The sequence below is a fragment of the Leptosomus discolor genome, chromosome 18, assembly GCF_034619465.1.
Source record: "Leptosomus discolor isolate bLepDis1 chromosome 18, bLepDis1.hap2, whole genome shotgun sequence".
Taxonomy (NCBI): domain Eukaryota; kingdom Metazoa; phylum Chordata; class Aves; order Leptosomiformes; family Leptosomidae; genus Leptosomus; species Leptosomus discolor.
In genome coordinates, this window is record NC_141408.1 from 9,772,517 (window position 1) to 10,056,864 (window position 284,348).

Here is a 284,348-nt window from a genome sequence, read left to right on the forward strand (position 1 = left end):
CCATGAAGGCTTTCCTCCTCCCGTCCCTCTGTGCTGGTTTCCAGGCTGGGTGACCGTCCAGCTGCCGCAAAGCACTGGCCTCCGGCAGCTTGGCTGGCACCAAGGCAGGGCCATGTGCTGCCGTTTGCCCAGTGCCCAGGGCAGCAGGGAAGGCCGAGGAGGGAAACAAAAAATTCCCCGTTCTCGTGGCCACGGCAGGAACGCTGGTGCCCTGGCAGGCTCTGCCACAGGGTGCAGGCAAACCTTGCGGCAGTGCTGGGCTGGCAGGGGCGTGCGCACCTCGCTACGGCAGAGATACAGGCATGTGGAAATGGCACAGACCCTGTTCCCTGCGCCGCCAGGGCTTGTTGGGGCAATTGTGGGATCCGCATGCCCTGATGGGACCCCATCGGTGCCAGAGCACAGACCTGGGGTCAGCCTGTGACAGGGGAAGCAGACCTGCCCAGCTGGCCGTCCCTCAAGCCTGCCGTGGATCGAGACCAGCACAGCGCCTCTCGCTCCAGCCTTGTGTGATGGGTTACCCCAAAACGCTACTTGGAGGCGAGATACAGCGAGGGAAGTAACCGGCACGCTACATGCACACAGGCAAAGCACAGGCTAAGGGCTGTAGAGGGGACTGGCCTGAAAGCACCCAGAAGAGACGTGGTGAGGAGGAAGCAACACCCCGCTCCTCTGCTCTCGTGGTTGCAGGTTTGCTCGGGCCAGAGCAGGATCCAGGCACAGGGTCCAATGTTTGCGCAGGCAGCAAGCCAAAGCAGAGCTGGTCATCACCGTCACCGGGGAGGGAAGCCCGTGAGCTCCCAGCCTCTGAAGCGAGCCGGTGCTGCACATGCAGGTGTGGGGCAGGGGAGCTGGGCAGCGAAACAGGCACTCGTGGGATGCTGCAGGCTTCGAGCTGGGCGAGACGAGGGGTGCCTGGTAGGAGTGAGCAGGCAGAAAGGAGTCCAAGAGAAAACTAGCCGAGGGAGAAGCCTGTGTCCACAGCCCTTGTCAGTCACTACCTCTTCCGTTGAACAAATATACATAAAACCAATTCTTGAACACAAGAAGGGACGTAAGACACGACTACTTTACAGAGAGGCACGGTGCCTGGCGTGGGACCGGGCCACTGGTACGCGATTGTACAGGAGCTGCAGGCGGCACCGTCCTGGGTCTGGGCTGGTTTCCCTGGGGGGCTGCGATCCAGTCTGTGTCCCCCAGCAGGGAGCTGGGAGTGTTTGCAGCTGGTGCCTTCTCCCTGCAGGCTACACGTCCGTGGAGAAGTAAAGTGTGTTGCGTTTCAGCTCAGTGAAGGAGATGGGAGGATGCTGCAGGTAGTAGAGAAGGACCTGGACCTGTAGCAGGCAAATGGGGAGTGTTAGGTCAGAAAGGGGCAGAACTGCCACCTCCCAGCTTGTCCCTGTGCAGCCACATCCAGCAAAGAGTGACAAACCTACCCAGACAGGCAAGTAAACCCCTCTGCTCCCCATCCCAAGGGTGCTAGCGTGGGCTGCGGCCCCACGCCGCCAGCACGGCTCTTACCTGGGCCATCACATCGTGGGACCAGATGTCGGAGGCCAGGGTGAGGTGTCCCTTGCTCTCCCCCTCTGAGGGTCTCAGCAGTGTCGGCCCAAAGACCGTGGCCAGGTTGTGGAGGGACATTTTGTTGATAGGCTCCTTTTCAGCCACCCTGTGGGGTATGGGGAGAGAGGGAGCGTGAGCCCTTAATGCTGTTCTCCCAGAGCGGGGCAACCATGGGGTGATGTGGGGGGCAAATACTGGTTTCCTTTCTCCCAGCCCCGGTGGGGCACCTCTGGCTTGCCATTGCTCTTCACAGCCCCCAGAACCCAGGTGCAGGGCAGGGAGCTCTGCCCCCTTCATGGCCTCTGCCGGAGCCGCCAGGCCTGGCCGAGAGCCCTGGGTGTGATGTGGCAGCAACCAAGCCCTTGCTTGCTTGTGTGCTGCGGGGCCTCCACCCTTCCCGGCAGGGTACGGGGAGCTCTGCACCAGCCCGCACCTCCCCGCACCCACTCCCCCCCAAGGCTCCCTACCCTGCCGACCCTGCGGGACCCCAGCCAGCCTGCACCGAGGGAACCGGGGCCACAACATTGCCATGTTAGGAGGCAGCTGTGCTCCCCAGCACAGGCTGCACGGTTGAGCTCCGGCCAGGGGAGCAGATGTGGGAACTGGCTGTGCCCGGTTCTCAGGATGGAAATGGATTTTTCCTTCCCCTCCCCCAAGCATCAATCACTTTTTCTGTTTGGTTTTAGCCAAACCAGAGGGGAAAAAAAAAAAAAAAAAGCTTCATGATGCAAGTAACATGAGCTGTGAGCCCTGGTCCCAAACTCGTGGCCGGCTCTGGCCAGGCTCTGCATGCTGCACCGCTGCCCTGCCCACAGCATCATGCCCTCCATGGGTTTCGGGCCCTCAGCGAGCCCCAGAACTGTCTGTCCCCAGGTTCAGATGGGCTTCATCTGGGCCAAGATAAAGCCTGGCAAACCACGCGTTGCTGCACTCGCCCCAGGATGAGTGACACAGGCGACACCTGCAGCTTTGGGACATGTCTGCAGAGCTGACTGTCTCTCAGGCTTGGCCACCCACTGCAGACAAGTTCCAGGGATTACTGCACCTTGTTTTGCAGGGGTTACTGCTGGACTGGTGGGAAGGGACGCAGCAGTCGGTTTTCCCGCTAAGGGGGACACTGCACAGCTCCCAGTTGATTCCCTGTCCTGCGCCGAGGCAAGCTGCTCCCCACGGAGAGCTCATCCAGCCAGCTGCGCGCTGGATGCAGCAGCCAAGAGCTGCATCTTGCCAGGGGACGTATGCTCCCTGCAGAGCTGACCCGCATCAACGGCCGTGCACTGCAGCCCCCGCTGGCACCGTGGCTGGTGGCCCTGGGGTGCCGGGGGCTGCTGTGTGGAGCAGAACAGCTCCAGGATCCCTCCAGCATCCTACAGGGCCCGCGGAGAGATGCCGACACCGACATCAGCCAAAGGGACTTAGGGCATGCTGGGTCCCAGCCTGAACAGCCTGCAGCCTGGCCAGGACCCTGGTGAACACGCCGGAGCCTGGGGAGACGGGGCAGGTGGGACACGCCTGGGGCTGCACCCTTTTGGAGGGGCTGGGAGAGGAAAGGGTCACTCTGCCACCTGCCCAACACCGAGCTGCTGTTGTTGGCTCTGGCTGCTGCCCGCAGCCCTGCTCAGTACCAGCATAGCACCATCTGCCTCCAGTTCAGGATCGGTCCACAGCCAGGCAGGCACCACAGGAATCAGACAGCAGCTCTAACTCCACTCACATCCCATCCCCATGGCAAAGTGGCGAGGCAGACCTGTCCTGCACCGGGCAGCCCCCCGGGAGCCACAAGCTGAGCCGTTACCTTTTCAAGTGCTCCAGCAGGAAGAGGAAGGTGATGAGGTTGGGGTCAGGCAGCGAGCGGAGAAGGTGCATCATGCAGTTCTCCTTGGCAGCAGGATCCGAGAGGGCTGGAGAGAAGGAGGGAGAGGGCTCAGGCCAGGGGCTGGTGACATCTCGAGCAGCAGCGGGACCCACCATGGCCAGATGTCTTGCAGCAGCCAGGGCATGAGCAGCCAGCCCTGCCCCGCACGGCTCTCCCTGCACCCTGGGGAGCAGCACCACGAGTCCTGAGCTGGCCTGGAGCTGGCAAGGACAGCCAGGACCAAGTGGGCTGAGCTGAGAAGGACCCTTGGGAGTCTCCCATCCCGGAGCAGGCAATGCCAAACAAGAGCCATGCTGGGACACCAACCCCTTCCCCATCCCTGAGCCCTTACCGATCCCCTCCATGAAGGCGGGGTAGAGTCTGTCAGTGAGGAGGGGCTCGGGCAGCTCGCGGAAGTACAGCTTCAGCGTGCCGGCGATGGCATTGATGTCCATGTCACTCAGCATGACCAGGATGTCCTTGTTATCTGTCCAGAGAGCACCCACATGTGACGCCTCCTCCACCTCCTTCCCCTCTGGGTCTCAGCCCCCCACATCACCCCAGCTCTCCAGACAGGCTGCCGGCCGGAGGGCAGGGACAGCACCACTGAGTCCACAGCCCCGTTTAGCCAGGCTGGGGCTGGGAAGAGCTGAGCGATTCCCGCCCGGCTGGGCAATAGGATGCGGAACAATTTGCAAATCCATTTGCAACGTTGCCCTGACTCAGTGTCTCCCAGGAGTCAGCCAGGCGCAGCAGCAGCTCAGAGACACCAAGGCACAAACAAGGCTGGGATCTCTGAGTGTTTGCTTTCCCAGCTACACCCTCCTCCTCACCCCCAGCCCCTTCTTGGGCACACCAGCACATTTTGCACACATGCAGTGCAATAGCCAGACCCTGGGCTTGCAGGGCAGGAGACTGGGGGGTCTTAGGGCCTGTAAACCCTCCCAGGGGAATGTGACACGAAGGGCAGCCGCCCCCCAGGACACTCACTTGCATCGAAGACAGCTTTCAACGCCTGGATGTCAGTGGCAACGCCAGAGATCCTGTAGATGCCGACCTCTTCGATGCCCCTCTTCTCCACCTCCTCGATGCACTGGCGCACGATGTAAGGCACCTTGGAGCGCTCGCGCCTGGCTCGGAAAGCGGAGCAGTGAGCAGAGATTCCCGGGGAACTCCGCGGCGGCCAGCCCAGCCCTGCAAACTCTGGGCCAGGGGCAGGATGGGGATGCCGGGTGGGAATGATGGGGCTGGTGAAGGAACAGGCAAGTCCCAAGCAGAGAGCAAAACCCAAGCTCTCTGGTGTAGGTCGGAGCAAGGGGACATGGTGCAACCTCACACCCACAGGGACCGGAGCAGATCAACCCCCGCCCCCAGCCACGCACTTACTTTGTCACGACGCTGATTTTGACCCCGAAGACGCCAGTCTGCTTTTTGGATGGGGTCCTCTTCAGGCTCATGTCTCTGCTTGTGAACTTCATGGAAAACTCCACCTTGATCTGTAGGAGACAGGGGGTGAGTCCCAGCAGCGCGGCCCTGGCCCGTCACCTCCCTGTTGCATGAAGGCAAGGCACAACGCCAGGGGAAGGGGCTGCAATGAAAGCAAGGGGCTGTGGGTCCCCATGGCCCCACTTACCCCATTCATCTCAATCACATCCATGTGCCAGTTCTTCGTCTGCACAGCCTGTGGGTCCAGCTGCAGGGAGAGGTGGTGTGTGAGCTCCGTGGGGACACAGCCCCATGCCAGCCCCACGCCAGCCCCACTGCCACCCCAGCCCAGCAGCTCTCAAAGCCCCCAACCTGCAGAGGGTGTGGGGCACAGGACATGCTCTTTGCTGGCAACATGCAGCCTACAGCAGGAGGATGGAGAGGGGAAGGTCTGGGGTCCCTCTGGCCGTGCCCTGAAGCCGGGTGGGCTCAGCCTCCCCACTCTGCCCCCCCCCCCCCCCCCCTGCCCCCACCCCTGCGAGGCAGTGCTTTAATGCACACCCAAGCGGCAAGAGATTTCCAAGAAATTAGGACTATTTCTCGCAGCAGATTGATGAAACAGAACTAGGGCAGCGTTTTCCGTGCAGAAAAACAACTTCTCCCCATAGCCAAGGCTATTTATAACCCCTGGGAATGACGGATTCTGCTATTTCTGGCTTTGGGGCTAGCGGGGGACTCGGTGACGCTGCCCTGGCACCCGGCCACTGTGGCGAGGTGCTGGCTTTCCCAAGGCCCTGGCACGTGCTGCGGTGGGCACTGGGCTCCAGGGCTGGGCAGAGGTGGGTGCAGTTGCCTTTTGGGGCTTTTCAGTCCCCAGCTGGTGGTATCGATCTGGCCCCATTGATCCCTGTAATGTACGGGACGGAGAGCGGGGCAGAGCCCGGCACTAATGTCCCCTCAGGGAAGGGGATGGGATGCAGGAGCTGGCAGGGGCTGGTGGGGGCTCCCAGCACCGCGTGCAGGCAGCTGCCAGGCGAGGCTCACGCCAAGCGCGCAGGGTCACTCCTCAAGGACACGGGAGTTTCCTACAGCTGCTGGGTTGGAAGATGCTCCGGGCAAGCACAAAGATGTCCAGAGTTGCTGCTCTGGCCACAGAGCTGCTGTTCCCCTGCCCCAGTCTCTGGCTGCCCGTGAAGCCATCACATGTCATGATGGGGGAGACCCTGAGGTCCCTCATGTCCATTCTCACACACCAAGACCTCACACTTCCAAGGACAGGTTTGAGCTGCCCTGGTTCTCGGCACAGGTCCAGCACCGCGGCAACACCCCATGCCCAGCCCCGTGCCACGGTGAGCCTGAGCAGCTCCTCGGTGACCACAGTGCCACAGGAAACACTGCGGTCTCCAGCACGGCCCAAAACGTTGTAGTCTCCAGCACGGCTCAGGAATGGCTCCTGACTTGGAGCCCTCCCTGGCACTCCTGCCTGGTGCACGGTAGAGCCCGGCAAGCACCATGCCACCTCCTCCCCGCCAGCCCTGCGGCTGCTGGGAAGGGCAGCGGGGGGAGCAGGAGGAGGAGCAGAAGGAAGGCTGCAGCTGCCCTGGGCTCCCGTGGGGCCCTGCAGCAGGTTTGGACATCAGGATCACGCGGCTGCAGCCCGACTGCCGCCAACCCCAGCCCTGCTGCTCCAGCTGCCCTGTGGTTCCCCCCCTTCAGCTGCCGTGCACCCACCACGGCCAATACCAACCCCACGCTGCCTGTCCCATGGGGCTTTCATCCCTTTTCCCCACACAGCCCAGTCCCGCTCGTGGCAGCATCCAACCCTGCAAGCCCCAGGCAGCGGCAGCTGGGTTGGGAGCTTTGGGCCTCCCCGCTCTGCAGCGTGAGTTTAATTGCAACCACCACATATGCCTTCCCCATCCCCGTCCCCTGGGTCCCCCCGGCTCCGATGGCCCTGGCAGCTCACATCTGGAAGGGCTTTAGCAAAGCTCTGAAGAAAGCTTTAATAAAAGCCAGGTTGGCTGCCGCCAGCACCGCGGACCTTACCCTGAGCACACCACCTCCCCACAGCTGCTTGCCCTTGGTTGGGCAGAATCATCCCCAGCCAGGTCCCTGCAGCAGCTGGCACAGCCCCAAATTTGGGCTAGTTCAGTCAGTGCCACCGGTCCAAGCTCCCTTACAGCTGGGGCAGGTCCCCGTGCACCCACAGGGCACAGGCTGTGGCCTGGCCCCAGCGTTCCTCCAGCCCTGCCCGCTGGCACCCCACACAGCAGGCAGCATGGCCACGCTGCCCGCTCCCCGCAGGAAGCAAAGCTGTGGCCGATGCTTCGTCTCCAGGCGTGGGAGGAAGGATGGGAGCATCTACCCACAGAGCCAGAGGCAGCTCCTGCCCACACAGCGCTGGCGAACACCCCATCTCAGCTACCACCACCATCTCCTCCTCCAAAGGGAGATGCCTTGCTCCAGCATAACACGGGGATGTCCCGGGCCAGTGTGGAACTGCTGGTCTGGGAGCCCTGGGGGACAGCCTCTGGGCCAGCGCTGTGCAGGATGGCACAAGTGACATGCTGCTGCCCCAGATGTCAGCTCCTCTTTGGCAGATCGGCCAGCCTGTACCCAGGGAAACTGCTCAGCCGGGTCACCAGCACCTCTCCGGGCTTCTCCTGCACCTCAGGGGACTCTCAGCACCAGTGGTATCCATACCCAGGCCAGCATCCACTGTGGTGCCGCTCTCATCCATGGCAAAGTGAAACACCCCCTGCTCCCAGCCACATGGATGTGCCATCATCCTGTTTTCCCAAATTATCCAAAGGTGTTTGCTTGTAGGACAAGCCCCCAGGTTGTGGAGGAAAAGGCAGCATTGTGGCAGGTGATGAGCATCCTGGCAGCCCTGCAGCAATTTGTTCATCCTGGGAAGGCTCTGGTGGCAGAGGGACCCGCAAGTCCTGCTGGCACTTATGCCCCACAGCCCCTGCGTGCTGCTGGTCTCATGTACGGAGCGACTCAGGACTCGAGGGGATGAGGCCACATCCTGGGATTTTGTCCTCAAGACACCTCCAGGCTGTGCACCATGGATACAGCTCCTGCGTGGGCAGCAGCAACTAAGACAGACCCAGGCAACGCTGGGTCCCCGAGGGTCCCAGGTGAGGAGCTGGGATGGCTCCAAACCCTCACGGCAGCTCTCCAGGGCCCCGAGTGCCGGGATGCTGCAGCAGGGCAGGGGCTGGCAGGCTGGGCACGTCCCTTCCTCACACCTCACGCCCATGAGGTCACCCGAGCACCAGCCTGGAGTAGAAGCCATCGGGAGTAAACTGGTGATTCAGCCGGTGAGGCCATCTCCACCATGGCCCTGGGGAGCAGGATCCTGGGGGAGCTGCTATAACCAGGGCTGCTTCCCATCAGCGCGGCACCCATGGACACCCCAGCCTGACCTCCTGCGGCTCCGACAAGCAGATGCCCCCACCAGACCTCTGTGCCAGCAGCTCCCTCCCCAGGGAACAGGCGGTCCCTGAGCCACCCCATGCCATGGGGGCAGAGCAGCCCCCACACCAGCAAAATGCTGCTGGTGGCAAAGCACAGCCCCAAAAAAAGTGGCAATTCACAGCCCCATGTGAGAACGACCTGAGAAGCAGAAGGCAGCCGCGACGGTGCACAGACCTGCTGGGGCCACATCCTGCCCTGCAGACCCAGCGCCTCCCAGTCAGCGGCAGGCAGAGAAGCCAGAGGCCACGGTGGGGACATGTGGGGCTGGGAAACAAAAGCCCTCACGCTTTGACCCAGCAACAGCCAGCAGCAGCCGCTGGGCACAGCCCTCGCTGCCCCTTAATCCCCTCTGCGGGAGCAGTGGCGGTGGCAGAGAATCGAGGTTAATGCCGCTGCGTCACAGGCAGCCCCGCTGCTGCGCTGGCAGCCCCGCCACGAAGCAAACCTCGGCCCTGCTGCTGCCAAACCGAACCCCCGTGGGCCCAGGCAGCTCCTGCCCACGGTCGCAGCCGAGCCCTGAGCCAGCACCTTCCCGCGCAAGGGGACCCCGCAGAGGGAAATCCCCTGGAGCCCCCCCATGAGATCGCAGGGGCTCTGGGACAGCTTGCGATGGTGCTGTCCTCCTCCCTTGTCAACTCCGTTGTCCACCCCTGCCCTCCATCCTCCCACAAAGATGGGCAGCACTGGCTGATGTGGCTGCAACACGGCTGCGAGCCGAGGGGGAGGCCTGGATGGACCTGGGGTGAGGGGGGGGGGTTGCAAACCAAGCAAGAGGGGGTACGCAGGCACTGGGTGCTGTGGCAGCCCAGGAGCCCAGCCCCAGCCAGCCCACAAGCTCCGCTCCCTCCTGGGCAAACCCCAGGGCCGGGCTGGGGGACTCCCCGCTCTCGCTTTGCAGGACCCCCCAGTGCAAATAGCTCAGCCCCCCCCAGCACGCAGAGGGAGAAGGAAGGAGGACAACAAGCACCCCACATGCTGCTAACTGCTTCTAAGAGCTCCCAAAGCACCCGAACAGCCTCATTGCTCTGTGCATGGACCTCACAGCCCTCTCCCCACAAGCAATACAGCCCCCCCATAACAGAGTCCCCCCCATCCACCACACGCGACAGAGGCCGACGAAGCCATCCCAGAGCCCATTTGGTGCCCACCACCGTCCCCTCCAGCCACCCCCCCTTCCCTGCCCCCCGAGAGGCACCTTCTGCCGGAGCAGCTTGCTGCGCACCCTGCCCCAGAGCCGAGCGCCCGTGTTGGGGGGACGCTTCCCCTCGGGCTCCTCCACGCCACGCTCCGGCTGCTCGCCCACGGGGCCAGGGCTACCGTCCGCTTGCACCAACACCTCCGTCATCACGGCGACCGCTTCAAGCTCCGGAGAAGCCAGGCGACGGTGGCCGGGGTTGGGTTAGGACAGCACCCACATCCCTTCTGCTCCCGGGTGGGGAAGTCAGCGGTGGCTGGGACAGCGGGAACCGAGGAGGGGAGCCCGGCTGGGGGGACGGGAAGGCGAGCGGGCAGGGCTCATCTTCAGGGTGTGAGCCCGGCTGGCGAGAGGCAGCTCGGCAGCCCCAAAAGCCTCCCTCCCCCTGCGAGGAAGTGACTCAAAGGCAGCGCCCCCCCCCCCTCCCCGTCGTCCCCCCCCCCCCCTCCGGGCGGCCCCCACGCGTTTAACTCTTGCCCTGCCGCCCGCTGCCGCTCGGGGAGGCTGGGGGGGGGGGGGGGGGGAGGGATGGTGGGAGGTGGGGGGGGGCTGCCCGCCCCCCCGCTCCCCGCCGCCGTTCTCCACTGTTATCCGTTATCCGCTTCTCCGCGCCAGCGGCAGCCGCAGCCCCGGGAGGCATCGCCGCTGTTGGCCGCGGCATCCCCGGCTCCACGGAGGAGCCAGGCTGGCTCTCCCGGTCTCAGCAAGGGGCACGGGGATGAGCCTTTTGGGGTCTCCTGTTAGGTCTAGGCATAGGCGGGGGGACCCCCCCAACGCCCCCTCATCCTGCCTTGGCCCTTGTCGGGGGGGGGGGGGGGGGGGGGGGGCAGGGCTGCAGGGCAGGGGGATGGGGTTGCAGGCAGGGCTCTGCCCTGCGCTCCAGCCCTGGAAGGATCCCTGCCTGCCTGCCCTGCTGCTTCTCCTGACAGGCAGGGACATGGCGAGGTGCAGGCTTGCGGGGGAACTTGTACTACCCCCCCCCCGTCCAGCCCTCAGCAGCCCCTTGGGTCCACTTGGGTCACCCTGTGGATCCCTGCAGGTCTGGTGAGTCCCAACACCACAAATCTCCCCCTCCAGAGCCTCCGCCAGCCCAGTGAGGGGGACAGAGTGACAGGCAGCTATTCCCTGTGGGTATGGCAGGCACCGTGACAACACAAGCTCTACTTCAACAGCCACATCCCCCCTGTGCATCAAACAGGGGCTAAGGAAGGGGCTGCTCTATCCTGCTCCATGACCCTGAGACCCCCTTCATGCACCCGCTGCCCATCTCCTCGCCCACCCTAGGACATGGGGGCCAGATCCCATCTGTCCCCTTTGCAATCTGGGCACAAGCACTTGCAATCTGCTCTGCCCATACCCACCATCCATCAGAGCACCAGGCACCCCTGCCAGCACCCACCAGACACAGCCCAGCTGCTGGAAGCAACTGGGACAGCTCAGAGCAGGGCTGAGCCCTGCAGCACCGGGGACACAAGCCCCCCACAAGAACACAACCCCTCCCCAGCACCTCTATCCAAATGACAGCATATCCCAGCCTTGGAAACTGCACACGAAAGGGTTAACAACAACAAAAGAGGGTTAATGCCAACCAGCAGCCACATCGGAGCCCCAATGCCCAGACGAACCTTCCCACTGAGCAGCACAGGGTGGCCACACTCTGCCAGCCACAGGGACGGGGCTCAGGGTAGGGGTCCAATGCTCACCATGCTGCAGACCCCTCAGGGCTCATGGCCAGGAAGATCGAGAGGAGGCTGGTGCCAACCCTGTCGCCTCCATGGACCCAGCCATGTCCTCTGCACTGGTAGGACATGACTCCCACCGATGGGACCTCTGCAGCTCGGGTGGCCTCCGCTGCTCCCTGCAGAGGGGCTGCCACATCCCCCTCTCACGCTGACCCGCTCCCACCAGCCCATGCCACCACTAAGGTGCTTTTGTGGGTGACCCACGCGGCTGGGCTGCCAGATTAGAGCTGGGCAACGGGCACAGTACTGCCTGGGGTGGGGGGTGTCAGCCATCCTGGCAGCCCCACGTACACCCCAGGCCTTTGCCAAGCTACTGATGCCAGTGCTCTGTGTCTCCCGCTCCTGCTGCTAACTGGAACCAGCAGCAGCTCATGATGAGCTCAGGGACTGGGCAGGGTAAGGACCATCCAGGGCAGCATTTCTGCCTGAACAGCTCAGGGCAGAGGGCAAGTGGGCAGCGCTGGGCCTTGGCCACAACCCACAGCCCCAGGAGCAGCGCTGCCCATCCTGCCCATAGCCGTGCTGCCCTGTCCCTGCCCTGCCACCCATCCCACTCCCGGGGCAGGGGCCAAGCTGTGGCTCTGGGTGACAGCAGGACAGCCCCAACCCTGACACCACTCTGCCCAGCCAGGTTCTCCTTGCGATAAGCAGCCCCAGGGCCTCCTCTCTCTCCCTTTCTTCCCCGCTGACTTTCGCATGGCAGGGACAAGCTGTGCTGTCCCTATCCCGACCCCCGCTCTCCCAGCATGACTCATGTTTGTTGACCCAGGCTATTTCCGAGAGCACAGCTGGGCTGATCCCCGCGGGGTATCAAGCCCCTTCCCTGCCCCTGCCCTCCCGCTTGGCCCAACACCACCCCCATACCACAATTTCCCCAAGGAGAGGGCAACAGGCGGGTGATTTTGGGTATCAACAAGCTGCTGGCGAAGCCAAGCCCCTGTCTCCCATCCTGCAGTGACATCCCCGTGCAGTCTCCTCTTCCCAGCAGCATTTCCATGCTGTTCCCTGCTCCCCTGGGACCTGCCCTCAGCTGCTTTCCCACGGAGCCGGCAGCCACGCTGGGCTCTTTGAAGCGGCCTTAGGTCGAGGGCTGTGTCCCAGGCGTGACGCTGTCCCCAGCAGAGTGGGGAAGGCAGACAAACTGGGGGTCCCCACCAGGAAAACACAGGGGCACCCCCATCCCGAACCGTCCCCCACAGCCACGGGCCTCCCTGCAACCTGGCCGAGGTGGGTGCTGGGGGGATGCAGGGTCCGGGGGCTGCTTGTCCCTGTCCCCCCTCCATCTTCCCAGTCCTGCTCACCTGGGAGCATCTCAGGGCAGCCCAGGCCTCCATCCTCCCTGCCTGGCAACCGCCAATCAGAGGCGGCCCAGCCGTTGCCCTGGAAACACCCGTTGCCATAACAGCGGCTGATGGAGGCGCAGGGGAGGCAGATGGTGGCAGAGGGGGACAGCCACGGCTGGTGGGGAGGGACGGGGGACGGGGGACGGGGGGGGGCTGCATGCTCAGAGCCCTCCCTGGAGCAGGTGCAAACCCCCTCCCCGCAGCCCCCCAGACCACAGCATGGAAGGCAGCAGAGTGGAAACATTTCCAGCCCACAGAGGGCTGGAGGCACGTCTGGGGGGGTGGCTGCTGGCTTTGTCACCTCCGCAGGACCACTTCTCACTTTGTCCCACCTTCTCCTGCAGCCACCGCACCCGGGGACCATCATCCACACATCTGATGCCCGCCCACCTCACTGCCTTCGATCCTGAGCCACGATCCTTGTACCTGGCTCCCAAAAGCAGAGCTGCCTGTCCATGCTGCCAGGCATCTCCCATCCCAGGCATCACTCCAGGGAAACCCTCCCAGCCCAGGCGCCTGGACCCCAGGGGTCCACCATTGGGTGAGAAGATTGCCCAAAAGCCCCAGCATGTACCTGGATCTGTCCCTTGCCCATGATCTTGTCCACGATTTCGTTGTTGTCCTTGTTGAGCTTGGTCTTGTCATAGCACTTCTCGTAGCAGAGGATTCGCAGGGACTGGGAGCCCTCCAGCTCAATCTCAAATTCCTGGGGCATGGAGGGAGAGTGGCTCAGCCCCAGTGCCTCAGAGCAGCTTGAAAACTGGGGCTGGAAAGGAAAGGCAGGGCACAGTCCCCTCCCTGCACCCCACCCTCCTCTCACCTCATTCCACTGTGGCTCGGTGGTGTCCCGGAAAACCCTGGTCTTGGCTTTGCTGACGAAATATCCAAAGGAGTCCACCTCCAGCGTGCAGTAAAGGTCTGGGGGAGCAGACACCGCTCAGCACCCGAGGAACATCCCCACTGGCTCCCAGGGGATGACTGCGGGCAGAGCCGGGCCACATGCTGGACCCCAGCTCTTCCGATCACACCGGCCCCTCTGAGCAAGGGTGGGCACCCGCACTTACTGGCAGACTGCTTGAAGCCCTTGGCAGAGTGGACGATGACATGCAGGAACCCGTAGAGCCCAGGGGACTCGTCATCTGTGGCGGGGAGAGCAGAGGTTGTGTCAGAGCTCGGCTGCCACCTCCCATGCCCCGGGGCCAGCGTGTGGGCTGGCCATCCCCAAGGCAGCCTTTGCCATAACAAGCGCTAGGTGCCTGCGGTGACACCCCAATGTCCCCAACCCCCCGGCAGGGCTGTCCCTAAGGTCTGGAAGAGGACACACGTATCCCCCACTGCCGATAATCCCTGCCAGACATCCCGAGCTCTCCTGCTGCTGGACAGGTTCCCAGTAGGGCTGGCTGGGTCTCGCCCTAAGGACATCCTGGTCCTGCCCAGCCCATGGGGGTGCTGGAGAGACCCCAAAAGCAGCCCCATGTTGCAGCCAGGATTGCTCTTGCCTGGAAGCCCGACTCTGCTCCGGCAGTGCCACCTGCTGGGTAGCTGTCCCCCTGCACAGCCAGGGTCCCCGAGCAGGGACTCTGCTCCAGCCAAGGGACCCCACAGCTTCTCCCCGGCATCATCCAGAGGCAAAGAGGGACCTGCCAGCCCAGCGGACACTCACCGTCCTTATTGCTGGTGACTGGGATGTTGTGGACGGTGCGTAGCTTGAAGCAAGATCCCGTGAGCACCTGCAGCTCCACTGAGCTCAGGACAAAGGCCTGGAGGTCTGGGGGAGGACAGGAGAGGAGCTTCAGAGGGATGCAGCCAGTGCTGGTCATGGGGACCGGAGAGCAACAGGCTGTGATCCTGCGGGACCTCCTTGTGGCCCCTTGGGTGGCCAGGAGCCCCAAGAGAGCCTTGGCAGCCCCAAACTTACCCTTTTTCTGCAGTTTCTGAATGGCCTCCCTCCACTCAGACCTCTCATAGTCAGACGACAGCAGGAAGAGGTAGCTCTGTAAGAGAGAGGGCGATGCAGCAGGCTGTGCACAGGCAGGGCTGAGCCTGGCCCCCAGCCCACCCTCCTCACCTTCCCATTGCGGTTGTGGATGCGGAAGGGAATGGCAGGCGAGTTGAGAAGCAGCCAGAATTCATTCTCAAACATCTTCTTCTTGAGGCGCTCGATGGCCCGGCTCTGCCCCTTGTTGGCTTTCTGCAGGTGGGCAGCAGACAGGAGCTTTCACAGGTGCCCCTGTCCCATCCCTGACCCAGAGGAAGGCACTCACCCTGGCAGCAGGTCCCACACCCTCCCCGACCACCCACACCCTCCTCTCACCTCCTTCTGCACCTCACTCTTGATAGCTGAGATCTTCATCTTCATGTCCTCCAGCTCATGGTCAGGGATGACATGGACCTGCGGGCAGTGCTCCGACTCCTCCGGCGAGGGGAACACCAGGTCGGCCAGGGGCACGTACCACTTGCAGTCGTACTGTTGGTGCTTCCTGCAGCCAGGGTGTGGGCACTGAGCGATGCCTGACCCCCTCCCCAGCACGTCCCCCAACCTACTGGAAGATGGGGGGGTTGTGACACTTTCTCCCCCGTGCCCAGCGCCCTCCTTACCCCACAGCCGTCTTCTTCAGCTTGGCGCAGAGCAGCACGTCGGTGAAGAGGAAGACGTGCCGCAGCTTCCGCGAGCCCTCCGACAGCTCCACCAAGAAGCCATCCTTGACAAGCTGCCGGGTCTGCAGGGCAGCAGGGCTGGCGTGAGAGCGGGCAAGGAGCAAAGGCCAACAAACCACAGGGGACGGATGCTCCTGTCCCTCTCCATGGCTCAGCCACCAGGAGCATGGGAAGGTCCATGACCTCTGGGTGCTATTTCGAGTCCCGTACACTCAGTAGGGTGCCAGCAAGCGGCAAGGACCAGGTAGAGCCCTAACCTTGCACCCAGGACTGCGTCTAGAGGAAACCCTCCATCTCCTGGCCAAGCACCATGGAGCTCCTCAGGGTGGAGACACCAGCCAGGGGCTGGCAGAGGGCTCAGCCCTCACCCTGTGCCCAGGCACTGCCAACCCCAGTGGCTCACCTCCCCCTTGGGGGTGGTGACTGCTGTCCTCCGGGGATCGATGTCCTCATTGATGCTGGAGAGGAAGTTCTGTGAGATGCGGAGGGCATCCTGGAGCAGCGGGTAGTCAGGGTGGTCGGCCGGGGTGTGCTTGAGGAGGTCCTGGAAGGGAACAGGCGCAGGTGAGGTGCCCCAGGGCACTGCCCTGCCTGCAGCACCCACCCTGGAGACCTTCCCACGGCCGCAGGTCCCCTGGAGCAATGGGGGGAGAGCCTCGGGTCGCCCCCCACGCAGGGACTGGCGTCACACTCACATGCAGGACAAGGGTGCTCCGCGTCACACGGTCGATGGGTTTGTACAGCAGCGCTGCGGGGAGAGAGGAGGTGTCAGAGGGCCTGGAGCTTCTCCCGTCCCACAAGAGCCAGCACTGCATCCCGCAGGAGCAAGGAGGGGAGACCAGATGCCCAGAGACCCCCAGCTCTGCACAGAGCCCCGGGTGAGCATCTGGGGTCTGTTCTGCACGGACCCAGTGACAGCACATTACTGCCCCCCGGAGCAATGGTGAGCCAAGGCTCAATGCCACAGCCCCGTGCCCTGCTGCGCTGGGGCAGGAGAAACCATGACCGGGCTGGTGTGTGGAGCAAGGGCAGAGCCCAATGCTGGCAGCTGCCTGACATGCACCTTGTTTTTTGGGGCTGCACCTGAGGGGTTTCACCAGGAGTGTGGGTGCCTGCAGGGTCCATGGCACCTGACGAACGGCACTTGCCACATGGTGCTCTGCTCTAGCCACAACCCCACACCGGCGAGGTCTGTCCCTGCCCAAGGACAGGGCACAATGGGGACACCAACCCAGTCACCACGTTCTCCTCGCCTTTGCTGCCACAGGTCATGGGTGGCAAAGCCAGAGGGGCTGTCATGAACACCACTCTGCCCTGACCGCGGGATCTCCCCACCATGACTGTGCCAGCATGTCCCCTCTCCGGGGCAAAGGACATCCCTGGGCGCAGTGCAGGCACCGGCACCGCCAGCTTGGCATGCGGTGGCTGTGGAGCGGAAGAGTCACTCGTCACCACCAGCAGCCAACAGCTTTTTCAGTTTCCCTTTCGTCTCGGCAGCAGGTCCCATCCCTGCCCTGCTCTCGCTGGGCTCGGCCACCCCATGAGACACCCCATATCCCCCTGCTCCAGCCAGCCCTAGGTGCAAGGGGAACCCAGGCTGCTCCAGCAGCACCAAAACCCCCACCTACAGAGACCGCAGTGGCCAAGGCATCGTCCCAGTGCCACTGCCCTGTGCTCCCTCTCCGCAGCCCTCCACGACCACACGTGAGGCTCTGTCCGGAGCAGGGGGCAGAGCTGTTGCACACAGGGGGCACAGACACCCCCTTTCTCCTGCCTTGCACCCTCTCAGCAGGAAACCAGCCCTGAGGGCTCTCCAGAGGCGTGCTTCACCCCAAGCAGCCAGACCCTCCTCCTCCTCCTCCCTAGCATTTTGGGCAGGCGAAGGCACAGAGCACATTCACAGTGCTGCTCCCCGCACCCAGCCGCTCGCAGGGCTCCCTGGGCTGCTCACGGCCAGGCTGATGCCTCTGGTTTTCCCTTTGCTTCAGAGCACTTCCCCAAACTGCCAGGGCCAAGCATGGCCGGGCTTCGGGCCAGGGGAGAGGAGGGAAAGGTGTCACACGCCCCCATCCTGCGCTGCAAGCCACAGGGAGCCCCCATCCCCTTTTGTCCCAGAGGGTGCTGCCTCATGGCACCGGGTCCTGAAAGAGGGACCCCCATCTTGGTGAACAGGGGGTCTCTGCTCGGGAGGTGAGGCTGCAGGGCTGGACCATGAACCGGAGGCTGCCCCCCTCACAACCCTGTGCCCACATTCCATGCAGCAGTCAGTGAGAGCCCTGCTCTGGGATGGAGGGGGCAGGCAGGCTGTCCCCCCCTTTTCCCAATCCTAGACCTCCAGGGAGGATCGACCCTCCTGCTGCCATCGCTACGGGCACATGTAAAGCAGCTGGGAGCCCCGGGAAGGGACTGTCCCAGCACAAGGGAGGAGCTCTGGGCTCCTCACTGGCTCAGTCCCACCAGCCTGGGACCCATGTGCAGGCAGCACGGGGCCAGGCAGGGATGCCCGGTGCCTCTCCTTCCCAGCCACAGCGAGATGGGCGTTCCAGCCCCACCACGCTCGCAGCCTCCGGCAAGCAAACGGGGAGCCCTCCCTGTCACCATCCCCACGGCACAGCCCAGGCAGAGGGGATCCCCCCGCCCGCCCCAGCCCCTCACTGTCCCGCCACTGGCACGAGCCCCTGCCCGGCGTGGATGGCGAGCGCGTGGCCACATGTGCCGGAGCCAAGATGATTCAATAGAGCCTGGAACAAAGACGCTCCCAACTTCAGGCTGCAAAGCACGACGCAGCCTCCACCCCCCCACCCCAGCAAGGACAGCCAGCCCTGGGCCAGCATCCCCACAGCATCGCTCCCCACCAGCACCCAAATTCGGAGCCGTTCCCCTCGCCTCACCGTAGGTGCAGTTACAGCAGAGCCGGACGACGATGAGGATTTCCATGGCAGCCCTGTCTCCACGCAGCCATCTCTGCCGCCCCGTGGCAGCTCAGCCCGGCTGCGGCACAGCATCGGCCCCTCAGCATGGCTCTCGGCGCAGCCAGCGGGCGGGGAGGAGGGGGTGGGCAGGGGGTGGGGGGCTGCTGCACGCCCCCAGCATCCTAAAGAGCCGTGTCTCCCCCTCCTCGCCAGCTCCGCACGCGGGAACACAAAGGGCTCCGCTCGCGGGAGCTGCTCGGTAATTCATCTGCACCGGGCCCGCGCGCAGACAAAAGGCTGCGTCCCCCCTCCCCACGCCCGCGCCTGCCGTACCCTCCATGGTGACGGACGTGTGGCTCTCCTTCGAGTCCTTGGGGCCCTTCACCTTCAGCTCCTAGTGAGGGAAAGGCCCATCAGAGCAGCCCGCAGGAGGATGGGGTAGGGGGAAGGTCATTGCTCAAGGTCATGGGGTCCCCCCGCACCCTTCCTGCACCCTGATATCTCCCCCTGTCCCCAGCCTGGCCATGCTGGAGACCACACATGAATGCTGGGGTGGAGGTGTGGACTGTACAGGATGCTGCCTGGCCAGAAGCAGCTCTGGCTTTGCCCAGTAGTTGCGATGTGGCGGACCCAAGGGGCACCCTGGAGTGGGGCACCCAGCCCCATAGCAGCGCCGGGAAGGCTGCTGGTCCCACCGAGCTGAACAGCCCTGCTGTGGAGATGCGGGAGGGAGCGGAGAGCTAGGCTGCAGCCACGGAGGTCCCCTTTTCTATAGGGGAGCCAAGCATGGAGATGCAGCCAGCAGGAGATGAGCCACAGGTGCTCAGAACCCAGCACCCATGCCCACTGGATGGGGCAAGCAGATGCAGGCTGCGCCAGCATCCCAGAAATGATGGCAGAGAGGGCTGAGCCCAATCTGAGCTTGCATGAGGAGGGGGGCAAACCTCTGCCACACTCAGAGACCATAACCCTCCAGTACAGCCACCGATGGCCCTGCCCCTGGGACGGTCCTGAGAGTCCCCAGGGCTGGGAGAGCATCTCTGCAGGGCAGATGCAGTTGGCTCAGCCACGGGGACGGCATTCCCTGCCCTGTGCCGGGACAACCCAGCCGCAGCAGCCCTGTCCCCCCCGGCACAGCCCCAGCCCACCTTACCTCCGAGATCTTCTGGAACTGGTAGTTGCTCTGGCTGCACTTCTCTGCCGTCTCCAGTGCAATTTTGTAGTTATCCACAAAGGCCTTGTAGACCCCCAGCTGGCTGGCCTGTGGGGAGCGGGGGTTAGCCGGGCACCCAGCAGGACGCTAAAGCCCCCCACAGTGCGAGGGACCAGGCAGCCACCGAGGGGACACTGCCCAGAGCCCGGCAGGACACACTGCCACACCGTAGCCAGCTGGGAGGCAGCACACTTGGCTCTGCAGGGAAAGCCCTCGCCTGGGGCAGGATGGTGGGGCTCCTGCCCAGCCCTGTGCCCCCACAAACCTCCGAAATCCAGCTGAGAGGTAATAAGTGCCTGGACCATGGAGGCTGAAGGTACAGCCACTTCCCGGCACCCTTTGACCTGCTCTCTCCTCCCCTCCCCAGCATGGCCACGGCACGTGTGGGCACAGCCCCTGCTCTCATTGCAAGTCCGAAGCAGTGGCAGGACCCATAGTGTGACCCTGGGGAGCCACCGCTGCAGCGCCCACCAGCAGCGAAGAGGCAGCAACCTCCTGCCTCTCCCCAGAAGGTCACCCACATGCCTGGGTTCCTGCTAGCCCCATGGTAAAGCCACACCATGTACCTCCAGCCCAAATCCTGCCATGGTTGCCCCCAGGACCCATCAGCTGTTGGCATCCTCGCTGTGGTGAGGGGCACAGAGGCCGCACTAACTCCCATCCTGGGACGGGAGGGCTTGGGCAGGCAGCAGTGACTGCTGCAGGGAGGGATGCAACAAGTCCCACCACGGCCACCATTGAGCATGTGGCAGGGTGTGAGCTGAGACACACCATGGGGCCAAGCCCCACAGCGTGGTGCTCCATCTCCTCAGCCCTCCTCCTCTTCCAAGCGCAGCAAGCCCCAGGGAAGGTGCATACCAGCTTCTGGAAGAGGTGGCCCATGGTGACGTTGCTGTCCCACTGCTGCACCTTCGGGCACAGGCTGTCATAGAACTCCTTGTGGATCTCGTAGATGTCCTGGATCTTGTAGAAAATCGTCTCGATTTGTTGGAGGGTGAGGACAGGCTGCGATGTAGTGGCTGTGGCCTTCAGTGGCTTCATAGGCTGCCGAAGGAGGAGAAGGGAGAGTGTCTGAGACTAGGGCTGGGAGGGGAATGCTGGGGATGCATGTGAGCCGGCAGCGAGGGCTGCCTGGGATGGGTCCCTGCTGGCAGCTGGATCAAGGGGCTGCTCCTGGCTCGTGCATCCCTGCAGACTTCCCCACGGTGGTGGTGACCCCCATGTTGTGCAACAGCGTCTCTGCCACGAGGGCCAACGAGTCCACAAGAGGAAGTGGGGCTATAAATACCTCCCTGCTGGGCACACTGGCAGCAGGGGGAGGCAAGATGGGGGTGGCCGGGTCAGAGCAAGGCTGGCTCCGGTGTGGCTCCTGCAGCTTTGCTCTCACCTGGGCAGTGCCTGGGCCAGACCTACCTGGAGGAACCTGTCCAGGAAGAAATTACTCCATCCATCCACCATCCATCCATCCATCCATCCACTCACCCATCCAACCCTGCTGGGAGATGTCCCTGGAGGGGGCGTCCAATCTGGGGGCTGTGCTTACCAACAAGAGGGCCTCCAGCTGGTTGATGTAGATCTCCTCACTGGCCAGGAAACCAGAGAGCACCAGCTTCCGCATCTCCAGGCCTTTGCCGGCATCTCGCTCGCCCTGTGCAACACAGCAAGGAGCCTGGCTGAGCCAGCAAACAGCACGAGAGGAGATTCCTCATCCCACCAGCCCATCCCCGGCATCCCCGCATGGGCATGTGTCCCCGCCAGTGTGGGGGAAGCTCCGTGGCAAGGGCCAGGCACGCGCCTGCTGGGCAGCACAGCCAGGCTGGATCCAGCTGGGAAGTCATGGGCTGTGCTGGCTTCACTCCCCTCCCTGCTCCCAGCTGGCCAGGAGCCCGGCGCTGCTGGCAACGCTCCAGGCTGGCGTGCAGCATGGCAGGACTCTCCCAGGGCAGAGTCCAAAGGCACCCGGTGAAATCATGCCCGGCAGTGGATGGTGACGCCACGTGATCCAGCACCACCCTTTTCCCCAGCCGAGGCTTTCCCAGGGAAGTGCCGCCCCAGTGGTCACTACCCGGTGGCACTGGGGCAGGTCCCGGGCTGGGTGGGACCCCACTGCTGGTGGCTCAGCCTGTGCCCAGGTCTGCTGCAGCACCGACACACTGGCAGCGTGACCGTCGTGGCAGGGAGATGGGTGATGCACGGCTGGGCTGGGGGGCTCTGGGACCCTCAGCGAGGCTCTACCAGCACCCAAGCTCGGGCACTCCAGTCCCTGGACTGCTTTGAATGTCCAGCATGCCTTGGCCTCCCCCCTTAAAAATCACACTCAGGAACCAGGCTTTGCCACCCAGACAGGGGCCAAGCAGAGCCACGGGGACATCGGTTGCTCCGGGCAACGAGCCATTTGGGATGGCTGGGGGTGGATATTGGTCCTGCCTCCCCTCTGCCCACACTGCCTGCCCCTGCCAGCCCTGGTCACTGTGCTGGGGGTCCTGGCAGCTGCAAACACCCACGCTGGGCAGGGCCACAGATCAGCATCTCACTGTCCCACTCTGGTGTCCACCAGCTGGCCCTGGGGGCCGCCACGCCAACCAGGGTGCCCACCCCACAGCTCCCTGTCAGGTGGCACCATTAAGGCCAGGCCACGGTGACCGGTGCAGCAGTGGGGGTGTGGGGGGGACCAGTTTTGTGCGCTGGGAGCTCACGGGCTCTTTGCCACCGATTAGTCATGGACTCTTCCTGCTTCCCCCAGCCTGGGCCCTGTGCAGGAGCTGGGGAGATAAGGGGCCTGTCCACACCCGGGGCCCACGGGGACGATGCCAGCTGGACCCCCATGACCCAGAAGAGCAACCCTAAAGCAGGGGTTGGCAGCCACCCTATGCAGAAGACCCCACGGAGAGCAGGGCTGGAGGAGGGCTCCAGCCTTATGCCAGCCCCCTGGGGGCACCCAGGCACCCCCGGCGGGGTGGGCGAGAGAAAGGTACTGGGCTGCACCTGCCAGCACAGGGATCCCCTGGGGATCGTTCCCCCAGCACCAAATTTTGGGGCCGTTTTGGGGGTTGCTGGTGGCCATGCGGTGGGGCAGTGGTAGTGTGGTCCAGCCCCTTGCTGAGCATCCGGCGCCGGCTCTGCTGAGCCACGCAGCCCCCCCGCAGCAGCACGCGTGGTCCCCGTTCCCCCACGGGAGGCAAGCCGGGTACTCGCCCCACTCTGCACAAGCACCCACCGAGCTCTTCGCGCCCGATGCCTGGCACAGCCCTGCCCCATGCCCCCCGGCCGCAGGCAGGCCCAGGGGAGCAGTGGGCTGCAGTGATGCTCCTGCTGCCCCCCCAGCTCTGCCTCCTACCAGCACCCGTCGCACTGATGCCCCGAGTCCTGGGCACCACCAGCACCAGCAAGACGCCCCTTGTCCCCACCCCCACCACCCGCCGCACAGCGTGGGAGCGGGGTGCCCCTGCCGCCCACCTTCTCGCCGGCCGAGAACGGAGACCCAGGGCTGGTGGGGGTTCCCGGCTCAGAGTCATCTTCATCCTCCAGCACTTTATCCAGGTACCCTATGGCCTCCTCTTCCTCCTCCATGGCTGCCCGGGCAGCGGGGGGCAGAGGGAACCCCGCAAGGCTCCAGGCAAGGGGCTTACGCGGCCAAGCTGGCCCAGCCTGACTCAGCCCTGGACGCTGGCCACCGCCGCGGGATGAAAGGAGCCATTATGGGATCCCCGGTGCTCCCGCCTGCCCCAGCTCCGGCCTTCGGCGTCCCAGCAGCAGCACCAGGCGCTCCCGGGGCGGCTGCACAACCGCCTCCGAGCGGTGGAGGTGGTGGCGTCGGCAACTCTGGGGTCACCAGTGGTGGGACAAGAGGGACAGCCTGGCTCTCCCTTGGCCTCTGCTCACCCCCGGGGGGGGGGGGGACGGACGACGACGACAGCGGTGGAGGGCTGCTGCCCGCCGCCCTGCGCCCCAGCCAGCCCCTCCGCTCCGCCCTGCACGCTCGCTACAGGAAATGCATCTCTTGGCGATGGAGGTGGGGCTGCTCCGTCGGCGGCATGTGGTCAAGGCTGGGACGCACAGCAGCCGCCTTCCCCAAGCCGGCTCTCCCAACGCTAGCAGAGCTCGGTGTGCCCAGCAAGGGAGGGGTCCCCTGCCCCCTGGCAGGACCCCCCCCCCCCCAAACCCTCGCCCAGCAGAGCAGGCAGCGGTGGGAGAGCAGCCATCCCGCCTGCCGTGGCCCCTTGGTCCCCCCGTGTCCCACGGGTAGGCAGAGAGCCGGGCCACGGGGATCGCCACCAGCAAGAAGCGACCTTGGAAGGCAGCAGCATCACCAGGTCTCAGCAGGGGACCTGGCTCCGCACCCCCAGAAGGGTACCGGACTTCTCCCTGCCCCAGAGAGGACTCACGGCAGGGTAATGCAAGTGAGACGCGTGCCTTCCTGCAGTATCTGCCCTGCATCCCACAGGAATCAGTGCTGGCACCTCACTGCTGCTCCAGCCTGACCACAACCCCGGGGCAGCTGGGGAGCAGGGACACGAGCAGTGGTGTGACGCCTGCGAAGGATATTGTGGGCCCTGGCAAACGGGGCCAGGACAGGCTGGAGGAGGGGACACTAACGCAAGAGCCGTTTCAGCAGTTTCCCCATCGCTCCTCAGCAGCAAAAGGGGAACCAGCAGCCCCATGTCACCTGCCCACAAGGAACCGGCTTTTCTCCTTGTGCCTGTCCAAGCCTGGAACAAACTCCTGCTGCAAGAAGTGGGCAGGGACACTGACACGGGGACTTCCCTGTGTCCATACTGCAGCTCAGGCTTTGCCCACCCTTTGCTAAGATGGGTCTGTGCAAGGGCACCGGGCCCCTGCCTGTGATGGCCAGGTCCCCAGAGTGGGGAATGATCCATGCCCAGAGGAAAGCCACCCACAGCACAAAACCCAGCAGCACCTGAGCAGGGGCTGGGCCACCCCCACCCATGACAATGGTGCTCATATTTCCCAGGTGGGAGAAGGAGGGACAAGCTGTCTCCACACCCAGCAGCCAGGGGTCCCAGACATGGCCACAGCTGCCCCAGGGGCTTGCAAGAAGAGATGCCCCACCAGAAAACTCCTCCAGCCCTCCGAAAGGCAGCGACACCAGTCCCACCTCACCAGACAAGAGCGATGGGGCGAGCCTGGCACCCCACGCCACTGGCCACAGCTGGACCCACATGCAAGCCCACATCCATCGTGAGGCTAGAAAGGCAGAATTAAACGTGCCAGGGTTCAGGCTGTGCTCTGCTAAGCCCCAGCACAAGCAGCTCTAGATAAAGAGATGGAGGCAGAGCCGGTGCTGAGCTCCAACACTTCCCAATCCTGCCAGTGCCAACCCAGCCGTCTTCACTGCCTGTCTCCAGCCCCAGCACACTCCACCAGCCCCCAGGACACCCCTTTGCCGGCGTCTCCCAGGGTCTCCCCCCAGACCTGCTTCCCCAGGGCCATCCTCTGCTATCCCTACCGGCCCCTGGGGATGAACCCCATCGCCCACGGCACGCCCAGCGCCAAACCCAGGCACCGGGGTGTCGCGGCTGGGACTCGCAGGGCTGTGCTGGGCGACAAGTGGCCCTGAGCCCGGGTGGTTTGGACCCAGCCTTAGGTCTCTCCCGCAGCAGGGTGGCAGAGGGCTGGCAGCCGCCCCCCCCCCCCCCCCCCTTCCCTAGGGACCGCCGCGGGACCGCGCTGGGTGCCGGGAGGAGGAGGAGGAGGAGGATGCTGCGCGGCAGCGAGCCCTGGGGAGGAAGCCACACCTCTCGCCTCCTCTGCCTCAGCATCCGGGTTAAGGGCTTAACTCTTTCCACGACGAAAACCTTCGCGTTTTCCAATGCGGCCTCCCGCCCCAGCTAACCCCCAGCCCGCTGCCGGACCCCCCGCCCGAGCAGCGGCAGGCGCCGGGGGGGCTCCCCCAGCCCGGGGCCAGGCGGGCGCTCCCCGCCGCACCCCCGAGCCCGGTGCCGAGGGGCCAGAGGCCAGGAGCCCACCGGTCCAGGGCACACACCGGGGACGGCAGCCCCGTTATCCCCGGGGACAGCGGCCCTACCGCCACTCGGGCTTTACGGAAACGTTTATTCTGGAAAAAAACCTCTTATTTTTTTTCCCTTTGGTTTCCCGCCCCGCAGCTCTCCAAGCATCCCTCCTGGGAAACATCCTGGATAAACCCCAAGGGCTCTCCCGAGGATGCTCTCGGAAGAAAAGAGGGAGAGGAGGGGTTAAATCTAAGTTCCCCAGAAGAGGCGGGGGGCGGGGGGGCGGGGAGGGACGGACACGGGACTCGCTGTCCCTCCCCAGCTGGCGGCTCGTCGCCAATGCCGCTAGATGGAGCCGGCAGCCCGGCGGAGCGCTGCGCTCTGTCCCCCCCCCCAAGGGCTCCCCGGAGCAGGGGACCCCGGGAACCCCCCGCTTCCCAGAAAGTCTGGCTGGGCTCCAGCACCCGGAGCGCACTCTCCGACCAGCCCGTACCACCCTGGCTCTGCCACCGGCATGGCACGACGGGGCAGGGACACCCCACAGACACGGCACCCTCACCAACCGCAGCAGAACAGGGTGCAGCTCCCTGAAGCCCAAAGGGCCAGGGCCAGCAGGGTTTGGGATGCCAGGGGACAGACCCCCAGGTCCCAGCAGCACCAGAGCACCACCAACACAATCAAGCTGGGCACCTACAGCCCCAGCTTCAGCCGCAGCTGGCGCAGAGCTCCGCGTCCCGAGCACCTACCCCTGGGCCGAGGCCATCGGTGGGTGTGGGTGAGACACCGTCCCCGCTCTCCTGGCCGCGGGCGCTGAGCTGGGGGGACATGGTGGGCGACTCATCGATGTAGGGCATGGTTTCCGAGCCCTCTGGTAGCGCCTTGGGCTCCTCGTTGCCCTCGGCGTCGTACTCGTCCGCACCATAGTTGAAGTCTGCCAGGGGAAGAGAGGGTGGTGGTGAGCATCCAGGCAGCGACACGGCCAAGGGTCACCGCACGGCACACCACAACCACCCCAACCTGTGGCCAACTGACCCCATGTCCGATACCTGGGGCCGTGCACGGACACGTACGCCTCCACCCACAGCCCACCCTGGCCCCAGCTGCCTGCTTTCTGCCTGCTCAACTGGGCAGGCAGGGCATCACACAGAGCATCCTCAGCCCCGCAGGGCAACCTCCACTCGACACACTTCCCTATATTTGCATAATTAACGGCACGGAGAGGCCGAGGGCCTCTTCTCTGCAAGGACAGCTGCTCTGCCAGACGCCCTGGCTCCACACAAGCAGCTCTGCTCTGCCCGGCGGCCGCCATCCCTGTGCCATCCCCAGGGAGGGATGGAGCTGGGCTGGCAGCCACGGCCGCCATCCTCCCTGCTTCCCCATGCCCATCCTCCTCAGAGCGTGGGAAGGGGTGCCAGGACACTTGGATCCGCAGCACGGAGGACAGCGCCATCCCCCCCATTGAAGAAGAGGGTGGTGGCAGCTCCATGGTGGGTGGGCAGCTCGGGCCACGCTGGTGGGGGGGGGCAGAAAGGGTCTGCTTTCCCCGATGCAGGATGAGGCCACCGCCATGCCAGGCCAGCATCCATTTTTGGACACCCCACGCTGCCCCACAAACGCCCCTCCCCATCACCCATGGCCCAGGGGAAGACATTTTGGGGAGCTGGAGCCCCTAGTGGGAGCAAGGGGGGGTCCCGGGGTCTGCGGTGGGTCCCCGGGGCGCAGCGGGGGACCGGGGTACATCCTAACCTGTTACCATGGAAACGGCAGCGGCTCGGTGGCGGCGGGAAGAGGCTGCTGCAGCAGCCCCGAGATGCTGACAAAGGGGAGGGGGAAGGGAGCCCGGCTGCGGCAGGGGCGGCCGCGGGGTGCAGCCAGCACCCCCACCTGCGGCCCAGACCCTTTCGGCAGCTCCCAAAAAGGCGGTGGGCACAGCTTGCCCAACCCGACTCCGCGCTAGCCCCTCGCTCCACTCCTCACCCAGCATCCCCGTGGCTATCCTCACAGGCTCCTTGGGCATAGACAGCAGGGAGACCTCAGTCAAGAACCCCGAAATGGGGTGCACAGTGGCTGGAGCAGCCATCCCAGACCAAACCCTGCACCACTGACACTTTGTGCCCCCATGGCCCTGCCACCCTGGCCGAGGACTCCCCTGACTCGCACCAATGCTGCTCAGCACATTAATATTATATTCGGCTTCATATTGAAAGCAGATAAATCTTTAAATCAAAGAGCGCTGTGAAGCCTGCTCAGGCCGGGAACCCTGCCAGTGCTGGTGGGGAGGGATGGGGGGTCCCATCCTGCACCTGGGAGTAGGATGGAGGAGAGCCCTTACATGGGCCAGATGCACCCCGGCTCTGCTAGGACACCACAGCCCCTCTCAGACCCTGCTTCATCAGCAATTAGCAGCTAACAACCATTCCTCAGAGGCTGGGGTGCCACCTTCACCAGTCCACTGCTGCCCCTGTTCAACCCAGGAGCTGACTGGGAATGAACACGCTGGATGGGCAGAGATGGGGGAGCCCATAGCTCCCCCTGATCCTCAGCTTCCATGGAAAGGGGATCCCCAGCTTTAACCTGTCCTGCCTCCTTGTGGTGGGATGTCCCTCATCCCTCCTGCCTTTCACAGGTCCCAGCTGGGATGACCCCAGCACCAGCCAGGAGCAAGGCAGCATTAGGTACGTTGACACTGGTGTCTCCCAATGATGGCCACCTCGCCCAGACATCCACTCCACGCATCTCGCCTGAGCCCACTCAACCGGGCAGTGTCCCCAGGCTGGGGATGCCCAAAGAAACCCAAACCTCTTGCCCAAGCACCCTTCCCCATCAGGTGGGGTCTAAGGGGGAGCTAAAGCAGCGGAGAGGGGACAAAGCTGACAGTCCCCACCAGGCACACCAGCTCAGAGGCCATCAGGCTCCACTGCCTCTCCTCCACCAAGGCCAAGGTCTGCAGCTCCAGGCTTAACCACAGGGTGGGCAATGGGGGCACCCAGAGAGGCACTGTCACTGTGGGAGACCTGGCAACCCAGGCACTGGGGTGGCTCAGCGGCGAGGTAATGAGAAACACAGCTTTAATGAGGCGGCTGGGGACCCTGGGAGGTAACACCCACAGAGGTGCAGGGAAGAAGGCGGCATTAGTGGCATGGAGGGGGAAGGGACTGGCCTGTGGGGACACAGGAGTGACCCAGCTCTCATGCAGCCATTGCTCCCAGTTGGAGCAGATCTACATCCCAGCCCCAGCCCTGAGTTGGGGATGAGACCTACAGGCAGTGCCCCAACAAGCACCCAGGGAGAGGGACCCTGTGCTGCTCGCAGGAGGGAGGACACAGCTGTGCCCCCACGGCTCCAGCTGTGCCATCCACGGCCGTACAGTATTTACGGGGCTCTCACCTGGGGAGGCTGGGCAGAGGGACCTCCCCAGCACCCGCTCCAGGGAGGGAACCAACACATCACCAAGAAGCCAGCACGGGCAACGGGGACATTGCTGGGTGAGTGGACACAGAGGGGGTGGCCCCTGCATCTCCCTGCCTGTGGGGTGCTCCTGCCACCCAGCCAGCCCAAAATGAGTGCCTCCCTCCTTCCCCCACAGCTGCATTGCCCCTGCAGCCTGTTCCTGTGCCCGTGCCAAAACCCAGTGCTATTTTTGCTCCCGTTTTTTAGCAGCAGTGGAAATCCTCCTGCTCCACCCTAGGCATGGGGACCGAGGGGAGGGAGGCAGCCTGGCCCAGTGGAGCCACTTTGGGGGAGGCACCCTGGCCCAGCGGAGCCACTTTGGGGAATGAGGACACCCTGACCTGAAACAGCCTTGTAACGCCTGCTCCCACATGCAACCCTGTGTGGGATTCGGCCCCACACTGCACCAAGGGCTGGAATCATGGGATGCTGACACCCACCAGGGCAGGGGTCCTGTGGGCTGGTACATGGACCCAGGAGGGTCATAGGGCCAGGAATGCATCCCCATAGGGGATTATATTCCACAAGAAAATAATGCTTCCACCCTGCCATGTCTTCCCAAATCTGACCCAGGCTATTCCCAGCATCATGGTCCCCAAGAGGGAGCACAGCCAAGAGCAGCAGCCAGCTCCTACCCAGCCCGAGCAGACACAGCACAGTCACAGCAGCTCAGGGTGGCATCTTCCTCTCTTTCCAGCCAGGCGCGTGCTGCTGCCTGGCACCCCCGCAGCGTGCTGGCACACTCCAGTGCTCACCCGTCCTATCCCACTGCTGGGAGAAGCCCAACATCTGCACGGAGCCTGCAAGGTGTTGGGGAAACGCCATGGTTTCCCTGTGCCTGGGTGAAAATTCACCATGACAACACGGGTGCGTGAGCCGGCCTTGGACCTGCCTCCATGGTCCTCCTCCAACGGGTGGCTCTACACAAACAGCATCTCCTCCGCGCTGTCACCACATTCCCTGGTGTGATGAAGGCCGGACGCTGCCGCGCATCCCCCAAAACATGGGCAGACCGAAGCAGCCTCCCCCACGCTTCTCCCCTCCTCGGCGAGGGCGGCCGGAGCAGGGTTTGGGATGGCAGAGCCATCGCTTTGCAGGGGTGCCACGGCTGGCAAGGAGGGTGCGGAGGCTGGGGCTGGATGCAGCCTCCCGGCTCCAGCCCAGCCGCCCGCGCAAGCTGCGCCGGACCCCGGGACTGGTGCTGCTGGATGTGGCCTCTGGCTGTGAGTGTTGGAGGCTTCAGGCTGGAAAACTTGGGAGGGCTCAGCCCTGTGCTACGTGCCCCCCACCTCAGCTGCTGCTCCCTCCAGGGCACAGCAGACGGCAGATCCGAGCAGGGGGCACCGTGCCCCCTTCTCCGGAGCATCCCACCTTCCCACGCACACGTGCCAAACCTCACTGCCTCACAAACGCCAGGTTCCGAGCTCAATGCCGCACCCCAAAACCCACTCCCAGGGTGCCCACACAGCTCAATGCTCCCCCAGAATGAACAACGGGGACCCCATGACTGAGCCCCCCCCCCATCCCCTAGCCGTGTCCCTGGCTCTCTTGGCCACCACTGAGACAGCTGCCCAGGGACCGGCACAGCTCTGGGGCTTGTTCCTCCTGGCGGTCTGTGGGACCGAGGAGGGGGGAAGGAATTCGCACCCCCCAGGCTGCTGCAGGACGCCCCCGGCCCCACCGTCTGCCAGCTCCCGGGTACCGACACCGCGTTGCCACAGCATCCTCGGCGCAGCACCTCGGAGCTCGCCGCAAAAATCACGGCTGGGGAAGAGGTGCCTTCCCACAGCCACGGAGGGATGGGGATGGGACCCAGGACAGAAAGCGCCCCTGTCCCCAGGAACCCCCGTGGGCAGCACCAGCTGGCAGGCTGCTCCGACCCCAGCGAGCCCCATCGCGCTGCGGCCACCGTCACCCATCATGCAGCCCCCGACAGTGGGCAGCAGGTCCCCAGAACCTGGGGGTTGCTGGACCAACTCCAGCCAGTGCTGCCCTACCATCGGGGCGTGCGGGATGCTCAGGGAGGGGAGTGCAATCCCCTGCCAGCATCACCTGCCCCCTGCCCGGGTTCGACTCAGCCCAGGAGCCCCCCGCCACAGGATCACCAGCACAGCATCCCTCCCCAACGCGACGCAGCGTTACACAACAGGTAGGGGGGACCCACCACCCTAGACCCCCTCTCCGCCCCCCCAGTCCAGGCCACGTACTGCTGTAGAGGGTGTCGATCCAGGAGAGCCGTGGCAGGCCGCGGTGGCTCAGCGGCTCCATGCTCGGGAGGGCTTCACCGGCTCTCAGCCCCGCCAGCCGGCTCTCATCTCACAACAAAGGCAGCAGGCGAGGGCGGGAGGCGGGGGGCCGCAGGCCCAGGCGGGGGCTGGATGGGAGAACCGGGCACGGCCGCCTGCCCGGGCGCACGGCGGCTCTTCTGCCAGGGGTGCCCAGGGAAGGAGGTGCCGCCTGGCAATGGCAGCGCGTCCCGCCTCCCGCCCCTGCCTTGCCGGGGGGAGCCGAGCTCAGCATCCCCCCGCACGCCGCCACACCGACCCACCGCAGGGGTCTGGGGACCAGGGAGGAGGAGGAGAAGGAGGAGGAGGGGATGGTGGCGGTACAGGGGCATGCAGCTGGCCCCCAGGCCACTCCAAGGAGAGTGGGGGGAAAGGGGGAGCCCAGCACCATCACCCTTTCCACCATGGTCTTATCTCCCTCCTATGACCCAGGGATGCTGTGCCCCCTCCCCAGCCCCTCAAACCACTATGTCTGATGGATGCAGACTCCTGCTGGCTCCTCTCCCCCCAGCTTCAGTGGACGCAGGAGGAACCAGGGCCTCCAGGAGCTGGGAGCTGCCCTGCCCCATACAACCAGGGTTGGCAGAGCGGAGTGCGGGCAGGCAGGGGTTAAACCGCCCTCCCCAGCTGCATGTAGCCAAAGGAAATATAAAGTGCCAGAGTCATCAACCCCAATATGTCAGGGCGCCAGCCAAGCGTTCAAGTGCAGAGACTACCCTCGTTCAGCCTGTGCCGGCACCGCTGCCCACGTCCCAGTGGTGTGGGCAGCATCCCCCACGGGTGCCCTCAGCCGCATCCTGCCTGTGGGCTCAGCCGTGAGGAGAAGGGCCTGGACCAGGCACCGGGGCCAGATGGGAACCAGGCAGGAGGGACAATGCTCTGCCAGGCACAAGGGGAAGGTAGAGCCACCGGAGCGTGCAGTGCCAGGACGCGGGTGGCATCAGCAACCGCCCCAGCTGGGAAAACTGAGGGGACTGTGCCAAGGCACTGCCACCATCTGATCCCTGCTCCCAGGGACGTCCATGCCAGGGTCGGACGCAGCCAATATATTTTGGGGGAGAGCAGCAATGCCAAGGCTGTGGTTCGGCATGGCTGGGGCACACGGAGCCACCAGCACCTGGCATCCAGGTTGAGGAGTGACTGCTGTCCTTGGCACAGCCCTGCCTCTCTGGGGGGCCCTATCCAGCCCCGGCATGGCAAGGACCTCCACTCACCGCCCCCATGGGCTGCAAGTCACCAGGTGCTGAGTCAGCGGCACAGGGTGCAGCCACACAGCTGCTGTTTCCCATTACTCGCCCACCCTGCTCCCAGGTATTTTGGGGAGCTGAGCATACACACCCCCCCAGCCACCCCACAGAATGCTGCTGGGCACCACCACCACCCCTGCACTGCCCATTGCCAACGCTCACCTTGTCCCCAAGCTCATGGGTGGCTACAACGTGACAGTGCTTCCTGCTCTCTGTCCCCCACCAGCTCCCCCATTTGCTTCTGCCCAGGCTCCAGCTGGGTACCACGGCCTCTCCCCCCACCCACCCTTTAAAGATTCTGATGGAGAGTCCCCTCCATCCTCCACAGCCAAACCCCGTGTCCCTACAGCCCCGGCACAGCGAGCTGCCAGGAAAGCGACGGCGGTTCGGCTGAGCACATCAACCCTGTTCACAGCAGGAAACCACGCTCTGCTCTTGCCTTGGGGAGCCCCACCGCAGCACCAGCAGCACAAGGTGTAGATGCTCCCCCTCCAACACGGTGGCTGCAGAGCTATGGGGGCAGCAGGCAGCCTGCAGCCCCCCGGGGTGGACAGTTTTCCATGCGTGGCTCTCCGCATGCACGCAGGGGGGGGTTTCTGCATGCTTTGCCCAGCTGAACACCCTTCCTGGCCACTCCTGCCCATGGCACCAGCCTCTCGACACTACTGTGCAACCCCCCCTTTGCACATCTTCCTCTTTATCCAACACAGGGCATGAGCTGAACACTTGGATGAGCTGCCCACAGGCCACCAGACACCCACGAGCCCTCCGCTGGCTGACCACACCCGGCATGACACCGTGTAGCAGGTCCTCACTGTGCCACGGCCCAGGAGGACCAGGCAGGCAAATGTCCCATGGCCCAGCTGGGTGGATGTCCTGGAAAGCCTCCCCATGCACCGAGATGCCCAAAACGGAGCCATCCCTGTGCCGCACCCAACAGGCCTTATCTGACTGCACACACCAACCCAGGCAGGTGCCCTTGCACAGCCTGGGCAAAACAGCCCCACCAAACCGTTGGGCCTTATTTTTACTTTGGTTTTCATGCTGTTTTCACCTTTGCAAAAATAACAATAACAACAACAAAACCTGCAAAGCAGCTGAACCTTCCTCCTGTCCCCAGGGCCGGGGGGGAGCACCCACCCACACCCAGGCACCCAGGCACCCTGCGGTAACACAGACCAGACCTGGGTGAGGAGGTGCTACCAACCACATTCCCAATGCCCCCCTAACCACCACCCCCTCCCGGCTTTGACCACAGCACAGCAGGACCATCCCTGCAGTGAGATCCAAAAGCAGAGTCCCAGAGTTCCTCCCCACCACCAGCCGGCCCCGTGCAGCCTGCCTGGTGTCTGGCTGTCTGCCTGGCATCTGCCCAGCCCCTGCCCACCAGCCCACGCATCGCTATTTCTGGACTCTTGTGCAAGAGGCTCCTCTAGCCACAGCCACATGAGCCTCAGCGCTTGCCCAGGGCTGGGCTGGTGGTGGGCACCTGGGGCTGGCAGCAACCAGAGAGCAGCTCCAGAGCTGCCTGCACCTCCAACACTGGCATGGGGCAAAAGGGGTGTTTCCCTGGGGGAAGAGTGGAGGGGGAGAGGATGGTTGGGGAGCACCACGCAAATGACAGCATTAGACAAGGACTAAGAGAGCAGCCAGAGTCCTTTGGTTGGGAGAGGTGAAGCCCGTGTGTCCTGGAGCCGTGGCAGGGATACAGGCAGGGCTGCAGAGCCCAGGGCTGCGGTGGGAGATGCCAGCCGAGAGCCCCCCTTTCCGAGCTCCTCCAGTTTCCACTCTACTGGGCTCCCTGGGAGGTCTGGGCTGCCCCTCGCTGGTGCAGAGCAGCACCTTTCCCCTTGCCAGAGGTTACAGAGAGGGGAAAGAGGAATAAATTAAAATGTTTCCACCCTCCGCACCAAGGAGCACAGCAGATCCTTCCTACTGGGTGTCCAGAACATGCTGCTCCTCAGTCCAACTCAGCATTAAACTTCTCCCCCAGTATCACTTTCCTGTGGAACAGAAACCCCAAGATATGCACTGCATCAGCCCCAAGCTCCACTCACAGCCCCCCAGGGCATGGCTGAGAGGTGTTGGGAGTGCAGGGCAGCCACTCGGAGCCTCCTGCTCTCATGGAGCCAAGCAGGGTGCCAGAGCCAGGCATTCCCCCCTCCCCAGCAAGCGAGGGGAGGAGGGCAGAGACCCAGCTGCAGCAGCAGTGCCCTTGGCCTCTCAAAATACCGAACAGAGAAGGAAAGGAAAGTGGTGGCCACTCACAGGAAAAAGCGTCTAATATCAGCTGAAGGCCTGGGCCAGCTACCACATCATGTCTCTCTTCTGAGAGGGAGGAGATCCTGGCCATATCTGCCAGCACTGCAGCCCCAGGCTGTTCCCCTCCCACCCAGCCCTGGTGCCAGCGCTGCCGAGGCAGCTCAGCCAGGTTTGCTTCCCACTGCAGGATCTGTGAAGGAGAAGGAGAAGGAAAAGGTGTTGGTTCCCGAAAACTGCCCACGGCAGAAAGTCCTGCTCCGAGCACAAAGGTCTCCCTATCTGCCAGATCTTCAAACAATCCCTGAACTTTGCAGCTGGGATTTATCTCAGGCCAGATCTGCAGGACGTCCTCTGCAATTGTGCTGAGGCTGGCCATGCTCCCAAGAAGTGTTGCTGCTACTGATCTACATATGCAAATTATCCTGCTTAGCAAACACTGATAAAGTAACTAGAGGTGGGAAAGCCAAGTCTATTTGAAGATGTCTCTTGGGGATGCAGCGAGATCGTGTGCTCCCTCCAGCTGCTCAGCCCCAGCCGGGCTCCCGGCAGCTGCTCCGGCTGACCTCGGTAGGAGGACAAAACCAGCAGTACCATGAACCAGGGGTACAGGTGCCATTTCCCCGGGATGGATGCACACATTAGCGAGCTGCCTTGGCTAAACAAGGCTCCTCTCTCTAACCCAACAGAATATTAATCCCTCGCCAGCACAGGGGAAAGCGTCCCCCTCCGTTCACTGCACCAGGGTTGGCCACAGCAGACAGCACCCAGCATAAGACAGAGCAGAGCCATCCATTGGGATCCCAACTGGTGGCATCACTGGCCATGCTGGCCAGGAGGGGAGGAGGAACCAGCCGAACAAAGAGCCTCGCTGCACAGAAGTGTCTTTCCAGGAAAAAAAAAAAAAAAAAAAAAAAACCAAACGAAACCAAAACCCCAAACCAGATTTCAATAGACTTACAATGCAAATGTATTCAGGCTCCGCAGGGCACTTCTGGCTGTCACCAGCCACCTAATGAGGGTTCCTTGCATGCCCTGCTGCTGCCGCTGCTCCTACCTGGGGACCACTGATCACCCCGCAACTGGCCACAACCATACCAAGCCTGGGGGGCCAGGGGACCACCTTCGAGCCAAAACACTCGGCCCCACGGCAGAGACAGCCCGCTGCACCGCTGGCACCAAAAGTGGAACTGCGTTCCCCCCCTTCCCTTCCGCAGGGCACTGGGGCAGAGCGTGCAGCCCCGCACCGCTGCCCGCCGTCCAAAGGCTGCTGAGCTGCGGGATCTCTGCTGAGCTGCGGCACCATCTCTGCCGCAAATGCTGGGGGGCAAATACCCAGCCAGTGGGACTGTGCTCAGCTGATGGCACACAGGGATGCTGCAGCCAGATCCACCTTCTGCAGGTGAGATGTCAGCATCTTTGGGGCAATGAGGGCAGGTACCGCAGCCGTGCTGGGAGGAAGCCACCCTGGTAACGCTCACACCAATTTTGAGGAGCTGGTTCAGAGGAGATGCAAGTTTGTGATGCTGGGCAGCAGCCAGATTCCCACTGCAACCACACTTGGCTGACGCAAGAACCGGTGGCAGAGGGGAGCAGGCCAGGGGAACGCCAGACCCAGCCATGCCAGCTTGCCAGCAGCACAGATGTGCCCACCAGGGCCAGCTCACCCACCACCCCCCTGCCCAGTGAGAGGCACAGGGACCCCCGTCCCACCACGCATCCATCCTGCTCAGCATTCGCAGGGTGCTGGTGCCTGGAAAGGCTATTTCTCCACCCAGCAGCCGCTGCAGCCGCTGCCAGCTCTGCCTTGGGGCAGAGATCCCGCTAGTGCCCACCGCCAGCGCTGGCCACAGGTTTCCCTTTCGCTCTTCCAGCTCTTTTACAAGCCCTCCACTATTTGCCCACCACAGGGAAGTCACTCCGACAACCAGCACTTACAGCTCTCCTTTAAAAGCTACGCTTTTAAACAGCAACTCTTCTCCTCAAAGGCTTAACCTCGTAGGCTTTTGCATTTATTTATGATTTTCTTTAATGTGCCAGCCTGCCCCAGTGTTAACCCTGCAGTCTCCATCTTGGGCAGCACCGCTCTCCGGGGAGGCAGCCCCACGTCTTGCAGGGGTTGTTGTTATGCTGCCATCAGGGGGGTTCCTGGAGAAAAGCCACCTCCCGAAACACTGCTGGGCCCCAGAGCAGATGGAGACAGTTCAAAGGTCCCCAGCAGGCGCATACACACACACGCACGCTGCGGTTTTGTCCTTGCCTAAGCAGTTACAATTAAACACCGAGACTCTGCCTGGCCTTCCCCAGCCAGAAAAGGAGCTTTCAGCATCTTCAGAGCCAAACAAGCGCTTTCCAATTGTGGGGAAATATGATGAAGTAAAAATTAAAAAAATAAATATAAGGACACAGAGGTGGTAGATGGGCTCTCGTGGAGGGTCAGCTCTCACCCATGCACCTCCCCACTTTGGCACCGACTCTCAGATCTCCTCCTGGTGCTAAAGGAGGGGAAATCGATGCACAGAGAATGCAACACTTCACGTTCCTGGGCCCCATGGGATCACTGCTCCTTTGCCTCTTGCACACTGCAACTTATCCCAGGCAGAAGGAGATGCTCTGGGATAAACTCTGGACTTTGCTCACTATTTACCATCCTCCTTTTGCTGGTGTTTTAAGGGATTTTCCAAGAAAGGGATGAGGAACCAGCAGGGTCCAAGGGTGGCTCAAGACAGAGCTCTGTCCACAGCACTGCCCCATCACCTCCCTGGCTGCAGAGGAGTTTCTCCAGGACAGACAGAAATGTCACTTTTGCAGTATCATGCATTTTCCAGGAGCACCACGAGCTGAAAGCAGGATGGAGCAGCAAGAACAAGCCCTGCCTTTCCCCAAACCATGCCAGGAGCCCTCAGCACAACACCCATGGCAATCCAGTGCCCAGCTGGGCACACAGGGATAAGGCAGCTGATGTCCTGGGGACTCCAGACGCCCCAGGGCCCCTTCGCCATCTCAGCCCTTTGGTGCATACACTGAACATCACCACCTTTCTGTGCTCATCGCCCTTCGAGGCAGGGACCCCGCTGCTGCCAGCAGCCTCCCTTCCCATTTCCCAAGGAACCAGTTGAAGGCGGTGTGGCGGGGCGAGCAGAAGAGCCCACGTGACTCCAGGATCTTTCCGTGACAGAAACTGTAATTCCAGCTAAACAGAGGGCTTGGGATTTCATTTACAGCACAGCTCGCAGCCGCAGCATCCTGCCGTAACCAGATCCGCCTGCCAACCCCATCGTGGACTATTTCAGCTATGCCAGCACTCCCCACCCCAGAGCTCACATTTCTGGGATGCAGGGCGTTGCACAGGGCAGGTCGAGGCCTCCTGAATCCAGCAGCCTTCCAGAGGAACTCCAGGAGCTCCCGCAGCATCCCAGCATCCGTGGCAAAGCTGGCCTCTTTCTCTGCTTCCCAAGGGCAAAGCAGGGAAACCCAGCGCCGAGTTTGTTCCACCTCTGTGCCCAGCTGCCGGGCACAAAGCATCTCCCGATGAGCATCACCGCGTCCCTTCTCTCGGTCACTGGCACAGCCGCCTCCCACCCACACAGCTCACCCTTTCCTCGCGGGTACCAACCCGCAGCACCGGACCCTTTGCTCCAGACTCGTGCCACGGCAAAAGGGAGGTGATGGAGGCAGCACCCAGCCGAAGCACCGCCGCACCCCAGCACACCCTGACCACCTCCCGGCACGGTCACGCATGGCACCGCGCATACTCAGCTGTGAGGCCAGCCGCGTGTTTAGCCACAGGGACAGGTGATGGCCAAGATGAAGGGAATTTCAGTCCTTTCCACGCTTCGTTTTTAGCCATCTGCTCGCTGACGCTCAGATTTTGTTGGTCCCGGGTGAGCTGGCACAGGCGTTATCTCAGATGCCAGGATCATGTATCTGGCTGTCACACACGCTGCTCTCATGCAATAGCCACAAACAGGGGCATCTTGCAGATTTCCTCGCTTTAAATCAGATTAATCACAAGCCACTTAAAGGAAATGACTGTCTTTCCCTGGTAATTCCCATAAAGACGATATTCAAGGCTCCTCTGCTTGCTGTCCAGATAGTGCTGCCGTAGCCACAGTGAAACGGCCAGGAACTGACCGTGTTCAGCCACAGCACTGTTAAGCTCCAAAACTCACACTAAAACACTGAGGGGCCCAGCCAGAGCAGCGCTAACCCAGTTACACACTGCCTGGACTGCTGGCAGGGGAAGCAAACAGCACTGCAATCAGGAAATTTTAATTATATTTGAAAAATAAAGAGAAGTGAGAAGAAAACAACGGGAACACTAAGTTAACCAACTGTCTGGAGATAGGGGGATCCAGGAAATGACCACACGTGTTTTACCGTACTCTCAAATTCTGCTTTTAAATGTCAGCGCCGTCAGCGCACACAGGCGCCCTTATAGAGCACAACAAAGAAAAGTGCTGATGCTCGGGAAAGGCTTGGGACAAGGCTGGCGAGAGCTCATCGCCGCTGCCATCAGCCAACCTCCGCGCAGAGCCCAGCCATGCCACAGGGCAAGTAGCCGGGTGCTCGGTGGAGGGGACGCTGCCTCCTCAGACAAGTGCTGGAGCTGGGGACCATGATGGAGACCCATTTTGGGGAGGAGGAAGAGGCCATATTTAACCACAGCAGATGCAACTTTGGATTTCAAGGTCTTGCCCAAAAGATTCACCCTGACCAGTTGCAAAGGTCTTAGTCCAGCCACCTCAAAGGGTAGTGCGGGGCTGGAGGACCCCTCCAAGTTACAAAGCTGGAACACTTAGGAGCTTACACTGTGCTCCAGGGTGCATTAACAACATCCCCCTGGCCTGAGAGCGGCCTTGCACAGTCCTGGGTGTTTGGAAATATTCAGAAGCATTACCCAGATAGAAATAAAATGCAGGATCTGAGTGTAAATCAGAAGGATTTGTACTTGGTCGCTTCAACGCACTCCAGTCCCCTCGGCCGCTGAGCAGCTCTCTAAAAATTACAACCAGTGCCCACTGATGGGGAGCTGGAGAAGGGCTTGGGGTGGCCCTTTGAAGGTGACACATTAAATGCACTTGGTCCTTGCTGCGGGGCTGGGAGCGGGCTCCCACAGCCGGTCCCAAACACACATGTGAGCGAGCCCGGCTCAGTACGGAAACACCGAGAGCAGCCATGTACTTCGGACGTTTCACCTCCAGACAGCTGGGGAAGGTGAAATGGAAATGGACCTGTTCTCCAGCCCTGTAGACTAATGCAATAAATATAAATTACACTAAATATTAGGCACGGTTCGACATCAGAGCGCTCGCTACCCAGGCAATCTTAAACCAGCACGATACAGCCTTGGGCAAAAACCACCACCCCAAGCAATCGAGCAAGAACGAAATTAACTCAAGTCAGCTGCAGAATCAGCAACACAAAAAGTGACATTCCCTAGCTCAGGATTGTGTTTGAACTGGGATTTAAAGCTGATGCAATAACAACTTCCAGGCCGCTGGAAGTAGGACAGCGTGACGGGTGACAGTGCTAGCTGGCTGCACCTTCAGCGCCATGAAGCAGCCAGTCACTTGCAAAATAACATCATCCTCAATTTGCCCAGTGAAAACGCCTCGGGACACCTCACCATCCTGGCATGCTTCTGCTTTAGCAGCTCCAGGACTTCCCCACAAGAGATCACAGGGCGTCACCCGAGCAGAGGTGTCCCCACAGCCAGGTCACACCTGGAGGAAATGACTCTCCTGCAGCAGCCCAGCCCCAGAGGTGGCTCCTGGGCCAGCGGCATATCACCAAGAGCCAACTGCAGGGGCTTGGCCAGCCACCCTTCCTCCTCACGTGCCTGAGCATGGGGCCTTGGCACAGGATGCCTTCGCAAGTGGGACAGGGATGACACAGGAGCTTGGCGTGACCTTAGTGGTGAGACAAGGACAGAAAAAGGGCTGGGGGTGGCTGTTCGATGGGGATGGCACAAGCCCTTGCGGCAGCCTCAGCCATGAGACGGCACAGGGTGCTCCCGGGTGTGTGATGGGGACAGCCTGGGGAGACCTTCAGCTCCTTTACCGTGCTGCAGCACGGGGCGCATCGACTGTGTGACAGAGACGGCACGGGGGGCTTGGGATGGCCTTTAGCAGCGTCACGGCATGGCACACGGACGTGAGGACGGAGTGGCCCAGGGTGCCCTTGACTGTGCCATGGGCATGGCACGGGAGCTCAGGGTGGCCAGCACGAGGGCTGGGGACGCCCTTGCCCGTTCGACGGGGCTGGGGGACACCCTCATCCCTGCTGTGGGATGCCCTGGGATGCAGGGGCGGGGGGCGGGGGGGGGAAGGGGTGTTGGGACGGTCCCCCCTCGGCCGTGCCGGGGCCCGAAGCCCCCCGCGGCACCCACCTGCCGAGGAGCCGTCCTCCGCGTCGGAGCTGCCGCCGCTGCCTCCCTCCGGGGAGCTGCCCGCCGCGGGGGCTCCGGTGGGGCTCGGCGGTGGGTGGGGGGCGGCGGGCAGGGCGGGGGGCGGTGGCTGCGGCGGGGGGGGGGCTCGGGCCAGCGCCGCCTCCAGGTAGCCCACCTTAAAGCGCTCCTCGGCCAGCGCCCGCTGCAAGCGGCGCAGGTGGCGGCGGCACCGCTCCAGCTCCCGCTCCATGGCCCGCACCGAGCCCAGCTCCATAGGGGGAGCCGGTTCCCCCGGGAATTCCGCCTGCCAGTGCCGAGCGAAATCCGCCCGGGCCGCCTCGCCCGCTGCCGCCTCGCCCGCCGCCATCCCCCGCCCCGAAGTTTCCCCCCCCCCTCCCCGCCCCGCGCTGCCGCCGCCGCCGCCTTCCGCCCCCCGCCGCCGCCGCGGGACCTGACGTCGGGGCCCGCCCCCGGCCCGCCCCGCCTCGGCACGGCCCCGCCGGGGCGGGGAGCAGCGCTGCTACCGCCCCCCGGCTGGGCTCCGGCGGCGAGCCCGGTGGGGAGAACCCTGCACCGGGCAGCTCCGCCGGTTCCCCCCCGGGAGCACCTTAAAGCACGTGAGGGATTTCGGGGGGCAGCGGGGCTGGGGGTGCTGCATTCGCGGCTGTTTTGACCTTCGGTTGCTCCGTCCCCACCTGTGGGTCTCCCCGGAGGAGCGGCGGGACGCGGGCCGGGAGGATGCTGTGCGGGCGAGGCAGCGTCTGGTGCCGGCAGCGCCGGAGCAGTTGACGAAGTGACAGCGAATGACACAAACAATCCCACGCGCGGCAAGAAATCGGTCCCCGAGCCAGGAACGACTGAGCCTCGAAGGTTCGGGGTAGCTCCCATGCCACCTTCCCCAGCCACCACGTGCCCTGGCCTTTGCCGTGGAGCTCTTACCCGGCTCCTGGCCATCCTCATCCTCGGTCCGGTGGGGCCCTGCCTGCCCTGTCCATCTCAGGATGGATGGGCCATTCCCACCAGGCGGAGAGGCAGGCGCAAACTCCCACGGTGGGCGATGAAGGCCGACATGAGGCTTTTTGCCCACTCCGTGCCTCAGTGCGTGTGCCCACTGTGTTTAAGCTGCCAGGGCAGCGTGTGCCCCTGGCTCACTCCTGCCCCACGGGATGGGCCTTTCCAACCCCATGCCCTGGGCAGGGTCAGGGTTTCCCTGGCGCCACGCAAGGCGCGGGGTCATGGGACCTTGTGGGGTGCCGGGGGCAGAGGCAGGAGCCTCCAGGGAGCGTGGCTGTGGGGAGCTGCCTTCCCCTGCCTCCTCCCGTGTACCGCATGATGGCTGGCTGTGGGTGACTCACAAGCCCATGTCCCTTGTGCCACCTGGCCATGCCCCAGCAGGAACAAAGCACCCTATTTATTTACCCACGGGGCCCAGGCAGTGTCGCAAGAACCGCCTCCTCCTTCCCCTCTGTCACTACCAGAGAGCAGGGAGCTGCACAGGATGGGCACCTCCCTGCATGCCAGTCCCTGGCTCTCACACCTCAGCACTGCGGGCTCCCTCTCCGTGGTCTCCTTCTGGCACAGCTGTGCCTCCTGGTGCAGCCCCTCTGAGGAGGAGGGATGGTGCTGGGACACTACCAGGAGCTGGAAAGCCCCCCCAGCCCGTGTTGGATGCCCCCTCAGCACCCCATCGGGGTTTCATCTCCAGTGAGAGCTGTGCTCCCAGACGGTCCCAGCAGCTCTCACCTGGAAGCAGCAGAGGTTTTGGGCTGCTGGATGAATGTGGGTGAGGGGCAGCCAGTCCAGAGCTCTCCACAGCAGCTGCAGCCCTCACTCAGCAGCAACCTTAAGGGCAAAGACACCTCAAACACACCTTTGGTCTGTGAGACCCATGAAAACTGTGATGATGCTGCCCAGGATGGGCAGGTGCCTAGTGCCCAGCAGTGCCCCAGTCTGGTGTGACACGGGCTGGAGAGGTGCGGTATCCCCGGATCCTTCATGGAGGCTGGGGGTAGAGGGGGGGGTGGCCATGAGTGGCCTGATTTATGCGTGGCGACGGATAATTACAGCTCTTTCATCATCTGTCAGGCAGACAGGCCCAGCAGAGCCTTACGACGCATTTCTGGCTCTCCATCTCAGCCCATAAATCTCTCCAGCACACGGTGATAAATCAGCGGGAGCCGAGGGAGCAGGGCCTGGGTGGGCGTTCCTGCTGGCCTCCCACCCTGTAATGGGCACCTAGGTAGGAAGCATCCAGGACGAGGTGGGGATGGCCCAGCGGGATGCACTAATTACAGGCGGCAGGTGGCATCCGATGACCCGTGATTTATGGTCTGGCCTTGCCTGCTTCCGAGAGCTGGGGCTGGATCCCTGCAGCACCAGGGATGCCCAGAGCTGAGACGCTGGGAACCCCCAGCAACGCTCCCCAGCAAGCTCCCCAGGGGGCTGCGGGCAGGCTGGGGGCAGCCTCGGGGCCACTGCCTGCCCTTGGCCCCTCTCTCTGCCCAAGCATCGCCCCAGCTGGGACTGGCTTTGTGCCCAGCTCAGCCACCTCCATGTCTGCTCCGTACTGCACCACCCAACCTCCCACACCAGCAAAAGCATCCCTGCAGCAGCGATCCGTCCTGCTTAGATGGGTTTTGGACATGCACCTCTCTAAGTGGGCCTGGCACTCACGTCCTGTCAGCATCCATGCACCCCAAAGAGCCCCTTGCTCCTGAGCTGAGCTCACTGGGTAAGTCAGTGGCTGGGGGAGCCAGAAGGCCACTGGGGAGAACAAGAGGGCCATAGTGAGCACAGGTGAGTGTTCAAAAATATTTGCAAGCTTCACCTCCCTTTGAAGTCCTGCTGCCTGGTCCTCCCCTCTCCCTGAGGCCCCAGCTCCTGATTTATTGGGTTCCTAGAGCAGAGGCACCTAAATTAGCTCCAACTTCAAAGAGCCAAGAGAGGAGAAGGGCAATAGACAAATAGCCCCCCGCTAATTGTGGCTATTGATCAAACGTGATCTGGGACAATCAGATAGGAAGGGATGGATCAAGGGGGGGACATGTTCTCCCGGGGCTCTGCTTTTGCACCAGTCACCCCAACAATTTGTCAGACCCACTCCTGGGCCATTTTTCAAAATGTTACCCCTCACACAGGAAGGCATTTAGCGACTGTTTGCTAATGAAATGATGGGCAAACACACGTGGCGGTCCCGCGCTGCTCAGAGGACGGGGACCTGGCCCTGCCCATGGCCTCTGGACTCACTGCACCTGGCAAATCCCTCTGTCCTGCCGCCTTGGGGATGCAGGAAACAAGGAGCTGCTTTCAGCATCGTCTTCCCCAGAGTAAATGCACAGCCCAGACAGCTCTGCCCCCAGGCTCCTTGCTACTGGGAAGGGACAGGAAGGCTCTGGAGGCAGGTAACACTTTAGCTCTTTTATCACCTGCCCCAATCCCCCCTGCCACATTCCTGCTTCCTGCTCCGCAGGGCAGAGGCGTGCCAAGCCCCCCACATTCCTCCGCTGGCTCCCGGCGGCTGCTCCTGCCCAGGCACTCGCCTACCTCCGTGCCCAAGGACGCTCCCGGCTCGTCGGGGTGCAGCTGCATGGAGCAGACCTAAGGCGCTGTCTCAAAGACAGCTCAGTGCTCCAGCCCCGTTCTTGGGGCAGGAGTCATTTTGTCTTCTCCTGCACCCAGGCACCAGACTCGCTCTTCTCAGCAACATCACCACTCTGTGCCTCCGTTTCCCCTAGCTGGGAAACAACAGAAATGCCGCAGCACCAGTGAATGTGGGGGAGCAGAGCCCAAGCCACTTGCCAGCGTGATGATGCCTCACAGGGCTCTGCCCCATAGCACCTTATAAAACCCAGGGGTAACCTGGCCCGGGCTGAGCCACCAGCCTGCCCAACAGAGGAGAGGGCAGAGCAGCATGGGGAACTCCTGCGGCGACCAAACTTAGCAGAAACCAAAGGAACCACGGCAATATGTACTTGGGAGAGGTGCTTTCCCCCTCTGAGGCCTGTGAGCGTCCCACCGCAAGCTCTGGGTACCCCAGCACCGGTGCCCCAGGCTCTAGCCTGGCACCGTGCTCAGGAGCATCCCCACGGGCAGGGGCCAGCCAGGGCTCGCCCTGTGCCTCTCCGCAAGGCAGCACACCTGCAGGCAGGTGAGGAGGGTCCGGAGCGAGCCACGTGACAAGCCCCACGGTGGGGTTTTTAGAGGCGGCTGCGTGTCCCTGGAGGAGTGTCTCCCACACCTTGCAGGAGGCAGGACCGCAGCAGCACCTCTCCTGCTTCCCCCTCACCGTGGCCATGTCCAGACCAGCCTTGGGGAAGGAGCCTGACAGTTCGGAAGAGGAGCTGGAAGGGGGGGACGCACCCCAGGCATGCTATGGGCAGGGTTTGTGGGTCCCCCAGGGCAGGGAAGCAGCCACCTGCCTGGGGGATGCCGAAGGGATGAAGGTGAGGAAGAGGAGCAGGCCGGTTCGCTCCAAGGCCAGGAGGATGGCTGCCAACATCAGAGAGCGCAAGAGGATCCTGGACTACAACCAAGCCTTCAACGCCTTGCGGTTGGCCCTCAAACACGACCTCGGTGGCAAAAGGCTTTCTAAAATTGCCACCCTTCGGCGAGCCATCAATAGGATCACGGCTCTGTCCCTGTCCCTGCACGGCGCCGGGCGCTGCTGGCCCTGCACCCACTCCGAGTGCCGTGGTCAGGTCGGGGTCCCTGGGCAGGAGCCGGGGGTGAAGGCCGGCCACCCCCACGTCCCCTGGGAGCCTGGTTCCACAGGCGGTGCCAGCTTACAGCGTTGCCCTCCGTCCCCTCTCTGCACCGGGTTTCCCCCTGAGCGGCAGCTCCATCACTACGAGACCCCACAGGAGGATCGCTTCGTGCCCAGCCCTGCCTATCGCTCCAGCGGGACCCACCACCGCGGGCTCCGAGACGGCTGCCAGCAGAGATACACGGGCAGCCTGCAAGACCCCCTGGCCAGCGCAGTCCCCTGGCCGCTGGGCTATTGCCAGAGCTGGGGTCACCGGCAGTGCCTCCCCATCCACTGACCTGTAGGGCTGGGGTGGCGAGACGGTGCTGGGAAGGTAATTCATCCGTGGGACAAACGGGGGGGGGAGCGGGAAGGGAGCCTTGCATGAGAGAGAAGAGCTGCGGGATGCAGAGCTCAGCTGCAGTGCTGGCAAGAGCCGTGAGCCCCTGACACACCATATGGGACCCTGGTGCTGCCTGGCTGCGGGTCTCTGCTCTGCGGGAAAACTGGGGAAGGTGGAAAGTCCTCTGGAAGCGCCAGCTCTGTGTTCCTTGTCGCGAGGTCTCACTGTTGCCGATTGTCGTTGTTATTTATTCTCTCTTGCTTGCTCTGTGAGAAAACATGACTTAAAAACCCAGCACCAGGGCGCTGGCTGTTAATATGTGTGGGGTGGACAGATGGGCCGTGGGGATCACGCTAAAGCCCCTGGCTGGCTGGTTGTTCTGGCTCCTGCCGGTGAAGGAGGGGAGCAGAAGCGGGGAAAGGTTAGCGCCCTGGGACTTTTGATGCTAAGCTCATTGGTGCAGCCGTTTGTGCCCGGCAGATTTGTGAGGCCAGGCTGGGAGAAGAGACAGATGTCGGCTTTCATAAAACCCACCCATCCGTTTGCGGTTTCCTCCTGATCGCAGCAAAGTGCCTCTGGTGGGACAGGCTGATAGCGTGCTCATGGCTGGTCCATGTGGTGGGGAGGAAGGGGGGAAGTTTACTAAAAAGACCCCTTTGGGCCCCTTCCCTTCAGCTTAGAGAGCTCAGACTGACTGGGAGGGCTCCCTTCTGCCTGAGGCTCAGCAAACTGGGATTGCTGCAGGAATTAGGCAGGGTTTTACTGCCGCACACATGACAACCGGCAGATTTTTGGACAGGGTAAATCACACGGTGTGATTCCTGCAGTGCTAAGCCCCCGCAGAGCTCCTCCAGCCCTTCCACTCCCCCACTAGTGCTCCCAGCCGAGCTCCAGCACTGGCTGCCAACACACCAAGGGCGGTCTGAGCTCTCTCCACGCCGGGGACGGGGGGAACATGCTGGAACAACCATCTCAACCTTTCGCTCCGGTGTGTCCCAGGGTCTCCTCCTCCTCCCTTAATCCCCGGGTGGTTCAAGGGAGCTGGGCGATGAGCAGAGGAAAGCTAGCAGCAGCCGGGAGAGAGAGCTCTTTGCTCAGCAAAGGAGCCTCTTTAAAGTGCTGACGACACGAGGCATCTTGGCTTTAATCTCCAACAGATGTTCCCCCTGCCAGGAGAAGGCCTGCAGCGAAGTCCGCTGAAGGAATCCTGCTTCTCCCACCAGCATCCCTGCTCTGGGTGGCTTTCCCTGCTCTGGCTCTCCCCGGAGCAGTGCATGCCCCTGCTCTGCCCCACCAGCACCCCATCACACAGGGAATGCACGCCCAGCAATACCAGCATTCAAAGAAGGTTTCAGTGAAACCCAGCCCTAACCCAGACACAAACCCCTCCCTTCACCTAAAATTACATCTCCAGTTTTCACCCCTAGCTTTGGTGGTCGAGACAGATGGGAGGGGGGCAGCGTGTAACCCCACAAGACCCCCCAAAGCAGGGTCACCTCACTGCTGTCAGGTTCACATTCATGAAATGTGGGTCCTAATTCTGTCTGGAGGCTGCAGGGCAGGGTAAGTCCCAGGTGGGGGCTGGAAGGAGCCTGGTAGTCTCTAGGCAGGGCTGGGCAGCAGGCAGCAGACACCAGGCTCATTGGGCACCTCTCGGAGAGGCAGAAGGTGCTGGGTGGTGCCCCGTAGATGGCAGTCACTGCCAGGGAAATCCCTGACAAATTGGGAACTGAAGCATAATACAGAACGGGTGGAAAACATCCATCTTTGCATCCAGGCTCTGTGGGTGTTTTTAGCTCTCCTTCCTGCCCCTCACAGCACCCCCCGTTCCCGAGCATGCTGTTGTTTGCTTTTCAGGGTGTAACCCACCCCTGCACCAGCACCCTTTCTCCTTTGCAGGTCCTACTGAGGGACACAGTGTCTGTCACTGACCTGGCATCCCTGTCCCCAGCTGCCGTGTCTCCAGAGTCACCCATGCACAGCGAAGGCAGGCCGAGCTCTGCACAGTGTGCCCAGGGCCTCCTCTCACCCTGTGCCCAGAGAGGATGCTTTCCCAGAGCGGCTGGAGCCAGGGGTACCACCGGGCACCCACCACAGCTCTGGGCAGCGGGCAGCTCCTGCCTGCTGGCAGCCTCGCACAGGCCCAGGGCAGCTCCAGCCCCTCTCTGCAGTGAGGAGGGGGTTCACGGGTCTGATCTGTGCCGCATGTCCCCCACCCACCTGGGGAAAGCCTCTCAGCGCGGAGGGACCCAGGGACAGCAGGGCCGTGTGTGTCAGCACCCAGCACAGAGCTGCCTTCGGCATCCCCCTGCACCCCCGGGGCTGGAGGTGGCCACCAAGCCCCGCTGGCACTAGCCGAGCCCTCTCAGGCTGGTCTCTCACGTACCGCTGCAGCGGAGCAGAGCCCATGGGAGCCCCCGGGAAGAGCCGGGGGTCGATGGGGCGGGACAGATCCTCGGGCTGGGCCCGGGCTGGAGGCGACAGGGGACCCCCCGGCTTTCCCACCGCTCCGCCCCTCCGCATCCCCGTCAGCATCCCCGGGGGGCAGCGCCGCCGCCTGCACCGGGTCGGGCGGAGGCTGAGCGGGGCCCGGGGGCGGGGGGAGGTGGGGGGGATGGTGGGGAAAGACGACGACGGGGACACCCCGGGGGCGGGTCCGCGGCCCCGCTCCTGCCCCGGGGGCTGAACCGGGCTGGCCCCTCCTCCGGCACGGCCTCCCGCGGGGCGGTGGGCCCCGAGCGCAGAGCGGCGGCGGCGGGGCGAGCTCGGAGCCCGCTCCGCCGGGCCATGGCGAGCAGCGGCTCCGCGCCCGGGGGCTCGGGCCCGGGCTCGGGCACGGCGTTGCCCACCCGCTTCCAGGAGACCGAGAAGCTGCTGGCGGCGACGGAGGGCCGGGAGGAGAAGGGCCTCCGCGGCTCCAAATCCTTCACGGCCGCGTTGCCCGGCGAGGCGGAGCGCAACGGGCACGGGCTCGCCTACAAATCGGTGTCGGTCGGGCACCTGGAAGTGGCCCCGCTTTCGCCGTCCCGGTTGAGCCTGGGCAGAGCCTCCTCCACGGCCACCAGCACGGTGGCACCGGAGCAGAGCCGCCCGCGGGACTACCTGGTGCTCGCCATCTTCTCCTGCTTCTGCCCCGTCTGGCCCATCAACATCGTGGCCCTCGTCTTCTCCATCATGGTAAGTGCGGGGACCCGCCGTGCGCCCACACCCGCCCGGGCTCCCCCCGCCCCCGCCCCCGCCGCCGCCGCCGCCGCCGCCCTCGACGGCCGGGGAAGGGGCGGCCCCGGCGCTGTCCGCGGTGCTGCACCGGCGGGGCCCGGGGGGGCGGGAGGAGCCTCGCCGGGAGCGCGGGGAGCTCGGCCGGGCTGTGCCGCCGCTCGGCTCCCGCAGGACGCTTCGGTCGGGGACCGGGGAAGGGAGGCGAGTGGAGGCGGGTGGAGACCGGCGACCGAGCCCGGGATCAACTCGCGGGAGGGATGGAGACGGAGAAAGGCGACCCGGGATTTGGGGATGGGCGCACCCAGGGCAGGGCTCCGAGAAGCCCGGGGGCTCCGGGAAGGTCGGTCCTTGCCGGCAGGCAGCGGTCCAGAGCGACTCGCCGGGCTTCCCCGGGCAGAGGCTACGAGGCGAAGCAAGGACAAGGGATCTCCGTCCACACCTCCTAGCAGTCCTGCAGCACTGGGGAGACTCTGGCTGGAGACTGGTTCCAGTTCTCGGACACTTGAAAGGGACGGGCTGCACCTGCAGCTCTCTCAGCTGCCTTGAAGAAGGAATTTTCTCCATTAAACACACCCCCCCAGCAAACACACCAACATCAGAGCAGGGGAGAATAAAGCCAGCCGGCCTCCCACCCATCTCAGGTACAGGTAGCTCAGTCAGCACAGCCCTGCGAGGACAGCTGCCCCCTCACCCATCAGGACACCCCACTGCTGTACAGCCCCCCGGGGCACCTTTTATGCCTTTGATTTCCTCCAGAGGCAAATCTTTTCTTTGAAAATCAGCTCAGGGAAAGCAATTACCTGCCTACCACATAGAAATACACTGAGGGGCACCTGCAGCCAGCACTTCCCCCAAAGCCACCAACAACTTGAAGACAGACACTGGCGGTTACCACAGAAAGCCCTCTAGAGAGACCAGTTTCCATTTTGAGGAGGAATCATCATTTCTGCCAGTGCCAGCTGTCATCTGCGTAGTACAGTTGTGTGGCAGAGCCTGTTTAGGCAGCATGCAGGGAAGGCAGCCAGCCTCGTTTGGCTTTGCACTGCAACGAGAGAGAAAGCAGCTGGGTATTGCATATCCATGGTAATAAACAAGGGCTCTCACGGGGGTTTTCCAGTCACATTAGGCTTCATGCAAAATAGATTCTCACACTCTCCCTTGCAGGCGTTAGAGCCTCCAGCACGGTGGGGATGTGCCTTGGGCCACATAAACCCCATGGAGTAGAAGAGTAAACAGTGAAAAAAGAGCAGGAGTCGGTTAATGCTGCTAGATAGCGAGGTACTGGTGGGTATTTACTGCGTTAAACCCAAAAGGAGGCAGGACCAACAAGGCAGTAAGACTATTTGGCTGCCCAAGGCCCTTGACAGCATTGACAAGAGCCCACCCAGAGCTGGGGAAGCGGATGCCCAACCCCAGCCCTCTGGGCAGCAGAGGCAGAAGGTGCATTCGGATGAGCTTGTTCTCCAGGACAGGGTTTCTAGCACACACAGCACGTTATTAGCCAGTGCACAACCTCTGGCCCCTTCTCAGTCACCCCTGCACTCCCTGTCCCGCAGGACACAGTTTATTACTGCACCATAGGCCATGCCTATACCATCACCCTGCCATCCCCACCTGCCAGCCAGGGATCCCCGCACGGTGCCAGCAGAGCAGGACAAGGAGTGATCCTTGCTCTGTGCTGACCCTGGGGAGCCAGGAAACATCTGGCTGGGTCCTCCTGCCAGGAGGAACAGCTCTCTGGGCATCAGCTGATGTTTCACCTGCTTACAGCAGGGAGGAATTTAGTTCCCAGTGACCCCAAGGCTCCCGCAGGCTTGGGTCTCCCCACAGAATAAAACCCAGGAGTGCCTGATCATGTGCAAATCTAAGCAGGAACCAGGTTTCGGTGATTCCCGGCACCTGGGTGGGGGGTGGGCAGGGGGGCCTTTCCACAATGTGCTGATGTTCCTTTAGCTCTGGAATTGTATTTTTCTTTCCTAAGTCAATGCTTTTTGCACATGAAAGCTTTTTTTCTGGGAAATAAGCAGCAATCAGAGAGGAAAGCAAATGAATGCTTTTGGGTTTAGTGTATCATAAATCATTTTTCAAAAGCTGCTCTCAGATCCCAGCAGGGCCTATGGCCAGAGGAGGAAAAAAACCTCTGCTCTAGCCCCCAGCCTGTTCCTGATAACACTGGTCTCGTGGAAATAAGTTACCTGGAGGCTCCTCCACTGACCCTTGGATGCATTTTCTTGACCAAGCAAGGACCTGGCTGCACTAAGGGGTTCAGGTCTCCCCTCAAGCCAGAGAGTGGGGCTGATGGACACAAGGGCCCACAGGACCCATGTCAGAGGAGTGCAGAGCAGGGCTAGGTACCACACACACACGTTGTATTGCTGTTATCGAATCCCTTCCTCTTCCTGCCAAAATGCAGCCACATCAAGGGAAGAAGCAGAGAGGGCACTCACCAGTGTACAAAACTCCAAACAAATGAAGTGAAAAAGAAAAGTAAATCCAGCCAGAATGAGCATATAATAATGCCAAAGGCAATTCTGCACAGCACTTTGTGTCCAAAACAAATACTGCCATTCCCGAAAGATGTGGGAGAAGTCAAACTATCCTCACTCATTTCAAATGGCACAGTCATCTAAGTCTGATGTTGACTTATACAGCTCTCAGAATGTTTTCTTCAATAAAACGCAAGTGTTGAGGATTAATGATTTATTCTGAGTAAGTGGTGGAAGGCAGCAGAGTGCATCCAAAGCCAGTTCATAAATTGGGAAAGATTGCAGGGAAGAGGAGGTGAAAATTTATCTTCTCTGGCCCTGGGACTAGCACAGAAAAGTAATTGCCTTCATTTGCAAAAAGACAACTTAGGTGATCTATTAGGGAAAAAAACCTTCTGAACAGTAACTTGAACAGATAACAGTTTGAAAACAGGTAAGATGAATGACTTTTGAATCACCCAGGCTTACTGGCCCCACGGGTGCTGTGGTATAGCCTGCCCTTCCACCCCTACTTCTAAGGTCCTTCAGATTTTCTGATACTTCGCTGTAAGACGGAGTCCCTTGGCGTACACAGAGTGACTCACGCCCCCATAGCCCTCAAGCCTTTCTGAGATACTCTGCCTCGGCAAGACTCGATTAATAAACAAGATGTTAATGTTTTTATGTGGAAAGCAAAACACAGGATTAGTGATACTAGAGAGCTATAATCAAACCATTCCACAGCAATGAATAATATATGTACAGTAACAAATGCTTACTAAACACCCCATGCCAATGCTGATATATTTTTCATAATTGTTCAGGATAAGTGAGCAGTAAACACTTCCAGAAGCTGTAGTGATAAATATACCAAATTCGTTAGCCTATATATTTTCCCTAGAAGACAGCTAAAACTGCATATTTCACTGCAATCTAACCCACAGCTTGTAAAAATACTACACTTGTTACGAAAATCAGAGCCTAAAAAAAAAAAAATCCCAAATGCTGGAAGCTGTCAGTGAGCAGGGCAGGGATCCTGTCAATCCTTGGGCTACCGCATCCTCCCCTTCTCTAGCCACCAGCTCGTGAGACTTCATTTTGTCACCTCCTGTTCTGTAATGAAAATAGGCTCTTGGCTGCATCCCATCGGTTTTAGGTATCGTCTGTCAAATGTGCTGTTGAGACCAGAAGGAACAAGGTCTTCAGCTCTCTTGGTGTCAGCGGTGGGGATGTTGTTATCCAGGGTGGCACGTGAGCGGAGCAGGATGTTTGCAGGGATGCAGAGGAAGGCACCGTCTGCTTGAGGCTCCGCTATGTTATTTATGTGGCAATACAAACTAAAACGAGTGCATGGAAACCTTCAAAGCTGTATTTTACCTGCCCGAGCACGACAGAGCAGCAGCCAGCAGACAGCCTGGGCTGGGGACTTTTTGGTCGGTGGTGCTGCCAAGAGGGCAGTGGTATTAAAGCAGGATGAAGGGGAAATGGGGTAGTAACATGAAGTATTTGTTCATTTGAATTCTCAGTGATGTTTCACTGTTAGTGCTGGAGCTGTGCTAGGCCTCCTCACTCTTAATTTTCTCGTTTTTTTTTTCTTTTCTTTTTTTTTTTAACATTTGACAGAGGGCCCTTTCCAGCAGAGCTGTTATTTCTGAGATACCCATTTTTGGAAGGAAAGGGGGATTGTTTTAACACACTTTGACCTTTTAACTCCTTTTAACTAGTACATTTATTTTTTTTAACTTGGCGTTTCCCCAGTTTTAGCAGCCACACTCCAAAGGGAGGAGCTGGCACATGGTACAGGGCTGTGGGGAGCTGCCAGTCCCACAGCCTGCCCCACATCTCCTCTTCTCCTGAGACCCAGCTGAGTGAGGCAGCACGGCTGGAGATGGATGGGGTGCTGGAAGAAGCCTTTAAGCCCCGTAAAAATATTAAATACTTAAAAACATATCTGAAGAAAGAGTAGCTGCTTCAAGGCAGCTAAAGTATCTACAAAACCCCATCCCCAGTCAGGTTGAGGGGAGTTTAGCCCACCTCCTTCACCAGATCAAGGCGACAGACGCGTGTGCCGGCCTCCCTCGTCCCCCCAGCCTGCCTTGCTTCGCTTTCCCCCCACTCCAAGCCTTCCTAACCAGGTGAAAATATTACCAATGGACCTTAAAACCCCTTATCCAATATCTCTCCCTCCAAAACCCCTTCCCGATGGGTTTCACAGGAGGCAGAAGGGCACTGCGTGAATTTGGGAAGGCTTTTCGGTCCGGAGAGCTGTGCCAGTCGCAGACCGTCTGCCTCTTCCCAAGCAGGGAGCTCCTGTTTTGCTGATGGAGGGGCTCCAGCCTCTCCACCGCACATGCAGCGAATGCTGATGCACGGTGAGTAATTTCACTGCAATAACCTCGCCGTGGTGCCGCACAGCTGCCCTTCTGCTAGGTCCTCCCTCAGCCAAGTGCGGGAAGCCCAACACACCAGCTCCGGCAGGCTGGGGAGCACTGTGGGCTCTTCTCTCAGCAGTAATGCTTCTCCCTCACCAGGAATTCTTACTTCCAGTATTTTTCACTTGGGAACCAAATGATTGCCAATCACAAGAGCAAGAAAAAAGATTGTTCCACATTTAATCACTAACTCTGAAGGTTTGCGATGTACCTGTGTATTATACTTTCTCTGATGAGCTGTGCTTGGTCTTCAGGTTGCTGTGTGTGGTTGGCATAGCCGGAGGCTTCTCTTGCCCAGCGGGTCAGCAGTGCTGCTGAGCACAGGGCAGTAAGAGAGCTGGCACTGAAGCTCAGAGGAGTCAGGCCACAGCATCACCCTCACCTCCCCGTCAGGCACCAGGCAAGGTCTTGGTGAGCCCATGCTCATCCAGTCCTTTGTCCTTCCCCTTTGGGTGTGAGCCCAAATCCCGCTCGACCCATCCAGCCGCTTGCAGCTGTCACTAAACCCCCTGGAGATGCCTCCAGGGTCTGTATCTCTGCCAAGCCTGTGGGCGGCCAGCCCCGACTGAGCAGTGAAAAGCAAAGTTTCCAAGGGAACCTCCAAGTTCTCCATCCACCCTAGGCTGCCACTTGCTCACAAAGACAAGGACTGCTGCAATTTATCCCACCGAGAGCCTCCCATTTAGATGCCAGTCCCCACCAACATCAGCACCAGGCAAGTCCTGTTCTAGCTCCGGCTCTTACGAATCTCTCTTCATCCCTTAACGAGTCTGGAGACAATAATTTCCAGGTACCTACTGGTGCCTTCCCCTGTCCCATTCCTCAGGCCTGCCACAGCCAGGGAGCCCTTTCTTTCAGCTACAGAGCAGGGGAAAGCTTTCATTGAGCTGCCTGAGGAAATCAATAGAGCAGCAGGGGAAATCACAAAGAAACTAGAAGCCGAATACAGAAGCTATACGGACTGTTCTTTCCCTCCCTACAGCACGCACAAGAGCAGGAATTCACTGTAGGAGGACTGCATTTAAAAACAGAGATGGTGAACACAACCCATCTATGTTGATGCAGAAATTCAGGGTAATGCAGAGGCACCAAAGCACATCCCATTACAAGAGGAAAGCCAGCAGTTACTGCTCACTTTATCAAAGCCCGTTCCTCTCACACACACATTTGGCTCCAATGGGCAGCAAAGAGGCCACATGCTGCTTTGGAAATGTCACTGCTTTTTTTTTTTTTCAGTTTGTCAGTGACAGTTAAGCTCGCGATATACACTGCTTCTCAATAGGTACATTTGCAGAAGAAGACAGAGGCAGGATGCTTTCCCTGTACGCAAACTGCAGAAGGGCAGCGGTACCCCCGGGGGATGTAGTCCCTGTAGAAGTGAGCTGCTCTGGGGACTGAAGTCAAGAATTTCAGGGGTTTCCATGAAAGAATCAGAGAGGGGCTACTGCTGGCTGGGGCTGCGCTGTGTCTCCTGTCCCACACCAGGGCTATTTCTTAACTCACTCCAGCAAAAGACAGACTTGAGCCAGGCCAGCTCCTACCCAGGCCAAGCAGAATGGCATCCCAGGTGGGCTAAACATGCAGGACCGCAGGTTGCCAAAGCCACGGGCTTGCCGAGGGGATATGCGTGCCATCCTGCAAGAGCCCAGGATGGCAGATCCAGCCCCACTGCTGGCACAGCAGCTCTCATTTTGGGCACTACAGCCAGAGAGTCACCCGCAAACTGTGGCCATTCTCAAGAGCCTCTTTCTGTGTTTCCCCCCAGTCGAGAAACAGTGGGCAGCAAGGGGACATGGACGGAGCCCGGCGACTCGGCCGCATGGCCAGGCTGCTCAGCATCGTCTCCATTGTCCTGGGGACCATCATCATCGTGCTCTACATTTCACTCGGCATCAGAGGTAACATCTCCTTCTCTTTTCCCCAGCCCTGCTAAAGCAGGAACCTCTCGTGGCTCCTGCCTCCAGCGCAGTGTATAGGACACACCTGCCCACCATCCACCAGCACCCTAGGGCAGGTGGTGATCCATTCCCACCCCAACTGCAGTGGCAGGGCACTAAGCACCTGTACAGTCCTGGCCGGTTTGCCTGTCACCAGCTGCACACAGGCATGCAAACCACCTTGGGGAACGGGCTCCTTGCAGTATGAACACACTGCTCTAATGACCAGAATGGAAACTCCTCCCTGTGCTGTCCCATAGTACAGTGGTGACCATACAAGGTCCCTCTGGTGAAAGGTCTTGCCCTGGCAAAGGCTGTGGTGGGTTTAGAAGAGTGTAGTGGGGTAAAAACTGAAGGATTTCAGGACACAAATCAACCTGCCCAGAAGTGCAATCTCAAAACGTTTGGGGAACCTCCTAAACACAAACCCACCTGCCAAACCAGCATGACCAGCATGCAGCTCAGGTCAATGAGAACCTCAGAAACACACAAAGCCCAGACCAAGAGCATAAGGGAAAAGCATTGGGCTCCATTCCCACCCACCCCTTTGCCAGCACCTTATTACAACTGCCCTAAGACTCTCTTTATTTTACAGTTTCCTAGAAGACGTTTTAGCATGCAAATACCTCGAAGAGGAGGAAGACAACTTTCCTTTTGGGGTTTTTACTTTCAGCCTTGCAACAAAAAATTGTCACAGTGTAGGTGGGCAGCCCTAGACAGCCTGCTCTGGAGCGCCGTCTGAAGGAACGCATGCTTCTACTTCACCGCCTCTTGGAAATGAGTTTGTACAAGTGATGGGATAAAACCCATTGCAAGAAGGAATGGGAAAGGACATTGGATGCCAAGCGGAGAGGAGAAGGGGGAAATCCACTACCTCATCCCCCTCCAGCAAAACTCACGGAGTGGGGAGACAACTAAAGTACAAGAGGGGGAGAGAGTTTCCAGAATGAAGCTTATTTTAAAAGAAAAAATTAAGGCGAGAACAGGACATTTTGAGGAGTCCTCCTGAGAATTTTGGCACAAGTCACTGAATTTTTTGGGGGTTGCTGGTTTTTAAATCGTCAAATTCTCTGTCTCTACAAAAAAACAAACAAACAACAAACAAACAAAGCTCAAACTGCCATCCGGAGCTGAAAGCTGTTCCACAGAGGAGGAGGGAGAGCAGAGCTGCAGCAGGACCACGGCTCTGCTCTGAACGAAACGCAGCCGCAAAAGCTGGAGGATGTGGTGGGTGCTTTTGTATTTTTGATGAAAAAAAAAAAAAAAAAAGAGACAATGACCATTTGCATGCCTTTGGGAATGTTCTCCATGTCTGTTCCTATGAGCTCTTTTATCACTTAGGGCAGATCTCAGAGCTGGCAGAGCAGGATGTTGCTGCATGAGAACGCCAGGCTCCTCCTCACCCCGATCCCATGGTAGGGTTTTTAATGGAAGGAAAAATAATGCTTTCTCTGTGAACCCACACATTTCTCTCTCTGTGCACCCAAAGTGAGGTTAATACTCGTGGCGCTGAGAAAAGAGCCTGGTTAATCTGTAGCAGCAGTACCAAGGCACAGAGAGCCCGTTCTACCCACTTACACATTTATGTCATGTCCATCACACAAAAGCTTCAGCGTGATCCAGCCCCCCCGCCACTGTCAGTGCTCATCTCCCTGACCCTTTTGGGCTTTAGTTTAGGGCCTCCCAGGAGATTTTCAAAGGCATGAAGGAGTTGAAGATTCCTGCTTCTGTCCCTGCACCCCTCACACTCTCTTCCGCATCTCTGAAAATCTCCAGCATCCCCAGGTCAATTCCACAAGCAGTACTATTTTTTAATGTTTTATATTTAACATAACAAGCAAATAGACTTCGGTCCTCCCGATCTGCCTGTACGTACCCTGCCATGTCTTCCACACCGCGCGGCTCCTCGTCTGTTTCCCGTGAGATCCGATCTCACCACACTCCCTCGAGCCTCCATCCAGCCCCATCCCCTCTTCCTCCCCCTCCCCCTGTCCTTGCCGCGGGTTGTTACCGGGGTTGGTCCTCTACCCATCCACCCAGACTATGCAAAGTTTCATCGCCTGTTGTTTTATTCAGGCTTTGTAGATGGCTTCTGGCCATATCCATTGGCTCCATATGAGCTGAGCCTTTCTCTTTTATCAAAACTTTGCGGGCACAAGTACGTGGCCAAGAGCTGCACTCCCCGACCTTTCCGTTGTCTCCAGCTGACAGCCTGGGACCTAGAAATATGGACCGCACTGAGAAATGAGGTGTCTCAGGGCCCTTCTGCTCCCTACCACCAACCTCCTGAAAAAAACCCAACAGATCTTAGACCAAATCTAATGCTTCTGAGGGCTTGTCTACATGGAGAATCTACTGCACACCATAAGAAACTTCACGACACGGCAACTGCTTGGCACTAGCTGCTTCTCTGGAGGGTGTCAGCGGGCACGCGTGCGGGCGGGGGGTTTGCACAGGGTAGGGCTGTGCTGTAAATTCACCTTGTAGTTACTCTGCAGTAACTAATGTGCAAAGCCTGGGCATTGCTGTGAAAAGTCTCTGGTCTGTTTGACTCTGTTTGACTGCTCCTTTTTAAAGTGTTTTCTTTTGCTAGGCGTTATTTGAATCCAGGGGGAAGAAAGCCAAATCCCTTAGACACGCTGTTAACATTTTTCTTTACATTAAAAGGGATTCCAGGGACTTGCAGCGATAGCACTTCACTACAGCACTTTATTGGGCTCCATTCCCACCCACCCCTTTGCCAGCACTTTATTACAAACTATCGGCTTCTAAAATGGACCAAATTTGCAACCTTTCTGTCGCAATTCATTTTTTTCATGAGTTTCAGCAAACAGGGGCCACTGAGCGCTGCTGGGTGTGAGCTCCCACCTGCAGCCACTGCCGGGGTGCCCCTTGGCACCAGATCTCTCCTTCCAGACTTCTTCAGAAACCCTTCCTTGGAGATTCAAACTCTCATCTTATGATTGATGAAATCCCATGAAATCCCCCAAACATTTCCGTCTGTAACGTTTGAACTCGCAAGCTGCTTGCTGGAAAACATGCATTATTTTACTGAGATACGTAAGGGCAGTGCTGCCTGTCCGTGCATCTTCTGCCCTTTGCTCTTTGAGCTGCTGAAATTCAGCTTATGGTAAGAGCCAGCAAGCTCCTCCTTGGGCAGGAAGAGCTGACATTCAGGGAAAACTGCTGCCATGAGTTATAGTACTTGAAAGCGCCAAGTATTTATTAAGTAAGAATTTAAATGCTCTTTTATCATTATATAAAACCTTTCATCTGAAGTGCTTTACCACATTTAAAGGATTAAACCTCGCCACCCGCCTCGAGGTGGGTTAGCATTACGCTGTGCTAATTGCATGGATGGCAAAGTTGCTCAGTTACATGCACTGTAGAGATCCAAAAAAGAAACCCGTTTTTTCTTTCTCCTCCTTAATAGAACCCGGTGTGAACACAGAACTCCTTTGCACCTGATTTTTCCAAAGGGATCTTAGGCAAACACACCCTACCCTTAAAAACGGACTGGGGTACCTGCAGTTGTAGGAACGAGGGGTCTCTGCGAGGCAGCTGCAAGCCAGGAGAAGTGCCAGGCTGGTGAAGCACAGAGCAGTAGAGGTACCAGAATTCATCTGAATGCAGGAGAAGGCAGAAGCTTTCCCAAAAAACCGCACGGTGATGATTTGTTGCATGCGCCCAAACGTGGTTTATGCCTCCTGTCATAGTCCGTATTGTCGGGCTGCTGAGGCACCTGCTTCTCATCCCACTATCAAGTATAATAAAAAAGAAAAACTAAGACACTTAAATCCCTTTAATTTTAAAACCGTCTTTCTGGTTAGATACAATCGTACTGCACTCCTGAATACAGCTTTTCCCCCCCCCCCTTATCCTGCATTTAAAACCAGGGGAAAGCCTCTGCAGTTGCTCCTGACAAAATATTTTCACTCCTTGTAACCTGGCTCTCAAATGCTAGAGAAATAAACTCCCCAGGGTTTAGAGTCTGGAAAGACTCTTCTCCCTGCTCTCCTCAGACTTCCCCATATATTTTGCAGCCTGATATTTTGCAAACTGATATTTTGCAAAGGCTTTGCCACTAGATCCTTCCTCTTCATGTCACACAAGGTTTTATCCCAGCTTAGCTGCTTATTTGGTCGTTTTGGGTGCACTATCTTGTATTCATGAAGGAAGAAGTTGCTGAGCCCCCAACCCCTGACACACACCTCACCTGCAATTGTGTTATGAAGAGGTAGACCATGGCAGAACTTCATCCTGAGGCCACCAGCAGGCACGGTTCCTCCTTTGGTCTACCTCTGAGGAACAATAGCATCCCTCACGACTTTTTTTCTGATTTAGTGTTCACCTAAGCACAAGCATCTTTTTTTCCACTTCCAGGCACAACCGCTCCTCTCCTTAACTTTGTTTTTAGCACACAGGAGGGTGATGACAAAAACTATGTCATATTCCCTCTCCATCCCCACAGACAAGTCCTGTAACTCATGTCACCGCTCTTGGCCACCTGCTGCAACGTCCTCTAAACATACACGTCAGAATCGAGTTCTCTGTGTTTGTAACTATAACAGTCATGAAATACTCAGGATTTGGCCAACTTCTACCCCCTAGCGAAGCAGGCAATAGGGGAGAGGTGAGAGAACCGAGCGGTGAGGTGGCAATCCAGCCTTACCTGACAGCGAAGTTGAGCTGGTAGGAGGATAGCTTGCTGAAGAGCTAGAGAAGGTGGGAAACGTCTCTAAATGTAAGTTGAAGTAGGAGTTACGATCGACAAGTGTGAGGTCCTGGTGGGATATAAATACACGGTTTGCACTGCTCGGGAAAGAGTCTCTGAGCAGAGCTGATGGCACCTCCCTGGCATGGGTGTCCCTGGGCTGCTCTCCTCGGGGTTTGGGGGAGAGCCAGGCTCTCCGGGGGGGGCACAGACCAGCCCTTGCTGGGTACAGCAATGCTAGATCAAAGGCTTAAGCTGAACAAGGAATTTGCTGCCGCCGAGCAGACAAGCTAACTTGGGTTCATACCAGCTTCTCGTAGGATGCAACGACCGATGGTCAGAAAAGGTCTAGCATCAGTCGGCTGGTCACAGCCACACGCTGGCTGGTGCCCGCCCGGGGGCCTGCAGAGGAGACTAAAGGGATTTGAGCACAAAGAAAGAGACAAAAGGTTTGGTTTGTGTTAACGATGGCTTTGCTTTTTCTGGTCGGTATTTCACTCAGTTCCAGTTTACGCCTCTCTCCCCATCTTCGCCAGTTCAACCTGCTTTCCCCTCAGCATTTCTACCCCTAGAGCAACGCATGAGTCTCACAGGCTCTTCCCGCCCATCCTCTGCCTTTTCTTTAATCCGGGACAGGTCTTGTTGGCAATGAGGTGCCATTGCTGAAAAGGGTTATCGAAGGGTGGGGAACCTGCTCCTCTGAGGCTCTGACCCGGGCTGGCTGCGGGCTCCAGCAAGCACCACTGCAGTAGCCGACCTTCCAAGCGCAGACTTCTCCATGTAGACAAGGGGAGCAGATCCTGCCTTTTATATAAAATTAAAACTCCATTTCCATTTGGTCTGAGTCCAGGGAGAGGCTGCAGAAACGCACTCACTGGGCTGGTCCCATGACTTTGTTTATTTCTTTATTCCTGATACCCTCAACCTTGCCTTGTCACCTTGTTACTTATCACAGAACCACAGCCAAGGCTGCACAGTCAAGCCAAAATAATTCCAGATTTAGGGTTGATTTTCTTTCAGGGTACATCCTTTCATTTTGGCAAAGACAGATAGGTTTGGGACTGAAAACTCGCATGCTTGGGCACAAGCCAAGGGGGTGGTGGGGGAAAGCAGCCTTTTCAAAGTGGGAATATTTGTAAAGCGTTTGCTGACACCAGTAGGTAGCGAAATCCAAACCTATAAATACCCATCCAGGATAAGAAACATCAGAAAGGGAACGTGTGCAGGATTCACCAAGGCAACCCTGATACCACTTTGGAGTAGGTGCCCTTGTTAGATGGTGCCCAGGAGATGATCCTTTGCATGGAAGTGCGGGGTCTATCACCCCCACTGCCGCAACCACCGTCCATGCACTGGCTCCTCCTGTTTTGAAGCCGAACTGGAAGAGCCGTGTTCCACACACAGCATGAACACATCAGGAATTGCAGCTGGGCGCTTCTCTTTGCTGATAAATGTTTCTTTTTCTGCAGGATGATATGGTATATCTTATATACTTTCTTTGTATTTCTTGGCATGAGAAAAAAATTAAAATGTAACATGCATGGTCAAAGCTGAACTTGTTTCTTCTGTCTAAACGAGAAAAAAAAATATCCAAACTACCCATTTAACTATTGCTTCACACTCCAAGAGCGAGTAGGTCAGCTGGTAATTTGGGTGCAGTGGGTTGCAAATAAGTAAATATAAGCAAAAGGCAGAGGAAAGAAAGGCCCAGCCAGCTCAGCCTCGTGCTGCAGAGAGAAGTGCCACCGAGCTCCTCAGGCAGCACAGCTACTGTGGGAGGTGTCCCCCCCGGCATGCCACAGGGCACACCTGCCCAGGGAAGGAGGAGAAATCCTGCAAGGATTTTAAATCCCACAAGGATGGGATGGGGAGTAGCCACTGGGAACTGCCTCTCGTTGCTGGCCCTGCCGCTGCAGTTCGGTATCGTGGTGCACAACCAAGTACGAATTCCAAATCTGCTCAAACCCCAGAATTATTGATCCAAGCCATAGATTTCAAGAACGCACAGCAATATTTGGTCTCCACTCAAAAAGCCTGAATGCAGGCTGCTTGCAAGAAATGAGGCCTTTTTAAAGTTTCTTAGGTCAAGGCTTGAAAATTCAGCCATTACCAAAAACATTGGCTTCAGTCTTTTCCCAGGAGGAGTTTTTCCAACCAGACTGGAAAGCTGTTGACTGTGTACAACACACACCTTGGGTCACTACCAGAGTTTGTTCCTGTGTAACAGCACACTGGTCAGCCAAGGCTCCTGATCCTTATTGAAGCTGAGGTGCACAACCACTTCATTCAGCTGAATCCTAACACCCTCTGGCTGCGCATCTCTGGCATCCTCCAGGAATGAATGGCAATGCAGCTTCCAACCCAGCTCAGCCTGGAGAGAAGACTTGCCAAGTCTGAGATGAATTAGGTGCCTTACACAGCTCTCTCCTCTGGAGCAGCACGCTCAAGCTGTCCAGACCACCTCAGGGTAGGAATTACTGGGGGAAACACGGTCCCACCTCTTCCCGAGGACGACTCTTTCCCTCTCCCAGCAGAGCAGCACGCACAAAGCATGCACGTGGGAGGCAGGTGCCACCACCAGCAGCAGGGATCAAAAATGAGGCCTTACGGCCCCAGATCTGGTATCAGACACAGCACTTCCACTTTCATCCATGTCTATGACGGAAAAAGACAGACGTAAATTCTCCGCAACGTTGGCAGCCCGCAGCGTGATTCAGCAACAAACGGACTTAATGGCCCTGCCTGGCCCGCGTCCTGCCGATGAGATCCCCCCGAGGCGGAGGCAGGTCACTCCTCACCAAAACGGCCCGGCCAGAGGCACTCAGGAGCGCGGAGCCACCAGCACTGCCGCAGCAGCCCAGGAGGTCCAGGGCTCCGCTCCCCTGCGGGCAGCTCACCCGATGGAGCCTGCTGGGCAATAACCCGGCAGCAAAGGCTGCGATGGAGCAGGTTCAGCTGCTCGACTTGCTGTGGTCACCGTGAGGAAACGGTTACGCCCACGTTGGCGAGGCAGCAGGGCCAACAGACCGTTCAAGACCACCTCTGCGGGCCAAACCCAAATCCCTCAGCCGCTGGTGTGACACAGCAAAGCTTGGTCTGTGTGTGATTTTCATAAGCAGTGTTACGGTAAACACCTCTTTTCCTTTCTTAAGGATGCAAGCTGTAGGGTTTTTGGGCAGCAAAAAATAAACAAACAGGACAAAAAACCCAGGTACTCAAAGCCAGAGAGGATGCAGATTAAATGTTTGTGAACTCATGAAAAACAGATCTGTTATGCTCATGTGCATCTCAGAAAACGATCAAAGGAACAGTAATTAGTTCTTCTAGATGCTGCCACTGCCCACAACACAAAGCCCAGCCCCTATAAATGGGAGCATGTCTGAATATTGGATATGTCCCTGAGGTTCCCGATGGTTCGGGCAGCATGACACCAGTACGTTGCTGCCCAGACAGCTCCCAGTGAGACAGAGCAGCTCTGCAGCGTTGAACATGCACAGCAGCGAGCTCAGCCTTCTCGTTTATCCCATAATCCTTCTCTTACACCACACTACCCACCCCCTACCCCGCTCTGCAGCTTGCTAGTGCATTTTTAACAAATTAAGTGTATTTCTTTGGTGCATCCATTCCCCATTGCTTTGAAATCTGCAAGTCTAACTAGATCTACTAGTTCTTACTCCTGAATACCCTCTCCTTGGAACACCACTTCAATCAGTGTTCGTGATGTTTAGGTTCGCATGTTGGGATATTGGCTGCCCGAACCTCTGTCTTTAAGAGCCACCAGCCATGAACACTCACAGTCACACAGGTCCCAACTCACACGGTCCTACAGCTGCTCCCGTTTTGCCCTAAGGCTGGACTTTGCAGGAAGCCCGTGTGATCCAGCAGCACCATCCCCTTGCTGCCTCTGCTCACCCTGAAGTGCAAGGAGAGGTCTGAAAAGCCACATTTATTTGTCCTGATTGAGAAACACAATGTGGATATTCAGAAAACTCAGTGTAACTTACTTCTCACTATTCAGCAAAGGGACTCGTGGTTGTGGTTGGTGGTGCCCATAACAAAAGACCGGGACAGAGTGGTCCTGGTGGGGAGAGCTTTCGAGGAACAGATGCAATTTGCATCTCGACACAAGATGCCTGAGGTTGCTTTAACCCACCTTTGGCCTTCCTTGTGTATTGCTTGAAGAGTTCAGCAGGCAAGAAGGCTGAGCAGGAGAGAACAATGGTTTTGTCCCGAAGGAGGAGGATTTCACTCACATAAAAAACCTCCACGCCACAGAGAGATTTCCCTCCAGTGGTGAGATGTCCCTCGGAGCATCCCGACCGCGTCGCCAAAGCAGCTGGGCAGATGCAAGTTCCAGACTTCAAAGACCGAAGCTGACAGCCTCGCCTCTGATGTTTCGCTAAAGAGATGGGAGTGCCAAGTGCTTTAGCCTCCTGTTTTATTAATACGCTGCTCTGATGGGCTCATGTATAATAGATTCGCAAAGGAACAGCAAGAGGTTTACATCCAATTTCCATGTTGCATATGTTTTCTACTAAAGACTATAGGCTCTCTGTTCTCCTCTTAATGTTTGTCTTTGCTAATGAATTTGCATGAGCTTCGGGGTTCGAGCAAAGGACAAACAGTTGGTCACCAGTTCTTCAACTGGTTTCCACGACTTCGCTCCAGACAAGGAGCTACGGATTAAAAACACAGGGAAAACGTTTCCGTTTTCTCTCTCACTCCTAACGCTGGCTGCTGTTGAAGAACCAAGCGTGCAGCTGAGGGTTTCCTTGGGCACCCTCAAAGCCATGCACAGCCTCTTGGCAAGCCATTTGTGAGGCGCCGGAGCTGGAGCCCTGGGCTGCTGCAGCCGCCGCAGCCACGCAGGCAGCAGCATCGCGCAGTCGCACCGGGAGAGCTGAGGGCTGCGGAACTGCAGCAGCAAGACCTTGTGATGAGCAGCACACAAACACGCCTGGCTCCGGTACAGCTCCCTCCGGTCCGCAAAGACACAGGGGGTTTGTAGCTCGGCGCTGGCCAGAAAAAATAATAGCTTGCACCCCAAAGTTGTCTCTACTCACAAACCAGGTTCCTAGCTGTAGAGATTTAAAAAAAAAAAAAAAAAGAGAGAAATTAGGGTGTATGGTGGATGTCTCCTTCAAAATTTGAAGTTCACCAAACACTCCTGGCAGGCTCCAGTAAAAGAGTAGAGAAAAACTGAATTTGACTTTGCGAGGGTGCCGAAAGCCTCGGTCTTTCTATTTTCCTACCCAGAACCAGCCTTCCCCTTTACAGATGAAGGCTTTTTGCAGCACAATTCTGCACGTTGCCTCCAGTTCAAAGCTGTCACCGCTCCCCTGCAAACGCAGTCAGAGCGACGCAGCCACGGCTCCCGCATCTACACAGCGAGACATTTAATCAGGAGCCTGGCTGGTCCTACATGGCACGAGGCAGACATTTCTATCACATCTCAAGCTCGTTCTTTTAATCAAACAAGAAATATGTGATAAACTTTGCAGAAGGACCGGTGGTGAGCATTTACACAACGGAGGAGAGCCTGGCTTGCACAGGCGAGCATGAATTGCACCAGCAGGTCACGGCGCTGCTCTAAACGAGGACCTTTCCTTTATGATGGTTACTGCTGGATCCTTCAGAAGATGAAAACTCCCATCCTGCAAGCTCTAGAATACCTAAAAGAGAGTAATGGGGATTTCTCCATGAGCTAAGCTACCTAGTTTATGTGCTAAAAAAGAAAAGACCGATGGCCCTCATTGTTTCCAGCTTAGCTGTAATGTTAGATGCTATTCTTGCTCCAGAGCTGCCGAACGCTTCTGAAGCTTGCAAAGTTGTTTGCTTTAATAGCACACAGCGTGAAACAAAGCAAAGACGGGAAGTCTTCCCAGCAAAATGCCTCCTTCTGCTGAGCTCGCTGTATCTCACTGCCTCTTGGAAATGTTTAATTATAGGCTGCAGATTCTAAAGCATTTTCTTCCAATTATTTGGTCGCAGGTCCGATTTCATAAAACCTGTATTTTACACTCCTTCCCAGTAAAGATCAATGCAAACGGATCACTTCATCAATTCCACTTGGAGAGAAAACGAAACAGCACCTCACCCGCTGCCCTGGCAGTCATTACCCATCCAAAACAGCTGGCCCAGGCACACGGCAAACGTAGTAAAATCAAAGGAATGTTGATAAGACCTGGGATCTTTAAGGCTCTAAATTGATGCTCTGTGTTTACCTTGATTTTTTGATTGCAAAACGTAAGCAGGTATAACCTGAAGTGTCCCCAAAAAATGAGTGAACAGCTGTGGAACACGCTCTTCCTCCCCTGTCCAGGTGATGGCTTGTCTCAGCCTCTCCTGCTGAGAGCTCCCAGAGTGCGGCCGGGCCAGCCCTCGCCCCTGCAGTTAAGGCACAGCTTTTTCTGAGGAAGCGGAGGAGAAGTTCATTCCCCTGAGCTGTGGCTGGGTCTGTGGTCAGACCCGAGGCGGCTGGTGGTGGTGCAGGATGGGCAACGTCTCCCTGGCTGGCACGGCAAAGCGCAGAGCGATGCTCTGCCAGCAAAGACACAGCTGCCTCCGGGAGCCCCAGGTTTCCAGCGGCCAAACAGACACACGTACCTGAACGAATGGAAAAGATCTGAATCCCTGAATCCCTGCGACAGCATCCCTCCTTTTCCCTCCCAGAGGCACCGCGGCCCAACTCGAGGTGAAGTATCCCTGAAGTATTACGAGAACAGACAAACTTATTCATCCCCCCCAAATGTTTGTTGGGTTTTTTTGGTTTTGTCCCTTTTTTTTTAAAAAAAAAAACCAAACAACTTAATCTAAACGAGAGTGTAGGCTTGAAAATTATTTATATTTCCTGAAACGTATGGAAACACGGGAAGAGCTGGCCAGCAGATCCCTCGGTCGTGCTGTAAGGTACAGACACAACGCGAATACAAAGACCTATTTATCTCGAGAGGGCAAACAGCCACCAGGAATGGTCTCTGCTGCGGGCTGAGCGCCCTCCCGCCTTCTGCCTCTTTCTAAGCTGTATTTCTTTACATAAGCAGTGCATGCTTTTATAGACCTGACTCACAAACCTCCCCACCTCAGTAATATTTTAAAGTAAATTTAGCACTGGTGATACATGCCTGACCTAGAGGGAACTCCATTTATAGCACAGCAGGGAAATATCCACGTATAGCCCCTTCTGCGCTCGGCCTCTCTGCTCGGGTGTTTCTCTTGCACCAAGGAGACAGGGAGACAGGCTGACGGAGTCCAAGTCTCAGTCCCCCCTGCACTGGAAGGTGAAGGACACTCACGGGATCTCCCACTCGCTCAGCACCATGACACAGGTACCCAGTGGTGCCAAGGTCCTTGGGCCATCCAGTTACTTTTTAATGTAAAAAATGACGGTTTGTGTGTCAACAGCCGGACCTCCCAGGGACACCTGATCAGCACTTCCACAGCTTCTCACGCACAATTTCTCTTTACACCTGCAATAATCCTGAGCATCCTGCAGAGCCTTAAGAAAAGGTTCCCTTAAGAATCTGACGTTTCAGCAGCATCGCACCCTGAAAGAAGCCAGCTCAGCACAGGGCTGAAGTCAGAGGGAGCTGCAGCAGATGACACACCCAGGCACATGTACCAGCAAACATCTTAAGTTTCCACTCCCTAGCTAGCAGCTCAAGGGGACTCTGCAACCCGCAGTGAGGAGCTTCTGGTTCTTTTCACTGCGCCTTTAGAAACGCAATAGATGAAGAACGTTGTCCCCACTTCCATGAACCTTGCATCAGACGGACGGGTATGGGCAAGGAAGATAAGAAAAGAAACAAAACACCATCCGAAGGGACTAAAGCCGACCTGTTTACAGAGTTTGGGGAAGAGCGAGCTGTGCTCATGCACCAAAGCAGTTATCAGTGAATTTTCAGCCAGAGCTCTAGGTGTGGCTTTGATCGCTGGGCTTCAAGTCACTGGGACAGCCTTTCTGGACTTCAAAGGACAGATTTTTTTAAAAAAAGAAATGAAAATTACGAGACCAAAATTAAATCTGTGTGTTTGAAATGTCTAGTTGAAGCCTAACACCCAGGAAGCGAGGGAGGAGGATCCGACGGACAGAGCAGCGAGCAGACAAGGGTAAAGCAGCACATGATGCAAGACCTAAACGGACACGATTGCAGAAGGCCTCTCAAAATCACACCACTGACCAACAAGAGGATTCACAGGGCGTGAAAGCCAGGACAACCAGAAAATAAGCCACGACGAGAACACTGCAAAAGCTGTTTCAAAGGCAGAGGGCCTTTGATTGTGCCCCGACTTCTGCTTTACTAGCAGCGCTACCGAAAGTGGGTTAGCAAAGCCTCAGGGTCCCATTAAGAACAAAGAGCAAGGAGGGCTGCAATGACAGGGAAAAATTAAGCAAGGGATGAGCAGCAGCAGCACACATGCTTGTAACAGCCTCCAACAGCTTGCAGAGGAGGGGGAGGATGAAGGCAACAGCAGGCTCAGTGTTTAATGAGCAGAGCCCAGACGCTGAGGCACAGGCGCTGGCAGCACGGCTTTTGTACCTGAAGATGCCCGTTTTGGTTAAAGGGCTGGCGTTCAGAGAATGTAAATACCTACTGTAAACACTGAGGTTTTCTATTAAAACATTCAGAAATCAAATCCACACCGCAGCGCACCTCCCACGTTCAGCGAAGCGGAGAAAACAAAGCCACCCCTGTCTCTCCGTATGAATTTCTAATGGAGCGCTCGGCTCCCTTTCAGCAGGAAATCTGCTCGTGGAATTGCACCAGGACTGAAGGAGCAGAGCAGGGCTCATCCATAATGCAGGAACACCCACTGCGCCCCAGCCTGTCGGGCAGGACGGCAGTTTTCAATATGAACAACAGTATTCTGGAAGGAGGATGGTTAAAAATAAGTATCTTACGCCTGTGCCACTATAAATTATTGACTGTACAGGGACCTGGAAAAAAGGATTCAGCTCTGTTAATAATTTATTTTCTAATCCAAAGGAAGACGGAATTTTATGCACCACTTATTACCAGCGCCGCAAACTGGAAAAACGAACTGCACTTCCCACCATCTGAAACCAGAATTGCCTTTCCATTTGCAAAACACGATTTGAAGTTTCTTCTCTAACTTGAAACACACAGTCCATCTTTTCCCTTGAGAAAGCACATGGTCATTCCTGAATATTTAGCAGGCACATTAAGGATACAGAAATCTATCTCTACTTTACAGCAGCATTACAGGCACAGCACGGTAGCTCCAAGATGAAGAGAACTACCCCTCTTCGCTCCGAGCCTTTTGCAAATGGACAGGTATCCCACCGGCAGGCAGATTTTCTTGTTTGAGAAAATCAATTTAAGTGGCGTTGAAAGATTTAGCTCCAATTGCAAAAACACCAGACGGGTCCTTCAGGCACGACGGTGCCTGGTTTGAACACCTGAGGATGGAGGTGGTCCAGACCACGGCAGAGCTAGAAACTACCGGATCTTCACAGAGAGAGTCTTTACAATCGCTTGTATCATGTCTGAAGTATCGGCTTCTCTTTGGTGTTTGTGTCGTGATTGGAGAAGGGCAGGGGGAAGCTACCAAACTACTGAGAAGTATATTAAATAATGCATCAGTTTTGGTGTGTGTTTGGGAATTTAATGTTTTATACTATGGATACACAGAAATTTTTTCAAAGCTTACCTCTAAAGAAAACCATCCTTGATCCACCTCTCAAAGAACAGCGAGAAAAAAAGAGTCATGACTATAGCCAGACCCTTCCAACGCAGAAGCTCGAAACAGAAGGGAAGGAGTCCAGGTCTGCCCACACAGGCAGGAGGAACACATCCCGCCAAACCGAGCATTTTGGGTCAGGAAATGCTCCACCACAGCTGGTATTTGGTACAAAAATGGAGAACACGCTAATTCGTAGTTCAGCGACAATCCCCAACTGGAGAGATGAGTCTTCTCTGCATCTTCCTGAAGCTCAGGTAGGCAAAGCTTGTCATGGGGAAAGAACCAAGCACCTTGCTTAGAATTCTAATTTATTATTAAATTACATATCAAAGCTTTTTTTAATACATACAGAGAATGCACAATAGGCGAGAACAAAAATAATTAGTTACAACAAAATAAGTTTCAAGAAGCTATATGAAAAGCAAAAAAATCAGAAAGTGCAATCAGAAACTCATTTACCAGGGTCTGGACTGGGACACTTCATGAGAAAGGGGTTTGTTGTCTTGAGCGTTTATTTAAACTGCTTTCCTCACTCAGCAGCAGACAGACCAAGAGAACTGAAAGCATCACCCCTGGTTTCAAATACCCAGTCGACAGGAGAGATGCAGGGCAGCAGGGGGACTTGCGGATGTCACCTGGAATATGGCTCAGTTTAGTCTCAGTATGTCTTTCGCTGTAGTCCCCTGTACTGCCCGTTGCTCAACAGGGCCACTGCTCTGAAGGATTTCATGATCCGATACTGTTGTAAGGAGTTACACTTCCTCCTTCAGGAGAACTATTTCCAGTTTCAGAAGCGATACAGCTGACACCTTCCTGTTTCAAACAACAGCTTTGGGAAAAACCACAGTAAAAACTGGAAAAGGTCACGTATCAAGTGATCTTGCGAAACAAGGTGCTGGGTTTAGAGAGTTAACATAGTCCCGACTAAGTAAGTTACACAACCAGAAGTGGCGGACCAGACTTGGCTGCCTGCGCAGCAGTTTTGGGGGAGCTTCAGGAACACAGCTCCTCAGAGGACGCAGCCCCAGAGCACAGGCGGTTGACAATTTAGCTGAAACTTTCACGTGACCTAAACATCTCCTTTTGCTTTTTCATTTTCAACATCCAAGGAGGAACTGACTCTTTCTTCTCACGGTCATCTTAAGACCGTTCAAAGGACTTCTAAAACTACAAACAAAAAATTCGAGGCGATTATTCAGTGTAATGAATCCAGCATGAATTTATACCACGCTTTGATATGCAAAAGCTCCTGAAATCAGTATTAGTTAAGAAAAAAATGTTACACCTTCCCAGGAAGGGAAAACTCCTAGGAATTTACCAGAAGCACCATACCGCTTGGTCCCAGAGACAGCGGGGAGGACAGCAAAGCCCTGCCTCCAGCCTTGCTCAGCACGCTCCCGCGAAGGGCCGGGGATCAGCCACGGCCGCGGCCTGGGCTACGGCCGCACAGACGCTCACTATGGCCTGAACACGCGACGCTGGGTGTTGCCCAAATGCCATCCCTCTGCTCTAGCAACCGGCGCTCGAAGATCAGATAAATAGGTTAAAAAAAAAAAAAATAGTCTGAAGAGCAAGGACAAAAGTATTCGCATCTGTGTGAAGGGTGGCATCAAAAGCTATCAACATGGTCCCTTGTGTCCTACTGCCTGGCCCCGGGGTTGTTGGACAGGTTTAAAGTACGTGCTTGTCTACTGGCAGGAATAAAGCAGAAATTTAAAAAGCGTGTGTGTGGGAAATGTGCCCTGTAGAAATATTACGGATTCACTCGCTTCATTTCTATGGCTTGGCAACAAATTTCTTAGCACAATTCTATTTGGTTGAGTTACGGAACTGCAACTTTGCCAGGAATTGCAGAACTGAGAATTCTTTAACTACATTTTTTTTCCTTAGAGCAAGAGGAACCACACAGAATGAAAAACGGAGAGAACATATTTAGCAACAGGAGACATACAAACCCATATTTTGGGATTCGAGATTAAAGACCTCAATCCGCTGTTTTCCTTTTACAGTCCATTGCTCTACCGACAGGTCCGTGTCAGAGACGTTCAGGAGAACCGGCCAGTCTCTCCCCTCAGCTACGGGCAAGCACAAGCACTTCAGAGGGCAAAGCAGAACGCCTGCTCACATTGCCACAGGGCTACGACAAGGCGATGAAGGGGAGACTACAAGGTTAATTAAATGTATTTTCCAACACAAAACCGTGTCTCAAAACCAACACAAATAAAAACTATGGAGGAGTTGCCAACACTGAAATCATTTCCAGTAGAGCTTTATCCGAGTTAATTCAGCATATTTCCGTTATTTTATACTAAAATATATCAGTTCCCCGTAACATTTTCATAACATGAAAAATCAATTATGTTTACATATTTATTATAATCTACATATTTTCCATAGCAGCTTTTCCACACAATAAGATTAAATATATGCACCAAATAATCAATTAAGCCCAGTAAAAAGACTGGTTATAAGATTAAATAAGTGAATTTATTTACGGTACTGCAAATCTCATATTGCCAACTATATAGCAACCAAATCCTACAAATCCTAAATAGAAGCATGACTGCTGATCAGAGTCCCTTAGGGTGGTGGTGGAATCAAAGAAAAAGCATCAGGGAGAAAAGGTTTGATCTCCCAACACACAGATTCATTAATAAACCTCCTTTATCCATCAAGGTTTTTCACAAACCCCTTTAATGAACGCTTCATGTCAAACCAGGAACATCCCCAAATCAACCAAATAATCGCCCTTTATTTAAAATACAAGCCCCACAGTTTTACAGGTATTAATTCCAAATGCTTTCTAATCCCAACAAGATGATTGATTAGAAGCCTTTGTTGACTTTTTAGCACAAAGTTATTAGTCTGCAAATAAGCCTTCAAATCCATACAAACATTTCAGGCGCAACAGTGTGGTTTCGCACACTACACAGGCACAAGTCTCTACTCCCTCCAACAGGTACTTCACAGACACTATAAAAAGCAGTAAAAAATTGCGTCCATCCCACCAGACTGTTCCAGAAGAGAACCTGGAGACGATCTGACAGTTGTGGGTAATGGCATACACGAAATCTGTTAAGGAGCATGTAAAGTGATTGTGAAAAGAGTTAATCAGCTTCTTAGAAAGATATTTCAGTGCCTCGGTTTGAATTTATTGGGTTATGATATGACAAATGGAAAAGAGCTGTTGAAAGAGCAGAAAGATCTGCAATTTGTGAATTTGCAATATCAAAGCCATTCCTGACCTCAGCTTTGTTTAGAGATGCCAACACAACAGGATTCATGTTGCATGTCTGGACAAAAAAAAAAAAAAAAAAAAAAAAATTTTCCCCCCCAGATAACAGTAAATAATACTTGTTTCACTATTCATACATTCAACTCTTTACTATGAGGAGTTATGTCCAAAAATTTTGCACGCAGATAGATTTGCCTCGGGTATAACCATCATAACTTTCGCTTCCAATCGACAGTTTAGATTATATCCTACTTACAGTGTAAAAATATTAACGCTATTAGAATAACTTTATGTAAATTACAATATAGACTTTTCAAACTGCTTATCATGTCTTTATAAAGACCTTTATGATGCCAGCCAAAATCAAAGTATTTACACCCAAAAGATGACTTTCAGGTGAACTTGTGTTTGGTCACTTTTCAGATGACTGAACATTATAGTAAACAGCTGCTAGGGCTCTGTGCTCCCTTTTCACAAAGGGGGACTTGTTAGTCCCTTTAAAGCCACAAGAAACCTTACAAATCTTCCTCAGAGGGCAGTTTGTTCATACCCTGTGCAAAATGTGAACTGAACAATCCTTTTTTTTTACTTTGAGGAATTCATGTGAAGCACAGTTTTCACAGCACAAATTATGCAGAACTAACCAGGATCTCAACCATGAGTTAAAAAAGAATTACAGAACATGTATTTAGTAATAAAGCAACCTGACGGCTTAAAGCTGCAACATTCTTCTCACAGGGCAAAAGTGTCGAGCACGGTGCTTGGCCTGCAGGGGAAACTGGCTTCCCGCAGAGTTTCCACCCAAGGCAAGCCTAACAATCTTTCTCCCCTTACCAGCCAACAACAGACCTCCCCAGCGCCGCTGAGCACAGGAACTGTTCTACCGGTTCTGGTAAGCGTCCCACGTTTACTTACCTTGCAGTGAGAAAGGGAATTAAAGACAAACAAATCCCACAAAATTTAACCAAAGGAAGATGTACGGCAGGGAAGGAGAAACACTGCAGCTTCAACCCAAAACCAGTGTCGCAGTCTACCATCATCAGCTCTAGACATCAGGCCGATTCTCCCAGCCGTGATGAGGAGGCCGTTTGAAGTCTGTCGCTTCCCCCACTCACTTCTCCTTGACTGGGGGGGAGGGATGGTGGTGATGAGTTTAGCAGAGTCCATGGGGGAACATCCATCAATGAAAAGCGTATAGCAGCAGTAAGATGGTACAGATGCCAATAATACCACCCAAGATGAGGGAATCTCGTCGTTTCCGAAGGTTGATCCTCTGAATCAGGCTGTTCACTGCTGGAAACCGATCTTTAAGAGTCTGAGTCAAGGTCTTATCAGCAAACAGTATCTTCACTAACAAGCCCCAAAGTCTGTATGTGGAAAACCCAATACTGCAAGAAATGCAGAACTACTCCCAAGCTGGAGAAAGCAGATGCAGTAAAAACCACCTGATGGATAGTTAGCAGGATTACAGCTGTACTTCACTAGTAACAGACAATCAGAGAAACAACAGAACAGAGCAGCTTAGAGTTCACATTGACACAGAATTCACCACTTGATCACCTAAATTACCAGCATTTGATATACTTTAATCTCCAATATGTGAGGCTTAGTTACTTTTAATAACTGTGTTTAAATGAGAATGAAAAAAAATAAATGGGGCAGTTACATAAAACATCTGTGGAATTTACTTAATGGAATTCTGTTACTGGTGAAGGGAACAACCAAAGGCATTTGACTGAGAAAATCAGGCACGTTGCATGACTACGCACTGTTCAAGTGCAGCACATAAGGAAGAACTCCTCCTACTGTAAAATCATAAAGACGTAAATCTATCTTTTAATGTACAAAATACAATTGCCAACAAGATAATAAACTTCAGAGCTTCATGTCTTTGGAACCAAGATTCTTTTAATGCCAAAGCTTATTGAATTTTTTTTTGTTCTTGCCAGTTGCTAAGAACTGTAATGAAATTTGGGTTATCAAGACATCTCTTCGGGATGTAATCTGTCTGATCAAATGATGCTAACGTTGTTCTTTGGGCCCTTATGACAGAGAGGAAGGAATAAGTGGGAAAATGATCAACATGCATGACTTGACAATCTGGCACATCCTTTAGCCATGAGCACAGAATATGAAGAGAAACCACAAGCCAAAATCTTAACATCTACAAGACTGTGACAGACAAGAGGATATTCAGGTCATGAAAACTCTTAGCTGTAAACCATAACAAGCAGCAATGTATGCCAAGCTTCAGCTCTGGAGTCTTGAAAGCAATAATCAAGAAGTAAAATGAAATTATACTTTCATGAAAACACGTAGCAGAGAAGGCCATAAAATGCCATTGCAGATCTCCACCTGAAAATTAAGCTACATTGATTTAAATGCAGTATTCAAATTTGAGTAAAAACAACTTATTCACCACATTCACCATTAAGATGCTTCAGTCCTATTATCAAGTGAGACAGGTAAAAAAAAACCAGTCCGTTTGCCACTAATGACAATGCCACCATGGGTTATACAGCCATTGACATCGCAAAGCATTTTGATCCTCAAATGACAAAGTGAAAAATTCTACTATACCTCATCTTAAGCACTGGCAGCACAAATTTTTAGGAAAGGATACTGGCCAGGGTGTTCATCTTGCTTTGTATTGACTTCAACATCCCTCTCTGCGAAGTCATATTTTCTTTAGTTGCCATGGCAATGCTGGAGGAAGAAAGAGTGGATCAAGTTGTTGGTGCTAAGAATAATCTACAGCTAAAACAAGAGGAAAGCAAGCAGGCAACGCTTCTTTAGAGAACAATGAATGAGGTGAAGCAATATGAATGAAACCACATTTTTTCCATTAATCTCTACCCTTTACACTTAAATGACTTCTCTTTTTGTATAAGCCACTAACAACTGAAAACACTGCGATTTCTTGAAACAGGCAGGGGTTTGCCATAAGTCCCCCAGCCCCAACAAAAAATGGTACCACATTACAAGCAAACCTAACGGTACTCTTCCAGCATTGGTTTTAAATTTAGAAGTTTGTTTAATCACAGATTACTTTGACTCTAGAGAGCAGATGAAATTTCTTGTCTGCCATCAGGATATGACAGGTGCAGAAGTATTAAGCAAATAAGAGCTGACTCACACTTAAAAATCAATTTGCAAAGCGAATGTGCTGGTTGAGAGGAGACCTAAGTGCAGTCTGAGACCTGACACAGTTCGTGGAGCTTCACACAGAAGGTTTCTGGACAATCAGGCTGGGACATACAGTCACAAGGTCTTCGAAAGCATTTAAATACCAAGAAGTCTCGGGATCTACTTGCTTTGTCTCAAGCTTAAGTCCCCTGACTCTTCCCAGCAAGCCCAACCTGACTGTTTTCCGTAAAAACAGTTGGTTTTGAAGGAGCTGGTGTGTAACGAAATCGTATCAAATGATGCTTCCATCACAGCACAGGTAAAATGCATTTTTTGAGCTTTGCTCCTTATTAAGAATATCACCCATGGGTATGTAGGTTTTCATTCTCTGTTTCTTTACTAATACATGGGGTAGCTTGTAGGTACTTTATCCAAATATAAGAACACAACACAGGTGAGTATAAAACAGAATTTCCCACTTCAAATTTAATACATTCTGGAAGCTGGAAAAAAGCACCTGTGCTCTTAAAAAGAAGACATTTAAATGAATATTTAAAAAAAAAAACCCTATTCAGCTGACAAAAATTTTTCTCTACCTTAAGTTTCTCTTCAGCTCATAAAACCGAGTTATAGGATGAAGAATGAAAGGGTAGGCTACTGCTTGCAGCCCCAGGTAGTATTTCATGTAGCTACTTCGAACGCAAGAGCTTTGTCAAGACAAACTGCATGGATTCGTTTACATCTAGAGAAACAGTACATAAAAGTTTTGGCTCTGGAGATATGGTGCTCAAGAAGGAACAGTATGACAAACACTGCTCTCCTTGGCTGGCATGCATTTCAAAAATAAACAGAGTAGGACATAAATACAACACGGCTGGATAATAACTCAGAAAATTATACCTATATTGCTGCTGGCTATATTTACGTGACAAACAATGATCAAAAGTTCTCCGACAAGTTTGTGAGCCTTAGATATGGAGGGAAAATGTTCTGGAAGAATAAAAGTTCAGTGGAACAACACAATCCAACAGACAGAAATATGAGAAAAGAGAACTAAAGCTGTAATTTCAGGGGAGAACAGATAGGAAAAGGCGAAATGCTTCTTTTACCCAATACAGACATCCAAATTTTAAGAGCATTTTATGGTTGCTCACACTCAGTGTCTGTACACAAACACGATACAAAAATCACAGCTAACGAGCATTATTTCTAAGGAGAGGCAGGTACAAAGCACCAAAACACACAGTGCAAGCCCAACACTATTCTCAAGTTCTGCAGTATAAACTGGATGCTGCATTTGACACAAAAATGCAAAAATGGAAAAAAATGAAAATGGAAAAGCGGGGAGGGGGAAGGAAAAACCTGCTACCACCTCTTCAGGTGGAAGCTGCCTTTTCCCACTCTGGTTTTGCCCATAAAAACTAAGAGACAACACTCGGGCTTTGGCTGGGTGATAAGTGGTACGGTTTTGGTTTTAGCAGTAGACAAATTCATGACACAAACATATGTGAGACAGAGGTGACAGAAGGGCCAGCCTATGGCTTTCATAGCTTTCAAGTCACAGAAGATACTCTTCCAAAGGCTTTATACAGCAAGTTCTTTTAAATAGAACAACAAGCATTGACAGGGCAGATGAGTAAGTTATTTTAAGGTTCTATTAGCATTCCGGTAAACCTGGACATACATTTGGAAATCAGTCATAAAGAGAATGCAAACAGTTTGGTAACACGTAGGCGAAACCCTGACATTTTCAATCAGCAGCTCTATAAGAATAGATTTAACATTTTAATACTAAGTTTTGAAGTATTAGATTTTAAAATAAAATAAAAATGGAAGTTTCAGGGTAGAACTAAGAAAAACCTTCAAGCATTTTTTTATTTACAGCCAGCTATTTAGCAATTTTTCTTCTATACTTTTGAAGTGCCAAATTCAGCACAAAGTAGAAACAACACTCATGGTTAACGGGAGGCAACAGGGCTTGCAGTCGCCTCCGTGGTGTTTATAAAGGGGTTGCCAGAATCCGTTAACCAATGCCCTTTGTTTCTGCAAAAAGAACAGAAGAAAGTCTACAAAGCTTATCCTCTTCGACTGCGTAGTACTGCCACTCAGCACATTGCGTATGTGTGTTCCTGGGGATATACTAACTCCTCTAACCCATAAATGCAACTCGTTTATTGGGTTACATGGGACAGCCCTTTCAGGACTCAAATTACAAGAAACGAAAGTGAAAACTAGGTGGGAGGAGAAATGAAGAATCGCATCATTGCCCACCCCAACAGTGCATGAGCATACAAGGTAAATATCTAAGAGAAGGTGTTCACAGAAACTCTGAACAGCGAATAAATGGCTGCATAGCAATACAGAAAAAGCAGTTACCACCAAGGGCTGAAAAAGGGGCTACAAAATTAGAACAGCGAGTACAGCAAACCGTGAGAAGATACAGCATTTGACAGATTACATACATTTACAACTCAGCAAACAGGTATTTTAGTCCTCAAAAGTAAGAAGCAACAAATTTGCAAAAACATTTGCTATTGAGAAGAGCACTCAGGAAATTCTGAATTACTAGAAACCAAGTTGGAAAAAAAAAAATATTTCCTAGCTGTGCACAGGAAAGCTTGTTCAGTAACCTACAGCTTCTTATCTTACACCCCACACGGACCTGATACTTGTCCAGATGAAGTTTTAATACAGCGTTTCTCAAAGCACCCCTGAATTAAGCCGCATGTTTTCATAAGACGCATCCAATGACACATTAAGGCATTCATTAATTTACAGAAGTGAAAATACAAGATGATTGCCAGGGTATGAAGTGTTCCTGAGACACCTCCAAAGTGCCTTTGAAAATAATTATTACAGATCATCATGGAACACAAGGTTCCTGCTTTAACATCTGAGGGGTGAAACCGTCCATTTCACATAAAAAGGCAGGATGTAACTGTGTAAGTTTATGTATTACACAATTGGAACATTCTTCATTTCTTTTATCCAGTATATTGACAAACTTAGCTCAAAGGGCTAGATTTTACTGAAGAGCTTCGAAGAAAAAAAAAAAAATTGTAGCTATTACCATTTTTCATATGATACGGCCTAGTAATAAAATGTAATCTTGATATCCATGAACAAGAGTTTAACTGGATTCTAGCTACCATTAACAAGTCAAAATTCAAGTAAAAAGCACCGTTCTTCCTGCATAATTTGATTACTCAAAACATGAGCTAGTTTACCCAAGCCTTTTTATCTGTAAATGAGAGTATTAAATTTAAGAACTACCAGAAAACACACAGCTCCTGGGGAGTCCACTGATGGGTCTTGCACAGTCTTAAGTATTGCAGCTTTCTCATATCCTTCATCAGACAGTTTTGGTTCCATTCCCATCCCTAACATATGCTCATTGACTTACTGTTGCCATTTTTTCACTGACAAATGCATTTTAAAAAAAATTAATCATATTCTTCCCATTCACAATATTGGCCCCATTTAGTTACTCCACACCATAATCTCCCCTGATCAAGAATACCTTTTTCTTACATTTCGAAACTTCTACACAACATTTACAATAGAAGATTAAACGCTTCTTACTGAAATCAAGATGACCCTGATCTAACATTTTATTTGGAAACTAGCATGAACTATTCTTGGTGCTGCATTGGCTTGAACTACTAGAGTTGGGTGTAAACCAAGTTTCTAAAGCCAGATGGTGTTCTGCTCTCTGTATTTAATATTAAAGCACTACTGAAGCACAACATTAAACACTGCTGCACTACTGGAGAAGTCTCTTCTAGGTAAGCCCAAGGTCACAGCCACAAAGAGCCCACCCACGTCTTCCACAAATCTGCAGGAACCTCTCAAATTCCTGTGCTTGCAGCCACATTGCCTCAAAATTCCACTCACATTTCAAGTTTGTCCTTGAACGTTCAGTAGTGCTGTGGGTGTGCAAGCAACCAAATTTCTCTTCAAAAGTAAAACAACTGATAGTTGTACATAGTTTGCAGCTTGCACTGGCATAAAAAAGTACAGAGCAATGAACACTTCCAGCCATTATCACAGTCAAACATGCAGAGATACACTTTTAATGCTGCTTGACTTGGAAGCAAAGTGTTTTTACCTAGACAAATGTTTAAGCTGTCGAGTATTTTCACCCCACACAGCAGCCACATACATACAGCATATATTACCAAGTGAAATGTAGCAAAGTCAACTCCTTGCTTCATCCATTGAGACAGCTCAGTCAAATCTACATTGATGAAGAACTAAAAGCTCTAAAGGAACAAGACATGTTTTTCAAAAATAAAATAATTCATCTATTACTGGAACTCCTGCTTCATTTTGTACTCCATGAATCATACCTGCTCATTTAAATTCATGACAACATCTATGATTAAGGGAATGGACGCTGTGACTCTGCATAGAAATGCAAGCTCTAGTTTTAAATTGGTAAAAATTCTGACTGTATCCCTTATTCTTCATGTATACATACATACGTATATATCCATATCTATAAATAAACATAGATGTGTACATATACATATGCACATGTACACACACACAATCTTCCAAATTACTTTAAAGACTAACGTGTCTTTTGATGAAGCCTAAGATGAAAACAAAAGGAACGCTTCCCCAGAAATGCAACTGATTTTGCCTCAATACTCCGGCAGGACTCTTCTGAAAAGAGCTAAGGTTCAAAATCTACCTCATGCCTTTCCATTCTGTAAAGCCAAGACTCAATGCAAGTGAATTTTTCCCTTTTATAAAATCCTAAGTATTACCTAAAGAAATACCCCAAATACATGAGGAGAGTATTTTTTAAAAAAATTAAATCTATGGTTTTGGTCTGGCTTCAGAGTGGAAGGGGATTCATCCAAACTGTTAATATACAAACACTGACAGATCAGCCTGAATCAAGCCTCAGTAACAGTCTTACAACAAAATCCTAAGAACTTGTCACACTGTACATGCAAAACTATAAAAAAATTCAAACTGAGCCAACCTAAAAATATAAGTTGTTGGAAAACAAGAAATAAATCATTTGCTATTTTGGAAAAGTGATAATGTTTGAAAATGAAAACCCGAGAAACCAAACATATTAAGCAAAATCTATGCTTGTATTCAAATCTGGCCAAGAGAAGTGAACACTGTTCCAAAAGAACTGCAGTACAAAGTATCACATCCCACTCGTTTCTGGAAAGAAATATGCTGCAGTAAGAGCCCATATCACGTAATTCATTTAAAAATTGATTAAAAGTTTAGTACTAACAAAACATCTGGAATGACAGCCCTACTCATCGCTTCAGTTACTGCATCGGTTCAGCTCAGGTGCCCATATACCCTCTTGCACAGGTGTTTGCTCCCGTGGAGGAACCAGAGAGGAACCCTCAGGCTCCGCACTTTGGTTCTGTTCTCTACAGAAGGTTCGAGCAAGGGTTTCACAACCAGTGCTAACTGTGGAGTCCCTGGCAATGGGGTCACCGGTACACAGCTTGTCAACAAGAGCCTCTGCACGCCCAGAAAAAGTGGGTTCTCCCCAGTGTTTAGAATCACTGCTTCACAACAACCCCTAAAAAAATAGAGAGTGAATTCTTGACTTCCTGAATTACACCCAAATAATGAGTAACGAACTACAGCAGACAAACCTGGAAGACAGAGCAGTATTAGTAGCCAGAACAAGCTAATTACATCTCATTCAAGGAATCTGCATTCAAACAGCTTCCCCTGCACAATTCCCTCATTTACTCTGTTTACAATAGATAAAGCAATTGATCATCAGAAGCTGGGCACATTTCTATCTGGTACAATCACTTAAAATGCAGCAGGGTTTACCATCAGTTAATACCACACCTGAATACTTGCAGTTACTGGGGATGACAAGAAAAAGAGTAAAGCAAAAATATCACCCTGGTTTCAACAGAGTCAGAATTGAAAGAAGATGATACAAATGAAATTACATTTCCTGCTCGATTTAGTTACAAGTTAACCAGCTCTTTTTCTACAAAAAGGAATGTAGAACATTTTTGGCAACAACTACAACAAGAAGTTCATTTACTACAGATAACAAACGGTGCAACAAGGAGAGCTGAAATCCAGCCTCTTGAAAAATCAAAGTTCATTTTTTAACAGAAGGAATGCTTTCAGTGAACAGCATCACAGAGCTCTGACCCAAGGCATGCGGTAGGGATCACCGCGTGAGAAGCAGTCACGGTGGAGACAGTCAGTTTGCAGTCAGCCACAGGACTGCAGCTCATGCAAACGAAACTCAAAGCAGTTTTAAACCAGCCAGGACACCTACTGATGACACCACGGAGCTTCTGAGTAGGATCAAAACTGATGGAGGAACCTGGGTGAGCATTCAAGCAGCTGCCCTGTTCTGAGCTCCAGTTTGGCACCGCTACGGTCCCTTGCACAGGTAAAGCGACACGGAGGTTCACTTACCCCACACGCACACTCTCAGCCTCTCTGATGCCACAGAATCAAGAGGCTAGGCAAAGAGTTCAAATGATAAAACACGAGTCATTTTGCAGGAGATTAAGCTTAATAAATCACCATATGCTGTTCGATGCTCTAGTGACTGTAGTGGCAGCAAATAAGAGACTCAACAAGTGTTGAGCATTTTTACTAGACAGAAAAGTAAGGCTGCAAGCATGGCAGTAAAGGAGAGGATTTTTAATCAGGAAAGGACTGATGAACCCAAAGTTAAACAATTATCCACAATAACTGTGCTAAGTTTGGCAAACACCGTTATGTGGCTGTGGTGAGATTATATCCCCATTTTCAGACACTACTGTGCCGACCACTTCTGGTTCATCACTGCACATTAATGTGGTTTAACACTTTCTTCCAGCATGTTAATTATACTGAGCCTACTGTGTGTACTTAAACTAGCCAGCCCTTAATGGACATAGAGCCTTGCTGCACCTCTAATTACTCTTCTTGATCACTTATGCCAGTACACGCATTATCTGAAAGTATCTTACTTGCTTTCTTCCTTTTTTTTTTTTTAAAGCAATAATCTAAAATTTAAAACCATTAAGTCGGGCGCTCTGAATTACTGGTTTGCAAAATCCCAGAGTTCAACGGAAGACTGGGAAGGGCACAGATAATAAAAGTAATTTATGCTACGGTTCTAAAATTTCTAGATTAGTTAGAGAAGGCATCAGTCAAGTACTCAAACCATGTAAAAAACCCCAAAGATGCATAACTATACTAACAACCTCTCATGCCCTTGTGGTAAAAGCCCTTAACTATACCAGCTGCACACCAGGGTGCTGAACACACTGAAGAATTACAGAAAAATCATCTTGTAGAAGAGTGGAATAGCCCTCACCAGCTCGACCTGAGATTCACTCTGCTCAATCACTCCTTTTGTTTTTGTAGGGGCTATTCACCTTTGAACAGAAACACAAATTTTCTAAACTAGGATATTTAAGCAACACCATTATGTCAACACTGAATAGGAAAAAAATGCCAAAACCCACCACCACTCCATTGTAATACTGCCTACGAGTTGTAAACAATACAGTTGTTGCTTAAATGACTGATATCTTTAGACACAATTCAGTGTAAATGCTGATTGTACAGAAAAGAATGAAAATTAGTAAGTTCATTCCTACCTTATTGTTTCTTCTATCAGCCGATCTGAGCTGAAAGCCAAAAGAAAAAAAAAGTTGTTAAAAAAAGTAACAAGCACCAAGTATTATTTTAGATTACTAAATCAGTGACCACCCTAATAGAAACCGTGACAAATATGCCCTTAGAATGTCTTATTTCAGGATGTTGTCACTTTTTACTACTACACAGATTTGATATGTATAATGAGTCTTGGCAGGAGATGGATGTAGTGCCCTCTGGAGCAGCATTTCCTACCTGTATGCAAGAGTAGGTGCTCAGGAGAACAGGTAAAGACTGCGACAACAGAAAAAAGGGAAATGGGCTCATGATTCATGGCTGATTAACGTTACTGAGCCTCATGTGTACCAGGTGCCCAGGACAGTCTGGAAAGGAGTATTAGAGAAGGAAGCACCCAGTTTTATTGCTTTTTAATCCTAGTCTTTCCTGCCCACCTCTTCAAAAAATGTAATTAACAATAAAAGCTGAGACTTGGTTCCAGGTAATAACATCTCAAAACACTGCTTCAGAGCTAGTTTACCAAACACTGTTTTATGGCGGTTAACGAGGCAAGTTCTTTCTATAGTAATACCAGTTGGATGAGAATTATGACGCCATCTGTAAGAGAAAGACCTTGATAACATGTGCCCCTTCCCCCTCGCTGCCACTCGTTAATTGAATTTCTATGTAGCATCGCTGGGAAAAGGGCAGCCTAAAATACAGCACCACAGAGAGAACATTTCATTTAAAAAACGGATGTGCAAGATTAAGGTGACAAAGAGCCTCAGAAGACTTGAGCAATTTCTCTTTTTCTGTGCTCAACTTCTTACAGACAGGTTTTTAATCACTGTTTTACAGGCAATTATGAAATTCCAGAAAAACATATCTTGTTACAGCCATCAATATCTCAAATGTAACACTGATACAGAATAGGTGACTGCATCCCTGCTTCCTGTATTGTGGAAAAAAGGATGCAACCCTACAACTGCTCCAGCGACCCCACAGATTTATGCAAACTCTTGTAGAATAACTGAAAAAAAAAAAAAAAAAAAAAGTGAGTTTGCAGTTCAAGAAGGAAATAAATCTGACAGGAAGGAGTTTTATGTTGTACTGGATATTGCTTCTAGTATTAAAGCAGAATTTACTGCTGCCAAACTAAAAGGATTACAAGACACTGAAACAGCATGACCGTCTTCATCTTCCATCCTCCTGGTTCCAAGTGTTTTGCCACCTCAGGAAGGGAAGGCATCAACAGCCTCCGGCACAGCACAGTTCTGCCTCCGACTCAGCCAGAGCTGCCCAATTTGGAACTTCTCTTCTACCCACAGAAATTCTGGAGATCCCCCCGCACCTCCAGCTGGAGGCACGGCCAAGGAGCACGTTGTGCAGCGTGTGCGCGCGTGTGTAAACTGCTCGGGGGGGAGATGCTAACAGAACGTCCTTATTCATCTGTGAAGGGGAGTGAAAACACGAAGGTTGCTATTTCAGTCTAGTCCAGGGCTCGAAATATGGAGACAGCACACAAAGCACTAAAAATATTTTGCCCAATTTTAAGTTGAGAGGGACTCAAGTGGGGCAGCGAACACTGAAAACACTGAACACTTCTGTCTGCTCCCGAAACAAAGCCACACTCCAAAGATTCACATCAGTTGCAAGGACATTGGTTTAATCAAATAAAACCATTTTCATTCACTCTGTGGTTATTTATTACCACTGGCACAGAGAAGTAAAACACCATGGTTATGTACACAAAATGATGTAAGCAGTCTCAAGTCTCACAGCATCTGATAATGTCCCCAAGGCAAGCAGAACAGAAACGCGATGCATTAAAGAGCTCTGTAATTGCTGATTCTCAAAGATACAAAATTCAACTGAGGATGTGTCTTTCATAAATAGAGAGTCTCCAACAGACAGGGGTATTATGGGCAGTGCATAAGAAGAATAAACAGCAAAAACATCAGAAAACAGTCTGAAAAACAAGAATGGTGCACAAGAATGCACCATTTTTAAAAAGGTTTTTGTTTTTCTTAATTTATTAACAACAAAAACATCAGAGGCCTAGCTGGAAATAAGTTACAGTTACAAAAATTCTGAGGAACAAAACATTGCTAGAACAGTCCTATTAAAAAAAGTCCTATCCTGGAAAAATCATCACCAGTATTACCAGCTCTTTGTCCGTTTAACTGATGAAATTATACTATTTTCATGTCGATGAACTTAAGACAACAGGGAAGTTGAACACATTCAGAGACCTTAAGTGAACTAGGATGTTCTGCAAGGTTTTCAGAGCACAAAAATTAGGCTTGCCAGTTTGCGGCAGAGGCACTAACCGCTCTTTATGTTAGAGAAAGCTGTAGTTAGGCAGTTTTATTACTTAATCAGGACCGTAAACACAAAACGCATTTAAAAGCTTCAGATTCTATTATATTATATGGCATTATTTTTTATATATGTAGGTACGTATACAGACTCATAAAACTAAACCCTGGAAACACAGCTACCTGTGAAATGATGACCAGCAGAAGTTAACAAAAATGTGTAAACCCAGTAATAAACAGTTCTCAATATCAACAGCCAAGGACACCAGATGCAAATGCCAACACAAGGCATTTAACAGGCATCTGAAGTCGCAAGACCAATGTTTCTCAACTTACATGGAGGGCACCCCAACTATTTAAAACAACGAGATGCACGTTAATTTATCTTCAGAATGACTGATGTATAGGTAAGGGCAGACTGAGCTAACTCTTATAGTCTTAAATAAACAGCTGGGAAGCACACAGATTTACTAAACTGGATGTTCTTCCCACCCCAAGAAGCATCACCTTTTGATGGCCCTGAGAGGATTTCCAAAACCATCTCTACTTGCAAGTCTCCAGCAGGTGAACAAACCCGAGCAGAAAACGGCAATGACACTCACTGAAATGTTGGTAAAGGCAGCGTGAGCAGGGACATTTTATGGTAAAAATCTGCACATCGGAATCCCTCAGAGTTCTCTGAAGCTTAATACTTCCAAGCAAAGACAACAAATCCAGCGGACATTACCTTATGAACATCCAAGCAAGCAAACGATGGTTCTGGGCAACATTAATCTCATCTGCCATCTGTTTCAATAGCTATGCATTTTCACCTGTCGAGGCAGATGGCACTTTGACAAAGCCATTTAAAAATACTATACAAAAGAAACGCGGAAAGATGCTGAGGCAATCACCTACTGTAATAAGTGGCACAAACCCAACAGTAGCAGTCGTGCATATGAAATAATCAGGCCTCTGTGCAACTGCTGTCTTCAGAAAAGACTGTGCAGTTTGTCATTTAAATATGCAGACAGGTAAACGAATCCAAAGGAAAAAATTAAATGAAATATGCCTCTAGGAGAGAAAAGAAGCCTGCCCATCACATCAAGCTTTTACAACTAAAGAAAGCATTTTATGTTCTTCTAAAGCAAATTTCTATTTCAGTAGTTAAAACTCAGTAATACAGGTGATTACTTAGGTGAGGACTGGGCTCTCCCATACCCACAGATCTTGCTGCTGACTTACTAGCTAGATACCAAACACGAGCACTTGTCAGAAAAACAAGATACAGCAGTAACACTCGTCTGCACACAACACATTTCACAATGCATTTTAAACCCTTCAGATGAAATTAAGGGCAGTATTATCACAAAGAATAATTTAAAATGATTAGGGACAAACCCTGCAGAATAAACTAATATAGCACTTGATAACTTATTTTTTTACTTTCATAACAAATAATTACAGAAATAATAATTTTACTTTGCTCTTTCAAGACCAATCACTAGTCTCAGCTCTCAAACCTCATGCAAGAAATCTTTCACAGTCCTGGATCACCAGGCAACGTGGAGCTTCCAGGAATGCAAATACTGCAAAACATACTTGATAATCTAATACAAACATACAGATTAGGATGAAGCAAATCAGATTTACACAATCAGTTATTTCTATCATAATAATAATAATTCCCAATTCAGAAGTGAAATACACACTGTACACACACACAAGAACAACTCCAGCTCCAACTCATTTTTTTCTGCTTGCCACCAATGTACCTTATAATCTAAAAAATTCAGAAGATCATTAAGATCTTTAAAAACTTAAGTAGAAGAATGTAAAGTAGAACACTTTTTTTTTTCCTAGGATAACAAACAAGGTATTCCAGATTTTTCTAAGACTTGTCTCAAGCTTGATTCAACTTAGTGTCAAAGAAAGAGTGAATTCCACCAGAGCTGCTCAGCTAGTTTGGACAGTCTCCTACAGTTGCTAATGAAAACAAAAACTGGTGCAGAAGCTTACTCACTGACTGAGACCCAACACAAGAACGTGGCGAGACAAACGTACCTAGGGTAAACAACACCCAAAGAGAGAAAATTTTGTGCAGACACCACCAAATTCGCTCCTGTGTTTTTATCAAAGAGCAGAAGCAGCACCTGGGAGCAACAGCACAGGGAGGAAAAGGAATGTACTTGACTACGAAGCATACACCCTGTGTTTCCAGCATGAGAAGAGCCAGCTGGCCAAAACCAGAGACTTGAGGTGAAATGGGCATTTTCAGGGATGAACGGTTGCCCACAGAAATCGTGCTGAAAGCAGAGAAAGGTTCAAATACCGACAGAAACCGCTAGCTTTTGCAGGTTCCCTTTATATGTTAATTAAAGCATAAACCTGCATGCTAAGTAGCTGCAATGTTTTCATGCTTTCTGTTGCCGTAGGCGAAATGAGGTAAGAGCCTACAACAATCAAACATAAAACCCAGCACAAACACGAGCATTAAGTCAATGTATAGATCTGCTCCAAAGGAACAATATGTTATTAACAACATCACACCTACAAACTCTAAATACGTAACTAAGCTTATTTTGACAGATCATTGTACTGGGGAGTCTGACGCTCAGTAATCACTTTCAGTAAGAATGAGGAATAGTTGCAAAATTGGAAATGAAAAAAAGCACAACAGCACAACATCACGCTGCTTTTAATCAATGCGAGCAATTTGTTAAATCTAGAATGAAAGGGACTGGAACAGAATCCATTGCTCTAAGCAGGAGTTAACCAATATTATTTGGTGTTGAATTTTTTCCAGATGGATCACATGTACCTTGTACATGACAAAAAAAAAAAAAAACAAAACAAAAAACCACCAAACATGCACAAAGCATGCTTTTCACCGTAGGGAAAAATCTACTGAAGGATTTCCAGGAAAATAAACTAGTGAAACCTACTCCCTCCAACTGCAATCCTATGACACAAAATTTACTAAAAACTGGACTCCTAGCTACACCACTAAGTAACTATCTTGACAGCTTATCAATTCCAACAATTTGGACCTAAGATAAGCTAAGACAAGTACTTTCTTTGCAGCTAAGATCTGTAAACATGTCTACATATGTACTGTAACCAACGAAAAGGTGAGTTGTTCTAACTCAGTTTAAAGAACAATTTAATGGATGCAAGCAAATACCAAGGGATGCTCTCCCTTTGTGCGGACATCCCCGAACACAGGGATCCACCTTCACAGACCAAACAGGTTGTTTCTCCCAGATTTCCAAAGGGTACAGGCTGCACCTCCACTGAACTCCATGGACTCATCTGGGAATTATCAACAGAGTGAAAGAAGCGTTTCTGCAAAAAGAGGAGTTAGCCAAGAAAGCTCTTTGGCACATAGAAAGACTACTGGGGAGAGTGCCTGATGTTTGAGACTCCCAAGAGGGTGAGCAACAGCAATACTTCTTCCTTTAAAGCAAATCTATAAGGAAATAAGAGCCTTCTCAGTAATCTGCAGTGCAGAGTTTACCCAAGAACGCAGTTAAAAACTTCAAATGAAAACAGCTCCTATCGTCTAAATGAAGCGCAGCAGCTGGTTGCCTATCAGGGAGCACAAAGCCAATGCCAGGATGGCACCACCAGCCACATAATGAGGTTTCCAGAGGCTCTCGATTCATGGTCGTGAAAGTTCCTGGAGAGATTGACCCTCCCATATAATTGCTCCATATTACCCATAGGAGTAAAGTCAAATGAACTGAGCAGGGCAGGCCTTACTGTAAGTCATTATCAGCAACCACAACTGTCAGAACAATTCCAGTAACTTACTAATGGACTATATCGGCATTTCCTCAGATTTTACCTGCTGCATTCGGGGGGGGGGGTGTGCTCTTTACATTATTTCCTCTGGTTTAAAACCTGTAACTTAGATTATACCTTTAACTAAAGGGAAAAAAAAAAACCACCCTCAAAAAGAAGCAACGCAGCATTTGATTTCCAACACCGATCTCAAGAAAAAGGAGCTGGACCAAGATAACCTGTCATTACTGATCTGTTGGGCACACACACAAGACTTGTAAGAAGCACAAGCCAATTATAACCAGTACTGTAACAAAACAGATTGTGCCACTTTTCTAGCTCAGTGGTTTTTGACTTAAGCTAGACAGAGCTAAAACATTGTTCTACTACTCACACACCCCTAAGTAACCAAGAAAAGAGAACACAAGGGGGAATGTCTTCCAGAAGAGCCCCGGCATATAAACAGCTTTGTAATTAGTATCTTTTTAATTTCCAGTGAAGCTAACACAGAAATGAAGTGAGAATTATCTCTAGGATGACAACCCAATTTTAATTCATTACAAAACCCTAAAATACACGTTGAAGGAAATGTATTCTGCTTCCTAACTGCACTTTCACCAGCTGTGGTTTTGAGGGTTTGTTTGGTAGATGTAGAAAGCTACATGGCTTTCATCCAGGACTTCGACAAAGTACCTGATGTTACAACTACCGACCTGCCTGCTTATTAAGTTTCAGAAAATGATTCTCAAACCTGCATCATGAGCTATACAATACAACGAACACCTGCGGTTCAAAATTTCAAGGGCACGCTACATTTAAACCGTCTACAATCCAAATCCAGAATGAAGATCTCAACATTTTTCTTCCGACCCCATTTCACTGCGTTCTTAGGCTTGTCTTTTTATCTAAGACTGAACAAGAGGCATTCTTCCAGAAGTGTGACTATACTCCATATAAACAAGTCTCTCAAGTGAGAGGAAAGCACTCTGCATCTTTCACTTGACAACAAAACTGAAGTCCTTGAAAGGTTCTAAGCAAAACTGTATTATCAGGCTAAACCAGGCGTGCTTTAGTGGGAATTTGGATCTAGTTCTGCTCACCATCATGGATCTGATGAAGAGTATGTATCCTCAGCAGATGGGAGTCGATGCTTTTTATCAAACCACTGGTAAAGCATCACGCAGATACCTGGATAGCCTATCAGTCAGCAGCCCAGAATGACGAGAACCTCATTCTGCTGCATTAGTACGGAGGCTCAAATTAAACAAACTCAAGAATGACGTTATTCCATAATGTGATAACTTCCCAGAGGTACGATCTGTATTTGAGAAAAATGGAAACAATCACTATTTAACACATCCCTACACATCAAATGAAATCCAACAGCTTGTTTTTACTGGAGGTTCCAATAGCAAATAACGAGCAAGTACTTCGTGCAATAAGGAAGTACACAGCCACACTGACCAAAAAATTACATTGAAATAAAATGTGATTCTCAGATTCCACGAAAGAAATCCTATAAAACTCCCCAATTGTTGATTCTGTTCTAAAGATGCACCTACTTTTCAGACCCAATCCGTGTAAGAAGGATTTCAGCACTTGTCTAAGCCCTAATTTCAACACAGACCTTGGGGGCGGGGGGGAAGCTGTCCTAGTTAAGAAACAGTGTTGAAAGGAAAGCTAAAAACAAATAAAACATGCATCACCGACTTGTTTATTTCTGAAACCAGCAAGAAACTTCAGAAGCACACACAGAGCTCTGAAGTTTGAAGTGTAGTTTTAAACCCCTCCCTCTCCCCAAATCAAGGGCATAGTGCTGTCTCTCAGGTAAAGCCCAGAGCCGAGAACCAGAGCCGAGTTTTAGTCCCAACCACCCTCTTTCCACGATATATCCGGGTAATCTTTCACACAGTGTTGAGAGGGTTTGTTCTTTAGTTTCTGCACACATTCATAAAGACATAGTTTCTGCAGCCTCTTTTGCAGGGATACATGGAAGTTCACGCACCAAGCTTCCATTTTATACCCAAGAAAAGCAAAGAAGTTTGAGGTTCTTAATGCTAACACCTGTGTGACCGCATCTTTTGTCACCTGGATAATCCAATTTTGTACTGGGAGTTACAAAGGAAGTCCCCAAACTAGGTTTTGTGCATGTGTGTGGTGGGTTCATTGGGGTTTCGTGGGTTTTTTTTTTTTTGTTTGGTGTGTCGTGCCCCCCGCCCCCCCTATCTTCAAATAACATTCATTTTAGACATATTGAGGTATAAAAATACCACAACAGTCACTCAATCTCAGGGAAATTATTGATTAAAGTATTTTTTAAGCAATCCAACTACAAGAAAAGCAGGCAAATAAACCTTGTGAGATGAATATAAACTTCGGTTTAATGGTTTGGGGAAGGTTTGGGTTTTTAAGTCATAAATACAGCACAGGAAGATGAAAAGCATTATTTGATTTTACTCTAATGAAGCTCAAGCTATTTTTAGAGGGAAAACCTCTTTTAAATCCTGAAGTGCTTGGCTGATTTTCACATTCTTTTATTAAGTTATTTATAAATAATAACAATACCCAGGAGAGCATCTTCCTTCATTGCCTGCAAGCTTTGAACCTCCCCAAATTCTCATTAAATTACTTCAATAACTTGCTCACACAGTCATATAATCAGAGTCACATAATAAGCGGTGAAGTTTCTTTTTTTCCAGAAGACACAAACTGTCTCCCTCATTGAGTAGCATTTACTATTAAAATAAGAAAACAGGTAAGTTGTGCTCAGTCTGGTGCTGCAGTTAAGTACATGATCCGCCCAAGTCTCCTATTTAGCCTGGGACTGTCAGAGGGGAAGCCAATCCAGCCACTTAGGAAGTGGCCTTGTGTCATTCTGCCATGGATCCTCAACAGAGAGAGGTTCTGCCAGCAGGCTTGGAGATAAACCCCATTCAATCCCACGCAGAGATAAGGCTAAAGGAAGGGATCACTGATGCGTGACTGCAATCAAGCAAACTCGCAGCAATAGGAGACAGAGCAGAAAGAGAAAACAGAATCCTATTTTGAAACAGGATTACGGTACAAGTTGTTGTGCATCTTTAAGTAAGCTTCTGCAATACCAAAAATCCTCCTTTGTTCAAATCCCTTCCTTGAAAACTGTTTTATTTGTGCTGCTGCTCAGACAGCGCATAGAGCCCTCCCAAAAAAGTCCGTGTTACGGATATCGAATGGCAAGTCTGTAAGGTAACTACTGTCACCCTGACCAGCTAGCTGAGGCACTAGCACGCACTTTTAGTGCAATAGTTTCTCCAACTTCCCTATTCCAAGAAACAAAGAAAACCAGGCAATGGTATTCCGGAAAACAGTGACACACCACTGCCAGAGCTCTTGCAGTTAATGGCCAGCACAGAAACATTTTAACCCAGATTCCTCAATCTCTTCTCGCACTGTATCTTCCAGTTCAATAGACAGAGCGCTGCAGCCTTCCATTACTACTGCACAGCAGGTCTGCAGCCAAATTACACTGTATTCGGTGCTTCTTGGCAAACAATCCAAACCAAGGCCATGGATAGCATGAATTGTCCTTTCCTAGCAGATCTGTTTTGGTTTTCATAACTGCTAATAAAGCAAAGAAAACTGCTCATTATCAAGTGCTGCTTCAGTTAAAATCTGTACTAAAATTAAGAGAATAGAGGGACAGGAACACCACATTCTGCTTTGACGGGAACAAAAAATAAGTTTAATTTAGAGGCAAGTTTTGCAATTAAAAAAGCCAAAGCCCTGACTAAAGCGGAGCTCAGCAGTTCTGAGGCTGCAGAGCTGGCAGCCAGCAGGCACCCAGGGAAGAGGCTCATCACACTCTTCCCTCCCTCCTGCTTTCCTGTCCACCTTGGGAAGGAAAAAGGAACTGGCAAATTAGCTGGTTTTCCTACAGTCTCTTTCTTTACATGGAAAGATGAAGGAGATGCAGTGGCAAACCATGTGTCAGCCGGAGCAGTTACTGCCCAGGCACCTGCGTGTCCTCCCCTTGCAATTGGAGGCGAGGGAGGGGATAGGAGGGGAGACAAGCGCAGTTCTCCGGTTTTAATCCAACACTGAAGGTTCACCGACATCCACAGGAACCTGAGCAGCAACAGCATGGAAATCAGGGTGTGCAGAGCAGGGAACAGGGATAAAACAAGAGGGAAATTAAAATTAAAGTAGAAAACTGGTAGCTTTTTCCAAAAAGATCAATGCACCTGTAATCAAAAGCCCTGTAAGGTGTCTCTGCATCTCACTAAGCTGAGTTCTCTGTGCAAATCAGTACTGAAGTGAAAATTTGCAAGCAACATCAACACTTAGAGGAAAAACAGTCAACAAGTCACTCCCTCTATTAAGATCTGGACTGTATCATGAACAGAGTTTGAAAGCAGTTCCCCGGTGATTATTCTCCACTGAATGTGGCCATTTCTGTCCAAACAACGACAGGAAATTTGAAATAGTTCTGCTAAAAATTGAAATGAGTAATAGCAATACAAATATTACATAATCACATATATGAAGTGCTGCATGAACATTAAGTTATCCTAATTGTTTCCATGAATCAGGTATGTATTATTAATATCACCATTACACAACTGCTGCAGATTCCCGTTATTTCCTTTGCTCACTTCTCTCACTCCTTTTTTCTCTTTCCCATGCAGAACACAGCCCTCTCAAATTTGTTTGCTCTCCTCCTTTCCACCTTCCAAGTTTCTCGCCCACCTGCTCTGGCGCCCCTACCCTCTCGGTTCCCACTGCTAAACACTTTAAGACGCACAGGGATGTTTCATGGCCTCAGCTCACCTCAACACCTCGAGCAGGTTCATCTCACCTACCTGCATCACTTACATCTGATACTCTAAGCCGAAAATTTTTTACTGGATAGACTGATAGCCTGCATAGCAACGCTCACCAGAAACACGCAGTCACCTGACAACAATTAAAACCGCAGCTAACGATATCTGCACCAGCACAGGCACCTGCCTCACCCCCTGCCACTTCTTTTGGAAAAGGACAAATGTTCCATTTTTGAGCACTGGAGCTGAGTAGTAAAACAACAGCGATACAGTGGCCCTACAATGACAGAACAAACCTACTACAGCAAATGCTGGTGACCGCTAAGTGGTCTAGTTTTCATCTAGTTTTAGAGGGAATTCTCCATAGGTAGTAAAATCTGTAATTTCTATCTAAACCTTGGAAGCCTTCATCAACTTTTACACAAACTCATCAGTATCACCTGATGTATCATCCACATACAATGCAAGTACTAAACACAAGGGAAATTTTCACTCCCATGCACAGGCAATACTGAAAATTTAGCCCCACGCATCAGTCCCTTCTTTGCTGACTTAGACTATAACTCATCAATAACTGCAGAGTTTCTCAGGGCAAACGCTCAGTTGACAGGACTCTTCCTCTGAGGCAGCACTTTTCAGAGCAGTTCTTAAAATGCTAATCTACTTCTATTCATCATAACTGCTTCCTTTAGATGGAAAACAGTATTACAATAAAAAAGATGACGTGTTTACCTCCCTGGCCAAAAGCATACCAACAGAAAAGATGAGACAAACACCTTTACTGAATGGCACAGACCCAAGAAAACAAGCATTTAAAACTCAACTGCAAACATAACCGCACTAGGTTTGGTATTTCTTTAAGCTTCTGACAGGTCAAAAGATCTAAGCTATTAGGTAAAAATATTAAAAATATTTGACAAGACCTGTCTTCTAGCCTCATTTTATTGAACAGGCGTTAAAATTTTTATTTAAAAAAATTAGGCATTATTGGTTTTCTCTCCAGAGGTAGCTAAAACTATCCTTAAATTGCCTCCCACCTACAGTCAACAAAATTTCTTGACAAACCTCCTCGCTCAATAAAACCCAAAATCACCTGATTTATAAAATGAACTGAACTGGCAGCAAAGCTTTCAGTTGAAGAGAGAAGAACACGATACGCTTCCTCTAACCCTCCCAGAAGTGGGGTGCGGCAGACCCCTGCACGCCCCCAGCCCCAGGGCTGCCCCGGCAGCACCACGATCCTAACGGGAAGGTGCGCAGCACCCTTGTGCCAGCAGCCCTGACACAGCAGCCAGCCCCACCCAGGGAAAGGGAATCCAAATGGATGCAGGATCCTCACGGCTTAATGGAGCGCAGTTTTACGGAACGCAGGCACAGCAAGGGTTTGCACAGAGCTTCAGCCGCTGTAATTCCCTTGGTGCTTGATATATGTTGGGTCCTTTTATTCATCAAAACTTTGTATCCTCAGAGATTTCCCCTCCTTTTTTATGATTACCTACATATGCAAAATTAAGACAGATTTTCCTTCATTCTTATTCCTTCCAGAAGGGAGGACGTTCAAAACGTGACAGAAAAACAAAAAGGCAGATTTAGGCAAAAGCAGAGGTCCAGCTCCTCTCCAAAGTCCCAAAGAGCTTTCTGGCTCTCCTCCTCTGACTCCCAAGTGAGGTACCACCACAAACAATACCGCCTAAGACTGCCAGGAGGCTTTTTAAAGAGCATTCACGGAAAACATTGCCAAGAGTAAACTCAGGTTTCCGCTTACTCTGTCTCACATGGTAGTGCATAAAGAAAGAGGCCGACTGACGAGTCTGGTTCTCTGCAGTGGGGTAATGGCTCACACATTCTCCATTATCAGGTCACGGACTGAACACATAATAGGTTGAAGTACTCAATATCATAAATTAAGTAGGCTGAATGCTCCAGTATTTGATAAGAATGTATCATTCCTGTGGCATTATTTCATTGCTCTGCAGCATAGAGTACATTTGCAAAGTTTACATTCCCATCTCCGTTTTTCAAGGTCTTTTCATGTAGGGAAGTTTCACAACTTCACTAAAAATACATTTGAATTTTTACTATCGTGTCTTTCTGACAAGGTATATATATATATATATCATGTAGTTCTATCAGTTAGCCTAGCACCATGATCTACCACACTGCAAATATTCAGCATCAAGACTCACACAAAGCTCGTCAGCTTATCCTAGGAGCACGTTTGGTACAACCTGCCAGCTCCTGGCAATTTTTTGGGACCTTTTGCTAGCTTTTACAGCTTTTTGGCACTAATAGCTCATTAACTGCTTTCTCTGAAGACAAATATGTTGAAACTCTTTAATAATTTCCTCTGCCAGTATCTATTTGTGGACTTACTGATACTCGATTCAGAAGTTTTGAACACCTTGCAAGCTTTGATTTCTCGCCAAGGTTGTCTTCTGCTTCTGCACCAGATTTCTTCATACACCTCACAGTTATCTCCACCTTGCAGTAGTATTCCATAATTATTTTTGGCCCTGTTTCCTAAAAATCCCCAACTCACACTGTTTCTTGTTCTCTTTTTCTAAGTGTCATGGGTTTTTTAGGTTGTTTTTTTTTTTTAAGTCTTAACATTTGCAAATAATCACTTAGAAGACGGTTTCACTATTTCTGAAACTGCCCTATTTAATTCTGTTTTTCATGCATTTTTATCCTAAAAACATACTGGAGAGTTTAGTATGTTTAGCGAGATCAAAGTAATTGATGCCTCAGTGAATGCCAGGCTCAAATTCTAAAGATATCTGCTAGACAAAATTTACAAAGTGTTTTAAGTTTTTCTCTCTTCATTGTTTCAGACTGTTCAAAATAGCGCACTCAGAGGAACACCAGTTTCTTAGAAGTGTATTTTACAACTACAGAAATATTTTGTTTGTAGCTTGCTTTAACGAAATGCCGAATGTATAAAAGTGTTTACTACTCCTCCAATTAAAAAACAAAGCTAAACAAAAAAACCCCGAACAGAACATCTAGAAAGAAGCAGGTTTACTCAAATTAACTGACATCGATTCTTCAAAGTAACACATTCCAGGCACCATTCACCTCCAAAATATTAAGACTGTGGGTTTTTCCTTGAAACTTTGTATTTCCCGATCATACATGCTTAATAATAAATTCAACCTAATAAAAGTCATAATTCAGCTTTAAATCAATTAATTTCTAAGTTTTAAAGATATTAAAGAAAAATGAGGATAAAGTGGTGCCAAGCCACAACCAAAAAATTTGGTTTTCATTTCCTGTAAAAGCTTTTTGTGCAGTTCTAGCTAGAAGTTTAAGTCATCTTTAAGACAGCACATTTGAGAAAGCCACAGGTAATTTTTTATTTATTTATTTACTTATTCTAAATGACAGCCCGCCCTCTTGTGTAGGACTGAAGTTTAGCATGACTACAGTCAAGAACACAGGGTGAAGATCAAGTGCTACTGCCTGACTACCTAGAAAACCTGAACCTTCCAGCTCTCCTGCGGAGCGTGCTGCTTTTGCTGAATGGGGAACACACAAAGTAACTACTCCTAATGTAACGCACTCTCTACAACAAGAATAAAAAGAAAGTGCTTTCTCTTTTGCTTGCTTGTTATCTTGGCCAAAAAATATTTGCAAATTGGCTGCAGTTTAAGTGCACAGGTGATTTTGGAATTCACCTCTTCCATCACCTTCTGTACACACTCAGTAGAGACAAAAGGAAAAAAAGGTTCTTCTCTGTCTGACTCTCAACAAATACAGAAGAAGAAAGCAAAACCAGCTAAATCATTGGGACTTTCTGTTCTGGTTTTCAGTCCTTATCCCAGTTAGTACACTGTAAAGGCACCTGCTTTCTGAAGAAGAGAGGAAGCCAAGCGTGAAGCCTGAGCCACAAGTGACTTGCCAAAGCCCACTGAAGACGTCACTAAGTGCTGACAAGATCCTAAAGTCAAAAATCACTGAAAACTACCATGACTACTACCTACTACATGCTTTTCACAGACAGCATGAGCAATAAACGCTTATCCAGCTGCACAAGCAGCAGCGCTGTCACAGAATAAGTAGTGCAAGACATTCATTGTGGTCAATATCCACAAAAGGACAAAGCTAACTGAGGATGTTTCATCCCCCAGAGAAGTTGAGGTACCTCCAACAGAAGTAAAAAGCAAGTAACACCTACTTTCGAAGGTGTTCGTGTTCCTTCAGGAATAGTTCTGTTCTTCTGTTATTCACTCCAGACCCACTTTTATATGATCTAAAATGTAAAAAATAACAAGAGTTTTAAAAAAAGTTTTCCAGAGGCTTTTCATTAGACACTATTAGCTGATTTGCATACCTCCCATGCTTTGTTACTCCGAAGTGACCAAACAGAACACTTCCAGACATTTTTAATGTGATGTGGCATAGCTTAATAGCTTTACTTTAAAAACACAAATTCCTTTTCAGTTAAAAAAACCCAAACCAAGACAGAATCTTATCATGACCTTAATAAAAGTAGTCAATTCAAGTAAGTTTCTCACGGTGTTCAGAGCACAGATGAATAAGCTAGGCCAAGTATTCTCCCACAGGAGGGCTGCTGCCTTCTGCCTCCAAGGACGGCCCCGTGCCATTGCTGTAACACGCAACACAACTTACTCGATATCTTTTCGTACTGATCCCAATAGATTCTCCCTTTCTCGTATGGCCAAGAAGTTTGCTTTGGTTTTGTGGAATTCATGTGTATAATCCTGTGACGAAACAATTATTCCAAAATGAGGACCATGAGATCAATTTAACAAAAACAATACACTCCCGTGAGACTCAGTCACCTTTTGAAATGTTAACTGTTCTCTAATACAAAGTGCAAGACCAACTTGCTAAAGTAACATCAAAAACGCTTGGAAGTTAACGCAAAGTATTTCTAAAACTCGCTGCTCTTGCAGTATTTGCTAACTTGACTAAGCTAAGCTAAGGTCATAGAGGGAACCCTACTGTAATTCCTTGTCCCAGCTTCATAGATCTTCACCTTTCTGATAAACTATCGTTTTGTGTTGGAATCTCCCATTACTGGTTGAATCAGAAGCCCTAGTAAAACCTACTCATTTGGTGGGTTTATTTTGAAAAAAAATGAAAGAAAATGTCTTTTCTGTACAGCAAAGACAAATTTAGGTTTTTTTAATATTCAAGTTGCAATTTTACATTCGAAGACATCTCAGGCAGCTAATACTTGTTGAAAACCAATTTAACAACTGGTGTCCACCAAAACCCCGTAACATTCGTCAGAATTTTTCACGCAAATGCCAAGGCTTTTACAAAACACTATGCTTTTTATATCGTGTATCGCGTAAGTACAAAACTGAAACCAAACTGTATGCGAGCAGCCACTAAACAACAAAACCCGCATTTTTAACATGACTATGCCACAAAAACATCATCGGTTTGAAACATCGCTGATTCATAACGCTCGTGAGCAGCTTTAGCCACCACATTTCCTTCAATGCCCTTTAGCAGTTCAGATGGTTTTACAATCCTGTCTTCTTATCTTAAAGGTAATGTTCCCTCTCGTATCGCTATGTGACAGACCACACAGGCAAGATAATTCCTTACAGTACCCTTCCCCTTTTGCTATACAAAGACACCTACAGAAGATGGCCTGCTTTACAGTTCTTTCTTAGCTAGGGCTAGTCACCAATATGACACTAAAAAATGCTATTTTTTCACCAATTAGGGTGCTCTTAGAGAAGAAAAGTGTGATGGGATTAGCAGCACTTAAACCTTCTGGTAAGACACTCAAGCACACGGCAATATCAGCACTGCTAACCATTGTTCCAAACAAAGCAACAGAAGGACGAGCGTTTCCCACCTGCAGTATGTCTCTGTGACGCTGTAACGTATGCATCAGCGCAGCATTCAGGGACGGGACTCCAGCGCTATTTGTGTATTCTGCCATTTTGTCATTTATTCCAGTAAGCTAGAGGAAGGGAAAGAAAACAAACCCAAAACATGAAATGGCTTATCCCTGTAAGAAAGTCACAACGCACCGGCGGAAGGAGCGAGCTCTACCGACAGATGTGTACCTTCCGAAACGCTCGTCGAACACCCACACTAGTATTCCCTAACGTTCATCACAGAAACCTGTACTGCAGTACTTCCCAGATGCCAAAGTAAAATCACAGTAACTCAAGTTACCTTTCCCAGAAGCTGTTCAATCTCCACAGCCATGGTTTCAAACATTCTGTCCTGGCTCGATCCATTTAAGAGAGGGGTTGTGTCTGAGCTAAGGAGGAAGAGGAGGAGCAGTTAGTGAAAAGTGCATCAACTTCTCATAAATGCAAGAAATCAGGAAACACTAGTGTTAGGTGTTGGCAAGCTCTACTACCCAGCTTTCCTAGTGAGATGAACTAAGCTCAGAAAAATTACATTTTCTTATCATACAGACCTTTAACTCCATCTGAACTAATCACACAGTATCACTTGGGGAAAATATAATCTCTCCTTGGAAGATATGCCTGACACCAAGCACTTGTCTACTACCACCATGTCTTACACCAATGCCCTTCTCTCCCCAGCTTTTAAGCTTGGTTTATTTATCTATTGGCCAAGAGAGAGCACTGCCCTACCAGCATGTTACACCAGCTACATAACGACACCTCAATAGTACAGGACAACCCACTGACCTATTAAGCAGTCAGTGTTCTACAGAGCAACACAACCACACAATCTATCACCATTACAGTTTCATACAGCACACCTTCCCTATGCTTTTTAAGATAAACTAAACCCACAATGAGAAGTCGTATCTAAGCAACAGAATAGAAGCACAACACTTAGCATGCCAACCTGCAGAAGTATGACAATAAATAACCCTCAGAGACTATTCTTTGCTTTGGTAACCTCCACAACTAGAGTAAGAGAAGTGAGGTTTGCCTAGGACAGCAAAAATAACTAAAGCAATTAGATTACAAGGCAAGTAACAGCACAGAGCCAGAAACAAGAGAGAGCCTAGGACTCTGATTCGAGAGTAACGTGATCATTCTTGAGGCTCTCGGGCTTCCGGAACCAGAAATCCATGGAAAGGTTCTGAAATGATTCAATAATCAAATTAAATAAACAAATAAAACCACCAACACACATGTATACAGCAGTCACGCTCACAACTGATACACAGTGTTGGGACCCACAGTTAATAAGCAAAGAAAAGCAGTTTTTAAAGGTCGTGCACAGGGACAAAGAAGTTGATAATTAGTGCTGTGGAACTGCAGCGAAGAAAAGACTTGAAAAGATTTATCACATTAATTCTTCAGTCAAACATGAATCTGCCTAAAGCAAACAGAAGCTACTCCTATATAAGTACACATATGTACTTATCTGGTTCACATATATATATGTATATATATACACACATATATAGCTCTATTACTACTCATCCTAGGAACAAGTAAGAAAGAAATAGCTACCCCTTCTGAAAAGGGAGAGGGCTAGTCCCCTGCACAGCCTGGGAGCAGTCACAGCTGCTCAGTGCTCCCATTCCCTTATCATTAAAACTGGGATTACAAATACCACACCAGCCCATCTGGGAGGTGCAAGGCTTAAATTCCCCTAATACTGAAGTCCCTGAAAACCTCCTGCTAGTTTAATACAAGAAAAACTGGAAAACAAGCTGATGCAGCGAGCGTTAAAAAGCCTTATCATCAGTTCACCTCACAAACTGAAGTTTAAATTCAGCTTCCCCTAGTAACATGCACGCTCTCACGGTGCACCACTGCAGCCCACGTATCCTTCTGACTCACACGCCAATATCGCTCAATATTGCATCGAGACCAACACCAGCATTGCGAAGCGCTGGAATGAGCTTCCTCAGCAGCTCAGCACAAAAGCCACAGGTGGGACCAGTATTCAGCAAACTGTAACAGCGAGCCAAGTACCACAAGCAGCGTTTAGAACATAAAGAAATGGGCTAGTACCTATACCTGTCGCGCCTTCCGTCTCGGGTGCTGCTGTAGCTGGTGCAGAGTTTGCTGAAGGAGACCAGCTTCAGGTCCAGCTCGTTCTCCAGCTGCCTCGCCTGTTTGCGGAGATCTGCACAGGGCGGCCGAAAAGGGGGGGGGGGGGGGGGAAGAAGAAGTCACAAAGCCGCACGGTGACCCCACGGCGCTGGGGGGACGCGTTTTCACGAGGCGCTTTCAAGCGCAGCTGGCGCAGACCGCTCGGGAGCCCCCGAGAGGGGAACCCCACTGAAATTGGGGGCCCGACAAGGGGGAGCCCTCGCAGATGGGGGAGCGCCACACGCTGAATGCGGGGGGGGTGGCACGACTGAACACCCGCAGGCCCTGTCCCACACCACCGGGAGGGTACGGCGCGGGGTGCCGCCCCCTCACCGCGGGCCCCGGGGCCTCCCCGCCGCGGGGGCTCAGCCGGGGACCGACACCTCCCGGCTGAGGGGCCGACGGGGCCACCGCAGCCTGCGGGCTCGGGCGGTGCCGGCCCCCCGGCGGCGGGCGGAGGGGAGATCCGGCTGCGGTTCCGCCCGGCCCGGCCCGGCCCGGCCCGCGCCCCGTGAGGGCCCCGCGGCCCGCCGCCGCCCCGTCCCCGCCGCCCTCAGGCCCCACTCGCCTTCCCAGTAGTTGCTGCTCCCCGCCGCCATCTTTGTTGTCCAACGTCAGCCGCGGCCCGGCGACACGGCGCCACCGAGAAGGGCGGGACAGAGCGTCTCCCTGGAAGTGCGGCGCCCGACGGGACGGGCGAACCTCCCGCTGCAGCGCCCCCCTCCGCGGCCGGGCGGCGCCTCGCCCCGGCGGCCCCTGTGCCGCGCCGGGCACCGGGCGCGTCCCGATCATCATCCCCGGTTCCCTCCGACCGCCCAGCGTCCCCTGCCCTCACTGGCCCTCGGAGGAAGAACGAGACAACCCAGGTGGACATCAAAATAGCTTTATACCGATTATTGGATCTCAGTATACAGGTAAAAAACCAGAGGGCCCGGCTGAGGGCAGAGCCAGGCCTCACCTCACGCCGCCCCGTCCCGCTTCCAGGAAAAGGCGATTCAAGTCCCTTTTAAAAATGTACATTTGAAGGCACAGTGCACGGACCGACATGCTCCAGGGATAAGCATCCACGGGCGACCGGCTCCTCACCAAAAGGGGCACGGGCGCTCCCAGAGATGGATGGACGGACAGACAGACCGCGGGCAAAGGGGGGGCCGTTCCTGCCTTCCCAAAACTGGTGCAAAAGGGCCCCCGTGCTTCCTTGCTGCAGCTCCAAGCACACAGCAAGAGCCCGACACCCCACCTGGTCGTGCTGCGTAGAAAAGTCTCACACGTTCGCAAAACATCTCAAACCCACTCGCCTTAAAAATGTGCGCCTAGTCCAAGCTAACTGCAAAATAGGCTCTCAGGGAAAGGGCCAATTCCTAATGAGACTTATTGCTAGTGGGACAAAGCAAGGCCAGCTTAGTCTGTCACCTGCTGCCAGAGCAAACAAAGCCCAAACGGAGCCCTAAGAGCCCTTTGCAAACTCAACTTTAATATAAATTCCCAGCTGTGTCTCTTATTAAAGCCCTCAGAAGCAGGGAAAGTTCAGAGATAAAGGGTTAACACTACTGTGTGCTGGTATGCTGCAGCCCATTACACATGGAAAAGGGTCACAGCTGAGGAGCAAACCCCCGCCCCTGCTCAGCACTGTGAGCTGGGAGCAGGCACAGAGATGCTCCTGACTCCTGCAGAACAGAGGCAACAAGAGCAGCTCTTTCACACCCCAGCGATGTGGGATGGGAGCATGGGGAATGCTCAGCTTCATCGCCCTGTTCCCAGCACACACGTCCTTCTTGCAATAGAATGCCCCGTGGACCAGGGGAGAGGGTATACTGGTGTCTAAGGGTTATCTTTGTCCCTCCAGACAGCTGCACAAAATCAGCACGTGGTTCTGGAAGGGCACCTACCACACACAGAGGTGAGGAACAGCTCCCTCCCCAGGTGACACGGCCCAACGGCCTTCAACAGGGAACCCGCTGTGCTGTTCCCCCAGATACCCGGTCAGAGCCCTGCAGAACAGACCTCATCATACATTTAGGTGCAAACACCCCACCGTGGCCACCCACATGCAGGTTTCACTAGTGGCCTTCCCCAGGCTGCTGTAAAGCAGATCAGCTCAGGGCAAAGTAGATACCTAAAATGTCGCTGTGCCAGGGTCCTGCATCCCGGAGCTCAGGTCAGTGGGGCAAGAATTAAAAAAGAAAATGAGCAGCAAGAAAATAAGTGCCTCTTCTAACCCCAGCCTTCTGCCCAGAAAGCACAGGAACGTCAGAGGTGCATAAAAGGCTTTGGAAATCAAACATTTCAGCCATTCTTCCTTTCTGGACATCCCTTCTATTCCCCACAAATCCCATGTGTCTTGGGACAGAGGAGCTGCAGCGTGCATCCCAACTTCCTGCCAAGTGCTAAAAAAAAACCCCAAAATTTGGCTGCTTTTCCCTTCTCCTTCAGCACAGCCGTTCAGCCCTTCCTCACGCCTTGCACACAGGCCCCCGCAGCAGCAGCTGACACAACCGCAGACACACAAGCAGGTGGAGCTCTTGCTACATACTTCAGAGGCCTGAAGTAGCAGAACAGAGCCAAGCCAACAGGCTAATTTGATGCCTACCGGTGCCAGAGCTTGATGAAAAGGTGTTTCCAAAGTGCTCTGATCACTAAAAGTTATTCGGTGGAAAATGGCAAATGGTGCAGCTTTTCTTCAAAGTTTAAGACCAAAGTTGAGCCATGGATACTCCCATGACCTCTCCCTGCTGCTTCAACAATGCTCAAATACAAAGCAGTGGTCAGATTTCACCGTTTCCTCCTGAATAGTGGTGGACTTGAGCAAAACTGATCAGGTGAAGTCAGTAAACATTTGCTTTTCTACTGTACCCACCACCATCGGTTTATCCATTTGCTTAGAACAACCTTCAGTCGCTCTTTCAGACACCGTGCTGTTGTAATGCCAACATGAGACCCCAAAGGCTGAGTCTACTACATAAACGAAAAGCAACCACAGGTGATGGGGATAAAGTTTCTTTCTCCCCCAGAAGTCAGGAACAGCAGTACCACGGAGCTGGCAGACAACAGAACTTTGACAGAGTCCACTGAAGCTCTAACATTTGCTCCTTTCTCCAGCTCACATCAAGAATGGATGTCATCTTTCCCAGCTTCCAGGACGCCAAGTCACTGCCTGGAACCAGCAACATGTGAGAGGTGCTCCACAACCACTCTGCAGATCATAGCAGGTTACAGCATCTCATGGTGGGGAAAAGCTCCAAGAGAGTAGCTGACAACCAAGGGCTCTTTTTTTTTTTTTTTTTTTTTTTGGTCTTTTGTCAAGGGCTGCTCTGCAGAACGTGGAGCGAAGTGAAGGATCTGGCTTCCCCCAAGTACGGAGTGGAAAACATGAAATCAAAACAGGTAGAGAAACTGCTTTAGAGTGTTGTAATTACGACTCCATGCAGGTCTCAGGGCACTTCCCCATCATCTGCTCGCTGCGTTGAGATGCTGGGGAAGTGCTAGGTACTCTGCCGGCCACCCTGTTAAGTTGCCTTTCAAACAACATCACGTGAACCTCCAGAGCTTGACCCAAAAGTGTAACAAGCCATGTCCTTAGCCCAGACATAGCCTCCAACACCCACCGATTTGCACCTACATAGGAACAGTGCAAATAGCAGAGGGAAGTTGGGAGTTGCCACCCCCACCTCTGGAGGACACATCCTGCACGCTAATGTTTCAGAAGTGAACCACAGGGATCGCCCCCTCGCCACCGGGTCTGGTCCGTGGGAACCCTCCTCTCCCGCCCGGGAGGTGTCAGTGTTTGCTGGAGTACAGTGTTTCTTCTTCAGTGTCTGTTTCATCCTGGAATTCGTGGCTCAGGAGGGACTTCTTCGAGCCAGTGGCCATCATGCGGATTTCATCCTCGTAATCATCGTGGTGCTGCCGGAGGCGGTGGAAGCCATCCTTGTGTCGGTTGGACTTAATGGAGCAGACGCACCAGATGATACAGGCAGTGAGGACCAGAGCAGACATGCTTGCACCTGCCAGAGAGAAGATACTGAAGTTAAGGCCATGTTCCCGCACCCCAGAGGCTCCTAGGCTTGCCACCACCTCTCTTCCCTTCTACAGTCACAACCACTTTCCTCGCTTGGCCGTGACCCTGCTCCTTCCTCCTAGGCCACAGAAGACATGCCATGAGAGCGCTGCTCCCAGAGCAGGACTGCACTAGCTTTATGTTCTGTGCTCGCAATCTAGGACGGCATCACTGAGCTCCTCTGCAAACCACTGGGTATAGGCTCGAGCCTCCCCAGCAGCTGCCACCTCGCCCAAAAAAAAAAAAAAAAAAAATTAAAAAACCAAAAAACAAAAATCTCTTGATGCTTATCTGGTGCCACACCACTCAAAGAAAGCTCAGGGAAGAAGCAAGATCTCCCAGATCTACGCACAAACAGGGTCTCCTCATTCCAGGCATCTCAAAAGTCCATTCTGGACCCTTCAGACCCCCCTGCAACACTTTCTCTCTCCCTCCCATCTGCTAGCCTAGTCTCACCAGATCCAAGAGTTGTGGGACCAGTTTGCAAGGACAAGCACGTGTTCAGAAGGGAAAGCAGGAGACGGCTTAAGTCTGCAGGCTGCTTTTCCAGTTCAGTGAAGGGTCATCGTCAGCATGAACCGGTACAGAAAGCAAAGCTCTGATCAAAAGCGTCACTTTACCTGCAACAGTTACCACCAGCTCCCTTGGCAGACCAAATATCCTGTTTTCCGCGTCAAACACAATGAACACAGAGCTGGGTGCATCGTGACGTACAAAGACCTGCAGGAAGATACAAGAGCTCAAGCTGTCTCAAAACTTGCACCCTCGTTAGGTGTCCAGACATGAGAGATACTTGCTGACCAGGGCAGAAGCGGGCAGATGCCAAAGACAAGCGCAATGGAAAGAAAAGCCACTGCCCAAACCCACCCTGCTGCGCTGGGAAATTCTCCATCCATGGTATCAGGGCAGACAACAGCTGCCCTGGACACATAACCAGCAGCTGAACACAGCCAGCTAGGCAGAGCCCGCATAGGGACGCTTTTACGTGACAGGGAGTGGGAGGAAGATCTCCGATACGGATAGCTGCATACCTTGACATGTTTGTGCTGGTAGCCGTCAGCTATCACATCGATGTTGTGCAAACCTGGAGCCAACAGCACGTGGAAATAGCCACCTTCTTTAGTAGAGACCCTCATACCTTCATTAACAACAATGGTAGCTTTGGAAATTGCCTTGCCACTCTTGTCTTGGACAAACCCATGGACTCCCTTATGAACCTGAAATAAAGCATTTCAAACACTTCAAGTTCAGATCCAAGTGTATGACAAGTGTTTCTAACCAAAACAGGATTGAATCTTCCCCTCAAGATACGGCCCGTTCTCCATCCCTGACCTCTATAATAAATAAAAGTGCACCACACTGCAAGGACTGCTCAGCCCACTGTGAGGCAACACGGCACAGATGTTTAACTCTTGCGTCAACACATTTCCTGGTCACTTGCTGCCTCTGTTCAATCCATTCCTCATATTCCTCTAAATTATACGTCTGTAATTACACAGCACCGATAAAAACACAAAGACTCTCCACGCTGCTCTCTTCCTCTCCCCTGCCCTAGCACTGTCACTCCTTGCCAGAATTTCCTCCCACAGACTGTGGCTCACCTCCACGAGCATGCTAAGGAGAGATTTCCTGTGGTCTGCCCACAGGCCGGGAAGCTGTCCTGCGCTCGGGAAGTAACAGCAGCTGGTATAAACAGTGATCTCAGGACAATGACCAAACATAACGCTGAAATCCTGCAAAAACCAAAACCACAGTTACAACAGAAGGGGTGGCATTTAAAAAGCTTTGCGAAGTGCAGCCGGAGGTGGGGAATTTTTGCCCAGACATCAGAACAAATATGCTTTTTAATGCTTGTTCAGCAGAGACGGAAAGCCTTGTGTCGCGGTGAAGTACCTTCATACTGCCCAAGTGACTGTGCCATTCAGAGCCACGGATCACACCGCCAGGAATATTCTCATCTGTGAGAGCAAGAACACGGCTGTCAGGCAGACCTGCTCCTGGCGGAGTCCAGCACAAGCTGATGGGGGCGTTAAAGGATTCAACCAAACATACCTGACTTATTTGGACAGGATGGCTGGCCCAAATGCATCAGTGGATGGTTGTTTGCATACAGAGATGCCAAATGCTTCAGTGTTTCTTTGTTCTCCACTACAAAGAGAAAGGGGAGACTTCGAGAGAGCAACTCCTATTCACTGGGCAGAGGGGAGGGGGCAGATTCCCACTCTAACCCCATCATCCTGTATTAAACAGTGACACACATTGTTTCAGGTGCATTTCAGATTTCCTTTAACACTGAGGGGTGGTATCAAACGCAGACTTTACACTGGCTTTGGCAGAGGAAAGGTTGAAATGCTGTTGTGGGAACAGAAGTGGTAAGTCTTCTGATCCCTAGCTGAACCCTGTGAGGTTTTATAGCTTTACTTAACAGATTGTCGACTCCACAAAGGGCTGAACACAAAAGGAGGCTACAGAACACCAGCAGCACAAAAACCTCTTATACCATGTGGTCACATGAACTTCTGCAGAGACGGCCCGAGGGTAACTGTGTCTGCAAGGCCCTGGAGGAGTCAGTCATACCTGTCTGTGCTGGCTTATCGTATGGGTAAGTGACAAGCAGAGATCCTCCATCTAGTGCAACAGAGAGGCTGAAATCCTGCTTCAGTATCAAGTTCTCTATGATGGCTTTGGTCTCAGGCTCTCGTGTCCCCGAGTACCGGGAGTAATTACCTGTAAATCAGAACCACACATAGAAAAGGGAATTGACAACAGTTTCCTCTGCTATTCGAGAGGCCAGCAGAAGCACATTGTTTATTTATGTCTGAAATGTAAGTCTGCTGCATGTATTAAAAGGCATTTCTTAGATCTCAGCAGATGCACCTGACAGATCAAGTAAAGCACCTAGTTCACACTACCCACGGGGGGAATCCATCTGCAACGCCAGACAAACGCAACACATCGCTGTTTCCCCGAGCTGTTTACTTCTGTGCTGCAGCGGGTATTTCATGTGTGTTTGCTCTCCTCAATGTCACCAAACTGACGTTTTCTCCAGAAGATGTTGGGGATGATCCCAGCCAAAGCTGGCCAGAGAGAACGCTTTGTCCCCAGGAGGGGTGGACGTGGCACTGATACAGTGCTATGGATACAGCAGACAGTCACAGGGAAACCAGAAAAGCAGGGAAAAAGGAGCCTGTTTCTGGGGAGCATGAACAGAGGGCATTATTCAGAAATCCGGGGTTGAAAGAAGCCAATTAACAGGAAAAATACATAAGGTGTTGTCCAACCTCTGGACTATTCCTAAACAACTCCGCTTTGCCTTTTCCTTGCAAATAAGAACTTACAAATTACCATCTGTAAGGAGGATCCTTTGGAAGCTTCCCAGCAGCTGGGCTGCCTGGGCTCCAGGGCAGGGGTGCTGCTCTCTTTACAGGTAGACACCCCCGCCCCATAACCAAACGACTACACCCACCCCTAGAGCAGCTAGCAGGAGACTTCTACAGCAGCCTGCATTTCTACAGAGCCACTACACATCACTTCGCTTTAGGTTTTGCTTTACTTGTGAAGTCTGTGTCCAGATCTCTGCCATGAGCATTAGTCTGGCCTATCTTCGATGTGCAGCCTCTCTCCTGCGCTATCTCACGGCCGTCTGGATTCAGGGAAGGCACAATCACAATCCGCGTTCGGTCAATCAGCTGAACAAGAGGAGGAGAAACAGTACATAAAGCGCAATTAGTAGGGTCCGTTCTCTGTGCATCTCATTTGCCTGGACTTCACCCTAGGACGAGGTTCCCACTCGCCCCGTGGATCTCACAACATCTCCCCGTTATGCAGGGGATCACTGTAAGCCACAAGCCAGTGTTAACAAGACAAGTCTCTCCCAATAAGCACTGTCTTGTCAGGATATAGCTGTAAGGCTCCAAGACGGTCCCTTACATTGCCTCCTCACCTTTGTAACAGCAGCATTCTTCTTGTAGTTCATGCAGAGAAATTCTGCCAGTGCCAGGAGCAGTTCTGTACCAACGGGAGCATTTCCATGAATACCAGCAACAAAGCGGATCTTGGGCTCCTCCGGCTCAGACTGGTTGGGCTTGTTGGAGATTTCGAGGGACCAGATCTGACGGAACTCGACGCTCTGACCCAAACTGCCGAGAGATGAGAAACCGGAGCGTCAGCTCAGGAACCGAGCCACGCTCCCAGCCTGACCTGATGGACAAACTCCGGTGTGGAAAGGAACTGCTGCCTACCGCCGTAAGGAGGCTGCATAGACAAGTGACACACGAAACACAACCACATCGTAAGAGAAAGTTTGCAGCAGCACTGAAGAGAAATCACTATGAACATCAGTTTGAACAGGACTATCCGTGTAAGAACGTATCCAGGTCCAGATGCACAGCACACCCAATGCTCCCTATAGCTCTATATAGCCTATCACACCATGATAAATGTGGAACTGCTAAATGCCTCTGTGCTTCCAATGCTGTTTTGTTTATGTTTTGGGTTGTGGGTTTTTTTTTTTTTTCCCTTCAGAGCAGGATACATCTGGACATCAAACTAAATATAAAGCACCCGGTGTAGAGGACAGAAGCAGGCCTATTTCCAGTAACACAGAAGTTGTTGCTACAGTCGTGCCATTAAGTTAGCAAACTGAATGCAAGCAAAGCAGGGAACACAATCAGGGCTGATGCAACTGGAAGGACAATAGAGGCTACAGATCAGAAAAGCAGCCTTGGCACCAGCAGGGACAGCACATGAGCACGTTGTGCCTGGTAACAACAAGCAAATGAGGTCTCGGGACAAAGAGATTTGTGCTTTCTAAGGCTGACAGAGGGCAAGCGCTACAGGTCACAAAGGAAAGCAGAGGGCTGCAGCAGCTGGTCTCCTGCAGGAGGGCAGAAACCTTGGCTCAGGGCAAGTGAACTCAAACACATCTTGCACTACTGAATTAAAAAATCTGAGAGCAGACAATCAAAAAAGGCCATCTGAGATTTGCAATTGAAATTTAATCACTTTTGCTGGGGACTCTTTAGCAGGGTGGATGTCAAAAAGGATTTGGAAAATGAAGGAAATAGAGCATGGAGCAGAGGTATTTGCAGAATCCTGGGATATCAATGCTGGGAATATCACCAGTCCCAGGCACCCCTGGGGAGCTGACAGCACCACAGGTTTAAGTCAGTAAAATGAGGTCTCAGGAAAAAGCACGCAGGTGCCTCTGTGAGTCCCTGCAGCCAGTGCTCTGCCACCGTGCCCTTACACGTGGGGCTCCCTCAACTCAGGGGCTACAGGGAAGGGGAGGGAAAAGGTCCCCATCTCTGCACTGCATTCATGGCTTGTCACTTCACTACTTCCACACCACAGGCTACTGCTCAGGCAGGAGCTGAGCACTGCTGCTTTGAGTTTTCACCTGGTGAGATTTGTGATGTGCGGGTAGTTCAGATAGAGGCCGCGGAGGAACTCAGAGAGGTCCTTGTAAGGGCGGTATCGATAAGGAGAGACATCCCCCGAGGAGGTAAGCAGGAGGCGCTCCAGGCCATTCTCAGCAGAGAGATCTTTGATCAGGGTCTCGAACTCCTTCTCGTTGGGGTCGCTGGTGTCTGGGGTGTTCAAGACTGGCACCTTCCCCTCCTCCGCTTTGATGTCTGTCCGTGAAAGAGTGAAGTTGACCTGCACCCCACCTTTGCCGCCAACTTCCACCGTCTTAGTGACTGGATCATACCTGCCCAGGGAAGAGAAGGCACAAGAAAATGTCAAGCATTTTGAGACCTCACACCACAAGCCACCACTCTTCCTGACTAGACACTCACACGGGATTGCTACTGCTCCCCAGCCAAAAGTGAGAAGCGTAAAAATGAAGAGCAAGAACACTTCAAAGGGACATGGAAATGGCAGGAGGACAGGGAGCAGCTCAGGGTCCAACACGGCGCTGAGCTGCTTTTGGCTCAGGTGTTGCAGTTACGTGGCAGACTGGCAGGACAAGAAGTCAGACTGCTTTAACATAGAGGTTTTGGCAGTGGGTGAAGTGATGAAGTCATTTCTGCAGGCAGCTGCCTGCAAGAGAATTTCCCCTAAAGACCCTGAGTTATCAACTCCTTCCCCATGCCACTTCCAAACAAGTGAAGATCTGGATTGTACACCGGCACCAGGCGAGCTGTCTTTGACAGCAGGGTAGCATCGCACCGCACAGGCCAGAGGGCAACAGAAACACCCATGCCTACGCCTGCTGTAGGCAGAGGCGATGGGACTACTCCTGACGGGGAAGTCAGTCATGCAGCTGTATGCTCCTTGTGCCACGGCTCGCTCACCCTCGGGCAGACGCTGTGATTTTGTACGTCCCCTGGACCAAGAGGCGCCAGTAGTCTCCATCCTTGTAGGTGGTCACCGGGTGGTTGATGTCAGCAACGCTGATGGTGGCGTTGAGAATGCCCCTTCCGTCCATGGCATCCAGCACAAATCCCCGGACGCCGCGGTGAACCTGAGCACAGACCCGGAGCCCTGCTGAGTGCCAGCTCGTGCTCTGCCCCCCGCATCGCTGGGGGAGCACCGACACCCACAGCCCACCAGCTCCCAGCCCAGGAGGTTCAGGGGAGCAACATGTTCCAAAAGGGTTCGGGTTAGACTCGCTAGCAGCTGGCATGGACAAAGATCACCTGATGGTCACACCACAGTGAGCAACTGTTTGGCTCAGCGTGCCACCACAGCGCACTCTGCTCCACGCCTTTGTTTGCAGGCACTACCACCAGCCCTGACCTCAGAGGGGAACAGCACATAAAGGCCACTCCAGCCTAGGGAAAACCAAGTTAGTGGGAAATAACAAGCCCACACCTGCATCACCTGGCTGCTGTTTCCATACAGATTTCTGGTACGTGAGGAGGAGAGGAGAGGAGTCGAGACCTGTTCTGACGGGGATGATTTCTGTGGAGCAGGTACCCAGACTAGCCAGGATGCAGCACTCGCTTCAGCCCACAGATTAGCCTGTTCATTCTGGCATGTCTAATGTAAACCCCAGAGGCAGCTCACACAATTGCTCAGGGTCAGTGTCTCACCTGTCTCATGAACTGGAGGAGAGATCGGCGGTTCTGCTCCCAGTACTTTGGCAGCTCCTCAGCTTTTGGGTATTTCACACAGCCCAACTCAATGGTCACTTCAAAGCAGTTTGTATTTAAGTAATTCCAGTCTTGCATTCCACCTACAACGGGAATGCAAAAAAAGTTTTGACAAAGTCTCCTGAAGGCAATTGTACCACAGCTCAGGAAAACCAAAATACATATCGGATAGTAGAGAAAGATGAAGTACAAACTACAGCATGCATTTTATAGCTGAAGAGAGAAGGCTTTTACACAGGGCAAGATTCAAGCTTCAAAGAGATGTCAAAACAGCAGACAAATAACCATCCTTCTTGTAAATACCTTTCATGCTAATATACTGCTGTAAAATTTTACAAAACCATTTTGCTAAGAGCCAGAAGAAGTACACTGTAAATTCCTTCCCCCAGGAATAACTTTATCTGGGTACATTGTTTAAGAGGTTATAAAAGAAACCTGAGTCCCAGTAATCCGGTCTGACCAATGCAGAGTTTACGACCGATCAGACTAAATTTTTTTTTAAGCTGCCCATGCACTAACTTGAAGGTAAATAGTGCAAGAGAGTTAGGGTCTACTTTACCTGGAACATTGTACCACTGAGCCCCATTAGTGATGCCGTGGGGGAAGTACTCAGTGGGGTACATATCCTTACAAGGGCTTCCCTGATACATCTTTGTGTTTTCCTAAAAAACGAGAAGCAACACGTGAAGCTGAGTCTACACTCTACAGCCGCTGGCATTTTGGTTCTAACATTAGTCACACACTTGGGGTTACCAAACCCAGAGGCTCACGTAGACATGTGTTTGTACGGCTGCTGCACAAACAGACTGCGCCCACACCCAACCCCAACCCACAGACATCCCTGCTCCCTTCCCGGCCCACGCACAGCATTTCCTACCACCCTTCGGTGTGTCGGCCCCCATGCCCGCACAGAGCGCTCCGTCCACCCGTGGAACGGGAGCCTCCCACAGGACCCTTCTGCTGCGCCTGCGACACCAGCACCCCCAGCACCTGCGCCCTCCTCCACCAGCCGCTCAGGAGGTTCCCGACGGCATCAGGAGCTAACCCAGCAGGATGGGCCTGCTTTCCCGTTAGAGCTTTACCTTGGAATAGGAAAGCGCCAGCTGCTGAAACACGGCATCGTCTGGGGATTTACTGTATACGGCTATTCCTTGTTCATCATCATCAAAGGGGTAATTAACCACCAGAGAACCTGCAGGGGAAACAAGCTTTGACTCGTACTTGCACACTTTCCAAGTGATCCCTCAGCCTAATAAGAAAAGTTTTTCTTTTTCTTCAAAGAGTGTCAAGTCTTCTGTTTCTCAAAACATTAAACAAAGCATTAAGCCCAGTGGCTAGAAAAAGACAACAAAAGCACAGGAAGAGATAAGACCACACCCAGCTGGGAAGGTGAACCCAAGCCACGACACAAGGTTTGGCTCTTACATGCAAGAGGGATCCATCCAACCTCGTTATAACCACTTTCACAGAGGACAGAAAGCAAGGGGAGGAATTTCCTAGAATGTGCCTGGTGCCCTCGGCCCAGCTGCTGTAGTTTTTCAGCCTTCTGGAGTTTATTGCAAGCACTGACCGATTGTAACATCTTTGGCTTACTGAAGCTTTCCCTAAGCAAGTCGTACTAACAGCACCGTGGAACCCCAGACACCACCGCTGCTGGAGAACTGCCAGCTCCCTCGTACCCACACATGGTACTTCTGCACTACAAAATTAAACGTTAGCACAAAGCAACCACCTGCAAGTTACCACAGCTACAAGCCAGCAGACAAACTGTCTAGGGAATAAGCTGTAATACAGAGACTTAATTTAGATCACTCCAAAAAGATAATTAAATTACAGCAAATTTCACAGTTCCGCCGTGCAATTCAAGGCAGGAAACCCTCAGGATTACATCTCGTTCCCTTCATTTTATAAATACTACGAAGCCTCCAACAGCCGCAGCACTATATCGCATTCCCAGACCCAGCTGCTGAGCAACTGCTGACGAGAGAGTCCATCCCCATCTCCCAGCAGCAGTGCGCCAGCTACTCCCCAACGCACGTGCTCCCTTCAGAGAAGTGCTTGCGATCCTCCCAGCAGCCTCTTCAACTCCCTACAAGCGCGTCTGGGGACACAGTTTTCACCCTCTGTTTCCAGTTTCTGATCCATCTTCCAGCAGCACGAACAAGAGAGTTGATTCACTCTTTTTTTTTGCACAGGCCTTATCCCTGTTGCAGGAACCCCGTCCTGCCATTTCACAGCAAGGCCAAGGGCAGAGAGCTCTCCGCTAGAGCTCCTCAGTTCACGCCTAGACCACAGTGGAGATATCCCTGAAACTCCCATCCCTCAAACCTTAGCACAGAGGAAGGAGCTTGGTTTGGCTGACGTACCTCCGTGCAGGTTTGCTGAAAGCACAAATGGGTAAGTCTTTAACCAGGTCATCACAGCAAGAGTTTCTGGCTGCGGAGGGTCCGCGACAAGGAAGAACTGATCTGGGAAGTTCCGGTTCAGGTCATAGTTGTTGCTGTTGTTTCTGCCAACGGTACCTCCTCTGTCTCCTGAAAATTAAACGCATGTTCAAGCTTGTACCCTATGCAAGGTCCCACTTCAGGGCAGAAGCTTCATCCTCTTACTACAGAGCTTAGAACTAACAACCAGCAGAGAGCACAACAGTGCTGGCTTCCTACACCCCAGGGTGACAGGACCCCCACGCCCTCCTTCAGCGACAGGCCTGCGCTGTGCACAGGGGTGTCCAGGGGCCCTTTCAGCGGGCATTCACAGAGGCTCTCAGTGCCAGCCCCACCACAGGTACAGAAAGGCAGCGAACCATGAACAATCCCAGCAGCCGGATGTCACGACCGCAGAAACCTCAGAGCTCACCTTCTCAAACCAGCCGGGCAAGTTCTTTGTTAAACTTAAGCAGAGCTCTGCTTCCAGAAAATCACTCTGGACAGACTTTGTTCTGCCAATCTGCAAGAGCCACGCAGTTTCAAGGACTTCCTTGAAGGATGTTTTTGCCAATTTCAACATCACGATAAAAGTCTATATTATCCTTGGACAAGTGCTCTGCAGACAGCCTGGCTCCCACATCACATGTTACTAAGAGCATGGACCAAAGCACAGCAAGTATGAGCTGTGTCAAAGGAATGTTTTTTTTGGTTTTTTTGGTTTTTTTTTTTTTTTTTTAATAAGCCTTAGGATAGCCACAAACCATAGGGGGACCCACAGAGGGGCAGCATATAGCACTGCTGAAGCATACAAGCTCTCTCCAACAGCTTCAAGCATCAGTTGACTGCTGGGCAGCGCAGGGTCCACCCACTCATCCCACAGCACGCACCAAGTCCCCTCTCAGCCTCCCTGTGCAGAGAGCACTTCTGCTCCAGCAAGGCCTCCAGATTTCTCAGAGAGGTACCATGAACGCAAAGACTTCCTGTCAGAGCTAAAAACCCCACAGACGTTTCAATGCAGGCAGCAATACCTTCCTGAGACTTCTCGTAGCCATCAGGGTTCATGGACGGCATGATGTGGATCCGTGTGCTCCGGACCAGGTCAGTCACTTCAGGATCTGTGCCAAAGTTCTTGCAGAGGTATTCAATCAGGTTCAGGAGAAGCTCTCGCCCCACAACTTCATTCCCATGCATGTTACCGATGTACTTGAACTCCGGCTCACCTGCAGACACACGGCCACACCAGAGACAATTATAACCACTACATTAAAGCTTGGAGACATCTCACCACCCTGAGCACGGCGCTCTCAGGCCTTTCTGCAGGGCTGGAGGGCGTTTACTCAAAATTTACCCTTCTGCTTCCACAACACCAAGGATGACAAACATGGTCTTAGGGAAGCCCCTCGGTCCTTCTATCCCCAGAGCTCCATGACCAGTGTAGACGTCCCCAGCAACACGCTTTAACTCACACTAACGCCACCCACTGCACCTAGTCCTTTTAGAAAGGATACTCCAAGGAGCAGCTCAGTCTCTCTTCAGACAGGCGCCAGCTCTACGCTCCTTTTTGCTCCGACCGCAGAGTCTCCCAAAGCAAAGGGTCTGTCACTAGTGCCTTACCAAGAGGGATTTCCCATGTTACCTGCTTCATGGACGCCAGGGTTGTCAGAGATCTCCATTACATAGAGCTCCCGCAGCTCCACCGACTTGCCCACAGAGTAGAGCCGGGTTATGTTGGGGTACTCGCTGGCGTACCGCCGCAGGAAGATCTCCATGTCTGAGAAGTGATGGTGGCGGAAGTCCACAGGTTGGACGGGTTGATGGAGAGAGGTCGGGCTTGGGGCCTCTCCCTGCACAGGGGTGGGGGCGATGGTAGGGCCGGGAGCAGGCGTTGCTGAGAACTGTGTGACGTTAAGAGCTGGTGGCATTACAGTTGGCTGCAAGGAGAAATCCATTTCTGTTGCATCTCCCTCCTTCACCTCGATGTTCTCTCTGGTCACTGGTGTGTAACTGTGGAAAAAAACAGCTGGCTTCAGCAAGGAGGCTCTGCAGAACAGAGGCCAAAACCCCCTACAGCCTCTCCACGACTCCAGCCTACTCCTCCCAACCCGAATGCACTGGGATGTTAAGAACCATGCAAGAGATTCACCAGCAAACAAGCTGACAGGACTCATCCCACTGCCACTGGATGCAGCTATGCTGCTGTCCTTGCTCTGTCACAGAGGCACGAGTTCCTGTCTAAAGACTCCCCAGGGAAGAAGCCCCAGGTATATCACAGGGCTAGCCCAGGGGCAAGCTACGCATTCACACCCACACCTGGGACAACAAAAACTCTTACTGGGGCGACCCTGCTCTGCTTTCTCTCTTTGCCCAGAAAGATGGAGGATGATACAAGCAATCAAAGAAAGGCGACAGAAATGCTGTGCACCTAACAGCACCCCGCATGGGGTGAACAAACACAGCTACATCTCTAAGCTGGAGCCCTTTACTCCTGCAGCTTCCAGCCAAGCCCCTTCAATACACAAGATGCTTTGAGAGAAGAAATCAAGTGAAGTAACATGAGCAGTTGGCACTGTGGGTGCAGGCTGCCACAGAGACATTACCCCATTACTACTGCGGTCACGTTGTAGGTCCCTGGCACAAGCAGTCGGTGGTAATCGCCAAATTTGCCTGCTGTGATGTTATGAGCAATACCAGCAACAACAATAGTGGCATTCTCCAGGCCAGCTCCGGTGACTGCATCCCTGACAAAGCCTTTCACGCCGATGTGGACCTGAGGAAAAAAACGCAAGAGCCTGGCTGAAGACAAGCAACATTAGGGGAACCGCGTCCTCAGCCAGCAATACCCCCCTGCCCTTCCCCAAATGCAGCAGAGCAGGACAGCTGCCAGGCAAGGACACCCAAGGGCCCACGATTCAGACAGTGCTTGGCAAGATGGCAAGGACAGGAATTCCAGCATGCACTGGGAAGGCAGCAAGATCTCAGAATCGATTCTCCCCAGCAAATCCTCTTATTCATCGACGTGGGCATGCCACAATATGAACACAGCAGGGTTACAGGCCATATCGAGGGACAAAATGCAGCGGCCTCCCTTCCCAGCCTAAGCTGTCACCTACTCAGCTGATACATGGCCATCTGGAGACAGCCTGGCAGAGGACTCTGCAAGCCAAGGTCTCAGCAGCGTTGGTGCTTTTCAACATCACTGGAGACTCACGGCACTGAGGTCATACAGGCACTCTGCACTACTTAGTGAGATCCACACTGATCGGTCCCTTTGTCTAACGCTGAACCCCACGAGGCCCCTCTGAGCTCTGCTATCGTGGAGGATGTGGGAACTGTGGCAGAACCACAGAGATACACAACAGCTTTGTAGCCACCAACCTCTGCACAGCAACTGCAGCAGCTGTGTTACCGCATGCAGCAAACAAAGCCACAAGAGCAACTGAACGCGGCGCTCTCAGCCCACCACGGACAGGCAGGTTTCACAGCTGCTGCCCCCGTGCCCAGCCCAGCCCATACTACCTTCTCAATGAAAGCAAGGAGAGACTCCCGGTTGTTCTCCCACTCCTGCTGAAGCTCGGAGGTCGGTGGGTATTTGCAGCAGGACAGCTCCAACGTGATCTCAAAGCAGTTGGCCCACACATAGTTGTAATCCTGCATCCCACCTGAGAAAATGAGGCAGAGATATGTCCTAAGAGCAATGTACAGACATCTCTCCACAGCATGCAGAGCTTTCCCGGCTTTCAGCTTCCCCCCCAGCATCTCACCACGATGCCACCCTAGCCCAGAGCAAACAACCTAAGGAGAAAAGTCAGATCAGATCATTGTGACAGTCTGTGCTGGGGGAGACTGGGCTCCGTTTCTCCCAGTAACCGGCACACCGGGCTATTCAAATCAGCTGCAGGCACTTCAAAGATGACAGTCCCGTCTGTCTCACTGCTCTGTCAGCTGAACTCAGCAGCACAGCACTTGGAAATCCATATGGGCTCGTTTCACTGTGAAGGCATTTTCCAGACACTACAAGTCCTGGATGCCAGGGCAGGCACACCGGAGTTTGAATATTACTGCTGCCGAGTCCCATGCTATGCTCGTCAAGCCACCTTTAGATTTGTGAGGTTTTCCTGCAAGAGAAGTTACTCCCCCCCCAAAGTGAGCTCAGGATGGAAAAGAACACCCCACACTATCAGCCTAGGAGGTGGCAGCTCAAATCTGCACAGCGAAATCAGTTTCAAGGACCACACACTGTTCTTCTCCCCCCCCCCCAAAAAAAATCTTAGCAAGCTCTAGACGAGACGAGACCAATGCTTCCCTTTTCTACTTCCACAGCTGCTCTTTTCCTCCACCTCCTTATCTGAAGGTCTCTATTTGTTTGATCTTTAGAGCAGCCCTAGCAGAAAGTCTGATGAGGTCTGACATGGTGACTGCATACAGCAAACTGCAGCAAGTCACCTTCAGGAAACTCTCCTCTTGATCTGGGTGGGCAGCAATGCCTTCCTCACCACTGAGGACTCCTGTGACCCCACAACAGCCAGGTCCTGCAAGAGGAGAACAGGACACAGACTTGTCCACCTGGGAAACACGCTCTTTTCCCTGAGGCCTGCAGCCAAGTCACCAGCCTCCTTGCACATCTCCTCTTTAAGGCACCAGTCTCAATTAATTTAAGGATGTTGCAGCATCTGGGGACAGCTCACTAGCTGGGTGTTAAACCAGCCAAACCTCCACAAGCATCAGAAAACTAGAGTGCACAGAGCTGCTTCCCAGTACTAAGCTCGCCTTGCTATTCTTGCCCTTCCACAGGCACCGCCACAAATCAAAAAGGTCACCTTGTTCCAGCAAGTGTCCTGACTCCATTTGCTGAAGTTTACTTTCAGCCCTCAGCAAGCAAACCTGTTTCTCAAACGGGAACGAATCATGTACCAGCAGGACCTGAAGTCCGCAAGTATCAACACTCACGATCTGGAGCTCAGACTTCAGCATGCTGAAGACTGCAAATGTTCAGCCCTCTAAACATTTGTGGGAGTTTTCAGTAGTAAAAAGGACATTCTAAAAACATCACAAGTCTGTGAAACAGGTTTCAGAGTCACCCTGACAAATCCCACCACAGGACTGTAGCCAGATGCCACGGCCATATGAGAGGATTGTTACCACCACCACCAAATCAGGCAGTTGGGTCAGTACGGAAAACACACCACACTAAGTTTTATGCGTGCTGATGATATCTTCTGGGTTACTCAGGCTTGTTCAGCTACAGTCCAGGCACACTGGCATGCCAAGGCCTAGGCCACCACTTCCTAGACAGCTCCATCCCACCCTGCGCAGCAGTGCCTGGAGCCACTCAGCCCACTGGTGTCAGCTGGGCACAGAGGCCCAGGCAATGAGCCTCTTCTGGATGAGGTTGAGGAAGTCAAACTGGCTCTCAGAAGCCGATCTGTCACGGAACAGCTATACAACTGCTCTGCAGGAGGCAGATGCAAACTTCAGGAGGAAGGCAAGCAGAAGACAGCCTGTGGCACATGTCATGGCAGCAGCCTCCAGGACCCCAGCAGGCAAGCCCGTCAGAAATGCATACCTCACACTCCCATCCTTAGCTTTGTCCATCACAGTGCTACGCTAATAAACCTCACTTGCTTTGTCTGAGCAGTTTCCTAATCATTCACAAGCTCCTTCACGAGCAGGGGACCTGCCAGGGTGCTGGCCAATTTACCAGCCAGAACGGATCAATACCACGATGCAAATGCACTACCTGGCATTTGCAGAGGCTGCGTTAAGGCACGGCCAGGAAAAGCTGTCAGCAGCACTTTACCAAGCAAAGAAGGCTTATAATAAATGTGGTGGCTGTGAGCATTCACTGTCCCTAAAGGTCAGGGACTGCTGCTTGGAATTCAATAGCCCCACTGCACTTGGGTAAAGCAGAGACGGACTGATGGTGTGCAGCAGGATTTAGAAGAACAGACCGCTGGGAAGACGTGCAGGATGGTACCACAACAAAGATGTCCCAGTTCCTCTCAATTCTTCTGGGAGCCTGCTGCCTGGGGAACACGAAGCTTTTATTGTAACAAATCAAATGTCACTTGCCACCAGAAAGAGCATTGCAGCTTGTGCACGGGCCAAGATCAAAACAGGAAAGAGACTTTTCTGCCCAGCACAAGGGGCCAAAAAGCGTTTGAGGACTTCAAAACTCCCAACCTCAGTTCAAGAGGTTAGAGGAACAAGGCCTGCAAATCTGACACGTACTCAGTTCTATTCGGCTCCTGTTACCAGGCTCAGAAAAGTAACCCACAGCAGGCTGCTCTCTCACCAGTAAACACCATGCAGAGTGAAACAATTTGCCAGCCTATAACCATCTGTTCATAGCAGGGCGTTAATGCATTTGAAAACATCCGTACGTAAACCAGAGCCATTACAAAGCACGTTTAGTGCTTCATCTGCCATTCAAGCAAATTTAGGACAGATGCTCACCCATAATAGAGCAGCAACGGACTAAATTAGAGCTTGCTACATCAATTTCAGTAAAACTGTCTCTGAGAAAGTAGTCCATTGCATGCCTGAAAATTTGGATTGTATCCGCTGCACATATTTGGCCTTCACACGGCCCCGCTGCAGAGCGGGACAGCTATTTTTACAGCATATGGAATTACGTATTTTTCCATATACCAGCTGCACAGCCTCTCCTGGCTGCGCAGAAGAGCTGGAGGGGTAAAGAGAGACCTGCACACAACCTACCACCAGCAGAGCACGACATTCAAGGAGCAGAGCAGAAAAAAGACACCCAAGGCAGAGAACTGCCAGACTCTAGTGCTTCTATTCTACCTAGCTGTTTGGGTAATATCTGGGATAACTTGCTGGATTTATTCCAGCCTTTTTTTTTTTTGAAGCACAGGGTGTCTTTTAGCCCATGCTGCGTAAAGCTTCAGCCTCCCAATGAAGCATCACACCTATTTTATGGGTGAGGAAAGCAAATCAAAGCGAGCAGCTTACAGGCACAGCAAGTCAGCCTGGCTGACAGTAGGTCACAAAAATGCTCAGAACAAACCTCTCTCCTGCTCTGTCCCACTCCTGAAGCACCAAGACTATCCTTCAGGCGAGGAACCCAGACCTCTTGCAGCACAAGTACTGCAGAGTTCACGCTGACAAGCATGCCTCTGCTCCCTGCCAGCTCAAACCAGGCAGCCAAGCAGGAGAATGCAGCTCTCTCGAGTCAAGCCTGGGGATCCAGATACCGTAAATACACCATGTGCCAGGAGAAGCCTTCCAGGCCAGCCAGGAAGGACTCTATTTGAAACTGCACTAAGCAGAAACCTCACTAATTCCAGCTCTCGCTGGAGCAGACATCAGAAGATGAGACCTGCACCTAAGTTAAAGTAGAGAAATCGTCGTGTCTGCTCTGCAGAGAGAGCAGGTGGCACAAAGCAAGCTAGAGACGTGATTAAATATGTGGCACAAGTTGCTGACTCTGTGGACAGAACTGATTGTCTTGTAGCATGAGACCAGGTGAGCATCAGCACCAAACAGACGGAGGAATGTTTCTGTCCATTTGTATGCAATCATTAAAATGCAATCATTAAAACTCAGGAGGAGGTGAAGTTTTGAGCCTCCAAATCCAGCAGCTGCACCACCCCAGAGGGCAGAGTCTTCCCAAAGCTGCACCACCCCAACAGTTCATGTTAGACGTAAAAAGAGGCATCAGACCTGCAACCATGAAGCCAATACTGTTCTCAAGAAGAAAGAAACCATTGCAATAAGAATTTTGTGAAAACACAAACACATAAGGGCAGCTAATTGTGCATATCCCAGAAAGACATGGCTGAAAACTTCTACCAGAGCTCTCACACTGTGCAACTGCCTCCTGCCATGCCCAGGAAACAGAGGCCACCACAGTGATGCCACGAGCACCCAACGTTCTCAGCAGTCATTTTAATTGCTCCGAGTTTGATGCCACTAAAAGCTGTTCGGAAGCTCAGTGTGGCTAGCAACCACAGTCAAAACAACCCAGTAAGCATGCGTGTAACCTAAATCCACTTTCAACCTGAGAAGTGCCTTCTGGTAGACACCAGAAACACCTCAAACACTCGGACATCAGAGAGTCCAACTAGCAAGGAAAATAACTTTTAGGCAGGGACTGCAAGTCACGACAAGACCTTCCAAGGCTGCCCACAAAACACCCTATGGAACGTTACCTTGACTTCATTCCTGAACCGGCCTCTTTACAAAGTAAAGGCAAGCATGTCCTTCCCACAGATAAGACTTAAGCAGTTTCTTAACCGCTTTCCAAGCATCACCTTGGACCATACACCAGCCCAGACTTGCACGTATTTTCTTGATCCGAACCAGCCACTCGGTAGTTAAAACCCCCAGAGGTTAAAAAGGAAGGAAGAGTAAGAGCATGCACAGCAGAGATAGCCTCTAAAAAGCATCCCAGTCACAGCCGGGCTTATCTATAGCGCCGGAACGCAGCAGCCAAGTTCAGCTGTCTGGCAGAGAGCCATCTTTCTCTGTGCACACTTGACCTTAACAATTACTCCAATGGTTTGTACTTGCCACCTCAGTTTGACACACATAAGAGGTTGTTTGCAAACCCAAATTAAAGCTAATGGGATCTGGCACTGGCATAAACCTGAACTGGTAACTCTGGGACAATGAATCCCGTGGCAGTTTGCTTTCCAGCCTGTTTGATTTCACATGATAAAACATGGCAGAAAAATTTCCACCTGTTGAGACATTATGTTCTCATTTCTTTGTTTTTCCTGGCTTTAGTTCCCTTGGAGCCTGCAGTCCCTCCTGGCACAATCTGATCCACGGGCCACAAGCACGTGCCCCGCACCGTTCACAGAACCGTGTGCTCTGGCTACCTCTAGAGCTCAGCGAGCTCCTGCAGGGTACTGGGATTTCCCCAACCTCATTTTACCACACATTTAAATTCTGCAATCACTGGGAAAGGCCTCCTGGTCCGAGTACGAGCCTCAGCAGTCCTTGGCACAGAGCTGAGAGAGTCAGATGACTCAATACAGCCACCGTGGTGGTTTTGCTGTTTCTGTCACACATGACGTACAACCGACTCCCCTTTGCCTACTCTTCATCCACTACTAAAAATAAATGCTAAGGCCTAAACCCCAAAGGGACACAGTAACTTCACACAACATCAAAATACACGTGTACTGGCCTCTGCAGTATCTGTTACTCATGTTCTTCCCTGGATCTCAGCTCCCGTGGGTTACACTTTATGTAAGTGCCTGGGAGGTGCTCCAAGGGCTGCCATCACCCTCCACGTGTGCGTCTTTAATAGCAATCAAATGTAAATTACCACTCCGGGGAAAAACCGTGCAAGTCTGCCAGCCTCAGCAATGCTCCACTCTGAGCGCTAGTGCCAGCGCACACTCCCTATAATCTCTGCCTGTGAATCGCCTACAGCCATCAGCACTGAGCCCGAGATTGTGGCTTGTCACAGCAGAAGGGTTTATTTCCGCAGCGGCTGGAAGCTGGAGGCTATCGGACATAACACAAACCACAGCGATGGCAGCACAGAGCAAACGGGGCTTCGGTTCACACCTTGCCATTTCCTGTGAAAGGAAAGTAGGTGAAACTTCTTCTCTGCTTGCGGGCAGGGCAAAGGCAACCCGAAAGGCTCATTGCACCACAGCCACTAGCCAAGTGTCTCACATCCTAGCAGGAGGATGAAAAAGTTAACCCTGCAGTGAAAAACACTGCTGACCTGGGGCAGCAGAACAGAGGCCCAAAGCTCTGGAACCACCCTCCCTTCAGGGGACACCCATCCCACTTCATTACAAGGGCAGAAAACCTTAGAGCTGCACCTAACAAACCTCCCGACTAAGGTGTCTGCCGACAGCAACTGCCACGAGAACAAGGCAGCACAGATCATCCAGGATATCCTGTTCACTCGTAAGCAAATTCACCAGATTAAACAATCCTTTCTCCTGCTGGACTTTCCACAGCAGGAGAGTGAACCTTGAGCCAGCAAACACCAGGGCTGGTGTGCTCAACAGGGTGGAGGGAAGGAGACAGCTGCTAGAGAAAGAGATAAAATCGCATCTTATTTGAACACAACATCTTATTTAACCAGTGAAATCCTGGGGAATGATTCAGGCACTGCTGAAGTCAAGACTTCCTCTTCCACAACAGGGGTGACATATTCAGGCCGAATCATGGATCCCTCTCCCTCCTTCCCAAGCAAGGTGGATGCAGGGTTAAGATAGGAGTCAGCTCTATAGCCCATGTTTCGGAAAGACGCCATCTTATTAGAATTTGTTAAGCTGTAAGCTCCGAAGGATAAACAACATTCGATGTCGTTGCTTGCTCAGCACTCCTGCCATCACCCCTCAGCCCTAGCAGGCGGGAAAGCAGAACAGTCCGGGCGCAGCAAAGCCACGTAACTTCTTCGTACCGTTTATGCAAGGTCTTTGTTGTGTCCTCACCACAGAAGTTCCTGCACTGGCTGGGGAGGCCACGGTTGTACAACATCCGCTGAGGGGGCATGGCAATGGTATAACTTCTAATGACACAGCCAAGATTTCTCTTCCCACCAGCCCACAGAGCCTTTTCCACAAGAGCATCTCATCATATCAATGGTTGTTTAAATCCCATTTTCAGCAACACGGATGCACACAGAGCAGCCCAATGTGTGGCTGAGCCAGGTCGGTCACCTCCACACAAGCAGAGCAGTGGCACTAGGAGGCAATTTACTTATATTCAGATCACCTCCAACGCAGCTGCCTAACGGAGGGATCAGGAGCTCTCCTAGAAGCCCCCAGCAGACTGAATTTTGGATCCCTTCTAGATCCCGCCGCACTGGACAAGAACGGGCCGTGCTGGTTGTCACACTCTGCACAGGTCTAACAGCAGAGCAGTTCACAGAAAAGCTGCCTACCCCACTTCCAGCAAGAGCAGCTCGGTTAGCTCAGACCACGCATTTAAATTTTACCTAGTTTTACAGCAGGCTATTATATAACCATTTACCAAATTACAAGTTTGGAAGTTAAAAAAGACCTCACAGAATACTGGCACTGGTTTAATACCTTTAACGATAGTTTCCTCTTTTCTGTATCAAAATTTAGTAACCAACCAGAGACTTAACAGCAGTTCATTTGGCAAACGAAGCCTCCCACATGCAGGATAACTCTCCAGCATCTAACAGGGTCAGGAAGAATTCTCTAGTTCGCTGTGATCTCTTCCCAACAACATCTCCCAAGCTGTGATTCATCAAGCACTTACTGGTGTGCCCATGATGCCACCTCCCTTCATTTCAAGCTGCTAGAACACATTCATCCCTAAAAATATCACTTCACCCACCGTCCTTTCCTCAGTGATAATCACCACTGGTTTGGATGTCAGTTCTCCGTGGGAGTAAGAAACTATTTCTACAAGACACTCCATTAGGTCAGCTCGCGATTCGCCAGCACAGCTCACCTTCTACATCATACCACTGGGCACCGTTTGTGATACCATCTTGGAAGGTCTCTTCCTCTTCGCCAGGGCAATTGGGTTTGCCAGTTCTCATTATGGGGTGATGCGACGCGTAAGCTTTTGCCAAATATTTGAACACTTCGTCATCAGCCGATTTACTGTAGATTCCTGTGGGCTTATGTGTGGGAGAGTCATCATAGGGATAGCTTGCAACCACTGAGCCACCATGAAGATTGCCGGAGAGCAGAAACCTGGGGTTGGGAAGAAGAAGAAGAAAAAGAAAGAGTCATACTGGAACAATTTCTAACAAGAAGCTGGCTACAGCCACCCAACCAGTTATTCTGCTGCCTTCCCACCCAAACTGTGCTCTCAGGAGCCTCCAAATTTCTATTTGGGATCAATGAGGCAAAGCGCACCCACCGGCCGAGCCGCCCAGCAGGAACGCTACTTTGGAAGAGGAAGCGATCAGACCCTGCTCCAGCAGCCCTGCGCAGGGAGAACGGCTGCGGAGCTGCAGCTACACCGAGGTTACACTAACAGATACACACTCGTCCGACATGGAGTTGGACAAAAAGATACGCTGTCCTGGGAGACGTATCCCCGACAGCCTCCAACACAGCGAGGAGGATTAGCAGAGGGTCTGAACAGTGTCCAAGAGGGAGCATGTGGGAGAAGTCAGCGGATTTTTGCAATAACCCAGCTTTCAGGCCTGGTTTATTCACTCTGCAAACTCACATCTGGCATTACTGGAGATGAAACGAGTTTCTTGCTGCAGCTTAAGACAGAGCCCTCAAACTCTGTGACAGACAAGCAGCGCCCTGTGCATAAAGTGATGTACACAGCTCTTCGTCAAGCTTTGAGCAACACCTGGTGTGTACAACAGAACCGATTCACACAAATAAGATCCAGATGTGTGACAGAGCTGTTAAAATCCCAAGTCAGAAAATACAGCACAGCATGCCCTACACCACACTTCAATTTGATCACAGGTAGCATAAGCATTTCAATGAATCCCAAAGGTAGTTGTCTCTGCTCTTCCTCTTTCCACCAAATACAGCACTGAGGGAAAAAGAGCTCTCCTCCTCATTTGGTCAAGTGGGATTTAGTTTCTGAGCAGAGGTAACGTGACCAATACCTTTGCCTTGCTTAAAATAGCGCACACGAATTGCATTACACCCACTATCTCTTTTTTTAATCAAATAGTTCTGTTCACCCATTCATTTTTCTATCAGCGATTATGTTAAGTCTAATGTACCAGCATTAACTGGTGCTGCCAGGCAAAGGGGTGCACAAAGCACCACGTTCTTCCTGTTTCACCCTGGCTTACGTGTAAATCCCACCTCAAACACTTGCAAAAAAAACCCAAAAAAAGCCCAAAGTACTTTCAAAATTATATTAAGAACATGCTTGACTTTCTCTAGTAACTAATTTTGAGTTGAATCAAGTCTGGAGGGATTTTCGTGCAAACTGGTACACCAAGGCTGTCCCAAAGGATCCTCAGGACAAGCAACTACCGGTGCAGTTCATGAAATTCCTCTAGAACAATAATCCCCATAGGCACTGCCATCCACCAAGTTTTAATAAACATAGTTTGTCCAAGCAACTTTTGTTCCCTAAAACTGAGCAAACACTATACAACGCTGAACGTTGTGTGTGTTGGCTGGATCCAACCAACAGCCCTACAGTGTGCCATGGCCATCAGCTATCCCCTCTGTTTCTCTCTCTGTCCCCATTTGGGGGAGGACCACGGTTTGTTGCAGTGCACTGCTCATGTCCGATCACACTTTGCATTCTGGCATTCTCTGCCCAACTTCACACGGTTGGCGGCGCTGACCTTAGTGGTTTGGACCTTCCACAGTTCTCTAAAGAAGAACACAAAGCAAATGAAGAGACAGTGCCCAGCTTGGCCACTGCACTTTCCGGGGCTGCGCTGGTCCCCAAACCAGAACTGGGCTTCAAAGGCACCATTTCCCCTCCTGGGCTGCCCCAACTTCCCACCATTCACCCCCTCGGAAGGTGAAGGCTGATCGGGTCAGCGCAGGAACTTAAGGCTCAGTCCTGCGTGCCTCAACAGGAGGACGGATGGGGAAGAGGGATGCAGGAGCAGGGCCTGTATCTGGAAACACTGCTGCACAGAGTGTTATTGCTAAACCCAGGGAATTTTCCATGAAACACAAAGATGGGGAAAAGCAGTGTTCCACACAACTCTCTCCACAATGTTTGTACACAGACCAGCTATACACTTAGCCCCGAATATTTTAAGCATCCCACAGCTCATGGTGAAAGCATTATCAGCCCCAAGAGCAAGACCCACAAACAATTTCAAGAAGAAGCAGACGTGAAGTTTCCAGCCGCGGGCTCCTGGAGAAGGGAGACACGTAGATGACCAGGGAAACCTGGGTGTGTGCAGGGCACGGGCTGTGCCCAGCGGGGCTAGCGTGGCTCCTTGGCAGGTGCACAGCAAAGTGCGGCCACCAAGCCTCTCTCCCGCACACGCCTGGTCACAGGATTGTCCCCAGCTGCCATAAAGGGCCAACCCAGCACAGGAGGCAGGCTGGGGAGAAACTGGTGGGAAATGGCTTTTCTTCCCCGCCCCTCGCCGCACCTCAAGCCCTGCCAGGGAGCACTGGGAACGTCTGAAAACGAGCTGAAGCCCCCAGGGAGCGGAGCAGAGGGTCTCCCCTTCCCCGGAGAGGGGTGCCAGTGCATAGGGGAACCGGGCGGGGGGGGGGGGGGGGGTGTTGGAATGCTGCCGGCCGGGCCGCACTCACTTGTTGCGGCGCATCCAGGCGATGAGGGCTTTCACCTCGGGCACGGGCTCCAGGTCGGGTTCGGCGATCCCGAACTGGTCGGGAAAGCTGCGGTTGAGGTCGCGGCCGCGGCTGTTCTCCCGGCCGCCCTCCGCGCCGCCGCCGCCGCAGTCACCCTCGTGGGCGCGCTCGAAGCCGTCGGGGTTGAGGCTGGGCAGCAGGTAGAGGTCGGTGGTGTTGAGCAGGCGGCCGATGCGCTCCTCGCCGTCGGCCCAGCCCCGCACCAGCTCCTGGGCCAGGCGGAGCAGCAGCGGCCGCGCCAACGGCTCGTCTCCGTGCATGTTGCCCACCAGCTTCACCTGCGGCCGGCCGGGCAGGGCCGAGCCGCCGGGCTCTTCGCCGGCCCGCTCCGGTCCCAGCCCCGCCGTCAGGCGCAGCACCCACAGCGGCCGTCCTTCCACCGACTCGCCGATGCTGAAGAGCCGCGCCAGGCCCGGGGGAGCCGCGGCCGCCAGCGCCCGCAGCGCCTCGCCCAGCTCGGCCGAGTGCAGGTACCGCAGCGCCTCGCCGGGCACCGCCGCCTCCGCCTTCTTGATGTGGACGGCGCGGGCCGGGCCCAGCAGCAGCGCGCAGAGGAGCAGCGGGAGCAGCAGCCGCCGCCCCCGGCCGAGCCCCGGCGCCGCGCTCGCCATGGTCCCGCCGCACGCCCGGCCGAGCCGCCCCGCACAGCCGCCTGGCAACGGGAGGAGGTGCTGGCGCCTACCCCGCCTAGGGGCGGGCTCTCCTTCTGCCGCCCGCCAATGAAAGACGGCCGACGGGGAGGAGCCGTCAGGGCAAGGCGGTGAAGGACCAATGAGAGGTGCCAGGAAACGCTGCGTCACAATGAGGTGGGACGCCGCCGTGTTCCGCGGCGCCCCCTGCGGGCCGCCCCGCGGCTGTGGCCCGCGCTGCCCCTGGCCCGGCGGCACCGGGAGGGCAGCGCCCGGCGGGGCTCGGCGGTGCAGGGGGGGGGGGGGCGAGAAGCGACTTACGCTCCCCGAAGAGGTGATTTTGTTCCTCCCTCGGGAGAAAGCGGCCTTCGGCTTTCCGCTGCCCGCCCGAAAGCCCCCGCAGGAGTAGGGCAGGGGCCCGCGGAGCCGGTCCGGGGCACTCAGCCGTGCAGGAGACGCGAATAATAACCGAGTTATTGCACGCAGGGGGGCAAAGACCAGCGCACGGCGATACTCCCCGTACCTCGGAGGGGCGTCGCGGCCCGCTGTTGCAGCGGCAGCATCCTCTCCACGAGATAAAGCCTCAACCCGAAACACGAAGGCGGCCGGGGGTGGCAGGAGCGGGGTGGCCTCTTGCCTCGGCACGGCGACAATCTGCGGTTCACCGGGGCCAAAGTGCGGCTCCCGGTGCCTTGTCTTCCTGGAGGGCAGCCCAGGTGGATCCCCGGGGGGTTCAAGGCATTTTAACGCCGTTTGATGTTTTGTATTGCGCGTTGCTGTATGGCGAGATACTGCAGAGCTGTGTGCCTGCAAAGATCTAAACAGTACTTTGGGGTTTCCTCCGTTCAGATCTTTGGTAATTCTTTTTTCGAGGCAGGTGAGACGATAAGGAATCACAAACAGAATAGCTTAACGCTGCAAAAATTGCGTTGCTGTCCGTAAAATGCTGAAAGTGGCCATCTCCGACAGCAGGTCCCGTCGATTCCTGTTTAACTTTTCCATATTATCTCATGCACACATCTGCTTCCCAGCTCTGGCATTTCCTGTTGGAGACACAAGCTCCGAGTCTAGCATGCCAAACTGATTTTCAGGGAAACCGTCAGTGGTACGACTCTTTCATCTCACCCCATTCCGGGATCCTTTGCGTGAGGGATCAGACGATGCAAACTTTTGTGTAAGGCAAGCGTGGTACAGCATCAAAAGGGCCCTGAGGAAAAGGAGAGTAAATTGGCTTCTCTTTCTTGGGGCTCATCTGCGCTGCGCAGTCATTAGGAGAGGGACAAGCAGGGAATGGGGATTATCCATCAAAAAGATGTCCCAGATCTAATTAAACTGGAAAAGCCAAAAGACCTTGGTCATCAAGACATTCTTAAACCAAAAGGGAGAAGGAAAGTCAAGAGGGAATTTGGCCGTCTCAAAAGTAATCACCATTACATAGGTTTAAGTCCTCAGTCTACAAATAAATTGCTCTGGATTTACACAGAGTAACTGAGCTCATTTCCCTTTTTAGCTGATAAAAGCCCAGTTGTCTGGAATTTCAACAAACCGATTGTAAAAGCAGCATGTGGCAGAAGTCTGATGAGTCATCCACTCATTTTCTCAACAGCCAGTAACAACAAAACCTTCTGGTTTCCTTGAGCCAACCTAAGAGAGCTCTGCCTTACGGATCCCCGGGTGAGCAAGACCATTGATTATGGACCGACCTGCAAGAAGCCACCTCCTCCTCCTCCTCCTCCTCCTCCTCCTCCTGCTGAGCTCGTGTTTGTGAGAGCTTCAGCCCTGGCACTCGAGAAGGTGATTGCTCAGGAGCTGTGGCTTTTGCCTTACAACACTCTCTGTGGTGGTTCCAGCCACAGAGAAGGAGTGAGGTTTCCTCCTGAAGATTGGCAGCAAACTGTTCCCCATGAACTGGAAAGATGGAGCAGCTCAGTCTTTGCAGATCCCTCACGGAAGGAAAGAGGGATGACGCCACAGCAGGGAAGTTAAAACTGCTAATAGTGTTTGGCAGCACTTCACAAGATCAAATCAGCACTTGATTTTCCAGCAGAGCACTTCCAAGAAATCCCACTGGTGATGAAAGTTCCTAGGTAGACAAAAATATCTGAGGTCCAGGCTGTAGACCAGACACAGCAGAACACATTCTTGAAAGAGAAGGGGATCTGGGAATACTGCTAGGGAATGTCCTGCACTGGCCATCAGAGAGCACCTAAATCAGGCAAGAAACAGGCACCCAGTTTAGCATCTTCCTCAGTCATTTTTGTTTCCCAGGGGAAACAAAACCCCCTTGAAGTCCAGCCCCTCAGCGGCCCATCTGTCCAGAAAAAGAACAAAGTCATGGGAACCTGGCAGATAATTTCTGCTACGATACAGCCTTAGCCCGTGGCTGAGGCAGGAGATGGCCTTGCAAATCGGTTCGGGCAGGTAGAAAATGGAGTTTCATGAGTGGATGATGCAAAGCAAAGACTAATAGTATTAACTTCCCAGAGCGCTGCTAGGTGTGAAAGCTGAAAGCCACTAACCATGACTCTCTAGATGGGAAACTACACGGGTCAACATTTAAGTGGTATTTAATACCGATAAGTTACTTTTATCTCCTGCAGGGGACCTATATTGCTAATTTAATGCCAAGTTCCTTTCACATTTCCTTTTATTTGGGACCATATTTCTCAGAATAGGACAGCAACAGCCACACTAGCTTTAGTCTTCTAAGCCAAGCCTGGTGATGGCAGGCACCCCCCAGTGCTGGATGTAACCCAGAGCGGCTGGGAAAGGGGCAAGTGCCTCAATGCTCTTGATTAAAGTTTAGACTTGCCCTCCTGGAATATGATCCCGTTTCTTGCACTCACTTCAAACAGGGAGAGTTTAAAAGATCCAGGAGCAATTGTTTAAAGTGATGAGTGAGGTTCTCTAAGCCTAATTTACTGACGCTTCTGGAAGAGAAATATGAGTAAAGCAATATCGGTAGAAGCCCAAGATATGTTTCCTTGTTGCATCACTAGGAGCACAGAGACTCCGCAGGGGACTTTCCACAGTGCAGGTGCAAAACACGGGGGAAATCACCATCTCAGAAATGCATCCTCCTCCGCCGCCTCTGAGCCCAAAGGTTTCAGCAGACCTGTCCACGAGTGTGGCATTGCTTTAGCCTTCTACATAGTGTCTCCAAGCTTCTGCCAGGGGGATCACGGGGATCCCATCCTGCTTCCAGAGCTCCCAGAAGGTGACTGTCCTCCCTCGCCTGCAGGGCTGCCAGCTCCCGTGGGTGGGTATCCAGTAGATGGCATCCGCGTCCAACACTTGTGCTGGAGCTTCACCATCCTGAGGACTTTTCTTCCCCTTTATTTATCTCAGGGTCTGTTTCTTCATGAATGCCTGCTTTGCATTTGAGTGTTTAATGCCCTCTAAGCAATTTATTTTAAAATTTCGAAATATTCACTGTTTTACTGTTCCTTTTGCTATTCTTATTCCTTCCCAAGAAGAAAGATCATTCAGTGGCATAGCGTGTGACCTTTATACAAAGACGATCAGAAAACAGAACTATTAACAAAATTATGAACGAAAAACTTGAGATCTGTCCATCTCCACAAGGGAAAGTATGTGAGGTATAGGCTGAGAGCCTGAGAAATCAGGACACGTCGCATCTCCATAATCTTTACACTTGAGAAAAATAGGTTTTGTGGGAGGGAACAGGAGTGCTGAGTAAGTTCAGGTATCATTCCCTGACAGCCTCGCTTTCCAGCCCAGCTACCTGGCAAGCGGAGGCAGTGGGTTTGGATGTTATAGTCATTCTCCAATAATGGATGTGTTGCAAAATACGTAGCACCACATATTACAAAGGGATTAGGACCAGGGGAACCACAATGAGTAGGAAGACAGGAGCAGCCTTTGAGCAGAGCCTTGAGCGCTGTTGCAGAAACATGTTTTCTGGAGCGGGATTACAGCCATGTTACAGCTATGGTTTGCCTGACAAGCCGACCCATAGATACGATCCCCAGCTTCCACACGTCTGTGCAGCTCCTGCTCTGCCCCGGACTCCAAGAGCAACCTTCAGCCCTCACAACTCTGCCGAACATCGATCGAGTTCTCATCTGCCAGTGAAAATGCAGGGGATTGCGAGTTGTGCCCCCTACCCCTGCAGGCACTGAGGATAACCAAGTGGAACCCAAACTGCTCTGAAGTTTGGAGTCGGAGGTTAAGAGACCCAGTGGAAAAGAAACTTTTCCCAATCTCTATCATGTTCTAAATCTTCTCTTCTCGGGTTTCTAAGGCTTGGATTACACCCTGGAATAGACTGGTGTTTATTAATTAATTCCCTTTGGGGCTGTTCAGAGTCTTATTCTGGGTTTGTTGATCCAGTGTTGCCACAAGCATGACCAGCAGGGACCGGTGTGGTGGATTGCTCTGGCTCTAGCCCACGGTCTGTCTAATCCAGCCTTGACAGTGCCCGGTCCAAATACCTCAAACAAGAGGGCTGGATCCTTTGCTGTGGAGAGTTTCGGGGTATCTGCCCCACTGAAGAGGTTCCTCCCAGTCTGAGTCATTAGTGGCTGCTTTACATTCTGGAACATGAGGTTTACATCCCTCCTAAACGTAATGGAAAGGTGGATAATGCAACCCACAAAACTCTAGACCTCAGTAATTAGACACCCACAAGATAATTACGCCCTGTATAAAAATATAAGTGTAAAAAGTCATTGTGAAAGTAATTCTGATCAGTTTAAAAAGGCTGCCTTTCAGTGCCTCTGGCCAAACAACACCTTGCTTTCCTAGTCCCTCTTCCTTCAGCAGATCTCAAAGCCATTGCCTTCATTTAAAAAACGCAAACCAGCTGAACCTGAGCTCACCTTGCTGCCCGTCACACAGACCTGCTGCAAACCTGGGACAGAATTTTTCCCAGGTCCCACCTGACGCTGTGCCTTGCATCATGGCAAACCCACCACGGCTGTTGTCTGACAATCTTGTCCCTTACTCTCATTTCTAGACTAAAAAAAATACCCCAAAACTTTCTTTCTTTGCATCCTCACTTACTCTTCTCCTGGATTATGATCGCAACGCAGCGAGCAGAGGGAGCGCTGACCTCCCCTCACTCTCCTGCCTTTGGCTCACGTCTTGGCAGGAGCACACGAGCTGTTTCTCAGCCCGTTCCTTTGCCTCCCTCTCTGTTTCGACCCAGGTTAATACCAAAACACAAAGATCACTTTACTGTTAGGAAGAGCATTTTGACTGAAGTTTCTACTGGACCATAAGCCAAGATTTAGCTGAATGCTACAAGGACAGGACGTAAAACTTCCTAAAAATGGTGGAAGAAGCTACATTTAGTTCTTAAAATTTCTAAAATTGGGTTTGAAGGTAAAAAGTGAGTTGAAGGCTAACTAACTAACTAGCCTTTCGTTAAAGGCTAATTTCTAAACCAGCAGTTTTCTAGAAGGCAGACGGAGTACTGACTTTTTAAGGGACTTTGTATACTTTTTTTTAAACTCAAAAGGATTCCCTGTTAGTCCTAAGGGTAAAACAATGAACACAGAAAAAGTCGTATTAAGAAACCACTCAAAGGTGCCCCATGTCTGCAACAGCCCCGCCAACACCCAGTGCTGCACGCCCGTGAGCTCTCTGCCTCCAGCCAGCCCTCACTGCTCCCCTCTGCGCCGCTGAGCTGGGCCACTGCCTCTGCGGGCGAGGAAAATGCCAGGGACATGTCCCAGGCTCCTCCTGCTCACAAATTGCAGTTTACGGCTCTGCTGAGCCAGTTCCCGACGAGTGACGTGCCCTGTGCCCGCGGGGACGCTGGCAGCGGCGAGAACATGGTCTGGAGGCTGCGAGGAGCCCATCCTTTGCAACCGCGCCACCGCCATCCTGCTGAAGGACAAGCAGGGCGATTGCAGACACTGTTCTTCCCCGCAGCCAAGTGCTCCAGTTGTGCCCTCCGCAGACATGCAGCCCGCGCACGCAGCTGTCCCAGCAGTGGGGAGACCCTTGCTCTACGTCCGGGGGTGCCCAGGGCCGAGCTAACCACAGGAGCACCCTGGGGGCACGCACCGGTGAGCAGGACAGTGTCTCTGCTCTCTCCTCTGCCAGCACGCAGTTAACAAAGTCTGAATCAGTGCATTTTCTCATTTTCCAGTGAAAGGAGGACACGACAGCAGAGCTTCAGGCAGGAAGGGGCAAATCAGAGTCTACTCCTGCTCTAGGATAATCTAGGATAAACTTCCTATGGCTTGAAGCAGTGTCATGAACGCCCAGAAAGCTGAGAGGGAAAAGGGATTATTTTTGGCTGAAAGTCTTTATAGCTGATGCAGAAACTCTCTCGTTAGTTACTCATTGCCTCGGCAAGTCCCATAAAACAGCCAGCAGAGCCCAGCAAATACTTTTCTTCAGTGTTCTGGGAGCTCAGAAATGCAGGAATTGAACGAGGCCTTGAACCCATTTTATGGACTCACTTCTTACTAAGCTACCATAAAATATTAAAATTCAGACCTTATAAATAAGGAGGGGAAAGAGCCGTGCGTTTCTTAGCAGAAGCAGCCTCTCCAGAGACTCTTCCCAAGGTAAGTCCGGTGCTGCACGACCCAGAGAGGGGTTCCCCTGATAGACAAGTGACTGGAGACAATGAACTCAGGCAACAGAGATTAGAGATGGAAAACCCCCTTGATTCTGCTCTGACTGGAAAAGGCCCTGCAGCAAATCCACTGGGTTTATTCCCCGGTGACCCTGTCCCTGGCTGGCAGGGCTCTCTCCAGGGTGCCTGATGGCAGCAAGCAATTAACCCCCTGGGAGCCCCGAGCAAAGGCAGCAACGCTGTGACCCTCTCTCTAACAGAGCCAGCCGGGCCCCTCCGAGATGGTGCACAGAAGCCGCCTCGCAGCCCGCTGTGGAGTGCCTGTCCTTGCCCTTTGGGTTTTGGCATGTGTGGCCACAGGTAAGCAACGGGGAAAAAATCCATTGTGGCTTTGTCCAAGCCTCGTCATGCCGGACGTGTGGAGCTGCCCGGGGCTGGGCAGTGCCCAGGGTGCCGTGCCACACCAGCATCCCAGCTTTCAGATGTGCTGGAGGTGATCCCCAGAGGACTGTCTGAAAGCTGGTCTCTGGTTTTGAGAGTAGCAGAGAAGGGAATGGGGAAGCCTCAGCATCTTCCAACGTTATTGCAGCAGCTGCACAGGGGGGACAAAGCCACTGTTTTCAAACCTGCTCTAAGCAGTGAAAAGTGTGGTAGCGTTGGTCACCTGGGAACACCAGGGAAGAGACAGGGAGCTTCAGACTTTTTATATTCACGGGACTATAGTGCCTTTATATTCTGAGCTATATTTTTAGTTCATTAATCTATGACCCCGGCCACAGCAGCAAGTTTCAGCCTATTACAAAACTTTATTTCCCATGATGGTTCTTCATTTAGTACGTCCTGAGGTGTGTACGTTAGACAAACTGCAACGCTTCAACCGCTGGGCTCAGATGGCCGGGGTATGGCTGAGGAGCTGATTCATTTCTGCTCTCAAGCGCATTCAGCTCCAACCAAAAACCAGCGTATCAAACAGTGGGCACAAAACCAGAGGGCACAGGTATGCTGCAACGGTGATTTGCAGCGAGAGGGTGAGCAAGACTGGCGGGATGGGGGTGATCGGGTTTTCAGACCTTTTCTTTCTCATTGCAGGTCAGGCTTTGGCATTCTTGCAGTCAGTTGCAAAAGCCTGACTTTGATTTTAAATAACTGTGAAGGAAGCTTTGTGATGAAGACAAATTCTTGTCTCAAAAACTAAAGTCCCACCTGAAAGCAGCTGTGAGACTGAAGCCTGAAATGCTCAGTCCTTCCTCCAAGGTCGAGGGCCTGGAGAAGCTCGGAGGGCAGCTTTTGTGGGAAGCTTAGGATGCTTAGTGCCCTCGTTCTCCTTCTTTTGCAGGTTTGGAGCTGTCTGTAAACAACCACGCTGCTGACTTCTCCCTGTCTACATCGCTTGGCCCCCCTGTCTCCCTCTCCTGCCTAGTACAGAACAGCAGCCAGGCTGAGGAGCTGCGCTGGTACCGAGGGGATGGGGAAGTGGATCTGAAAGACGGGAACAAAGTGAACGTCAGTAACATCTGCGTATCCCCAGTCACCGAGTCCGACAACGGAGTCTCCTTCACGTGCAAGCTGGCACGGAACATGTCTGTCCAGGTGTCTGTGATCCTGGATGTCCAGTGTGAGTTGCAGTGGTGGAAACCCAGGCTGGGGTGGGATGAAGTCGTGGGCTGAGCACCTCAGGGTCTGGGTGTCAGCTGAAGGCGGGGTGTTTTGCAGCTTTATACGCTGTCTTCACCAGGAAAAAATGCATTTAGGAGATAACTCACGTGATAAGACACTCCCTTTCCACGGTGGTGCTTATGGCCTCATCTAATGCCTCTTTTATAGGGAGTGGGTGGGCCCTTAGGTCAGGAGATGTTCTGGAGATGTCCCTGCCTCCACCTAGATTCTTTCCCAAGGATACAAGTCAGGGCAGAGGAGTTATGGGAGTGACTGTCTCTGCCACTGATTGCCCGGTTGATTCCCGGGGATCATGAAAGGCTGCACAACTGTGATGTGTAACACCACTGAACGAGGTGCACCAGGGACGTGTAAAGGGAACTTATTTGGGGTTAAATGGCGAGCAGCATTATAAATGACCTGTTGAACTGCATTCCTGTGAACAGTTCCTCCCCAGCTGACTGGAGAAGAAACCCTCCAAATCCAAGAAAACAAAGATGTTACTCTGACCTGCAACGCCAAATCCAACCCTCAAGCCCAAGCAGCCTGGTATAAGAACACCACCGTCTTGACCCTACAGCAAAACCGTTACCAGCTGTACCAGAGCAGCGAGGTCTTTCAGCTCTCTATCAAAAAAGTACAGAAGTCAGACAACGGGACCTACACCTGTGTGATCAAATCTTCTTTGGGAGAGGGGAGAAAGGATTTCCACCTGATAGTTGAAGGTAACAAGGCTGCTGCCAAACGATCAGCTTTACAAAGAACTCTCCATTCTCTTTTAGAATGGTATCAATCCATTTATATTAAGAAGGGTAAGTGGCACGTGGTAAATACCCCACGTTAACTTTTGAGGGCACAGCAACAGCAAGGAGCTGTCCTTGCACCTCTGCCTGGGCCCACGGCACCAGGAAAGGCCTTTCCTGCTCTACCTGTTATTCAACAGCATTTGGCAAGCATGAGCTGAGGCAGGCTCACCCCGCTGTCTCACCTCCCACACTGACAGGGCACATTCGAGTGTGGTTTAAAGCACCTTCGGTCTTACTTGAAGGGTCTTACTTGAAGCATCTTACTCCAGCCATGGTATTCTGCCACGCTGAAAGAGCTGCTTAAGGCAAGAGAAGTTGTCCCCAGAAGTGACTATAGCCCTGGGGACAGCAGGGAGGTGGAAGCCTTGCTGGGGCTGGATGCTCAGGTCTCAGGCAGGTGACACTAGGTGAGGTGACCCATCAGGCATCCACTTCCCACCCACTGTCCGAGCCCCTCTCATTTCTGCACTCTCAGAAGAGGAAGGAAAGCAGTGGTAGCTGTGTCAGTGGTATTTATTACCTTATTATTTATTACCTTGTTACACATATTACTTTATACCCTTATTTCCATGCATAAGGGTGCCTTGGGGATCTTTTTCTTCAGGGAGCGACGTTTCAAGTCTTCCTTCAGTTCACTAAAACACAGGCTTGGCTCCCTTCTCCCCAGGGGACTGATGCACACAGTCAGTCTGCAGACAGCAGAGAGAGCAACAGTTCAAATCAGCAGTGACAGCCATGGGAAGAGAAATATCGTTTTCTGCAGTTCTGTGAAATGTTCCGTTTCATACGACTGTACTAATCTATCACACATTCAACCTCCTCTCCCTCTTGACAGATAAAAAACCTGTTTTTCCCAAGGAGGCCGTTATTGCTGCTGTCGTGGTGGTTACACTCACATTACTTTTTGGAATTGTGGCTCGAAAAGATAAAATTTTTAAGGTATGGAAAGCTCTAGTTTCTTAGGAAAAAAATAGTATTGTTTTGCTGTGATGGCCTGTTTTTTTCTGCCTTTTCTATGCTACTTTTGTAATGTTGCGTTCCCCTGCTAGAGAACTGCTACATACTACCTCCTGCTTTAGAATTACCAGCAGACAAATCAAACATTAGACATTTTAAGGTGGAAGGCATTACGTGCTAGCAAGATACTCATAAAAATATCCCTATGGCTAGGAAATACAAAAGATAACAAGACTGCTTCTTTATTTTCAGTGCTTCAAAAGATCAAGTGAAACAGCTCTGTAAGTATTTGACTGCTTATTCATGCAGCTTCCCAACAAACCCCCTGCTTTAAGCCTTGGCAGGACCTGGGAAACAGAAGAGCGCTCAGCACACTAAACCCAGCCACGCTGAGTGGCCAAGCTCTTGCTCTGGCTGGCCAACATGAGCCCTCAGCGTGTCCCCCAGCTTAGAGGGGCCCATGGGAACAGGGCAGGACACATGCAGAGCCTGCTCCAGACATGGCGCAGCTCCTGCCCCTGCCCTGGCCATCCCAGGGTCCTGGCTATGGAGGCCGTGGGGAACAAACACGATGGTGTATCCCCAGCCTGCTGAAAGCTTTCTGCAGCCCAGGTGAATTCAACTCACTTGTTTTTTTCCCTAGTAGGCGATTTTTCATTTCTTCTTTTCCATTTTGCTGCAGGTAAAGACCACGAGGTTCCTGTGCACACCCAGAAAACAGATTTCTAGTGGTAGAACATAAGCCTTTGTGTGAAATGATGAGATAAAGCACTGAAACAAGTGTTTTGGGTCAAGTTCATACAATCTTTTCAAAATATAAGTGGTTCTTTGACTTTGTTCATTCTAACCTACTGCTTAGAGCACCGTCACGGGGGGCGGGCTGCCTGAGCTGTGGCCAGATCTCGCCCTCTGTGCGTATTCCTACAAGGTCATGCATGTGCAGCCTGTGGGTCGGTCCACAGAGGAATCCGTACTGGCTTGCTGCAGTCGTGATGTTGATGCACATGAAGAGAGCGAGGTGTTGAGCTGGCAGCCGCTTTCTTGGCCTTGTCCTACAGTGCCATTCCACGGGGTGTTGGAGGGGCAGCCACCCAACTTGCCGTCCCTTCCCGGTAATCCTATGGGCACCTCAGCTTCTGTCAGCCAGGGCGAAAGCCGCCTGGCGCTTTGCACTGCCGCTGCACCTCCTGTCTCCCTTGGCTGACAGCAGACCTCAGGTCTTGGGGTGCTCTGTAGCACCCAGTGGACATTTCTGCTCCAGCACGGCGACGGCAGGAAAACCTCTCCATCCCTCCGCCCAACAAATATGCCACTCAAGCATTTTTCTCAAGGTCCTGGCAAGCTTTCAAGGCCTCGTCGTTACTAATCCCATCAATAAACACCGCGTGCTGTAAATCGATTGGAGTCTTGCGATGCGCAAATGCTCTTCTCGGAGGAGCAGGGCCGGGACCCAACAGGAAACCTCCGCAGAGGGACCTGGAGCGTGTCCTTGGCTGAGCTCCACCAGCACTCATGGAGGGCCGTCACCGCACGGTGTCGGTGCCACCTCATGCTCCTGGCCTCCCGGCCTGGCTGCAGACACCCGTTTCAAACCCTCCCGTTAGGGGTCGAGCCACGGGTGACGCCGTGGGGGGGTAGAGCGATGGGGCCTCGCTCCCCCAAGCCAACGCCGGCCCTGAGGGAATGTGGCTGCCTGGAGCCGCAGGGCCGGGCCGGGACCACCCACCGGCCCTGCCGCTCCTCGGGGCGGGGAGGCCGCCTCAGGCGGCGCCGCCGAACGTTCTCGAACCGGGGCTGGGGGCGCGTGAGGGGATGGAGCCCGCGGCGCCCCCCCGCGGCCCCCGCCGCAACGGCGCGCGCAACCGCCGCAAGCTTGTCCCTCGCGCCGCGCCGTCCTCCTCCCGCCCCGCCCCGCCCCCCTTCCTCCCCCCGGCCGGTGCCTGCGGCCCCGCTTCCTGCTTCCGGTGCCGGGGCTATAAGAGCCGCTTCCGCCTCAGCGCGCGACCTGCGGTGGGGCCCGGCCGTTGAGCGGCGGTTTCCGTGCCGGGAGCTCGCGCCGCCTGTGCCATGAACGCCCGCGGTGAGGGGCGGGGCCCGGCCCGGGCGTTACCGGGGCAACGGGCGCGGGGGTGCCCTGTCTGGGGAGGGGGGGGGGGGGACGCGGGCCTGGGGTGGCGGGGGGGGGGGGGGGGGGACGGGCGGGACACACCGTTACGCGAGCGATGGAGGGGGGGGGGGGGGTGTCACCGGGGTGTGCGGGTGCTGAGGGAGGGGGTCACCGGAGCGGGGCGGTGTCCATGCTGCGGGCCCGGCGGTGACGGCTGCCCTTGGGCCCCCAGGGCTGAGCACGGAGAAGGCCGCGGCCTTCGCCCGGCGGCTGCGGGCCGAGCCGCAGTTCCTGCTGGCGCAGAACGTGGCGACGTGCAGCGACCCGCTGGAGGTGTGCCTGCAGCGGCAGGTGGTGCAGGACACGGTGCAGGTCTTCCAGCACGCCGTGCCCGCCGAGGGCAAGCCGGTTACCAACCAGAAGAACTCCGGTAAGGGGCTTCCCGGCGGAGAGGGGGGGCGGGGAGGGTGTCGGTGCTGGCGGAGGGGTGCGCTGCTTCGGCGGCTCGGGCGTTTGGGAAGGAGTGACGCAATGCTGGCTGCGCCCCGGGTGCCGCGGCTGGCTCTGGGTGCTTTTCGTCGGGTTTTGGGGGAAAACTGGGTGCCTGCAGCATCCCCTTGTGTTAATAACAGCCTTCAGATTTGCAGCGTTTGCCTTTCTTTTTTTCTTTCCCTCCTTCTGTACAGTGTAAGATAAAATCAGTTGAAAGAGCTGCATTGGCAGTAAAAGGTTTCTGAACTTTATGAGCGTTTTGGTATTTTACGATCCCAGCCAGAGCAGCGGGCCAAGGGCTCGAGGCAGAGCAGTGTCGTGAATCTCGTGTTTGAAAAAGAAAATCTTCTGCAGCTCTTGAGTACAGACGTTCCAGTTTAATTCTTGTTCCTTTGATCTCTCAGGGAGGTGTTGGATCTTTTCCTGTCTCAATGCAATGCGTCTTCCTTTCATGAAGAAATACAACATCGAGGAGTTTGAATTCAGCCAGTCGTATCTCTTTTTCTGGGATAAGGTACAGCAGTACAGGGCACAGGCCGTGCTGGGATGGCTTGTGCAGTCGGGTGTCAGTATTGGGGCAGAATTTCTTTTAGGCTGAACCATCTTAACAGTCAAGGTGGAAAACGTCCATGAGAAGAAACTTCTGAAGTTCTTTAAATATGTATTTTAAATGCAGGTCAAGTGGGGCTTTCAGCTTGAGGAGAAAGATGTGAAGATGTTCATGTTTTGGGATAGTAAAAGTCTTGCGAGTGTTGTGCACGTTTCAGAAGTTACGTGTAGGAGGCTCAGGGGAAGCGTGACTGTAACTCTCTGAGTTTTCAGTCGTGCTCGTGACCCACTGATCTGCGGGCTGTCTGCCTGCTTTTTTCCCCTGAGGGAAGTGGAGAAAAGTCAAGTACTAGTTTGGGCCAGGCTCCGTTGTGTAACTTCTGTTTCACGTTTCCTGTTCCCCTACGCTCCAGCTCTGTGCGAGCTCGCTCACTGCTTGGCCTGTGACAGAAATAAGTCCATAGGATAAGCCCTGGAATGCTAGAGGGAGAATAAGCACTTGAGTGGATGAGCAGAAGGTGGCTTCGTCTGGTTAGGACTTCTGAAGAGCTGAATACTCAGGAATGAGTTAATGCACAGCATCACACTGAAAATGTCTCCTTTTCCTGCCTGTCCATTCCAGGTCGAGCGTTGTTACTACTTTTTAAATGCCTTTGTGGAAACAGCTCAGAAAAAGGAGCCTGTGGAAGGAAGACTGATACAGTTCCTGCTCTCCAACCCCACGAATGATGGCGGGCAGTGGGACATGTTGGTTAACATCATTGGTAAGTGAACTGGTCGCTAGGAGCCCTTCCTGAAACTGCCCGCTGGTTTGAGCATGTGAGGAATGAAACAGAGAAAGAAACTGAATTTGAGACCTGGGAGTTTGCTAAGGAATGTGGTGCCATTAGCCACTACCTTTTTTTAATCAAAGACCTTTTCCATGCCAGTTTGTAAATATTCAGCTTAAATCTTGTCTGTCTCTTCCATATTGCTGCTGCTGACAGGCTCAGGAGATCGACAGAAGTAACTGGATATCCCAGACTTTCTATTTAGTGGGGAGGTTCAATCCCCATTTACTTCAGTCATCGACTCAACATTGTTTATTTGTATCCGTGTACACAATTGTAGGGCATGTGGTAAGGAAAGACCATTGCTGGGCTGGGGCGTGCCTGCGGGGCAGAAGCAAAAGTTCTTCCAGAGTTGCAGCCTGAAGAGAGATGGTGTAAAGACCAGTGAGGGAAATGATGTGGAATGTGGCAACGCTGGTCTGACAGACCCAGCTTGAGTGGGAGCTTTCCCGCACTGATTGAGGAGATCATTCTCTGTGTCTGAGTTAGTGGCGTTCGCTTTCGTGTTGCGAAACAAGGTGACACTTTGTAAATCAACAAACCAATAATACAAGTTTAGAATCACAACAGGAATTTGTTTCTTTGAAGCCTCGAGGTTACTTTTTTTGCCCATTCAGTTGTTACAAATATTTCATGAGGGCAGGGAAAATTTTGGATGCTGCTGTTACGCCCAGAGCCTTGCATGGTGTGATCCTTAGTTGCTACCGTAATGTAGGAAGCAAGTGAGCTGCTGGTGGTGTTCTGTAAAGGCTGAGGAGGAAAGGAGTCTGGGAAGTAGTCGTTTCACTTTAGATAAAATACATGGAATAATTCAGAAGAGGCCCAATTCTTTAGAAGATATTTCAGGAGCTAAATTTTCCAGTAATAAGGTGGGTTTTTTCTGTGAAAAGAGCTGCTAAAAAAGCACTAATTAGTTTAGAATTTTTAAATGTTGAATTAAGTCATACTGAACAGCTCAGGGATTCCGTTCCAGCGGAACGCAGATCAGAGGTCAAGATTCAGTCACAAATTAAAATGTGAACTTGGAATACTTGTAACCTTTAAACAAGAGCCTTACCCTTATAACCTCTGCACAAACACCAGCTCTGTTTAGCTTTTACGTGGGTATAAGCAGAAGCACCAGCATCTACTGTGTGGAAAGGACAAGTGTTAACTCATAGTTTATGACTTTCTTTTAGAAAAGTATGGTGTTGTCCCCAAGAAATACTTCCCGGAGTCTCATACCACAGAGGCTACTAGAAGGATGAATGAGATCTTGAATCATAAGGTAAAATTGATTTAGATGATGTAATTAAGGGGAGGGAATGGGAATGAACCTGCTCCAAGTGTTCCTAGCCACCTTAATTTCTCTTTATTGACCAAAGTATTAAGGACATCTCAGCAACTTAACTTTTGTTCAAGAAGCGGCCTAAAGGCTCAGCAAAGCCTGATGTTCGCCTTGAAACCTGGAGCAGGAAGGTGTGTTTATGGAAGAACTCCATTGCCGGGCTTCGGTAGCTTGAAAGTACCCTCACGGCTTTAGTAGCAACTGTTCCTAATCCTCAGGTTCCCAAGAAGTTAATTCTTGATGTGTGGCTGATTGAGTCTGTTTCTGCAAAACTAGCACTTGGCATCTGGGTGACTTTCTTCCGCCCCCTCAGTATTTCATCTACCAGTATGCCAGGGTTTCTAGAGATCACTGCCAAACTTGATGGAAAAGGTAAAAAAAAAGTGTTTTCAAAAGACTGAATTTTAAACATCATCTTTCAGTATAGAAGTGTGCAGCTTTTCCTGAAGGAAGGTGTAAGCTTGCTCCCTGGACTGCAGAAGTGAACGAATCTGGGAAGATGTTGGTGTAGGTGGCTAGATAAAATGGCAATTAAAGCTTTTTTTACAGTGGGCTTTGATTTTTTTTTCCCAGTTCACGTGCTACATGCTCAGGGAAAATTGCCTGCTGAAATCCACATAAAAAATGTAAAATATGTGCCGAAATGAGCTTAGGCATAATGAGTGGTGGTAATGTTATTCCAGTCTTGAACATTGCAAACCAGCAGGTCTGGAGGGAGCCTCACTCACCGTTCCTGGCCTTATGGATGGTGACAGTAATGGGAAGCGTGTGCTGCTCTTACTGCGGTTCTGCATGCCGTGGGGAAATGCTCCGCTCTTTTTAAAAGCAAGAGATCAATTATGCATTAGAATTGCCAAATAAATGTTACAGTATGAAGGCAGTCTGTTCTCTGAGTCAGAGGTGGTGTGATGTGTATGGATGTTGTGGCCTCTTGTGGAACCAAAAGAAATCAAGCCTTAAGAAGAGCTAACGGCTGTAAGCTTCAAATCCATGGTTGGAAAACAGTAACTGAGTTGCAACTATTTGTTAATTTCTGATTATTTTTGGGGGATCATTTACTTTTAAATCATTCGGTCATCTTGTTTGTTGTTTTTAAGAATCAGCGTCTAACAAAGCCTTTGGAAAGGGATTTTCTTTTCATTTTGAGATGTTATGAAGAGTAAAATAGGTGCTGGAAACAACCAGCTAGGGTGTCCCAAAACCTGCTTAGGTGGTACCTTTCATACTCTTACAATGAAACGACTTTCTCTTTAAACAGATGAGAGAATACTGTTTGCGGCTAAGAAACATGGTGGAAAGCGGAACAATTAAAGGAGAAATTTGTGCTGCAATGGACACCATGATAGAAGAGGTAAATACGCTTGTGTGACATGAATCTTCTTGGAACAGGAGGGTAGAATGGATGAGACTTGTTGCTCGGTCTTGTTCTATAGCTCCTGCATCAGCCAGAACAAGTGACTTTTGCCGAGCTAGGAATGCTTTGTATGGCAGCATGCTTGGAGGCATTCAAGGGAAGTTTTTTGGAGTGGCTTGTTGCTTATCTCATTGGGAATTTTTCTAATAATTCCAGATAAATATCTTGAATTTATCGATTCCAGAACTATGATGTTTTAGAGACTCTGCCCCTTTCTGTAGGAAAGCAGCACTTTGTGTCTTGAGAGGTCAAAATAGTGACCTATCAGGCTTTTATGGATGTTAGGAAAGAGGCAGGTTGAGAATTGCATTCTGATGGCCTTGAATGTAAAATCTTACCGCATGAGTGTTGTTGCCGAAGTTCCCCACAAGAGAGCAGAAGGGAACAACAAAAGGGAGTTCTCTGCGCATGGGAGAGATGGGAGCTGGGCCCTTGGCTGAACGCAGCTGTGGGCTGCTGCTGAGGGGCTGCAGAGGAGGGAATCCCAGCATCTGGTTCTGGCTGTGTCAATTAATGAAAATCAAATTGATCAGCAAGTGAGTGTAGTGGCTGGCCCTCCATCTGTTCATGCTGAATGTGACAGTGACACACATCTTTTTTTTTCCTCAGGTCCTCGTGCTTGATTCTTAAATAGCCAAAAGCAATTTTAAAAGTTGGGATTGTTTTAGTTTGACCAAGTGTGTGCATTTTATAGTTTGTATTTCATTTGTTTCTCAAACATACAGTGCCAAGTGACCCAGTGGTTTCAATGTCTGTCTTTAGGTGACTAAAGAAGTTGAGTGTTTTGGTTCTGTGTGTGTTTCTGCACTCCAGTAAGCATTAGTATTGGGCAGCACCTACCTCAGGCTGTTTCTGTAAAGCTTCAGGCAGTTCTACTAATACCCAAGTACTGATTAATGTGGTCATTTGGCTTTTGGAAATTCATCTTTGCACATCATGTAAAAACCTGTAGCTGCTTTTTATCTAACTTTAAGGTTAGATTAAGAAAGAAAACTGATTTGTGTCCCTTGGGTTATATTATTGAAACAGATCTTTGATGCCTTAAGATCAACAGTAGTTCTGTGCTTTGAGCCTACCCCATAATCAGCACTTAGTTCAAAAGTGAATTAATATCGCTTACATCAAGGGCTTTTGGACACACGCTGGGAGGATTTTACAGCAGGCAGCAAAAGCTTCCTTCAGATCTTCGTTTGTAGGGCAACGACATACAGTTCACTGCAAAATGTCTCTGTTTAGAGCCTCTTGCCCTCTGACAAGGGATCCTGGAACTGGCCTTGAAGGCTCATTAACTGATTGCAGTTTGTTCTGTAAAGGTTGTGCTTAATTATCTAAAGTTAACACAGTATTTCCTCTTGCAGTGGTAACAGTGGGTTGCAACTTAAATGGATTTACTTTCAATAAATGTGGTGGAAATGTGCAATTGCACCTGTCTTGTACACTTAAAACCACTTAGTTTTACGGGTTTGAGACCACTCTCTTATTTCACGTCTTTATGTAAGTGGCATTGTATCTGTTCTTGTATGTGCCAAAGCAGAACTTGGGGTTGTTCTGGGAGGTTCTGTTTGTGTGGCAAATCTCGGTTTGCTCGTGCCGGGAGGCAGTGCTCTAGCTAAAATGGGGCAGTTGTGCTGGAACACAAGATTAAATATTCACTCCAGGACTGTATAAACATTCTTCTTATCAAACCAGTGCACAGCAGGTCAGAAGTTTAAATCAGTGCGGTGCATGTGATTGAGTTTTTCTTACTTTACTTTTCTCCTTTGTAGACTCTTCCTTATCAGGAGTGTCCTTCTCTTCCCCTCATTCATTTTGGTTTTTAGCATAGGCCGCTATATCTTTGCCTTATCTTGGCTGTAGTTGTTGCTAGAGTGATGCAAGTCACCTTTTAGTTGAAATACGTCTGCTTTTTTATTTATTGATAGAGGAAGCTTGTGAGATACTAAGAGATGGCTTGTGATGGGTGTGGTGACAAACAATGGAGGGAGGTCATTCCCAATCTCCGCTGCCTCTGTTAACTTGAGACTTCTGACTCCGTCACTTCCCTTCCTCTGGCTGGAGCCCCCTTGCTCATTGCTCTCCTTTTAGGCATTTTTCTTGCTCATTTAGTTTTCATAACCTCATCTCTCACCACTTGGGGTTATCTGAGGTAATGTGGGTGTATCCACAGCAAATGCTACCTTTTGTTGCAGTCTGAAAAGTTCAGTATTTATAATAGTTGAGGGATTTGCTCTTTAGCGTATTTTTTGAGAAATTGTGAGTTCCTCCAGTAGAAACATAAGCCCACATCCTTGTTTCAACCCCTAATTAATCTCTTCATTTGTTTTCTTAAATTGCTTGGAGCAAGACCACCTTTGTTTGTGTTTTGTGCACAGCCAAATAGCATTACTTAGCACGAGCATGGCTCTCCTTTTGCCATCAGCACGAAGCACACACTAGCACACAGGTAGTTCTTATGGAGCCTTAGGATCCATATAAATCAGCTCAGCTAGCTCCAGGAGCAGTCAGTCAGCTTAGGGAAAGGTATTCTGTCTCCTCTCCCGTGAAAAGTCAGTGGGAGGGAAGTGTGGAGACTGGCAGCCCAGGAAAGCTGGCACAAACTGCAGGCACTGGGGCCTAGAGCAGAAGCTGCGGTTGAGATCTGACTCTCCCTTCCCAAAGTTTAAGTAACCTGTTGTCTCCTTGCAAGGGAGATACTTGCCTTGTCCTCAAGAGAGGGACAGAGCTGAAGTAGACCAGAGTCAGCTGAAGTAAAACAGATTCAAACCTCTTTAAATGTGATTGAATCCTCTGTCCCCAGAGTACCTGTGGCAGGTCCTGCTAAATATCCCTGAAGACAGTCATCTGGTTACGCTGCCTGCGAGTTCGCACATTTCACGATAAGCCCTGTGAGAAAGTGCAGTAGTGAGTGTTAAGTGCAGTTTCATTCTGATTTATAGGGAGGCTGAGGACTGGAAATCTGGTCAACTTTTTTGTGCTAAAAGTCAACAAAGCTGCCAGCTGCGAAGGGTGTCGCAGTCGGCAGGCAGGGATCTTGAGTTGAATTACGTAACCTGCCAGCTCAGTCCTAAACCGGGATGTTGTTAAATGTATTAAACAGATGAGGAGATTATTCTGGGCTTTTGAAAAGAAGCAAAGGCCCATCTTTGACATCCAAATGAACATTACAGGAAAAAGGGGATTAGTACAGGGGAAATGCTGGGATAAAATACTTTGCTGTATGCATGTTAGAAGGTCTGGTTTGTCTCTGCATGGGGCAAACCACCTGGTGGAACAGGTGATGTTGAATCCTTAAGCCTTTCTAGAATGAGCTTGATAAAAGTTTCTCTTGCACTGGGAGAGTATCTTGTTGGAGGAGCTTCAGAATTACTTATGAAATGTTGGAATGAGACTGGGCAGTGTGTGGGCTTTTGCTTTTGGCTGCTTCATTCCTAGGATAACCTGGAATTTACATATTCAACCTTAAGCTTCTGTTTTGCCTGGGGGTTTACCTGAGAATGTAGAGTGTGGGAGTGGAGAGAGATTGTGTTGATTTTTCCTGTGGCCTTTCAGATTGGTTTTGAACTGTTGAAACTCCTAGATTTCCAGAGCTGAATGCAAATAATTCATGTGTGTCCATTTATTCGTGTTCTTCAAAGGTGGCCGTTAGGATCCCATTTCTCCAGTTGGTTCTCACGTGGAGAAATCCATTCATCAATGGCATTGCTGTGGTGGGAGAGGCAGATCTGCATGTTTCAGCAAGTTCACAGCTGTTTGCTTCTCTGGGCAGGTATTCAGAATAGTGAGTACTTGTCTGGGCAGCCCTCCGGAGACCTTCTGCTGGGAGTTCCGGGATAAGGAGAAGAACTACCACAAATATGGCCCTGTGACACCGGTCCAGTTCTACAACGAGCATGTGAAGCCTTACTTCAACATGGAGGACAAGGTTGGGGGTGCTGAAAGGCGGTTGCTTCCCAAGACCTTTTTTGGTGCTAAGCCACTAATTTTCTGCTGTTGCAAGAGTACTCTCCACCCTGTGACTGCCCCATGTGGGATGGGTGCTGCTCCCACGAGCCACAGGTGGCCCTGTGTTTATTGTCCCCATTCTCCTGATTGTGCTCTACCCTTCAATTAGCTGTGAAATTGTGTTGCACTTCATGGTGGTTTTGTAATAAAATAAGTAATGATTTAATCAGTCATAAGATGGCCATTAGAGAGCAGGAATAACATGCAGAGCTGCTATGCTGCAGTTATCAGGTGAGCTTAGAAAACAAAAACCAACAAAATCTTAAAAACTCCTGGTATTTCAGCCAAGTGGCTTGTTTGCTAGTGGGACAGACAGCTAGCTGGGACAAAAGCAATCCTCTGAAATCTGTCCAGATTCACTTCTCAGATTTCAGTTAAGTTGCACCTTAATTTATGACACCTTGTTTTTTGACAGATTTGTCTAGTGAACGATCCTCGACCTCAGAATCCGTACAACAGGCTGTATACGGTGGAGTACCTGGGCAACATGGTAGGAGGGAGGAAGACGCTCTATAACAACCAGCCTGTTGATGTCTTGAAAAAATTAGCTGCGGCGTCTATTAAGGATGGCGAGGTTGGTTTGGTTTCTCTTTGCGGGTGTGGTGTGGCTCTTGTAATGCAAACCTCTCTGGGATATGGCCTAGACACGACTCTTCCTTCTGTTCATAGGCTGTGTGGTTTGGCTGCGATGTTGCAAAGCACTTCTATGGCAAGCTGGGAATCAATGACATGAATATGTAAGTAGGAAATTAAGAGAGTACCATTTGGGAGGCTTGGCTAGGGCATAAACAGTCATTTAGCTGCTTAAGAAACTAATTTGTACGTACTCTGGATTACGCCCCGAAAGGGTGTATTTAAGTCAGCAGCAACAGAATTTTTTCACTTGTTAGCTAAAATCTGAATACTCTAAAGATGCACTACACGTGGTCGTTAAATATTCTTTCTTGTTTGAATTGTCTGGTATCAGGTGAGAGAAACTCCTAAAGGGATCAGCTTCTGCATTTATTCTGACCCTAAAAATAGTTGAACCTGTACGCCAGTGCTCTGGCTCCTGAGACAGTAGATTCCGTCATTTACTAGTGAGAATTCTCGCTGCATCCTTTTTGATACTGCTTTTTTGTGGCTTTCTAATAGATTTAATCATGAGCTGGTGTTCGGTGTCTCCATCAAGAACATGAACAAAGCAGAACGATTAATCTTTGGAGAATCAATGATGACCCATGCCATGGTCCTGACAGCTGTCACCGAGAAGGTAGCGTCTCCCTCCAGAAGTCCTGATGCTTTGCATGGATGTATTAGGATATTCTGGCAGCTTATTTTGGTGTTCTGGGCACGCTCACAGGGTGTGAGCTGTTCTGCTAGGGCTCGGCATGAGTGCTGCAACACCCTGGTGCCCAAGGCCTAGGTTGTCAGTTCTCCCTGTGGTGTTTGTGTCTGAGTGTTCACAACTGTAGATATTTAACAAGGAGGGAAGAATTCTAAACAAGTCAAGGACTTTTTTCCTTCTGCCCACGAACTTTTATTGGGGAAAGAAAAGGTTGGTGTCTATTTTTAAGACCCCAGAAAACCCATGTTAACTGATTTTTAAGTACAGCTTCTGATGTATCTTGCTGAGCAAGGAAGCTAGTGTGACAACAAGCATTTCTTACCCTATCCAATGGTATGGGTTAGTCCAGTCCGTGTTTTACAGCATGAAGCTCCTTCTGCTAAAATGCCAGTAGGAGGCACTTTGCAACAGTCTTGACCTTCTGCAACTCACTGGCATGTAACCTCTCTGACCTGCTTAGAATTAGGGAAGGAAAATGGTGTCCAAAATAGCTCTGTGGCAGACAGTAGGCTGAGATGAATCCACAGCTGAATCTGCTCCTGGCAGTATAACAAAGCAAATATGAAGCACAAAGAACCATGCGAAAATTTACAGCTTGGGGTTATCTGCAGTGTTGATGTTTTCCATTTATTTCCAGAAGTTGTCATTATTAAAGTTGCTTTGAAGTGATCTCTTCCTGTCCAACGTGACCTTGGCTTGTGAAGTAACAGCTTGCATGTAACTGAACGACTTTGCTTGAACTCTGGTGTTTGAGGGCTTGAGATGGGACTGCTGAGTCATAAGAATTCTTCTGAGTTACTTTTTACAACTCGGTATCACTTTTCCTGTTGTGTTCTGCGTTCTGAGCTCTTGACACTACTTTGTGTATCGGGTTGCATGAACATATCTTTAAAAAAGCTGTCATTGTTTTTCAGTTAGATACTAGGTGATACTTTTCTGGTCTTCAACATCTATTCACGACTGAAGTCTGTATCTTTGTACCAACTGTACCCAGTTACTGGCTGCACTTCACTGGCAGCTGTAGTCTATGGTCTGTTTTTTTAAATTCATACTTTTGCATGCCTAAATGTATAGTTGCATAAAATGTGATCAAATGTGACCTGATTTCTTTGAGAAAATAGTGTGTATAAGATCAGTCTACGGTGGATGGTGTCTCTAAAATCAAAAGATAGTTTAAAAGAAGTTACCCTAGGACAACTTCAGTGTTTGGAGGATTTTCCACACTCAAAACTCAGTTGTTTCTACTTTTTGTTTGAATGTGTTGTCTTGTATTAAACCTTAACTTAATCTCCAGGAGCTTTGATAAACTGAGTTGTAAAATGTAATACTTTGGATTTACCTACTTTATAAAAAGGCTTTGAAGATTTAAAAAATCCTATTACAATTTTACAACATAAAATTGAGGTGGATTAAATGCACCTTTTGGTTAAAAACTTAATGTACATAACCATGTTAATCCCAGTTTCTGTCTGATAGCATCAAACTTATCCCAAGTCTGGTAGCTCTTGAGTGTCTCACTTTAAGGACTGTCCTATATTTTTTCAAGTGAGAATAGAAGCAATACAGCAATATTCCCATGAATATCCAAGAGGGATTTGTGGGGTGTTTTCCAGGTTAGTTTTTTGTATAAAAAAAAGGCAGCAAAAGAATAGCTATTCTTTGGTCCCTCAAGGGACCAGCTGTTTCCTCGTGAGAGGCTGCTCGAAGGAAGCAGCAGCTGCCTTTGTGGCACAGCAGCCTGTAAAGCTGTTCTCAGTGCTCTTGGGTACGTGGTAAGCTTGAGCCAAACTTGAGGTGTACACAGTGCAGGCCAGAACCCCGTGTGCTCCTGAAGGTGAAGGCAAGTGTACTTGAGGCTCGTTAGAAGCCTCGTGTATCTTCCAAAGCACCGACCTGGGGCTGTGTCCTTCAGCTGGATTCTTGATGTTTGCACTTGCTCTTACAATGCTGTGATAGTCTTCCAGCTGCTTTATTGCAGCTTGTTCCTTTCCGCTGATTCCCGCCGCAAGTTGTGCGTTCTGCATTCCAGAAGGGCCCCGTGCCCTGATAGGGGGTAGCGAAGGCGGCTGAAATCCTGTCAGTGAAGTCCAAGCTCGAATTTAGTTAAACTAAAGTTTTCTGGTTAAGAAATAATTGCAGATTCTCTTCTTCACCACACTTCCTCATCTTTCATGTGAGTGGGTAGACAGTATTTTGGAAAATTACATTTTTCCGACCATTAACAAGAAACCGCTCTCTGAAACTCACCAATGCCTGTAGGCTTCTGGGAGTGGAGCTCTGTGGTTTGCTGGCAGCTGGGTTTAAACTGGGAAGGGTTGGCTGTGTAAACTTGCATGGTCCTTCACTGCTGAACAGCTGTTGACTTGTTTTGTCACAGGATGGGCAGGAAGAGGCATTTGAAAAATGGAGAGTGGAAAACTCCTGGGGTGAAGACCGTGGTAATAAAGGTAATGTAACTTATAGTCGTGGGAACAGAAGACTGAAGTTAGTGTTTGGGAATAAGGAGGTGGAAGGGGGATGTGCCTTGTGTCCTTCACCAGGATGTGCATGAAACAAGCCTGCAAACAGCATGTGGGTCCCTGAGTTATGGCACTGTATTCCTGGAAGACAAACACTCTTCACTTAAATGTGATTTACATCAAAGTAAATCAAATGTAAACATTGAATGGAGAAGCAGGAAATATCACTGGATAAACCTGACACTGGTTGCAAGTTCAGCTGTAGAGGCAATTGCATTTTTGGGAGGTGGCCATAAGTGATGTTGACACTTCTTGACAGCAGGGCAGCTTGGTCCCAAGGGCAGGGGACAGAGCACCTGTGTTGGAGGCTAGAACTGGAACTCTGTAGCTTAATGGTATGGGGACAGGTATTGTCTTTACAGCTTTTGACACTCCAGTAACCAAACTGCTCATTTTGTGTGTGGAAGGTACGGGAAGATACTGGTAGGCTTTTATCTAAAGTTCATATTTTATCAAAGTTTAAATACTTCATTATAACTCTTTTAAAGTTGATCAGTTTACTGCTGTAAAGCAGCTTATTTTCCTAAGCATTGAGCACAAGTAAATTGCCAGCTGTTATCCCTGCCACAGAAACCCACCCAGCAGCTGTAGGAGTTTGACAAGTGTGATGGGGAGAGCAGAACCTTTGCTATTCTGTTGCTCATAATCCTTTGCTGCAGAACACAAGTCTGAAAAATCTGGTAGTATTAGTTTGAAAATATGGTAGTACTTCTCTTCTGAGATACCAAGGATTCCTGTGGGCATGTAAACCAACCTTTTAATAAAGGGACAATAAATAAGAGATGCTTTGCAGTATCAAACAAAATAGGATCACTTCCAAGAACGGCACTGAATAGAGATGCTTTCTCTTTCTAGTGTGAAAGGAGCAATCAAGACTTCACTGCAATACTTTTATATGTACTAAAGTTTTTGGTAACAGAGCTAAGCTTCAATCTGTACACTGCAGCTGTCTTGTCGTTGGGACCTCATGCTGGCTGTGGCTGATAGTACTTAAATAATCTTCCTGAGTCATGTGTGAAACCTGAGTGGTTTATGTTTTCTTTTAGAGCACTGTTTATCAAACACTGCAAGCTTTTACTTACTGATTTTTGGAAATGAGGAAATGAGTACATGGCTGGTTCCAGCTTCTGCTGTGAACAGCTGCAGTGTAAACTATCCCAGCTCCAACACCTGTCTGTAAAAGAAGAGAAAAACTAAATTAAAACTCATAATTCTGGTTGCCTTTCTGAAACCATGCTGAAAACCTGTCCTTGCGGTGTTTCTTTCTGGCATGCCAAGCACTAACCACAACAAAACCCGCAGTTAACACACAGTTCTGCTCGTGCCAGGTTTTCGGCATGAACTCGCTTTCCTGTTGATGACTGTCTCAGCCCCCACTATTGTTCCTTTAGAAAGGATTTGTCAGCGCCGTAGGGCTGTGGCGGGTGGATGTGCCAGCCTGGCGTGGCACACGGGCCGGCAGTGGGGACAGAGTGGGGAGTCACAGCTGAGCCGTGGTTTAGGAAATGGCTTCTAGTTGCTTCCCTGCTCAGCCTGGGCATGACCCGAGGGTGCTCCTCTGTCTGGTCTGGGGGCAGCTCCCAGCTCCCCTGGCCCTAGGTGTGTGGGGCTGGTGGGGTGAGAGCATTTCTACTTTGCTCTGCCAAGGTCTGCAGTCAGTCAGCATTTCCAAAATGGAGTGGAGGGGAACTCCATGGTTTTTGTCACCTCCTGGCTGAGACGGGCCGGATGTGGCCTCAGCCATGGCATAAGCTCCCTGATGAGCGTGCCAAGCCAGACCTCAGCGTGTCCCGGGGCATAGCACAACAGTCATTGCTGTTTTTCTGTTGCACTTCAATCCCAGATATTGTGCTCACAAGATTTGGTATGGCTGAAATTTCCCAGGATGTCTGGGTTTTCTTCTGGGAATAGACTATTTCCAGAAAACTCTGTTTTAGGATGTGATCTTTATGAATAAGCTTTTGATATCTTATAAATGAACAGCTAACTAAAACGTAGGATATTCTTGGAACAGTGTCTCAATTTGTGTTCTGGCCCTTTGGTCTTGCCGCAGTGTCTGCTCTGAGATAGCTGTATACATCCACAGCAAAGTATTCCAGTCAAAGTCTCTAGTCTTGACAAAACAATGAAATTATTACGTTGATGTTCAGCCTTCAAGGCTCATCAATGTGACAGCAGTAAAATGGACTTGGGAATGCTGGATTAAGAAAAGCCAAATCAATACTAAGTAACATCAAAACTTTTCTTCTCTCCAAATACAAACTAGTAACTATTTTGTTAAGCACCTTTATGTATAATAGAGAATATAAACCGCAAAAATGCCTGGTTAGTTGTGCTGTTATTGTCAGAACCCTTTGTTTTGAGACACTGCAGATACTTGGTTTGTGATGTTAGATGCTACTAGTGTTAGAGGAATGCTTCCAGGAGGGAAGTGCCTTACTCAGCTTGCTTTACAACTGCTCAGCATGGCCTTTGGTCAGCACTCCAAGCATTCTGAAGTTCATAGGTGTCTGTCAGCAGCTTTGGTTGTGCTAGCCTTGTATGCTCCTTGGCCAAGGTCCAGAGTCCTCCTTGGACTGGAGGAAGACTGGGCTCCATTTCAGGATGTTGGCTGTTACTGCCAAAGCACAGTGCAGTAGGGTGAAGCCTGACATGAGTAGTAGCAGTTGTACCTGTTGAGCTGTGACTGAAGAGCGGCCGTGCTGTGCTGGAGTTACGGGGCTGGAGCGTCAGCGAGTGCTCTGCTGAGCTGCGGACGCCGTGGTTGGGACGGGAGGGCTGCATGTGTTTGTCTTGCTTCACTTCCAGCGTGTGATCCAAAATCAAAAATAAAAACTACAGCGACTAGAAATGAAAAGTGTAGAGCCTCAGGTATCCAGTTAGAAATAACACTGAATTAACTGAGTTACCTTCTCTTGAGTATTACCTTGAGCTTGTTTGCCAGCTTTCTAAGCTTAACTTGCTACTTGGTTTGCAGTAACAGTTTGTCCTCCTTGGACAACATCTCTTGCAAATACGGTTTCACTTTTCAAGTGAATGGGTTCTTCTAGGGCCGTTTAATGGAGCTAGTTGTTCCTCTGAAACAGAGTGGCTTGAATAAACCCTGCCTGTACCTTGAAGGCACATATTGTATCCATGCCATCTATGTGACCTTCTCTGGGTGAGTCACTGTCACTTATCTGTTTTCTACTGGTAGAGACCATGATCTCTGGAAAGTCTTGCTCACTGTCTGTATTTTGTCTTGGTGAGGGAGTTGCCTGGAAAAGTGCCTTGACAGAAAATCCCATCAGAATGAGGATGCTTGACTATTTCAGACTTTTTTTTCAGGAAGGTGAATCCCTGAATGATTTTCTTAGGTGTGACTGAGCAACCCATTGTTGAGCTAAGGGCAGTTGGACCCATCCTTCAGAGCCCCTTCTGAATCATTAGAAGAGGTAACTTGACAGGGTTTCCTCCCCTTCCTCCTGCCCTGCTTTTTCACTCTTCAGTGTCCAGCACTAGCTGGTGTAGGAGGGTGAGGATCTGTAGTCTGTCCTAGCGCTCTTGCTATGCCAGAGTCTGTCTGGCTGGGATTTTTTTATCTTATCTGCCTTGTTAAGGGATTGGGAAGCTGTACTTGGATAAGTCCAGTGCAGAGAACCAGAATCCACATCCAAGAATGATGTTAAACTTGGCACATCCCAGTTGAGGCCCAGTTGGGTGTGGGGGATACAAGCCCCAACTCCATTATTTCTTGGACAGGATGATAAAGGGTACAGCCTGCAACTAAACACCAGAGACTAGACTTTGAGTCATTAAAAACCAAGCAAACAAATGACTTATCGTTGGTAGGAAATGGAAGTGTTTTTTCACATGGGGTCCCTCTTGCTTTTCTACAAGTACAGCGTGAGGGCCAGGTAGCACCTGTTTCCCCAGGCTCATGGGGTGCGGGACTGGAATGACTGTGACTCCTGGGTTGGGTATAGTGGGATGATATTTATAGACTCATGCTCCGTGGGGTGGGCAGAGCTGAATTCTTGTGGCACTTGTCCTGGAGAAGGGGAAGCCCTGGGAACAGCCTGGCATTGCATCTCGTAAATATGTAGTAATTACACTCCTATTTGTCGTAAAAGTGTTTCTTAGAATCCTGTCTGTTTTTCTGCAAGGAATGAACGCAGCTGCTGACAAACATTGCTTGTTTTTTGAGGTAAAAAAGTCAGTTCCCAGTCAAATATTTCCTCTCTGTGTTTTACTGGCACTTTTTCAGCCATACAGGCAAGTTCAATTATTATGCTTACTCCTTTGTTCTGGAGACACAGTACATTATTACCTAACTTTGAACCCGGCTTGTCCCATGGATAGTTTTTTTTTTAAAAGGAAGCAAGAGGGGAACACTAAATCACACTATCACATTGATCTGATAGGGGTCCATCTGCTTGTTTTGGCATGAAAAGAACTTCCTTGTGATACATCTCCAGCTAAAGTCACCTCCCTTTTGACTTTTTTGATCTCTTGTACTGGCTGTTGCATACATACTCTTCTGCATGAAGACATTTCAAGGGTTTTACTGTAGACATTTAGTGTCTTTATTCGTATACTTGTGTGTATATCATCCCATATGTACACTACGGCAGAAAGGCTCTGGTAACTTGTTCTCTCTGTGGAGGAGTTATGACCCAAGCACAAAGTGGCTTGTACTGGGTCCTTTGGGAACTTCCAAGGGCTCTATTTTCAGGTGCCCAAATCCAAGGTTATGCAATAACTTGCAGGCCGCTTGTCCTCGATTGACCTTTCCCTGGCCAGCAGCTTGTCAGGTTTAAACTGCTGCATGTTCAGGTTTTCCTTTGGGTAAGTCAGATGTGGAGCAGCCTCGTGCACAGAGGAGTATGCTTTTGTCAGGGGCTGCGTTCTGCTACAACGAGATGATGCTGTTCCAAGTTCTTTTCCATGTTCTGGCCTTAACATGCAAATGGTTTGAGTAGAAGCAGTACATTAGCTGCCTGAGGTAAAGCTGCTGCCCAGAAATGCAATAAACTTTTCTGTTTCTTCTTCCCTCCTGCCCATTACCTGGATGGAATGCAGAGCTCGGGGTTGCCATAGGCAGGCTCTGCTGCGTGTGAAGTTTGCATCTCCTTTTAATGGAGAAAGGGAGAATGGCTTTTGTTGTGACACCGGGCACAGGCCTTCTCAAAGAGTGACCTTACTTATTTGCATGTTCTGAAGTTCTGCTTGGCGTTTCCTCCTTGTTCAGACACTGCGATCCTAATCAGCACTGTCAAGCGTTGAGATACAGGCTGTCAGAAGCAGAGTTCATTATCCTCTCAGGGTGCAATTACTTGTTGGCTCTTGGGAGTGAGAGGTTTTTGTGTGTCCCAAGAACTCATATCCTGAAGAGAGAATAATCAAGGCAGCTCCCTTTGGCAGTGTTTCCAAAATGGCTTCCAGCTCGGATTACAGTTGATAGGGTTTTTAATTTATGGGAATTATCTGATCTCTTGCTTTAGAAACAAGATGGCGTAGATAGATGCATTTATTGTCCATATTCCTGGGACATTTTCTTGTTTCATTTGATTGTGTGATGATACTGTATAAGGACATGAGGAACTTTTATGTAATAAAGCCTTCCCATCTGTCTTCTGAATGCTTGCTTTCTCCCAGCCACTTTTATTTTCAGTTCACCTTGAACAGTTTGTTTCCAATGGTAGCTTTCTGCTAAAACCTGTGATAGTCTGTGACACACTCCACACCCCAGTTCAAAGGCTGTTCACTGAAATTCTCTGTAAGAATTATATTAAGGGAGAAAATTAAGATTTAGCTCAGCCAAAGTGTGATTTAGATGGCTTCGCATTTGAGGAAAGCAGATGGCCTCCTCTTACTACAAGAGCTAAACCAGCAAATTTTTCTTAAGCCAAAGATGGTTTGGATATTCACCTGGAAAACTTCTTTTTTGTAACAAACTCTTGAAAACTTATAAAGTCAAAGGCTCAGGTAATTTTACATTCTGCCTTAAATGCCTTTTTAAGGTGTTGTAATTTACTTGAGTATTCTCAATGCCTATTTTAACAGAGGGAGCATAAATGATGAATATTCTGAGTCTGGTTTTTCCTAGCAGGCTTCTTGCTTGATCTTTTAGTGCACAGGAAGTACAGCTGGTTAACCTGTATGTTAATCTCTGGGTTTTTTCCTTTGTCTTGGGAGATAAAGTATGGGATTGTAGAACAGTTTGGGTGGGAAGGGACCTCTAAAGGTCACCTAGTCCATCCCCCTGCAGTGAGCAGGGACATCTTTAGCTGGATGAGATTGCTCAGAGCACTGTCCAGCCTGACCTGGAGTGTTTCCAGGGATGGAGCATCTACCACCTCTCTGGGCAGCCTGTGCTGTTTCACCACCCTCATGGTAAAAGGTCTTCTTTGTATCTAGTCTAAATCTACCCTCTTTTCTATTACTCCGTGTCCTATTGACTAGTGTGACTAGTTCCTGTTTGTAATGCGCCCTTCGTAGGTGGAACTTGTGTATGTGCCTGCCTCGCTGGGCTGGTGATGGGTCTCTGTTGTAACGAGCTGTTTTCATCTCCAGGTTACCTGATCATGACCGACGACTGGTTTTCTGAGTACGTGTACGAAGTTGTGGTGGACAAGAAGCACGTGCCAGAAGACGTCTTGGCAGTGATGCAGCAGGAACCAATTGTTTTGCCAGCTTGGGACCCTATGGGGGCTTTAGCCAAGTGAACTACAGAGTATTTGCCTCCTAATGGTCAACCAGAAGTAGACGCAATAGAGAATTCCAGTGGTTGGAAGCCATAGCCAAACGATAATGTGACCAAGCCCTCAGCATGGTCCATATTCTTGAAATGTAAGTTAAGGATCTTTGGGAAATAGCGCTTTACTGACTTGGCTGCATAAAGCTCTCAGGCTGCTCTGCAAAACTAAAAAGGGAAAAGGAAAAAAAACTCGTAATGAAAACGTATTACAAACTGCTGTCAATGGCAGTTTGATTTTACCATAAATTTTTAATAAAAATCAGTGTAGTAACTTCGTGGAATTATTTTGACCAGTGTTTTCCCTAGAAAAGATGGCCATAAGGGCCTTTAGAGTTAACAGCTAGGTGATTGTTAGAACAAATACATCATGATACTTAGAAATTAACCACCTATGGTCTGACTTGGACCATAAAAGAATGCCCAAGTATTTTATATACTTACATTTTTAGTTTTGCTGAAGTTTTCGAGGGGACATCAGAATTGAAACTGCTAAAAATTACCTTGAGAAAATTTTCTCTTCCAGCAGAATTGGGGGAAGGGAAACTGTTTCCTTGAGGTTTCCAGTTTCCCTTGGTTTTACTCTTCCATTATTGAGCTAGGACTGGATGACCCGTATCAAGGCCCAGTGCTATGTCTGTGTGCACAGGAGCGCTATTTTTCAGTTATATTAGCAAGAACAACCATCAGTATGTTCACAGGTGGAGTTAGTGTCATGCTCAACAGAAAACAACCAAGGTTTTAATTGCTGCATTTTATTTGGATGTTTTAAAAAACAAGATGGTGCTATGAAGCTTTTGAATAAACACTTTCTAAAGTGACTGGTACAGTTCTCTTTTCTGTTTTCTTTTTTAAATGAGCCTCGTGTAACTAATGAAGTGGAAAGGTGTTAGTGACCTACAGACAAATCTGAGCCAGAATGTGAACCTGTCAGGAAAACATGCTGCTTTGTGGTCTCAGTAGTCAAAGATGCTCCTCTTACTGAGCAGAGAGATACACAAACGTAGTGTCCTATGTGCTACAGGCACTCAAATAGTTTGAGCACGGTACTAATCCTTCGATTTAAATGATGACAAAAGGGCGGGCTGGCTGTGTGTGCCCTGACAGTTGTCCTGTTCTGTACTGCGTTTAGTCATAAGCAAATGAGCAGGTAAGTAAGGATGAACCACCCTGAAACACAACTGCCGGCTGCCATGGGCAGCAGATAGTTCAGTGCCAGCCAAAAAAAGGCTGTTTGGTACAGCCGTGGTGCTCTGAACTTGCTTTGACTTTTCTACCATTTGGATAACGGAGTTACTCAATTATTATGACAGTGTATCTTAGGTTGTTATACAAAAGTGTGTGTACATATTAAAAATGCCAAGCTAAATCAGGTCTGCATGTTGCCTGCTAGACTAAATCCAGATTAGGGTTTGTTTCGGAGTCATCCAAGATGATTCAACCTGCTGTGATTAACATTTCCTGATGTGGGCAGGAGTGCTGGTTAGATAAGAGAATTTGGTGTGGAACAGCAGCAGGAGGTTATTGTTACTGTCCTTAAATTATGTGTTTTAAGAGCCTGTGCCCTTTGCAGTGTTTTCTGCAAAGGTAGCAGAGCTGTTCTGGAGACGTACAGAATCTCTTAGCAGTACGGGGATAGTAATATTTGATTCCCTCCTAGCGGCATTCAGCTCGTTATCTACAGTGCTGACTGGCAGAAGTGTGCGTCGCATGCAGTTATCTTTGGAAGTTTGGGCATGCCTTTAATTTCCAGCATCTTGTTGCATAGTTGATTTGTCAAATATAGTTAATTATCAGGTTATTGTCAAATATTTTGCCACAGTTTCTGATTTGTGCTGATCAAGATGTGATCTCTGTCAAACCATGCAAATGTATATCTTGGGAGGAACAGTGCCTAGCCAGGAGTAACTGGGTGTGCAAATGGAGCATGCAGAGTAAATGTGAACTATGTTTGAGTGGTGTGGAAAGAAAAATATAAAAATGTCAGGGTGATCACATACTCTAGAAAAAAGCAATGTAATGTTGGGGTGTTTAAACAGAGAAATACCCTGCCATGTGTGTAAAGTTACCCTGCTCTGCCCAAGACTGCTGGGGAGTGAGCGGGAATGCAGCACCTGGTTTGGGGTACTGCCCCTCTGGGAAGATGCAGACCAAAATGAGTGTAGAGGAGAGCGGCAAGAATGATCAGAGGACTTGAAACTGTGACTAGTAAAAGGCTGAAGGAAACATGGTGTTCAGTCAGAGAGGAGAGATCATGTTCTCTTAATTTGTAAATAGGTGCTTTAAAGAAGGGACTCTTGTTCCCACTGCTCAGGATAAATTGATCAGAGTGTCATGGTCTGCAAGTGCAGCCAGATTTAGTGAGACGAGGAAAAGCTTTCTGTTGATAAAAGTAGTGAAGGTCTGGAATAGATTGCCTGAGGATGTGTGATGCCTCCGTTTTTAGAGATCTTTACGAACAGGTTACAGAAGAACGTGTCAGCGACGGCGTTGGTAGAGTTGAGCCTTCTGTTGGCAAACGGGTGGCCCGGATCTTTTGAGGTCCCCTTTGGCTTTGCGGGTCTGTGATGCAGAGTCTGCACCTCACGCTGTGTTACTTGCATCAAGGCGAGTAAACAGGCTTGTACTTGATGCTGAACCCTGGTGGCTCTGAAACAAAGCCAAATCTCTTGGGAAGCTGTATTATGCACAATATTTTGATTATGACTAATGCATGTGTTGTTTTGGGGACTTTTTTTCTTCCAAAAGGTCAGTATTTTAGTCTTTCTAAATCTTTCTGCTCATGACATTACACCAGCTCTGTTTCCTTTATGCTATCTATGGGAGGGAGACAGCAGCCAAAGAGAGCTAACTTTTTCTCTGGAGTTTAACTGAGTAACATTTTTGTTGCCCATGGCAGCACTGATGAGGATTGAGTTTGACAAATTAAAAACTGTTTCCAAGCCAGTTTTTGTTAATTTGAGTATTTAACAGTATTGACCAGCATATGCTTATCTCGGCAGCTCTTGCCCAGATATTTCCCCTTACAGCTTATACAATAGTATCGTTTTTTTTTCCCCTTCCTTCAAATAAGCACAGAAAAGCCACATGGCTAGAATACGTTATAGGAAATGAAGCCAGTCTAGCAGAAAGTTTTGCATTTTTGCCCAGCAGTTGTATAAGTTCTTTGTAAGAAGGAACGGGGAAGAGGAGGGGAAATACATGTGTCAAAGCGAGAGCTATATTTCTGCTGCTCTGAGGGCTCTAAGGGCAGTTGAACAAACTGTTCTCAGGTTCGTGCTAGTGACACTCTGATTCAAGGCTGGCACAGTATGAGGTAGGACAGTCTCGGTTTTGCCAGTGTGTGGTAGCAGCCCATGAAAACCAGTCCTGCCTTTGGTGAGAATCAATGGCTGCGCGCTCGTGCGAAGCAGCTGTCCCTGCCGTCCGTGACCCAGGCCTTGCAGGCCGGCGGGCTCGTTTGTGAGCAGTGGTTTGAAACACGAGTGCGATCAGTTCGTACGAAATGATTCCCCGTTAACAGCTCCTGTTGCGATGTTTGCTGGATCGCTCTGCCCTTTTGGCCGAAAGGAAAGATCACTGATGGGATCAGCAGCCCTCAACGGGGGGATTAGGAATCGAGGCAGCTGAGCAGATGATTGAGGGGCCACATGCTCCGTACGGAGGCCGAGGAAGTTCTTGGTGTCCTGCGCAGTATGGGGCAGGGCTGGGTCCAGAAGAGCCTCAGTCCCCTCTCAGGTGAGAACAGCCAGAACGGATTAGACTTGGCCCAGCACCTCTCTGGCAGGGTAGTGTGGGAGCATGTAAATGAGGACCAGACCACTTAACTCCTGTCAGTTCACAAGAAACGGTTCAGAGATGATCAAAAACTAAATTCTTTCCAACTAATGGCATGGAAATAATGTGGGAATAAGCCTAGTTTGCTACAGGTGTGCTCTGTCGGTGACAAAAGCTCTGTGCCTTCTGAACTGCAAACCCAGAGTACAAAAAAATTAACATCCAGCTGATAAAAAGATGCTTAGGTGAGAATAAAAAACCAAAACCAATTCATGCCCACTGTGTTTCAGTGCTGCTGCTTCCTTTAGTTTGTATCTTTTGCAAATCCTTAAAAAGACCTTTGGATTGTTGAGGAACCAGGCAGCTAACAGTTTCCTTCTCCAGTTGGCCAGGAAAACCACGTAGCTTTCAGGTGAGGATTCAAACAGTTCCTCTGACAGTTGGAAAATACTGACAATGTTATAAAAGTCCACTATCTTGGATTCAATCAAAAGTCAGAAAATTATAACTGCTGCTAACTAAGAAGAGGCAGGAGGAGAAGTTATGTGTAGTGACAACTTGCAGGTTCTCAGAACCAGATTTCTCCACCCAAAAGCTGTCTCAAAGCAGTTGTAGTGGAAATTGCAAAACCTCTCCAAAACCCATCCAACTCCCAGATGTACATCCCAGCACAGTCAGCTTAGAAAATAGCAAGGAAGGACAATCAGAATTTCTTTCATCCCAAAGCCAATCTTAATATCTTCTCAATGTAGTCTGATCCCTAACTAAGCAAAAGATGGGAACAAATAAATATTTTAGGATTTGTTTGGTTTGTGTTATTTGGAAGATTGTTCCTATCCTCTTATTGGCAGTGAATCAGAGACATGCTTGCAGAATTATTATTAATCTTTGTAGGACAGCTGGTACTACTGTTATTAGGTAGTTTGATGCTTCCCATTCTTGTGCTGGTGTTGGTAACTGGAATTTACAGCTGCTTTATCTGTGGAGAACTGTGGAAACATTTGGTTATGTCTTGTGTAAAGTCCTTTTTCTTCCTCTTGTATTTTTCATACTTTCCCTAAATCATTAGGATTTTGCCCACCAATGCACAGCGGATTTAATGAAATTCTAGAACTGACTCGGTACAGGACCTACAAGTTTCTCACATATAGGGTAAATAAGTATCATGAAGTTGAGGGGTCTGCCTGAAATCTCGAGTCTGTTATTTATATTATGCCCCAAAGGCTCCAGACTGTTTGGCAAGAAATTTAAAAAAAAAAAAAACCCATGCTGCTGCAGAAGACATTAATGAAAAAAAAACACCTGAACAAAAAGGCCAGGATAAGTTATGAAAGGTGGTTTTGTGTTCTCGATATGCTGTTTTTCACATTACTGCTTTGTCTGCCCTACAAAAATAAGTAAAGACTGACATTGGGTGCTGCTGATGTAAGCAGATGAAAGCAATTTAACTGCAAGTGTTGACTAAGATGAATAGTATGGGATAGTGTTTCAGAACTTGTTAAAAGAACCTACTCTAAGCAGACACTAAGGTCGAGAAAAAGCTCAGACAAAGATCATGATGCCTCTAAAACTTAAAAAAAAACCCCAACAAACCACAGAATTATGTAAAGAGCAGAGGGACCCAAATCCCAAAGTAAAGAGATTTTACTTCTTGTAAGAGGGTAGAAAACGAGTTTGGAAAATCCATTCCAGACTCCCAGCGGTGGTGACCTGGAAATCCGTATGAAAGCAAAGGCACAAATTCCTGGTACTGTCTGTCCTCCCCACTCCCAAGAAAGAGGCAGCCTGCTAGCCAAAGCATGGGCTTGGATGCCCAGACGGACACTCACGCATTAAAACATCGTCCTTCAACCTTTGTAAAGGGTTGGTGAGCGAGGCACGAGCGTGTCTGTCCTTCAGAATAGGATGGAGAAGGCTGTGAACGATCATAACGTGCAAGGACACCAACTTGGGGGCTTTTTTCCTGTCCGCAGCGAAGCAGAGATTAACGGGACCAAAACTGTTTGTTTTGGAAAGCGACCAGGAGGGGAATTCAGCACGGCAGGGAGAAGGCGAGTTAGTGCTGTTTTCTCTAAAAGAACACTGCATCTCTCGCCCAACTGCAGGTAACAAGCTTAGTTTGAGAACACGTTTTTAGTATGCTGCCCCCAAGAACAATGGGAAAGCAAAAATTACTCTAATACAAGTCTCAATGTTTGCGATTGCAATACCTGAGCTGTCCTTGAGATGGTGCAAATGACACGCTGCTGACGGACTGCTGCTGTCATTAAGGGACCAGAAGAGAGAAAAAGGAAAGAGCTAATGATACCCCCCTGCTTCTCGGTTTTCGGAGTTTGCTTTCTTTTTAGTTGTTTGGAACAAGTCTCTGAAAACTGGTAACCGCTCACAGCAAAACTGCTGTTGCTCTAACAATTAGTTAATTCTTACTTTTCCTTATTCTGGTTTTCCACTTTTTTTTTTTTTCTCCCCGCAAGTGCACCACCTAAACTGTGGCAGTATTTGTGCCCTGTGATTTATGACTTTTTATAAATAAATTGTAAAGTCTAGGAATGAAGAAATCCTGGATGAAAAAAAGCTGGAGAAAAAGCACATGTCAGAGGTTGAATGAGATATTTTGAGTAGTAGTAGGAAGAAAGGAAATGACTTGTTGAGCTTAGTGAAGCAGCAAAATGCTTTTAAAAAAACTATGCTTAATGCTTTAACACAAAATTATCCTTATTTCTATATTAAAAAATTTAAATATTCAGCAGTAGAAATTATTCTTTCCAAGCCCTTTTATTGTGATAGTATCCCAGTCCTTCCTATCTCTCCATAACCTACAGACCCACCTGCAAACTCATAATTCACTGCCTCCCTCAAAACTTCAGTCCCGTTTATTGTCTCTATCATCCTCCTCCTGTCATTTATAGCTGTAGTAACAGCCAGCAAACGCTCCCCCGCCAGAAAGGCTTCCCCCCTTCTCACTGCCTTCCTTGGATCCTGCTCTTTTGAACTGAACGGAACAGACAAATGCAGCCACCCACCTCTAGGAGGAAAACTGAGCTGCAGCCCTGGTGAAACATAAAGTTTATTTGACTAAAGTGACGCAAAAATTCTTAAAGAGCTCTTTGGCAGCAGATTATCTGGAAATCAGACCATGTGAGGGGGATTGGTGTACAAAAACCTCACCAAGATGCTGAGTTGCCCACAGGCTGAGTTCCCGAGACGCTGCACTAAATGTGGGTGAAGGTTACTCGAGCTTGGATAACTCCAAGGGAAGCGCTTCAAACCCACCCGAAAGACAGGTACTTTATAATTTTGTTTTTAACACGCTGTTATTGAAAGCACTTAATGGAGTTGAGGCAGGCTAGCAGACGGCTGTCTTCAGAGCCTACCTTCTGGACTGCAGGCTCATTAACTTTCACTCTTTCAACTTCAGCTATAAAATCTGAAATACTAATGACAGTCTAAAATGTGTACTGTCTCTTGTTTTGTTGTAAATTAACTTTTAAGGTCTTAGAGTGATTGCTAAAATATTGGGAAAATGTACATCTAACAAAGCTTTGGGAGGAAGAAATATACATTGATTTTTGGTGAAAGTTTGCTTTGATTTTTTTGAACTTTTATGCTTTTTCTTGCTTTTCTGATGTTACATGCTCTCCTCTGTCTTGTTCAGGCACTTGTCCAGCAATTATGAATGTTGGGAGTCAAATGCCTGTAGCAGAACATGTTATGAAAATCTGAAATTAGAGTTTTGGCAGTCCATATAATTGCATGATGAACATGAAGTTTATTTAAAATTTACAAAAAAAGCATTAAACTACAAGGAAAAATAAAGGAAAAGGCAGAATCTGAAGCAAAACAAAGTCGATGCAAACTGTTAGTTTATTTCAAAAGGGTAAAGTAAGCTTTATTAACCTTATTAAGTTATAGTTTAAAAGGTAAACTGTTCCAGCACACTAAATTACCTAACTCAATGGGACAGATTTATGATAAGTAATAAATCTGAAAAGTATGTCTCATATATGTATTTATAGTCAATCATGTTTACTGCCAAAACCAACTTGTTTTCTGGGTTAGTTTGCTAAGTAATATGGAAGTTTAAGTGAGGAATGCGATATAACTGTGTATGTAAATAGTCATGGAAAACAAGTTTTGATGTGCTAAGAATGTCTAGGGACAAGGGGATCATACATCCAATGGATCTGGATTCTCAGAAATGTTGTGGAGTTTTTTTTAATGTGGGTTGTTAGCTGCCAGGCATTTTACCAGGAAAGGTCTCATACACTTAAGTTTCATCTTCTGGTGCTTTTGATGATTGAGTTGACCATAATTTTCTTGGAGAATGATTTGTAAACTTGGCATATAGCAAATGACTGCTGTGGATCCATTTTCTAATTGGACAGAATGTGATGAATTTCAGATGGTTATACAAAATAAGGAAAACTGTCCCAAAACTGGAATTTAATAAAACCCTAAATTATTACCCTATGTGGAAATGTGCAGGGCATTTAAGCTCTTTCCTGCCTTCCTCCATGGAAATATAAACCACCAGATTTTCATTAGGAACAGTTTTAAGAGCCTAAAGAAATGTTCATTCTGTATCCTGGTGTCCTTTCTGATGCTAACTTTTTAACTCTTTTCCAAAACTGTATATGTGCAGCTCTGTTGATCTGGCAACATGTATCTTATAGAATTTATACAATATAATGACACCCGTCTACCAGATAAGTGTGTCATGAAGAGCTGAAGTAGAACTTGGAGCCTGAATAAAGGGGCTGTCATTTGGAGACAGCTGTTAACAAGCCTCCTTCAAAGAAACATCATCTGGAAACAATGGTGACTGTTTCTTTACTTTCTTTAGATAAAAACATCACAAAGATAAGTATATGCGGGCTGGCATGTATGTGCAGCCAGTCTTTGACTTGAGTCTGCAAACAGGTCTTTTACCTGGAGCTCCGTGCCCATTAATTTGCCTGTGCAGAGTTATACTAAGGAAAGGTCCCGTATTTATTCTGTGGTATTTGCTGTGTTATGACTCTTCCTTCAAGTTTATATAAATAATTCGAGGAAGAATACAAAAGGAATATCTTTCCCTCTAAGCTTATCTGTTTCCCTGCACTACATATGGACACTCTCAAGCCATAAAAGGCATTTCCTTCACCCCCACCCCCCGTTCTTTAAATGACTATCATCAATTTGACAGCATTCCCACTACAACACAGTGTCTTCTCAATGAATTTTTAAAGGAAAAATATCTCTTTCCTGCTGACTCTTTAATTTCGGACTGAAACATGGACAAGATTATGGCACAAAGCTCCCAGTACAGGTTTATATTCGCCCAATACTGTTGCTTTCAGAAGCACTATTTTCACAGCTTACCTATATTTAGCCTTATCTGGGAATACACGAGTTAACTGGAGAGAGCTCCCTACTTGTGCCACTCTCACTTTGGTAAGTAGCCTTTTATTCTCCCAGAAGGGCCATTGTCTCAGGGGGACTACTTGTTGAGCACAGTTCTACTCTGTTCTGGTAAGAATGTGAGCAAGCCCTTGGAGAACTGCAAATTTTCATATACAGGATCCATTTTGTCACCTACACACTGCAAGTTTCTTATAAAATACTCCCATATTAGTGATGTGCAGAAGTACCCAATCCAGTTAATTTAAAATCATTGGCACTGGGACCAGACCTGCTGTATATGGGAATAATTCACTGGAGCCATTAATTTCTGTGGGTTTTGATCACTCTTTATCAAAAGTCAGTTTTGATTTTCTTAAACTAGACTAGAGAAGCATAGCTTAAAAAAAAAAATTCTGAAGAAATCAGTTTTTGGTTGTTGAGGGGTGGTCTACATACCAGGTTATACCTGCTTGGCACTTAACACCTCTGATTCTGTGGTTACCAGCAGCCCTGCTGAAGCAGGGACTCTGTATCTTCTTACTATGTACTTATGAATATCAGGTTTTGAAATCTGAGATACAAGCTGTCACGCTTGCTGTCAGCTCGCCTAAGGGAAACAAGCTAATAGAAAAGGATATTCTAGGTACTCGGTTTTTAGTGAAATCGGTCTACACAGTCAAAAGCAAAAGGCATTCATTTTTTGCATTATCAACTCTAAATATGACTCCTGTGTGACAAACAGCAGGTAAAATTCACCACAATCTAGTGCAATGTAGTTTCAGGATTTAATTGGCTGAAATTTTTATTTTCTACCAACTCCTCACAGTAGGGAAGCATCTGAGCTGTCCTGTAGCAACTTTGATTAAAGGGTTACTCCTGGCCTGTGCAAAATCAGAGCAAAAATAGGAAGCCTCTATACTCCTTCTCACCACAAATGGAGCAAAATAGGAACACACTAGCCCACAAAAGCCTGTCAAAAGGAATAACGTGTACGAGGTTCTCACTGTCATCCAGGTCACATTCCCCGCCTCCTGTGCAAAAAGACAGGCTAGGACTGCGTGAGGAGATGCGGGTGAAGACCAGAAATGTTTACTCCTGTATTTATTGAGCCAGTAGCTGGAAACACCCAGGTATGTGGCTGTCGGGGGGTTGTGGTTGATATTGTGGCTCAGAGGTGAGAACAGCACCTATAGATAAACACCACAGCCGCCTTCTGTGCGGGATGTGTCATTTCTGTCTTGTCATACAACCTTCTTGCTTGATTTTTCTGGATTAAAAGTTATTTCCTTGGACTCTTGCCATTTATATCCAACTGCTCGTGTGAACTGCATCGTTACGGCAAGGTGTAATACGCACTCAAGCAGCTACATAATTTTAAGAATCTTAAATACTCTGTGATAGCAGTGAGAATTCAGTCAAATTAACAGAAATCATGATGTTTGATTCTGTTTGCCAACGCCCTAGGCTAACGTTTTGTCTTGGAGTTCAAAGTAAGTACTCTAAGTCTTTGCAAGTGCTGGCATGTCAATGGACAGAAGTAAGGCAGAGGGAGGAGCAGTGTGAGCGGCAGTGGCGATGTGAGTTTTGCTACAGGAACGCAGCTGTAAGCCACTGAGCGGCGGGTACTCCAGCAGGCATTGGTTTATAAAATTAGCACATGAAAAAAGAACATAATTTGTATGAAGTAAAATACATGCGAATATACAAATTTTGCAATTGTGTGAGTTAAAACGTATTTGATCATTTGGAGACAAGTGATGACTTCTGTAGTCACGCACGGTGGGGCTGAACAAGCCTCGTGCTGAGGAATTCAGGAAGCCAGTGCTGCCCCACCTCAACAAAGCATTCTCCAGGTGACTCGAGGCATTAAGATTTGCCTCCCTTGAAGCATCTGGTATGTGCTGCGCCTCAACCTAATTGTTTTAATCTCCTAGACACATTAAAAGTCAATTTTCTCTTAAAATATACGGAGAACAGGAAAATCACTTTGTTTTAAAGTGCTGGAAAGGTTTGTTTTACTACATGGCAGAGCATTAAAGGAAAGGGATTCCCACACCGCCACGAGAGGTCACTGCAAGCTTCAAGAAATAAAGAGGCGATGCTCCATCAGTTATGCAGCTCCCTGCTCGGGAAGGAACCGGCCCCCAGGGCAGGGATGCTCCGTGAGGATTGCTCTGACGGAGGCGAAGGAGCTGGGCTTGTGCATCAAGGGACATACAACATCTACAGTGCTCGTTCAAGTTTAGCTCTGTGTGGCAGTAATCAAAAGTTATAATTTAATGAGTGTTTGGCTTATGTGAGCTGTGTTGGTGGCTTCAGCCAAGCTCGGAGAAACACATGGCTTCCATTTTCCATCCTAGTGTTTTCACCAGTCAAGCAAAGCAGGGAAGAGCTGTGGAGGACACGCGGCATGTCACAGGGCGCTTCGCCGGAGAGGAGCAGAGGGTCACTCCTCTTTAGTCACTCTTTGCGTAGGGAGGGGTGCGGTTTACAGGGCTGGCAGCCTGGCACCTTTCATGTGCTCCTGGAGAGCACAGCGTTACGGGGATGGAAACTGCCCTTTAGAGTAATCTCTGTTCAGAGCTACCGGGGAGCGAAAAGGCGGAGATGCTTATGGCCTCTCAAAGGAGCAAAGTCACATCTACAAAACACAGATCAAAACAAAATAAAGGCACAGCTATCTATCTTCCTTTTTTTTTTTTTTTTTTCATTTTCTTCTGTAGCTAATTATGGTGGTGATAAGAAGCCAATGTGTATAATGTAAAAGCAACCTTTGCCACAGCTCAGACTGAAAATAGGTAATAAACTGCCATTTCTTGTATAATTCACTGTTGTCATTCTAGCACCTGTAACTACGGAGAGATTGGTGCACAGAGGTGAGGTGGAGGCTGAGGTGGGCAAAATCCTTCACTAGTAGCATAATGTTCCCCTGGATACCTTCCCTAGTAGTCCTAGCCTACTTCTCAACCCCAAGACCTCTAGTTCTGCAGCTCTCTACAGTGTTTGTAGTGGTTACAATTCCTTTTTTCCCTACAATTTCCTTTTTTTTTTTTTTTTTTCTTGAATTGTAACTAGAGGCAGGAAAAAGTACATTCTCCCACACTTTCTTACAGCATAATGAAATCTTCTGATTCTGTAACTATTCTGTTTTCATGTGCCAACTGTGCCACTGTGAACGCTGCTGCGTAGCCGTAGAGTCCATTGCTCCAGAGATTTCCCAGGGTAGCTGACAAGCTGTAATTCTCTTTCAGAAAGGAATAGTTCAAATTCCAGCTGAAGCCACTGAAAGTTCACACATCGTTTTGCATATTTGAGGCTCAAACTACTGAAAAGGCTACAAAAATATTTCAAATAATGTGATACTTCTTTTGTGTGGTCTGCAGAAGACCAGAAGGCTCTTAGGTCTGGATAAGACAACTACCTTGATTGTCTCAGATCCAGGAAATCAATACATTCAACAACCTCCCTTCAGTAAAGGAAGTACCAAGAAGTAACTATGAGCAGAAACAAAGTGTTTTACAAATACAGTAGGAGTTTAAGTCTCAGGTATGGAAAACATAGTCTCATGAGATAATGAAGTTAAATCAACACCCTTTACTGCTTTCCCATTATGAGCAAGAGGTGTAAAGTCCAGAAGGGCTCAGGTTACCTTTCCATATTCCTACCTTATATTTAACATGCTTTACACAAAGGGAGGATTGGCTGTGGCCTTTCCTAGGATTTTTATGCTGCCACCAGGGGTGGTAGGACTGTTTTCATCTACATAAGCTCTTTTGGAACATTTGGAAGGTTTTGGACTCCAAAGACATTCAGGTTTTATAGTCTTACAGGTAAAACAGAAACTCCTGTTCTTTGCCGTAGTATTTTTCTCTGGAACTCTGAAGATGTTTCAGTCTTTGTGGATGATTAACTAATGGTAGCGAAGTACTGCTCTTGTAAGAATTCAGCATTAACGATGCACTGCTCGCTCTATGATGAGAAGAACATTATCTGGGTAAAGACAGAATGTAAACCTGAAGAACTAGAGATTTCTGAAAGTTGTAAACAACACCTTCAAGTGACTTTTATCTTGAGAATATCCTCCTGTTTGCTCTGGAGCTTAATAACTTTCCTTCTTTTTCTGCTTGCACTGATAAATGTTTAGGAAGAGGTTTAACAGACTGTCTTTGCAAGAGGTTGAAAGCTGGGAAAAACTTGAATTTTAATAGCTCTGGCAATGAGCAAATTCTAGCAATGAGCAAGTAATATCCCCTCTCTGCTTTAGTTTTTCTAACAGTTAAAAGTGAAATAAGGCTTGTTCTTCTGCTAGGATGTGACAGTGATATTTACTGTGGTAAAAGGCTTTGAAAAGGAAAAATTAGATGTAATTGTAATAATTTAATCTGTGGTGGCCTCGTGTAGGTTGTGTAGTACTTTGGTAGCTATAAAGCAAGGTTACTACCCCAGGGAATTTACAGCACAGAGAATCAGCTCCTCTTTCAAGATTTCGTTGAGTAAGGGCAGCTGGAGATTCACATTACCTGAAAAAACAAAACATGACCCACTGAATCACAATTCTTTTTCTGTTCTTTTAACGCTAGATTACACTTCTAGCACAAATGAAGAAGGCAAGTAAAGCCAGGGATTCTCCCAGCACCTGTTGTTTTTGCTGGCGGTGGACAGTAGCACAGGAGTGGTGCCCACTGCCCTTCCTGGGGCTGGAACTGCAGTGTTAGCAGATCCAAACAGAATGAAAGGTGCCTTTATTTCCTCAAGGAGTTAAGTAAAACTGGGCATGAGTTTTGTTCTTTAGTCCCAGATGTTAGTTCTTACTCTAAACAATCAAACTGAAGTTTCCTGATTTTTTTCTTTTTCCTTGTTATTAGTGTTGAGTAAGCATCAAAAGTCAGTTGATGCAAAACCACTGACATTTAAATATTTGTTCTAAACTTTCGTTTAAGCCTTCTAGGTCTACTGCTAAACATAGCAGAGGCTGTGGGATTTCTGAAGAAGGACGGTCATGAAATGTAATTTGTATATGCATTGTTATCTCATATTTGTTTAATTAATTCTTTTCCCTTCATACTGGGTGAATCTAGAAATTGCCAGTAGAGGTCACAGGATGAACTTATGAAAATGAAAATGCAAGCCACACTAACCTCTGCCCTCATTTTTGCAAACTGGGAGTCCCGCAACCTCCCCAGGTGTGAAACCAATGTTCAGAGGGAGAACGTGGTACCAGAAGACAGCAGGACTGTGACTGCCTGTGAGTTGTCCAACAATGCACAAAGTTCAGCAAATCTCACTGAGAGGTACAAGCCAGGTACACTAACTTCTGCTGTAGAAGAGGATGATTGCTTCCTTCCTTTCTCTGTACAAAATCCTGATTGGATTACCTGCTAAATGATTCACATGGCGTGCTGTGATTATTAATTACTTCCGAAAGTATTTTAATCACAGAATCTGTCAGTTGTAACTTGAAAGTTACCAGCATCAGTAAGCGCCGTAATGGATTTTTAACTATTTTTTTGTTTCTTAGAAATGTCTGTGCCTTCAGTCTGATGGATTTAAATATGGAAGAGGATTTCTAAAAGTGCTGGGAATACGCTGGGAATAAACGTGTGGGAAGACAAGCCACAAGGGGACTCCGTGCTGCTGTCCCCCTGCAAGTGATCAGAACAAACCACAAAAAATGGAAAAAAAGGCAACAAGCAATGAGACTGAGCCGCTGACTTCCAGGAAAGATGTCTCAGACTGTAACGAAGGAGAAGACTGTAAAGAGAACGGACTTCTGGTCAGGAACCCTAAATCTGCCCTGCGGCTAGTGGAGGATGGCAATAAAGTCCATCCCAGCCAGGGAGATAAAGGAGAAGCAGCTCAGATCTCAAACGGGTATTCAGCGGTTCAGAGCTCTGTTCCCCGCAATGGAATGGGAGAGGTGGAAGATGCCCAGTGCACTGCCCCGGCAGCCACAACCACCACTACAACCACCACTTCTACCACCTGCGGAGCAGAAGGCCAGCAGCAGCTGATGGAGCTAGAAGACAGAGAGACCTGGAGTAAAAAAATTGACTTTCTACTCTCAGTCATTGGATATGCAGTGGATCTGGGAAACGTGTGGAGATTTCCTTATATATGCTATCAAAACGGAGGAGGTCAGTCACTAGCTTTGTACGCTGTTCCTTAATGCTGAACTTCCTTGCTTATAAATGGATGATATGATGGCTTATTTTATTAACATATGTAACAAATGACCAAGGGGAAATGGCTCACTTTTCAAGGAGGCTGGAAAACCTAAATGCTAGGATAGGATAACTTGGCGCATTAAGATGGAAGAAAGATACTTAGCAAGATGTGATAATCAGCACGGCTAGAAGCTGAGAGCCAGTTAGGTGCAGAACCACCTTCCAAGAGAAAAGACTCAATCCCTGTCCCAAGGAGTATTTTAAAATCAGATAAACCAACACATTGAAACCAACTCCTCAGGGATGCTAGGTCTTAGACCTAGGCATATCAGCCAAAATATAAATCCAATCAAGGAGATCTTGGAAAGGACTTTTGTCTCCCTGATGTAACAAAGGCGTTTTTGCTGAAGAAATAAATTATTTTGTCTGTAGCCCATCTCACAGTCGTATCCATTCTAGCCAGTGCAGTCTTGGTGAATCCTATGTATACTTGTTACAGAAATGTGAGGAATTTGGCCTGTGTGTTCCTTCTTATTCACACTGCTAAGCAGTTACTCTTAAGAGAAGTAACTTAAGAGTGGTAACTCAGCATGGCACACTGGCTGGGGAGGGGAAATGCATTTTCCCTGTGGGATAAAAGGAACTGTTGTTTATGGGGTGCTGGTACTGTTGAAAGAGAAGTCCTATTAAGAGTTACAATCATCTGCTTGCTTTCTTGCAGGAGCATTCCTCATTCCTTACACAATTATGGCCATTTTTGGAGGGATTCCTCTCTTCTATATGGAACTAGCACTAGGACAATACCACAGGAATGGGTGTATTTCAATTTGGAGAAAAATATGTCCTATATTCAAAGGTAAAGGAGGGAAATGGAAAATTACCAAGAGCTTTCTGAATAGCTGGAAGATTTTCCTAGAAAGGTGAAATTTTTGGGTGGGGGGAAAATCTCATAAAACAGCAAGGCTTGGTCTACACAAGATTTTGGCTTTAAAAAGACAGCTTTCATAAAACTTTATGTGCACCTGCAGATATGTGTGTGTGTGTGTGTACTCTTGTATACATGTATGATGTGCAACTCTCAAATTGAGAGGCCAGTCCACTTTCTCTGACCCAAGCCTGAAAATATTTTAAAAAAACAAAACCAAAAAATGTAGTTAAGAAAGTGCAACATTACTGCATCCAAGGCAAAATTAAAACAAGGAAAGAGTAAAGACCTGCTATTTCTACTACAAAGATATTATGGAGAAATGATTCCCCATCTTCAGCCTGGTCTGTCAATTGCTTTCTACCACAGAGTCTTCTAGAGTAAAAGGACCTGTTCTATATCCTCATTTACTCTTGCTCCCAGTGTTACAGCTCTGGTCTAGTCCTTTTTATTTACTGCAAGAGCAAGATGCGTACTTCTAAATGCCAGGAATTTAGGAACAGATGAAAAAAAATATATAAGCATGTTCTGTCTTGATTAAGGATGCTTTTTTGGAACTGGAACCCGAGCATTTCCAAAGCCACAGAAATTGCAGTGTTGTAAACACTTCAGAGGGTATGTGTGCCTCCTGCAGAGCTGCCGTAGTTACTAATTGGAGTTGATGTGATAACCAATTCCTTCCTCTTTTTTCTGGCCTAAAACTTACACTCACTTCATGCAATTATTTCCTGCCTTACTAGGAATTGGCTTTGCCATCTGTATAATAGATCTTTACGTAGCCTCCTACTACAACACCATTATGGCTTGGGCCTTTTACTACCTCGTATCTTCCTTCACGGCGGAGCTGCCATGGACCAGCTGCACAAACGCTTGGAACACAGGCAACTGCACTAGCTACTTCAGCAAGGACAATGTCAGCTGGTCCCTGCACTCCATCTCTCCTGCAGAAGAATTTTATACGTAAGTGCATGTAAGTGAGGACAGTAATTTTAGACAGAATGGTGGAGCATGTAGCAAGCTTTTCTTTGGAGGGGAAGCAGGGCTGTTTATTAATGGTATCCATTTTGGAACTATTCAAATAACTGAATACTGGTAGGTGTGCATAAGCTTAGGGTGTATGGGAGGGTACTCTACATTTTAGATCAGAGGTTCCCAACCGCTGTCAGCTGTCATCACTTATCATTTATCATCACTGGTGTACCATTAATATCAGAATTTTTATTAAAAAAAATATATATATCCAAAATTACATGACTCTGCAGGCCACTTATCAAGGCCTCAGGACTACTTGTAATGCTCAGACCACAGTACGGGACTGTTCAAAGCATACTTAACAGAAGTATTTGTTAAAAAAGTATCTATACTGTGTTTTTCTTTCCTCTTTCAGCCGCCAAGTTCTACAGGTGCACAGGTCCCATGGGCTGGATGATCTGGGGGGCATTAGCTGGCAATTGACCCTCTGTTTGTTGTTAATCTTCACCATCGTATACTTCAGCATCTGGAAAGGGGTCAAAACATCTGGCAAGGTGAATGCTAAAGCAAGATGAATCAACTTGGTACAGTATAGTCTAGCAGCAGTTCTAAATGAGCCAATTAACTTGACAGAGAATTATCTCAGATTGTCTTCGTGACAGGGTTGATAGGCTCATGTATTTGGGAACCACTGACTGTAGAGTGGCTGCTACTGTTGTCCAAGTAATATATAACGACAGTAAGTTATGCCACTGTTCTCCGGACAAGAACAACCCTGCCAAGAGAAAGCGTGGGTATAGACGTGCAAACTGCCTGTTTACAGACCTTCTGAGAAGTTCAGATGAAGATGAACAAATGCTAAGAGCTATGATAAGAATAACTCATTATCACCTGTTAATGTTCCACCCATGGCAAATGCTATCTTACTATTTCCCCTCACAGGTGGTATGGGTGACTGCCACATTCCCTTACATCATACTCTTCATCCTGCTAGTGAGAGGTGCAACTTTGCCTGGGGCTTGGAGAGGTGTCCTCTACTACTTGAAACCTGACTGGCAGAAAATCCTGGCCACTGAGGTAAAAAACATTATAAAAGGGTAGAGATTTGCTTTTAGCATATCAGCATGTACATACTTCAGCATCTTCAGTATCTTCAGCATAGAGCATGATTAAACAGATGTCTTAGCATAGACTTCAAGCTCTTGTTTAAACAGTCATGCTATTCTTTCCATAATTATAAAGGTTTTTTGTAAAGATTAGAGTCTGCCATCAATTTAGCTTGAACTAATAGCAGAGTTCCCATACAGTGGTTGAATAGAATTAGCGGTACGATTAGGAAGAAAACAAGTGACCAAACAATTTTTCGCCAGGAAAATGGTGAACAGCCTGACATTGGGCAAGAAGCTATGATTGCTGCTACACTGCAACAAAATCCTTTACCTAGGACAGCCCCACTGAGCAAACTAAATTTACTAACCTCTAACAACTGGTCGGTCTAGCTGCAGTTTTTTTGGCTGTGAGGGAATCATTACACCCTTGGGCAGGCTTTTCCACAGCCCAACAGTGTCCACAGTTGCCCGTGTTTAAATAGTACATGTCACTTGAGTAGAAACTTCAGATCTCCGTCCTGTGGCAAGCTTTGGCAGATAAGCCCAAGGAGATTCTCTGGAGCCAACAACTAAAACGTGACTCAGTAATGCATGCAAGTGCATGTGGAGAAGGAATAAATCAGTTTGGCCTGCGTAGACCACCAAGGTTTGAAATGAAAGGAGGAATGAGGACAGGACTGAGCTAAGCAACAAGCCCCAGGCATTCCAGTATCTAATTCAGGTTTGAACTCTGTGGATGACAAGTCCCTCAGGCTCAAGGCTGCACTTACTTCACTGCCTATGAAGGTGTCTAGTGAGGAGGGTGATGGAAAAACCCCAAAGCAATAAATACTACAAATATAAAGATTAAAAATTCTAATGTTTGCAAGTCTGCTACTGCCCAGCTGATATGGAGAGTTTTGAATGAAGAGGAAATGAAAAGACACCAGTCCCTGATAAAGCAGCATCTCCAATAAGGGACCACATCTTCTGAAAAAGCAATAAAGGGCATTGATATTGTATTGGATGTATCTGAAGTGAGGACAGCAGATTGCAATCTGTGTGCCGGACGATGACAGAGCTCTGTCTGTGGATGATACAGGATGGCCTCACACGATGGGAGAGAATATTAGAAATGAGTTGTAATGAACTCCATGTTTCAATCAAAAGAGGATAAATGAATGAGGACTTTCACCTTCAGAAGGAGAACTGATATGGTACTTTAGGAACATTGCTCATTAAGGCTCTGGCCACTTTTCAAGTACAACAGGCTTTTCATAACAAGATCATCGCACTTGCATCTGTCATGGCTACAACAAAGCTGAATGGAGTCCTAAGGACTAGGACTGCATCCACATTGTCAGACGTATTTCCATAAATCTAGGAAAAATCTGGGCAGTGATCATCTACTACTTAGCCCAGAGGATGCAGAGCCAAACATAAGACTATTCCACAGCACACAGTCTGGAGGAAGACGGGCCAAGCCCACTGCAAAATCATGGATAGAAAGTTCTCCACACTTTGCAAAACTTGTGTTAAACTGATTACAGGCAAATCACTGTGAATTAATCCAAGATGCTGTCAGAAGCAAAACTGCCAGTGAGCACTCACAGCAGGGTAGAGATACAATACGCACTGCATAGGCACTAAAATTATAGTGGATATTTGCAGCTCTCGCAGATCTACAACAAATACTCATATTTCAACATGCTCTCTTAACAAAATGTTTGTTAGACCGGGATATAGGCAGACTAGTGAAACATGGTTTTAGAACAGAATCGTAGAATCACAGAATGTGTTGGGCTGGAAGGGACCCCCAAAGGCCATCTAGTCCAACCCCCTGCAGTGAGCAGGGACATCTCTAGCTAGATCAGGTTGCCCAGAGCCCTGTCAAGCCTGATCTTAGGTTTTGTAGGCCTAAGTGATAACTCTGACTATGCCAAATTTATTCAATGTTTCACGTCGTTTTTCCTTGATCTTCAATATTTTTCAGGTTTGGGTGGATGCAGCAGCTCAAATTTTTTTCTCCCTTGGTCCAGGTTTTGGGGTCCTATTGGCTTATGCCAGCTACAACAAATTCCATAACAACTGCTACCAGTGAGTTCTACCTTATTCTCTAAGTAAAACCGAGATTAAAAAAATGTAACTGTGGGTATTTACAAAAATACTACTATCTAAGTAAAGTTATTTATTATTATTTATCATATTACTTATTTTCTAAGTAAAATTGAGTTTAAAAAGTGTAACTGTGGGTATTTACAAAAAAAGAAATATGGTACTGGTGAAAGGCACTGAATTGTCAGACCTGTGTACACACAAATCAGACAGAAGTGTAACAGAACAAAAGTCCATATTGAAAGAACCTACTATCTGAAACATTTCTTCTCTGCTGTGCCTACCCTAAAGAGAGATAATCTCTACCAGCTACAGCAAGGAGTAAAATGTAGAAACCCGCCACAACAAAATGGACTAAACCCCTGCAAAACAATCCCATTATAATTGTTTAGTCTCAGCAGTCAGTTAGGAAACGACTTTAGAGTCTTGAGCTGAAAGGCAATTTACAGTTGTTTCTTTGTTGTCTCAAAAAACTCTATTTATAACTTGTAAAGTAAAATTCTCAATTCTTTAATACTATAGCAAATCCTATTTTTTAAAACGACCGCTGTACATCCAGCATTCAATCCAGTGTCAGACTAATCTTACAGCAGCTGTTTGATGTTGAAGAAGAAAAAGTAGTCCTTTTTTTTTTTTTTCCTTCTTTCTTTCAAATCTTCTGCTTGTTTTTTTTTCACTGTATTCTCCTAGTTTTCCTAGGACTCTATCCAGATCTTTAACTGACCCCATCTGGTAGTAAACTACCCTTTCTAGCAGATGCCGATTCCCTGATATTAGTTAGGTCTTCTGTTGCAGAGATGCTCTGGTTACCAGTACCGTGAACTGTGTGACTAGTTTTGTGTCTGGATTTGTCATTTTCACTGTGCTGGGATACATGGCCGAGATGAGGAATGAAGATGTATCAGAGGTTGCCAAAGATACTGGTAAGCTAACTTTTTGTACACATCTTGCAAAGTTCTTCTAAGGTAGAACATAATTGTATTATTAGCTTCTAGATTGAGAACAGCCCAAATTATGCAAAATATTTAGTATATAAATCAGGATACTGACTTTTATAAGTGCACTATTATACAGTACAGCTAAAAGATTGCTCCATAAAGACAGCACATGGAGGTCATATTGTGTGCAGCTTCATAGATGTGGTGGTAACCACACACTGTAAAATAGCCCGGGGGGAGAAGTTTTCCCCTGGAAGACAAGGTGGTGCAGTGAAACAGCCTGTCCTCCTCGCAGCAGTACTGTGCTAACAATTATCCCCAATTGTCTGTTCTGCTGTCAGGACCCAGCCTTCTCTTCATTACGTATGCCGAGGCCATTGCAAACATGCCTGCTTCCACTTTCTTTGCCATCATCTTTTTCCTGATGTTACTCACGCTGGGATTAGACAGCACGGTGAGTAGACAGTACGTGAAACTCCTCAGATACTTGGTGCATGGCCTTACCCCTGCAAACATGGGAAGAAACAGAATTACAGATGTTGCACTGTCACTAAGGGGTTTAAAGAAGGAGTGGCATCTCCGTGTGCCTTCTCTAAGACAGCAACTATTACTCCAATTTTGACCTAATTAGGCCTAAATAAAATTAAATGATTGGTCAGTGCCATAGTGTGACAATTGGTAACAGACCTGGAAACAGAACCAAAGCACTCGTAAACTCCTTGTTGAACACAGTCTTCCAGGCTCCCTCTCTCTTTGTAAACTTATAAAGCAATTATTAAATTTTGGAATTTTTTCACACTGATTGGATTTAAAAGGTGGGAACTGGAGATGGTCTTCTCAACAGCACTGTGAAAAGGAGATGTTCTTGCCACGCAAGCCTATTGTTATAGATGGAGAATCAGCTCCTTCCAGGAAGGCTAAATTCAGCGGGTTTCACAATCTTGGTTCCACTGAGCCACCACCTACCACTCACCAGCATCCTATTACTTGTGATACAGCACTTCCTCTGGGTGACAGGCACTTCCTACAGATACACGAAGACTAAATCCCCACGTTAAAGAGTTTAAAAGTTCTCAAGAATGTCTAAACAACAGTCACACCAACTCTACAGGCAGAATAAAGCATCAGCGCTTCAATCCTTTAAAGCCTCACTGAAACGTACTTGAAAGCAGGTAACACTGCCCTCTTTTTTCCAGTGATTTTTCCATGCTTTTCAGTTTGCAGGACTAGAGGGAGTGATTACTGGAGTACTGGATGAATTCCCACATGTCTGGAGCAAACGCAGGGAATTGTTTGTCCTTGGTCTCACCATCGTTTGCTTTTTGGGGTCATTAGCAACCCTCACGTTTGTAAGTATTTTACCCGCTCCTCAGCTTTCCTCACTGGCAGTTTCCTGCAAACAACACCTTGCAGAGGGTAGTATTTTTTGAAGAGAGTTTCAAGAAATCAGATTAAATCTCCAGGCTGTTTTCTTTATGCATTAGAAATCTGTATTTGGAATGAATGCGAACAGTATCTCTCACTAGGAAATGTGTTGCAAAATGATCCTGCTGCAATTCAGCAGAGCTCTAATGTGCCACACATCATAAATGACGCAGCCATTGCTCCACCTGCTGAATCAGTAAGCAACCTTCCACGTTTTGTACGTGGTTTACTTGTTCTCAAAAGCTCCATGTTTAAAAATAATATGAATTGTCATTTTAATTTTCCCAATGTTTGAGACGTATTTTGAATTTAAAAAAAAAAGAATTATCAAAAATTTATCTGCTAGAAAATGCTGTAATTGCTGCTGTTCTCCAAGAATTTCTAGCAATTAATTTTCCGGCTCTTCCTCACCGAATCAGGCCAGAAATCATGATCAGTCACACCAAATAGTTCCTGTGGGGCTTGTGGGATTTAATTTTCACAAGCAGCAACATTTTGAATAACGAGTGTCATGATCATAAGGGACAAGGAAAAAATACACTGCTTTCCTGTCACATTTCACACCACTTGCTCATTTATGTGCAAATTCCTTCTCACTTAAAGCGTTTGTTGTAACAGGAGGCTTAGTTCATCTCCGAGACACAATGCTCTCCTCCTTTGTGGTTCTAGATCCCAAATGGAAAGAAAGCAACACCTTATTTATTTCCTGGTCAGTAACCATGACTCCCACTGGAGAAAGATGCCATCACAGAAGGCATGCAAACAGCCATCCCATCAACCCCCACCACATCTCATTTCTTCATCAAAACCCAGGTAGAAGTGCCAGCAGATTCAGTTTTAGCTCTTCTGCATGGCAGCCCCACTGGCGAAACATGTTGACAGAGAGTGAGCAGATCAGCAGCATGCTCAGGGATTTCACTGGCAGGACCAGCCACAAAGTGGCAGAACTGACTGAGGACAATAACGCGCGTGACTATTATAGGACCTCCCTCACTGGATCTTTGGTTCACTGATAACACGATCTCCTTTCTAGGGAGGTGCGTACGTGGTAAAGCTGTTTGAAGAATATGCCACTGGTCCCGCTGTCCTAACCGTCGTGTTTCTGGAAGCAATTGCTGTGGCCTGGTTCTACGGTACGTCTGCTGCCACAAACAATGCCAACCCAAACTCCTGAGCTTCTGCCGCGCAGCATTTCCTCTGTTTCTGCAGACAAGATCACTGGTGTCTCCAAAGAGCTGACCAAACCTTTTTATAAAACCCACTGATTACCAAATCTGTGAGAATTATTAATTATTCTCTGACAGAAGCACAGTGACATCTGAAATAACAAGAGCTATAATTCAGAATAATTAAGGATTTAATATAATGAAGAGTTATAGGAACAGAACAGTCTTTCATGATGGATTCTGAATTTATTTGCTGTGCATACAAAATGCTGTGCATCTACTTATGAAAAACTTACATCTGCTGTCATCACTCTCCTCCCACTTGTCTCCACAGGCATCACCCAGTTTGGCAATGATGTGAAAGAAATGCTCGGCTTTACCCCAGGCTGGTACTGGCGAGTTTGCTGGGTAGCAATTAGCCCCATCTTCCTTCTGGTGAGTTTTCTTTATAGCTTTTTCTTTCCAGCACAAGAAAACTACCATTGAACAATGCACCTACTTAGCCTTCTAAAAGCTTAATTACAGAATTTTCTTGTGAAGTTCTTCAGTAACAATTCTTGTTAAACCGAAAAGGCTCAGTCAGTGAAAGATCCAACACAATGCTGCAAGGTCTTGTTAATAAATCACTATTTTAAGGATTTTTTTGTAGATGAACTAGCTAAATAAGGCTGGTTCTGAATAACTCCCCTCCTTCCCTCTGATGATCAAAGTTAGTGTGTTTTGTTGCTTTATATTTACTTCAGCAAAATGAAGCAATAAAAGATGGTGATGAAGCATACTGTCTGGGGAGGAAAACCAAGATAAGTAAATACACTGTCTCAGCAACTGCTGACTGACAACTTTACAATATTCCACTTAAAATATACAGCTGTTAATTGCAACCTTTATAAATCTGTAATTCAGAACTGGAAGTACTGTCCCAATGTTTGACTTGGCAGTATTATTGGTAACGCTTTAACATAAAGTGTTCATTTCCTGATCCAAGATTAGTTCATGCTATCTTTTATTGTTATTAGCCTTAGTGGGAGCAGAGCGGGACAAGATGGAGTTTATGAAGCACAGAATGTAGATTTAAGACCTACAGAGTGAATTCAAAACACTTGTAATGATCAATGCGTAATTAACAGATTTTCATTTTATTACCCCTAGAGAAAGAAGGGAAGAAAAGGCTATAAATAAAAGTGTGACGCCACAAACAGCCTTTATACTAGTGTTGCCTTTGTGATCTGAAACCAGTAAAATAAACAGAGAGGAATACAGCTCTGGTGACGGGGTTACTAGGCAGAGCTATTTGTATTCTCTGTGGAAACTAAACTAAAACAAGGAAAGCCCAGGAGGTAGTTTGTTATTTCTGTGCGGAAATTTTGCTGGTAATCCTGATCTTCTGATGATACTCTGGAAAAAACAGAGTCAGAGATCCTTCCAACAATAATCACAAATAATGTTCCTACAGTATTCAACTAAAAGTATTTGCACAAGAAATTTTTCAGTCATGAAGGATACACACAGGAAAATGATCTAACAGCATTAATCGAGCCGGTGACAGAATACTATATCCACACTAGTATTATCATTTGTAAAAGCTACTGAAGATCCAAAAAATGCTATGGAAAAAAATCACAGGACAGGTAAATTTGTAGAAAATAAGTAACAATGAAAAAACCAGAATCTGTATAGCTTATCACAGAGAAAGCTGAAAGCTGCCATGATTACCGCAGGAAACTACTCGAATGGTATTTGAAAGAGTATTAAATGGGTCTACAACCCAATAGAGGCCAGCATAAAACAACAGCATAGCGGCTGCAAGTTAAATTCGGAGAAAGCAGAATTGACACTGATCGTGATTAAATATGGGACAAGCAGCTAAAGGAAACCACGCAATTCCTGTTTCTGGTGGCTTAAAATTAAGAAGATGCCTCTCTGGAAGAGATGCTTTAGCTATGACCAAGACTCAATACGAGGGAGGGTAACTGGATGAAATTCTACACACTGGAACCAATCAATCTGATTTTGCCCATCTAACATCTTTTTATCCTTCAAATGTACAAGCGTGGTCCTGAATTTTCTCTCTAAAGCTTCTTAAGCAAGAAACACCACCACATGTATTTATGGAATAAGCCATCCACAGGAGAATTTTTACCTAGCTCCTTTCAGTTAGTGGTTGGGCTATACTCTAAAGCTCCTGAGCTCTTTTAAACTTCCTGAAGATAAGTCTGGATATTCAAGTGTGGGATTGGGTTTTATTTGGTTATGCGGGGTTTCTTTTTAAATCCATACTAACGTCATTTAGGGTTGTTTTCAGTGTCGATATATATTTAATCCTTATTGAGTCCTACTCATTTTTTTTGTAGTTCAATGCTATGCTGGGACACAGAGTTCTCTAAAATTAATTGTGTGCCATCAAAACACAGGTATTCACACGTTGCTATTTTCTTTTTCAGTTTGTCACTTGCAGCTTTCTGTCCAATCCTCCCAAGCTGCGGCTTTTTGATTATAATTATCCCTACTGGACCACGGTAGTGGGTTATTGCATAGGAACCTCTTCTGTCATCTGTATTCCAATCTACATGGTTTACCGGTTGATCATCACTCCAGGAACACTGAAGGAGGTACCCACGATGCTCTGTTGCTTCTCTTTGACTTAGGAAGGAGGCGATTCCTAGAAATATTATGCGTAGATTTTTTTAGGGTCTGATGACCTGGGACCTGAGGATTATGGCTGTTCTGTTCCCAGCCAGCTGATAGCTAATTGTCTTCTGCCCATTCCGAGTGATTCCCAAATCTCCCCAGGTCTTACTGAGGCTGTTGACGTATTGACATAAAATATTAAATCGAGTAATTTTTTTTAAGCTCTGGTGAACTGGAAGCTTTTCCTAGAAACCACAAAAGACACAGTATCATGTGAACAAGGCAGTGAAAGATTGGTTCCCTTGGGTATGTCTGTAAGAACAAGTTTCTTTTTCTCTCCCACACTTAAGATTTCTCTGCCATAAATCTGTGGCAGCCTGTGACATTTTTGGGATTTCTCGTATGTTCACATAAATACTATTCAGAAAGAACATGTTCAGTTGGCTCAGGGCATCCAAGTAAATTGCATTAATATGACATCTGTCAAACTTTGATTCAAATTATATGTTACAAGTAATTAAAAAACAATGCTGTGTACTTCTATAGCATCTTATGTCTTCGTAGTGCTGAGATAACAGAAGCCTGAAACATCCTTGTGTTGCAGTTTGAGGTGTAACTCAAACTAGAGTCATATTTTTATTACAAATATCTTTTGAAATGGCTGTCATGTTATGTATTGCCTTTAAAATTAATTGATTTCTAATACTGATTTCTGTCCAACAGCGTATTCTGAAAAGCATTACTCCAGAAACAGCTACAGAAATTCCTTTCGGAGACATCCGCATGAATGCAGTATAAGCTAACCTGTGTTCTGAGGGGAGAGGAGGGGAGCAGAAAACCTAATTTCCCCCACACTCTCCCCCACAAAGAATTAAATTTCCAGCTGAGACGACAAATGGAGGAGTTTTCTGTGGAGGCTGCATCGCTGACAACAGGCATTTGGAAACACGATGCCTCCAGCACATTTATCCAAGCAATTCAATGAAATTACTGTGCACTTCTAACCAGACTGAACTGACCAAGAACTAAGTCATTCTGGATACACGAGGATGTCTGTGTGCATGAGAACACCACTGCTCCACACGTGGGCACTGGGGCTGTTTGAGAGCGTGCGTGACTGCGTAAGCCACTCTAGGATGAGTATCAGCGGGTAGGGTTAGGTGTAGAATCCCGAGTCTGTGGCAGTACTCCTGTATCTTCCTCAATGTGATCGTTCATACTGGGCAATGTCGTATTCGCTTCTGAGGTTCTAATTGCTTAAACTACATTGAAAAACACAAATATATTTCTAATAGCCATACAGTACTCAAGTAACACAGGGTTTTATAAACTAGAAAAAAAAAATAGTAAATTCCCTAGGTTTGTAGTGGAGTAGTCAGGGGAGGAAACAATCCTGAGCAGCACTATGTACAGCTCTGCATACATTAGCACACACATTTGGTAGCATTATCCTCCTTTTCATTTCATGCACTTTGTAGATGGTAACAGTTTCTACTTTTTTGCGTAACAAATGCTACAAAAGCATTTTGTGTCCTGTTGCAGGCGTCGCTTTGCTTTAGACCCAATCAAGCCACACAACCTCACCATGGGTTACCTGACAAGTTGCCAGCACTGGCTAAGCTGTTTCCATAACTAAGCCAGATATTCACAAAATCATTGTCCTGACAGACCTAACACTTATGCCCAAAGAACCTACAGACAACAATGAATTTTTTTGAGTTCCGATGCCAAAAAGTGGAATCTTAAAGATCTGCTTCTCTGCTTTGCTGCTTTTTTTTCGATTTAAATTTAATTTCACACCTAAAATTCGCTGGAACCTGTGGCTTTTTCTATTCTTTCCTAGTACAGAACTAAAGTTAGAAAAATCCTTCTGACAAAAGCACGTTTAACAAACTATACAAACTACTCTGAAGATTTATTAGCTCATATTCTAATGTGAACACATTTGGTTTTCACCATGAAGAAAAGGAGGGGAATATTGGGGTTTTTATCAAGAAGTTGAGCAGAGTTCAGCAGGATTGATTCTCATCAGAACCATTTATATCAAATTTTGAGGCACTGATCTACAAACTAACTTTCACGCATATATTAACCTCTTTATGTTATACACGTACACATGCTCTCCCAACGTAACTGCCTTCAGGCTGACCGCAATTGCCAAGTCAGCTGAAGGAAACAGTTCTGCTGCAGTTACATGAAGTTTAGATAAACCTAATTAGGCATAATTTCTGTAAAAACCACATAGATTATAACAAAAGTAAAACAAAATAGAGGCTAAAAGTCTCTTTTGTATCTCATAGTCTACTTAGGTCACGTACTGCTAAAATTAACAAGGTTATACGTGCATTCCTAGCAGCAGGCGTTAAGAAACCTACTGAAGAGTTTACATCGGTACGAAGGACTCGCCACGTTAGAGGAAAGCAGTGATGGTGTGTTTGCCTTTTGAAAACATTTTCAATGCTTCTGCCAAGGTTTTTCTCCCTTAGGTGTGCAGACAGCTGCTGGAGGAAGGCCTCTTGCACTTCAGCTGTTGACTTGAGTTCACTTAACTTTAGGTCTCAAGCCCAACTTGCAACAAGGAAATAACTTAAAGGGACAAGGACTGTTCTTTTGGAACTACAAACAAGACTCCTAAACTATTTTTAAAAAGGGAAGATGTTCTTTCATTGCCACCAGAAAAACGTAATAAATCTGTCTTACTGGACAGCTACTCCTAAGAAATAGTTTTGTAGCTTAGCCCTTAAGCCTATTGGAAAACTATTTCCAAAACTGGCTTCATCGTGAAGAAAAGAGGGACAGTCTGGGAATTCTTTCAATACTGGACAGCAATTTAGTTATTAAGTTACCAATCAGAAAATTACTGCGTTTTTTAAATTAAATTTTCTGTTATGAATTTATTAATTGAAAAAATACGTATGAAATGTCAATGTAAGATGGATGAGATACTCATATGTATCCACTATCAAGTGTGCGAAATAAAGGAGAAAACCCTTCCCAGCTTCTCCATTCTTCAGACTGGTGCTCAACTAATGCTAGGTATTTTCCTCCTAAATGGGTAAGTATTTAAACAGATACACCTTACAAATGGAATTTCTTGCCAGACTTGATACTGGTTCATGCTAGGCTCAGCAAAAAAAGAGAAATCCAAACCCCCCTCCCCCTCCCTGCCCCCTTCCCAAAACAACCCAAAACTTACAGTTGCCATTTTTGGTCATTTATGTATACCCACTTGCAAAAGCCTCTTTAAACAGACATTCTGCTGCCTTTTACTAGGAAGGGTGAAGGTGGCAACAGAAATGGTTGAGTTAAAAATGAGCATTATCTGCATCGAAGCCAAAGTTTCTCTTTCACTAGCAAACAAACTGAAAGTAGGAACATTATTTCTAATGGAATAATTTGCAGAGTAATAATTACAGGAATCACTGCTACTGATGTTGATCTTTCGTAACTGCATTCGACATGGCGAAAGATGCAGCTTTAACTTGTATTTTGTAAGACACTAATACGTGACAGACGTTGTCTCTCTGCATGGTTTTGGCACAGAATGCTGAGCAACTTCCCAAGAAATACCACTGTTTTCTAGTGGATCAAAAGTCAGCCATGTAGCCCTGATATTAGTGCAAGCCCTGCAACAGTCACAGTGTAAAACAGAGCAAGGTTCTTAAATTGAATTTGTCAGTCGAAAAATGAGAATAATGCACTCTGCGTACAGATCTACTGAGAGAGTCTGAAAGTCTTCAAAATTATTTGAAGATATAGAAAGCAACGTAGACACACAAAGTCACAAGAAAAATATTTTTAGAAATAGAAAGTCCAGAAGCTCAGTTGTGATGTTAGATCCTTGCTCTTTTCGCCAGGATAACCTAGTCTGAGGTCTTTATGGGAACAGGGGGCAAGGAAGCCCTCCAAAAGTGGATTAAAAAGGCCTGAATAATACAAAGAAAATACACCCATGTTTTCATTCTACAAAAGCTGAACTAGCAAGGCAGTTTAGTTCCATTTTTGCCTTTTTTTTGTTGTTGTTATATGGCATACTGGTTTGAAGTTTTCTAAGTCTTCTGACAAAAAGTTAATTGTTTAGTATATCTACTTAGCTGAGTGGGTGAAATATTGAGAAATTGATTTCATTTATTTTTATAATTGATTCTTTTTTCTTCCTTTTACATATCCCTCTGAAAACATTTAGAGTAACCAACATTTATGAGGTAGCTCAACAAGTAGTCACACATTAGACATTGTTTTTGTACGAAAACTAGTCACATTGATACCAAATGGCCTGCACTGCAATTAGAAGTGTTTTGAAGCAAACAAATTCCTTCTCTTCAGTTCACCTTCCACATATCTATCACACAAGTATATCCTACCCTCTATTCTGAACAGTGAAAAGAAAGTCATGAAACTGGTAAATTAGGACCATGTTTGCCTTTTAAGCAAAGAGAAGTAAACTGGAGTTTTAGCTGTACAGAACTAAGTATTCCCTCCAACCTGTACATGATGCGCCTGTATTAATTTATGCGGCTGTTTAGTTACAAGTGTTGCAAGCTGATTGTAAGTCATCAGTATGTGCCTTGTACTGTAAACTGTTATTGTAATAAATTTAATATTCATAATCCATCCGTAGACACCTCTTGTGCCTCTCTCTTATGGGAAAAGCAAAGACAAAACTCAACTCCAAGAAAAAGCAGAGTATCCTGTCCAGTTCGCTACACCAACAAGGCCTCTGACAAAGAGCAGAGGATTTCCTTCAGTGTTTGAACCTTGGCCCGCTGCTAAACATTCTCTCATTCTATTCCAACAGAAGAGCCAATGCACGTTACATGTTCAGACAGCAGAGCAGAACCAAACTGATCCACACTTGCAGTAAGTGCTTAGCTACTCAGCTTACATACAAAAGTCATTTCCATTTCAAGTCTTTGTAAACTGGCAGGCTTGGCATTTAATGTTGCTCACATTTTGTCTCCTTACTAAGTCTGTTAAACAAAATATTAGAGAAACACCAATACAAATTTTTTTTATATTAATTCACCTTACTGTAGCATAAAAGTGATAAATTTACTACAAAAAAAGTGAAAGAAACTATTGTAAAAAGTCTTGAAAATGTATTCTAAAAACTGTGACCACTATCAGATATCCTACTCACGAAGCTATAGTTTGGAGATAACTTTTGATTATGAACCTTTGAACAGACAGACTGACAAATCTAAGATACTACCTCCAGTAGAACAAGCAGATATGACTATAATACATGAAAAGAGACTCATATACCCTCCTTCACATAAAAAAGGTGCAGTAAAATAACACAAGCATTAAAAAAAGACCCACACGTTAGATTCAGTATGTATCTTACACTTTATTTGTTTCTGTACACCAGGTCCCCAAAACCAAAGCCCACACATAAAATACAAAATTGATGTATCAATAAGCATTTAGCTTACAAAACGCCATACTACATACAGAAATCTCCTAGATTATTATTCAGGCTATTTTTCTTGCCTTTTTTCCCCCCACTTTTACAGATCTGCTTCTCATTTTTGAGAGCACCACTGGGCAACAGTGAGTCCTGCTAAGGGCTGAGAACACCTTTGTTTCAGCAGAGCTCACCGTTTCAGCTGGTGAAGGGAGTAGGGGCTGCCAGGGGGAGGTATTCTCACCTTACGTTGTTTAACACTCCTAGGTCTGTCCCAGAATCTTCAGGTACCAAGGATGGGGCACTGAAGGCCAGGGTGCACAGAGTCAGACAAATGTAATATTTCAACACTTTAAACAGACTAAGGGTGTGCATCAAGTGATCCATTAATCCATTTCAAGAGTTATTCTTCTATCAGGGCACACACAGTTTCTTAAACGGAAGCCAGGAATAAATAGCTAGGATACGCTTTTACTTCTGTACAAGAGTCCATGCAGCAGTGGATTTTCCTCTTGGTTGACAGACCAAGTGTTTTCGTCCACCACAGGGACATTAATCTTCTTCCTTCTCAATGTAAGACTTGGCACTGACACGTGCCATTTGCCTTGCCAAATAGCGGTCCCTTGCTGACATGACTGTCTCTTCGTTGCTCCGTTTGGCAAACTTGCTCATGCTCTCAGGTGGTTTCTGTGCTTGTTCTTTCTCCCTCTCTTCTCCAGCTTTACGCTTCTGCTCAGATGAAATTCCAGAGCTGGATCTTCCCTTCTCATCCCCCTCCCTCTCTTTTCTCTTTCTCTCTTTTTCCAGATCAGTCTCTCCATCTTTTTCTAAAGATGCAGGAGTACATTCCCTCCTCTCTCTGTATTTCTTTTCATCACTACCATATTTCTCTCTCCTGTACTTCACATGATCTTCCTTTTCTCTGCACTTCTCTCCTCTCTCCTTCTCCCTGTCATTATACCCATCTTTACCATTTCTTATTCTTTCTTTCTCCCGTTCCTTTTCTGAGCCTTTCTCTTCTCTCTCCTTTGCCTTCCTCCATTCTCTGCCATGTCCCTCCCTCTCTCTTCTTTCCTTCCCCCTTTGTTTATCATCTTGCTCTTCCCTCCTCCTGTAGTTATCTTTATTAGTGTGATCCCCGTATCTATGTCGCTCTTCCTTTTCCCTGTGGTGATCCTTTTCGTGGGTCCTACTTCTCTCATAATCTTTTTCCCTGTATTGTTCATCATTTCCCCTTCTGCTTGGTCCGCTCTCTCCCCTCTTTGTAAGATGATTTGTTTGGGCTTTTGTGCGCAGATCTTCCTCCACACTGGATGAGCTTGGTGACCTGGAATGCCTCTGGATCTTGTGATGTTTAGCCTCCTCTTCACTGCTCCCAGAGCTCGCTCTCCTTTTCTCCTTTTTCAAATTTACTTTACTATTTTTGTGTCTCTGATCTTCATCACTACTATCAGTTCCTAAGTCAGTGTCAGCATCTGGATTATTCTCTTTCTTAGCAGAGGGCTTCAGTCCTTGTCTTTCATATGGGCATTTGTTCCTTTGGTTGGATTCATCATAACAACTGTCAGATTTTTCTTCCTTTACCCTAAATTTTTTATGTTAAAAAAGAAAAGAACAACATTACACAGCCTGAAATCTCAGACTTTTCTACAAACTGACTTCTGGTCAGGACTTAACAAAAGATGCCGCTGAAAAGTCAAAGAAAGCAAATCTATCTGTGGCGCAGGTTCCAGGAATCCAGCGCAAAGTGTTTCTACTGAGTGTCTGTATCTGGTTCATTGGTGACTGAGAGTTGACGAACTTACTGAAAGAATGGTGTCTGTAGCCTCCATCTAAGGAAAAAGACACAGATTTGTATTTTTGTGTAAGCTTTTTGGCAAGCTACACATTTTTTCCTAGGTGCTTATTCCTCTATTCACATCGAATAATTATCCAGAGAAGCAGCAGGTTGCATGTTTTATTGACAGAGGCAGGAACAGAGCTTCCATTAGTAGTAGTAGCAGATTTTTTTAATCCAGTATTTCTCAAGATCTCACTCTTGTGCCTAGATAGAAATCAGTATCTTTTAACAGCTCATAGAGTCTTAAACACAAAAAGCTGACCCATGGAGGACATCTGGGCAGCAGACAGAAAGGTTGTGCTTCGTCACGCTTTTCTGACTGGTGAGGAAATACATGTTTACTCACACAAGCCACATGTCTCTTCTTTTTAATCATACCGCTACGGTAACAGGCTGTGGTAAATTCTTATGAATCAGCACACCATCTAGTTAGACTGAATGTTCGATGCATGCTTGAAAGCATGGCTGGTCTTTGAAAAATGACTAACAATTATGCTGAAAATTTTCGTAATTTATTTAGTAATCTAATTAATTAAAATGACAAATCGAAGATGGATCACTTTAGGGGTGAGTGATGCAAATTCTAAAAATTGAGCCATTTTCTCTCTGCATGCTATTGTACCACCGTAAGAAAGAATAAAATTCAAATATACATCTGAGCTTATCTGAAAGCCTTGCTGGGAGCACCACCTACAGTACTACTTGTTTTCCCTGAATTCATTTTATATACAACTCACAAAAGGAACAAAATGATCTCTACACAGTACATAACTACATCATCCTGAAGATGCTCTGAAACAAGAACTATTAAACCAATGGGCTGACCACTACTGCTACTGTTTTTATCAAGAGATGCAACTGAGTAACTTAGATTTCATCAATAAAAAGAAGAACCCATAAAATGCAAAATTCATTTAAGCACCTCAGTAGCAATCTTTGTGCACCACCGAAACCAAGCAAGTATTGCTCTTTGGTGAAAGCCCGAGACAGGATGTTTTCCCAAACACATGGGTATACCAATACTTTAAGCCTCAAATGACAAAACTGTGGCCTCAAATTTCCCATTTTCTGCTTAAATTCAGGAAGCTGTTCTGCTTTTCTTCCAGTCAGTAATTCTTCCTATTTCTTTTACATTACTTTTCCCTATTTATTTCCAGTAAGGTGGCATATCCTTATACTGAAGACATAATCAAGAATTTCCTTGTTTCAGATAGCTGGGTAACTTCACTGTGATCACATTCTTCATTAAAGCTAAGAATTGACTTTCTAATAATCCAATCTCAGATCTAGAAGAACTCTTGATGAAAGCTGCATTTTCTTTGTGATGGCAAGCATTTTACTAGTGACATCCAAGTTTAAGGCCTATCTCAAGTGAGGTTTAACCTGAATTAATTTTTTCAAATCAGTTGTTGCATAAGAAACATATCCCCTTCACCATATTTATCCACAGGGCAGAATTTCAGCACCTCAACTACATAAATAATTCAGCCTCATCTCATTACTTTGTTTTGGAATGTGCATATATTAAGGTTTTAAAATATTCCCACTGGGTTTCCCATATATTTGATCAATTTCCTTTTATCACAGCATCGACACTCGATTTATTTTTTATGAACGTGTAAATATGGAATAAGTACAAAGTTAGAGACTCACGTTCTTTTCAGGAAATTCACAGCACACATCATTTCCTATGACTTACCTCTGTCCTCATTATTTTACCTTTTGTCTCCGTCCTGATTCAAAACATGTAACTGAATGCAGATTGCCAAACATTATGTAAACCGAAGTAAATACAGGTTAGAATAACACCAAGCAGTACTGCAAGTATGTCTGTCCTACTTTTTAAATGGCATCCCTCTCCTGCTCGGTTCTGTCTTGTAGTCTATAGTGATGATCATTAGACATTTTCCAAACAATTGAGTTAATCAGCTGTAGAAAGTAATCAGCTTACCCTAGCAGTGTTTTAGTACTCTAATTCTTACAGTGTTCCAGTGAGTCTGGAAACACAGCCAGAAACTGGTTTATACCTGAAAGCCTTCTGGAATTGCATCCTACCTGGCTTCACGGAAGCTGCATTTAGGCATCTCTTCTTCCCCTACCCTCTGGTTTAAAAGATGTCTGTAAAATCCACTGAGATCCTTCTGTTTGGTCACATCCAGGTACGCTAAGAGAAAGAAAGTAAGGTCGAATTTACCGTGCTACAAATACTCACCAGACACAACTCACAATTGGTACACACCACCAAGACTGCAACCTCCATCCTGGCTGTTTTCAAGCCCAGAGTGGAAAAAGCTCAGAGCAACCTGACTTGACCTCACAGCAGACACGTTTTGAGCAGGAGGCTGGAACAGGTCACCTTCAGAGGTCCACTCCAACCTGATTTATCTTACAATCCTATAACCTATTCCTGGGACACTGTACGGAATGTCTGAAGTAAGGAGTGTAAGCACTGCTGTACCCCAGGCTTATGAGTCTTCCTTCAACTGACCCCTCCTCAAAAATTAGAAGTAGCAACCTAAATAGTACTGACACACAAAGAGAGGAGCTCCCTCTGTTCCTTTAGTAACACGTACAAAGGAAAATAACAGACAAAGTGGGATCTGATTCAGTATCTGCTGTCTGGTCCTTTTTGATTTTTCATTATCTCAAGCCTCAGAGAGAGACCAGATGACAGCGTTGTAAATCATGTACAAGGCCATAGCTCTTTTTAAGGGGAATTATTTCAATGTGAATCTCACCTTCAAGAGCTGCTTCTCTTCTTTCTCTTTCCTCCTCCTCAGCCCTTTCTTGCAACTTCTTCTTATAGGCTGCAGTCACAAAAGCCTCTTTGTGAGCAAACTCTTCTCCTTCCATTTCACGCTCTTTCTGAATCTTTCTTTCCATTCTTCTTTCTTGCTCCTTCTTTCTAATCTCAGCTGCTTTGAGGATATTTTGGATGTATCTGGGCTAAAACAGGAGGGGAAAAAAGGTATCATGCCGAGAGGTAATTGAGGTGGCTGAGAAAACACAAATTGGGATTGATGGAGATGTTGAAGAAAGTTGGTAACGGAGGAAAATTGACAGAAGCTTGCCTAACGTATTCTCACACTGTTTGATAGCTATCTGAAATAAACTGTCACTCCCTTTTAGATCACTAACACAGCATGCTTCACAATAACAAAAGAGTTGCTGTATTCGATCAAAACATTCAGCCTATCTTTGACTACAATGGTTTTTGCTCTGAGCGAAATGAAATGGTTTTTGATTTCTCACCCCTCTGTCTTCTGACTTGTAATCGTCTTGCCTTTTCATTGCTGCAAAAGAGTGGGAAGCTTCCTTTTATAGCCAGGTAACCTGACAGGAGCTTTCCAATGAAACAGAGTTAAGTAACAATGAAAACATCACTTGTCAGCATAATCAATGCTCTGAAACACGGCATTGGGCTGTGAAAATCAGCTCCTATTTCACCAATGGAAGTTAATTACTTTAGTCTTCTGCCAGTCCCCCAGTAAGCCCACCAGCAATGAGGAGGGACGATTTATATTCATTAGCTTAACAACAAAAGAGCCTTTATTATCAGAAGTAGTGTTGTTGCAGGGCCCATTGCCTCTAACCCTGTTATCCCACTGTAACATCCTCTTCAGAAATACACAGAAGGATACGCTACATCCACATCATAAATGGGGTGGGAAACCTGTAGTCTGCCGCCCTCCAGAACACCACTGGATCAGGACTCTGAAGTCTCTGATGAACTAACAGTTTTGCCAAAATTCTTGCAAATTACCTTATGTAACAGGATTTGAGCACAATACTTGCATGCCCCGCAAGAAAATGCATTTGGCAAAGCTTGAAAGTTAATCAGTCATAGTTATTCCAAGCATACAGAGGTAAGACAGACAGCACACGTTTTCAGGTATCGACCTTTTTGTCATCTGTTCCGGCTAACACTCTGGCATTACTTTCTTTCTTCTTCTGCTGCATTTCATCATAAATACTGTCATATTCATACACTGTAGCATCTTCCTCCAAAGCCTTCTGAATCTCTAATTTAGTCTAAAAGAAAAAAAAGGGGGGAGAGGAGAAGAAAGATGCCAAAAAATTAAGCATGAAATTTTTACTATTTTGAAACAAACTTCAACATCTTGTGCATTTAAGTGCTTCATTGAATAAACAGAAAATTGATTGTGTTTTAAATTACGACCAGCTCTGTGTTAAACCTCTCTCCTGCAGCTTTCATTGGGCAGTTCTTCAGCTACTCTCATCACAGCCAGAAGAATTTCAAAAAGAACAATCTTGCCCAGACAAGTGAAACAAAATCTTTGCTAGAGGAAAGGCTCTGAGAATTTCAAGTCCAGTTTTAAAGAAAGTCTTGCGCTGCAAAGAGCAATGCACAAAATCATAAAATGATGTGGATTTTTTTTTAAATCCTGAAGTTACACAATTATGTTTCTGCAATTATTTAATAAAAGGGAACGGAGGCAGTAATTTCTTAACGTCCCACGGGCATGAAGAGTCCCCACATCATCTCACCTGTTTCATTGCTTGTTTTTTCAATGCTTCTTTCTGAAGACTTTCACCAATAGATGGCTATAAGAAGGAAACATTGCAGAAATAAAATTAATTACATTGACACAGCTCATATTATTTAACTACCATTCTAACGAACAACCATGTAACAGTCCCATTACATAAGTCAGTCTCTCATTTCAATAGTATTTTTCTGTGAGAAAAACTAAAAGTTCATTCACAAGCATACATGAGTCAGCCTTTTGCATGAGCAAAGTACTGCAGTACCCCAACATATACATCAATATATTATTTTTTTAAAACGAAAATGGTGACAAGTTTAAGAACACTATTTCAATGATGTGTGCACCTCAAAAGCTGCATAAAATTTCATGCCATTTCACAAAACAATCTCTGTCCAAGAAGTGCTCAGAGACATAGAAGGTCTGTGAAAACTGCTTCGTTGCAATGCCTTCCTCCAACCACTGCCAAAAAACTAGTAGAAGAGACATACCCCTGCACTATGGGAAGGGTCAGTCTGTCGGTGCAAGAAGCTAGCACAGCAGCAAGCAAAACATCTAGCAAAGGACAGCTAAAGCCAGCACCGAAAAAAATTCCTAAGAGAAGAATGCTTATAATACACGTACTCACTCCCAAACACTACGATTCTTTCAGTTTCTGCAATTTAAAAAAATAAAACACAGAAAACAAACACCCCCACCCCCCCAATCAACAGAAATTGGAATTACACCCTCCTACCAATTTATCTATCAAAAATGTTCTAATGTTCTTGGGAATTATATAGTTGTGAATAAAGAAGGATAAATATTCTCAATGATCTGTTTAATTATATTTCTAATAGTCTGTGAAATAGATGGGTGCTATTCAGAAGATACGTACTCTTCTTCCAGCACGCAAATGTCATCAGAGATGTAGCTGTCACGAGCAGACATTCATACTGACAACCACATAAAAAAATGTATTCATAATAAATAACAAGTATCTGAAAGGATCTGGCATGCACTTCACGTTTGATCTGCATCACTGGTTCCATATTTTTAAAAATAAGAATACAGCTGATTTGAACAGCATGTACTTCAAATGTTAATGTTGAATTTCTCAAGATTGATGTGCTAGAAAATAGCAGTACTAATCTTCCCTAAGAAAAAACATACCCACTACTGAAAGCATGTTTTCTAATCATAGTGTCTTTTGAAAAAAAGCTTTGCATTTTCTTTAGTTTTGTCTTTTAATTAGTGTGGAACTAAACTGCATAACTGTATTTCTCAACCAATTGATAATATTGTTTATTAAACAGATTCACTGTAAATGACAGTATCCTTGTTTATGTAATTAAATATCTCTTAATCTTAAAAGCAGAAATAGGAAGGAAAAATCCTCTTGCATTTTGGCAGCTTCCCAGGTTTTGCAACTTTGACTAATACATGCTCTGCATCACATTTTAAAAAGACACAGAGATTGTGTAATCAGCTCTTAATAAAATTTAAAAATGGAAACCAACTAGCAGGGAGCTTGGCAGCAGGACTAAGATCTTCTGAACAGAAGATTCAAACAGAATTAGCACCACGTAAATTCAAACAGATCCCCTGAACAAGGCGGCTTTTGAATTCATTTGATGTTTACAATAAAACAGTAACATGTCCTGACCCCTCTTTCTTATGCTATTAAAATTTTAACAGATGTATCAACAAGGAAGAAAAACCCAAGTGCTTTTCCACAATTTTCAGCATGACAGACTGTAAACTGCCCAAATGTTTTTTCACTGGCAAATTTCAGAAACAGGGAACAATTGTGCCATGAGCAGCAGATTAATGGAGTTCCATTATGTATGACTTTGTGCCCTCTTTCTCTATTTCCCCCATCACCTCCTCAGCCACCCTGCCTATGGTATCACATAATAGCATCCGCTGAATTCTAGATACTCTAGACCTTTGCTCACTTCCCATAGACATGCTTGTACTTACTTTCAAAAGTAATACTACAATCAGAAAAAAATGAGACACAGAATATTCAAAATATTCCTTCCTGGCCCACTCCAAGTGAGCGACTTAAAGGCAAGTAAAAATGGGAACTTGAAAGGGCACATATTCCAGCTTTTTCTGGTGCTTTGCTACCTGCAGACTTAGATAAAATCCATCTCTGCTTTCAAAATGTTAAACCTTGCGGTTAAACTACAGTAATAAAGGGAAAGTGTGATGTGCACTTTCATGGAAGAAAACCCCTGCACTGATTCAGTCACGCTCATCACCAGAAAGCAGCCTCTCTCTCTCACCCAGCTGCAGATAACCAGGTAAGGAAGCAGACCACGCTCCAGGCTTTCGGAAGCTGAGCTTGGCAGACATTAGCCACACATTCAGAATTCACTGTGGTACCAGGGACTACACCCTGTATACTGCAGCTTGCTGATTATTTGGACTATAATTGGATATTGTCTCTTATTAATTTATGTAGCTGGTTGGCTGGGGGAAGTAGACAGTGGGTTATGTAGTTTAAAACAACCTACAAGAATCCTCACTTCATTCATCTAGTATTACCTCTCACTTTCAGGATTTATGAGCTGATGTTGAGAAATATTTAAAGTACTGTACTTGATTTTTATGTCATATGCTTTCTCCTAAAAAAATGCTATAAATGAGTCAGTATAAATGTATTAACATAAACAAATATTTTAAATTGACAGTGGAACCACACACCAGCATTACACAGAAGACCCTCCCCAAGAGCCAGAAGGAAGTCTCTGCTTGATGCATTAAGGGTCATCACTGAAGGATTCCTTTACCAGACACTCTTATACTGGTTTTATAGAAAGGTGCCTAAACAGTAAGGAATCTCCCCTGCATTATGCCAGAAAGCAAGGGCTCAGTAAAAGACAAAACAGATTCTGTGGTTATATTTACAAAATAAGCTTTATTGCACCAAAATATTTGAAACTCTGCCCAGAATGTTTTCCTTGTCTGCCTACATGAAATAAATGTGTTGCTCTACAAAGATTACATAAACACAAATGTAATATAAAATCCCCATTATTGTCCATGTAATTGTAAAGAAGTCCACCTGCAATTTGTTTGTCTAGAGTGGCAGTAAGTTTACAAAAAACAAATACCTTCCCTAATGGTTTATGGCTGACAATTTCCTGTCGTGCTACGAGCTCTGATAGATGAGAACTTCCCCTTCTTTTGTATTGTTTTTACTTATCAACTGCCCATTTATTAAAGGCCCTACAAGCTCAGCAATCTGTCTCATACTTTCTCTTTCCCTGCAGTCAAGCTATTCTTCTGAAGCACAAAGCTTATAGTTTAATATTTTCTGGAAGGAGAAAAATGTTTTAACCCTATCCTGTGAAATGACATAGAATCCATGCACATCAAGAAATTCTTAGAAATGACTCTCCAGTCTACCACTCCTACGAGATCATGGAAGACAGCCTTTACAGAACCGAAAAGGTTAAAAAAAAAAAAAAAAAAGTAATAAAAGAAATGACGCCAATCTACTAACTTTTCTCATTGTTCTCTCCCATTTCTTATCTCCTTCAGGTATCTACAAGCTTCTTTCAGGTTCTTAAGTGCTTCAGCTACCTCCTTATTTTTATCCTGCAGGCAAGCACCCTTGTAAGTCACTTCTTAAAATGTCTTCTTTACATTGCTCCCACGCAACCAGAGAACAGACATTCGAACTACTGACCAATGGTTTTGGTTTCTCTCAGCTATGTTCAGCTCACGACAGAGCGTGCAAGCCATTTATAGCTTTATACAAAAAAGCTCAATTCAAAGTGCAAACGCAAATACCTAAAAAGGCAATTTTACAAATGAGACAACAGAAATTTCATATTCTCACAAATCCATCGTATCTGCCTTCCCACCACAATGTCCCAGTCTTCCCACATCTCAGGTCCCAACTGTAGTTCCTTGCTTTCCCTCTGCATCTCCTCCTTCCTCCTGTCTCAGCTAGACTAGGCAGCCAGCCCTCACCTTCCAGGTCAGCGGAACAGCACGGAGAAGGGTTGAGACCATCTTTCTCATCAGGACACTAACAAGGTCTTTGCCCTGCAACTAGAGACATCTAGTCTCGCTCAGTTCACTTGACATTGGCCATCACATTCAGAAACATATTATGAGCAAAGCTCAGACAATGAAGCGTATAAAGCTCTTTTTAGAACACCAAACCAAAAGCAGGACAGCAAATGACTTCCCTGAATGTGCCTAGTTTAAAGAATACTCAGGCTCTATTTATCCTTCTGCATTGCTACTGATTTGTCTCGTTTGTTCTTGGGGGGAAAAAAGCCAGTTAGGTTTTTAGAAGTAATTCCTCCTAAACTGCTGCTGCAAATGACACAATTTCTGGAGCTGAGTGTGCAGCACCATTTAAGCATAGTCTCAGAAAACCAAGTCTTAGTCTGTCACTAGTACTGTTTTCAGCACTGAAGCTGGTTTCTAGGAAGTTACAACCTTAAATCTGAAATTGCAAATGCCTTGTAAAAAATGTCACAACTATTTCAAAAGATGCTCTCAAAGTGTACGTGACACCCCTGACTTGTTTTTCCCCACTGACTGCCACAAGAAGTACGAGACCAACAAATTCTGACACGATAGCTATTATTAATGGAGTACCTTGTATTAGCTGCATAGCCTGCCTCCTAAGAAAAAGCGTTTGTGGTTGCTACCAAAACCCCAGGCATGGTACTTACTGATACACAATGCAAGACATCGCTCCATCCCTTCTTTAAAACCAACAGATGTTTCTGCTCTAATATAACCTCTTATGAAAGACCCATGAGGGGGCTTTGTCCTTTTGAACTCTCTACATGCTGCTTTACAGTGGACACATAAAATAAGTTACCTTTGTTTAAAGTGACATACATTTTAAAGGGAAATTAAATGCTTCAGTGATGTCAGGCAGATTTTATGTAGTTTGATTTTAATCTCTCACTACAACCATCTAGTTTTAACTGGATGTGCAGAAAACTATTGGACCAAACAGCAACAGCAGGGTAAGCTGGAGCTCTACTTGATCAACAAAAGAAAGAAGCACAGATATTCAGCTAGCTCACAAAAAGCAAAGCCTACATTTCTACTGAGCTAGCCAGTCCAAGAGCACTTCATTGTTAAAGACTGAGAAATAAGACACTTCCAGAGCAAAATTCATCTCACTGATTTTAGGGGTCTACTTCAGAATGAGACAAGTTGTGTACAGGGAGCTCAGTGAACTCAAGTGAGATATCTGCACATGTTTCTGTGGATCTTGCCCCAAGCTGCTGGCCCTATGTGGCTATGTCTCTGAAAGGCTGAGATCTGACTCAACTCATTTCATTCTTCTCACACCAGATAAGGAATCTCAGGCTGTGAGATCTTTGGATTCATGACACTTTGGTATCAAAACATCTTAAAATGAGCTACTGACATTCTCATGTATATGTATTTATCTGTGGATCATTAAGGCTTGCCCTCATAGAGACCTACATTATCTAACTAGAGCCTGCACATGGATGATCACAAAGGTACACGAGACTCAACCCTTCACAGTGGGGCGGGGGGGGGGGGGGGGAGGGTCAAGTCAGGCAACAGATTCATCTCAATTCATACACTACACGAGCCATGGCTGCTTGCAGAAGAGAAAGAACATGAAAAACACGTCATGTACAAAAATAGCTTTCCTCGGCATTCCCTCCTAACTTCCAGAAACCAGGAGGTCAGGGACTTCCCGAACTGGAGGATGCACCTGGACCATTGTTTGACACCAAGAGCTTCCCTTAATTTGACTAACCCATTTCTGAATCCATTTATATTTTTGGCCACGCCCCAAGATCCTGTGGCAATGAGTTCCACAACTTAATTATACATTGTGTGGAGAAAACCCCCAATTTCCTTTTGTTTAGATTAAACCAGTAACTTGGTAATTCCGTAATATACCCTAGTGCTCATATCATGAGAAACGGCAAAATCACTTTCTCTGAATCATTCTTGATTTTACATACATCCTCTCGAGTTATTCCTCTCCACTTCCTTCTCCTCAGTAATCTCTTTTCCAGGAGTCCCTTTAGCCTACTTCGTCTTATTTCACACGAAAACTGTTGCATAAACTCCAGTGATCACCAATACTCATTATTTTGCCAATCTCTTTTTCAGTCATACTGCGTCCTTTGCAAAGCGAATGGACGGGTCCGTAAGCAAAACCAAAAATCTAAGTCTGCAACAGGATACGCCTTTCTGCTTGTTTTCAGTTTCTTCCTTTGTGCTTGCTTAAACACTCCATTTACCTTTTAGATGGTCACTAAAAAAACCACCAAATCAAGCCGATACATTCACAGAACTGTCCACACTGACTCCACGATCTCTCTCCTGAATTTAGCACCTACTGTGGTCTATGTACAGTTATTTTTTTTCAGCTACACTTTACACCGTGTAGCAACAAATCAGTTTTGAAAGGGTGGTAAGGTATAGGAATGTATGTTGGATAATTCTGATACAATTAAAAACACAGATTTTATCTGCTCTACCACAGAGATATTTTCAACTAAATTCCAAAGATAAAATAGAACACGGAACCGTGCACTGGGGATACTGACAAGCCACCGCTGAAAAAGCAATGCATGAATAAAGCGATCATATTTTTGGAGAAAATTGATACATCATAAATAACAGTAAGCCAGAATGGAAACCTATTTCTAACATATCATAGTTTGTTGCTGTAACATCTACCCTCTACAACAGGCTTTCCAAGGGGGAACAACCTTCCCCCCAGTTTTGAAAGACAGCAACAACCCTTCATTATGAAGGCAAATAATTCAGAACTATATTGGCTAGAAGTAACTGTAATCGTTTGGTTTCCTTTCTCCCAGTCAACACTGTATTTCAAGAAAATTTCCATCCCAGCTGTTCTGCTTCTTATGAATTAACCCAAAGATCACCTTCATCAGCAACTAACATCCATTAATGTACTCAGCCACAGCAAAAATGATCACCTTTCAAATTCCTCCAGCAAGGGCATAGGCAAAATCTTAATGCAATATGCATAGTAACATCAAAAAAACAAGGGAGTAGAAGTTTGGTATCTAATATATAATCACAGGCCAAGTCAGGTGTGCAGATTTCCCAGCACAAACTTTATTAGAGTTCAGTTAAAAACACATAATCTCCAGACATTTGAGATGTAGTTCTGACTGATAAGGTAGCAGACAGGAAATGAAACCCCTCCCAAATGTTGCTCCTTATCGTGAAAAGCTCTGAAATTATTATTGAACTAATAAAGTAATTTTGCTTTTTTTTTAAAAATGATCATCTTTGATAAAGGCAGTTATGAGATTATTACTTTTTGCTAGGGATGCACCGTACTGACGAGCATGACAACTTTTAAGAGTCTTTATAGCAGACTGGCAGTGAATCTGTCAGCCTTTCTGAAAGGGAGGCTACTGGATCTGTTAAACTAAAAGTTAGTAGACAGCACCATATATTATTATTATTAATATTATTACTAGCATTCACTATGTTGCTTTAACGTTCAGATATTAAAAGAAAATGGAGAAGTGAAAAAAAAAAAGCAGAATAGCCCCATATTCAGGAAGGTTCCCAGTCCTATCGTGTAATGTTTAACAACAATAGATTAAATCCAGCTCGTTCTTGGGATTTGGAAAGTGGGCGGTCAGTCCCTTAATGTAGGGCAAGGCACCAAATCCCGAACCGACAGGGAAAGTGCTCCTGCCACTGAGGACAGCAGATCTGCTGTCATCCCCCTTAGCTGCACTTACAGGGAAGCCTGTCTTCAAAGCTGGCGTGCCAGCCATGAGCTCAAGTGGAGGGACGCTCCTCCCGAGAGCGCTGAGGGCAGCAGCTAAGCGAGGAAAGGGATGGCATTTCAGACATGGTCCTGTCCTCTCTGTTTCCTGTACGTCCTACAAGCTGCACTGAGGCAGTTTCACGCTGAGGGTTGAGTGGGTATCACTGGGAAAGGCCTCAGCCCTTTCATGAAAGGAGCCAGACACCTTCAACAGCAGCACTCTGTGTGGAACCACGCACACAGGAATGCTGGATTTGGGCATTCTGTGACATAAAAATAACAACTGATAGTTGATTAAAAAAAGATTTTTTAAAATTGTTTGGTAGTAGGAGTCAGAAAGTGACAAAGAGTATTTGATGCTTTATCAGCACTGGTTTTTTCAGCCACACAAAAGAGTGAGCATTGAGTGAGGCTCTAAAGCAGTACGAGCATTTTTTATAACACATGGTCTGTTTCTATATTTCAACTGATTCTAAATTTCAAATTCTTAAATGTTAACATTCTAGACTATGGGTACATGTATTTTCTGCATTTTGTGGGGAAAAAAGCTAAATATGCACATAATGACATTATGATTGAGTTATCACAACTAATTCCAGATCAATAAACCCCAGTAAATTTTAACATCGTGTCCAGAAAGCAAGACCCATGTAGTGAATTCACCTCCACAATTCTGAGTTTCTATCCTTTACCTGTAAACTGTAAAGCTACTGGCTTTAAATCCTTCAAAAATTCTGTTTTAGAAGTGGGGTTTCTGTAAGGCATCCAACCAGTCTATGTACCACGCCAGCTCTTGGATGCTCCCCATACCTGTAGCAGTATATCCAGAAGTGTAATTTTTAGAGTGTACAGCACCCTCTACTGGGGCAGGCAGAAATTATTTCACAGGTAATACTCAAAAAAAAATTTAAAAATTCAAGACTATAGAAAAGAACTGTATCAACATCATGCAACGTAGTCACACATCACAGAGCATCAACAAGCTCTGCGATATCAACAAAAGCTGCATACTGTTCAGTCTAATATTACAACTAGTGCGAGTACTTCCAGACCTACAAGCAATTCTCATTACTTGCCTTTTTTTTTTTTTTGCTTTAGAACTTTTGGGTTGTACGGCTTTGCTTTTGTTTACAGAGAGTCTGAACATCATAAATAAGTTACATCAAATTTGGGTGGAAGGAGCTAAAGGATAACATACACTTAACAACTACACTTTAAAGTTAGTATCAGAGAAAGGACTGTCGATTACCACTGTTTTTCCATTTGCAGACGCATTTACCAGCAGTAGCCAACAGATTTCTTTACGAGCTAGATACTGTTAATTCTTGCAAACAGGTTGCCACATGTGGTGAACTTTTGGAAGAGCCGACAGAAAGTAACTAAGAATCAAGTCATCACTTCCATGTAACTTGCACTAAAGAAAGCACACACCGTATTTCACACCCAAATCCAAAATGATGGCACATCGTAGTGACGCTGACATAAGCTCACGCAGGCATTAAGGACTGTAAACAAATAATTTGCAGAATATGGGGCAAATTTCAGAAGAAAATTTTTGAACTGACCTCTTCATCAGATTCATCTGCAAACACTGAAAGTTTCTTCGAAACGAGATTTTTCTGCGGCAACTTTTTGGGCATAATGAGCCCATATCTAGGGAAAAAATTGGAAGTTACCTTTAATATTAATGACAACAAAACACATAGCATGTTCCAAAACAAAATCCCACCGTTCACAACTTCAGAAACAAGAGATCAGCACCAAAATAATGCATCAAGTGTAGACCTGGGCAGCGTTTGCAGCAACGCACTCAGCCTTGCCACACACTTGCCAGCTTCTCCCGCACTTTTGCTTTTTCCATGCAAAGTTTTGGGATGCAACGCTCTCCCTAAACTAGGCCGTAACTCCCTCTTGTCCAGAGTTCTCCAAGTGACTTTTTCTTCCTCCCTCGGAGAAGCAAGCAGTGACTCCTGCTTAACCTGCAGAGATGTGGTCTCAGCCTACACCTGACACTGTTCCAGGACCGTTTGCTGGTGCGGTAAGTTCGCCTGTTTTGCACGGCAATGTGACCACCAACCCAGGGCTCCAGCTACGGCAAAGGCCCGGATTTACAGCCAGCTGGTGTCACGCAGGGATCACCCGCACAGGCCGAGCACAGCCAGCCTCCCTGCCCAGCGCCACCGCGTCCTTTCGGTCCTGCGCCCCCTCTCGCTCAGGCATTCCTCCCCCACCTGCCTTTCCCCGGCTCCATCGCTACGCCAAGTCCCCCACAGCGCGTAGCGGTGCGCTGGAGGGCTCGGCCGTGCCGTAGCTACTCCATCATCATCGTGACGAACGAGCCGCTTTCGCCTGCTCTGAACCCGCCCGCAAGGGCTCCCCCCGCGCCGGTGCGGGCGGCCCAGAGGCAAACGCGCCCCAGCGCCTCCGGCCGCTGCTCGGGGGCGGGAGGCGGCAGCTGCACAGGGGCTGGGGGGGAAACCCTGAGGGGGGAACCCTGAGGGGGCTCTGCTTCGGAGGAGTGAAAACGACGCCGCACCACCCCCGGCACCATCGCAGCAGCCTCCGATGCCTTCCAGCTGTTTTGGGTTTTGTTTGCTTTTAATAAACAGTTTTAATTTCAGGCCGACACGACAAGGCTACACGGTGGACACACGCCGTGCGGGCCTAGCGAGCCCCCCTCCTGCGGCCCGGGTCAGAGGTTCTCTCAGAGCTCGCCCCGGCCCGAGGCAGGGCCGCGCCGCCGCCCGCCCTCAGCGGCGGCCCCAAGCCCGTCCCTCAGCCGCTGCCCCGCGGAGCAGGGCCTGGTCGGACCCTCCGCCCCGAGGAGCCCGGCGGCGGCGACGCGGCGGGGCCCCGCAGCCGCAGCTCCACCGTCACTCACTGCTTGCTCAACGCCGCCATCTTGTCCCGGTCGCTGCCGTCACCGCCGCCAAGTAGAGCCGCCTGCCCTTCCGCGGCCGCAGATTCCTCACGGCCGAGACGCACCTTCCCCGCCCGCCCCGGAGGCTCCCACCGCACCGCGCCGCCGTCCCGCTCCAGAAGGGAAGCTGCGAGCGGGCGGAGAGGGCCGGAGGAGGGGGAACGAGTTTTTTAACGGCCCATGGGTGCGTGGCGAAAGTGCTGACAGGGGAAGGGCTGTTGCGGGCGGCCCGAGCCGAGCCGGGGGCGCCGGGGGCTCCTCACGGCGGTGCCAGCTGCTGCCCGCCGGCTGCCGCGGGGGCCCGGCGGCGGGAAAGGCCCCTGAAGCGGGTGAGGCCCCAGCGGCGGGAAAGCTCCCTGAGGCGGGAGAGGACCCTGAGGCGCCCTCCCCGCGGCAGGCGGTGGCCGCCGCTCCCCCGAGGGGTGAGGAGCCACCCTCGCCCCGCCAGTCATCGCCTACCCGGAGACGTCGCTTGTTGGCGGCTAAGTAAAGAAAGAGAAGTTTAATTTCCCCAAATTTTATTAAAACAGTGATTCTGCCAAAAGAAACGTTATTGGAAAGATGAAATCTTGCTGCAGAGAGTGCAGTTGGCTGTAATCTCAAGCTTTATCCCAATAAGAAAGCTTTTTTTGCTATATTAAAAGTGTAGGGCTTTTCCGCAGTGTGTTCAGAAGAACTTGACAAAATGCTGACTAACAGCCTTTACTTAAAATTATTCCTAAAAAGTAGTTTAAGGAGACTGAACCTTGAATTTTTTTGCTGTATCATTTATGAGCATTGTAGCTCGGTAGTCATAAACTCATCCCTGCTTCTCTCTTTTTCCCATCCAAATTAATTAAAATACAAACAACTCAAAACCTTTAATCAAGCCTTAAAATTTAGTAGCTATACTAGCAAAATTGTTCCTTTAATGTTTGTATTGCTTTTTCTTGGTAATCCTTACTAGACTTTCTACCTTCTTAACAGCAAATACTCAGTGGCTATACATAAAAATAAAAACCCCAATGTTTAATTTAATAAAAGGTGTCCAATACCAGAATCGCTATGGTTAGATGAGGAATTAAGAGCTTTAATTGGAGGGGCACTAGAATCTGATGTCAGAAGGGACAGGGGGTTTTGCTGCGTGGGCTCCTTGTGATCTCTGCCAGCGACAGGCAGGTGTGTGCCCAGTGGTACAGGTACTCGGCTGGCGCTGAGCTGTGCTGCCACCCCGCCACTCTAGGTACGCCTGGAACAAAGAAGAGCTGTGACTCCAAAAGCCAAGTCAAAACTGTGAGCAAAACTGTGCCACAAGACTGAACAGAAGATCGTCCCATCAGTGTCCAGTCACCTACGTCCAGTAATTCCACCTTGGAAAACGGCGATGCTTGAGAAGCGCACAGCATTATTGTTGGCAGTGGCTGGTCGAGCGTAGGAACACTGCCTTTTTATTAGAATTTATTTTGTATTGTGGTAGGTCACCTGTTGTGCAAAGTGCTCTGCTGTGTTTTAATGCTGAACATTTGATACATAAAGAGAAAAGTGATTTTTTTCCACGCTCAGATTTGATTTAAGAGTAATTATCCTTCAACGCACTTTTACTAAATGTTATTAAAGGTCACTACAGAATCATACCGTTAAAGATTGCTCTGTTGATAGAGTGTAGGTTGTTTTCTGCTGTGTTCTGTATTACAGCACGCGTATAAGGAACATACACATTATCTGATGTTCATTTTAAAGGAATTCCTATAGTTGTAAGTCATACCTGCATTCGCACCACTGATCTGATACTAATCTCTCGGAATAAGTTAGTAAGATCCATCCTAGGAAACCAACGCTTTGTAGCACACCAGCAGTTTACCAGAGCTGTATTCTTTCTAGCTACGTCTGCATCCCTAACTGGAGCCAGGCTGGATGCTCTAGGCTTGCTGCATTCCTTCCAGTGAATTAGTTTTGTACATATGAGGAGAACACATGGACAGGAACTACGACTGCATGAAGTGTTGGGTGCTGATCAGCAGGCAGGGTACTGTTCATAAGTACCCCCAGCTAAATTAACAAGTCTTGTCCACATTTGATTTTTAACAGGCCTCTCAGGCTGGCATTAGATCATCAAGGGAGAAGTCTCAGTGAGAACAAGAGTCATTTCTCTCGCAGAGATATTGCAAATAGTAATAGCTCTTGACTGCTCTGGCACCAAAAAAGCCCACATTCATTAAACGGGAGAAAGACAGGCTGAAAACCAACTCCTGTCAGTGGCCAGTGAGTATATTAAGCACCTGGCAGATGGTGTTTACAAAGAGGAGGGCTCACACTGTCCTCCCACGGTCCGGTTGCTGTTTGGAGCTGGGTCAGTCCCTCAGGCAAGGCACAGAGGTCTGAAACAGATTTACTTGCCAAAAGAACCATCATTCTTAATATGTTTATCTGGAGGTTTACAATGAGGTCACTTGTTCTGGTAGGTTTCAAAGCTGATCGACTCCCCTTAAGGCAGTGAATTTTGATTCTAAATTTAACAGGTTGACTTTTAGTGACCAAAAAAGACTGCAGATATTTAGGACCCCTTATCTGTGGTTTACCCTCTTGCGAAATCAAAGTTAATTTCTGAAGTAAGGACCTTAAAAGCACTCAGCTGAAGGTTGCCACTGACACTGTTTCATTGTTGAGCCATGTCTGGTAATCTCACAATTAGTTTATCAATTTTACCAGTGATGCAGCCCAGCAGCGCCTCTGCTTGCACTTGCACAGATGCAGCAGTTGGATCAAAGCAATAAATCTCCTGAATCAAATTGTCATCAAGTTTCTGCAATGCAGAGAACAAAAGGAGTCAGGAGGCAGTGAAAAACTCAAGGGACAGTTACAGAATTAAAGATGGCAAAGTCAAGCATATAGGAAATCTGTAGGTAATGAGTTATTTCACTGACAATTCACCCTTGGCAAATTCCCCTGTATCTTGAAGGAGGAAGAACAGGAAGTCTCAACATTTTGAAGTCTCACCAGTTTACACTGACTGCAGTTCTCAGTCTTCTCTGAGCCCTTCCAGTTTGGATGGAAAAGCCACAGCACAGCCTTGACTACGTTATGTGCCGGAGCTGGCGGTTCTGCATAGCTCCTTATTTCAGCAAAGCTCTCAGCAGCGAGTTTCTGGACACACTCGCGCAGGTCCTGCAGTATGAACCAGTGGAAGAGAATCCCTGTGTGCCTCCAATTTGCCACGTGTTCTGCCTCCGGAATCAAAAGCAAACCTTTCAGGGAGTTACTCAGAAACATCTGCTACTCAAGATTTACGTTATTGACTGAAAGGCTCTGCCCTCTTTGTGATTAGCTCCTTGTCTCCTTGGCCAATTGATTTGTGTACAGCCTGAGCGTCCTGTGAAACTTTAAAAAATGGATATGAGCTTGAGAAGGAGACAAAACTTGCCTCAGAGGCAAGCAGAGGTCCTGAGGCCATGAAGGGTTCAGGCATGCAGGTTATTCTGTAACTCTGACATTCAAACTTGTAGTTGGGGCAGTTCTGAGGAGCACATGCTAGACCCCTGAGAGCAACAGAGCTCCTTGCTTCACACCTTTGATTTCAGTGGGACTTGGGCACAAAATACCTTGTGAACTAGAGTCAAAATCTAAACATTCTGTTTAATTGTACTCTGCTAAGCACTTAGGCTTGCTCAGGAGTAGTTTACGTGTACCAAAAGTCTGTATTTGTCTTTCCATACTTGCAGGAATGATATTTTAGATGTAGTTCTACTGAGATTCCTGATTTCACTGCTAAAAAACCCTCTCTTGGCTCTGTACGCACCGTACCCAGTACATAGACTGGTTCAGTTTCCTCTAAAGACATCTTCAGTATCTCAGAGCCGGCAGCTTGGGCCATCTTCAGCATTTTCTGCTGGTCTTTTTGTTCATGAGGTGGTAATTTCTGGTGGTGTCCAATGCTGATACCAAATATACCAAGAGCTTGTCCTCACAGGTCACGGAGAGGTGCTGCAGTGTGGTGTTCCCCACAGACAGAAGTGCCAATGACCTCTGAGCTGTCTATACACTTAAACAGGTAATCTCTGAAATGAGAGTAAAGAGAGGAAAACGTATTAGACTTCACCATTCTGGTTTCTTTTGGTAATTTATTTATCGTATTTTAGTAAGATGCCATTCATCTCTTGTTAAAACAAAGACATTACATTACTAAATCATTGTTTAGTTCTTTGAACTGAAATACGCACAGCTTTAAGTATCATTCAAGACATATACAAAAAGTAGAAAATAGCATTGTGGAAGACAATACTGCTTAGCCAGTTGCTGAAAATCATAAGACTGTAACAAACCTTGCTTTAAAAACAGTTTCCTGTTCATAACCACTTTGACATTTGTTCTATAGAGTTTTATAAAAAGTGAAAACATCTGCTGGAACAGCAAATGACTGTTCAACCAACTTTGACAACAAGGATGTTATACTTAAAGACAAGTCTGTGAGGAGCTTGCCAGTGGAAGGAAACGGATAGTTAAAGGAAATGAGACTAATATGGCCAGAAAAAAGACAGATTATTCTAAAGAGCAAAATGGTTCAGTGTAGGCTCTAATCCTGCAAACCTTTCACAGCAGATGTTGAGCTTCCTTGGCAGCTCAGCTGGTAAGCATTGAGTTGGAAGTTAAGTTTTTGCAGGCCCAAACTCAAAGAGAAGATACTCCTCACGCCTTCATAATTCAGTGTCACATGGAAACACACCGGAAGCTGCTCTTGCAGGGTTGCATCACCGTGGGCTTTATGGAATGTGGATCGTGCCTGATGCAGGCTGGACTCTAGGACCGGAGGTGACTAGTTCGATTGCAGGTGCTGGAGGCTGCCTTAAGAGGTTTTCTTTTCTGAGGAGAACAGAACTATGAATTTCTTTTTGTCCCGTGTTACCTGTAGCAATGTTTTGCGCAAAGCATAGTCCCGTGTCTGCCAGAGAAAAGAGAGGTTTAGCTGCATCCAAGAAAGGAACAGCCATTTTGAAGCTTGGAGAGGGAGAAAAAAGTTTATTTCTTAAAGGAAACTCCGGTGTACGTTCAAGTGCAATGTGATGGTTTAAAGACATCTCCCAACAATGCTTGGTTTTATTCCCAGAGCATATTGCTCAAGATGCATGAAGAATGTGCCCTGGACCTCCCTCAGCCAGACTGTTTAATCCACCCACACACTGAAGGACACCCACAGGCCAAGAGGAGGTTTCCCTTCTTTTTCCCATCCTCTTGCAGTCCTCTTTCTCATGTCATGTTTGTGTCACTGTGCCTTGACATGTGAGAAGCACAGAGGGGAGCAAATGCCCCGGCTATCAGGCAGCTAACGAGGGAACAGTGCAGAGCCTGGAATGACAACAGAAAGCTGCCAACATAAACCGTGCTTATCAGAGGAAGCAGATGAATTATGGCTACAGCAGATGTCATACAGGCTTCATGATGACACAGGATCAGTCCTAAATATTGCATACAATTTTCATCTTCTTAACGCACTTGTACATGAAGTGACAAGCTTCCCAGGGCCCGAGCGCCTGCTGAACAACTGGAATATGGTCTGCAGGGAAGGGAGCTGCCTTTACGAGCCACCTAATTGGGAAGCAGCCACTTCCCGAGTTGTATTCACATCTTGGCTGCTGACATTAGTTCAGAATGAAGAGGTAAATTAGCTACGACCTTCTTTTTTCCTGTAAAATACCATAATTTTGACATGCACAGAATCTCCTCCCTTTGTGGAGGTCCCAGACAGCAAAGCTTTACCAGGGACATGCAGTCTTGGCTGACGGATGGATGATGGGTGGATGGATGGATGGGTGGATGGATGGATGGATGGATGGATAGGTGTGGCGTATTGCTCGATTGGTTGCTATGCAGCTGTGATCATGGAAGTAGGAGAATATTCCCTTTTCCTGTGGAGAAAGGGCTATATCAGCAGTGCTCTTGAATTGTTTTACATGGGAGGATGAAAAGAATGAAGAGTGGCTTCCTTTACAGAGGGAAACTTCCCTCTCTACCTTTGCAGCCCTTTTGTTGCACAGGCAGTCCCAAGGCAGGCTTCAGTTTTTATGATAAAACCAGTGGGAAAGCACAGGCAGCTAGAAATGGCATGTCCTCACTACAGTAGCCTTTCAGCCCCTGACTACTACAGGCCTTTTTGCTGCAGTAATCCACCACCAGGTACATAACAATGTTGTAGATGCTGGGTGCCATGGGATACAACCAGTCCAGAGCAGCAACTGTCATTTATAGAACATTTTCCAGCGTGCAGATATGGTGGTAGGCTTTGCTGAATGCCTGAGAAACTCCCTGTGAAAGCAGAATCCTCCAAATAAGCCAGACAATTCTGTATGATTTGGGGAAAAAAGCTGGGGAAATGTTTATGTAGCAAAATGGAGCAAAATGGTTGTAACAAGTTACTTTAATCAGAGCTTGTAAAGCTGAAAAGTGACTGTGAAATGCCCCTTATCAAATAACGCTCTAAAGCTCCAGAGTCCACAAGTTCTAAACTAGACAAAGATGGTTTTTAGTGGAGATAGATATCCAAATGGACTGGTAATGTTGGCTTGCTGCGCTCCCTGCTGCCCGGACGGTGCATCCGCAATGAAGCCGATTCTAAAGAGCATCCCAAAGAAATCCGGACTGCCGTTGGTTATAATTATTCCGCCATGTAATAAGTAAGGTTTCGTGCCACTTTATGAAAACAAACACAAAGATGAGGTCCAGAGCTTCAGGAAATAACAGCTACTATCTTTTGGCTTTGCACAAAAGAACAATTAATTTACTAGTCAGGAGAAGCTTAAACAAATTACTGATGAAACGATACCTGATAATCAATTACAGATAAGATGCTAATCAGTAAGATATTGATACGGTGTTCTGCTCAACCACTTTCACCATATACAGTAAGAAGGGGCCCACAGTTCTCTTCTTATTTGTACATCTTGAATTTACACAGAAGGAACATGTAAAATTCACATGGGCCCTACAGCTCTTTGAAGAGTGGTCTAACAAACTGCTTTCTGATGGCGCCCAGCTGACAGAAACTGATCTCATGAGTCAGAAAGATGGTTTTCTCACGCTGGTCCAAAAGGGTATCAAGTCCTGAAATGCCAAAGACTCCCCAGCGAGCATCATGCAGTGGCAGTACCAGGAACGAACCTTTTCTCTCCTCCACTGGGCGGTCATCATTCCAAAAGTGGATATTTCCATGGAGCTGAACTCTTGGAACATGGATTGGCTTTCCCTCTTTGACAGCTGCAAAGCTGAAAACCAAACTTACGAGGAGGTTCGTTATGGGCAGCAGAAAACCTTTAATGAATAAACACTGCAGCTTTGATCTCTCCTTGCTCTTTGGCATCAGAGCAAGAGGGTTCCTCACTGAGCACACCCAGAAATATGTCATTTACCACTTGCATCCCAAAGACAGTGGTAATAAATAAGGCTCTTTTCATCCTTAGGCCATTTTAAAATCATCAACTGATGAATGTAATGAATAGGAATACAGAAGCAAGCAGCAGTTACATTTAGTAGGTTAGAAGAAGCAATATTTAAAGAAAGAGACAAATACATCTAGCTTTTGGAAATGAGAAGTAAAGAGGCGTGAAAGCTGTTTATAGCGTAAACTCTAGGGAAGGAAAGGCATTGTTCTCAAAAAATATCCTGTGGATGTAAACTGGTGTAAGGGAATTAATTTTTAAAGAAGAAAATGTAGGCCTAATGTAATAGACATTTGCTAAAGGATGAGATTTATTAGACTGTGAGCTAATCTCCCCAAGGAAAGGAGTGAAATCCCAAACAGAGCAGTTCTAAGTAGACCATGCGAAGTATAAGGGCATGTATATGATAATGAATCATTCCACAACCTCAGTTCCTGAGGAGATTTCCTCTCTGGAGTACTCTATCCACCTCTGTTTCCAGTGCACCCCAAACACTGCCTGGTACCCCGACATTCCAAATGTTTTTGAGAAAAAGGAACGGTTACTTGCAGCTTTTCTTACCTTACTCCTTTCATGTCTCTGTACAGTGTCTGGTTTAGAACATACAGAGCATCTGCTGCGGTACATGCCACGTAGTGGAGGAGAATCTGTCCCCGCTCTGGTGAGAGCTGGTTCTTTTCCAAAAGGGCAATATATGCGCTGATCTTCTTGTTATCCCCACGGGCTCCCGCATCCTAGCAACCAAATGTTTCCCATTACATTATGTGCATTAGCCATTGGCCATTACACTTATTTCATGTACTTAGCACTTGTGTCATTTTTTGCTGAGACGCTGTTCTGGGTCACTGATTTTGTGTGTAATGCACCAACTGCATGACATGTGTGTGTCTGTGCTGCCATTGCCTCTGACCACAAGCAAAAACACTTCATATTTTGATTGGCAAGGAAAACAGATTTTGTTTTTACTGCTGCTAATGGGGAGCAGTTGATATAAAAATAATCCCTAAATATAACCTGTGCTTAAGCAAAACTCCTATGGATTTCTTCTCCAATAAGAGATTTCTTTGGAAAAGTCAGGCAAAGAAGTGCCAGAGCTGCTACGTTTACAAACCTAAATATTTTAAGAACACTTCAGCTACTGTGAGAAAAGTTTGGCTTTGAGGAACACTTCAATGGTGATGACAAACATCTAAAGTTGCAGCTGCAAGTTAAAAATTAAACTATATCTCCACTACAAATTAACCATCTTTGTCCCAGACCGAGTCTGGTGTGTTTCATTTCCGAAGATCTAAAACTAGAACTATGGATTTCCAAATTTTATCTGAGTCAGCTCTTCAAAAAGTGAGACGTAGGTATCCGTGAGACGCATTCTGGATTGGCAGAGCATGGACGAGAATTCTTGTATTGCAGACTTGACCTGTGACTCTTTCTGTGCATAACCATGGGCTCTCCTGAACACCAACGAAGTGCAGAGAAGCACAAGGAAACCAGCCTCAGACCAGCTTCCCATGCAACCATGGGGTTGAAGTCAGTGTCACAATCCCAACACACGCGACTCTTGTGCTCCCTGGGATGCGTACCTGGGAGAGGGCCTCAAACACCGCTTTGTAAACTGGTTCCGTGCTTGCTCCACTGGTCTTAGCTGCTTGCTGGATATTGTGCAGCCATTTGCTCCTGGTTAAGCTTTGCAAGCGTTCCATGTGACCTCGTTCCACACTTCTGGTCAGAAATTCCACCAAATTATCAAGAGGTTCATCCTCCTCACCAGTGAACTCGGAAGCAACTAACTCAAGGGAAGTCTGGAATGCCTCTGGGGATAGCTTCCCCACTCTGCTGAGCCGTGGGTAACGGGAGCAAAGGTGTTTCTTTGCTAGTAGAAGAAACAGAAAATAAGACAGAGACAGTCTATTTGAATAAAATGCTCTGCTTTTCTTGTGCAAAGTATGAATCAAGCCCTAAACTGGCTTTGGGTTAAGTGCTCCAGCCCGTCATTCTGGGTTTCTTCGAGCTATCTCCTAAATGTAAGTTGTCACCAGGACAAGTAATCTCCAGCTTCCAGACTGGATGCACCTTTCCCTCTAGATGCCTGGTTTCTCCCCTACTGAGAAAGAAACCTGCAAGGCTTTGCTCCTGTGCCTGTTTCGTACCTCTGCAATATACCTAAACAACAAAGGTCAATGGAAAATAGGAAAGCTGCTTGGAGTTAGCAAAAATCAGAGGCATCTCCATATCAGAATCAGATTTTATGGACACTTGAGGGGCTGGTGGGACAGGGCTGCAGGTAGGCGTTCTGCATACAGTAGTTGTAGTTGAGACCTTACAGAAAAACTATTCATCAATCCCATTAAAAATGTGAAGGCCAGAGTCTACAGATGATTTCACAGATCTCCCATATTCCTGGATTTTCTGTTATGTACCATACTTGCAGACATTATGCTTTTCTTTAGAAGCCTTCCAAAGTAACTATCATTTTTAATCACCCTTCTTTAGGTGTCTCTGATGAATTATTGAAATAACATTTGTATCGTGCTAAATCTCATAAAAGAAGAGCAAAGAAAACGAAAGGTCTATCGAAGTCGTACAGAGGACGGGACAACAGTTGTTTTGCAGTCTCCCGGAATCACCTGTACGGCACCAAGGGATGTAGATGTGGAGCGAAAGGGGAAAGAGAGCTTTTATAAGAAATACAGGGTTTAGAAGACTACATTAGTATGAAAAACAACCAAACCAGTGAAGTGCTGCCTGTTAGCTCTCAGGGGAGTGAGCGAAGGTGACTGCACGGAGGCTGCTCCTTCCCATCTTGCACAAGGCCGGGGAGTGGAGCCATGCCCCAGTCCCCTTTGTCACATCCCAGGGATTGCAGCTGAGTTGGCCCAAATGTGGGCAAATAAGCTGCAGTAGAAAGGTCTGGCTTGGAGCAAGGGGGAATGAGGAATGCCACAAGGCTCAGACTGTAATTCCCCAAAATCCATTCTAGTTCACAGACTTCCAGTCTGCCCAGAGGTCCTGAAGGCGCTCATCTCAGACTTGCAATCCTAGCAGACTGAGGATGAAAACGTGAATTGACCCCATCGGTTCCCGTTCAGATGTTCCTTAAACCAGCAGCCAGGCTAACAGCGGTGCTCAGCCGCTGTGCCGGTGCTGCCGAGCGCCGGTGCTGCTCCCCCCCCCAGCTCCGGGCTCACGGGGGTGCTCTTGCACAGCCTTTCGAAGCTGCAGGCAGCCTCCTGGCTTCGGGAACCCGGGATTTCACCGATTCAAGCTGGGCTTGCCTGATCGTGCTCCTGGCAGTGCCTCTCCTGAGCGCTGCCATGACTAACACTTTCATCATTTTTTTTCTGCATCCTGATTTCAAATCCTGTTGGACCCGAAGAAGTAAAGAAAAGCAAGGAGAGCAACTGGTCAAGCTGCTTCCGACTAGCAGATGCACGAAGCAAGATGCATAGGTAGAAGTGTGACTTCGCTATTAAGCAGGGAATATTTTGTGATCAATACATACAGGGGCCTAAACAAAGCAGTTTAATAGGAAATGCTTTGATTAATGATGCACAGGAGCAGGCGGGGAGCTGCCCTGATTGCCTCCCAGTGCACCCAAGACACTGATGTTTATGGGAGCTGAGAGCCTCCTCCTTCTCCCACAGCAGTCTGGGGGCATTTTATCATGGATTTTAGCTATAGAAGTAGCAAGTACTAATTGGTCCAACCATGGTGGAGCTGACTGTGAATGCTGTCTTATCCTGCCCATCATCTAAAGAACATTCGGTATTTTCTAATTTAATTACTGATTTTCTGACATAAGTAGGATGGAGAATTTTTTGATGGTACAGAAAAGTCTGGATTTTCACCTCCACTTTTTCCTGTCTTTGAAGAAAGAGATGAGGAAAGAAATACACATGAAGTTGAACATGGCAGGATCAGTGCCTTCATTACCACAGCATAATGAATTATTTTCCCCATTATAACTGTAACGTTACACTTTTCACTTACAAGGAAAATCAAATAATTCTACCCACTTTTCACACTGTGTTTTCATCCAGGAGGAGTGCAATATTTTTGAACCCTTCCCCCAAACCTGCTTGGTCCTCTATGTATTTGAGAGATTAGGTCAAAGCTGCTAGAAATAGTTTTATGTTGCTTGTAGGTGGTATTGATTTTGCTATGCTGTGTTTCTATTTATTTGTCCTTTAGTTTATGAGCCCTTCATGGAAGGGACTATGTCCTTCCATATTTCTGTAGTGTGTTCTGGCATGCTTTCAATACAAGGGAGCTGTAAAGTGGCAGTTTCTTCTGTGGCTGTGCAGGCTGGAGGCAATTACCTGTAGCATGCCGGTGCACTCCCCACCCCACCAGCTGCCTCAAGTGAGCTAAAGAGTAAGGAGATTTTGGTTTCTGCCAAAATGAGCCATTTTCAGTAATGTGTGTCAGACCACGCAGCAGGAAGATATGCATGGAGATGAATAAACCAGTCCTCTCCACCCGAGCACAGATGCAGACCTATTCTTATTGCTAGTGCAGTATTTCAGAGCACCCAGTGCCCACATGTTAATATGTATGAGGCTGCCAGAGAAGTCCAGGTGAACCTGCAGCACTTCTGTCTGACCCAGGTCTAATCTGTCAAGGACCAAATTTCCTAAGTTTATTCGGAGAAATGAACCAACAGAGAAGTGAGACTCGACGTTGCTATCTAATTCATGAGAGCTGTGTAACAGTGTGGATTACTAAGGGCTATTTGAGACCCATAAGGAAAGCTGGTGTTCTCTCCTATGAGATGCGTTCCCGCAGATGGCACAGTAAAAGGTATCTATTAAAAATAGCTGGATAACACACACAGGCTAGACTAAAAGTGCAAACATGTCCTCAGGCTTTACGTGTGTTTTTCACTGCCATATCACAAATATACATTGCACATGACAGCTGAAATAATTTTTCAACACATCACAATGTTGTGAAAGCATTGGGCTACCTCTCTGACGGGGAATCTGTCACAGAGGAGTCTTGAACAGGAGGAGGGGATGGAGCTATGCATTAACAAGTAGGTCTGGATAACTGTTCCTTTTCATTTTATACATCATACTGTGTATGTTTATGGCTGCTTGCAAAACCAAAAAATGACTGGTTCTTGCCACAACTTCATTAACACTGTCGTTGAATGATTTAAGGCCTACTGTGTTGGCGTACTCTCAGAGCAGAGCTGTTTCCTTACCTTTCCTCAAGGCCTCTTTTTCCATCCCTTCCTTGAACGTGCTTAGAACAGCATCCACCTCTTCCAGGTCCAGAAAACAGATGCATTGTTGTCCCACTTTTCAAAAAGTGCCTCCAAAAGCAGTTTCCGTTGGGCCAAGCGAGAGATGCCGTGAACCTACAACAGAGGAACAGCCAGTCTTTGATAACTCCTGGACACTGATGCTCGGTGTCTACACAAGTATGGAAACTGCAGCCCTATGCTGACCTCATAATTCCTATGGGCCAGGACAAATCTGCACATGCACAGCTCAGACCTGGAGATGAATCGTTAAACCTGGACCATATCTGGGAACACTAAACACAGCCGACAGTTCAGTCCTGCCAGGCAGAATCAGCACTGCAGAGTGTTATTTCCCAGTGAACAAACGAAGTGCATGCTGGATCTAAGGTGAGATCAACTCAAGTAAGTGCAAGTTTCCCAGAAAACAGATGTCTTCCCAGCAAGAACTAACCATGGCCTTGTTCGTAACACCCAAAGATGTGACAGTTTGTATTTCCATACATTGTTACTTTGCTGGTGCTGCCCTGAAGTGTGTGGGCTCCAAGGAAATGCGTGTACAATTTGTCCTTTAAACCCAATCTTTGCCCAGCATACAGTGATAAATGGCTGGAGCGGAATTCTCTCAAAGGCCAAAATACTGGCAGTGTGTTCTGTGTTCAGCGTGAGGACAGTAGAGCCGTCAGATCCAATATCTCATCCAAATTAGGTCACCAGCACAGAGGGAAACTAGAAAGTGGTCTGAGGAAAATGCAGCTAGAGAGGCTGCTATGGACAGACCCACCATGAAACAGATCTGCACGCTGAAGTGGTATGGGGCACCCTGATGCTGTGCACGAGGATTTTGCTGAAGGGGAACATATTTTTTCAACACATGGCAAGAGCACCTTGTAACTTAAACACAAAGAAGCATCTGCACATTCATATGCAGCCACGCGCATAGCAAAACCAAACACGCGTCTTTCAAAATCCTCCCCAAAACATCCACAACCTCCCATGTAAATGCCAGTGCAGTAGGTCAGAGATCAGGTTCTTGGCTATTATAAAGGTGAATAAGCAGAATGGAATGTTTTGAGCTCTTTCACAATTAACTATCAACCTGCTGTCTCACTAAGTGCAGCTCTAGAACAGACAGACAACCTCTTACAGGATGGGTCTGTCATCAGCTCTAGAGCTAAGGGCCAAGAGGGAGGATCCGTATGAAAACAAAGGGGTAAAAGGTCTCTTGAGGAAATAGCGCAAGGCTGCAAGCGAATAGCTCTGCCAGCGTGAGATTAAAAGCTGACTTTGTCGGTGTCTGTAGGCAGTTGCTTGGTTTTTGTTTGAACGTGGGATCAGCAAAACTTATCAATATTTATTTTTTCTAATTGTTCCATTTTTTCCTCTTCTGTCTGTTTGTATTCTTCTTTGATAAATGCAATAAGCCTCTTCACAGTAGGCAGAGAAATGTCTTCACCAACAAATGTCTCCATGAGCTGTACAAACTGTGGCAGGTTGAGGCAGCTTTCATCAAAGGCACTCCTAGCACGAGAGGCCCAACGGTTCTGAATCTCTGCCATGACGGGACGTAAGTCTGAAAGGCAGAAGGCACAGCGTGTCGCAGGAAGCCAAATGCTGCCCTAAAGCCAGCCGCGTGGCAGATCCCAACACAGTCCTGAATCCTGCGCTTCCCAGCCAGTGAGAGTATGGCTGAATACGGACTGACCCCATGCTGACTAAGGGCCTTAACCTCATTATACTTTTCTGATAGTATCTCTTCAGATTTATGCTCCAGTCTAGCATGGATGCTATTGTACAACCAGGTCAAATCACTGAATGCAGGTGAGCTGAAATTATTGTTATACAAAAAGTGGCCTTCTGAGACAGAGAGTACACTGCTTTCATCTTGAAGTCAGCTTCAGGAGTTAGTGTTTGTATTCCTGCCCAGACTTTCAGCTCACAGAAGTACTGGCATGTCCACAGACGCTGCCAGCCACTACGAGGCCGAGTGAACACACAACTTTGTGACCAATACCTGGAAATCTAGTGTTGTCATGCTTCCGGTCCTCTGGAACTCTTGCTCCATAGTTGCTATACCTGCAACTTGGGTCACAAGTCGGAAGGTTACCTGACGAAAGATAAAACATACCTTGTAAAGATATAAGCTTTTAAGAAAGATGTGAAATACAGCTTTTCCAAAAGCCTTTAAATACATATATCCAAGCTACAGTTTCTAAAGCAGATGGAAAGAGCTGACATGAGCAGTCACCTGACCGTGGCACTTCAAACACCTGGCTAGCTTCAGCTGGAGAGTCCTGTCTGTCTGAGCATGCGGGACCTGCAATTTTAAAAAGAAATCTTCTGTGAACCAGAGCTTACTAATCTGAGCACCCTGATGACTAATATGCAAAATCTACCTCTGTACCCTTGTTATCAGTAGCTATTTATTTTTACTGTCTGGAAACACTCCTTCCCGAAATTCACCTGGTGAATGTTACATTTCTTAAGCCCAGCTACAAATATCTATTTTAGCAAGAGTAATAAGGTAAATTCTTTTCCAAGATAGATTTAAAATTATATTCAGACTTCTGTTTCCATCTACCTTTCTCTCAAAGAGCACCGCACCACTACACCATCGTTTCTCCAAGGACAGGGTGGGAATCTGCTGTGAAGATGGAAGTGCTGCGTGCCCCAGACAATGCGGGATGCGCATCCAGGGACTGGCTGAATGACAGGTGAGTGCTATGTACTGGCAGCTAACCACAAAAAGTGGTAGGTACCAGTGGGCTGTACTATCAGCTCTACAGCCCTTTACGTAGTAAGTCTGTCACTAGACTGCTCTGGAAATGTAGAGCCAGTTCTGGCAGTGTTTTAAACTCTGAGACACCAGAGTGTATTCACAGAGCGCTAGCAAGGAGGTTGGTCCTCCTAGGATGTTTAAGAAGGTACCTCTTATGAAACACACAGTTGTCTGACCACAGCCTTCCTAAAACAAGGGCCTTTGTACACAGTTAAGAAGTATGATATTCCTTTGAAAACACAGTGAGAGATTAAAATAAAAGGTTCCTGCTATATGATCTCATAATACATCTCCCTATGGGCAATCACAGTCTAAAAATGATTGAAAGTCATTTCTGTATTTAACATCCTTAGGCTCCTGTCTTGCTATAATAATATTACAGAGTGAAACAGAACATAAACTTTCTCTTTATTATAAAAATGCCGCTGCTTCAGAAAGTCCCTACTTGAATTAAAGTGTCTGCTCGGTGCCTTGAATACAGATCACCAGCAAAGTGACTCACCTGCCATCCTGTGAGAGGAACACACTCTGAAACCTTGGCAGAAAGCACCATGCTGAGAAGCTATCAAAGCTTATGGTCTTGTGTATTCAGAAGTCATTCAAACGCTTTCAATAGTTTTGAAATGGATTAAAAACACACCTATAGTTAAACCAGTCCAAATGTATATCTATGTTGAAAAAGATTAAGGTCTGCCAGAATAAAGGAGAATGCTTTACCTTTACCCTGGTCTTGCAGAAGGTCCTCATCCTGCAGTCTTGTCTCTGAGCTTGTCTGTTGGCCAAACTGGCTGCCATGCTGCCTAGAAAAACTCTCTTGCAGGAGTTTCTTTCACAACCTCTGCAACTGGAGCATCCTGTTTTGAAGCAATGACATCCGTGTCTGCCACAACTCTGTCTTCTGAGATCATGGTTGTAGCTTCAGGTGTTGGTCCTGAAATTGTCTCGGTTGCTTCTGCAATTCACTTCTCCTCCTACTGACTAACTTGCCCTTCTGAGCCAGGTTCTCTGTCCAAGATACAATAATCTTCTTCCCTATTTGTTTCTGTATCAGGCTCTCTACCCGGGCTAAATTCCTCTTCCTCCACCTGTTTTTCAGATCCAGGTTCTCCATCTCTACTGAGACTGTACCCAGTAGAGGCTAATCCTGGGAAAGCTTCCTCCTGTCTGTCTGCACTTGCAGGCTCAGTTTGCCTCTCTGTTTTGATGTCTTCATTGGAACTGGCTTTCTCCCTGTGTATGGCATCTCCATCCAGATCACTAGCTCCAAAATCAGTGCTTTTCACCGCTGACACAGTGTCCTCGCCTTCCTTTCTCACTCCAGCGTCACTTAATTCTGCTGTTTTGGTTTCTTCCTTAGAAATTCCTCCGGTGTCAGCTTCAAAAAGATCTCTGGCACTAGGTCTCATTCTGTATGTGCCTTCTCTGTTATCTCCTACAGGTTCACATGCCAACATCTCTCCCTCAGAGGTTCCTGTTTGAGGCAAGACTAACTTTTCACTGAGTTCCTCACAAACTTCCTGGTCATCAAGGCATCCCCATAAATCCGCAAGCTCAATCTCTTGCAGGTCGATTATTTGCCCTAAAATAGGAGAAATATTGATAAGCTGATGGTTTGCATTGGTTTTATGTTCTCTAGTATTGCACAAGAAAATTTAAAGAAAAAAGGTATTCCTGAGCAAATACAAACTATCAGAAAGTACCTTCTGCAAACGTGCATCTTGGAAACAAACATTCAGGACAATGTCTTTGCCTGCAGAGAGCTGCACTTGTTATTGTGGATTACACCATATCTCTTTTGAAATAAATAACACGTTTCATAATTCTCCATAGGGAGAAGGAAAGCGGTAATTTGCCTTGCATTTGATCTTAGCAATTAATTAATGTCCAATATCTTAAAAATATTTTGCTTCTGTGTAGATGATTGTCTGTGTTTTTTTCTTTATCTTTCCATGTTCCTGGAGAAATTTTAGTGTAAACACAAAATTAATTTCTAATATTGCAAGAAAGAACAATTTTTTTTCAGGAAAAGTAGTCTTTCTTTAATCCTGCTTCCAAAAATTTGCAGGAAGGAAAGATTTCTGCTGAAGCATTTCTGAACATTGCATCACAGTTTGCAAAACATGTTTGCAAATTAGGGTGTATAGGTCACAGCGTTCCTTTTGGGCCCTTTTTTAGGCTCTGCCCATTTCTGTCAACACGTATAAAATGTATGTTAAGTCTACAACCTCATGTGACCTCCTAATATTTAACCACAATTGAAACATCCCATATACTTACACTGTCTCGGGTTACAGAATCCCCTCTTAGCAATCACGGGGCTTCTGTCATAGAAGTCTACCAGCAGGGCAAGTATTTTTTGTCTGTCCAAGAGAGTAACCTGGACAAAAAGATTACGATTATTGTATTTTTTCTCTGGTTCTTGGGACTTACATCAACATTTGCAGCACTACAAAGGCGCCATTAGCAAAGAATTACCTGTGACTGAAAATTATCCATTACCAGAACATCAGTACGAGTTTCAAAGAAGTGAATTTATTTCAGCGAGGCAAAAATTTCCTCTCTGGGCTTAGATGGAACTCCTCATGCACATTACTTTGCAGGCACATCCTCTCGCACATTCTTGGTGAATTACTGTTGGGTGATTGTAACCATTTCAGCCAAAGGAGTTCTTCACGTGAAGATCAAAGCTTCAACATTTCGCACTTTCAGGCCAGACACTGACTGCCTGACAGTACTATGGAAGAATTTTCCTGTATTATGGGCTGGGCTGTATTATGTTAGTGACTGCACATTGTAGTTTGGTTTTGTGCCCCATCAGTTCCTTTGAAGCATTATATATGGGCAACTGCCTGGGAAAATAATTAGTTCAAAAATCTGAGCTATTATGACAACGTCTCTAATTTCCTTTAAAAATTCTTACACATTTGATCACAGAGGTGAGAGAGGTATCCGTAGTTCCAGTCCAGAGGAACATGCAGAGTTTATTATGTCCTTGTTGCTCAGGGTGAGTGTATACAGACAATAAACTCAGGAAAAGACAATGAAACGGATCATTTCCAATCAGGAAATTGTGAGTTTAAAAAATAAAGCAAATCTAAACGATTGCAAGTTTTCCATTTTATGATTAATTCCTGTTGTCATTATTCAAGTCCTGCCACCTTGGTAATCTCCCTCCCATTAGTCAAGTATAGTAGTTAATCAGAGAACAGATCTCCTTCAGTTAATTATTTGTAGCAAGTAGCTTTCCAACTGAATTATTGATTTCCTTTTCACATTTTGCTCTTAAAGACTGCAAAATGTAAAATTCACCAAGCTTCTCGTTCTTGGGAACTTTCCCTGCCCTTAGGCTGAAGAAATAAGGGAAGACATTTGCTGCTCTTTTCTGGAAATGAGCTCAAGATGACTGTGTTGTTTATGACCTAAAACCGTAATTAATGGCATCAATGTTTAGGAACAGAGGATTTGAAAACAGCTGAGAGATACCCGTCACTTAGTGAAGTGCCTCCCAAAAAAGCCAATACTGAAAACTAAGTGAATAAATCACATTTTCTGTTACTGCAACAGTTTTCCTCTGAAGGAAATTAAAAGCTTTTTGCAAAATCTGAGAAAAAGATCAGAACTGAAATGTAACCTGTTGTCCAGTCCAGTCGTAGTGCTTCAGTCTCCTGTAACTTAATTCCTGTCAGTAAAATAATGCTGGAAATCACAGCTGAATTTCATCCATCTGTGGGTTTGGAACAACAAATGTCATCACATAATTCTGTCCCTAAACTCACAAGATGTAGGCCCTGATTCCCCCGTATCTTCATCTTCTTGACATTAATATATACGCATCTTGCATGCTCCCCTGCAAACATTTCTTTATGATGTTTGTTTTTCAGTTGAATATACCGGCTCGGATCCTGCATCCATTTAGTAGATAGATATACAAACACGGAACATGTTTTTGAAGATGTTACCAGATCACTGCCTAATATTTGGATTCTCCATTCAGTATTTCCATTACACACACTTAATTTTCCCTTTAAATTTCCTCAGCTGTTACTTGTCACAATCATCTGCTGGTTGCCTTTGAGCTGGCAGCACTAATGCAAAGCTTTGTTTTACTAAAAAGGTAAATTAATGAATGAAGTATTATTAAAAAGAAAATAGAAATGCTGTTTTGGGATTCAGATGCTTTTTTGTCATGTTAAAGTAATATACTTGGAGGATTTAGATAACTCAGATTCTAGAAGAGCTTTTTTGTGATTTAGATGAAATACTTTTGGTTTTAGATATTGTTAAAAATTGCAAATTCTATTTCAGAAATTACTGAATGAATCAGGGGTATATTTTCCACCTTGGTTTAACATTTACAATTTATACAGATTTGCCATTCTACCAGAGGTCTCTGTTATTTCAGGACACTTTTCCTCACGACTTACCTCAGGAGGAACGTGCCACAGTAAAGCTGTCTACAGAAGAGAGGGGCATCGCAACAGGAAACCCAGTTCCAAGGTGCTCTACCCAGTTACACGGTCTTTCTGGGTTCCTAAATGCACTGGCAGAAGTCATGTTCCTTTGTACTTTGTGTGTGACTGGGGAGGCTGATGAAAGACTCCTGCCCACCAGCCCGTCAGAGCCTTGTCGGCAGGACAGGTAAGCGGCCGCTATAAATAACAGCAGGCCATCTGTGTTTGTACAACCGCCCAAATCTCATCTCTGCTTTTAACCAGCGCCAGCTTTAGTGGCTAGAGAGTTGAAACATGTTGACCTAATTTTCTTGTCACCTAGATATTGGCAGGTGATGATTCTCAGTTGTTTTCAGCAATGTTCTGTGATCTATGAGTAATTACTTTAGCAGCACAGACTAAACCAGACTCGCCATTTAATCAGTGATAGGTCAGTGTTTAACTGCTTGATTGTTTTTCTGGAAATGTATCTTGAACACCACAATATGCTTGTTAGCGAGCAAGGGGGGAAGAACTGACACTCAGAAAAGGTCATGAGAAAGCAGACTTTGTTGTTGCTGTACTGCAGGAAAGGTAATCAGAAGTGTCTCAACTTCATTAGTTTGAAAACTAATGGCTGACTAAATCCAGTTACATTTGAAGATCCCAGGCTTGAAACATCCCTGAAAATTAATGCAGATTCTGTTATAATGTGTAAAAGAAACTATACTTGATACGTGGAGCACAGAGAGACAATAAGCTTAAAATTCACTGAGCTATTGCCTTTTGGGGCATTAGAGCAGTGATTCAACTCTGTTCTGGTATTGTCTTGGAAAGTTTCTGCGTCACTGTATAGTCCAGGCTGTTCTTGCTGAGCTGCCATCCTTCTGGATGCATGCATTTGAAATCATAATAATGATCATGTGGATACCTTCTAATTTGACTGTAATTTAAACACTGCTTTCTCAGCTCCCTGGCCCTAATTGCAGCTCACTGAGGCGGCCAGCCACCCGCACCATGCAGACTGGAATAACTGCCTGCTACCAAACGCATGTAAATTAGGAACTGAAACAACTGCTTTGCTGTGCTTTGCAGAATGAGTACTACAGGTAATGGATCACATTCAAGTGGTAGAAGTCCTTGGGTTAGTTTGCATCTTTTCTCTTCCCCGTGGGTACAGTACAGCAGGACCCATTAGAGCTACACAAAAGAAACCAGGTCAGGTTTAAAAGAGCTGCGTGGCCCACACTACAGTTTAGCGAACTCAGTTTGCAGAGCAAGGCTACCTCAGTGGCTAGAAACAGCAATGTTTGTGCTCTGATCATTTTTTTCTGGGCAGTGATGGCGTCTGTGCTGATAGCTGCTCACTCTTGTTATGTTGTGCTAGGATTTTTGGCTCTTTGCCTCTGAGATTCCACTGGGATTAGTAGCATGGAGATGGTGATTACTGCCACAGAAGTAATAGGAAGAAAGTCATATTAAAACATGAAAGGGAAAGAAGGGTTCCTTTCAAATGCATGGCAACAATAGGACTCAGCTTTATATATTCCTCTGCCCAGGAGGATCCATCATAGCGCTTCTTGACAGAGCAATAGGAAAAGGAAACATCTTCTAGCTGAGAAGGAGACACATTTCTTTCCTCATCCCTGAAACAGCAGCTTGCCTGCTGCTCTCTAAAACACACCATTGGTGTTGAAACGTGCTCTGTAATTCCATTCTCTTAGAGGTAACGACATTATTAGCATGACATTGTAGAGCAGAGTTCGTTCTGGGTAGGCACGCTGTAAACATCACTAGGGGAGTGCTGGATGGAATATATAGTTTATGTAGGGGAGAAAACTGCGACGTTATGGCCACCATTTGCTGTGGAGTAGCCAGCAACTGGCTAACTGAGGCTAATCATAACAAATACCATACTTTTTGGATGAAGCCCAAGTTTTTAGCAATAGCTTGTGTCACTGATTCTTCAGCTCCTGCTATTTACTGGTTTCCTGATAAGTCTAACTTTTTTGTTTGTTTTAAATGGGGATGCGGGTGTATTCAGGGGACAGTAGGTAGAGTTTAGAGCTGCTGAAACCCAGATTATGGCTTTTGGGTTCCATTTCCAGCTCTGTAACTGACTTACTGTGTTTTAATTTCCTGGCCATAAACTGTGGCTGAAGTTCACAGCACTTTTCTCAGAGGTTGTAAAGATAGATTAGTTTGCATTTTAAATTTAAACTACGAGATTTATTGATAGAAGCCCTGAAGGTGTATAAATTAATGCGACGTAATTAACGCAACATATGTTACAATTGTAGTAACGTGCACGTTTGTTAAGGTCAATCTATATCAGGTTATCTTTGCTGAAATAAGGCTGAGTAGACAAATTAGCACCCAAACATTCAGAACGTGCTGTGGGAACAGGTAGTGACCAGAAGTAGTAAAGACCATGGTTAATTTCTTCTCCAGAATCATCAAAGTTCAGACTCAAGTCACCACGTTAGGTCATTCCGTTCCTAATTAGCCATCAGCTTGCAGGCTGTTGCCTGTTTCTGTCTAAGAACTGTGAATTTGAAGACAATGCAGCAGCTACTGTCCTCTAAAATAATGCCGAGTAAGCATAAAGAGCGTATCTAGAGCCATGAAGAATAAAAAGAAAGCAGTGACCCAGAGCAATACCAAAGCATCACCATATGGAAATTAGGTTGAGAGCGGCTTTGCCTGCCTTTCCGTAATCGCAATCTAGGAAGAGGTCGGTAAACATTTGCATATCATGTTTTATCGCTTCTTGGAAGTCATCAGCACACTGACAGAGATGCCTCAGGATTTCTTGGAACATGTAATTTGAAAAATGTTTGGTGTAGGAATGGACATACTATGGAGAGAAAGCAGCAGTGTAAACGGTTAGCTTTCCTCAAGTATTTTCACCTTTATTTGAACCCCTAAAACTGTATTGCATGCGATGAAATATATAGGAATTTGTAGTTTAATCTGGTAACATAACGCAGGCTTGGTGCACGGATGCTACGCTGCCTACTTTGTTCTTTCTTTCAGAAGCAGCAGTATTCTCCAAACAAGCCTGGGACACGGCTGCGCCAGGCACTGCACAAATGCACCTTGAACAGTTCCTTTCCTGGGCCAGATGTCACTGGTTCACTGCTTAAGCTAGGCTATCTCAGGGAGGATACAAGTTCTCCATGGCTTTCTGCAGCATTTAGTTTTCTTGAACCATTAGTTTTTGCAGAACTGACAGTCCCTCGACTCTCTAATGCCACAAAAAGACCATTGCCCACAATTTCAGTGTTTAGAGACCCAGTCTGGATACAATAAAAAAAGGAAAGAACCTTCTGAAAATGAGCCTGCTGTCACCCAAGTCCTGCGACACCAGGAATACTGCTGACTAGAGATTTATTTTAAGTTCTAGCCTTGGAGACACTTTAACACTTCAGATTTATGGCCATGTGGTTTTTATGAGCAAAAGCAATATGGTTCTAAAAATGTGGTGTGCATGACATAAATAATAATGTCCATCAGAACAAACCACAATCCCAAAGCCTGTGCTGAATTATTATAGCAGGTTTCTGGAGCCAGCCACAGTAACAGGGAGCCCATACAGTTAGAGGAAGGAATTCGTGAACACAGGATGTTTCCCATTATCCCATTTTTAGAGGATGGATACCTGACACGAGTGCTAGAGCGTCTTGGATTTGTTGAAATGCCGCACAGGCATTAACAAACTGAAATATTAATATAGGTTATTATTATTCATGCCTATATTGCATAATTTCCAAATATATGGGACAAGTGGAGAAGAGAGGAAGAGCAGAAAAGCAGCAGCCAATGGCCTGAGGGATGGCTGGTGGGAAAGCAGAACTCTTAACGCAACGTGTGGTTTTTTTCTGCGTTTCGGCACAAAAAGAGGGGATGCAGGTGGGTTGGAGAGAAGGTGGCAGATCTGGGGCTACATGTATCTACCAGCTTTTCAGAGCTATTACAACCCCAAGCCCTGTGATAGAGGCACCTTAAAGATGACAGCAGCTGGGAGGAGGCAGGTTGGACAAGCAGCTTGTTATTTTGCACGTCATCTTGACGACACATCCAAAGGGTTGTGTACTAATACTGCTGTCTAACAGCTTCACAGAAAATTGTTTAGAAGCGTATGTTCGGCTGTGTGGGCAGGAGGAGCTATTGTAGAGTCATAAGCTTTTCTTAGCCGGTGTGTGTAAAGCACTCTACTGTGTGAAGTACTGTACACATAATAAGTGTACACTTATTTATTATTAACCAAGATATTTTGACACCCATCAGAAGAAAGCTGGCACACCTCCTTCTTGCTATCTAGTGTGAGACCTTGCTGTAGTTTCTGAACACGTTGTCATCACTAACAATGGATCTTCGGGTTTTGTTCCTACTGCTCTTGACAGAAATCGAGTAAGCCACGGGCAATCATGGAAAATAATCTCACCTTTAAAGCCTGATTCTGACCCTGCAAAAGCAATGTGTTTCCCTCGGTGTCAATAGCTTTGTGTCAGGCTGCTGGGGTTCTGCCTGTTAGGGTACAAAGCTTGTAAAATAAACTATTAAGGACTAGTCTCTGGGATTTAAACGCTTTTAATAGGAAAGACCACACGAGCTTGTAATAAAGGATGTAAAAAATACAACAGCCACTGTTTTGCATGTCCGAAAACCCCCCTCCAAACCCAACAACAACGTGTGAGGTCTCTCTACTGAGTTCTAACAGCCTTTAAGTAACCCAAAGCTGCACTGAATTCAGCGAAGGAAAAAGACAAGCGCCATTTAATGTTAAGGTCCATTAAAAAGGAATGCTTTCCACATGTGAAAGGGCCCAGACCAGTGCAGAGAAAGATCATGGCTCCTGGTTTTGGTGGATGATGCAAACTGAGGAACAAAGGTAAATTGTAGCTGAGGATTAGAAGCAGCCCTGTCCTGCGAGTGAGGCCTGTGATTATGGAGCCGTTTCCAAGGGAAGTGATGAAAGGCTCATCATTTGATTAAATTAAAACCGGACTGAAAAAGCATCAGAGAATATATTCTGAGAGCAACATTGCACTGGCTGGTAAATCAGACAGCTTGACAGTCCACGTCTCCTGTACTTCTGATCTCTGCTGTCACATCTTTAATTGAGTTAAAATAAAGAGTACACAAAATATATTTTAAAACATTTTTCTAACTCTAATGGAGCACGAATTCATTCAGTGCTTATACCTGTATCATAGGGGTTATGGATTGATGCTTCATTTCAGTGACAAAAGCAATTCTCTGGGCTCCCATTATCCGCAACAGTTTTGTTAATTAAATGCAGTTATTCTGAGGTTAAATTTCAAAATACCTCATTTCATGCTTAAAAAAGCCTTCAACAAGTTATCATAAAAATGCATCTCTGTGCAAAGTACCGAACATGTGAGTCTCCTGAGAGTGAAGAAGGCACAAAAATCACACATGGCTGCTTGAAATTAGTCTCTGCACAGCTGCTTTATACTCTGGTTTTAATTATTGTAACAGCACCCACTAGCGCTGCTGCAATTGAGGGTCTGTCATTATTTCTATTCTAAACATCCCTTTTCACAGGTTTAATTACCCAGCCATAAAATTTAGCTCTGTCAAAGGCAGAACTAGCTGGAAAGTCTTGGCCTGGAGAGTTTTTCAGTAAATATAGTTTGAACTAATTTGGTTGTTTTCAAACTGATGAAGAGTAGAGTAATGGGGTGAAACTTCCAACTACATTTATTGACATTGGTGAGTTAAAAACACACTTCTGATGTTCCTCAATGACACCTCTTGATTTTAAAACTGTACTTTTTGGCCTGGTTATGCTTCTCACACATTTATGACACTTGTTGGCAGTTTGGTTATGGCTCAGCCCAGTAACAGTTCAGGGTAAAAACCGGTAGAGCTTCTTATCCCAGTTCATCAGTTGTTAGGTTCTTCTATGGTTAATAGAACTTAATCAGAAATAACAATACTTTGGGGACAGTACTAATTACCTCAGGCTAATGGTTATACTGGGTCACCAAACCTCCTTTGAGCAGCCAATGCAAAATCTGAATTGAGAAGTGATTCTAGAAAGGGACTGAGAGATGTCCTAAGGCTGCAGCGCTGAGGAAAGCAAAAGACTTCCCCCTTGCTGGCCAGAATGGAGGCATTGTGATGGCAGGGGATGGAGGTGGAGACGGGACATGAAATGTTCTGACACAACCAGTTACCTGTGATGCTGCTGGAGAAGTGAAGCCCTTCGCTTACTCATCTTAGCTGTCCCCACAGCAATGCTACTACTTTGCGATAAACATCGTATTCTGAATCAGATCCTCTTATTTCATTTCTCACCTCTGTGAATTCATCTATGTTTGCTTTTTTCCCCAACGTTTCTATGATTTCCAGCTTCCTGTCACAGATTGCTAGCAAGAAATGAAGGGATACTGGTTTAGAAAGCAAACACTTGTGGGTTTGCATATTGTAAACATATTTTTGCACACTGTGTGTTACATTAACTTTCTTCTCGTGCTGTATTACATTTATTTGAGGTTATCCTACAGAGTAGCTGAAGCACCTCCGACTGTATAGAGGCTATCTAAATTTGATTCTTACATATACTCAGAAATGCATGGTCATATACATTCTTGACATATGTTGCTGCAAACTGCAATGATTTTAACAGTGCTTACAACTAATTAGGTGAGGGAAGAAATTATTTTTGATTTAACAAACAGACAAAACTGCCTTAAAATTCTGGGGACATGGCTTCTGCTTTGCAAGGTGGGAATATGAAAATCATAGTAATTTTACCAAGAAGCTCTGTGGGAATATTTTACTGATGATGACATTTAAAACTCAGCTTTTGGTCAGCTTCTGGGGTGCAATAATGGAACTGAGAAGATATGTCAAATGTCTACATAGATTTCTGAATGAGGTCTCTGAGCACAGACATGCTATTTCTGTTGGGATTATTTTTCTGTTCTTTCTTCTACAATATATCAGGAGTAAGAAGAAAATTCGCCATAGAATGCCTTTCTCTCTTGTTGGTTCAAACATTCCTAAACTGTACATTATCCTTATTAAACTATAAAACAAAGCTTAATGTTCCATTAATGTATATTGGGTGCTATCAAATGAAATAAATTTAGGGAATGGAGCCACACTACTAGTGAAATATGACATAAAGCACCTCCAGCATGTGGGCAGAAACTTCCCACTCAATCTCACATCCCACCGTCTGTCCACACTCGAGAACCACAGCCACCGCAGCAGCAGCAGCCCAAGGGCTGTGTTTGGCATTCGCACAACGTGCTGCTAATAGCGGACGATTACTCAGAGGAACAATTCTGCAACAGAGACAGGGCTGAGCAAGGCCAAGCTCCAGACAGAGGTGACCCCAGCAGCAAGCAGAAACGCACTCTGGAGCTCCCCACTTATGATCCCCCCTTCCAGCAATGGCAGATTTGTTATTATTGATGATCATTCCAGGCGCTCGAAGTGCAGGGCTGGCAGCAGGCTGTAGGTTGCCACTTCAACGTTCCTGGCTCTATCTGTTCAATTATCATTATTTGGGGAGGTCAAGTGCAAGCTATGTAAAGGGACAGGAATTATGGAAACCTTTCTGTGCTGAGTGCCCTGGCACAGAGGCCCTTGTGCTGTGTGTCAGTGTCACGCCTGCAGCCGGCGAAGGGAACGGCTAGACAAGATGGGCTGTTCGGTGGAGCGTTAGGTAAGCTGCAGCATTTCCCCTGAAACCAAAACAGGTAACAACACTGTCAGACTTCAGTTTTGTTGATCCCACCTTTCCTCCATACCTCCCAGTATGCCAAGCTGTCCACGCGATTTCCAAGACCTCCCATGAGACAAACACTGTCTGATAGGGCAGGTGAAGGAGGAGCTTGTTAAAGTGATTCCTAAAAATGGTGATAAGCACGTGGCAATGTCTGGCTAATGAAGGATGTAAATGGAAAGGGCCTGCATCTGATCTTTCTGTCTCTCTGAAAGATTTTTTAAACTTCTTTCCATACTTTCCAAGATCATATTAATGAACAACATGATGGTTCAGTCTCTTTCCAATCTACCTAAAGATTTGTGGTTCATACCCTAGCTGGTGTGACTACCTTTAGAGATGCTTTCTTTGTTATCAAATCCACTTGCTGTTTGCTCACAGTTTGCATCAGAATTCAGGCCACAGAAACAAAACTAAAGGAGACACATTGAAAACTTACGTTTTCTCACATCTGGAAAAGACCTCAGGGCACTCTGAACCTACAAATCAAGGGGATAGTCAGAGGCCTGCTTCATGCAGACAACAGCAGGCACTTACTAAAATAAACCACACGGAATAATCAGTCGCACGGGCCAGCCGTGCTTCTTACCATACATAGGTGGGCCCTGTTAAGTTGTACTGTGTGTAACCACACAACAATTTCCTAGGGGTCTTGGGTGACTCGTCAGAAAGATGCTTGTACCAAGAGATGTATTACAATTACTGCAAACCTCATCTTCTATGAGTGGCAGTATCAATTTTTATGAGTCACAGGGGTATAAAGAAGATTTAACGAGGGCCACAGGACAGCAAGAGTGGCTGCCCCGGACATTTTAAAGGGGATTCTGAGTGATAACCAGCTGCGGAGTAGGACATCCAGTGGGGAGGTTATGTATCCAACAACATCAGGAGTGTCTGAGTACCTTAACAGGCATTTAGCTTCCTAGGACCTCTGTAGAGAATGCATCGCAATCCTTCCACGTGCTCGGGAGGAATCAGGACTTGGTGAGGCTAAGTGGCAGACAACGACCTGCACCCTGCCCCTAAGGGATGGTGGAGCCATTACCCATCCTGGTGCTCCATGCTGCCACGCCAGGGCAGATGGCACTATCACAACCTTCCTTTTCCTCCTGTCTGGAACAATCAAAGCAGTGTGTTAACAAGGAACATCCCCAGTTACCAGTGCAACCGGTATTCTGCCACTGACATCCACTGTCCTCTCTTTGAACTGAATTGCCAGTGCCTCCTTTCTCATCTCTTTCACCTGAGACTCCATACTGTCCACCTGCTCCCTGTCCTTACGTTTGCTCTTTGCCTCAGCCTTCATCCTGGCCAGCCTGTAGGACACAGAATCACAGAATCATTAAGGTTGGAAAAGACCTCTAAGATCACCAAGTCCAACCATCAAACCCAGCACCACCATGTCCACGAAACCATGTCCCAAAGTGCCACATCTACATGTTTTTTGAATACCTCTAGGGATGGCGACTCCACTATCTCCCTGGACAGCCTGTTCCAATGTTTGACCTCTCTTTCAGCAAAGAAATATTTCCTAATATCCAATCTAAACCTCCCCTGGTGCAACTTGAGGCCATTACCTCTCGTCCTATCACTAGTTGGGCTACACACATGGGAATATGGTTTAGAAAGATATCATCATAAACATATTTAAGATAGATTACACCTACCCTGAAGAACAAAAGGAAAGGAAATAACTTCTTACTGAAATTCTTGTCCTTCTAGTACAAGGAGATTTTTTTCCAAAGAAAAATTTGATCTTTGGAGCATAAAATTACTAGCGTGACTACTGGTCTAGATATTAGTAATTTGGGTTTTCAGAAGGCAGCTCCAAGGAGGTGAGAGTATTTATATTCTGACATGTATCATCTCCTGAAATCCTGTGGAACTATGAATCTGAAGAAATAACCTCTGAGTGTCCGATACATGCATGTGGCGAGAGACTCCTGTAGAGTATATGGTAGACATTTAAGGGAAAATCATCTGTACAACTCTCCTAGTTTGTGTAGTTTCAACAGTGATAAATTTTACCTTCACATTTAGAATGGCATCAATCATTTATTGCGTAGATGTCCTTCAATATCCTTTCAATTCTAGGAGGAAGAGGGGTGCCTAATTTTGCTACACTTGATTTACCAACAAAATTGCATCCATATGCATTTCTTTCAAAGCCTAAGTACCGTTTCACATAAGCAACTCACTGGCAAAGCTCAATGTTGAATGAAATTTCTTAAGCAGTCTCACACCATGAAGTCGTTTCTGCCTTAGGACAGGGATAACACACCAACCTCTCCGTCATTTTGAACACACAGTTTGCAAGCTTGAACTAAAAGTATCTCCCTTTCCTCTTCCTTCTGTTTTCTTTGCTTCTCTAATTGCCCAGCCATGTTTTTACCAATCCTCCATTGAGTACAACAGAAGAACTGAATAAAATTGATGCCATAGAACGCATCGGCTTTGGTTTTGACTTTGTTCATTTATGAAACGGAAAAAAAGCCTGTAGGAAGTTCAAAATGCTTAAAGTCAAAGGATCAGTTTACATGAGAACAGTTCCTGCTCAGGGAGGCTGCTGGAATCCCTCTGCACTGGGGCTGCTGCCCTGCGCACCTCCGCAGCTCCCACTCACACCCTCTACAACTGGTCAGGGTAGAGGGACTTGCTCCTCTTTTGTACCTGAGAACACACTAGTCCAGGAGCTGTATTTTAACTAACGATTTCTGCTCCCTTCTTCCCCCCGGGTTTCACACACTGTGAAGATGGGCTGATCCTGTCCCTGGCTCTCTTCTGCTGCTAAGGGGTCATCCTAGAAATTATAAAACGATGACATTTTCTTTAATGGATAGAAAGGCTTGTTTAATATGTTACAGCAATACACTTTGATCACAGTCAGTTTTATCACTAGGTACTTGTTCTTCACGGCCACTTATCACAGAGGTTTCTTAATGAATAACTGGGTTCCTTAATCAATCATGGGCATTGCACAGGTTTCCTGCAGTGCAGCCTCCGGCACTTTGAAAGCAGCAGAAGGGTAAAATAATTTCCTATCTTCTGACTCCACAGACACAGCAAAGAGGAGGCATGTAGCAAGTACCAAGCTAAAGGGACTAACAGATTTTTCTCCAGTGTGTGCTACCAGCCCGTTTCTAACTGCAGCTCCTCCTCAGGAGCAGTCTGCAAGCTGAAAGCAGAGGAGCTGCCGAGGTGCTCTGGTGATTAATTTGGGCAGTGTCCAGCACAAGTTACATTGCGTGCTGCACCTGCACTGTGCTGCAGCTCTGCGTGTATTTCCACAGTCCCAAAACACCAGGCAGCTGCATCCTCTGCCTGGTGTCCCTGGCGTGGGACAAAACATTTCCCCCCTAGACAGTAACGGCAAACCAGGCTGTAGCAGTGCTGGGCACCCATTTCAAAGTGAGCTCATTTCAGTACTAGACATTTCCAGAAAAGATGAGATGGCAGCGAAGGTGACTTCTCCCTGCAGAATGAAACATGTTTCTTCAGGAAGCCAGCCGCCTGACTCCCACGCACGGAGGGGTGACTCAGACGGAAGGACTACCATCCCCGGACAAATCAAGTCTCTGTTTCAGGTATCAATCCATTTGGATACGGAAATTCCCCCATCTGTTCTCCTGCACGCCTTGACTCCCAGTCAGGTGGCAGTTAAGGAGAGACTGGAGGAAGCCCGAGAGAGCTCACCAAGTACTGTGAAGCTTTAGATAAGAACCTGTGGTGAAATCCTGCCTTTCCTGAAGGTAATGTCAAGGCTCCCAGGAGCTTCACTGGGGCCAGAATTTCACTCCTCATCTTTCTGGTGAGAGATGTGAGAGATTTTGAGCACAGACTGGCATTTCTCCTGTAACATTTTTTTCCTGTTTTCAGTGACTCACATTAGGAGTCTCAGTGCTACACAGCGTCAGTAAAATCCTCTCTGCCGCTGTGGTTTAAGAATCCTATGCAAATCCCACAATACAGCCATCACAAATATGTAAATCCCGAGCTGCTGTGAATGCAAATCCCATGATACTACTACCAGTGGATATGCAAAAACTGCTACAGCTATGGCTACACAAGCCCCCGTGGCAGTGCTGTCTACGGAGAGATTGATTTCTACAAGTCTTGATAGTCATTTCCTTTGCATCAGCTCTGATAGCTACAGATTGAGAACCTGTCTCCAAATGTAAACATGGACTTAACAGCCAAGGCCAAGATAACATGTCACTGGTAGCCAACACTTTGCATTCTACAGGAACATCTGACCTCTCCAGAAATAAGCTCTGATTCACAAGGAAAGCTAAGAGACTTTTGGCAGGGGAAACAAACAAACAACACCCCACCAAAAACCAACCCAAAACTGGAGGAAATTTTAATTCAATTTCTTTTGCAAAATAAAAATGAGAGATGGTTCTAAACTTCCTGCATCCAGGTGTCCCTCGGTGAAGCAATACGAATGGTGAAACAGTGCCCGAAACGAAGGTGTGGCAAGGCTGGCATCCTAAACATCCCCCCAGAACAGTCTGTGCTTGAGTGAAAGCTCACTGAAAAAGATGTTTCCCCAGATCATTTGTTTCAGTGGACCTGCATTTAAAAAATAAATATTAAAAAAAATTGAAATCTTTTACCAGCTCTGGTTGTACTACTGTATGTCTGCTTACGAAGAAAAACCAAAACGATGAGCTCTTACACACTGACCACGATCAGTCAGTTATAATTATTTTTATCTGTGGGGAAAAAGGAAGTAAGTGACTGTATGAAATTCACTTATCACACAGCTACAGTTGTATTCACACAGGCGTGTTCCTCAGAACTGTAACAGCGTGTGGACTAGAAATGCAGAGAGACAGAAACTCTGAGCAGTAGAGAGAGATTTAACATATCACTTTATTCCTTATAATACTGGGAACTTCAATTATCTTCATTTAGAGTCTATGCATAAGACTTGTCAACATTTTACTTCCCTAATTCCTGACACTGAAACCCTGAAACCAATTTTCAAGCTGTATGTACTATTTATGCAAATAGAAGATGCAGCTGTTCAAATAGAAGCCATTATTCTACAAACACAGCTATAGAATAAAGTGATCTAGTAGCGAATGAGTAATTTTGACATAACTCACCATCACCTCTGGGTTATCCATAAACACAAATCTTCACTTCTATATTTTTCTAAATAGAGCAATGAAAATGAAAGCAGCATTGTTCACCTAATGCACTCACATTCTAACCTGAGCATATTGTAAGATGCCATGGAACCCCCTTCCAATGTTCATTCAGTATTATACTAAAGCAAGCAGCCTAGAATACACCCCAGAAATAAGCGAGACACTAAAATGCAAACCAGTTTCTACTTTAAAGGGAAAAAGAACTAAAAGGAAAGCCTAAGTAAAAATCCCAGAAGAAGGAGTTTCTACAACATGCCAGGATAATATTGTTGTTGGTTTGGTCAAGAGAAATCATCCTGAAGGAGGAAAAAAAGGTTATACCTTTATTAAGTTTGGAAGAATACAGAAGAAATGATCTGAAGAGTCCACAGACCTTTGATACCAACACCTGTACTAAAGAGCTGCTGTCACTAACCTAGACTGGTTTGAAAGCAGTTTGCACTCCACATATGTAATTAAGATAGAGTCTACAGAGGACTTGAATACTTGTGAAGGGCAGAATATTGCTTAAACAGGAATAACTAGTGTTTCATTTCGTGTGACATGTTCTGGCATCTGTCCCGCTTCACAAGTTTTTATGAGAGACAGCTACCGTCCCCGGCATTGTGCTCCACAAGGTTCCTTTGGTTTGACACTTCACCAGCCAGGCGAAGTCATTCCTTCCCTTTGTCACACCATTCCTTTTGTAAAACAGAGACCAAGACACCAGCTCTGGTCTTGTGACCAGCTGCACTTTCAACCTTCTCACCTCTCTGATGTTGTACCCGGCATCTCAGTTTTTAGCTCCTCCGTGACCATCTTCATTCCTCTCAGGTACGGGCCCGGTTTTGTAGGAATACTATACCGAGGGTTATGTCTCATCAGATATTCTCCCAGAAAATTAATGGGGTTAAATTTGGGTGGTTCTTTGTCTGGTGCAAGCACATTCTTTCTCTCCACTTCCATTAACAGTTTTTCCACTCCTGGGATTAACGTAGGCAGGAGTTTGTCAAGCAAATAGATGCGAGTATCTAGTGACTCTTTCTCCTCACTGAACCACTCTTTGGACAGCCAGTCACAGGGTTCTCTCTTTGCCTTTTCTTCTCTTGCCTTTTGTGCGTGAATCATCTTCACCTTTGCTTCCTGCAGACTCAGACACCTCTGCTGTACCTTTTCATAAAAACACTCTTTCCACGGAGCATAATCACTAAGACACGGCAGCTCATCATTCCCCTGATTTCTCTTCATTTCCGTGGCAGTCACAGCCTTTCCTCCAAGTTTGGGTGGTTTCACACCTGCAGTTTGGGCTGCTGCTTCTGGCTGAGCAGCCATAAGTCAACCACTGTGGCACAGAACAAAAGCAGCATGTTATATAATGCCAAAAGATGCAGCAGTGTCCTAGCACATGTCACGGGAAGAAAGTCTATTGTTAGGAATTAACCAATATTCTTTTTCTATGTTCCTTTCTCTATTCTGTTACTGCTGCTTTGTACTCTTAAATAAATACAGCCCCTTTACTTCAAAGATCAGTAAATGATTTATAAAGATTAATTATGTATCACAACAGCCCTTGGAGACAGAGACACTAAATAAGTGTGTTCCTTTCTTACGGGAGAAGAAACTGAGACACAGAAGAGAAGTGATTAATTCCAGGTCACTTACAGACTTGGAAACCAAGTGCCGAACAGTGCTCGGAAGTCTTGTCCCCCAGTTCTAACCAGTGGACTCCTCTTACCCCCAGTACCATTATTTCTGTTTAGGTCCCATTCCACGGCTCCAGGAAATCCATGGATATGAGACAAAGGAAGCAAGTAATGGAAAGTACCAGATGCCTAGGAGCCAGGTTTCTCTACACGCTGCCTTCTGCTTCATCTTTTCTGTAGCTGTGAAAAACAGTGAGGAAGCCTGTCCCATAGACTACTTAATTTCATCTGTTTTTTCCTCTGGACATTTTGTTAAGGTAACGAGGACACGGGTGTATGGGTCAGCAGAGCTCCTACAGAATGGGAAACTCTATACCATGAACTCTGTAATTAAGCTGTTCACAAGCATTTAATCTTGTAGATTTTTCTGTAAAAGAAAAACCTACAGAGAGTTGCAGATATCTCCCTTTACAATTTCCCAAACTCCACTGTTTTCTTCTCAAAATGTTAATTCTGTGAAATAGCAGGAAGAAATGGAGTCGCTCACAAAGCACACTTTGAAACTATTGCTGTGTGTCTCCACACATAACTGTCTGCATCTGTAATGGGACTTACACATACAGAATGGAGCAGATTGCCGCCTAACTACTCGATTCAAAGCATGAAAAATCACCAGCACGCTGCAAAAACCCCAGCTCAGTGTTAAACAACAGCAAGGGAAGGGTGATAATGGAGAGAGCCTAATGCCTTTCCAAATTAAAGATGAAACTCCACTCTGAACTTACGGCCACATTATCCTTTTCAAACTCTTTTTTATAAGTGCTTTTCACTACGGCCTTGCAGTCTCCATAGCAATACTGTTGCTTTTGATATGTTTTGCTCTTCGTATTTAAGCATTTGTAGCTGTTCTGAAGAGAGTTCAGCCTTCCAGGAAATGCATCAATGTGATCTACAGCCCTCCTGGCACACCAGTGTAATTACTAATATGTTGACCTTCTGGTTCCTAACCATTGTATGAGTCCAAATACAGCTCGGATAGGTAGGATGCTTCACAGCATTAAATTTCTATGCCTGTTTTCTCGATGGCCTTGTTGGCATCTTCTGGTAATTTGTTTTCAAAGATGATTACCTGCTGGGGACTGAGATGGATTTACAGATCAAGCTGCTGCCTGCCTGACCCACACAGAGGGTTTTAAGATGGTACCTGGTTTTGCCACTGAAGGACATGGGCCGTAAATGAGTCCGGATTTATAATGGTAGAAAAGGAAACCTGTCAACTCTGTCAAATTGTTCCTTGCTTAGGTGAGTTTCGTTCAATAAGCTGTAAACCCAGACTTTTTCTGGTTCAAAGCAGGGTGTTAACCAAATATTCTGGTCACATTCCAAGTCATCTGGTTTTGTTGTGCCAAAATGAACTGTTCTTGCAGTTTCAAATACTTATGTTATTTTTTAACATCCTTTATGAAACCGCTCTGCAGTTCCTGTGCAATGTTAAAGTGACAACTGCACTCTGCTTTATGAGGTGGCTGATTCTGAATGGTGATGAATATATTTTCTACACTGCTCTCAACCATTCCTTAGGATGATTTTGAGGATTGGTAAACATTTATGAAATATCTCTATGTCTCTGAACAAAACAAAACAAAACAAAAAACAACTAAGTGCAACTATTCTGTCTCAATTCCATGGCGCTCGCATAATCCCAAGAACAGAAGCAGAGAATTATGCCCACTGCTTTAATGCCGGACAGATAAAGACGACTAAAAGGGTGGGGAAGAACATAGAAACAGCAGATAATTGTTAAAATAAACAACAAAGGAGTGCGAGAACCAGGCCCTGAAACCTGGAATTTGTCGAGGATTACAGGGACACACCTCCAGTTTGTATAAGCCACCATTGCCTCATAAACTTCGGTGCTGATTTACATTAGTTGAGAATTTGGCCCATAACATATAGAGCTCTCGTGACCTATGACATTCCCAAGTGGACGCTTGATTGTCCAAATAATAGTAAGCATGGTGCAGAGAGACAAGCTTTAGAAACACCCAGGAAACTTGAAATGTGATATAAAGTTTCCTGTAAGCCTTTGTTCAAGCTGAAGGCAAGATAAGCTTTTCATTATTTAGTAGGATGCCACTTTCTTGGCTCCTTTTCTGTGAGAGAAATATTCTTGCTGGAATCCCTGCGGGTACAAAAAGATTATCTCTCCGTTTTCTGTACAAAACACAAATCTGCTCATAAATAAGATTTTTATGGTTTCCTTGCTGTTCTGTTAGGGGATTTTGATGGGTGGGATAGGGCCAGGAAAGACTAAAGTTTGTCTAGGCAAATATTTTGGAGATGCTTGAGTTACAAAAGTCTTTTCAAATACAGAGTCCAATCTCCTTGATGCTCTATGGCTCAGAAAGTTTTGCCTTTCCCTAACATGCTCCATAGAGCATGTTTATCTCACCAGTCACAAAGAGCCCAATACCCTTTTCATACATGATCTTCTTTTCAATACAAATAAAATTTAAAATCTTTCTCTTGGTTTCTGAAGCTTTGAAGAACCGTTTTTCTTACCTTTGGAGCAGGTATCAAAATGGACCTTATTCCTCCTGCTTTCAAAGTGGCTTTGCAAATGAATAGGAATTTAATATATGCCCATCTGTTCTCAACCATTAAAAATCTTAAAGTGAATTAGGGATTTCTCAGACCTGCTGTGGAGCCGGGCTGTGAGTTTTACTCCTCTGTGTGTTTGCAGTTGCTAAGCAATAATCCCAAAGGTTGCTATGTCTCTTCCACGACTCAGAATTGCTGTAGGTTGTCTTTTGGCTTTGGCAGCCCAACAGGCTCTTCAGTACTGAACTTAGATCATTGCATCACATGACTGAAAATAAAATAAAATAAAAACCACTATGAATAGCAACAGACAACATTAAGGGCACAAATAGTCAGAGAGAGAATCCACAGGTGCCCAGTGACAGGAGGTTTACCTTCAGATTCAAGGTTCATGAAGCCCAGAACTGTCACAAGTCCATTACAAGCTGAAGAGTTTATTAACCAGATGTGAGAATCTGAGAGATAAAAAGAAATTAATTACAAACTCAATTTAAACATTTTCAGGCTCTCTTTTTTGTAAAGAACCATGTCGCTTTGAAGCAGCCTTGCAGGAAAGGCACGTCCACCGCTAATAACGGGGGAGGTTATAGTGCCATTTTGTCAGACCGCCTTTAAACCTGAACCTAAAGGAATTTGATGAATCACCTTTAATAATTTCTCCTATATGCTTGAAGAATAATATGCAACACAGGGAAAGGAGAAACGAAAAGACAAACACACCTATGACAGCCATTCTGCGCTCATTTTTACTAACGTAAATCAGGTGCCTGTTCGGTGATTTCCTTGGCGCTGTGCAGGACTTCCAGCTGCGAAATTTATGGCAATTTCTGCCAGGAAACAAGGTTTACCTAATGCTATTTCTTTCTTTGTATTTTGCACTGGCAGAGGCATGATCTTTGCATTGTCTACCTGCAGGAAAACTGAACCGTGCCTTTATCTACGATATTTATCATTGGAACGGCTGCACGGCACCCTACCCTCTCACAGAGCATTAGTCTCCATTTTATGGGACAGCTCAGCTTGTACAAAACTTGACATAGAGGAGGTTTCATATAAACAACAGAACTTTTTCCAAAATCTGATACAGCTACTGTCAGAGTTCTCTAGCTTAGGAACTCTGGAGTTTGAATTGCAGACTCAAAAATTTCATTCTCTGTCACCTCCATCAAGTCATTTGGCTTTTATTACAGCACCCCCAACACCAAGGTAGATAACTAATTTCTAAAACTCTGGAATTGGAAATAGCTCTGAGTGGCATGTGCCACAGTCCCAACATAAACCCAGTGCAACATTTATGCTGCCCTTAAAAAAAAAAAGGTTTAGTTTTGTTCCGAAGACCTGCCGTATAAGTCAGAAAGTGTACATGCTGTCACGAGGAGGAAATTTGCTCAGAAATTACAATAACAATTTACTTTAATGGACAGTCAAAAGCCTCAATTTTTATTTTCTTTTTATACCGTCTTTTCTGGAAAGTAGGACGCTATAGAAATTCCTGGAGTTTGTAACCGGCAACACGTATTTTCCTCTATGTACTCCTGCACATATTTCAGAAAACTTCGTATGGTTGTAACTTCTATAGATGCCTTTGGCCATCTGTGCTACGTGTCTGTCTGAAAAAACATTTCTTCTGGACACTCTCAAATACCACCGGAACGCCAAGCTCACCAGTGGAGCAATATGCCACAGACACTGTAACACTGACTTGATTTTAGAATTCAGTATTTGCTTGCAGAGAGGAAGCATAGCACCAAAAACCCCACAAAACACATATAAGTCAACTTTCATGGGAAAAATATGCTGTAATAAATTATCATTTCTTTGCTATTTATTTGAAAAAACCCGTATCAGGAGGCAATACGCTCATTGCAGTGTACTTCCAAGACGTGTGGCAGTATAGCATCGATTATGTCAATAAAATGAAGCAGAAAATTAGTGCACAGGAATAATTTAAATTGAGGCTTTAAACTGGATTGTGCACTTTTTTCCTCAAGCAGTTTGCACATGATTAACTCCCGTTATCTCTTCTCCCAGGTGGGCTTGATTTTTCCCCTTTGCAATTCAGAATTTTCTTGCCATTACGATTAACTTACAAACCTCTTCTTTTTTTTTCAGTATGAAACACAAATTAAAAAATATTCTCCCTTTTCTTAAAGTGATTATTTAACCCCCAAACAAGAGCATACAAATAGAACTTGGAAGGAGGGATCAAACCAGCTCTATTTTTATTTTTCTGGAAGTGGAATCCCGTGGGTTAAGCAAACCTTTAATCGCACCCCATTTAACTTGGCTGTTATCCCTTAATGTTTTTGCTAAGCAAAGTGTATCCTTTTATTATGCCATCAAATACTTGCACTGTTGACAAAATAATGGGCTGAATATGTCATCACAGATGTTTTGCTGGAATTGCCTCTTCTATCTTTTTCTGGTTTTCTGTGTAAGATACATTTTGGGAGCACTCTGTTGCCTGTTGCAGCTGATGCCAAGATGATGCAATAAAAGCCCTGACATGTCGTAATAATAAGTTGTGTTAGCCAGAGAAATGTTTGCAGTGTATTAAAGAAAATAGTCCGGTTTGGGAAGGCGTACAAAGGCAGCTCGTGTTTAGCTTCACATCCTTTAGTGATACATTGGGCTACAGCTGCAGGTGCTGACCACAGTGCTTGCAGCGCAGGAAAGAATAAGGCCACGGGCTTCCAGGCTCTTTTTTGTACCAGCCGTGATGCTGTGACCACAGGCTGCCCTCTAATTGCTCTTTTCAATCAGAATACCTCTGCCTTACGGCTTCCTCCTCCACATTTCAATTCTGCTGCTAAAAAACACTGCACATGCAAATTATACCTTTCTGATGGCTCGGAGAACCACTGCAATCTGTGATTATTGCAGGCAATAACTGATACGTTGGACCTGTGGCTAACTGTAGATAGCAACTCCATTATTTACTTGTGGTAAATGTATTTTGAAAGTGTTTGCTGTTCAAATACCTGGAAGAGCTGCAGGATATATGAAAATTACACAGAAGTCTATTTAAGAAGCTGGTTTAAATAATCATTTCTTGATAGTAATCCCTGTTGCTCAAAATCCAGAACGAAACACCAGTCCCACGTGAGGGAACTGCCAGAATACTCTGGGAACTTGTAGTCTTCCACCCACCCTCTGTATCAATGCAGACTTATCTAAGAGAAGCTACATGCCTTGAAGCAGCTCTATATTTGCAGGAATCCATTTGTGTGAAACACAACAACAGCCTAGATGGTATGCTTCAGAGAAAGTTGAATAGCATTAAGATTCCTGTCATATGCCAGGGAAGAAAAAACTTTCCCATCCTCAAAAAATCATGGCAAAAACTTTACAGCAGCATGGCCGCGTGTCGGGCCACCACCTCCACACGATGGTTGGTGACCACAGAGAATCTCTCTCTCTCTAAGCTTCACGATGTTTTGTATAAACAATGTGTAGCCAAGCACTTGAGTCCATGCTGCTTCTGTTCCCAAAACCTTCTCCAAGAGACCATTAAGCAAGGCAGGATCATTTTTACCTGAAAGAAGGAAATGCTTTGCCAGGAGACAAAGCACTTTTTCAGTTTCACAGAAAATAAGATGGAAAAATGTAGTTAGGAGAACAAACACCACATTTGAGTAAAATAGAACAAAAAAATCTAAAATGAATATAGCAGCAAACCTAAATAATCTTTCAAATTATTGAAAACAAAAAAGTTTCCATATGCTCCATTATATTGTTGATCCATGACATTTTTAGTTAATGTTTTACTTCTGTTCTTTCCTGAACTAGGTACGAAACACATAAAAAGGTGATTAATATGGTCCAAAAAATGTACTTTATGCAGTTCAGTTATGTAGCTGGAACAAGGAGCAAATACTGTGAGGAAAGAAATTCTGTTGAAACTAGGGATGGAGCTTTTTTTGGTAGGCACACCTAACAGCCTTACTGGTCTAGCTATGTAATTTGAAAGTGTGAAAAAATCTGGTACGTACACTCACAAGCACAGAGTAGTCCTTTTTCTCCCAGAACTTGCAGCTTGCTTTATCTATAATGCCAAAAGGATGTCTGTATTTGGAATAGTCTTTGCCAATCTATATCTAAGTTATAGATAAGCCCAAACCACATTTGTATCGCAGATTTGCCCACAGAAAAGATACGGCATTTAATAAATAAATGGGAGGGAGGGACCTGACAAGAGGCTGCTCAGAAAAAGATACTGTTTTCTTGGGGAGCTGTGGAATATTCAGAACTTGGGGGATACCTATTTGAAAGGAGTCTGGAAGGCATTTTTCTTGACCTCTACGCCATAAATCAGAGCACGCTGCTAGCACACTTTCCATAAATATTGTGTTTCACAATAACGACGTGATGGCTGCAAAAGGCGGGACAATGGCTCTTTGTTTACCTATGGGTTTTGCTTATTCTCCCCACGGGCTCGGATCCCGCTGAGGGCTCTTTCAGACTCTTTCATGTTCCAGATCTTGGCTCGCTGTGCAGCGCAGTCCGTAAGCTCCACTTTAGTCCAGTCCAGGGAGCCTGTCCTTCATCCTCGCTTGTCCACCAGGAGGCAAAATGCCTCATTAGCGAGCCTGACTTCATTGCAGTGAAGCCCAGCTACCAGAGCCTCCCTGCTAATTACTTTGACTGCAGAGCACTGGGGAATAGCCTAAAGAGCTACCATGTGCCTTCTCTGGTGCTTAGATTTACAGGGGCACATACAGCCCTGTCAGTCAGAGGAGCAGATGAAAGCAACATGAACCATGTGCTTAAAAGGAATCTATGGGTTAACACACACTCTTGACAAGGAAGAGTTTGCTCTCTTTAATATTTAGTTGGATTCTGATTATCATAGTTGTTTAGACGCCCAAGACAATTCTCGATCCCAATTACCTCCTTGCCAACATTCCCATGAATAGGGTAGCTCCAGGCTGAAACTGCAGAACAAATGAAGCTCAACAGTTTTTGGCCCTTTGTCTCAGAACCCAAACTGTCAAGCAGTATTGCATTCTGAGGTGTTTGAACACTTTAAGCGTCATGTATACTTATTAGACTAGTTTTTTGGTATTTGTGCTTGCACACTGATGTATAAATGGGTGTTATAGGCTGTTCTCATTACAGAAAGTTACTGTTGCTCCCTAACCCAAGGCAAAGCTACAGTACGTGAGCATTAAGGCCAACTTTCACCGCCATACGCATTGTCGCCGCTCCCAGCAGGATGGGATTCCAAAAAAATCATCATTTTTACATACCAGAGCGCCCTGCCAGGAGGGACGTTGTGGGTGGCCGCAGCCAAGCTGGTGCACGTTACCAAAACTGACCTCTCGGGCTGAGAGGCCGGAGAGGGCAGGAGGTGCCCCCGCCATCCCCACGCCAGGCCCAAAACCCGTGGGCGCTGCCAGCCGGGCTCGCAGGGGTTAACCCGCCGCGGGGGCGGTGCCGCGCTGACAGGTGGCGCATGCGCCCTGGCGCCTTATTGTGCCCGGCCGGCCCAGCCCCAGCGCGCCTCAGTCGGCGAGAGGCCGTTGGCGCGCGTGGAGCTGCTGCCCCCTGCGGCCGGCGCCGCGCCACCTCCGCTCCCCTCCCCGCCCTCCCGCCGCCGGCACTCGCCATGGAGTAAGGCCCCCGCCGGCCGCACGGGGGGCCGCGCCGCGCCTCGATGGCTCTGGTCACGGTGCAGCGCTCGCCTACCCCCAGCGCCACCTCCAGCCCCTGCGCCTCGGTGAGTCCGCCCGCGAGCCGCCCGCCCGGCGCTGAGGGGAGCGCGGCGGTTGGTGGCCGTTAGGGTCCGGCGCGCGGCGGTGCGCATGCGTGCGCCAGACCGCTCGCGTTACCCCCCCCCCCCCCCCCCAGTCCCCCGCCGCCTCCTTCCCGCCGGTCGCCGGGCCCTGACAGCTCCGTGTGGGCAGCGGCGGCCGCCCGCCTCAGCGCCCCGTGTCCCTGGGAGCGGGGTCAGGCCCGCTCTGCGGAGCCTTGTGACAAGCGAGGGGAGAGGTGGCGGTCCCGGGTGTCCCTCAGCAGGCCCGGGCTGGGGTGGGTGTGGGGGGAGCCGGTGGGGCGGTGCGCTCCCAGCCCTGAGGCTGCGGAAGGGCTCTCGGGCACCGCAGCCCCGGGTGGTTCCCGCAGGGTCCCGGTCAGAGCCCGCTCCGAGCCTCAGCCCCTGTGTGAAGGTGCTGCTGCCCCATCTGCAGCGCGGAATTGCCCCAATAAAGCAGCCTGGTTTAATTTTGTTTGCATTGTATGTGGTGGGAGAGAGGCGGGAAGCGTGCGTGGAAGCAAACTGACATTGTTCGGGCTACGGCTGTTTTAAGGTGATCTGATCTGACAGTACCCTCTGGGTATCTCCAGAACGTGGTCCTTCCTTTGTGAGCAGCTAAGATTTTTAATTTCCCCCACCCCCCTTTTTTTTTAAAAAAAAAAAAAAAACAACGTTGCGTATAATCTTTAAGAGGCTGTGTCAAGCCCAAGACAGATACAGAAAGGCCAGATTTCCCGTCTCCGGGTGAGATGTGCAGAATGAGCAGATGTTCTCGCTGCCCTGAAGCAGGAAGTGAGGCAGGCAGCTATCAAGACTTGGTGCTTTCCATGCGCTTTAAACTTGGGACGCGTTGTTGTGTTAGTACTTCTGTATTGTAAAATCTTGCACGTTAACCCCTTAAGCTGCTGCCTACCGATTATGTGCCTTGTTGGTGATGTAACTAAGGACGAGAATGAAAACTGAGCTTGCTTTCACCTTCCGTACGCTTCGTTCTCAGCCTAAAGAACTCATGCATTATCACACTGCTGTTATGTCTGGTTTGCAAATGGGTTGTGGTTTGGGGGGAGAAGAATCGAAATCCCAATTGCTTTTTGTTATGGGAGGGGGCATGAAAAAGCCAACTACTCTGAAAATATTTCTTGTTGTGTTAGGTAACCTCTTCTGAAACTAGATCAGCTACTTGACAGGTCCTGCCTGCCCCGACAGCATTTTAGCTGTCAGAATGCTTCCTTTTTTTTTTTTTTTTTTCCCTCCTTCATGTCTCTCCTAAGGTATGTTTATTTAGCAACATAGATTAATTTCGCTTATATTTCTCTGCTATAAATATTAATGTGCTGCATTACTTCCAGAGATTGTTTTCCCCTTTGGACTTCTTTATGCTTTCCACTATTCCTTTTTTCACATATTTCTTGCATTTAAGACATCTTGTGAGAATAGGTAGGTCTCTCTTGGCATTTTCCTTCTTTCTCCCGCTTGGATGCATAACCTCTTCCTGTGTTAAATATTTGATATATAAGAACAATTAGTTGTATTCCGTAAGGCTTTCTCATCTGGAACAGCCAGGCTGTTTCCCAACCAATTAAATTAAATTGAAACTGTACTGATTTTTGAACACTGTTTAGTTTTTAAATACATAAACAACTCCCTTCAGAGCCTGATAAATCCAGAGAATGCAGCTCTTGGTATATTTATCTGTGTTCTCTTTCTTTGGCCTCATAGTACGGAGGTGTATTCTGTGGTCTCTGTAAATCCGTGGTGCCCTATGCAAAAATAAGTGTGTGACTTTTCCTGGCCTGGTTTTGTTTCTCATAATTACTTCTACATTCTCAGGCTTTTCTTGCAGTCTACAGTGGAAATTATATTCATCGCATTCTGCCCTTAACTGCTATTATTTGAGTACTTCTGCATTTCCTGTTACAACTTCCTAACCACACTTTAGGGTTTTGACTGCCCTTCTAGCCTCTTGTTAGAAGCTGGGGTTGGTTGTTTTTTCATCCTTCTGTCAGAATTTTGTTGCGCTTGTGTGTGTTTCTCCTCTGTCACGAAGTTGTTGTTTCTTAATCAAAACTGTTGGTATCATTTCAGATGATGATCCTTCCTTGGCTGCCAGGGGCTTGCAAACAGGGCAGTCGCCTTTTGAGTCCTTAGGAAGGCTTTGGTCCTGTGAGCCTGCCATGCTTGCCGTTCTTATGGATCCCTGTTGACTTTCAGCAGGAGGACTTGATTCTTTCAGTTTTGAGTGAAATTATTTCAGCCAATCTGTTGTAAAAAGATGATGGTTGCTTCCTTCTCTACGGACTGATCACTCTATCTCCAAGTTACCTCTTTAAAAGAAAGCTCACCTTGCTAAACAATTTTTATGGGTACTATAAGGGTCTAACTTGCTGCCTGAAACCCTGCTGTTTCTGAACAGAGATGATCTGGTAACTGCTTGTGGGCAAGGAAGAAGTGTGTCGGTGTGCAAGCATATGGCTATGTCTAATTCTGTTTCCAGGTCACTAAGAATTTTGAGGACAGAAATGGAGTCTCTTTTAAATTGCTTGATGTCTCTCTTTGCTTTGGAGATAAACTTCTCGGACGAGGAGAAATTGATGTCCTCAAACTGAATTTGGGCATTAAGTATGCCCTATAAACAGTTATAATTGGCTCTTACGGATTCAGGGGAATAACTGATCTGAATCACTCTGAAATTGGATGGCTTTTATTTATAGGTTTTTATCTTGTCCTCATTGCCATAGAGCATCTCATGAGCATTCATTTCAGGGTAGTTCATGCAAAGTGTTGATTATACATGTGCAGCCCTCTGGTTGCTTGATGACTTGTAAAATTCCCTTAATTGCCTGTCCAGACTTCTGCTGTCTGTTTGTTTTGGCCTTTGGTTATGCAGCCACTTTTGAGAAATAAGACTGCAGTCTTCTATCCAGCAGAACAGTTGTCTTCTGACGTGCCATGGTAGCAGAAGATGGTAGAAGGCGGGACTGTACTACAGTGAAATGTAAAGATACCATGAGCCAGGGAGGGGCAACCCCGTGCTGATCAAGGCCCTTGTTTACATATTAGTTTTAAGTTACTTTTGCAGTTTGTGTCTCTGAGCAGTGGACCATCTCCCAGTCTCCTACTGGTGTGAAGCTGCACGTCTTGCGTGCTCTGAGCAACAGGGAATATCTCTGTTGCTCACTCCGTAGCCAAGTGCGAGCGTAGCAGCCACGTTGTCACGTCCAGGGACAAGCTGCAAGAAAGAATTCTGGCTAAAGCAGAGAAGAGCTAGTAAAAGGTGCCTGCCTCAAAATCCTTTGTGAGCCTTGTTGTCTGAGGCACTGGAGGTTGTTGAGTGACTTCAGTCGCCAGGCTAGCATCGAATCTGTGTTGTCATGATGATGGGAGCACTGGAAGACTGCTCTAATACTCTAGCTTTCCAAAAGACTTGTGATGATTATCTGTATTGGGAAGTAATCTATTGAAACTTGCCCTTTTAAATTATTTTTATGCGCAGTTCTGTAATTTCTTCTAAGTGCTGTTTTTTCTTTGTCTATTACATCTCTTGCCTGAGAAGTGAAGAAGCTGGGCAGGCAATCTGGCCCTGACTGCTCTCGCAGGTCACTTGTCTTCCCTACCCTCAGGGCGACAATATGCTTTCATTGGAAGGGAGCGACTGACCCAGAAAGAGAGGCTACGCTGCATATATTGCTCTAAAATGCACAGTTTAAAAAAAAAAAAAAAAAAAAAAAAAGGCAAATGAAAACCTAAGCCATTTGACTTCCCCTCTTTAATCCCAGGAGAACAGCTTGAGCGGGAAGCAAAGTCCTGCAAATGTGTTTGGGAGTCCCTGTCATGTTTTGCTTGAGAGCTCCTTGCTGGTGGAACATAGAGGAAATATTTTCCCACTTATTTATGGGGAAGCTAAATATAACAGTTCTCTACCTCTGGTCCTGCAACTGCTATTAAACAATGTGGTAATTGTGAGTTTACTTAATCATAAAGTCCAGTCTATCTCACATAGTAGTTCTTTTTCTTTTTTCCCATTTTTAAAAATTAGTTAAGATCTTGATAGCTGCTCTTTGTACAGGGTTGCGGAGAGTTGATTTTTGGAGGGGGCTATGATGTAGCCAGGAGAACAGAATCATCTTATGAAATATCTAGTAGACTTAGAAAGGCCTGATATTTAAAGATGCTGTCATGTGTTATTTGTTGGTTTTCCTCAACTGATGGTTTTCAGGTACAGCCATAGCTCATTCTGAAAACTGAAGTTTTCAGAGGCAGTGGACCAGAAGAATGTGCTGATTCCTGCTTTAGGCAAACTTCTCATAGTGCCTTGCAGAAACCTCAATTTCCTGCTTTGCCAGCCATCACCGTTTGGGAGATAAAACAAAACCGATGTAGTGATTTGTAACTTCCTCCTTATCTTTCAAACTTCTCCTTCTGTTGAAAGCTCTGTAAGGAAAGCAGGAGGTCTCTACCTCTTGTTGGGCGTGATGCTGTATGGTTAAAAGATGAAGGTTTCTATCCAGCTGTACACGACCAGGCTCTTGCATTACAGAGAATTTTTGTATGTGTAAAAGCATTCACATGTGGTGAGCCTGTCCTCTTCCTAAAGCAGCTTGACGGTTAAGCTACAGCCGCTTGGTGACAAAACACCAATCCCTCTTTTGAAGATTTGTTGCCTATTGTATGCACAAATACATCTCTTCTAGAGATCTGCATGAAATGCAAGGTCCTTTTTGAGGTTGAGTATTTGGAGCTGAGAAGAAGGATCATGACAGTTGACTTGGAACCTCACTGAGGATCATGTAGAAACATTCTTAAAACTTGTAGAGTATAAGAAAGAGTCTTTATCTTTTTTTTTTTTTTTAAGGGATCCAACTCTCCTTTTGTAGGATATCTCAATAATAGCTTAATTATTTTGTTTGTTTCTTCCTGAAACAGCCAGCCCTTTATTTGCATTTCCCAGGTATGTTTCTAGTTTTTCTGAGCATTCGTACCTTACAGCCACGCTGATGATGATTAGGTTTGGTTTGTGGAGTGGTTTAGTTTCTGCTGCCTTTTTTTTTATCTCATTTGTGAGGAGTGTAAATTTGGACCTGGCTATGACTGACTTTGACTGTCAGGTCTAATATGCTATGCTATTTGTTATTGTGCTTATTGAGCTAAAGGACATACTGAATATAAAATACCTCTTTCATATCGTGCTTTACATTAGATCACTCAGTCTAAGGTTTCCTTGCAAAGCTGGCAGCTACTTCTCCCGTATTCTTCCCCTTCTTTTCGTTTTATTGGGTCATTGCTCTACAAGTTGTCAGTTTTGGAGTATTTGTGGCTTGACCAGTGAAGTCCAGCCAAAAGAAGCTATGGTAGCTGGCCTGGAAGGTGAAGCCTGCTTTTCTTGGGGAAAGTCAGGCTTCTTGTAGTACTTTGTCAGTGTTGACCTAAAAAGGGCACTTTTAGGTTAAGAGGAAAATTTTGTCTTTGTACTTATTTCACCTTTTTTTTTTTTATTCCACTGAATATGATGCCGTTTGTGGAGTTTTAGGTAAGACAACTATACAGCTCCGTGGCATCTTTCAAAATACGAGGTTACATTGAAACAAACTGAGTGAAACATACACTGAAGTTGTCACCTCTTGGGTCCCAGTGGTACATAAATTCTTGTGTTTTGAAAAGGAGCTTATAATTTGAAAACGTGCGAATAGTCTGTGATGCTGTAATGAGTCATTATCTGACCAATATTGACTCTTGCTGTTTAAGCAATGAAAGAAGGTTGAAGAGGGCAGGGTACTGTAATATTTACAGTTATTCTGAGTCAATGACACATTTACTTAAGTGGAGAATGCTATTTTGAGTAGAGACTGCCATTCAAAAAGCAGTCTGTTGGAAGTATTTTGGTGTAAGAGGGCTGCCTTCATGCAGCATGCCTGAGGATTTCCAGTTACTGGAAGCAAATCCTGAAAGATCTGTAGCTGCAACTATTCTGTCTTGGGAAATGAAAAAAAAAAAAAAAAAATATAGCCTTTGGGCGGCTTAACTCACTGTAGCTGCTCCCTGATCACAGCCTGCAGCTCAGGGCTTCATTCTTCAGTCACAACAAACCACATCCTCCCAGTACCCCAGTGCAACTTCACTCTGCCGAAGCGAGGAGGCTCTTTTGCAGGCTGGCTCTCAGGAACATCTGTACGCTGGAAGCTCTCGCTGTCCTTGCAAGACTTCAGAAATGCTCTTGTATGTTTAGCATTCAACTGACATCAAGCTTTTACTGTGTTCAGGTCTGACTCTTGCTCTGATGCTGTTAACAAGAAGTATGTACTAAGCTGCTCGTCTTCTGTGACTGATACTTCCTTTATATAAACTGGCCTTGCAACATGAGAGCACTAGGCTTGTCAACTGCCTGTGCCAGGTCTTAGAGTTCTTTAGTTCAGCCTGTGAATTTAAGAAGAGTCTCCTCTCTGTTCCACTGATTTGCCTGAGCATCCTTTTAATTGATTAGGTAGGGACAGCGAAGCTCATATCTTTTGTATAAAGGTTGGGGGGATCTTGTAAGCAAGAGAAACAGTTGGTATCTGTTGGAAGTAGTCAGTGATTTAAAGAAGGCAAACAGGGTTTCTTACCTTTTGGCTGGAAGCTGTTCCTCCAGAGTGCTCTGTTTAAATGGATAAAAAAAATACTGAAGGCTAAACCTCATTTTTGCATTTCTGAGTTGGGCTGTGTACGTTGATTAGATCACTGTCAGCCATCTGCAATAGTATAATATTGCAGTGTGTGTGTTCATGTGTTTTAGTTAGCATTTGGGCAGGCTTCTGTATCTGCAGGTTTGAATGTGTCGATAGCTTTTTGCCCAAATAGAATTGCTCTAAATATGCATCTTATCAGCGTTGCTCATTGCAGGCTGATCTCCTCTCAGAACGCATAAAACGTTGCTGTAAGATGAGTCACACAGTTAAACAGCTTGTTGCTTCCATGGTGAGACGCACCCTTACTGTGTATGCCAGCAATCATGAAACTCCTGTCAAATACCCTGTGACGTGAACTTCTTACGGCCTTGGTAAATGAAACGCCTGTGGCACTCGCTGAAGTGCATTTTGCTTGTGGCTGCTTGCTGCTTTTGGGTGTACTAGCGCTCCTTCTCCTGAGGAAGTCCTCAACCGAGGCTTCATGGAAATAGTGAAGTTACTGCATCAGTGTGGGCTGTTTCAGGGTGAAATTAGTGGGGAACTTAAAGCCACAGTGTAAACTTCTTGTATTGAAGTAATCAAAGATGTTAGAATACTTCATCTGACCTATTTTGAAAGAACTGTTTTATTACAGGTCATGCTGTCTCTTGACTAAGCTCATACCAGAGCTCAGGCGGTGGCTTGGATGCTTGAGCTTTCCACTGCTCTGCAAGTAGAGCAGCTCAGGAGCTCTCTGGGAAGTAAATTCCAGAGAGGTAGTCTCAGGAGTTGTGTGGGTCTGGGACTCATGATGCCAGGCTTCTTGTGAGGTGAGCCACAAGCAAGTCTGAGGCAAGATAAAGCATGATCTGAAAGGCAGAAAAACCATAACCTGGGGTCCATTGAGCCACATATTTTCTCTGTTTAGCAGGCTTTAACACACTTGCTGTAGCAGCTGGTATATGATACTCTGGCTGTAGAAGGCAATCTGTAGGCTGCTTCTGTTAGTTTGCCTGTAACTGGCTTTGCTGTTGTATGAGTGGGGATGCCCCAAAGGGAATTTGGAGCAGGTTCCAAATTCAGGAGTTTGTTCTCCCTCTTAGACCGGGGGAGATGCGATCAGAAGTAGCTGGGAAAGAATGGCACCGTAGCAGTTTTGTTGAGGTATGCTGCATTCGTTTGTTGGGTCTCAAGGCCTCCTTAGCAAAAAGGCAAAAGCTGCTGAGCTAGGCACGTTTGTCTTTGACTTTTAACTGGATTAAATATCTGAGAAGTGGAATTTAATGTGGAAAGCTGGTCCTGTCACAGGGGACTGTGGTTGTCCTATTACTCTTGGTGGCTGCCACTGTGTCCCATCTGTTTTGATGTACAGAATTATCACATTTAAAATTGCAGCAAGAACTCTTAAGACTTGTTCAGCTGGCTTGGTTTAGCTTCAACGGCTAACATCTGAGAAATGTGTATCTTAGGATTCTTAAAAAAAAAAACAACAGAAAACACTTTAGGCTTTTCATCTCTATATTTAGTGTGATGATGAGAGGGAGGGATAGGGCATATGCCTTGCATGTGTAAAATGCTTTGCTTTCCAAAGGAAAGCTTTGTTGGTAGTTAGAGGTAGTCTGAGTCTTCTACGTAATGCAGGAAACAACCCTTTGGCTTAATCCATCTGAAATTGTAGTTTCCCACGAATCTCTGAAGCTATTGATGCTTAAGAGTCCTGAGTGCCATGTTCCAGGCATTTAAAATCAAAAGCCCCTAACCTTCACTTGTGTGTGGAAAACCTGTGGGCTGCTGTCCTTCTGTCTGAAAAAAATTAGCAAGGTCTTGCTCAGCCAGAAAAGAGCCAGTCCTTAGCAAACTGTCACTAAAAAACCGGGACTACTTCTGTGTGCAAGTGTCGATGCTTGGGAGCAGAGGGTCAGCAGTCCTCTCTGAGATGGCCTGCTTCTTGTACGGTAGTGGGTATCCTTTTGAGTCCGCTGGGTTTTTTTGGAGTAGTCCTGAGTTCTGGAGCATCTTCTGTAGGAAACAGGGTGTCACACTGAAAATTTAGCTCATAAGTAGCTGTGGGGCAGGCAGGAAGGTGACTCAGCTCTGACCTACAGACAGGAGCTAAACCTAGTTGCAAGAGGAAATGCTAGGTGACAAGATAAAGGTGTTTCTGGAATAAGGATTGATTCTTTTTTTGTTGTTCTTTTTGTTGTAGTCTTTTTGGTCTTGTTTTCCTTTCCACAGTCCTCCTCAACAGTTTAAAATAGTTTAAAGACAAACAGCTCTGGGCATGTTCTTCAGATGATGCTGTAACCACTGTATTTAAATACAGTGCTTCAAAATGAGGTATGAAACAGTTAACTAGCTGCCATATTATATTGTCTTCCTGGGTGAAGTGTAAACCTCGAAATGACAGCCTTCACCTTTGCCTTTTAAAATTGCAGAAAGGTTGACAAAGACTTAATTCACTTTCTGAACAAGTGTTTTTCTTATGTAAGGCCTAGTGAGTTTCGTTACTGGGAATTTCCTCTGGTTTGGTTTTCAGCTGAGTTGTGCTTATGTGGGGTCGCAAACTTGTGCCTTCAAAAGGTGAAGTGAAACTGGACAACTTAGACTTTTTTTGCTCTTTGTGGCATTTCTTCCTTCTTGGTAGTATTTTGGTTGTGCAGCAGTTAATAGAACATGTAAGCCTGAATTTCAACACTTCAGTGACTCTCCAGACAGCAGCTATCCCTGTAGAGTGGGTCGAGTCTAATATTGCATAAACTTGTCAGTACAGTGGCACATGGAAATCAAATATTAATACGTTATCTCTTGCTTTTTTGTGCCAGTCTGCCACTGCGTCTCTCAGCACTTTGCTGGGCGGTGGCTGGGGCCTCCATGCTGGGCTGGGAGTGAATTGTCCTTCTGTGCAGCTTCTGCTCTGCTCCTGAATCTTAAATAAAAGAGATTATCAGGGCAAAACACTGTGAATGTGGCATATTGTCAGATGTCTTCCCAAAATCTGGGCATAGTTATGTAAACTTTATGGCAAGGGAGGCATTGTCAGTTAACGTTTATAGTAAGATCGGAATAGCGTTTTCATAGTCTCAGTGGGTGAAATGAATATTTTTCACATATACTTTACAGATCCCTGTTCTCAACTTGTGCTTCATGCTGCAAAGATAACAACTGTGCCACAGGCTTCTGCAGCCCACACTTCTGGTCTTTGAAGTGGAACTTTTCTTTTACACATGTACCAGAAACTGCTCTTGTCTGGAGGAAGCTCTGTTTAACTTAGATCTGTTCATGTTGACTGTAGATGGCTGAGACAGTTATTTTGGGGCAGTTTCTGCCTGGTTCTTTTGTGAGTGAGGAAGTTCAAACTTGACTTTTCCCTTGAGGAGAAGGGAAGAGTTTTAAATCTTTTTAGTGTTTGGAGGACGATGGTGTGAGCCAAAGTTTATTTTTAAGCTTGAGTAATGTGCTCACATCTTGATTCTAAACTTGAGATTTGCCTAATTTAAAAAAAAAAAAAATAAACAACAAACCCAAACACAGACCTTCTCCTACATACACCCCCCAAAAAACCCAAAACAAAACCTTAACCAAAATTACTTACCTTGTTTAAAGTTTAAACTTGCAAGTTTGGTTTTAGGACAGATGAGCACAGAATGCCCTGAGCCAAAGCGGGTGCATAGGTAGGTGGAAGCGAGAAGCAATCTGTATTTGTGAGAACTTCAGTTGCTTGCTGTGAGGTAGGACATCCTGGACATACTTCGCTCTTTTTAAACTTTGCTTTGGTGGTGAACATTTCTTTGCACACGCTGTGGGAAATACTGAAGCACCCTGAAGCGGTTGAGAGATATCACCAGGATATTAGTGAAGAATCTTTTCTGAGGGCAGAGAACGGGAAGTGATTTGCCAACCGACTTCTGATAGCAGTCGGTTTTGCCAACGGGTCGCGTCACTCGGCTTGGCTCGGTTTCAGCGCCTCTGTGCGGTGTGGCAGCGCGCTGTGCAAAACGTGAGAACTCTCTGCTGTGAGAAGGAACCAACAGCTCTTCCAACAGGTGCAGCCTTTAGCTGCCGTCCTGAAGATGTAACAGAAATGTTTGCCGTCATGGGCCTTCGGTATTGTCAGTCTCACGCCCAGTAGCTTCCTCGTGAGGGAGCAGTGGAACAGGCCTGAGCCTGGCCTGAACCGGTTCGGAAGGCAGAGCTTTGTTGTCCGCATTGCACTGCTATGATAAGAGAATTAGGAGGGGAAGCTGTGTTCAAGAATCTCTAAGCTATGATGGTGGCTCTGACTGAAATGGAATAATCTGACTTTAAAGGGTGCTCTGAACCACTAAAGCTTTATAAATATTAATTTTATTCTTTTGTTTCCTAATAAAAGGCTTTTATTCATGAAATCACTATTTATTTATTAACCTGACAAACTAATAGCAAGCTCTCTTCTTTCAGTGCATGCATGTGCCATATCACAATTCTGCTTGTCACCGTAATAAGAAGTTCATTCATCTGCTTTAAAATGTCATTGATAACAACCTGGCAGTGGCCCAGCTTGGAGCAAGTTAACTACAAAAGGCTGCATTGTAAACCTTTCTGAGAGTACATGCTACATTAAGTCTAAAATTTAAAAAAAAAAAAGAGAAAAAAAATGTGCAGGCTGGTCCAGACTGCATATAACTGCCAAATAGCTTCGAACCTCTGAAAAAGTGGAGCTCTATACAGAGCAGTTTGGGCTGAAAATGGGATAGTTTGGAATTAAGAGTGCATTCTGCTCACTTTAGAACCTTTGAGGTACACTGAAGTTATAAGACTTACCTTAAAATGAAAGGGAATGTCTTACCTGAACCACAAGCAGCCGAATAAAAACTTGTATGTGTAAGGATCTTGTTATTTCTTTTAGACTTTTCTTCGACTGAATGCCCAGGGTAAAAACTACAGTCTGAAAATAAGTTGTAAGCCTCTGGGAGTTAACTACTGGTAATACTGTGAGGTAGTTTGTCTCAGTTATAATAACCTTCCCTGACCCCTGCTGCAGTCTGTACAGCAAATGTATTTATCCACCTGTGGGTTCACACAGAGCAAGCAGGGTGTCTGTCCCTCATGCTGAAGTTCAAGTGCCTGGTCTTTCTCCCAGCTCCCCTGGAGCTACCCAAGCTGCTCGTTGCTCTGGCAGCCCTGTGTATGGGGCTTCACGTACATGGCGGTTTAGGGCTTCTTGCCTTTGACTCTCCTGTTCTTAAAACTATTACAAATGAAACTTGTAGCCTGGGTGAGGGTGAACTGAATTGGTCTTGAAACAGATGGAGAGCTCATGAACTTCTTTGAGAGAAGGTCCCAGGGATCTTTAAAATGGGCCTGGCCCTGGGCTACGTGTGAGGGCTGTGTGTTTTCATACAGCCCCTGACTAAACTAGCTAGTCTCACTGAACAATTTAACAGTTGAGCAGAACAGGAAGCTTTAAGGCATCTTCATCCAAGGTCTTCTGGGATCAGTGTAAGCATGCAGTAAATTACCGTTGTTCTCATCCTACGCTCTAGAGATGTAAAAGGCTCGAGCAGTGTGGTGAAGGGCTTGCTCAGAACTGATGGGTGTATAGTCTGATTTCTTAGCTGGAACGGAGACTGCAAGAGTCGGGTTTTGGTGTTGTGTTGGGTTTTTTTTTTGTTGTTTTTTTTTTTTTAAGAAAAAGCGACAATTTCATGCAGCTTCACTTCTGTGGTTTTTTTGTTTTGTCTCTTTCTTAAGTATAGTGTATGGACAGCGCCATGGGTTAGGGAACACTTCATCTTCATCTTCAGAGACTTTTCGTATGTAGCCTTCTACTGAAGTCAATGGGCGTGGAGGTAAGCAGCGCTGAGTGCTTTCTGACAACATCACTACCACCCACTCTGTAGCCTGATGCACACAACACTCCTTGTATTTGAGCATTGTTTTTCTCCAAAAAAGTCGCATGCAGTTGCACAATGAAGACACTGCTTATTTGTGTAATGCAAATCTCTTCCTACTTGTTTGTACAAAGTGTGAGCAGCAAAGTGCGGGAGACTTCACAGAACTGCATGAACACTTGCCACTGAACTTCAGTGACATCCCTGTATTGTGTCAGAGCAAAAGATGACTTCACAGTTGGTCTGTGAGTGAATGGGATTTGAACATAGGGTTGAATGTTACTGCCTGAAGCGTTTGTGCTACTGATGCTCAACGCCTTTTGCCCTGCTATTGTTTGTTTATGTGTTTTTACAACTGCTGAGTTTAGTCTCTTAGTGGTTAATCATTTTATCATGAGCCAGTCAGAATCAGTGAGAGTTTCCTGTTTCCTTGTCTTTCTGTTGATTTCCTTTTCTGTTGAAACACAACTTTCTCTGTTGAAACAACTTAGTTGTTGCATTCTTCAGTTTCTGTCTAATGGCTTAAAGCAGAGGGAAGGGGAGCTGTGTGAAATGGCCTGATATTCTCCCAAAGATATTGACAGCTGTGTCTGGTGACCAAATTGTTATGATAAAACACAAATTCATTAGTTGATGCTGTTGAAATCCGCTGACTTTTCTGTACTCCTAATAGAAGGCTTTAAAATATCCAGCTGCAGACTGATCCTCTCCAAGCATGTGACACTGACATCAGTCCTAGAAGTGAGGCATTGAACTGCCTCCAAAAATGAGCTCATCGGGTGATATTCAATGCACCAATTTAGCAAAATATTAACTAATTTGATTACATGGTCACCTGTACATACTGTTTGAAAGATGGGAATTCATCCCAACTTTAGCTACATTCCAGGTACTAATGTTATCCTAAGATCCTTTTCATAGGATGCTGTGCTTCCACTGTATGTTAGGAGCTGAGCTTGGCAGAGCCCATCTCTAATTGCCACTAATTTGCTCCAAGACTTGCCAATTTCCTTGCTTTTCTTCTCCTTTTCTTCTCCCTGTACCGCTCCCAATAAGCTATAGGGAATAAGAATTTGGGATTCTGTTGTTAAGCCGTCCCTCTAAAGCCACTCATAAAACTTACTTAATTTTCTTATGGCTCTCTTGTTTAAATGGCTGCATAAAAACACAGCTATGTCCTTTCCCAGGAGTCTGGGTAGTGGTTCATCTTCAGCCTGACCTGCCATCCAAGGCCGAGTGACTAGTCATGACCAAAATAAAATTAAACCCTGGCAGAGCCGTCCTGCAGGCTGGCCGCTGCCTGCCTCCAGCTGCCTCCTCTCACATAGCTTGAGGCCAGCAGTAACCACATACTTCCTCTTAGCACCCGCCACAAAGGGCACGCATTCGGGCAGCACATCAGCGCGATGGTGACCCCGAATAAACGTGCTTGACCACTGTTTTGTAGGCTTGAAGAAATTCTGTATTTGCCTGTAATTACAGTAGGAGTAGGTTCTAGACACTAGTGTCCGAGCATCTCAACATATGCCTGATTATTTATTTATTTGAAACATGGGCATAAGAGAAACAGTATGTTAGAAGAAGGGTACGTGTGAATTTGTGCAGAAACATTGTTGTCTCCCTCCCCCCACTCAGTATTTTCTGCCTGTTGTTGCACATTGCAGGATTGTTTGTTTTGGATGCTGTTTCCTCCTGAATACAACTCTTTATTGAGCTGACCATAATGTTGCTTTTTTCTTTCAAGAAATACTGCTGCTAACTTAAGACAGAGGAAGATGCTGTATCTTACGGGGCTGTAACGGTTGTCTTAATGGTGATCCATTGTGCAACTGAAGAATTATACTGTGAAAAACAGAATGGAAAAGCTGTTGCTGCTGTATACAGAAAGTTGAGGTGATGAGAAACTCTTAAAACCCCTATGTATAGAGCAAGAAAAGCTAGGTTTGAAGAGCAAGTGGCAGAAAATGAAATAGGAAGAACTCTGTTCCTGCAAGAGTAAGTGATCCCTTAGAGTAGCCAAGGAAGCTGGTTGATGTGAACCCTGTGCAAAGCTCAGTGAAGAGTGCACTGATGTCCCGGGTGATGCTGTCTCTTCCTCCTTCTTGTTTACGAGAAGCTGGCATGTTTTCAGAATAAACTTCTGAAACACCCTTGGTGGGGAGGAGGGTTGGGATGAGAAAATACTTCTTTGTATCGAGAAAGTTAGCTACAGCAGTAACTGCTCAAGCTGGCGTAATGGCTGCTGCCTGGTTTTGGTTAACTTCAGGAATTGCACTGGTGAGGTCTCGGGGTAGGACTGCGCAGTCCCTGTTGTGCCTCAGCACATGTGTCCTGCAGCGCCGTTCAGTAGCGTGCTTCAGATGCTGCCTCTGCGGAACCATGAGATAAACTTCCGCTTTTCCCAGTAAAATGCCTGTGGTACACGGGTCACTTGGGTTGTTTTAGTTCATCTTTATTTAACAATAGCAAGAGTTGTGCAGGATACATGTAGGGCATGGAAATGGAGAACTGAGCCCCAGCTGTCCTCTGCTGTTGGAGGGCAGGAGGAGGTGGGGAGTGAGGGAACGGAGGAAAACAGCTTTGCCCGTGCCTGTTTTGATACTGAAGAGCTCTTTCCAGTGATTTGAGAAAGGGGGTGGGGAGAGAACCAGATGCTCTTAGGAAGTTCATACCATTGTTAATAATGTAATTCACAGATGGTGGTGAAGGCCTTGAAGAGGCTTTCATGCAGTACTTATGCTCTGTAATAGACAGATCATCACATCAGGGCTCACAAACAGAGATGACTTAATCCCAAGGATGAGTCTACAGTGATCTATTTGGTAGTGGCCCTGCGGATCACTGGAGCATTTTCAAACAGTTAAGAGCCTTCAGGATCCCTGAATGCTGAGCACTACTCCAGGATTGGACCAATCCCTGATTAAATTGTCAGGATAAAACGTTAGTTTAGCCTTGAGACTTTTCCAATGAAAGGGGCTCTTAGGAAATAAAAAACAAGTTCCTTTGTCCTGGTACAGAAATCAATACAGACAGTAGAAGTGTGAAAAGCATCTTGTACAGTGCCATCTTGTTAAGAGGCAGTCCTGCTTTTATTTCCATTTATCTGGTTGGAGTTGAAAGCAGACCTTGTATGTGTTTTCTTCTGAATAGCTGTCAGTAGTTCTTGACAGCTAAGGAGAGGGATTGTGGGTTGCATGTCCTCTTGCTTTTTAAAAAAGAAGTCTTACCTGTGAATGAACAGGCTGCTGCTTTTCAAACGTGCAGAATCGGGAGAGTTTTAGCTCAAGTCAATGCAATTCAATTCAAATATTTGTGTGTTTGTGAGAGGTTTATTGATAAGGTCTTCACTGACTGCTGGCCAACTTTTTCATTGGCTGTAAGCTGTTTAGCTAAAAGTATATGTTAGAGACTTTAAGCAATACTAGCTTCTATGGTAGCACTAGCAATCAGAAGTTTCAGATAACATGAGAACTGATCTTTGCTTTGTTTTTTGCTGCTCCCTTTTCAAGCGTATCTCCTCCCTTCCTAAGAGATGTTTCCATAATGGTTTTTATTATTATTCTTAACTTCTTCAAGTTTAAGTTGTGTTTAGTAAGTTGGCTTCTTGTGATGTTTGTCATGTGATGGTTCATGAGCCCTGAAGAATGTGCTCCTGTGACTTCAGCCATGTATTTGCCCGTACCCATGCAGGCTGTATCATGTGTTTTTGTTGGTCTTGCATTTTGAGCTAAGTAGTGAAGGGGGTGGGGGGTGGAAAAAGGGGGGACTATTTCAGGGCTAAGCTACCAGAAATTCTCAGACTACTTAATTTGTGACCTTGTTCACTAGTTAAATGCAATCCAGGATTTTCTACCTCTTCCATATTTTCACAGAAATGTTTTCTGCATTAGAACCTGGGCTTTTTTTTCTTACTATACTCTTTAAAAAACAGGAAAACCCTGTGCTTTGGTAAAATAAATAATTTGACATCTTGGGGGAAGGGATTTTTTAAAATTCTTTTTAAACTTTGGCAGGGGCTGTGTGCTTTAAGCAAGAAAGTTAGAAATTATCTACTCTGTTCCACATTTTTTCATGTATCAACTGTGATATCTGTAAAGCAATATCTTTATTACTGCAGTAAAATGAACAAAGTTGAAATGTCCATATTTGTGCCAGAGTTTATTGTTTCTCCACAACGGCCAAAGCTGTGGAGCACTGAAAGTGCAGTTAGTGAAGCTGTGCACAGCTCCAAGTCCCGCTGCCAGCGTGTGTTGTCTGCGTCCCTTCCACCTCTGCGCAGTGGAAGCTGGGCCCTCCCAGGGCTGAAGACTGACAGTCACAGAATCACAGAAGGGTTTGGGTTGGAAGGGACCTCAAAGATCATCTAGTTCCAACCCCCTGCCATGGCAGGGACACCTCCCACTAGACAATGTCAGACTTCATATTACATTTGTTTTAAGTAGTGCTTTCAAGCATTCGGACATCCTGCTATTTAGCTTTAATTTCCTTCCTTGACACCGTGTAATACTGGTTTTCACATACATATATGTGCTGCTACTGCTGTTCAGTCCTCTGTGTCCCATCCCATCACCACCCCCCTGCCTTGCAACTGCTGTTGGGTGTAAATTGGTGTTCAGTAGCTTTCATTTTTCAGCAGGTGGGCTGTGCTCTAGAGTTCACATACTATTAGGCTTGCTTGTACTTTTTATGTCTGCATGGGCTAATGCATTTCTTTAGGTTTGAATCCAAGATCAAAGTAACATTACTTCAATACAATGGGGTTTGTATCACCTTTTTTCCTCCAAGTTGGATTTTATTTTCAGCTCTGACTCTGGTATTTGTTGCTTCATAATTTGGGGCTTGTTGCTTGCTCTTCGCATTTGGGGAAAAAAAAAAAAAACCAAACTACCAAAACCCCCTAAAAAAACAACCGCCCCACAAATCTCTGTTTTGCTTAGCTCATACAGTATTTCCACTTGGCTCAGAAGATGTGGATTTGTGAGCTGAGGGAATCCTCATTTGGCTGGTCACCCAAGCTTTCTTCAAGAGCATTAGAAGGATCTACAGCTTAAGTTCATCAGAGGGCTGACCTGCTCTAGTTTTAATGAGATTTATTATACATGTACCTTTTGGATTCTGCAGCTTTGATCTTCAAAACAATCTGCATAAACCTGTTAGTAAAAGCAAAACTGTTGACAGAAAACTGACTCTTTATCCTGAATCTGCCCTGTGTCAAGATTATTGATTTTTGAAATTCAAGTAATATCCCTCATGCCATTGGCACACAGCTTACCTGCGGTGTTTGGCCAAGTGCTTGTATTCGTGCTGCCTGTCTTAGCTCCTCCAGTCCTCCTTCTCAGAAAACCACATTGCTCAAACCCTGATATCACAGCTCAGGCTTGGAGGGGATGGAAGAAACAAATCTGGATGTTACAGTTGATGGGTGATTGTGTGTGAATTTTATGGATACAACTGCAATCCTAACTCATGGAGGAGAGATTAGGAGAGGTGGGTCTTGGCTAAATTCATGTGTGTATTTTCCCTAAATATTAAATGTAATTAAATGTATTTTCCCTTTGCTTTCATAAAAGTTTGGCAGCATTTAGTAATTTGAGTTTTGTTAGCTTAAAAAACGTGGGAGTTCTTCACTTCCTCCAAAACAAGACCCTGTGAACTTTCAGCTTGTCAAAGAACCGTGGAAGTCCGGTGCCTCGATGCAGATCTAGAGGTACTGGAGGGATATAGATGCGCGCTGGTTAGCACTGAGCGAAGGCAGCGCTGGAGACCATGGGCAGCACGAGCAGGGAAACTAGTGTCTGGAATGAGAGTATCTGGGTCAGCCTCCTCCAGCGCTGCAGGGCGCGTGAGACGCTGCGGTAGTCTGGCTTAACTTCGTTCAGTTTGGTGACTTCTGTGGCTGTGTTAAATCTCTGTGGAAGATGCAGGTTGACAGCCTATAGCAGAGGTGGCCAGTGAACACAGAGATTTGACTTGTTCCATCAAGATTTGGCAAGCCTAATGCCTAGGTGATCTCTGGAGCTGTGAAGAAGAATGTGGCTTGTCAATAACGGAATTCATTAGCTTTCCTCTGCTTGTGCTGGGTGTTTGTACATGCAGCACTCAAGTCTGCTGAGGCAAATGCATTGCTGGGTGTAACGGCTTTCCTTTTTTTTTTTTTTTTAGAAGTGTACCTATTAATGGAAGCAGAGTGCATAATGAAATCTTAAAATAGCTACTCCATGAATGCAGAAACATTCCACTTCTGACTAATCGGCCATTCAGAATGAGTGTTTAAATATGCACCAGAGACTGAGCGGCGGCTTTCCGTATCTGCGTGAATGGAGTTAGGAATGTATTGCAGCTCAGCGCTGTGCGGGCATCTTGCTCCTTGTTTTATCCTCTTGCCCCACACCTGCTTATCTCGGTGCAATTCTGGCCTGGGAAGCAGAATGCATGTTCTGCTTGCTGTCCCTTTGGTTAGGCAGGCAAGCTGAAGGGCTTGTTCATTCTCACGAGCCCCAAGACTGAGGATCTTGGAAGGACTACGCTGATAAACAGTCCTCAAAACCAGATTTCTGTTTCTCTTGGTTGTGAATGACCAGGAACACAAAGAGCTTGTGGTCCGAGTCCTGGCTCTAGTGCATAGCTTGAAGAGCTTGGCAAGCCCCAGGGAGCCCATGTGCAGTGTTTTTTTTTCTCTGACAGGCTGCTCTACAGCAATGTGTGCTGCCCCAGAGCCTCTGGACCTGCTTCACAATGAGAGTAAGACACGCAGGTATGCGTGTGGGGCACGGGGTGGGGGCTGCGGGGCAGGATCCGTGTGGTCTGTCACATCACTGACCTAAAGCCTGTCCCAGCTTAAGGATTTCTCTTGGAACTGCGCACTGCCTGCCGGGGGGATGGTGCCAGGTTACACAGGGCTCCCTCCCAGGGAACAAATGCTATTGGAAGTGGGTATGGTCTCACTTCAGAAAGGGACACACTTTCATACAGCTGCTTGTCCTCGCCTTCTCCATGCTATAGCAGGGAATGGAGAAGACTCTTTTCAGGATTCCTTTGCATCTTCACTGGGTGTGTTTTGGGGTTTTGGTGATGGTGTTTTTTTGGGGCAGATCTGCATCTTCAGTGGATTGGACTCTTGATGCTTCCTGTGTAAGGAGGCAGTCCTCATGGTGTGCGTGTGCCAGACTGTGTATTGCACTGGCTTCTTCCTGCAGGCTGAGCGCTGGGGACCGGCTGCCTGCTTCCAGTGCTGCCTTCACTCTCCTGCCCACAGGGGTTCAGTGCTAAGGGAGCTGGCTGGGCCAGATCAGCCAGGCAAAGTCTAAAGAAGTTATATTCCTTTGCTTTTCCAAATACCCCCTGGCCTTTATGACTATAATTGTATAGCCATCTCATTTAGAGCTGACCTCAAAGGCAAGTTCTCCTCTCCTCCCAAAAAGGGGGATTTTCACATAAGGGCTTACACTGGTTTAAGGCTGCTTTATCTTAGTATAGCATAAACCTGTTTCTAGTTATCTTAAGGCAGAAAGCAACTAGGGGATTTGGATGGGACTGGATGATTGATTCCGGCTGACTTAAACAATCCATAAGGAGTGCCTTTTGCCCTTACCTAGCTAATCTTAATTTCCTTTTCTGGCATAGCCAGTAAGTACTTTACACTGTCTCTTGCAGCACACAAAGTTCTGGGAAGTGCCATACTCTCAGCATTGGCTTCTGCAGCTCTGCGCTTCAGGTGGTTGTTTATGCAAGGCACTAGCCAAAGGGGAGAGTTTTAACTGGATTAACCTCAAGAAGAGAGTGTGGGGATTTAGGGATTAAGGAACCAAAGGCAGCCAGAAATCACTGATTTAAAACGTGCTCTAAGAGAACCAGTCTCTGTAGACTGGAAATGCAGTCCTTCCTTATCTGCATGGTGTTGAGATTGGCAACGTTTTTACCTTTGAGGTATTAGAGCAGATGGTCTTAGGGATGCAGGGTATGTGTAGGGTGTTTTCTCTTAAGGCTTGTGTATTGATGGGAAACTGTTCATAATTGGCAACTCTTTATGAAAAAACTATTGAAGCACTGAGTGCTCAGATGAGATCTTAAACCTGGCACTCAGGAGGTGTGTTGGTGGCTTCCTCCAGTATAATGAGAACATCTGGTTTTGATAGACTTGCAGCTCTTCTAACTTCATGTACTCCCCTTTTACACCTTCTACCCTTGCCCTAAAGTGTTTCTATCATCCTATATATGTTTTTTCCACTGGTGCTGTTATGCATCCCTGCAGGGAAAATCCTGGTAGATTATAGGATTGATAGAAAGATTGGGAGGCGCGGGAGAGATCAACAAAAACCTGTTACTAAGGAGACATGAGTTTTAGCATTGTGTCTCTAATGGCCAGTCTGCCGAAGGGGAAACAGATGGTACAAAGGAGGCTGGGATTATATACACAGGGACTGCAGGGCCACAAATCTGATCCATCTATTGAACTTCAGGGGTCTGGCAAATCCAGCCTTGTGCCAAGACTAATGTGGTTCCTTTGCCTTTGGCACAGTGTTTCTGTCCTCCTGTCATTAAAGGCTGTTCTGGGCAGTGGGCTTCTGCATCAGCCATTCCTGCTCCTGGGAGCAGTCAGGTTTGGCATGGAGTGAGGGCATGGAAGCGTCCCTGTGGCAGGTCAAGCTGTACCCGCTGCCAGTGGCCCCTGCATCCTGAGAGGGGGAAATAACCAAACGTAGCACTGCATTCTGGTTTAGTACAGCTTTTCTCCTGTTACCGGTGTACACGTGTAGGAACGTGACTTCTTTTCTATCCTGGGAGAATGGGAGGATGGGTGGTGGCCACAGTCGCTCCCGGCTTTTGACACAGCCTGGCCTTTATTGCAATATAACATTTTCCAGAGGCTTAAATTCCAAGAGGGATGCTCCCAGCTGCGTGCTGCTTGCTGGGTGCCTGCTTCCCCTGCTGCTGCCTGCTCTCTCTGGCGAGAGACGTGAGATGACTCTGCCGTTCTGGACCGAGCACTGGATAAATAAGCAAGGGCAGAATTCATCCTGGCTGAGGAGAAACAGTGCTGGAGTCTCTTTTGCAGGAGACTAATTAAGATCTGTTTTTCCTGTATTTAACTTTCAGGCTCTAGAGAGTGTTGCAGTAAACAGGACACTGATTTGTTAATAGATGGAGAGTGCTAGATGACTACAGTACTAGAATTAATAGCTTGACAGCATTTCCTTTTTTCCTTTTTTCTCCTCCCACAGCATTTTGGACTGATACCCAAATAAACAATAACAAATAGATTTTTGGAGGAGCTGGCTGGGAGAAATAACAAAAGTCAAGGGGCACTCATTATGCAACTTTGTTCTGCTCGTATTTGACTCATCCAGAAAACCCTGTTCTACTCCTCAGCTTCATTTACTTTTTTTTTTTTCCCCTTTTTTCTTCTATCCCTGTTGGAGGAGGTGTCATTACATTTGCTGCATTGCTTTTGGTCCCTCGGAAGCTGCTTAGACCCTTGTTATCTCCAGTTGGCTGTAGGCATGCAGTGCTGAAAGAGTGTAGGTAGAACTCCACGGTGGAGAAACAGTGTACAAGAGCCTGTAAACCAGCTTGTATCAGGCAAGAAAATGGCTCAGCATGTTGACTTAAGTTCAGCAGCATGAGACTAATACCTGGGTGTATTTTTTAAAGAAGTGAGTGACTCTGAGTAGTTTATAACCATTATGTTACTGTTCTAGTAGTGGCGGTCCCCTGCCAGAACTGGGGCAGCTGGGAGGCTGTTCTGCACCCTGGGGACAGAGGCTGTGAACAAGGAGCACGCTTTGTACCTTGTGATTCTCTCTGCAGTGTCTTGCCAGGGAATATCTTCAGGCGTTCCTTTCCCTCTGCTCTCCAAAGACTCTGCTTTGTGTCCTGTGTGTACAGAAAGCTGTCCCAGCAATTCCTTTTGAAGTTTTGCCTGAAACACTTGGATTATTTTTTTTTTTCCCTACCCAACTGGAGACTAGAGGTGAAGAGACTTTGCTGCCAATTCCTCTTCTGATATAGAGTATAAAATCCTGCTGTTAAACCTCTACCAGCCACTTCTGTTCTAGATATGTCACTGCAATAGAGCAGAGACTCCCTGGCTATGCTCTTGATCGAGTCCAGGGTTACGCAATAGCAGCCTGCGAGTGCCAACGCAGATGCTGCTGCATCCAGACACACTGTACAGTGTAGTTGCTTGGATACCTCTTTTTTTTTTTTTTTGGTTGTTTTTCTCACAAATGCTAGGTAACAATTTGCAACTTGTAATTGTACCATTGAATGCAGATTCAGATGAAGCAATGTTAAGAATTTGAAATATTGATGACTTCCTCTCCATATTGCTTTTTAGAGGTTGAGTGTCAGGGAATTTGAAAAGATTGGTGGTTGCTCTGCTCCCTTTTCAGAGTCTTTATTTCACCTTCTTAAGTGTAAATAACTTCCTGCTTTAAGAATTTTTTTCATCCAGAAAATCATCTTTTAATTATTGATGCAGTAGGCCAAGGGTCCTGAGTGGCCTGGCTGCTGGTGCTTATAGTTCAGGTAGGTCATGAAGATTTCTGCGCTGCTCCTAATTCATCCCCCTGTGTCGTATGTTTGTTACGTCAAGGGGAGATTTGAGAGGAGCTTGCAGGGATTGGATCTCAGAGGAGCTGAGTGGGTGAGAGTCTGTTTTAACGTTCTGGCAGGGAGAAAGATGCTTCCATGTTACAGCCAGCCTCTCGGCTTTAAGACCATACTGCTGAGCCAGTATGGGGTGAAGAGGCAACTTAAATGTGTCTCATAGATGGCTGCATGTGCTTTCCTCTGTGTAGTTTAAGGCAAGCTGTCAAAATGAAAAGCCTGTGCCCGGTTATGCTGCTGCTGACTGGAATTAGACTTTTAACAAGAGAGCTGTGCTGGCACAGCTTCATTCCGCAGACACAGCTATGACATAAATAGGAATGGTATCCAGCTAGCTCTATTCTTGTCCCATTATGGGAATAATATATTTCCTATATGTTGCAGGTGAATCAGCATTGCTTTAGTGATCCCACTGTACATTCTGGGAAGAGTCAAAGCTTCAACTGTGCCTGCACAGAGCCCTAGAATAACTCCCTGGTTTTTAATGGAGATCACTGTAGGAGGGATACAATGAGGCTGCCGTGAGTGTGCACCAAGGTAAACTAGATACTAACAGGAAGATGGCTGATTGCAAGACAAAGACCCTTCCCTTTGCAATGTACCTCCCTTCCTTCCACCCTCCTCCTCCTCCTAAAATAGCCCTTCAGCACAAGGACTGAAAACCAAATATTTCCCTCTTTTAAAAGCACATTTAATGTTTGTTCATTTCGATGGGAAACTGAGTTACTGACTTAAACCAGAAGCTAGTGTTGTGCTGTCTGGTCTATGTCTCTATTCCATGTAATCCGTAGTACTACTGCTTATGAATGATAAAAGATTATCAACTGTAGTTCCAGGTCTCCAGCTTCTCTGGGTATGGCTCATCAGCCAGTTTGCTGTTCAGGCTCCTTCAACCTTGTTTAGTTCTAGCTGTCTTTTTTTTTTTTAATGTGACAGTTCAGGAGACTCTCTCTCCCAGCTGGAAACAGGTCCAGCTTCTAAGGTGAAGATGCCAGGCCTCTGGGTGAGGAGGTGCACATGGCCATGCTGCTTCTGAAAGCTCCTGAGTGCACTGGAGGGTTGAACAAGGTCTGTGTATTAAAAGGTAGTGACTGGAGAGGGTCCAAGGTGTGAATGTCCATCCCTTCATTATTGCATAGGAATGATTTCATGGATGTAAATGTGTCACCCTGCATGAATGGATAATGAAGGGCTGCTCATTGAGGTAACCTGTGGAGCTGGGATTTCATTTTAATCACAGACTGTTGTGTAGAAGCCCTGCCCTGAGTTTCACCAGTGTACGCATGCATATCTTTGACTTGGTCTTAGTCAAACTATGCCCTTGACATCAGTTCCCAGTATGAATACTGGAGTTACAGTGCCTGTGTTTATACAGCAGGTGAGTTTTCTCACACTTGGCCCATCACCATAAGCATTTGTTGTTGTTGTAGGGAAACGAGTGTTTCTAGATTTTAAGTTTTCCAGTGGACAACTTCATTATCTTTGCCTAAAGGGAGATTAAGCAGGTATCTTAAAGATTCTGGGAGGCATTAAATCTAGCATCATAATTATGTTAAATATCTGCCTTTTCTGTGATACTTGCGCAGTGTTGAAGGGCTTTAGAAAAGTTAGAGGAAAGGTCTATTCAGGGAGACGACAGTGTTTTATTTTTTTTTCCTTTGTGTCTGTAAGTGTCTAGAGATTATATGCTACTACACAGTTTTAGAGAGAAGTGATGTATAATACTCCTTTGGTGTAGGCATGTTTAATGTGAATATGCACCTACAATGTTTGTAGTCTTTTTTTTTTTTTTCTTTCCCCTTGGGTGCGTCTCTGTGATTAAGGCAAAAGCTGTTGTACTCCCCATCAGGCAAGCTTATTTCACTGCAGAAATTCAATTGACAGTAATCTCCTTTTTAATCTGTTCTTGTGGTGTAGTGTAGCAGGCTGTGTCACACTGTATTTCTCATCCTGACTCTTGTTGTACCAGTTGGAGGCTTCTAATTTTTGTCTTCAAGTGTTTGAGTTTTATTTTTGCAGTTTTTAGTGAGGCCTAATCTAAACAAGGTTTGCATAAATCCCTTAGCTCCAGCAGGAAGATGAAAGCTTTGATAAGGAACTTTTTTTTTTTTCCTCTCTCCAGAGCAGGAGCGCAATGTCTTTGACCTAAATATACCAATTACTGACGCAGCAAAGTGATACAGAAAACAATCCGGAAGGAACGCCAGCCTCTGAATGAACACTTGGCTGCAGAAGGCTATTGCTTATGTGGAACCTCAGACACAGAAGAAATGTGAGGAGGAAAACAGTGTTCATTCAAAACATTTCATGCAGATAGTGGTGGGGGAGAGAAATGGCTGGAGAAAGCTGCTTGTTTACCACTTGTCCCTGTAGTTTTGGAGAGGTAAAAGCACTACGGAGAACGCTGTGCGGTTCTCCCCTTTCTCATTTGTGGCCTAGTTTGTTCAGCTTAGCTTTCTGAAGAACTTTTATGTCAAACTTAAAGGCTTCCTGGTCTCGACTTCTATTTTTAAGAAGTGTTTGATGGCAAATGTAAGTATTTCAAAAAGTAGCAATGAGCTAGCTCTTTAGAGCATACCAGGTGACTTTATTAATTAGTTTCATAATTTTTAATAATAGTTATGGTTAACCATCTCCAGAGACTGAGGGATTCTGAAGTGAACTGGTTTTCAGTTCAGCTTTGAGACCTGTCTTCTATACGCGAGTACTTGCACATCACTACCATATTGATGGTTTCCATAATATACTGAATAAATCAGTTCACACAAAGTGTTGCAGATCTCTGGTTGTCTTTGTTCTTCATGTTGCAGCTGTGGAACTTGCAGACTCTGGCTGCCCTTTTTTTGATGATCAAATCACCCTTTTTAGTACCAAACTGCTACTAGACACAGTCAGGCTGGAAATGGTACCTGTTACAGTTCAGCATCCCGCCTCCAGCCCGAAAAACTCTAGCTGGTGAATTTGTGTGTAGTCTTGGGCCTTCTTGCAATTAAAATGGGAACCTTTTATCAACCCAGGCTTTCGAGTCAGCCCTGGTTTCTTTTTACCAGCCAGAGTGTTGTTGCTGGCACTTCAGCCTTACTGCAAATGCAGTATGTGTGGGTTTTTTGCTAACACAGTTTATTTAAGAGATTGATACAACTCAGACTACTGTATGAAAGTCTTTCTGCTACAGAAATGTGTAATAGATATTTGGCAATCTGGCTCAAACATTTGTCTTACTTTGTTCCAGCAGATGATCTGAGATTATTGATAGGACCAGCCTTGTACAGGGCCTGCACAAGGTAGGCATCTGTCAGATATTTCATCTTGGAAGGTGTTGAACTTCAGTTCTATGTGACATCCATGCACAGATCCTGGTCCTTGGATTTCAAGGGCCTCTATTCAGTTGGGTCTTTGCGCATCTAATGCCGGTCCCATGCAGATGTTGGATACCCCAGGGCATTTGTAATGTCACCGTTGTCTGTGTCAAGTGTTGAGTTGAGGAATCTGAACGTTCAGCGGATGCTCGTATCTCAAGGTGACTTGTGTGGCATTGGAGGAAAGGCTGTGGCTGCAATAATGACACCCTCTCTGCAACACTTGACCAAACTGGGTTATCCATGCATTGGGTAATAATTGGGGGAGGGTGGTTTTTGTACCGACTTGCTTACTACTTGGTGACACACAAGGAGAGCTCCTGTATGGAGGAGCTTGCAATGCACTGTACGGCTGTAGCCCAGACAAAGATACACTGGGAGACTGGTGGATGCTATGAAGAGGAGTATTTGCATGTTTTAACAACTGGTGCCTGGATGCACAGACTCTGATTTGGCTAAAGCAGCTGCCTTCTTCCCAGCAAAGGTCATGTTCAGCTCAGTGGCACTTAGTGTGTGTTTGAACAACTGGATGGGATCTAGCCAAGGAAAGGGTAGGCAGAGAACTAGAAGATCACTCGTTTAATTACAAGCCTTTTCTTTGTAGTACCTCCTTTGAGGCTGGGTCCAGAGTTGTTCGCGTGATGGTGGCTTGACAGTGTTAAGTGAAAAGCCTCTCTGATGGCATGGCTACATCTGAGTCTTGCTGCGGGTTTGGGGGGATCTATACTAACTAATGTTCTGTTTTATGAATAAGAAGCTGCCAGTTGCACCTCACTGGGAGAGGTGAAAAGCCTTCAAGTTCTTTCTCATGTAGCTTCTCACAAAATAGCTTCTATGTTCCTAGTCTTGCACAAGGCCTCTCTGCCCCTGTTAATAAGGATCTTTTAAAAAAAGAACAATATTCACTTTGAAAATTAACAGCTTCAAGAAATGAGAGCGGCTTCACATCCACCTCTTGGCTCTGCCTTCCTATGAGGAATTTGGGATCACTCACTGCTGGTGTTTGTTGCTGTGCAGACCAAACAATGAAGATAATGAAGTTGCCCATCCAAAAAGCAGCACCTTGCCAAGATTTAGAAAATGGAGAAGGAGTAAAGAAATTCTGTGCACATCTCAGCTATGAGCAAAGTGTTGTCTTGTGGGGCGAAAACTTGTCTCAATTGTCAGTGCTGTCTTGATGATGTTGATGGCTGTGACCACTCATACTCCTGATAAAAACACTTCACAGGCATTGTCTACACAGCCAGGTATGTTGGCATAAAATCACATGTAGCAAGCAGTTATTAAACCAGAATCTCTTTTAAGGTTTGAAAGACGTATTTTTAGGGTGTAGTCTGTGTGAAATGTTCCTTGGTTAATAGAAACGTAGTGAATGTTAGATGCATGACTTATGCTAATAATCATATCTCTTACAGTAAAAGAACTTGCTGTGATGTTCCTAATGTTAAATACAGGCAGGCAGCTCCCGTCCCTGTACGTAAGAATGCAGATTGAATCTTGTTTATCATTACATCAGTCTGCAAAAAGGAGGTTTATAAGAGCAGAATTGTTTGCGTGACATGGAGTGACTCCCATTGTATAGAACAGAACAGCACTCAAAAAATTTCTCTCCTCTCCCTTGCCCTTTTGATGACAGATAGTTGGCAGTGGATCAAAGCACAAACAGGATTAATGTTTTGCATATTCTGTCCTACATGGCCTGAAAGGAGCAGAGATGGAATTTTTCATCTTTCACTTTAAACTGCATTTAATATCGTGTCCTAGTTTAGAACTATGCGACTCATTCCTTCCATTTCCCCTGAGGCCTCTGTTTCTGGTCAAGGAAAGCAGGGCATGACTCCCTCTGGAGCTCATCAGTGCTGCTCAGCTTCCTCCTCGTTGCAGGCTGGTGGAGGAGGCTGGTTTGAAGCTGGAGCGATCCAGCATCAGGAATCTCCAAGTAGTGTTTGTGGAAGGAAGCTGCTGTCTTGTGCACCTCTTGCTGTGGTTACAGCATAGGTGCTGCAGGGCACGGGGAACCTGGGGCTGGGGCAAGACCCAAGGTTCTCGCTACCGCCTGTGCAAAGGCAGCTTTAAAAGCTGAACTGGGTCACTGTCACAGGTCACACCTCCAAATGGCTGGTTTTGGTGTCCGAGGATGCTCTCCAAGCACGTTCCTTCTCAAAATGTAAACTGCCTTCTCAAAGATGTCCTCAGAAAGGAATGTTTTCATTTGCTTTTTGGCTGATGAATTGTTGCACTGGCAGCATACTTCCTCCTCCTAGGAAATATACTGAAAATGGCAAAAAGAAAAAAAAATATTTGAAGGTGCTGGTTTTAGTAGTCGTGTCAGTATTGGAGTGATTTCCTTCACTGAAGCTTGCACTTGACCATGCTTTGGGCACGTCTTCTCTGTCCTGCCCTCCCCTCTAGTGGGGTGACTTGTCATTGCAGCTTAGTTTTGGCCGACAGTTATTAAGGTTTTTGTGATGTTTTGCAGCTGCAGAATTACATAGTGAGCCGAACACAGCGCAGAGATCTGTAGGATGGGTGTGGTGTACATTGGAGGGTAGCATGGACTTGTGGCAGAGGAAAACTAGTAGTTGTGGGATATGTGAAATGTGGGAGCGTTGGCTGTATCTTTTTTCATACTGAATGCCCTCTGTCCATAAGAAGGTATGGATGCATTTCCAAAGGAGGTAGTTGATGGGGTGAAGATGATTCAGATACCTGAACCTGACCACTCTGTAAAAACCAGGACAAAACATGAGATGCGGGGAAGGAGTAGGCTGCAGGCTGGTCAGTGTTGCTGGTGAGGAGGAGGTTAGTGAAGGTTAGTTTTGTTCCAGATAGCATCTCAGGTACTGGCGATGGATCTCTTGCTCAAATCACACTTGTCTACAGTTCTGTTTTTGTAGAGAGTCAGCTATATTCTGAATAGATGTGCTTCTCGCACAAATCTGCTACATTTAT

At 47.8% G+C, this 284,348-nt stretch overlaps 10 protein-coding genes across 19 annotated transcripts; 5 read left to right on the plus strand and 5 right to left on the minus strand.

The window, feature by feature from the left end:
* Nucleotides 1-1,244: 1,244 nt before the first annotated feature.
* Nucleotides 1,245-31,079, minus strand: ABR (ABR activator of RhoGEF and GTPase). 7 transcript variants are annotated; one of them, XM_086475364.1, is made up of 23 exons: nt 31,019-31,079; nt 26,108-26,292; nt 20,933-21,037; nt 20,248-20,433; nt 19,330-19,437; nt 18,510-18,570; nt 15,960-16,012; nt 15,668-15,808; nt 15,205-15,326; nt 14,921-15,086; nt 14,675-14,797; nt 14,525-14,600; nt 14,270-14,374; nt 13,671-13,745; nt 13,427-13,524; nt 13,181-13,312; nt 5,052-5,111; nt 4,805-4,914; nt 4,409-4,548; nt 3,771-3,905; nt 3,359-3,464; nt 1,522-1,669; nt 1,245-1,334 (listed from the first exon to the last, which is right to left on the minus strand). In XM_086475364.1, exons 1-23 carry the CDS (start codon nt 31,077-31,079, stop codon nt 1,245-1,247), a joined length of 2,586 nt encoding a protein of 861 aa, XP_086331490.1. The 7 variants fall into 7 exon arrangements, with proteins under 7 accessions (XP_086331490.1, XP_086331491.1, XP_086331495.1 ...); XM_086475365.1 differs by having other exon boundaries at nt 20,933-21,027; nt 26,104-26,292; XM_086475369.1 differs by lacking the exon at nt 31,019-31,079 and having other exon boundaries at nt 13,665-13,745; nt 26,108-26,230.
* A 14,206-nt stretch (nt 31,080-45,285) lies between these two features.
* Nucleotides 45,286-46,032, plus strand: BHLHA9 (basic helix-loop-helix family member a9). Its single transcript, XM_086475371.1, has one exon. The coding sequence runs from the start codon at nt 45,286-45,288 to the stop codon at nt 46,030-46,032; it is 747 nt and encodes a 248-aa protein (XP_086331497.1).
* Nucleotides 46,033-48,864: 2,832 nt separating this feature from the next.
* TRARG1 (trafficking regulator of GLUT4 (SLC2A4) 1) lies at nt 48,865-58,378 on the plus strand. Its single transcript, XM_086475420.1, has 3 exons — nt 48,865-49,254; nt 55,959-56,091; nt 58,335-58,378. The coding sequence occupies exons 1-3, from the start codon at nt 48,865-48,867 to the stop codon at nt 58,376-58,378; spliced, it is 567 nt and encodes a 188-aa protein (XP_086331546.1).
* Nucleotides 58,379-72,802: 14,424 nt separating this feature from the next.
* On the minus strand, nt 72,803-104,029 carry GOSR1 (golgi SNAP receptor complex member 1). 2 transcript variants are annotated; one of them, XM_086475100.1, is made up of 9 exons: nt 103,981-104,029; nt 103,338-103,446; nt 101,557-101,644; nt 101,231-101,338; nt 100,024-100,115; nt 99,569-99,643; nt 84,521-84,550; nt 76,408-76,490; nt 72,803-75,089 (listed from the first exon to the last, which is right to left on the minus strand). In XM_086475100.1, exons 1-9 carry the CDS (start codon nt 104,009-104,011, stop codon nt 74,965-74,967), a joined length of 741 nt encoding a protein of 246 aa, XP_086331226.1. In that variant the 5' UTR covers nt 104,012-104,029; the 3' UTR covers nt 72,803-74,964. The 2 variants fall into 2 exon arrangements, with proteins under 2 accessions (XP_086331226.1, XP_086331225.1); XM_086475099.1 differs by having other exon boundaries at nt 103,332-103,446.
* A 250-nt stretch (nt 104,030-104,279) lies between these two features.
* On the minus strand, nt 104,280-131,846 carry CPD (carboxypeptidase D). Its single transcript, XM_086475053.1, has 21 exons — nt 131,176-131,846; nt 128,408-128,655; nt 120,509-120,651; nt 119,590-119,759; nt 118,629-118,996; nt 118,021-118,212; nt 116,933-117,100; nt 115,649-115,758; nt 115,126-115,228; nt 114,507-114,649; nt 113,766-113,935; nt 112,868-113,179; nt 111,413-111,608; nt 111,023-111,158; nt 110,047-110,196; nt 109,522-109,617; nt 109,363-109,427; nt 109,071-109,202; nt 108,501-108,686; nt 108,090-108,189; nt 104,280-107,416 (listed from the first exon to the last, which is right to left on the minus strand). Exons 1-21 carry the CDS (start codon nt 131,844-131,846, stop codon nt 107,190-107,192), a joined length of 4,086 nt encoding a protein of 1,361 aa, XP_086331179.1. The 3' UTR covers nt 104,280-107,189.
* A 6,852-nt stretch (nt 131,847-138,698) lies between these two features.
* Nucleotides 138,699-142,121, plus strand: TMIGD1 (transmembrane and immunoglobulin domain containing 1). Its single transcript, XM_009946166.2, has 5 exons — nt 138,699-138,777; nt 139,754-140,032; nt 140,520-140,798; nt 141,715-141,818; nt 142,089-142,121. The coding sequence occupies exons 1-5, from the start codon at nt 138,699-138,701 to the stop codon at nt 142,119-142,121; spliced, it is 774 nt and encodes a 257-aa protein (XP_009944468.2).
* A 1,782-nt stretch (nt 142,122-143,903) lies between these two features.
* On the plus strand, nt 143,904-163,287 carry BLMH (bleomycin hydrolase). Of its 2 annotated transcripts, none has more exons than XM_086475175.1 (12): nt 143,904-143,934; nt 144,173-144,373; nt 144,840-144,949; nt 145,607-145,748; nt 146,993-147,081; nt 148,400-148,492; nt 152,322-152,477; nt 152,973-153,131; nt 153,227-153,294; nt 153,692-153,809; nt 156,262-156,331; nt 162,959-163,287. In XM_086475175.1, exons 1-12 carry the CDS (start codon nt 143,904-143,906, stop codon nt 163,108-163,110), a joined length of 1,389 nt encoding a protein of 462 aa, XP_086331301.1. In that variant the 3' UTR covers nt 163,111-163,287. The 2 variants fall into 2 exon arrangements, with proteins under 2 accessions (XP_086331301.1, XP_086331302.1); XM_086475176.1 differs by having other exon boundaries at nt 143,904-143,916; nt 144,176-144,373.
* Nucleotides 163,288-177,966: 14,679 nt separating this feature from the next.
* Nucleotides 177,967-190,534, plus strand: SLC6A4 (solute carrier family 6 member 4). The gene is made up of 13 exons (XM_009952412.2): nt 177,967-178,432; nt 179,184-179,318; nt 180,128-180,347; nt 180,775-180,913; nt 181,302-181,436; nt 183,441-183,544; nt 184,358-184,485; nt 184,842-184,954; nt 185,718-185,849; nt 186,959-187,058; nt 187,426-187,526; nt 189,533-189,700; nt 190,443-190,534. Exons 1-13 carry the CDS (start codon nt 177,970-177,972, stop codon nt 190,515-190,517), a joined length of 2,013 nt encoding a protein of 670 aa, XP_009950714.2. The 5' UTR covers nt 177,967-177,969; the 3' UTR covers nt 190,518-190,534.
* Nucleotides 190,535-195,051: 4,517 nt separating this feature from the next.
* Nucleotides 195,052-212,156, minus strand: NSRP1 (nuclear speckle splicing regulatory protein 1). Of its 2 annotated transcripts, none has more exons than XM_086475070.1 (7): nt 212,124-212,156; nt 210,808-210,895; nt 201,476-201,532; nt 200,867-200,998; nt 199,705-199,912; nt 199,022-199,130; nt 195,052-196,711 (listed from the first exon to the last, which is right to left on the minus strand). In XM_086475070.1, exons 1-7 carry the CDS (start codon nt 212,141-212,143, stop codon nt 195,679-195,681), a joined length of 1,647 nt encoding a protein of 548 aa, XP_086331196.1. In that variant the 5' UTR covers nt 212,144-212,156; the 3' UTR covers nt 195,052-195,678. The 2 variants fall into 2 exon arrangements, with proteins under 2 accessions (XP_086331196.1, XP_009950713.1); XM_009952411.2 differs by lacking the exon at nt 212,124-212,156 and adding an exon at nt 211,474-211,493.
* A 1,103-nt stretch (nt 212,157-213,259) lies between these two features.
* EFCAB5 (EF-hand calcium binding domain 5) lies at nt 213,260-246,251 on the minus strand. Its single transcript, XM_086475421.1, is given in 21 exon segments — nt 213,260-213,390; nt 214,848-214,944; nt 215,139-215,386; nt 215,943-216,196; nt 216,981-217,077; nt 218,276-218,434; nt 219,162-219,394; nt 220,130-220,302; nt 221,149-221,438; nt 224,772-224,849; nt 224,852-224,921; nt 226,163-226,383; nt 228,307-228,394; nt 228,396-228,702; nt 228,841-229,168; nt 229,867-229,966; nt 234,727-234,876; nt 238,347-238,417; nt 240,224-240,263; nt 240,944-241,100; nt 245,689-246,251. Coding segments are annotated over 21 exon segments (3,855 nt in total).
* Between the last annotated feature and the right edge of the window lie 38,097 nt (nt 246,252-284,348).

Coding starts and splice junctions, on each gene's coding strand:
- ABR (XM_086475364.1), bottom strand. CDS start 31,079: ATGGAGCCGCTGAGCCACCGCGGCCTGCCACGGCTCTCCTGGATCGAC. Junction 14,798..14,920: donor AGAGTGAGGTGCAGAAGGAG/GTGAGAGGAGGG, acceptor GCCCACCTGCAG/AAAGCCAACAAGGGGCAGAG. Junction 3,906..4,408: donor GAAAGCTGTCTTCGATGCAA/GTGAGTGTCCTG, acceptor CTCTCTGGACAG/ATAACAAGGACATCCTGGTC.
- BHLHA9 (XM_086475371.1), top strand. CDS start 45,286: ATGTCCAGACCAGCCTTGGGGAAGGAGCCTGACAGTTCGGAAGAGGAG.
- TRARG1 (XM_086475420.1), top strand. CDS start 48,865: ATGGCGAGCAGCGGCTCCGCGCCCGGGGGCTCGGGCCCGGGCTCGGGC. Junction 49,255..55,958: donor CCCTCGTCTTCTCCATCATG/GTAAGTGCGGGG, acceptor GTTTCCCCCCAG/TCGAGAAACAGTGGGCAGCA. Junction 56,092..58,334: donor CATTTCACTCGGCATCAGAG/GTAACATCTCCT, acceptor CGTTGTCTCCAG/CTGACAGCCTGGGACCTAGA.
- GOSR1 (XM_086475099.1), bottom strand. CDS start 104,011: ATGGCGGCGGGGAGCAGCAACTACTGGGAAG. Junction 101,339..101,556: donor TTGAACAGCTTCTGGGAAAG/GTAACTTGAGTT, acceptor CCCTTCCTCTAG/CTTACTGGAATAAATGACAA. Junction 84,551..99,568: donor GAACACGAACACCTTCGAAA/GTAGGTGTTACT, acceptor TTTGGCTTTCAG/CTCAGATCGGCTGATAGAAG.
- CPD (XM_086475053.1), bottom strand. CDS start 131,846: ATGGCGAGCGCGGCGCCGGGGCTCGGCCGGGGGCGGCGGCTGCTGCTC. Junction 119,760..120,508: donor TCCTTGCTTTCATTGAGAAG/GTAGTATGGGCT, acceptor TTTTTTCCTCAG/GTCCACATCGGCGTGAAAGG. Junction 113,180..113,765: donor ATCACAGCGTCTGCCCGAGG/GTGAGCGAGCCG, acceptor TTCCCTGGGCAG/GTATGATCCAGTCACTAAGA.
- TMIGD1 (XM_009946166.2), top strand. CDS start 138,699: ATGGTGCACAGAAGCCGCCTCGCAGCCCGCTGTGGAGTGCCTGTCCTT. Junction 138,778..139,753: donor TTTGGCATGTGTGGCCACAG/GTAAGCAACGGG, acceptor CTTCTTTTGCAG/GTTTGGAGCTGTCTGTAAAC. Junction 140,799..141,714: donor TTTCCACCTGATAGTTGAAG/GTAACAAGGCTG, acceptor CCCTCTTGACAG/ATAAAAAACCTGTTTTTCCC.
- BLMH (XM_086475175.1), top strand. CDS start 143,904: ATGAACGCCCGCGGTGAGGGGCGGGGCCCGG. Junction 143,935..144,172: donor CGGTGAGGGGCGGGGCCCGG/CCCGGGCGTTAC, acceptor CCCTTGGGCCCC/CAGGGCTGAGCACGGAGAAG. Junction 144,950..145,606: donor ATCTCTTTTTCTGGGATAAG/GTACAGCAGTAC, acceptor TGTCCATTCCAG/GTCGAGCGTTGTTACTACTT.
- SLC6A4 (XM_009952412.2), top strand. CDS start 177,970: ATGGAAAAAAAGGCAACAAGCAATGAGACTGAGCCGCTGACTTCCAGG. Junction 187,059..187,425: donor TGCTGTGGCCTGGTTCTACG/GTACGTCTGCTG, acceptor TTGTCTCCACAG/GCATCACCCAGTTTGGCAAT. Junction 187,527..189,532: donor TTAGCCCCATCTTCCTTCTG/GTGAGTTTTCTT, acceptor TTTCTTTTTCAG/TTTGTCACTTGCAGCTTTCT.
- NSRP1 (XM_086475070.1), bottom strand. CDS start 212,143: ATGGCGGCGTTGAGCAAGCA. Junction 210,896..212,123: donor ATGGCGGCGTTGAGCAAGCA/GTGAGTGACGGT, acceptor TTTTTTCCCTAG/ATATGGGCTCATTATGCCCA. Junction 196,712..199,021: donor TGCAGCTTCCGTGAAGCCAG/GTAGGATGCAAT, acceptor TAAAAAATTTAG/GGTAAAGGAAGAAAAATCTG.